The sequence below is a fragment of the Lagenorhynchus albirostris genome, chromosome 5 (genome assembly GCF_949774975.1).
Source record: "Lagenorhynchus albirostris chromosome 5, mLagAlb1.1, whole genome shotgun sequence".
NCBI lineage: Eukaryota > Metazoa > Chordata > Mammalia > Artiodactyla > Delphinidae > Lagenorhynchus > Lagenorhynchus albirostris.
In genome coordinates this window covers 144181117-144466381 of record NC_083099.1, presented here as the reverse complement: position 1 = coordinate 144466381, position 285265 = coordinate 144181117, and the positions used below count along the sequence as shown (strand labels likewise).

At 53.6% G+C, this 285265-nt stretch overlaps 3 protein-coding genes and 1 long non-coding RNA gene across 8 annotated transcripts; 1 reads left to right on the top strand and 3 right to left on the bottom strand.

The window, feature by feature from the left end:
* Window positions 1–4344: 4344 nt before the first annotated feature.
* Window positions 4345–7440, bottom strand: LOC132520748 (uncharacterized). The gene is made up of 3 exons (XR_009540610.1): window positions 7179–7440; window positions 5461–5601; window positions 4345–4551 (listed from the first exon to the last, which is right to left on the bottom strand). It is a non-coding gene; the product is annotated as an uncharacterized LOC132520748 (long non-coding RNA).
* Window positions 7441–35211: 27771 nt separating this feature from the next.
* On the top strand, window positions 35212–46187 carry POFUT2 (protein O-fucosyltransferase 2). The gene is made up of 9 exons (XM_060151093.1): window positions 35212–35392; window positions 36685–36935; window positions 38907–39051; window positions 39642–39752; window positions 42177–42243; window positions 44103–44228; window positions 44513–44693; window positions 44845–44968; window positions 45972–46187. Exons 1-9 carry the CDS (start codon window positions 35262–35264, stop codon window positions 46123–46125), a joined length of 1290 nt encoding a protein of 429 aa, XP_060007076.1. The 5' UTR covers window positions 35212–35261; the 3' UTR covers window positions 46126–46187.
* Window positions 46188–68821: 22634 nt separating this feature from the next.
* On the bottom strand, window positions 68822–184373 carry ADARB1 (adenosine deaminase RNA specific B1). 5 transcript variants are annotated; one of them, XM_060151085.1, is made up of 11 exons: window positions 184267–184373; window positions 135939–136074; window positions 110209–110283; window positions 105774–106708; window positions 102275–102389; window positions 100129–100297; window positions 99371–99519; window positions 98139–98307; window positions 90600–90781; window positions 73458–73636; window positions 68822–72704 (listed from the first exon to the last, which is right to left on the bottom strand). In XM_060151085.1, exons 3-11 carry the CDS (start codon window positions 110234–110236, stop codon window positions 72525–72527), a joined length of 2106 nt encoding a protein of 701 aa, XP_060007068.1. In that variant the 5' UTR covers window positions 110237–110283; window positions 135939–136074; window positions 184267–184373; the 3' UTR covers window positions 68822–72524. The 5 variants fall into 5 exon arrangements, 3 of the variants coding, with proteins under 3 accessions (XP_060007068.1, XP_060007069.1, XP_060007070.1); XM_060151086.1 differs by having other exon boundaries at window positions 99371–99516; XM_060151087.1 differs by having other exon boundaries at window positions 72529–72704; window positions 73502–73636.
* Window positions 184374–206255: 21882 nt separating this feature from the next.
* Window positions 206256–247914, bottom strand: LOC132520341 (olfactory receptor 1571-like). The gene is given in 6 exon segments (XM_060149095.1): window positions 206256–206441; window positions 208015–208104; window positions 208106–208170; window positions 208173–208497; window positions 247146–247211; window positions 247885–247914. Coding segments are annotated over 6 exon segments (762 nt in total).
* Between the last annotated feature and the right edge of the window lie 37351 nt (window positions 247915–285265).

The following is a 285265-nucleotide window of genomic DNA, read 5'->3' as shown; positions in this document are numbered from 1 at the left end:
CAGCCAGGTACAGGCAGGACGGATACCCAGGGGCACTGTCTACCTCGAGCCTGGGAAGAGGTCAGCAGCTGCAAGTACAGGGTCAGCGCCACGGCCCCCGTGGTGCTGCACAGGAGGGTCCTCGCTGAGTTAGGTCAGGAACACAGATGTCTGAACGAGCGGTGGGGAAACAGGCGTCTTGCCAGGACGTGCCCTTGTGCAGGTTGGAAGGGCCTGTGTGAAGGCTCTGCGTGGGAGCCACCCCCAGCCCCATCCTGCGCAGCCCCAATGGCCCAGGCGTCGGCCATGCGGCACCAGCCTCCCCGTGGACGTGAAGCTGGACGCCCCCCGCAGGCGGAGGGCTGTGGCCTGATCCTAGGGACAAGGTCGGATGTGACAGTGGTGTGGCCGGGACGGGGTTCTCAGGAAACGGGGCGTTTAGTCTGAGGGAGAGAAGGCGCTGGCCCTGCCCGGCCTGCAGCCCTGCCTCTTCGGACACACGACCTTCTCTAACTGCCCCCGGGGCCTGTCCCTCCACCCACGGGAGGACCTTCCCTGTGGCCCGGCTGCCCGGAGCCCCGCCCTGCTCTGGGCCTTCCCAGCCCCAGGTCTCACACAACTTGGAAATGTGTGTTATTAACTTCTTCATCCCCCCCGCCACCCTCCCCGGGTCCTCCGCGATGGACCTCGGTCACAGCTTAGGGGCTGGCTGGATGGATCTGCAGCAGGTGGGGGACAGGCCAGGCTGGGGCGCTGCGGTTAGGGGGAGGGGCATCGGGGGAGGGGGCCTGGGGGGCAGGACTGCGGCTTCAGGCGGGAAGGCAGGAGGACGGCGGGAGTGAGGGGGCCTGGGGGAGCCCGGTGCCAGCCAGAGCGGATCTCGGGGCAGAGCTGGGAGAAGACAGCACATGCCCTGCTCCCGGGTCCACTGACCTCACCCACACCACGCCGCGAGCCGATCCTGCCCCAGGCCTCAGTGCCCCCTCCCCGCCCCCCCCCCGGGGACTCATCCCTGAGTCTGTGCAGGGCGGCTCTGTCTCCTGCCTGCCCCTACCCATCCATCGGCAAGCCCCGATGCTGCACCTCCCTAACCCTTCCAGAACCTGGCTGCCCCGCGCCGGCCCCCAGCACCTTTCTCCCCCTCCCAGTCTCCCTGCCTCCCCCCGCATCCCCCCACCTTCTCCTCCCAAAGGCAGCCAGGTGTTTAAGCAGGTGAGGTCTCAGCTCCTCTCAAGCCCTCTGCAGGGGCCCTTTCTTCAGAGGAAACCGCAAAGCCCTCGGGGTGGGCTGCCAGCCCCCGTGCCTCTGACACGGCCCACGCTCTGAGGGCCGGGCCTTGGGGTCTGTGCCTTTCCCGTCCCCATTCCCGAGCCAAGTGTCCCGATGTCTGCCAGGACGGTCCCTCACTCGTCGGCGTCTGAGCCGTGTCCCCCCCTGCGCTGGCTCTGCCGTCTCCCTGCTTGAGCCCTCACTGGACTGCTTTGCTTCCCCGGACGGTCTGGCTCCCGGCCACCCCCTCCCCGAGCACAGGCTCCCCGTTCACTGCCCTCCCCCACAACCCTGCTGCCCCCGGGGCAGGGCGGCCTGCGGTGTCGGCTGAAGGAACGAACAGGCCAGGGGACAGCAGGTTTGGAAGGCGGAAGGATGAGACCTGCTAGGCGGCCACCCAGCGGTGGGTGGTGCCCTGGAGGCTGACCAGCCGGGGGCCGGAGACCTTCAGGCCCGGCACGGCAGCACCCAACCTGTCACGGGAAAGAAGGTGCGCAGTGTTCCCACAGAGAGCAGGTGAGAAGCGGCTGGTGACCCTGGTGACCCCAGCCTGCGATCCAGCCAGGAGGGGTGATCCCAGCCCCCCTGAGAGGCCCAGGGCCCAGCCCACATGGCCCTGCCAGGACCCCTTTGGGTGGCTGGGCTGGGAGTGAGGGTCCTGCAGGACGGTAACCCAGGACCTCGGCGCTGGCGGGCAACCTCCCTGCAGGTGGGCCGGCGTCTGCCAGACACTCAGGGACTTCTCATCCCGAGGTTCCCCCAGAAGGAGAGGAACAGCAAGGCCAGCTTCCCCCCAGGGCTGCCCCTGTTTGGCTGAAATCCTTGCTGAGCTCCTACTTAGCGCCTCAAGCGCCTCAAGAGTCCGCGGGCTGCGGCAGGGCGGTTCACACCATAGGACAACACGGCAATGGCGTGCAAAGGCCACAAGGGCGTCTCATAGGCGCAGCACCTTCTAGACCATAATCGTCAAATTATGGTGTCAACCATAATTTGACACCATGAAAGCCCAGGCGCCTCCCTTAGCCGCTGGCTGGTGAGGGAGGGGCAGGGTGGACACCCCCTAGCCAGTGCTGAGCCCACACAGGCAAGGTCTGCAGGGGGCACAGCGTCCCGAGCACCTGGATTGTGAAAGGCCTGGAGAATGGTCTGTGGCTCGGGGGAGGGGGAGGGAGGACAGCAGGACCCCTGAGTCCCCAGAGCCTGGCCCCGGCGGTCAGCGCCCAGCCGGTCAGTGGTCAGCCAGGTGAGTTGAGCGTTTGCAGTCGCACCGAAGCAGTAGCCCCGAGTACACCCCGTACTCCGGGTGTAACATCTGCGCACGCGGCCTTGGGCCAGTCCATGGGCGGGGGGGGCTCTGGCACCCGGGACGCAGCCGCCAGCGAAGCAGACGCAGGTCTCCAGCCTCCCAGGAGCCTCCCAGGGGCGAGCCACGAGCCCTAGGCCTGACACAGGTAGCGCGTCCTGTATTACAGGTGGTGTGTGCTGCAGAGAAGGCGGACTGGGGACCCGGGTCTGAACGTGCGGGGACCGAGGGGGGTGGGATGGCCTGATGGAGAGGGTACAGCTGAGCGGGACGGGGTGTGTGCAGGGGGCTGGGGGCTCCCAAGCTCACACCGTGTGGAGTCGTGGGCGTCCACCTGGGTCTCCTAGGACACCAGCTCTGAGGCCCAGCCACGTGCTGGGAGAAGAGGAATCACGTGGAGTGGCCTCGCGTGGGTGCGTCGGCCCTGCAGCCTGGGCCGAGCCCACACCCGACAGCCGCCGTGGCCTGAGTCCCGTGAGGGAGCTGTCTCAGAGCCTGGCCTCTGGGGGACCCTGCCCCGCCAAGCCAGTCAGCTGGCAGAGCCCAGAGAGCAGGTGCTGCCAGGGCTGAGCCGCGTCTCTAAGGGGCTCCTGGTGATGCCAGGGGCCGCCTGGCGAGGTCCAGAGGGCTCAGCCTCAAACTGGGGACGAGGGGAGGGGCCAACCGGTCCCTGTCACCTACTGCTCCTGGGGACTTCCTAGCAAGGCCGGCCTCGTTCACCCTGTGGACACACTTGGGAAGCACCTCGCGTGCTTGCCTCACCCGGGCCCCGGGCCTGCCACACGCCTGGGCAGCTGCCATCACAGGACCATGCTGGGCATGGCTGCACGGCCGCCTGGGCACGGCTGGTGTGAGAGCCACCTCTGCCCGCCATGCGGGGCCCCGACGACAACCTGCCGCTCACGCGCGCATTCCTCGTGTTGTTTGCACATTGGACACCCAGAGCCAGCAGAGCGCCACGGGCACCAGGCTCAAGGCCGGGGCCGGGCTCCAGCCATAAACCCTCTCTGGGAAGACCTTACAACCTGGTCCTGGTCTCACGTTTCTAGCGCCGTGTTTTTCCCGGCCCCCTTTGAAAAGAAGAGCAGAAATGATGGGGTGACCCGGTTCCGGCATGTCCTCCTGGGGACACATCCAGACAAGCTGGGCCCCGGCCCTGCACAGCGGGCAAGGGGAACGCACACATCTCAGGAAGCACCTCGCCAGGCTCACTCACTGGGCATTGTCTCCCCGGTGAATGCCTGGCCATCAAGTTATGTTTTTGAACCGCTGAGATACATGTATTATGTGGGCCCAACCCAGGTGTTCCGGTAAAGAGATTCTAAAAATAAGCCGGAACCAGCGGCTTCTACGGCTGAGTCTGCAAATGCCGGTGACTCAGCTAGGGCCAGGCGCTTCACATGAGGATGTGGGGGACCAGCCTGGCCAGCTGGGGGCTCTGCTCCCCACTTCTCTCCTGAGGGCCCCCAAGGGGCAGATGTTGGTTAAATTTCATTTAAACCTCAGGAGAGCGTCATTGGAGACAGGAGGGAATTTGGACGCCCGGGTCAAGTGGGTAAGGGCAGGGAGGACTCCGCAGCCGTCAGGCCCGGACGCAGGCAGGGTGCAGAGCAGACCTCGGGCTCAGACAGCAACAGGCGGCCTTATAAGGAGCTCCCGGGGCCTCCTCACAGCTCCCAGAATAGCCTCCTGGCTTGGCCTTTGGACGGGCTGGCGCCAGGGTCCCAAGGAGAGTGCTGGGGAGGCCAGACCAGAGGCTGGTCCAGCGCAGACTGGCTTTTCCTCCTGGGGGCCGCGGGGAGGGAGGGGAGGGAGGGGAGAGGGGGGCAGGCGCCGCAGGCCCGCAGATGCAGACGTGGGCTATTGTCCCGGCCCCGCCTGGGCCGGTCACTGCCCACCGGGCACTGCTTGGTGCAGACGGGGCCAGACCAGGGCCTCTGAGCCTCTTCCGAGCCATGGTCCCTCTGGCCGTCTGGAGAAGCGTGTTTGCTCTCAGAACGCTGTTTTAAAATGCATAAAACCAAACACAAAGGATTATAAAGCAGTCGTGTTGACACACAGCCTCGGCACATCTCGCGGTGTGTGCTTCCCCACCGGGGCACTAGATAGCAGTGTCCAGCTGCGTCCAGAAGCCACCGCCACGTTCGCGCGTCCAGTGTCACAAACCCCGGGTCCCGCCCAGGAACCCCGGTGAGGGACCCCCGGCGGGCTGGGGTCTCGAGTTTTCAGATCTGACACCTCGAAGGGCTTTGTCACATAAAAGACTCAAACCCACGTCCTGTCTGTCTACCTGTTTCCACCTGCACACACGCTCACACTCACATTTGCACCAACACAGGCTTGAACATGCTGGTGTTCACTCACACACACTCACACCCTCCCCCTGCCCTGACGCCACCCCTCCCGCTCAAGCCCTGGTGCCCCTCCCTGTCTTCTGTGCCCATGAAAGGCCAGCCGTCTGGTGCCCTCTGACCCTGGCCTGACTCAGAAACGAGTCATCGACAGCCCCGCTTGCCCTCCCACCCAAGGAAGGCCGCCCAGTGCCCGGGATCTGCAGGACGTCGGGCCACTTCCTGTCCAGCTGGCCACTGGCCATTCGGGACAGGGGGGCAGTGACTCTACCTCAGGATAGGAGGGACCCCAAATCCCGGAGCCCAGCCTTGGAGAAGTGTCAGGGCGCACACAGACCCTGAGGGGGTCCCAGAGCACAGGTTATACTGGGCAGGAGCCGGGGGGGTGGGCAAAGGTGAGGCTTGAGGGGCACAGGGGTGAGGGTAGGAGGGGCTGGGGTGGGGCTGGAGGGGACCCTCCTCCCCTCCTCTGAAACCCCCAAGGCAGACCCAGGCCTCAACCCAGAGCCCAGAAGGGGCCTCTCCTCCCGTCCAAGCCATCCAGATCCCTGTGCTCACATCTGCCCTGAGGCGGGGCTCCCTCGGAGAGCTCAGGCCCTGCACGCCATTGGTGGAGGTCAGCAGCTGGTGGCCACTTGGAGGCCACGGTGACCGAAGGAGGGGCTGAGAGGCTCCCTGGGCCCCAGGGCTCTGGCATCCCTGAACGAGACCCAAGGGAACGCAGTGTTTCTGGGCAGGTGTGTGGTGGAAGGGGTCCCCCCATTAGATAGCAGTGGTCTCCAGGGAGGGGCGGCAGCCCTGCGCCTGCCCCCAGCTTGGTCCCCCTCTGCGCCCGGCCCCCCACTCTTCTGTAGGGGGCCTGGGCCAGCTGTGAGTCAGGGAGGATGGTTGTGGTCTGGGGTGGGGGGACGGAGGCGCCCACCAGGTGATGCCCCAGCAGGCCAGAGGGTGGCCCAGGCCCCTCTGTGGGACGTGCCTTGGGTGTGGGCACCTGGGGACCAACGCCTCCAGGCAAAGCCCGCCAGGCCGCCACTGTGGGCAGGGATCTGGGTGAGGGGCTGGGCCACGTGGGGGCCCAGCGTCCTGGGAGCTGGATAAGAGCTGGTCGCAGGCTGGTGCCGGCCGCTCGGAGATGCCGTCCCGCGTCCCCAAGAGCCCGGGGCGACCCGGATGATGCCAGCCCAGGCCAGAGGCCGCTGCAGGGGGCAGGAAGCTTGCTCCAGAGAGAGGTGGGCAGCCTGGACTTGGGAAGGGGCTCGGGGTGTGGGTGATGGGAGATTATGGGCAGCAGGGAGCGGGAGGCCCCTCGAGAGGAGGCCTGAAGCCCGGGGGTGAGGGCAGCAGCGGCCGCCACCCAAACCTGGGAAATGTTCCGCTTCACGCAGGGGCCTGGGAGCTTCTGAAGCGGGAAGGGGCACTGTGGCCCCCAGGGGACTGTCCGCAGGGGCCCCGCCCTGGGCGGCGAGCCTCCAGAACCGGCCCCTGGAAGCACCCACGGGCAGTGGGCTGCCTCGGAGGCTGTGGGGAGTCCCCTGGCCCCCACCAGGACATGCCCCCTCTGGTGGGTTTCTCTCCGGGCCAGCCTGAAACAAGGGTCTGGTGACCATGGCCCCAGCCCCACCCTGGGCGCCCTCAGCCTGATCTGAAGGGCTGGGCTTGGCCTCCGTCTCAATGCGTCCATTTCCTCCGCAGCTGGGGGACCCGAGAGATGGGGGTGGGGACACAGCGGCCACCCCAGGTCCCATCTGGAGGCGGATAGCGCTATCAAAGGCTCAGGGTGGCAGCGTCCGGGCTACAGCAGGTCCCCTTGAACTGAAGCCAAGCCACACGAGTGGGACAGGAGCTGCTTTTTCATGGCCGTGACCCGCGGGCAGGGGGCCTGTCCTCCCCCCCTCCCCCCGGGATGCTTTCCCAAACTAGGTCCTCAGGTGCCAAGTAAGAGAAGAGAGCTTCTCCCGGTGAGCACGCGCACCCGCCCCCGACGTTTCGTCTTCTGCGCGTCCCTCTGGTGGTGGGTATATAAGGCAGCAGCAACAACGGGGGGGCGGTCCCCTCGAGGGAGCCTGGGCCTCCCTGGGGCTGGGTAGAAACGCAGCACCTGGGGTCCCACCCCGATCTGCTGAGCCAGACTCTGCTCTTGACAGAGAGCTGGGGCCCGCGCGCCCAAGGATGGACACCCGGGAAGCGTCCAGCGGCACTGCCGCCTCGGCGCAGGGACGCCCACGCACGCCCATGCCGGCTCTTTCCCCAGCCCGCCTTCTCCGAGCTTGGCAGACCTGAGGGCGCATCCCAGCGGGAGTGCCAGCCCCGCCTGCTCCCCATGTTGCATTTCTAGCTGCACCCAGGGGTGCGGCGGCCTCTCAGCGCAGCCCGAGGGCGTGGATACAGGAGCTCCACTTCTGTGTCTGGATCCAAGAACAGCTGGCTTCACACTGAGAATCAAAGGACAGGGCAGGGCAGAGGGGCTGCATGGAGAATGTGGGCACAAAGATGGACGTCTTCACTGCCCCCGTGGCTCCGGATACCGAGAGAGAGGAGGCCCCGAGGCCGCAGTCACGGCTGGAAACCACGGGGCCACCCGGCCGCCAGCACCCGCGCCTGCCACAGCTTCAGGTGGTCACACTTTTCCTCTTTGCTGACATTTCCCCTCGTTTCCATGAGGTTGAGGCGTCCTTAGTGTTGACAATCATCCCGTCTGTCACCTACCTTTTGCTTTGTTTATGGGGTCTTTTTTCATAAAAATGCAACCTCTGCTGTCCTCCGGTTCACCCTTCTGCTCCTTCCTGGCCTGTGTGGGTGTGTCCCGGCTTGGGGAGCTGTTCCTACTCCAGGGTCAAAACCCGGCTCTTCCCAGTTCCCTTCTGCTGCTCACGTCATTGGTTTCACATATTTTTTGAGTGATGTGAGGATGGTCTGACTCCACATATAATTATTCCATTCTTCCATCCTCTCTCCTTATTTGAGATGTCCCTCCCCCCGTGTACAGAATTCCCACAGATGCAGGAAACTTCTTCTGCGTCCTCGGTTCTGTCCCATCGAGTTATTTCTTTATTCCTGTAACCAAAAGTCCCTGTTTATTTACTCTGGTTTTCTTGTGTGTCCAGATGTCTATTAAGACAACTTCCTCTTCTTAGTTGGTTTGTTGTTGTTGTTTTGGGGTTTTTTTTTTTAAATAGGCTTTCAGGGAAGTTTTAGGTTCACTGCAAAATTGTGCAGAAGGTCTGGAGGTTCTCCATAGACTTCGAGCTCCCACACCCACATAGTTTACCCAATTATCAATGTCCCCCACCAGAGTGCAGTGTTTACAGTCAATGAACTTATATCGACACATCGTAACCACTCAGAGTCCTTAGTTTACATCAGGTTCACTCTTTATTTTTATGGCAATGACTTTTTATTTTATTTTATTTTATACACCTTTATTGGAGTATAATTGCTTCACAATGCTGTGTTAGTTTCTGCTGTATAACAAAGTGAATCAGCTCTATGCATACATATATCCCCATATCTCCTCCCTCTTGGGTCTCCCTCCCACCCTCCCTATCCCACCCCTCTGGTGGTCACAAAGCACCGAGCCGATCTCCCTGTGCTATGCAGCTGCTTCCCACTAGCTATCTCTTTTACATTCGGTAGTGTATATATGTGGATGCTACTCTCACTTCGCACCAGCTTCCCCTTCCCCACCCACTGTGTCCTCAAGTCCCTTCTCTATGTCTATGTCTTTATTCCTGTCTTGCCACTAGGTTCATCAGTACCATTTTTTTTTTAAATTCCATATATATGTGTTAGCGTACGGTATTTGTTTTTCTCTTTCTGACTTACTTCGCTCTGTATGACAGACTCTAGGTCCATCCACCTCACTACAAATAACTCAATTTCGTTTCTTTTTGCGGCTGAGTAATATTCCACTGTATATATGTGCCACATCTTCTTTATCCATTCATCCGATGATGGACACTTAGGTTGCTTCCATCTCCTGGCTATTGTAAATAGAGCTGCAATGAGCATTTTGGTACATGACTCTTTTTGAATTATGGTTTTCTCAGGGTATATGCCCAGTAGTGGGATTGCTGGGTCGTATGGTAGTTCTATTTGTAGTTTTTTAAGGAACCTCCATACTGTTCTCCATAGTGGCTGTAGCAATTCACATTCCCACCAACAGTGCAGGGTGTTGTACATTCTGTGGGTTTTGACAAGTGTACAATGACATGTATCTACCCTTATGGGATCCCACAGGACAGTTTCACTGCCCTAAAAATACCCTGCACCCCACCTGTGCATCCCTCCCCCCCCAGCCCTGTGGCAGCCCCTGACCTTTTCACTGTCTCATAGATACGCCTTTTCCAGAAAGTCATAGAATGAAATCATATAGTGTGTAGCCTTTGCAGATTGGCTTGTTTCACTTAATAATATACATTCAAGTTTTCTCCACGTCTTTTCATGGCCTGATAACTCATTTCTTTTTAGCACTGAATAATATTTCATTGTCGGGATGGACCACAGTTTATTTACCCATTTACCTACTGAAAGACATCTTGGTTGGCTCCTAGCTTTGAGAATTGTGAATAAAGCTGCTGTAAATATCCTTGTGTATGAACATAGCTTTCGACTCTTTGGGATAAATACCATGGGGCACGATTGCTGAATTCTATACTGAGTGTGTTTAGGTTTATAGGAAACCACCAAACTGTCTTCCAAAGCGGCTGCACCATTCTGCGTCCCCACCAGCAGGGATGAGGGTTCCTGTTGCTCCACAGCCTCTCCAGCATTTGATGTTGTCTGTGTTCTGGACGTCCTAAGAGGTGTGTAGTGGTAACTTATCATTGTTTTAATTTAATTTGGTTTCGTTTCCCTGATGACTGCTGATGTGGGGCGCCTTTCCATACGCTGATTAGGCATGTGTGTATCTTCTCTGCTGATATGTCTGTTCATGTCTTTCGTCCATTTTGTTAATCTCATTGTTGAGTTTCAAGTGTTCTTAGTATATTTGGGGTAACAGTCCTGTATCTGATACACGTTTTGCAAAGTTTTTCTCCCAGTCTGTGGTTTGTCTTCTCATTCTCTTAACAGTGTCTTTTGGAGAACAGCAGTTTTTCATTTTAAGGAGGTCCCACTTGTCAATTCTTTCATTAATTATCCCTATGGTGTTGTATCTAAAAAGTCATTGCCAAATCCAAGGTCATCAAGAGTTTCTCCCATGTTATCTTCTAGGAGATTCATAGTTTTGCATTTTACATTTAGGTCTGTGATCCGCTGTGAGTTGATTTCTGTGAAGGACGTAAGGTGTGAGTCTAGATATAGTGACTTCTGGTGGTTCCAGCGCCATTGGTTGAAAAGTCTGCCTTTGCTTCTTGGTTTTGCCTTTGCTCCTTTGTCAAGGATCAGGTGACTCTATCCGTGCAGGGCTCTCTGCTCTGCTCCACTGCTCTATTTGTCCGTCTCTCCCCCAATGCCACACTGTCTTGATTACCATAGCTTTGGAGTAGGTCTTGAAGTCAGATACTGTCACTCCTCCAACTTCGTTCTTCCCCTTCAGTATTGAGTTGCCTTCCTCGTTACTTTTCAGAACTGTCTTGGTTCTTCTTATGCATACACTTAGTGTCTCTAATTGTCGGGTTCCATCAAAAATTGGGGGGAATTTGGCTAAGGTGTGGGGGAATTATTGCTTTTAATGTATGAATCAGTATTGGGAGAGCTGATATCTCTGTAGTTGGAGTCCTGGGCTGTGGAGCAAAGTCCTCTGCTGTCCTGACCGCCACCCTCCCTGACAGGAACGAGCCAGCAAGGGGACCTTGCAGAGTGGTCTTTGGGGGGAGTACTGCGGCCAGTGCTCTGAGCTGACGGGGGAAGCCCCCAATCTGGACGGGACCCAGAGCTGCAGATCAGTTAGGAGCACCAGTATCCTTGGGGGCAGGACCCTTGCTCTGTTCCCGGTCCCACCGGGGGTTGGAGGAGTGGGTGCGCAGGGCCTCTGATAGGGTCTGCAGCCTGAGGCTGGGCTCGTTCAGATGGGCTGGTGCAAAGCCTTCCCGCCAAGTTTCCTGGAGACTCTAAGCCTCCTGGGGCACCTTGCAGCCCCGGAAGGAACCCCTCTGCTTGATCTGATGCTTCTTGCCTCCAGGGCTTGGGGGGCCGACTCCTACCTGCTCCATGGTCGGAAGCAAGTCTCAGAGGAGCCGCGGCCCGCGAGGTGTCACCCTGCTCTTCCATCGTTTCGTTGTTTGCCTCTGTCTCTGGGGTGGACCAGGGCTTCTGTGGCCGACTGAGCAGCTGACAGACATCTATTTATTTTGGCAGAAAGGATTTTTCAGGAAATGAGAAGTGGACAAGGTTGTTTAGTCTTGTCCTGCTGGCTCTGGGAAAGGCCAGGGTGCTGGGCCACAAAGCGGGGGTCAGGAGCAGACAGGAAGGGGGCTCCCCGGTGTGGGGGGGTCCTCATCCTGCGCGGGACCCCGTCTCTCACCCCAGGGCACTCAGCCAGCTCCACCTGCGCCGACACACCCTGGAAGCCGGTGGTCTGGCCACTTTCAGCATCTGAAGCAGATGGAGCACGGGCTGCCCCGCCTGCCCCGCTGCGCCCTGCACACCTGTGTTCTGTCACTCAGCCTGGAACGTCCCCTCAGCCACCTCCTCCTGCGGACACGCTGAAGGTGTGTGCGTGTGCAGATGTGTGCAGGTGTGTGCAAGTGCATGCACAGGTGTGCGTGCACACGTTCACATCTGTGCAGGCTTGTGTGATTGTGTGTCAGCGTGAGAACGTGTGTGATTGCGTGTGAGCATCTGTGCAGGTGCATGCAGGTGTGTATATGTGTGTGTGTGTGTTCGCGTGCTCATGCGTGGTCCTGCAGCAGCTCCATCACCAGGACAGAGCTCAGCATCTCCAGCCAAGGCAATGCTGGAGGCCCGGACCTTCCTGGAAGAGGCTGGTTCCCCTTGAGCAGCCCTTTGGCCACAGCCAGGTTTGGCCAGGTTGCTCTCCCCTTTCAGGACCCTGTGCTCCCCACCTGGGGACAAGCAGGTGCAGGATGTGATGCCGGCTGCGATCAGGGACCCAGGTGTGCACTTGAGTTTACAGCCAGGCGGGTGTCCTGAGCCCAGCCCCCCGGGGTCAGGGAGGAAGCTGGTCCACGGGGGTCAGGGGTTGTCGCGAGGTCGGTCCTGGCGCCACCCGTCTCTCCTCTGGCGCTGGCCTGACCAAAACAGGTCAGCAGTTACTTTTCTCACATAAGAGTCAGGTGGGCCTTTCTCTGAGCAGCCTGACCGTCCCCTCATGCTGTCACCTTTAGTTTAGAAGAATTCGAGCAAAACGTGTGTCTCCAGTCCAGAGGGGAGAGGCGCTCAGTGACCCAGTCACCCCAACGAAGACTACAAACCGGGGCTCAAACCACGGACGTGGGTCCCTGGCAGCCCTCTGTCTGCGTGGGGCGAGGCCTCGGCAGCTCCTGGGTCCCGGGCTGGGGCGTCCTCCTTCCTCCCGAGGACCCTGGTGACAGCGTTTAGCGCCCCCTGGATAATCCCAGATGAACGCATCTCGAGGGCCTTTGCTTAGCCAGGACTCTATAAGGTCACGGGACCAGGGATTGAAGGTGGATACTGGGGGGCGGGGGGCAGTTTTCAGCCCACCACAGGCTGAGGACCAGAAAGCTTTCTCCTAAGCACCTTGCTGCCTGCAGACCGCAGGCCCCTTTGCAGAGGGAGGGGTGAGGCTGCCTGAAGGAGGGGGCTCGGCTAGAGGGGCGCTGGGGCTGCTCAGCCCTCCCTCAAGGGCCAGATCCCTGCCCGCTGTGCTTCATCCCTTTTCACCAGCCCAGTCGCACGAGGCAGGCGGGTTTATCCTCAGATGACCCCAGCCCGGCCCAGGTCCTGAGGGCGCCCACCGCCGGCCTGCAGAGACGCTGCCCTCTGAGAGCGCGGCCCCCGGGGCCCTCGCTCCCCATGGACATTGGGATGCTGGAAAGCTCGATTTTGCAATTTTCCTGCGATGTTTACAAGAGCCTCTTCCCGTTGCCCCAGCCTGCTGTAAACACACAGGCCCGGCTCTCCGCTGCGGAATTGCGGTTTGGTGGCCGGTTCCAACAATGCGCTCCCAGCCCCGTGGTTATCCGCCTCTCCGGGAAGGCGTTGGATCCGCATGGAGGGCAGCGTGGCAGCGCGCAGGACCCCCCTTCCAGCCCTGCCGCCCCTCCCGCCGAGCCCTGGTGGCTGGGGGACGTTCTGTCCTGCCGGCCTGGCAGCATCTCGGGTCGCACTCGGGTCCCGCTCCCTCCAAGCCCCAGCCCAGGGCAGGGCCGTTCAGCGGGCAGCAGGCGGGGATGGGGCACGGCAAGCCTGATTTCACAGAGACTGAAGCTCTGCTGGGGCTTGTGGGGCCGTGCGTGCGCGTGAGTGTGCACGTGTGTGTGCACGTGCCTACGCACCAATGTCCTCGAGGAATGGATTCCGCACCTGCCAGTGTGCACAGACGTCCATCTTTTTGTGTATTTGTGCATGTACGTGTTCTTGGGGTGTGTGTGCAGGTGAGTGCCCGTGTGTTCCTGCTGTGTGTGTGCATGTGTGCGCAGCTCCATCTTCCTCTGGTGCCCTGAGGGGAAGGTGGCGACGGGGTGGTGGCTGGGGTTAGCTGGGTGTCAGGAAGCCCTGCAGGGAGCCAGTGCTGGGGAGACTGCCCAGGGCCCCTTTGTCCAGAATGAATGTCAAACGTCAAACACAGCCCCAAGGGAAATGGTTCCCACACCTGATCCTGTGCTGAGAGCGAGGATGGAGTGGGGCCCGGGAGCCATGACGGGAAGCAGCAAGGCGCCTCTGTGCGCTTGGGGCAGCTGTGGCTACCCCAGGAGCCGAGTGCACCGGCTGTCTGGCCACCCGGCTCTCCTACTTGTCACCTCAGAGTCTGAGGGCCCCCGTCATGCCAGGCCCTGCCCCTGGGCCCACTCGGGAGCCGTGACGCTGGCTGCGGGCACGGGCCACTCCCTCTGCAGGGGAGCATTTCCAGGCCAAGATGGTCACAGATATGATCATTTCCGGTCATTGCTCAGAGCGGCCAGAAGGATTAGAAGCGGATGCTTTAAATTAGCTTTGGCTGAGGCCAAGCCCCAGGGTCTGCAGACCAGCCTGGATCTGTTCTCCCCAACGGCCTCACGGAGATCGGGGCACAGCGAGGACGTGGCCTTGCCCCTGCCCTACACCTGCCGTCCCCCTGCGGCCCCCAGAGTCTCCCCTCCTCAATTGCCGGCCTGACCGTGGGCTGCCCTGGGACCATCAGAGCCCCTCGCCCCCAGGGGTGGCGTAGAGCTAGCGTCCCCTCTTCCACACGAGGACATCTGCCCTCGGGTCCCCAGGTGTCTCCTCGCTGCTGAGAAGCCGGCAGGGAGGGAGTCCAGTGGGGCTCAGGCCCACATCGGGCGGGGAGGGATGGGGCAGGGAGGAACCTGCAGGGGAGGGGGCCACACAGACAGGGCAAATTCAGGAGCCTGGCTACACACAGGTTGAGCAAAGAGCACACGTGTGGAGGCTTCTGGGACCTGGCTTCTCTCTGGTAAAGGGAAGAGTCCAGTGCAAAGGAGGGGGTCTGGGCAAGCTGTGGGTTCGAACCTGGGAAGAAAATGCTACAGACACGGGCACGTATTGAAAAGACAGAGAGACCAGCCTGAAGGAACTCCCACTGAGACAAATTCGAGCATCAGAAGAAACAAATAAAAACAGTAACAGACGAGAGCCCATTACATGGAATGAGAATGTAGTGGCATAAACAGATTTAATTATTAATAAATAGGGAAGAGAGAAAATTCCTCCCTACAGTGGAATTCCAGCTGACGAACGATGGGCCTAGAAATTCACTGTTTGGTTTATATCGCATTTATAGTGATGAGTTCAGGCTGTGAGAACGTTGGAAGATGCTGACCACCATGGAAGTGAACTGAACCCACCCCACGTGTTCCCACAAAGCCTGCACGAATTACAGAGAGGAGCCACCTTTCCAGGGCCATGGTCCCCAGGTGGCCAGGGCTGCCGCCCCAGGAGTGACATGGGGACACATCCACAGCCCGTGGACAGGACAGGATACACCCAGATGAGCTGCTACCCCAGGGTTAGCCCGGGTCTAGTCTGGGAAGTGTCAGAAAACCCAAATTGGGGACTTTTCACTCTTCAGCAATGTCAAAGTCATGGGAGCCCAGGGAGGACTGGGGACGTTCCTGACTGAGGGAGGACAGAGGCACGGTCACTGGGCGCACGTGAACCCAGGGTGGGTTGTCACGCTGTAAACGACGCTACCGGGACAATTAGCAAAACAGAAATGGGTCTCTGGGTGAAGGAGAATCTGGTACTATTCTTGCAACTTTTCAACATGTTTGACATTGCTTCGAAATAAAAATAAAAATCTGAAGAAAAGGCAGTTGCTCTGGCGTCCAGGTTCCAGGGCCTGGAACCGTCTGATCGTTCCTGCACCCGCCCGGCCCTCAGGAAGCAGGCCCCCAGGGTCCAGAGGGCGGCAGGGCTGGGGCCCCCTCCCCGGGCCTCTGCAGGAGGAGGGAGGGGGGAGACGGAGCAGCTCTGGTGGCAGGGACGCAGCAGGGGACTCGGAGCCCAGGGGGTGGCCCGGTGGGGAGCCAACTCCAGTGCCCACTGCCACTCCGCAGCCCAGATGGAGGGCAGGGGGCACTGAGCGCATGCCCTAGCCCCGGGCCTCCTGTGCTCCTGTCCCACCGCCACGGAAGCCCGCCGTGGACACCCACCCACCTGGGGTCCTGCTCTCACACACACACATAAACATACCCACGAACTCACAGGCATACACATGCACAAACACACACGCATTTCCCTTGCAGGTAAGGCTGGCATGATGCCCTGGAGAGACGTCCAAAATGCAGTCCCATCTCCAGGGTGTGGAACTGTATGCGGTTTTGATTTTCTATGATTTGCTTGTTGGCATTTTCTAAAGTGAACACACAATATTTTGTGGTGAGAATATCTAAATAATATTCTTTAGAAATAGAAAGGAGGTGAAAGATCAGGTAACAGGGCACTCTCAGTGTGCTTTGCAGACGTTTATTTAAAACACAACCTCGGAACACCCTGGTGCTGTGCCTCAGACAGTCTTGGACTTGAAACATCCTGCGCGGGATTTTCAGTCTCTGGGAGGCTGACTGCAGGCCAGGCTACCGGCCGTCCTGACCCTCCTTCCTTGCCTTCCTGGGCCGCGTCCCATTTCACCCCCAAGGCCAGGTCCCAACACGCGTCCTGCAGGGCCAGCCAGACAGGGCCACTCCAGGTGAAGGACATGGGAGCCACGGCTCCCAAAGCCAAGGGGCAGGTGGGACGGAGGTGACACCTCGCACCTGCACGGTGAGTGGAGTGAAGGCCCCGCGCTGCGGCGGGGCTGACACGCCATCAGCTAGACACCAACTGGGGTTTGAGCTGGAGGTCGGGGAAGTGAGGGCACAAAGAACAAGTTTTCAACTACACATATAAAACATGTACCTACACACGTACACTCACACATCTGAGGTTTTAAGTGCGTAAATCTGATCACGTCCATGATTTTTCACAACAGTGTTTCCCGACCTGAATGGAGGACTGAGGAGCTGGCCTGGGGCAGGACGCTGCAGACGGGCAGGAAGGCCTGAGGTCTGGCTGGCGCACGGGGTCAGAGGGCACGGGGGCACACGCGGCTAGAAAGGTCGCGGGACCGAGTTTGGACTTGATTCTGCGCGTGGAGCGCAGCGCTGGGCTGCCTCCGCTTTTGTTCTGGGCTGTTTGGGACAGAGGTGGAAACCCACAGGAGGAGCTGGTATGCAGGTGCCCGGGACGGGGCACACAGGTCTGCTAACTGTGGCAGCCGCATGTCCACCGCAGGAAGCCCCGCGCTGGGGCTGGCGCCGGCCTGTGGGGAGCGCACCCAGCCCTGGCTCCGCAGAGCCCGGGGGGCGACCGTGATGCCCTTCGTTCCAGGCGACCTTTTCACGGCTGTCACAGGGCAGGGCAGCCTGCGCACTACCCCCGGCAGAGTCGGGTCCCTGATCCCGGCTCCTCTCCTGCAACAGACACACGTATGGTGTCGCCTGGCCCACGTCAGGTCACCCTGTGGGGACTGGGCTCAGAGGACAATACAGAAACCATGACTCCCTGGCTGCTGTCCTGGCTGGGAGGCACGACTGTCCTTGCCCCGGCCCAGCCACCGCGAGCCCGGGGCGGGACGACCTGTCGTCTGAGAGCCGTTGCGCGGCCCTCCGACCCTGCCCACCTCTGGGCACAGCAGACCCTGCAGATGGCGCGACAGGGTTTGGGTCCAGGAGTGCATGGGGCGACTCGGCACCCCACGTGCGGGAGAGAGAGTGAAAGGCGCTCGGTCCAGCAAGGGGGCTGGGGTCGGCGATGCGAGCTGCAGTCCAGCGGGGGCGGCCCGGCTGGAGCCTCCCCCGCTTCCTTCCGCAGACTACACGGACGGTCCGGGAAGAGCAGCCGGCTGCCGCTGCATGTGAGCACGCTCGGGAGACACGCCAAGCTCACGGGAACAGAAGGGAAGTCCATCCAGCCTGCAGACTCTCCGCCGCGGACACTGATGGATTCTCCATGCTCCTCGGGACCCCAGGGAAGCATCTGGCCACCCGCCTCTGATTAGGGAGATAACTGTTTCCCTCGGGATGGCGGAGGGCCTGTCCACGCTCCAGGGTGTGAGGCCAGTCCCCGGGGCCACATCACAGCCCCGGGCGAGGCTGGGGGACACTTCCCTGGCCAAGGGCAGAGGCGCTTCCTCTGAGTGGGAGAGCGGCTGCTCTGCCTCCTACTCTGGGGATAAGAGTACCCAGGACCGCTTCCCAGCCCCTCCCCCTGCCCCTGCGTCTGGCTGTTGTGAGGCCGAAATTTATTTTTTTTAAACATCTTTATCGGAGTATAATTGCTTTACAATGGTGTGGTAGTTTCTACTTTATAACAAAGTGAATCAGCTATACATATACATATGTTCCCGTATCTCCTCCCTCTTGCGTCTCTCTCCCTCCCACCCTCCCTATCCCACCCCTCTAGGTGGTCACAAAGCACCGAGCTGATCTCCCTGTGCTATGCGGCTGCTTCCAACTAGCTATCTACCTTACGTTTGGTAGTGTATATATGTCCATGCCACTCTCTCACTTCGTCCCAGCTTACCCTTTCCACTCCCCGTGTCCTCAAGTCCATTCTTTACATCTGTGTCTTTAATCCTGTCCTGCCCCTAGGTTCTTCACAACCATTATTTTTTTTAGATTCCATATATATGTATTAGCATACAGTATTTGTTTTTCTCTTTCTGACTTACTTCGCTCTGTATGACAGACTCTAGGTCCATCCACCTCACTACAAATAACTCAGTTTCATTTCTTTTTATGGCTGAGTAATATTCCATTCTATATCTGTGCCACATCTTCTTTATCCATTCATCTGTCAAAGGACACTTAGGTTGCTTCCATGTCCTGGCTATTGTAAATAGAGCTTCAATGAACATTGTGGTACATGACTCTTTTTGAATTATGGTTTTCTCAGGGTATATGCCCAGTAGTGGGATTGCTGGGTCGTATGGTAGTTCTATTTGTAGTTTTTTGAGGAACCTCCATACTGTTCTCCATAGTGGCTGTAGCAATTTACATTCCCACCAACAGTGCAAGAGGGTTTCCTTTTCTCCACACCCTTTCCAGCATTTATTGTTTGTAGATTTTTTGATGATGGCCATTCTGACCGGTGTGAGATGATATCTCATTGTAGTTTTGATTTGCATTTCTCTAATGATTAATGACATTGAGCATTCTTTCGTGTGTTTGTTGGCAGTCTGTATATCTTCTTTGGAGAAATGTCTGTTTAGGTCTTCTGCCCATTTTTGGATTGGGTTGTTTGGGTTTTTTTTATATTGAGCTGCATGAGCTGTTTGTAAATTTTGGAGATTAATCCTTTGTCTGTTGCTACATTTGCAAATATTTCCTCCCATTCTGAGGACTGTCTTTTCAGCTCGTTTATGGTTTCCTTTGCTGTGCAAAAGCTTTTAAGTTTCATTAGGTCTCATTTGTTTATTTTTGTTTTTATTTCCATTTCTCTAGGAGGTGGGTCAAAAAGGATCTTGCTGTGATTTATGTCATAGAGCATTCTGCCTATGTTTTCCTCTAAGAGTTTGATCGTTTCTGGCCTTACATTTAGGTCTTTAATCCATTTTAAGCTTATTTTTGTGTACGGTGTTAGGGAGTGTTCTAATTTCATACTTTTACATGTAGCTATCCAGTTTTCCCAGCACCACTTATTGAAGAGGCTGTCTTTTCTCCATTGTATATTCTTACCTCTTTTATCAAAAATAAGGTGACCATAGGTGTGCGGGTTTATCTCTAGGCTTTCTATCCTGTTCCATTGATCTATATTTCTGTTTTTGTGCCACTACCATACTGTCTTGATTACTGTACATTTGTAGTATAGTCTGAAGCCAGGGAGCCTGATTCCTCCAGCTCCATTTTTCTTTATCAAGATTGCTTTGGCTATTTGGGGTCTTTTGTGTTTCCATACAAATTGTGAAATGTTTTGTTCTATGAAAAATGTCATTGGTAGTTTGATAAAGATTGCATTGAATCTGTAGATTGCTTTGGGTAGTAAAGTCATTTTCACAATGCTGATTCTTCCAATCCAAGAACATGGTATATCTCTCCATCTGCTTGTATCATCTTTAATTTCTTTCATCAGTGTTTTATAGTTTTCTGCATACAAGTCTTTTTCTCCCTAGGTAGGTTTATTCCTAGGTATTTTATTCTTTTTGTTGCAATGGTAAATGGGAGTGTTTCCTTGATTTCTCTTTCAGAATTTTCATCATTAGTCTATAGGAATGCAAAAGATTTCTGTGCATTAATTTTGTATCCTGCTACTTTACCAAATTCATTGATTAGCTCTAGTAGTTTTCTGGTAGCATCTTTAGGATTCTCTATGTATAGTATCTCGTCATCTGCAAATGGTGACATCTTTACTTCTTCTTTTCAGATTTGGATTCCTTTTATTTCTTTTTCTTCTCTGATTGCTGTGGCTAGGATTTCCAAAACTATGTTGAATAATAGTGGTGAGAGTGGAACCACCTTGTCTTCTTCCTGATCTTAGTGGAAATGGTTTCAGTTTTTCACCATTGAAAACGATGTTGGCTGTGGGTTGGTCCTATATAGCCTTTATTATGTTGAGGTAAGTTCCCTCTATGCCTACTTTCTGCAGGGTTTTTATCATAAATGGGTGTTGAATTTTGTCAAAAGCTTTTTCTGCATCTATTGAGATGATCATATGGTTTTTCTGCTTCATTTTGTTAGTATGGCTTATCACATTGATTGATTTGCATACACTGAAGAATCCTTGCATTGCTGGAATAAACCCCACTTGATCATGGTGTATGATCCTTTTAATGTGCTGTTGGATTCTGTTGGTTAGTGTTTTGTTGAGGATTTTTGCATCTATGTTCATCAGTGATATTGGCCTGTAGTTTTCTTTCTTCGTGTCATCTTTGTCTGCTTTTGGTATCAGGGTGATGGTGGCCTCGTAGAATGAGTTTGGGAGTGTTCCTCCCTCTGCTGTATTTTGGAAGGGTTTGAGAAGGATAGATGTTAGCTCTTTTATAAGTGTTTGATAGAATTTGCCTGTGAAGCCATCTGGTCCTGGACCTTTGTTTGTTGGAAGATTTTTAATCACAGTCTCAATTTCCGTGCTTGTGATTGGTCTGTTTGTATTTTCTATTTCTTCCTGGTTCAGTCTCAAAAGGTGTTTTTCTAAGAGTTTGTCCATTTCTTCCAGGTTGTCCATTTTATTGGCATATAGTTGCTTGTAGTAACCTCTCATGATCTTTTGTATTTCTGCAGTGTCATTTGTTACTTCTCCTTTTTCATTTCTAATTCAATTGATTTGAGTCTTCTCCCTTTTTTTCTTGATGAGTCTGGCTAATGGTTTATCAATTTTGTTTACCTTCTCAAAGAACCAGCTTTTAGTTTTATTGATCTTTACTATTGTTTCCTTCATTTCTTTTCCATTTATTTCTGATCTGACCTTTATGATTTCTTTCTTTCTGCTAACTTTGGGGTTCTTTTGTTATTCTTTCTCTAATTGCTTTAGGTGTAAGGTTAGGTTGTTTGTTTGAGATGTTTCTTGTTTCTTGAGGTAGGATTGTATTGCTATAAACTTCTCTCTTAGAACTGTTTTTGCTGCATCCCATAGGTTTTGGGTCATCATGTTTTCATTGTCATTTTTTCCTAGGTATTTTTTGATTTCCTCTTTGATTTCTTCAGTGATCTCTTTGTTATTAAGTAGTGTATTGTTTAGCCTCCATGTGTTTGTATTTTTTACAGATTTTTTCCTGTAATTGATATCTAGTCTCATAGCGTTGTGGTCGGAAAAGATACTTGATAAGATTTCAATTTTCTTAAATTTACCAAGTCTTGACTTGTGACCCAAGATATGATCTATACTGGACAATGTTCCATGAGCACTTGAGAAGAAAGTGTAATCTGTTATTTTTGGATGGAATATCCTATAAATATCAATTAAGTCCATCTTGTTTAATGTATCATTTAAAGCTTGTGTTTCGTTATTTATTTTCATTTTGGATGATCTGTCCATTGGTGAAAATGGGTTGTTAAGTCCCCTACTATGATTGTGTTACTGTCAATTTCCCCTTTTATGGCTGTTAGTATTTGCCTTATGTATTGAGGTGCTCCTACGTTGGGTGAATAAATATTACAGTTGTTATATCTTCTTCTTGGATTGATCCCTTGATCGTTATGTTGTGTCCTTCTTTGTCTCTTGTAAAAGTCTTTGCTTTAAAGTCTATTTTGTCTGATATGAGGATTGCTATTCCAGCTTTCTTTTGATTTCCATTTGCATGGAATATCTTTTTCCATCCCCTCACTTTCAGTCTGTATGTGTACCTAGGTCTGAAGTGGATCTCTTGTAGACAGCCTATATACAGGTCTTGTTTTTGTATCCATTCAGCCAGTCTATGTCTTTTGGTTGGAGCACTTAATCCATTTACATTTAAGGTAATTATCGATATGTATGTTCTTATTCCCATTTTCTTAATTGTTTGGGGTTTGTTATTGGAGGTCTTTTCCTTCTCTTGTGTTTCTTGCCCAGAGAAGTTCCTTTAGCATTTGTTGTAGAGCTGGTTTGGTGGTGCTGAATTCTCTTAGCTTTTGTTGCCTGTAAAGGTTTTAATTTCTCCATCAAATCTGAATGAGATCCTTGCTGAGTAGATTAGAGTAATCTTGGTTGTAGGTTTTTCCCTTTCATCACTTTAAATATGTCCTTCCACTCCCTTCTGGCTTGCAGAGTCTCTGCTGAAATATCAGCTGTTAACCTTATGGGGATTCCCTTGTATGTTACTTGTTGTTTTTCCCTTGCTGCTTTTAATATTTTTTCTTTGTATTTAATTTTTGATAGTTTGATTAATATGTGTCTTGGTGTGTTTCTCCTCGGATTTATCCTGTATGGGACTCTCTGCATTTCCTGGACTTGACTATTTCCTTTCTTATATTAGGGAAGTTTTCAACTATAATCTCTTCAAATATTTTCTCAGTCCCTTTCTTTTTCTCTTCTTCTTCTGGGACCCCTATAATTCAAATGTTGGTGCATTTAATGTTGTTCCAGAGGTCTCTAAGACTGTCCTCAATTCTTTTCATTCTTTTTTCTTTATTCTGTTCTGCAGTAGTTATTTCCACTATTTTGTCTTCCAGATCACTTATCATTTCTTCTGCCTCAGTTATTCTGCTATTGATTCCTTCTGGAGAATTTTTAATTTCATTTATTGTGTTGTTTGTCATTGTTTGTTTGTTTAGTTCTTCTAGGTCCTTGTTAAATGTTTCTTGTATTTTCTCCATTCTATTTCCAAGATTTTGGATCATCTTTACTATCATTACTCTGAATTCTTTTTCAAGTAGACTTCCTATTTCCTCTTCATTTGTTAGGTCTGGTGGGTTTTTATCTTGCTCCTTCATCTGCTATGTGTTTTTCTGTCTTCTCATTTTGCTTAACTTACTGTGTTTGGGGTCTCCTTTTGCAGGCTGCAGGTTTGTAGTTCCCGTTGTTTTTGGTGTCTGCCCCCAGTGGCTACAGTTGGTTCAGTGGGTTGTGTAGGCTTTCTGTTGGAGGGGACTGGTGCCTGTGTTCTGGTGGATGAGGCTGGATCTTGTCTTTCTGTTGGGCAGGACTATGTCTGGTGGTGTGTTTTGGGGTGTCTGTGACCTTATTATGATTTTAGGCAGCCTGTCTGCTAATGGTTGGGGTTGTGTTCCTGTCTTGCTAGTTGTTTGGCATAGGGTGTCCAGCACTGTAGCTTGCTGGTCATTGAGTGGAGCTGGGTCTTAGTGTTGAGATGGAGATCTCTGGGAGAGCTTTTGCTGTTTGGTATTACATGGAGCCAGGAGGTCTCTGGTGGACCAATGTCCTAAACTCGGCTCTCCAACTTCAGAGGCACAGACCTGACACCCGGCCGGAGCACCAAGACCCTGTCAGACACACAGCTCAGAAGAAAAGGGAGGAAAAAAGAAAGGAAGGAAGGAAGGAAGATAAAGAAAGAAGGAAAGAAAAAGAAAGAAAAGAAAAAAAGAAGTTATTAAAATAAAAAATAATTATTAAAAAAATTTTTAAGTAATTAAAAAAAAGAAAGAAGAGAGCAACCAAATGAAAAAACAAATCCACCAATGATCACAAGCGCTAAAAGCTATACTAAAACAAACAACAAAAATATGGACAGACATAACCCTAGGACAAATGGTAAAAGCAAAGCTATACAGACAAAATCACACACAGAAGCATACACATACACACTCACAAAAAAAGAAAAAGAAAAAATATATATGTATATATATTTTTAAAAAATGGAGGAAGAGAGCAACCAAATCAATAAACAAATCTACCCGTGATAATAAAACTAAATACTAAACTAAGATAAACATAAAACCAGAAAAAAATTAGATGCAGAAAGCAAACCCCAAGTCTACAGTTGCTCCCAAAGCCCACTGCCTGAATTTTGGGCTGATTCGTTGTCTATTCAGGTATTCCACAGATGCAGGTACATCACGTTGATTGTGGAGCTTTAATCTGCTGCCCCTGAGGCTGCTGGGAGGGATTTCCCTTTCTCTTCTTTGTTCGCACAGCTCCCGGGGTTCAGCTTTGGATTTGGCCCCGTCTCTGCGGGTAGGTCGCCGGAGGGCGTCTGTTCTTCACTCAGACAGGACGGGGTTAAAGGAGCCGCTGATTCGGGAGCTCTGGCTCACTCGGGTCAGGGAGACTGAGGGGCATGGAGTGCGCGGTGAGCCTGCGGTGGCAGAGGCCGGCATGACGTTGCACCAGCCTGAGGTGCACCATGCGTTCTCCCGGAGAAGTTGTCCCTGGATCCCGGGACCCTGGCAGTGGCGGGCTGCACAGGGTCCCCAGAAGGGGGGTGTGGATAGTGACCTGTGCTCGCACACAGGCTTCTTGGTGGCAGCAGCAGCAGCCTTAGCGTCTCATGCCCGTCTCTGGGGTCCGCGCTTTTAGCCGCGGCTCGCGCCCGTCTCTGGAGCTCCTTTAAGCGGCGCTCTTAATCCCCTCTCCTCACGCACCAGGAAACAAAGAGGGAAGAAAAAGTCTCTTGCCTCTTCGGCAGGTCCAGACTTTTCCCCGGACTCCCTCCCGGCCAGCCGTGGCGCACTAACCCCCTGCAGGCTGTGTTCACGCCGCCACCCCCAGTCCTCTCCCTGCGCTCCTCAACTCCTCTCCCTGCGCTCCTCAACTCCCAGCCCCGCCCGCCCCGGTGGGTGAGCAGACAAGCCTCTCGGGCTGGTGCGTGCCGGTCGGCCCTGATCCTCTGTGCGGGAATCTCTCCGCTTTGCCCTCTGCACCCCTGTTGCTGTGCTCTCTTCCGCGGCTCCGAAGCTCCTCCCCTCCGCCACCCGCAGTCTCCGCCCGTGAAGGGGCTTCCTGGTGTGCGGAAACCTTTCCTCCTTCACGGCTCCCTCCCACTGGTGCAGGTACCATCCCTATTCTTTGTCTCTGTTTATTCTTTTTTCTTTTGCCCTAGCCCAGTACGCGGGGAGTTTCTTGCCTTTTGGGAGGTCTGAGGTCTTCTGCCCGTGTTCAGTGGGTGTTCTGTAGGAGTTGTTCCACGTGTAGATGTATTTCTGGTGTATCTGTGGGTAGGAAGGCGATCTCCACATCTCACTCCTCCGCCATCTTGAAGGTCTCGCGAGGCTGAACTTTAAGACATCTCCGAGCAAATATCTTAACTGCTAAGCGCAGGCGGCACCGCCAGGATTATTAGAATTCATGTCGAAACCCCAAACTCCCACCCCTCCCCCGCCGCCAGAGCCTTCCATTCCCCTTCCCCCCAACCCCCCAAGACACATCCGTCCTTTCCCCTTGGCGACACCAATGCCTTGGATGGGCCTTGGTTACGTCCACAAGGCAGGACAGGAAGCGCCAGGCACCCACTGGGCTCACGGTGTCAGCACTGCGTGGCCGTGGCCTCTCCCGTAGGTGTCCCAGCGGAGGGGGTCACAGCCCCTGGGCTCCGGGCTGACACTGACTCGAGCATCACAGCAGGTCCCGGCTGAGCTAAAGGCTGCTCAGGGCCAGCCGGGCCCAGAGGAGGGTAGACGGAGCCTGTCCCTGGCCTCGGGCAGACGGGGACCTGGGCGCCCTCTCACCCACCGCAGGCATCGGGCCCCAGCCCCAGCCCCACGCTGGAACCTGCTGGTGGGCCTCCCTGGGGGGAAGTAAGGCACCAGACAGAGAGGGAGGGCCCTGCAGGAGGGGCTGACGGATGGATGGACGGGGCCTCGGGGGGTCTGTGCTGGGGGGACAGGGGCAAGCTAGATGCCTGGAGGTGAAGCCGGGCAGAGAGGAGTCCCAGGGCTGACCCCCTCAGTCCTGCTAGCTTTCAAAGGAACTTTCCTGACCTTCTCACGATCTAGGCTTTCCCAGGTTCCTGAGAGGAAGACAGAAAGTTGTGGTTTGCTGTAAGCCGTCTGGCTAGACAATGGAAATTCCACCCCTGTGGTCTCCGATGGGATAATTCTCAAAAGCCTCCAGGGGCCCAGATGGACCAGCTAGCTCTGGGGAATCCTCCCAGACCCAGACCCTCATCGTTCTGGGGGGCTTGGGGGTCCCAGCTCAGTGGGGTGGTGGCGGTGTGAGTGTAAATGCTGGAACCACGCCTCCCGGGAGTCCAGGCCCAGGCCTCCGTCTCCAGAAAGTTCCTACGTTCAGGACCCTGGTGCTCACTTTGCGCTCTTCTGTATCTGTAAAGCCAGGCGGCGCCTAAAGGCCACTGGATGCTGGCACCTCCGCCTCCTGTGCGTCTGGCTCCCGGGGGTCCATGGGCCTCTCTACTCAGTGCTCACCCCATCCTTCTAGAAGCGTGTTCTGCCAGCTTCTGTGGCTGAGCCATGAGTGCCCCCACGGGGAGAGGAGAGAGACATGGCGAGATGGAGAGAGAGAGAGAAAGTGAGGCGGGGCTGGGGGAGAAGCCAGGGGAACGGGGCAAGGGGAGGGAGACGGGGAGACAGACACACAGGGGAGTGGGGGTGTCAGGGGGCCCCCAGACTTCGTTCCTCTCTCCCACTCTGCCTGTTTGCTCTAGACCCCAGGACATTCTTCTCTTTTTAAAATTGAAGTAGAGTTGATTTACAATATTGCGTTAGTTTCAGGTGTACAGCAAAGTGATTCAGTTATGTATATAAATATATATATATATATAATTTTCCAGATTATTTTCCATTATAGGTTATTATATGATATTGAATATTGTTCCCTGGGTTATATAGTAAATCCTTGTTGTTATATATAGTAGTATGTATCTGTTAACCCCAAGTTCCTAATTTATCCCTCCCCCCACGCTTTGGTAACCATAAATCTGTTTTCTGTGAGTCTCTTTCTGTTTTGTATATAGATTCATTTGTATCATTTGTATTTGTCTTACTCTTTCTGACTTACTTCACTTAGTATGATATTGATAATTTCTAGGTCCATCCATGTTGCTGTAAATGCATTATTTCACTCTTTTTTATGGCTGAGTAGTGTTCCATTGTATATATGTACCACATCTTCTTTATCCATTCATCTGTTGATGGACATTTAGGTTGTTTCCATGTCTTGGCTACTGTGAATAATGCTGCTATGAACATAGGGGTACATATATATTTCTGAATTATAATTTTGTCTGGATATATAGCCAGGAGTGGGATTGCTGGACCAAACGGTAGCTCTATTTTTAGTTTTTTAAGGAAGCTCCGTACTGTTTTTCCACAGTGGCTTGCCAAGTTAACACTCCCACCAACACTGTAGGAGGGTTCCCTTTTCTCCAGCATTTATCATTTGTAGACTTTTTAATGATGGCCATTCTGACATGTGTGAGGTTGTACCTCATTGCAATTCCGGTTTGCATTTCTCTAACGATTAGCAATGTTGAGCATCTTTCCATGTTCCTCTTGGCCATTTGTATGTATTTCTTCTTTGGAGAAATGTCTATTTAGATCTTCTAATTGATATTGAGTTGTAGGAGTTGTTTGTATATTTTGGAAATTAACCCCTTGTCAGTCACATCGTTTGCAAATATTTTCTCCCATTCTCTAGGTTGTCTTTTTGTTTTGTTGAGGGTTTCCTTTGCTGTGCAAAAGCTTTTAAGTTTGATTAGGCAGGACATTCTTCCTTAACCTCGAGTCCCTGGGAGTTCAGGTCTGTCTTTGCAGCCAAGAGGCCTCACCAGTACGTGGAGGCTCAAAGAGCCATTGCCTGTGAACACCAGCCCCGCCATGCATTTGACAAGCGTTTAGCAGTGTTGGCTTTAATTACTGTATTCTAATATTTGATACAAATTCTATTTGATTGTGAAGTTGCCCCAGCACCCCGTGTCCCCTGGTCCTGTCTGGGGCTCTGGCTCTAAGCCCCTTTGGAGATATTGGCTCAGATGTGACTCTCCAGTCCAGAAGGTTCCCACAGACAAGGACTGTGATAAGAGCCTGGCCTGCTTTCTCCAGCTCTGGCTCTGCTCCAGCAGCTCCTGCCAGAAGCACGCTATCTTCCCCAAAGGAAACAGCTCAGGCCACGTGGTCTGCAGACCTGCCTCACCCCAGGCACTGACCACAGCTAACTGCACGCTCACACTGCTATCTGTTTCATCTTCTGAGACCTTGTTTGTATCATGGTTTTGCAGGGTGTTAACATCACTCAGTTACCCAGATGCTGGCCAGATTTTGAACTGGTTTTGGTAGACATAACCTATTATATCCTTCTTAAAAGCACCATTCTCAGCACATTTCCATCAATTAACAAAATTCAGAGAAGGGAACTTTTCGAGTAATTTTAGACAGGTTATTATTAAGAACATCTGTGTCATCTTTTTAAAATGTTCAGTAACCTCACGTTGACAATTTTTTTCCTCTGTGCCATCAGACACATTCTCTGCTGGATGTATAAGCTAAACTCTGGAATAAAGGTAACTTGGATAAGTGCTGAAAACCAAAGCGACTCGGTAATTATAGCAATTTTCCTTTCAAGTGCTGCTGGGCGGAACAGGCATTAATGTGAGAGCACCCGCAGAGCCCACTGGCTGCAGTTCACAATCAACCACTGTCCCTGTTACCAAATCTCACTCAGGAGACCTCGGGGGGCCACACCTGGGACCCACAAACTATCCCCAGAATGAAGGGAGAAAGGAGAAAAGAGAATGGGGGATTTAAAAACTATGAAACTATCATGTTCCAGTTTGTAGTGATAAATTTTAAAATCTAGACTAAGTGAATAATTTTCTTGGAAAATATAAAGCACAAAATTGACTCAATAGGAGTCAATAGGAGATCTGGTCATTCCAATGGTGGGGGGCACAGAAAAAAAAAGTAGCCACAATTTTATCCTTAAAAAGGCACCAGGCACAGGCAGTTTTATGTGTTTCCAAAACCTTTAAGGTATCATCTCTCTGCAAAGGAGGGACAGAATTTAGGAATGTAAGCCCTGGAGACCAGCTGCCGAGTTCTAATACCACATCCACCTCCTACCAGCAAGGTGACCTTGGGATGGCCACTGGAACGCTCTGTGCCTCAGTTTCCCCCTCTGTCAACTGGACGTGAAAATAGTGCCTAATTCATAGTGTTGACCTGAAGGTTATTAACTCATGTAAAATATATACAAATGCCCCTATTGCAGAGTAAGAGCTCTATACAGATGAATTGTTATGAAGAGTTAACGTTATTCCGAGGCACAGAAAAGCCAAAAGCATCACAGTTTCTTCTATATAGCTAGTCAAAACCCTGCAAAAACAATGGTGGGGATCACAGACACACACATGTCAATAGGGACACAAGATTTATAAAGGGACGGAATTACTCTAAATAAAAGCATCGACAGAATCCAATACAGGAGCAAGTAAAGCTTATCTCAGGATTGCAAGGATGAGTCGACATTATAAAATCTGTTAGTTCAATTTGCTACATTAAGAGATGAAAAAGAAGAAAATCCTCCATCACCTCAAAAGAGAGTCAGTCCCCCCAAAAGCATTTGGCACCAGTTAACATTCTTTACTGAATTTCAAGCATACACAACTGCAAGATCTTCAGGAAGCCAAGAATGGGAGGAAAATTCCTCGACCTCTAACAAACACTGTGCTTAATACATTAGAACAGGGGTCAGAAAGCTTCTATAAAGGGTCAGATAGCAAACATTTTAGGTTTAGGGGGCCACATGGTCACTGTCCCAACTATGTGACATCACTGTTACAGCACAAAGCATTAGACAATATGCAAATGAGTGCACGTGGCTCTGTGCCAATAAAACTTTATTTAGAAAGAGAAACTACCAACTGTGGGCTGGATTTGGCCTCTCGGCCATAGTTTACAGACCCGTGCATTAGAGCCATTCACGTTACAGTCAGAAACAAAAGAAAGATACTGGATTTCATGTTAGAGTCCTAGTGAATATAATAATACCAGAATATATACGTGAAGTACAAACACTAGAAAGGCAGAGACACAAATATAATTGTTTGCATAATGATATGACTATTTGTCTAGAAAATGCAAAACAATCAACTGGCAAACCATCAGAATCAAAAGTGGCCAATTTTAAGGTCAACTTACAAAAACAATAGCATTTATTAAAACGGCAGTATGTAATTATAACCTTTCATGAGAAAAAGGGTCCTATTTGTAATAGCAACAAAACCCAGGAATAAACCAAGAAATGAGCAATTCTGACTTAAAAGAAAACTAGAAACGTTGCTGAAGTTCTAAACCAGTGGCCAGACAGACCCCTTCCTGAGCAGGGCTCCCTGTCACACCAATGTCAGTTTTCTAAATTGTGCCCCCACACTCAGCGTGATCCCAATAAAACTGCCAACAGGGTTGGTTTGAAACAGCTAATTCTAAACTTCACGTGGAAGAGAAAATGTGCAAGGTCCATTGAGACATATTTTTAAAACGACATGAGAAGGAACTTGCTGTAAAAACCATCGTAATTCACGCACTGTCATTGTGCAGAAATGGACACATTGGTCAGCATTGAAGGACCAGAGACTGAACCACGTTTGTGGGAAGTTAGCTCATGACGAAGGTAGCGGTTCACGTCGGTGAAGAAAGGATACCTTTTTCAGTGAATGACGATGTGACAATTGCCGGTGCGTCTGAAAAAAGAAAATGATAAACCCCAGCAGCACACAGGGCCCATGCTGAAGGCGCCCTTCCTCACGGCCCCTGGCAGCTTCTCCACTTCTTGCCCAAGCTTGGAACCTAAGGTGAGCCTGGACCTCCAGCACCTATAGAGACAAGGCTGAGCAGGGGTGGGGACACGACCTGATGGAGAAGGGAGATTGATGGGGGGACACGGGGATGCGATGGCGGGTTACCACGACACCAGACAGTGACAGCCACTCCATCTGGGGTGAGGAGGGAACAGAGGGAAGGAATGGGGACCATAGTGGGGGTCACCTGGGGGGTCTGGGGGGGACTGTGTCTCAGCTGCAATGATTAGGCCAGGGGGTCTTGGGACAAAGGCCCCTCCACCCCCTGTCCAAGTTCTCAAGGGCTGGTCTAAAAGCCGCCCCCCAAAGTCCACCCTCTGAGTTTCTGGAACTCAGCTGGAAGAATATGCAATCCAGGCCAGACCCAGAGTCCAAGCCACACAGGGCAGGGGTCACGTGGAGCTGTCACCCCATGCTCTGCGGTAGGGCCTCCTCGAAGATCCCCGCTCTGCCTCATTCCAAGGAGGAGCCCCAGACCGCCCTCCTGGCTCTGCCTGTGCTTCCGCTGACACAATCATCTGAGAGAACCCCACCCTCCCAACGTAAATAAGCAGGCTGTTAGAGAAAACAAATTACGCACTTTTTGACATTTGCCGGTGTTTTTATCCCAGAAAGGCTGTAGGACAAATTCTCACAGTCCCCTGTCCCCCACCACCTGGTAGCCCTCTGCTTGGGGGAGACACGGTTTCCCACTGCTGCAGCCCACCTCCCAGCTGGGCCGTAGGGAGGCTCCCATGCAGACACAGATGTTTTCGGGGTCCTGCCCCCCAGCAGAAAACCCACTCCTGAGGCCTGAACAGGGATCCAGAGCCAGAGCTGGGGACCCAGAACGTGACTAAATAACTTTCTGAGTCACCTGTGCTGGGGGTGACCAATTGCTGTTTCCATGAACTGACGTGGCGCAGCCTCTGTTTTGGGGGGACGTGACAGGCTGACTTTCACGCTGGGTCTAGCTTCCCCCGCCTGCACCCCAGGAAGGAGAGGCCCTTCCATCCCACGGAAAGGCCAGGTGGGGAACTCAGCTGGAAGAATATGCAATCCAGGCCGGACGGAGAGCACGAGCCAAACAGGGCAGATGTGAGCTGATCTCAGGAAGAGATATTTCCTGATCAACTGGCCAATAACACCAGCTATTCCACAACACCTGGTTCTTTCTAGCCCCCAGCCGGGGGGCTTCTGAGGCTGCAGCATCACCCCCAGGTGCAGCAGCCCTGCAGAGCGGCCAGCGGGACAGCACCTTGTCACGCTCTCACCATGGACCCCCGGGAAGCCCCGGGGCACCCTTCCTGCACGTGCTGTGAGCCGCCACCCTGGAGGGCAGGCCCCTCTGTGGGCAGGCCACCCAGGGATGCTGGGCCCACGTGCTGGCCACAGGAATCCACACGCCCCCAGGAAACCCCCGGCAGCCTCACAACTTGGTCACCTGGTGGCCTGGGTCACGCGGGCACCTCGGCTGTCCCACTAGGGAGGTCCTGGCAGGCGACCCCCAGGTGCTCCTGTTAAGAAATGCTTCTGGTACGTGGCCTATGGCCACAGAGCCCAACCCAGGAGCTGCCTGCCCGGAACTGACTCCGACAGCAGTCAGCTGCCCTGTGCCCGTCCAGGGACAAACGCCAGGACTGTTTCCAGGAATCGTGATGAGCAAGGGGGGCAGGATTCCACACTAAGTCCCGAAGCTCGTGACACGTGGATCTGGTAACTCACTCTGTGCCCTGGAAAGCATCGGTGAGAAATGTGTGTATTGGGGTGTCTGCGACCCCAGGAGAGCTGCTCCTCGGGATCCCGGGACCCTCCACCAAGCCTCAGGCTTCTCAGGGGCGGGGCCCAAACACCCAGTGTCCTCCGCGGGAGGAGGCTGCCCGTGTCCCGCGTCCAGGTTCACGTTCTCGTCACCGGCTGCCTATCCTGCTCCCGGCGCCCGGCCCTGCCTTGTTCCCACTGACCCTCGGCGCCCCTACCCCGTGCAGGGCCAGGCAGCCCTGAGGCTGCCCTTCCCCTGTCACCTTCTGCCCCCACCCCTGGGCTGCCTCCAGGTGGGCTGGGGGTGTTTGTGAACGTGGTCAAACTGCGGACACGACTAGACAAAGCTGGGGGGGGGTGCAGGGCACTGGGCTCCCCCCAAAGCACCATCTGCTCCCTTCTCTGAAAAAGGACCTCCCCCCACCACGGCCGTCTGCTCGGAGTAGGGTCCCCAACTCTGGGCAGGGACTCGCCCTGGAATCTGGTTTCCAGAAGAATCTCTCCAACCCCCTTTGGAGATTCCTAGCTCGGAGTTGCTCTTGTGTCTTCCCCACCAGTGCCGGGACCCAGGGTGCCCAGGGCTGACCCTTCTGAGACCTGGGGAGACGAGGCCCTGGGGCCCAGCAGGGGTCGAAGCACCGGCTTGAATAAGTGTGGCCCCGGAACTCACAGGACACACTTGCCTGGACCCCACGCCAAGGGCCTTCCTTCTCCCACCTCAGGTGTGGATCCTGGCCTCCTCTTTGCGGTCCGCTGACTGGGCCATGGGGCCTGGAGTAGCTCTTGGGTTCTCTGAGCAGGGAAGACTTGGGCCAGATGGACTCACCTGGCTCCCCTGCTGGGCCCAGCTCCAAACCGGCTCCTTCCTGTCTCTGGAGGCTCCCAGGAGCCTCAGGGCGGGGCCCTTCCTCTAACTGCCTCCACGCCCTCCGACGGCCTTGGGGAAGGACTCTCTTGCCCTCTTGTGGCCAAGACGCTGTGGGTGTTCAGGCTGCTGGTGGAAGGTGGACGCACCTGGGGATGGAGTGAGAGGAAGCACTTTCTCAGAGGTGAGGGGTTCGGAAACTTGACACCCAGTTAACAAACCTTAACCACTCGGAAGAGTATGGTGCAGGCGGAAGAAGGAACCTACTTTCAATTATTTGTATAAAGATCTTTTTTTTTCTCTTAAAGACTCATAAAACCTCTCCTGGGTCATTCCTGGTAAAGACCATAATCCGGGGATCAACCAGGAGATACAGGAGGAGAGAGGAGGGGAGAGAAGGAGAGGGGAGGGGAGGGGAGGGGAAGGGAGGGGGGCCCATGGAGAGGAGGCGCCCCTCCCTCAGATAACGAACTGGGCAGCGGATGCCTGGCACCGGGAGCCCCAAGGCGCCCCGCGGGGCTCTCCTGTCCCTAGGACTCTTTCACCAGGGGGTGTTTCCAGAAGAAGCAATGGTGGCGGGGCCAAAGAGGGCCCCTAGACCTCTGCGAATAAACAGCGGGGCAGTCACCATGCTGGCCCCAGGGTCCTGCAGCAGGGCCAGGACCTGCACTGGAGGTCACAGGTCTTCCGGCAGCTCTGTCCCAGCTGGAGCTCCAGCTCCCAACGTCCAGTGGGAGGGGCGGGGGCCGCCCTGCTCTTGCGGCCCTTGCTGGGGAGCGTGATCTTTGGTTGCCGGGTGTTTTGTGACTCTCTCTCTAAAACCTGCTTTGGCTTCAGTTTGGGTCCAGAGCAACAGAAAAAGTGTATCCTTCATCCCTTTGCATTCAAATCTTTTCAAAAGAGCAAATATTTGCCCACAAAAATACCTGTTGCTCTTCCGACATGGCCCAAATGCCCAGCAGTGTGGGCAGTGCACTCCCGGGCAGCGATGGAGGAGAGGGGCCGGCTGCCTTTGGCCACTCGTGGCCCTGTGTGGCTGCAGCTCTGTGGGCACCCGGCGAGGAGGGCCGGGCAGGGAATTCCACCTTGCAGGCCTCTGTGCTCTCAGGGGTGAGGGAAAGGCCCCCCCTTTCCCGGCGGGTTGCATACAGGCCACCCATCCTGGAGAGAACATGTAGGTCTGTAAGGGGGTATCTTCAGTCTTGTCCAAGGATGGAACGTGGGTTTTGTTTGTGTCCCTGGAGAGGGGAACTCAGGGTGCTGGGGGGTTGCACACTGGAGGCTTCTGGACTTCCCAGAGCCCCCGAGGTGATCTTTCCCGGGCCAGGGGGCTGTAGGGCCCTTGGTCTGGTCTGGTCTGTGGCGAGCAAGCAGGTGTGGAAGCTGGTTTCGTCCTGCATACGGCCCCCCAGTGCCCCCATCAGAGAGTGAAGCCCTGACAGGCAAGGTGGCTGCACTGGCTGGAGTCGCTGGGACCCATTCGTCGGGCGGGCCTGCCGGATCTGCGGCTCAAGTAACCCACCTGGCCAGCCGTGCGGGCCTGGGTCAGTCCTCTGGCTTGCCCTTCCGCAGCCCGCACGCTGACCCTGTGCGCGCCCGCCGCGAGGGGAAGCAGCGGAGCCCAGGCGGAGGCCCGCGCGGCCCGCAGGTGAAGGTGTCTGCGCCCCACGCCGCGTGGCCCCGCCCTCGGCGCCAGCCCCGCCCCGGCCTGTACCCGGCGCGGCCCGCAGGAGGAGACGTCCGCGCAGCCCCGCCCCCGTCTCGGCCCCGCCCACATCCCGGCCCAGTCCACCAGCCCATCAGTCCCGCCCCCGCCCCTCGGCCGGGCCCCGCCTCAGCCCCCAGCGGCTCCGCCCGTTCTGCCGCAGCAACGCCCCGACTCGGGATCTAGCAGGACTCATGCCCTAGGTGGGCCCCGTGGCGTTGCCTTGGTACAGACGACGCTCTCCACGAGGGCGGGCTGCACTTCCGGGGCGGGGCACGGCCAACGGAAGTACGTGACCGCCCGGGGCCATGGCGGCGCTCGGCGTCTTCTGCTTGCTCCTCGGGGCGGTATCCTGGCCGCTGACTTCGGCCTCGGGCGAGGAGTTCTGGCCAGGCCAGTCGGCAGCCGACATCTTGTCGGGGGCGGCGTCCCGCAGACGGTAAACGTTCTCGGCTGGGCCGGTGGGCAGGGACCCGGCGAACCGGGAGGCGGGGCTCGGAGGGCCGGGAGGCGGAGCGGTGGAGCCTCGCTGTCCCCTCGCCTCTCGGGACCCCTGGCCTGGGGCCGCGAGCCCCCCGGAAGGGCAGGCTGCAGGTCCGCGCAGGCCGGGGGCGCCTGTTACACGATGCGGGCCTTGCCTGGAGTTCGAGGAGCCCCCGAATCAGATGTTCGAATGGGGCGGTTCTTAAGAAAGCCCAGCTTTGTTTCCCTGCAGGAGAATATCCGTCCCATCCAGGTGTGGGTTGTTTCATAGATAAGTCTCGGGGTAAGAGACAAGCGTCGGTGCCGTTCAGCAGTTACTGAGGGCTTGACCGAAAACAGACTGCTGGGTGCGGGGTGTCAAGATGGTAGATGGGCCTCTTCCTGGCAGGCTTGGGGGATTGGAGGCTCAAGCCAGGGAGCACAGCATGGCCTCGTTTGCAGTAACGGAGATGCAGAGAAGGGGGCGGTGGGGACACAGCAGAAGCTGAGGTCTCCTGCCTGGGGCTTGTGTAGAGAAGTCTTGCTTTACATACGGCAGCCGGCAGCCGTTCTCAGAGTGCGTCCAGGGATCCCTGACGTGCCAGGCCATTTTCGTAGAAAGACCTTTTGCCCACACTCTCTCGAGGGTTTACTGTGGAGATTTACCAGGGACCACCTGGCCTGTGCTACCATAACACAGGGAATGAGAAGCAGACGGGAGAACCCAGCAATCACCAGACCAAAAAGAGATTTGCAGAAATTAAAAACAGTGCCGCTCTTGTCCGTCATGATTTTTGTCTTGAAAAATACACTTATTTTTCATTTGGAAATTTGGAAATACTAATGATAAAGGTAATACGTTTATTTTTGTTATTTTTAAGGAAATTCATAAATACTTTTCTAAAGTTCTTGCTTTAAATTCTAAATCAGGAGTCATCGGTAGATTTAACCCACATAAACAGTAGCCTTTGGGGTCCTCGGTCACCGTTAAGAGGTTTGAGAAGCCCTGGAGGGTGAGCGCTCAGATTCTGCCTGCGAGACTCCGCTGGTCTTAGCTGTGAATTATTGCTGGTGGTTAAACGGATGCTGAGATGTCTTCTGCTCTTACTTGCGGGCTCTTGAAGTGACTGGTCCCCTGGAAACGGGTGGGCCACTGCCTCCACACTACAGACCAGAAGCTACTGACCGCGCTAGGCCGTGGACGTGGGGTGTTGGGTTTTCTGTGCGGAGCCCGGCCCTGAAGAAGCACTCTCCTGCCCTCCCTGCCAGGTATCTTCTGTACGACGTCAACCCCCCGGAGGGCTTCAACCTCCGCAGGGACGTGTACATCCGGGTCGCCTCCCTCCTGAAGACTCTGCTGAAGACTGAGGAGTGGGTGCTGGTACTGCCCCCCTGGGGCCGCCTCTACCACTGGAAGAGCCCCGACATTCGCCAGGTCCGGATTCCCTGGTCCGACTTTTTCGATCTTCCAAGTCTCAGTAGGAACATCCCCGTCATGGAGTACGAACAGTTCATTGCAGGTGAGGTGGGCGGCGGTCCTGTAACTGGGGCCGCGCGGGCATTGGTCTGGGCGTGAACGTCAGGCCCGGCCGAGCCCTCGGCCAGCGGGGCCGTCTCCTCTTGGGCCTTTGCTCTGCCTAGGGGCCCTGCTTCCGTTTCCCGCACTACTGGCGATTTTGACCTTTCCATAGTTTTTCTAGGGAAATAGATCTGAAGCATGTGAGCCATGTGTCCCCTTGCCTCCGAAAACCCCGGCCGCCTGGTGAGCTGGAGCTGTGGTTGGGGGGGCAGGACCACAGGCCTCCCCCTGTGCAGGCCAGGCTGGTCTTACCTGAAGGAAAACACGCTGCGTGCGTGGCGCTGGCTGGGTGCTGGAGGAGACGTGTGACCACACATCCCGTCTCATGTGGTTCTGGACAGCCTTCTCATTTTCATGTTTTTAAGAGGAAAGGGTTGAAGATTTCCTAGAATGAAGGTACTTAGAGCACACTGTTGCTTTATTCAGAAGACATAAACAGTCAGGGACACCTCTGCCCAGATCCCTGGAGCAGCCCGGGAGAGCGAGTCACAGCTCCCGAGTGGTGGTCTTCGCGCTTCTGCTGTGTGAGGGCCTGGCGGCCTGAGCGTCGCTGCTGCCCCCGACGCCAGGCCCACACCGCAGGTTGTCAGGTTCTGTTCTCACCACACCGCAGACCCTGTCCCGCGGGGACCTTCTCCGCGTGGGGCTCCGCTGTGGCTGCAGGGCCACCGGATGACCTGCTGCCGTCCGCACTCCTGCTGGGGAGGCAAACCCTGCGGCTGGGGAGCAACCTTCCTGACCCGACTCAGCCCGGAAGCAGGCTCGGCCTTGTCTGCACGGGCCCTGGCGCCCAGGGGACCGGCCCCTGACCTGCCAGCGCGGTGGCGCCTCGGCCACGAGGGGTGCTTAGTGACTGCAGACGGCTGTCATCCCTGCCGCTCTGCAGGCCGTGTCCCTCGGGCCGGGCAGTGGGGTTGGGGACCAAGCCCCCGGGTGACAGTGTGGAGGTGACAGACCCGCCTTGACCAGCCCAGGTTTACCACTGCAGAGGGGACAGGCATGGGGCGTCACACCCGGAAGGCCTCCAGGCCGGCGTCTCAGCCCCGGTGTTGCATCCCCCCACCCCGCCGTAGGAGCCCAGAGCCCGGGCCTCGTGCTCAAGCCAGAGAGAGTGTGGACGAGACACTGGCTCACTCACGGTGGCTCTCTCGTCAGTGCGCTCTGTCGTTGCACCTGTGAGCACATCTTCACGTGTCGCCGAGTCGTGGCTGGGAGGCGCCAGGTGTGGGAGGAGCAGTGGGTGAGACGGACACAGGCCGCGGCTCTCCGGGGCGTCCTGTTGGGGGCGGGGGCAGAGCATAAGTAAGTGGCGGGGACACGCAGCGCTCGCGGCAGTGACCAGAGCCTCAGGACGAGAAAGCAGGAAGGGGTGCGGAGTGTTGGGCGGTGGCCGTGGACTGGGAAGGCATCCTTTTTGGGGAGATGCAGTTTGAGTGGCCTCACGGGTCAAGAACAAGCCCCGGAGGGGACGGTCCAGGCGGGTCAGCTATTCAGGGGTCCCGGGGAAGGAGCACACCCCCATGGGCTCCAGGCATCACAGGGGGGCAGGTGCAGGAGAGGAGAGGGGCAGAGCGAGGGCAGCCTGCGGCCGTCGTGGGGACTGGCCCCGCCCACGGCGACGTGTGGGTGTGGCTGGAAAGAGAAGGGGGCCCAGGCAAGGCCGGATGCTGTAAGAGGTTGGGGCGCTGAGCGGCCCAGAGGAGATGCTGGCTCCTGGACACGCCCCCCAGGCAGCCCTCCCGTCCCCTGAGGGACCCCCATGTCCCGAGGTCACTTGTTCCATCATCTCTGCTTTTATGAGCTTCTTCCAGTCCTGTTTGGGAAGACGGTGGCGTTAAATACAGTGGTACTTCTCTGTATCGCCGCAGTGCGTGCTGTGGTCACCGTTACTGTCGGTCCTTGTCTCCTGCAGAGTCCGGCGGGCCCTTCATCGACCAGGTCTATGTCCTGCAAGGTTATGCAGAGGGCTGGAAGGAGGGGGCCTGGGAGGAGAAGATCGACAGCCGGCCCTGCATCGAGCCGCCCCTTTACTCGCAGGACAAGCACGAGTATTACAGGTACCACCGCGTTCGGGGACTCAGGCTGGTTTAGAAATACCTGGCTGAGACACACTTAACCTTTTCCCGTGTTGTTTAACGCGCTTGAACGTGGTCGTGGCGGTGTTGTCACCCCAGACTGAGCTGCCGTCAGAAGAGCTGCCTGTGGAAGTGCTGCTGTGTCCTCCCCAGCCCCGCCCAAAGCGCCCTCCACACGGGGGACCAGAGTAATCCGGTTCTAGACCTGGAGCAGCTCCAGAGCTCCTGAGAGCACAGCTGCTTTAAGGACAGTTACTGTCAAAACTGGCCCTGGCCCGTAAGCGTTCGTTCCGCCGGGCTGCTTCCAGGCCGTCCCTGCTTTCCTGTCATCGTACCGTCCAGGTTCCTGAAGACAGCTTCCGTGGTCTCATCAGATCAGATGAAATTTGTGGTTTCTTTAAAGATTTCCACAAGGTCACTACCTGTGATCACGACCAATAACTTGTGAAAACTTACTGGTGAACTAAGAGAACTAGCTGAGTTTATCCAGATCGGGCCGTGCATCCCGACTTCACTTACTGCCCGCGGAAAGAGAGCCGCACTAACCGGGTGCCGTGGGTCTTGTTTTCCAGAGGATGGTTTTGGGGTTATGAAGAGACGCGGGGTTTAAACGTGTCCTGTCTGTCTGTTCAGGGGTCGGCTTCCATCATCGCCCCTGTGCTCCTGAGAAACACGTCCGCACGGTGAGTGTGTGGTCTCTGGGTGATGGCTGGTGCGAGGGCACGTGTGTGAGCGTGTCCGTGTGTGCCTGTGCTCCGTCCTGCCCGCTGGCCCGCGGGCGTCGTTGGAGGGTCAGACCTCAGCCGCCCCCCACCGCTGCCTCTCGAGCCGGGGGGCCAGCAGTTGGGCTCCAGGGGAGCCCCCAGGCGGGGCGGCCGTGGCTGTTCTCCCGGCGCTGCTTGGAGCGGCTGTGCTTCTGAGCCTCACGACGGGGGTCTCTGGTCCCACCCCTGGTGGGCGGTGGGGTCGGATTTACACCCGGATCCTGCCCTGGGGTCCTGTCGAGGTGGTGGGGCGAGCCAGGGCCTGCTGGACGCAGCAGGGCGTGAGGATGGGCATAGGGGCAGGGGGCGGGCAGTAAGAGAGGGGCGGGGATGAGGGCCGTGGGGTCGTGAGGCTGCAGCAGGGGGAGGGCCGGGACAAGAGCGGGACCAGCGGGGCCGGGAGGGTTTTGAAGTGACCACTGAGTGACCGGGGCTGGGGCGGCAGCCCGGAGCTGGCCTTGGAGGTTCCGCATGGGCGAGGAGTGCTTCCCCTCGGGGCCACCCCTGAAATCAAGCTCTCTCGCCGGCCTCCTCGAAGCCTGAGCTGTGAGTGGTCAGAGGACCAGCTCAGGCCTCTCCTGGACACCGCCCTGGAGGCTGCTCCTGGCCTCACGTGTTGGGAGTGTGTCTGCATGGCCGGTTCCGCCTGGAAGCAGCAAACCAGCCGCACAGGCCCCGCCCGCCCGCCCTGCCACCAGAGGGTCAGCGGGGAGGGCTGGGGTTCCGGGCGAGTGGCAGGGTCTGGTGCGCCAGGCGGGCTCCTCAGGAGGGGCTCGTGCTTGGTTTCTAGGCAGGTGTCCTAGGAGTTCCCTGCAGGTGTGAGTTGCCGGGGACTTGGGGACCCTGCGAGGGCCCCTCCTGTTAGCCACCTTCGGTGCCCCTGAGCCTGCGCACGCACAGGGCAGGCCTCCTGTCCTCTCCGGGGCCCGGGAGGGCGCGGACTGTCCAGCACGGCCCCAGTGTACCAGAACGCCAGGCCGGCCCCCCGGGCTGTGTCAGCAAAGCGCAGGCCGGCCCCGGAGGCAGCAGCCGCCTTCTCTGCTCGGGGGGCCCGAGCTCCTCATAAGAGACGAGGCTGCTGAGGGCACTGCCTGCTGGGGCCCCACGCAACTCATCTCACAGCTGTTCGCATTTCAAAAGCAGATCTGGCCGAAGCTTTGGGCTGTGGGACCGTTTCTGCTGAGTCCCATTTGTGGGTAAGGGGAGCTGAGCCCAGGACAGACTTGTGCCCGGAGGCCCCACTGTTTAAGAAAGACGCAGGGGGCTTGACAGCGGGGAGATGGCGGTGCTGAGACCCACGAGGCTGGACGGGGGTGGGGGAACCCCACCATGCAGAAAACTCAAGATGTGAACAGCACTAACCAGAGAGAGAAGGTTGATACATTCAGTTACGTTACAATTAATAAGTCTTGTCCATCGATAGAAAGCGTTAACAGAATGGAAAGACAAACCAGAGAGGGAGGTGCTTGTAGCCTGTCAGTCACGTCAGTCAGTACAGGGCTGGGTCAGATACAGGCAGAGCTGCTAAGTAAAGATTAGTGAGTAAAGGGCAGGCGGCCTGGTAGCAAATTCAGCAGAAGACGCTGTCAGGTGTACCGCCGAGGAACACGCTGCTCTTAGACCCCAGGGGAGACGCAGGCCGCCGCCTCCCAGACGTGGCCTGTTTCTGGAGGGTCCTCTCCACCTGTGCTGATTCTTCAGGTTGCTTGATTAGCTCAGGCAGACCACCTTTCCTGCCCCTCACTTTGTGAGGAGGGAGTTGAGCCTTCCTTTAAGAAGGGGCTGGCTTTGGCTGGAGAAATACAAACATGATAAGGAGTCTGTTTCATTAAGGTGATTTTTAAAAATAAGAGTAAATACTGAGTTTTGTTCCTTTGGGGTAGCCATCGTTATATGGCTTTGCCCTTTATCCAGTAACATGATGAGTTAAGCCATAGATGTTCTAATACTGAACGTTTTTGCGTCCCTGGTGTGAACTCCATTTGTCACGTGTGTCATCCTTTTAATGTATTGCTGGGTTCTGTTTGCTAATTTCACGTTTTGTTTACTTGTGGGGTTTTTTGCGTTGAGAGTCAGTCGAGCTTGGTAGCTCAGCCAGTTCAGCGGCTGGGACAGGAGAGCGTCTGTCGATGTTTAGAGCCACTTAGGAATCGACAGCTTCTGCAGGCAGCTGCCTGTGAGAGGCTCAGCAGAGATTTGCCCAGACGCACCCAGGCGACCCAGCAAGGTTTCACCCTCTCGGAGTTCGTCCCTGATTGTTCCCTGGCCCAGGGCCTCCCACATGACAGTGCTCTCTGGAGCGTGTGAACATAAAGACCTTCTTTTCTTGTTGTTTAAAAATAGGTCCGTGATGTTAGACCGAGCCGAAAACCTCCTTCACGACCACTATGGAGGGAAGGAGTACTGGGACGTGAGTGTCGCATGGCAAGCACCTCTGTACATGTGTTTAGTCTTGGAAAGCCCAAGACCCTCAGCAGCTCTTGTTTTCCACCTTGCTGGCTAGCCTGATGAGGCTCTTAGCAGGCGTGGGGGAGGGTCCGCCGGTGAGCGTTGCCCCCTGCCCAAGGAGTGCTCCAGGGAGCGGGCTGGGGCGTCCCGGGCCCCTCCTGCACCGCATCGGCTGTCCTTTCCTGCTGACGCGTTCAGAACCTGGAATTAGAGCTCCGGCCGTGTGTCCCCAGCGTTGAAAGGTGGGGCGTTCTGTGCCCCGAGTCCTTAATAGCGGAGTCGGGCTCTGCCCTGAGGGGGAAGCGCTGGCTCTGGGTGCACAGACAGTGACAGGGAGGCAGGTGGGCGAGAGGCTTCTCCCGTCCTCCTGGGTGTGGGGACGGCTTAATCGTCAGGCGTCTGGTTTGGAAAAGAGGCGCAGTTCTGCCGACGGGGGCCCGGTGCAGCAGTTTGGCAAAAGCGCCAGACGTTCCCTGAGAAGAGCCTTTGGCTGCAAGGTGGGGACCCAGGTGAAGTCGGCCTGGCCTGTCGGGGGCTCTGCCGGGCGAGGGAGCCTCCAAGGGCATCAGGGTGGGTGGGCTGCAGGGGACACGGGGCCTGCTCCCCCGGGTCCTGGGACCTGTGCAGAAACTGGTCTTAGAAGGGCCATTTGTGCGTTGTTGGAGCGAGGTAGAAGCGTTTAGGCAGATTACAGCTTTCTTAAGTTAAAAATGAGCACTGAGCTCCCTCGAGGCAGATACTTTGCAGCCTGGTTTCTCCCCCTCCCCGTGGGGATCTGTGCCCGTCTCACCTGGGGCTCCCGGTGGATGTGTCCCTTCTCCCGAGGCCCCTGTGTGGGAGCCGGTTTCCCTGGATCTCTGCACCTTGGCTCTGCGACGGTGTGGACGGAGCCCCGTGGCCATGCCCCCACCCCATTTCCACATGGTGGGCGTGGTGTTTTCTGCCGCAGGGGCTCCCAAGTCTGTTGATTGAGGTGCAGGTTTATTATTTATAGCAGCTAATATTTGAGAAAGAAAAACGTGGTATTTGCTGTCAGGAAAATGCAGTTGGTGTTCTGTTATCTCTGCACCTACTTCACGATGAAGGGCAGCCCCGCATGTGATTAGGTCCGTCCCTGGACCGCGTCCTGTCCTGTCCCTGCAGGGCGTTGGTCAGTAATCAGTCCCCAGATGGACCCAGTCAGGCCCCCCAAGTCCCGCCCAGTCGTCACCAGCCTCAGCCTGTCTGGTCCTTCCTCCACCTGGGGAAATGGGTGTCATGCCCCCTCTGCAGCCCCTGACCCCCAGCTCTCAGGGTCTGCCCTGTCTGGGGGTCATGGATGCCTCCTGTGGGCGGGCTGGGCAGGCAGAGGCCCCCAGGTGGGACCCTGCTCCCTGGACTCGCGACCTGGGTGCCTCCTGGGCGGGTTGTTGCAGAAGCGCAGAAGTGTCAAAACGTGGACACGGTGGTTCTGTGCCTCATGACAGCACTGTGGTCCCCACCAGCCCTGAAGGGTGGTGACCCCCCTCGGCACCTGCGGGGGGGGAGGGGTGATGGGCGAGGACCCCGGTGCGGGGGGGAGGGGTGACAGGTGGGGACTCTGGGTGGGGGGGGAGGGGTGATGGGCGGGGACCCCGGGGTGGGGGGCGAGGGGTGACGGGCGGGGACCCCGGGGCGGGGGGGGAGGGGTGACGGGCGGGGACCCCGGGGCGGGGGGGAGGGGTGACGGGCAGGGACCCCGGGGCGGGGGGGGAGGGGTGACGGGTGGGGACCCCGGGGCAGGGGGGAGGGGTGACGGGTGGGGACCCCGGGGCAGGGGCTCACGGTCTGTTGCACCTGCAGACCCGGCGCAGCATGGTGTTCGCCAAGCACCTGCGGGCCGTGGGGGACGAGTTCCGGAGCAGGTACCTGAATTCCACGGATGCGGCCGACAGGATCCCCTTCGAGGAGGACTGGACCAAGATGAAGGTGGACCCCACCTCTGTAATCCTTGGCGGGGGGATGCATTTTGTCTCTAGATGCCTCACAGCTAATCCCCTCCTTCAGGAAAGGGCAGAACGGGAACACCCTTGTCTGTCGCAGGGCTGCCGGGCCGCACTGCCCCAGGTGCCAGAGATGCCGCTCGTCAGCAGGGAGCCCCCGTCCTGGTGCAGACGTAGGGACGTTGGCCAGTAATCGGTCCCTAGATGCACCGATCAGGCCCCCCGCGTCCCGCCCGATCGGCACCAGCCTGTCTGGTCCTCCTCCACCAGGTCCAGCTGGGCTCTTCGCTGGGGGGCCCATACCTGGGCGTCCACCTGAGGAGGAAGGACTTCACCTGGGGGCACAGGGAGGACGTGCCCAGCCTGGAGGGGGCCGCGAGGAGGATCCGCAGCCTCATGAAGACCCACCAGCTGGACAGGGTGTTCGTGGCCACGGACGCCGCCAGGAAGGGTACATGGCTCCATCCGCCTGTCCCTCCTACAGCTAATGGGAGGGGGTCGCGCTCCTGTCCTCCTCGCCCCTCCCCCCACGGCCCTGCAGTGTGAGCGCATGCACACGCATGTCTCCTGCGGCCCCGTCACCTCCCGTGATGCACCTGCAGAGCTGGATGGGCTCCGGAGGCTGCTGCCCGAGATGGTGCGGTTCGAACCCACGTGGGAGGAGCTGGAGCTCTACAAGGACGGGGGTGTCGCCATCGTGGACCAGTGGGTCTGCGCACACGCCCGGTGAGCAGCCTAGCGCGTGTCCGAGGCTGAGTCCTCACGTGCAGACCACCAGCTCGGCCCTCCTTGCCTCACCCGGGGCCTCTCCTCTGCCGCGTCTTGTCTTGGGGGCAGGGCCGTCCCCGCTCCTCCCGCCCCTGAGTCCTGGTCACCAGGTACCTCTCGGGCACCCGCGGGGCGCCCTGCCCAGTGTCCCGTCCTTGTCATGGGAGGCAAGCTGTCCACAGGGACCTGGGCCCGGGCCTTGGGGCTTCCTCGGGTTCATCTGCCCCCCGGCGCTGGGAGAGCAAGGCTGGGGTGAGTCGGGCACTTGGAGGAAAGTGGACAATCAGAGCAGAGTAGGTGATTTTCCCTCTCCTTCCAGAATCCTCAGACGTGCTGGGTGCAGGGGCGTGTGTGGTTTACCAGGTAGAGGTGTGCCCTGTCCCGTTCCAGGGGACACCTCCTCCAGGCTGAGCAGAGGGCTGAGGGCGGACTCAGCCCCACCAGGGCTGCAGGGAGCAGCCCCAGCCCCGCCCTGTGCTCTGGGCCCTGCCCCTCGGCCCCGAGGTTCTGCTGGTGGGGGGCGGGGGTATGGGGTTCGGGGCTTCGCTCTTCCCCGCCTGCCTTGGGCTCAGGCCTGGCGGTGACGGGAAGCAGACCTCCAGCACGTGTGTTCCGAGATGCCGTCCCTGGAGGGGAGTTTCCTCCTCCTCCGGCTGCGGCTCCGCCCTCAGCGGGAAGGCCTGCGCGGCAGGTTAAGCTTGGCCCTGAGCCCCTGCCCCGAGCAGCTGAGGTCTAGCAGTGGCCGGAGCCTGCCCCCGGTGCGGGAACTGTCACCCGAGCCCCTGCGGCGGCCGCAGCCTGGCCCCTGGGCTCCTGCAGCCCAGGCCGCTTGGTGGCGGTGGGCCACGGGGAGCCCCGGCCGAGGAGCCTGGGCTGGGGGGCCGGGGGGCGCCTGGGGTCGCGGGTGGGCGTGGCTGGCGGGTTTGCTCCGCAGCCCCGGTGACCTCACGTGTCTCAGCAGGTTTTTTATCGGCACCTCGGTCTCCACGTTCTCTTTTCGAATTCACGAGGAGAGAGAGATCCTGGGGTTGGACCCCAAGACGACATACAACCGGTTCTGTGGGGACGAGGAGAAGGCGTGCGAGCAGCCCACGCACTGGAGAATTGCGTACTGAGCCGGCCCACGGGCGCCCCACACGCGGGCTCGCAGCCGCCCTCAGGACAGGTGTCCCAGCCGGGGCAGGGACCCCCCGGCTGGGCAGCAGGCTGTCCCCTCTCCGGTCTCAGGCCCGGGAGCCCTGCGGAGCCACGCTGCGTCTGTCCTGCCTTCCCCAGGCCCACCTGTCTGCCGTGACCCAGCGCCGCCGCTTCCCCGGGATGCGGGCTGTTGGCTCCAGATCCGGAACCGTGTGTCCGCGGCCAGCGAGGCCCCCGTGATGCCTCGGAGGTGCCGGCTTGTCCTTGTTGACCTTGGCCTGGAAGGTCTCCCACAGCGTCGGGCAGGCCTGGCCCCTGGGCTGCTCGTGTCCCGGGCGGCGGACACAGTGTTGCCGCTCCCTGGGCCACAGAGCAGGGCCCTTGGTCCTGCCCTTCTCCCCACGTGGGACCCCGTGCTAGCTGGACGCCGGGCGAACCACCACATCACAGGGCCGGTCTGAGGCCTTTGGGGGCCTGTGATGCCCTCGCCCCGTCCGCCCCCACTGCCTGGGTCAGAGCATCGGCCCCGTCCGCCCCCACTGCCTGGGTCAGAGCATCGGCCCCGTCCGCCCCCACTGCCTGGGTCAGAGCATCGGAACGTTCCTTGGCGAGTCCCGGTGCTTTGTGTGCTCACGGGGACGGGGGGCCCCCGCCGGTGGTCTGCAGGGTCCGTCCAGCTGTCCAGGCTGTCTGGTCTGTGACGGCCACAGCAGTACGAGGGGTGGCCAGATGCTCATCCTCGGAGCCCCTGTGGTCCCCGCGCGAGGGCAGGGGTGCAGCTGAGAGGAGCGGGGCCACTCCAGCCTCGGAAGGCACCTTGGGGACCAGCTGCTGCGGGGCAGAGGCCGGTCTGCAGAGCCCTGTGTTGGGATTTCACGGCCGCCACGAGGGAGCTGCTGTGAGGGCACTGCTGGGGCCCCACCCCGTCCCCTCCAACTAGGCGCCCAACTTCCCACGACACCTGGGGTGACTGGCGACCCTGCAGAACCCATGAGTCTGGGCTGCAGCCGCCCCGTGTCTCCTTCCTGAGCTCTAGAGAGGCTCTGATCATACGGCGGGGTCCTGCGGTGTCACCGCCGTGCCGGGTGAATCCGCGAGATATTTATTCTTTGTTTGTACATCAAGTATTAATAAAATACGTTTTCTAGAAATGGTGCTTTTTCCCACCTTGCGTTCTGTTTCGGCCGAGCGCTGGTCCAAGCATCTGGGCTCGGCCGTTACCTTCCTCTTTAAGAAAAGCTGCGTTGTCGTCGCCTGTGTGTACGGGTGTGAGCATCGTGGAGGCACCGGCCGGCCACCGCCTGCCCCGCCGGCTCTTCGTTCCTTGCACGTTGGCCGCCAGGCTTGGTTGGAAAGAGCCCGCGGTTCTGCAGGTGTGAGAACTGCTGTCGTCTAGGGCTGAGGGGGCAGCAGTAGAGCCTCCCGGGGGCTGCATCCTGCTGGGAAAGACCAGCCAGCGAAACCCCACCCTAGAGGGCAGGGCGCGCGGTGGGAAGGCAGGGAGCTCCGGGAGGGGGTGCGGGCCACGCCGCGGAGGGGGCAGGGGTGAGCCTCAAGGGGCAGTGAGGGTAGGGCCGCCGGGGGTCTGCGGAGAAGCGGGGGACAGCCTGGAAGCTGGGCTCCAGGTGACGCTGTCAGGGCTGCCGGACGCGGGGCGGGTGGTCGGGACGTGGCGTCTCAGCTGCTGGAAGGACATGGCCTGGGGCCTGTGGTCTTGGCCGCGTGAAAGGTCTGAGGGGGAGGGGCCGCAGGTGGGGACCGTGACGGCGGGCAGGGCATGCCTCGGAGGAGGCATCCGGGCATCGGCGGGCATCGCACCCCTGTCCTGACGGGGAGACACGGGAGGAGCCGCGGCCTCGTGGGCCTCCCTGGCCCCAGGCCTCCCCGCTCTCTCGGCTCTGCCGTGTCTGACGGGGCGCCGGGCAGGCCACAGGAGGGCCATCGTCAGAGCCTGTCTGGAGCGTGTCGTGCCATCGTTGGAATTTCAGAAACACATCGAGGGTGAAGGAAGGTGAGCCGGGGGGTGTGGGGTGGGGTCTCTGTCCGCCTCAGTTGGGGCACGTGTGGTAAGTGTCCCCCGAGGGCTCCGGAGGCAGCCCCCAGGAACAGCAGCCGTCCTCTGCAGGCCGGGGGGCCTGGACGCGGGACCACCTCCCTACATCTGGGGCCGCCCCCACCCTGCACCCTGATTTAGTGCCCGACTCTGAGGTCACAGGGTCAGCGCTGCACCGGGGCTTATACATAAACCGCCTGGTCACAGAGGGCGTCCCTGCGTCACTGGGCTGGACAGTCCTGCTAGATCAGGGCATCAGGTCCTGCAGACAGTGGGGGAGCCTTGCCATTGCGGCTCCCTGGGGACCCCAGCTGTGCGGGGCCGGTTACCCTGCACCACGGGCCAGGCTCCGGGCTCCGAGGGCAATCACTGCGAGGTGGCACCTTTGTCCCCCTCCCTGGGCGAGGAGTGTGTCGTGGGAGATTGTTTTCTTATGATGATCAGTCTGCTGCTTTCAAAGCCCAGGGGCCTCCAGAGACCCCATTTCAGCAGATAACCCTCCTGTGAGCTGAAGGAGAACGGAAAGCATCCCTCTGTGAAACGATGACTCTTAAAATTGTCTTTTGCTTCCTGTGGGCAGCAGGCTCTCGTCGGGTGGGTTTGTTGTAAGTCCAGCTGTCAGGGGGTCAGGGCGGTGGTTCTCCGCTCGCAGGACAGCCTGGACAGGGACGGGAACATGGATGGGGAAAGGCAAACCTGGCTGACCTCGAGCCAGAAGGCCCACGCAGGCCCTGCGTCTCGGCCGGGCCCTCCCAGGACGGAGGGTGGTGGCGTGGACATGGACCTTCCAGCACGAGGCCCTTCACCCGTCTAGGTGGGGGCGCCATCACGATGCAGTCTAGGTTAGGAAAGCGGTCACAGGACATTGCCAGCTTCACCTGGGGACTGATTCTCTGGGTGGTGCTGGTGCTGTCATCCTGCTTTTCTACTTCACAGAGGGGTCACTGATGTAAGACCACCCACGTGATCCCGAGGTGCCCTCTGGGCCGCAGGCGGACCCCTCATTCACCCCGTGGGCACTGAGTACCCCCCAACCCCCCGCCCCAGGGCTGGGTGTCCTGATGGAGTCGGGAGAGTGGGCGCTGGGGAGGCCTCTGCTCGAGGGCGGACCAGGGCCTTAGGTGATGGTCAGGGAGCGCGTCCAGCGCACAGGGCCAGCAGGTGCCTGGCCTGGTGGGAGAGCCTTGGAGGAGGGCGGCAGTGCTAGGCCTGGAGTTTGGAGGGGCACCCGCCTAGCTTGTTGGAGAAGCAGGGGCAGGTCCCAGCCCGCTCCCAAGGTCTCGGAGCCCCGAGGCCATCAGCAAAGATTCCTGCTGTGGAGTGGGCTCGGGCGGCTGTGTGTGGGTGGGGGCAGGAAGGACCCCCCGCACGGGTCGGGCCAGGCTGGGTGCCCCAAGACAGACCTTTGCAGGTGGAGGGCGAGGGAGACCCAGATGCCAGAGGTGCCTGGTCAGAACGTGGGGAGGAGCAGCTGGGAGATAACCAGGGCTGACGGCCGCCCTGCGCTGCTCCAGCCCACGGCCGCCTCTCCTGGCGGGACTTGTGGGCTGTCACACGGTGGGGAGGGGCCTCAGCAAAACCCCTCCCAGCTCTCCTCTGGACCCCTCAGGCCTGTTCCAGCTGACATCTGACAAACCCACTCATAACTCATCGTTAACCTTTTATAAACAAAGGGGAAGTGTCGAACCCGGACGTTTGAACTTTCAGGGACTCGTCTCCTCATCTGCAGAGAAGGTCAGGGAGGCAGGCGCGTGGGCAGGAGACAGCGGCTGACGCTCTAAAATTGTTCCCCTGACCTCGAAGGCAGGCGGCAGCTCAACCAAGCAGCAAGGCCCGGCCCGAGACAAATATTCACGTCCCTCCCCGCCTGCCTGTCATCTCTGTGACTAAGCCAGGTCCTTGTTCAGTGAGGCGATGACACAGCCAATGAACTCTTGCAACACCGTCACCAGTGCTCAGAGAAACCCAGGACAGTCACTTGGTCCTTCCCAACCAAGCAAGGAAGGTAAGGGACTGGAAAATTCAAAGATGTTATTTAAAGACTGACTTCCAGAGCAGATTGGCTCAAGATGGTGGAGTAGAAGGACGCGCACTCACTCCCTCTTGCGAGAGCGCCAGAATCACAACTGCTGAACAATCACCCTCAGGAAGACCCTGGAACTCACCAACAAAGAGACCCCACCTCCAAAGACCAAGGAGAAGCCACAATGAGACGGTAGGAGGGGTGCAATCACAGTAAAATCAAATCCCATAACCACTGGGTGGGTGACTCACAAACTGGAGAACACTTATATCACAGAAGTCCACCCACTGGAGGGAAGGTTCTGAGTCCCATGTCAGGCTTCCCAAGCTGGGGGTCCGGCAATGAGAGGAAGAATTCCCAGAGAATCAGACGTTGAAGGCTAGCGGGAGTTGATTGCAGGACTTCGACAGGACTGGGGGAAACAGAGACTCCACTCTTCGAGGGCACACACAAAGTAGTGTGCGCATCAGGACCCAGGGGGAAGGAGCAGTGACCCCATGGGAGACTGAACCAGACCTACCCGCTAGTGTTGGAGGGTCTCCTGCAGAGGCGAGGGGTGGCTGTGTCTCACCATGAGGACAAGGACGCTGGCAGCAGAAGTTCTGGGAAGTACTCCTTGGCGTGAGCCCTCCCAGAGTCCATTAGCCCCACCAAAGAACCCGGGTAGGCTCCGGTGTTGGGTCACCTCAGGCCAAACAACCAACAGGGAGGGAACCCAGTCCCACCCATCAGCAGACAAGCGGATTAAAGTTTTACTGAGCTCTGCCCACCAGAGCTACACCCAGCTCTATCCACCACCAGTCCCTCCCATCAGGAACCTTGCACAAGCCTCTTAGATAGCCTCATCCACCAGACGGCAGACAGCAGAAGCAAGAAGAACTACAATCCTGCAGCCTGTGGAACTAAAACCACGTTCACAGGAAGATAGATGAGATGAAAAGGCAGAGGGCTATGTACCAGATGAAGGAACAAGATAAAATCCCAGAAGAACAACTAAATGAAGTGGAGACAGGCAACCTTCCAGAAAAGGAATTCAGAATAATGATAGTGAAGATGATCCAGGACCTCGGAAAAAGAATGGAGGCAAAGATCGAGAAGACGGAAGAAATGTTTAACAAAGACCTAGAAGAATTAAAGAACAAACAAACAGAGATGAACAATACAATAACTGAAATGAAAAATACACTAGAAGGAATCAATAGCAGAAGAATTGAGGCAGAAGAACGGATAAGTGACCTGGAAGACAGAATGGTGGAATTCACTGCTGCAGAATAGAATAAAGAAAAAAGAATGAAAAGAAATGAAGACAGCCTAAGAGGCCTCTGGGACAATATTAAACACAACAACATTCACATTATATGGGTCCCAGGAGAGAGAGAAAGGACCCGAGAAAATATTCGAAGAGATTATAGTTGAAAACTTCCCTAACATGGGAAAGGAAACAGCCACCCAAGTCCATGAAGTGCAGAGAGTCCCATACAGGATAAACCCAAGGAGAAATACGCCGAGACACAAAGTAATCAAATTGGCCAAAATTAAAGACAAAGAAAAATTATTGAAAGCAGCAAGGGAAAGACGACAAATAACATACAACGGAACTCCCATAAGGTTAACAGCTGATTTCTCGGCAGAAACTCTACAAGCCAGAAGGGAGTGGCATGACATATTTAAGGTGATGAAAGGGAAGAACCTACAACCAAGATTACTCTACCCGGCAAGGATCTCATTCAGATTCGATGGAGAAATCAAAAGCTTTATAGACAAGCTAAAAGCTAAGAGAATTGAGCACCACTAAATCAGCTCTACAACAAATGCTAAAGGAACTTCTCTAAGTGGAAAACACAAGAGAAGAAAAAGACCTACAAAAACAAACCCAAAAGAATTAAGGAAATGGTAATAGGAACATATATATCGATAATTACCTTAAATCTGAATGGATTAATTGCTCCAACCAAAAGACACAGACTGGCTGATTGGATAAAAAAACAAGACCGATATATATGCTGTCTACAAGAGACCCACTTCAGACCTAGGGATATATACAGACTGAAAGTGAGGGGATGGAAAAAGATATTCCATGCAAATGGTAATCAAAAGAAAGCTGGAGTAGCAATTCTCATATCAGATAAAATACACTTTAAAATAAAGAATGTTACAAGAGACAAGGAAGGATACTACGTAATGATCAAGGGATCAATCCAAGAAGAAGATATAACAATTATAAATATATATGCACCCAACATAGGAGCACCTCAATACATAAGGCAACTGCTAACAGCTCTAAAAGAGGAAATCGACAGTAACACAATAATAATGGGGGACTTTAACACCCCACTAACACCAATGGACAGATCATCCAAACAGAAAATTAATAAGGAAACACAAGCTTTAAGTGACACAATAGACCAGATAGATTTAATTGATATTTATAGGACATTCCATCCCAAAACAGCAGATTACACTTTTTTCTCAAGTGCACATGGAACATTCTCCAGGATAGATAGCATCTTGGGTCACAAATCAAGCCTCAGTAAATTTAAGAAAATTGAAATCATATCAAGCATCTTTTCTGACCACAACACTATGAGATTAGAAATCAATTACAGGGAAAAAAACACAAACACATGGAGGCTAAACAATAAGTTACCAAATAACAAAGCGATCACTGAAGAAATCAAAGAGGAAATCAAAAAATACCTAGAAACAAATGACAATGAAAACACGACAATCCACAACCTATGGGATGCAGCAAAAGCAGTTCTAAGAGGGAAGTTTATAGCAATACAGTCCCACCTCAAGAAACAACAAACATCACAAATAAACAAACTAACCTTACACCTAAAGCAACTAGAGAAAGAAGAACAAACAAAACCTGAAGTTAGTAGAAGAAAAGAAATCATAAAGATCAGAGCAGAAATAAATGAAATAGAAACAAAGAAAACAATAGCAAAGATCGATAAAACTAAAATCTGGTTCTTTGAGAAGATAAACAAAATTGATAAACCATTAGCCAGACTCATCAAGAAAAAGAAGGAGAGGACTCAAATCAATAAAATTAGAAATGAAAAAGGAGAAGTTACAACAACACTGCAGAAATACAAAGCATCCTAAGAGACTACTACAAGCAACTCTATGCCAATAAAGTGGACAACCTGGAAGAAATGGACAAATTCTCCCAAGACTGAACCAGGATGAAATAGAAAATATGAACAGACCAATCACAAGAAATGAAATTGAAACTGTGATTAAAAATCTTCCAACAAACAAAAGTCCAGGACCAGATGGCTTCACAGGTGAATTCTATCAAACATTTAGAGAAGAGCTAACATGCATCATTCTCAAACTCTTCCAAAAAATTTCAGAGGCAGGAATACTCCCAAACTCATTCTATGAGGCCACCATCACCCTGATACCAAAACCAGACAAAGATACTACAAGAAAAGAAAATTACAGACCAATATCACTGATGAATATAGATGCAAAAGTCCTCGACAAAATACTAGGAAACAGAATCTAACAACACATTAAAAGGATCATACACCATGATCAAGTGGGATTTATCCCAGGGATGCAAGGATTCTTCAATATATGCAAATCAGTCAATGTGATACACCATATTAACAAATTGAAACAGAAAAACCAGATGATCATCTCAATAGATGCAGGAAAAGTATTTGAAAAAATTCAACACCCATTTATGATAAAAACTCTCCAGAAAGTGGGCATAGAGGGAACCTACCTCAACACAATAAAGGCCGTATACGACAAACCCACAGCCAACATCATTCTCAATGGTGAAAAACTGAAAGCATTTCCTCTAAGATCAGGAACAAGACAAGGATGTCCACTCTCACCACTATTATTCAACATAGTTTTGGAAACCCTAGCCACAGCAATCAGAGAAGAAAAAGAAATAAAAGGAATACAAATTGGAAAAGAAGAAGTAAAACTATCACTGTTTGCAGATGACATGATACTATACATAGATAAATCCTAAAGATGCCACCAGAAAGCTACTAGAGCTAATCAATGAATTTGGTAAAGTTGCAGGATACAAAATTAATGCACAGAAATCTCTTGCATTCCTATAGACTAATGATGAAAAATCTGAAAGAGAAATTAAGGAAACACTCCCATTTACCATTGCAACAAAAAGAATAAAATACCTAGGAATAAACCTACCTAGGGAGACAAAAGACCTGTATGCTGAAGACTATAAGACACTGATGAAAGAAATTAAAGATGATACAAACAGATGGGAAGATATATCATGTTCTTGGACTGGAAAAATCAATCTTGTGAAAATGACTATACTACCCAAAGCAATCTACAGATTCAATGCAATCCCTATCAAATTACCAGTGGCATTTTTTACAGAACTAGAACAAAAATCTTAAAATTTGTATGGAGACACAAAAGACCCCAAATAGCCAAAGCAGTCTTGAGGGAAAAAACCAGAGCTGGAGGAATCAGATGCCCTGACTTCAGACTATACTACAAAGCTACAGTAATCAAGACAATACAGTACTAGCACAAAAACGGAAATATAGATCAATGGAACAGGATAGAAAGCCCAGAGATAAACCTACGCACCTGTGGTCAACTAATCTATGACAAAGGAGGCAAGGATATACAATGGAGAAAAGACAGTCTCTTCAATAAGTGGTGCTGGGAAAACTAGACAACTACATGTAAAAGAATGAAATTAGAACACTCCCTAACACCCTACACAAAAATAAACTCAAAATGGATTAGAGACCTAGATGTAAGACCGGACACTATAAAACTCTTAGAGGAAAACATAGGAAGAACACTCTTTGACATAAATCACAGCAAGATCTTTTTTGATACACCTCCTAGAGTAATGGAAATAAAATCAAAAATAAACAAATGGGACCTAATGAAACTTAAAAGCTTTTGCACAGCAAAGGAAACTACAAACAAGATGAAAAGACAACCCTCAGAATGGGAGAAAATATTTGCAAACGAATCAACAGACAAAGGATTAATCTCCAAAATATATAAACAGCTCATGTAGCTCAATATTAAAAGAAGAAACAACCCAATCCAAAAATGGGCAGAAGACCTAAATAGACATTTCTCCAAAGAAGACATACAGACGGCCAAGAAGCACATGAAAAGCTGCTCAACATCTCTAATCATTAGAGAAATGCAAATCAAAACTACAATGAGGTATCACCTCACACCAGTTAGAATGGGCATCATCAGAAAATCTACAAAAAACAAATGCTGGAGAGGGTGTGGAGAAAAGGGAACCCTCTTGCACTGTTGGTGGGAATGTAAATTGGTGCAGCCACTATGGAGAACAGTATGGAGGTTCCTTAAAAAACTAAAAGTAGAATTACCATATGACCCAGCAATCCCACTACTGGGCATATACCCAGAGAAAACCATAATTCAAAAAGACACATGCACCCCAATGTTCATTGCAGCACTATTTACAATAGCCAGGTCATGGAAGCAACCTAAATGCCCATCGACAGACGAATGGATAAAGAAGATGTGGTACATATATACAATGGAATATTACTCGGCCATAAAAGGAACAAAATGGGGTCATTTGTAGAGATGTGGTTGGATCTAAAGACTGTCATACAGAGTGAAGTAAGTCAGAAAGAGAAAAACAAATATCGTATATTAACGCATATATGAGGAACCTAGAAAAATTGTACAGATGAACCGGTTTGCAGGGCAGAAATTGAGACACAGATGTAGAGAACAAACGTATGGACACTAAAGGGGGGAAATGGCAGGGGTGTGGTGTGGTGGTGTGATGAATTGGGAGATTGGGATTGACATGTATACATTAATATGTATAAAATAGATAACTAATAAGATAGATAACTAATAACTGCTGTATAAAAAAATAAAAAATAATAATAAATTAAAGAAAAAAAAAGACTGACTTCCAGAAATTCTTCTGTCTCAGCTCGTGTCCCTCCTTCTGGCCATGGATGTCCTGGAGGTCAACACTGGTGATGTGCTGGTGTGGATTTGGGGAGAGTAGGAGCCCCTCTGTGTGGACCGAGAGCTGGAGACAGGGAACTCCCATCCAGGCATCCCACCCTGGGTGACATATTTGGGAGAAAGAACCAGGGGCTGAGCTTGTCCCGGAGGGAACAGATCTCTGCTGAAGGAGTGTGTCTCTTGGCCCTGAAGACGTCCCAGGGGAGGGGTAGCAGACAGCTGTGCCTGGGCCCTCTCCAGATGGGATTCTCTTCTCAAGGCCGGGCATCAATCAGGAGAACAGAAACCCAGCCAGACTTCTTAATGCATAAGAAGTATTCAAAGTACGTAAAACGCCCACCACTCAAAAGGCCAGGGGTGACTGCCCTCAGGCACAGCTGGATCCAGGGGCCTGAACAGCCTCGCTGGGCTCTGGTCATTCCTGCTCCCCCTTCTGCTGTCTACTGGTGACCCCAGTCTCTGCAGGGCCCCCACCACAGTGACGAGATGGACAACGTCTCATGTCCCATTTCCACCTCCAGCAGGTGAGAGTGTTACCTTCTAGATGCCCCACAAGCATCCGTCACACCTGACCCCAAACATGACCTGTGTGGGGGTCAGCCCAGCCCCCACAGGTGGGTGGAGCCCCTCCCAGCCCAGCTAGGAGTGGGGAGGGGAGGCCAGCCCCCTCTACCTGAGCAGGTGGGCTCTGCACCTCGGGACTCGGCGCTTAGTCCTGCAAATGGTCCCGGGCGATAATCCGGGAAGCCCTTTTCATGCCCCCCAATGCCACACGTACACACATGCACACACACACACACACACATGCACACACACACACGTACACACTTGGGCAGGAGTCCTCAGGACACAAGCTGCCCCCTCTGCCCTGGGCACCTGGGGTGGGGGCCTCAGGCGTTCCCCTGGGTCCAGCACCCTCCCTGCCCAGGTGCCCAGTCCAGGTGTGGCTGCCCAGGCCCTGCTTGTGGGACCCAGGGAGACTGCTGCCACCAGGACCACTGACACTGACGGCTGGCTGAGCGGGACCTATAATGCCCACTAGCTAATGGCCACACCCTCGCCCTGCCGCTGTTACACCCTGACCCCTTGGGTTTGCTGTGAGCCCAGGAGGGTCCCAGAGTGGCCGAGGTCCATGCTGCCATCAGCTGTTTCCACCTCCCCCAGGGCCTGTATATGTGAGATCACTTTCTACACCAAAGTTCAGACTGTTTCCTAGAACCTGGCTGGCCTCCCCTCCCCCACCCTAACTGACCAGCCCTGGTCGTCAGGCACCTGTTTACCTTGGAGAGGGAACACTCCCCAGGGTTCTGAGCAGTCAGTCATGGCCACGGGACACTGGCGCTCGGAGGCAGAGGTGTGGCACCCTCACAGCCACGGAGGGCCTGCCACCTGCCCCGGGCCCACGTTCCAGCTGATCCTGGAACGGTTGTGGGGCGCTCTGCTGTGGTCTCTGAAAGCTTGACCCGAGCTTCCCAGCGTTTCCACGGGGGTCCTCATTTGTGCTGCGGTGCTGCTTTTGGTAGTAAGCAGAGGGCACAGTGTCCAGAGTAGGAAGGTGCCCGGCAAGAGGTGTCCTGCCCGTGATGAGGTCTGTGGACAACGTAGTGAGACAACCGGCCCCCAGCGACACAGGCCACTGGAGGTCTGGGGCCGCCCGGCAGGGAGGCCAGTCTGCCAACGCGCCAAACCTTGTGCCTGTCGGCACTGAAAGCTCATCGTGTCAAGACAGTGTGGACTTTCTGGAAAAGGCACAGGAGAGCCGGCCCCCTCCACTGCCCCACGTGACCGATGAGAGACCCGTCCCCAAAGCATCAGAGAACAGTGGGGAGCAGCCTCAGCAGAGAGCAGGGGCTGGTTTGAATGGAAACACTCTTGTTCCAGAAAGTCCAGAGCTGCTGGCCCAGGAAATTGCGAGATGGAAGCAGAAGGAGGAGAAGAAAGCAAGGCTGGGGGAGGCGAACGCCCGCAGGGAGCAGGACCTGGAAGCCGAGGTCGGCCAGGTGGAGTCCCTGGCCGAGCACCTGCTGAGGTTCTGCCCGGTCCCAGGCCTCCCTGGGGGCCGTGGGGGTGACGGGGACATCGATCTGTCCTGCCATCCGCCTGTCCACGGGCCAGAAGGTGACTTGAAGGGGGTGAGGGGTGACGCGGACTTCGACGTGTCCCTCCCGGGCCCCGAGCTGGAGCCTCAGGGAACAGCCAGACAGCCACGGGGAGAGAAGCAAAGGATCGTGTGGGACAACAGCCCGTCTGCAGAGGGAAGAGGCGGCTGTGCCGGGCGCGACCTCCCGGCTGCTGAAGCAGAAGCTGCAGGTGCTGCTGAGGCTGCACGGGCATCACTTGGCGCGGCCGCAGGAGATGCTGCAGGAGGAGAGGCACTGCTTAGAGCTGGAGAGGAGGCTGCCCGCCGCATGCGGGGACCCGGCCTCCACGCAGCACACCCGCAGCCTCTACCGGGAGATGGCCAAGCACCTGGAAGCACCTGGGCCAGGAGATGGAGGCCAACGCCTCCTTCCATCGGAAGGAGACCCTCTTCCAGGAGACAAGGGTCCGGGAGAGCTGGATGGCAGCCGTGCTGATGGAAAGGAAGCTCCAGGAGCTCAGGAGAGAAAACGCCGTCCGCAGGCAGGTGCTGGCAGGTGACCCGGCCCCCTCCCAGCCCTGTGCCTCTCCCCACCCCGGAGCCCCCGCCGCTCCGCCCACAGCTCCCCCCCCCCCCCCCGGCTCCTTGGGCCCCGCCGGGAAGGAGGAGGCTCGGGGGTCCCGGGTGACCTGCAGGGGTGACACAGCTCCCAGCAGCCGGGCCCAACCCCCCCCCCACACACACACACAACACCCGCGTGTGGGTCTGTGATGGAAATGTGCATCGCTCTCTCTGTGGAGCTCCTGGGACTGAGTCGACGCCTCAGTGACTCCAGCTCGTGTAGCGTGATAACTCGAGGGTAGTGGGACTGAGGTATGGATTCGTTCGTAGAGTTCTCGTGATGACATAACTTCCCCACTGAAGCCTTTAGAGATGTAGTCTAGAGTTTTGTTTTCTGGTTTAAATGAGATGTCCACTATGAGTTAAGAGTTCTCTAAGTTTGGCCTGAATAGAGAGAGGTGTTTCAGACGATGAGAACTCTTGGGTGCACTGTGGCTGGTACTAAAATTGACCTGAATAAATTTTGGTGGGTTTAAAAACCAAAGCAAAAAACAAAAAAACAAACTTAAGGAAAACAAACCCCATGCAAACGACTTAATATTTGCATTAGTGTAGCCTTAGTTCATAGTTTAGTCCTAGATTTATAGACTAGAGAAAGTGAGGGTTTTGCAAGCACTATTTCATGGTTTGTAATTTTTTGTTAACTTTTGTTGTTCTGTTTAAGATACTGTTTTTGTTGTTTTTCTGAAGATATGCAGTCAAAATTAAAGTTTTCTTTTGATGTCAAATACACACACACACACACACCCCACCCGGCAGATATAAGACCCTTTAAGTTGTTTCGTGTACCTGAAAAATGGAAAATACGCGTTGCAAGTTTCAAAGAAATTTTAAAATAAATATGTGTATGGGAAGAAACAATTGTGTGCATGTAATTTTATAGAGATACGTCTCCGCTCTGATATGTAGAGGGGGAGGGTTCCCTGTGACCTGATACCAAATGGAAACACTTCCCCCCAAATGGTGCAGATGGGGACACTGAACTGAAGGCCCTGAGCCGAGCAGTGTCAGGAAGAAGGGAAGGACCAAGGACGGGGCCCCAGGTACCAGCAACAGGGAGGCTGCCCCCTTCCCTGGGCCTGGAGGGAGGAGGGGAAGAGGTGTCCTCTGAGCCACAGAGGGACTTCTCAGGAGCAGGGCAGGTGCCCCACCCTGGGTGCTGTCCCCGCATTGACGCAGGAGCAGCGGGCAGCCCCTGAGGTCGGGGTACTGCCGGCAGAGGGAGCCTTGGGGACGGAGCTGGCCCGAAAAGGACCCCTACATGATGCGGGGAATGCCCAGCACCCTTGACTCTCTTGGATCCAAAGTGAGTGTGTGTGTGAGTGTGTGTGTGCGCACGTGCCTGTGAGGTTTCTTGCCTTTGTTTCCATTCGTTTAGTTGACATCCATGGGCTCCTACGATGTCCTCAGCACTGCTCTGGCTGCATGTTTGGATCCAGAGATGGAAGAAGCATCATCTAAGCTGAAGAGTCCTGGGGACACAGAGGTCATGCCCCAGTGAAGGTCAAGGTCAGGTCATAGGACCTTTACAAGCCTTAGAGACGGTCATATCTGCTCTGCAGACAATTCCAGCAGGGTGACGGCTGGGGTGACAGGCTCACACCAGGAGGGACATTTGTGCTGCTGAGGTCGGAGGAGTTTGCCCGGAAAGTCGGGGCACAGTATGCCGGGCAAGAGAGCACAGGCAGTAGGAATTCCTGGGATCCAGTGTCAGGGGCGGAAATGGGGCAAAGATGACCCGGAGGGAGGGGGTGGGGCAGGGCCTCTGCACAGATGTCCCTCTGTTGCGGTGATCGACACCATGGAGGGTGCAGACCCGGAGGGAGGGGAGTGGGGGGAGGTGGGGTGATGGGTGTCCTTTGCAGGTCCCCCTGGCTGTGGGCTGAGTGGAATGTGTGGGGGAGGGGCCGCTCAGGGGTCTTCGGGGGGCTCTGGGGCAACCCTGGCGTGGTTGTCTGGATGGAGGAAGAGGAAGGGTGGGCTGTGTGGGGCGGCTGTGGGGTCAGAGAAGAGGGGAAATGACTCAGAGCTCTCAATGACCCTGTCGTCATGGGGCCCTAACCTGTGGTGACATCTCTGCAGGAGAGCCTGGGGAAGCCCAGGGGGCAGGAGTGTGACCCCGCGAGAGCCACTTCCCCGGGGCAGGCGTGGGGCAGGACGCATCCGTCTGGACTCCACGTGGTCCCTCCCGCCCTGCATCCCTGGCATAAGGGTCTCCCCTCCCAGGAGCTTCCACCACAGGGGCCTCCCAGGGCAGGAAGGAGGGGCTGGAGTGCAGGGCGAGGACCCCCGCGGTGATGCCCTTGCCCCCCGAGTGTAGCGGGTGACGCTCCTCGTGGGGACACAAGATGGGCCAGGTGTCCTCCAGCACGTGCACAGCCACGGGAGAGACAGACTCAGGGACCACAGGTGCCCACAAGCAGGGCCTGTACCCTCATTGCTGGGCCTACCCATCTCTCCACCTGTCCCTGCAGCAGGCTGGGCCAGGCAGGAGGTCAGGAAGGGCTCCCTGGGGGAGGCAGCCCTGAGCTGAGCACTGAAGGAGAAGCAGGAGTTCTCTGCAGTGCTTTTCACCCCTTAGGGGCACAGGGATCGCCTGGAGAACCTGCTACCAAGCAGCTCCTGATTCACAGGTTCTGGGCTGGGCCTGACCCTGCACTGCTCCCTGCTGACACCCAGGCTGGTGCCAGGCAGGAATGACAAGGATCTTAGGGGTTGATGGGCCAGAAGGGGGAAGTGGAGGGGCTGGGACATTTCTGTCCAAGGGCGGCCCAGGCACAGGCTCGAGGCAGGAGTAGCCTGGCAGAGCAGGTGTGTAACATGTGCAGGTCAGCCCCTCCAGTCATCCTCCCAGAAGCTCCCCTCTACCCTGGACCAACATGGTCCTGAGGACACGGCCTGTCTCAGAGCAGCTCAATGAACCTCAGACCCCTGGTCATCCCTGGGGAAGCCGGCCATGGATGCCCACTTCCCTCCGGATCCCCGTGGTCGGCAGATGGACCAGGTTCACTGGCTCGCTCAGCCCAGTCCCCCAGGACCCCTCCTGACCTGTCCTTGTCCCTCCCCCTCCATCTGACCCATCACCCAGTCCATAGATTATCCTTCCAACTCCCCGTTTTCTCTCATCTCAGCCACCAGCCTCCAGGGCAGAACATCCCCTCCGTCCCCTGGGTCCCTGTCCCCCTGTGACCGACCCTCCTACTGACCCCACTTCACCAGGCTTCCTCCCATCCATCTCCTTCTGGCAGCCAGAGAGGACGCTGTGTCCCACGACCTAACCAAGGCAAGAAGGAAACCTGGGCCTGGGCACGCTTGGGGTGAAGGTCAGTTGGCCCCTGCCCTCGGCCACGGTGTCCTGGCTCTGGGTCAGCAACAGCAAGAGTTAGCATCGCCCCTGTGGGCCCAGGACACTTTGGTGGTGCCTGGTGTGAGCCTGTTACTCATGGTCCCTTTTCACTCAAAAAATTGTTCAAGTTAGGGCAATATATGGTCAAAAAATTAATGGGCCACCTGTGTTCACAATTCCCAGAGAAAATGCAGCATTAAAAATATATATACGCTCCTAACAAGAATGAAAACACGAGGTATTGAATCGTAAGTGCAGCCTCGGACAGTGGAAGACACACCTCACTGTTGCCAATTTAACCAACGTGAGGACAGTACTTTTTCGGTTGAGATGATCCACATTCTTTTTTTTTGCATTTTTTTTGGCAGGGGGTGGTAGTACGTGGGCCTCTCACTGTTGTGGCCCCTCCCGTTGTGGAGCACAGGCTCCGGACGCGCAGGCTCAGCGGCCATGGCTCACGGGCCCAGCCACTCTGCGGCATGTGGGATCTTCCCGGACCGGGGCACGAACCCGTGTGCCCTGCATCAGCAGGCGGACTCTCAACCACTGCACCACCAGGGAAGCCCCACCATTCATTTTTTTACCGTCCACTGTCCTCCATCCTCCAACCACCTTTCATCTCCCACATTTTACGACTCACTGCCCACTGTGCCCTATCCCCCACTCACCATCCGACACTCAGTGTACACCATCCCCCATCTTCTATCCACCTGGTACCATCCACCTGCCACCTTCCACTTTTCACCTACAATTTTCACCTTCCATGGCTCACGTTCCACCTTCTCAAACCCATCTTTCACCATCAATCACACAACAGTCACCATTCACCATCCACATACCACCTTCCGCTTTCAAGCATCAGAATCCACCTTCCACTAACCACCTGTGATCACTCATTATCCGCCTTCCCCCATCCTCCTCGACTATCCACAACCCGCCATCCACCCGCCACGTTCTACCCTCCACCTGCCTCCTGCCACCTTCCACCAAACACCATTTATCTTACATCATCCAGCCCAACCGTCCACCATCCACTTCCTACCACACACCATCCACCATCCACCATGTACCTCTTACATTCCATCCACCATCTACTTCCCACCATTCACCAGCCACCGTCACCAGCCATTATCCATTTCCACCTTCCACCATCCACCCTCCTCCACCCCAACTATCCACCACCCACCCTCCACCCGCCACCTTCTACTTTCCACCATCCAGCATCTCTCATTCTCCTTCACTTTTCCTTCCTTTTCATTCCCTCTGTGACCAACAGACTTTACTTGTTAATAATATCTCCTGGATTGTTATTTTTTTCAAATACTCTCAGTTCACAATTATTCAAACAACATAAATATATAACAACATTGATAGGTAACTATTACACACAAAAGCAACATTTTAGTGAAAATGCTTCTCCTAAGGAGATGAGGAAGCCTGTTCTTCCAACCAGATGGTTCCCATATGCAAGGATCAGGGAGAGTCTGCTGCAACGAGACCAGCTTCATCTTAGTTATGTTTCTAGTCTTTTTAAAATAGAGGTACATCCAGGACACACTGTTTGCAGAATACATAGGTAAGGAGGTATATTATAGCAATGTCCCTCAATTGTTTATTGAACTCCTGCATAATACCCTTTAATCAGAAGGTGATCTGTAATAAAAATTATAAAAATTTTAAAATGTTTTATCAACTGTCAACAATATTACACTTTCATTCAATTTTTTCTGAAAGCAAAGGATTAGAAACTACGTACTTAGGGGAGGACGTGTTATCCTGTCACTCGCAATTTCTGGGACATTACTGGAGAGGCCTCACATCGACTTATCGAGGGACTATGATTTACCCCCGCTTCTCCGTCACCTAGCGGTACCTTGTTGAACCTGACATATTCTGAGAGGGTTGGGAAAGTTGAAATGTTCATTTCATTGCTTTTTAGCCCCTTCAGTCTTTTTCAGTAAAATGCTTTTGTCATACTGTGTTTTAAAATATATTTTCATCAAAGCCTGGAGCTGCAGATTGAGTTCATTCCACTTATGGCCAGTGTGTCCTTCACGCAGCCTGACCCTCCTTCTCAAACCAGTGAAGAAATGAGACTTATTTTCTGTCAGACAAGGTCTGACCCACTTTTCCATTGAAATAAAAGTGTTAACATGATTTTCCAGGGATTTTCAGAAAGAAAATAGTGAGAAATAAAATTATAGGACACACCTTATAAGATAAATGGCTGAAGGCAGTGAAGTCAAGATTGAAAACATATAGATTTAATCAACTGACCCACTGTATAATATGCCGGTAAAAGTAAATGCGTCTATACACTGCTTTTCTAACTTAATTTGTAACAGTTTAATGAAGTATGTAGGCAAATGTTCACGTTATATACTGAGTGCGGAGAATGATGATAAAAAAGTGTGTGCATATGCACGCAATGATCACTATTCCCAGGAGCTAAGACTGAAGAATTAAGTATGGGGCTTCCCTGGTGGTGCAGTGGTTGAGAGTCCGCCTGCCTACGCAGGGGACGTGGGTTCGTGCCCCGGTCCGGGAGGATCCCACATGCCGCGGAGCGGCTGGGCCCGTGAGCCATGGCCGCTGAGCCTGCGCGTCCGGAGCCTGTGCTCCGCAACGGGAGAGGCCACAACAGTGAGAGGCCCGCGTACCACAAAAAAAAAGAAAAAAAAAAAGAATTAAGTATAAAAATCATTTGAAAAAGCTCTTCCTCACTAATTCTGGCAAGCATCATGATCAAAGCCTCCTTTGTGTTTAATGAAAAAGAAAGGTCGGAAAGGTATGAAGGCTTAATGAAAAGAAAGGCAAAAAACGAAATCAGTCTCATAGCTGACACTTTGCAATGTGTGTTTGCAGTATTATTTAAGAATATTCAATTCCTCCATATAAAACAAGAAATGAGTAGAGAAGCAAGTGGTCTGTTTAACTCGTGAAACCGTTTACAGGTCAGCCAGACGTGGGGAGGTACCGGTATTCATAAGACACTCGTCTTCAAGAGGCCAGACATTACCCACCCATAGCTAGTTTCCAGTTCAGCCCCAGCATTTCCTGCCCAAGGCAAGCAGATAAAAGGCCAAACACATTGCATCCAGCAGCGTAACTCAAACTCCCAGTGGAATCGGGTTTAACGTCTTATTAGTCTTGTCACTAACTAGAGTTAACTAAAGTCTTTGACATGTGTTCATATAAAGATAATGGATTCTCATATTCCAGCCCAGTAAGACAAAGACCTAAATGTATTCTCACACCCTCTACCCTTCCTGTCACTCCAGGCTTCGCCACGTTGGCACAAACCAGACCTTAAACTCCGGGTTCTCAGGGCTATGTGTTCTCTTACTTTCAGCTTAGCTGTAGCAACCACCATAGACTTACCACCGTACTGATGATTTTTACGTTGTAGGCCTCTTGCAAGATTTCTCAAATGTTGTTTCTCTATTTAAGCATTTCATCAAAACTGCTTTCAATGCCGATTTTTCTGTGTCAAAGCTCTGAGGCACCATTTTTAACAATTAATCATTTGCTTTTGTTAATTCAGTGGGTATTTACTGTCTGCAGCAGGGCAGGGCTGTCCTAAGTGACGGGGAACAGCCGTGAACTGATGCCTCTGACCTACAGTGTCAACGTTTCGTTGGGGACAGATAAACCCAAGTTACATGAGAGCAGTATGTGTCAGGAAGGAAACTCAGGCAGGGTGAGCGGTGACAGAAGATTCAGCAGATGCAGGAAGTCCTTATTTCCATGAAGATACCCTTAAAACAGCTCTCCAAGGAAGTAAATGATGGCGATTTAAAACTGTTCTATGCCCCGCCTCCATTTTTAAAACTCGGAAAGTTCACATTTTACGGTGGTAAAGTTTTTGTGTAGGCGTTACCTGCTTTTGTGTAAAAAATCCCAGAGCACTTAGTGTACCATAAAATGGTAGCTTTAAAAGTCTATGTTTGAACTTTTAAAATTCCTTATGAAAAATTTTAAAGACATAGAAGTAGCGAGAAGAGTATCCTGCGTTCCTGTGCGCTGGCTCCAACCACCTCCTACACTCGGCCAATACTGTTCCAACGAGACCTTTTCTCCATTGACAGTCCTCTTGTTTTGTTTTCGTTTTTTCTTTTAAGGAAGCCCCAGACTTACCATTTCATCTGCAAGGGCTTCACTGTGCCTCCTAACGATGCCCTTGCAAGGGTAACAAATGGCACAGACGCCCCATTTGCCAGATGTGACACTTTACTGCTAGCGTCCAGGTATTTTGGGTTTTCTTTTTCTTTGTCTCTTCCTCTTTCCATGTGGTTTTCTGATTGTAAATTCATTCTATTATTTAGCTTGTCTATTGTGTTCACTGTTTCAAATTCTGCTTGGCTCTCTTGGTTTCATTTTATCTCTTTGAGAATGTTCATTAAGCTAATTTTAAATTCTGGGGCTCTCTGTTCTAAAATATTAGCATATATTCTGACGGAATCTCTAATTCAATATTCCAACTGTCAAATAGCTGTACTCTTCAGACATCTTCTTTCTCCTCAGGAGGTCATCTTCTGCGGGCTGTTAGCTACTTGGTCAGCTGGCCTCAGAGGCCTCAGTCCCAGGGAGCTGAGGGGCGGGGAGAGGCGGGGAGCCCCGGCCCCTGCAGCCCTGCCGCTCTGGGCTGTGGGCAGACGCTCCGAGAACAGGGCCTTTGCCCGCCCGGAGCTGCCCTACAGACCCAGGCCAGTGGTGCCGGTCGATGCTTAGCCACGCGCCCCCTCCCTGTCCTGTGTGCATGTGTGTCCATGAGCTGACGGTCAATTTTGTGGCTGTGAGGACTGTAGCCCACGCTGCATATAATAGATAACAATAAAACACATGATACTCCGGCAAGTCCCAGGGCCCACTGCCCCTGCAGACGCCCGGTGGGTCCATCGCTGCACCCCCGCACCCACAGCCCGTCCAGAGCGGGGTCGCCATCACCCATGTGTCTGGCGCGGGAAGCAATGGCGTTGCCTCTCGTCATGGGCGTGACAGTTCTCAGAGGCTGCACCAACACGTTCTCAACTTCTGGCGCCCTCACAACCTGGCAGGCGCGTTTCAGGTACCATCTGCACAGCCTGCGCCCCTTTCTTGGGCCTGGGGACAGCAGGGCAGCAGAGGGGGCCGGAGCGGGGGCGTTCAGCGTGCACAACTCCCCCGCGGGCCGACGCCCGGGCCCAGAACAACACACACAGCGAGTGAGGGGCTCTGGGGATCCAGTACCTTGATCTCGATGACCGTGAGCTCATACGGTGTGATTTTAACTAACGGCTGGGTTCGACCTCTCCCCAGATTCCCGCACCTTCGCTGCTGGGCCAGTGCCCCGACTCGCCAGGTTCCCTCGGCCGGTCCCTCTGCCTTTACTAAAGAAATTATTAATAATATGACTAACTAAATGTTAATTAATATTAACAATTAAATGACAGCAATTTACGAAGTAGCTGCTTCCCCGCGCCCCCCCACTGCAGCCCACCTGCCCCCTTCCCTCCTCCTCTCTCCACCATGACACCCACCCGACACCCCTCCCATCCCAGGAATGGATCTGTAGTCTTTGCTGCAGGAGAACAAGAGCTCCGTGTCACGTCAGCCCCGTCACGGAACACGGGGTCTTGCCCGCCCCCTCCATGGAGCCACAGGAAGACCCCACGGGGAAAAGCCCTTCTACAGACTGAACTGTAGAGGAGACTGTCCCCAACCTTTTCTCTGAAGCTTAATCTGCCCTTTTTGATGACACATATTTTCATCTGAATGTTGCTTTTATTGTGGGGAAAAAAATGAAAACGGAATCAAAATGGATGCAAAGGACAGTAAATTACTTGTCTATAACTGTGCTGCTTTTTGTTTGTATGGGACTTTTGACTTTTCAAAAGGTTGTCCTGTTTGCTTTTCATGTTGATATAGAAATGTTGGACAGAGATAAAATTTTTAAAAAGGAAACTAAAATTAAAATGACTCCCAATCCCATCACTCGCACACGGTGACCAGACTCGGCCTCTTCCAGATTGTTCCGTGTGTGCTTGTGCCCTTCTCACATAAAGCATCGGAATTTCTCTACAACCGCGAACTTCAATACTGCCTTGCAGCCGGCTTTCCACTTTACTGTGAATGGCCCTCCAAAACGCCAGCCCTGAACACTGCTGCTCTACCCTGTAACCAGGTAGCTGCCTCACTGTGGCCGACACCCAGACAGTCCGGCCAGCGACGAGCTGGTGTGGGCTCCCCCTCTGCTGTCCCGTCCACGGTGCTCCACACGCCTCACGCCACGTGGGCTCACGTCATCCTCCCTCTCTATAGCCGGGCAGGAGCAGGGCCAGCTATGCAAGTTCCACTCCTCCGCCTAACGTGTGGGAGTGGCCGGTGTGTTCCAGGAACCCACGTGGGGGGGGGAATCAGAGGGCCCAAGCCCCAGGGGAGGCGCTCAGAGCCACGCACAGATGACAGGAGTGGAGCGTCAGCCCAGTGCCCTCGGCTGGCGCCCACCCACACCTTCCCAAACACTACTCTGGACCAAGGAGGGAAATAACCAGGGAGGAGAGAGAATCTCAGCGAGGCTGTGGTAGTGAAACATGGTTTTATTGAGAACGTCTCAAGTCCTCTGTCTGAGTGACAGGGTCTCATGCTCGGTGCTGGCTGGTCTCAGTGCAGGAGGAAGCTCATGCAGGGGGTCACGTGTGGCCTGCACATCAGTGGACACACAGGGGGCACCGAGGAGTGCGCCTGGGTGACAGCGCTCTCGGCGGGATTACATTCATATGAAGTGTCCGAATTCTAGAATAAAATTAACAGCATATAACCCAAAGTTGGAGAAGCAAACAGCTTTCGGGGCTCATTCCACGAACATTCCACAGACCGCCTTTAACTGTTCACGACTGGGTCCGCAATGCAACAGCAGCCCAAGCCGTGGCCAAGATGAGAGTCCTCGGGGCTGGGGGCGTGCACCTCCAGACACTGAACGAGGAAGCGCACACGCGCTGCCGGAAACAGGAGCTCAGAGTCCAGATCGCCAGAGCCTCTCCCTCCCAGCCATGTGGACACAGAACCCCAGTGCCGGCCTCTGGCCAGGGAGAGACAGTCACAGGACACGCCGAGGAAAAGGACACGCGAAGCTGGACTCACACGACCACACTCTGCTCTTTCCATTCATATAGTTTTGATAAAAAGAAAACCTTCTGAGAGATTCACTGATTTCACAGAATTTAGAGATGGGATTTTACTTCTCGTGCTGGATCAAATTTATAGTCGGGGCAGACCTTGCATTTTGGTGTAAAATATATTGGAAATAGAAAAATCCCATCTGTCTTTATTTGTTCCTGGAGAAAAGGGGCAGGGCGTGCTCCCCCTCCCAGCACCCACCAATTCCATTCTGCGACCTGGCTACCCCAGGAGACTGGGAGGCTTGGCCACGTGAAATTACAAGGAAAGCAGGGATTCTAGAGTCTGGAAAGCAACAAAATTATTCAAAAAAAATAAATTCCAGAGAAGTTAATACCTTGTGAAATGTGGGCTTGTACATTTTAAAATAAAATAACTGTTTTTGATTATAATAAAAATCTCCAAATAGAAAAAGATGACGAAAAGCCCCATTAAGACTCAGAGTCAAACTGCAGGGAGGAGGCGAGGCCCCCCGACCCCGAGCAGGGGTGAGGGCTGAGGAACCAGCGATCACGGCCCCCACCTCGGCCACCCTCTCCACAAGCCCTGGCTCGGGTCACAAAATGAGACTTCTCTATGGCGGACCTTCCCGCCAGCAGGACAGCTGCCCAGTGGCCCCAGGCACCGCAGCAGGGCCAGTGTCTTTGCAGAATACATACTACAGGCTTGGCCGCCGAGACAGAACAGAAACCCTCCCAAACCCCACCGGCCAAAATGTCCTCAAAGTTTAAGATTTTTCTCAAAAGATCAAGGGCTTGGTTGTGTCAGATTTCCAAAGTTTCTAAAACCCAGATTAAGGACCCTGGATGCAAAACGACACCTCAAGGAAATGCCTTCGTGGTGATGCACGGCGCGCTGCGCGCCCTGATTTGTCTTTTGGGGGGGTGTGCGTTTCCTCCTTCTTCCTGCTTACAGAGGACTGTACCAGCTGCCCTGTCCCAGGAGCTGTGCAGGCCTCCTGCCCCAGCCCGACTCCCCGCAGCCCCGCCGGGCCCTGCCGCCCAGCGGTCCCCGACCCCCTCGCCCGCAATCCTTGGCTACCTTCCTCCCCGGGCCTGGGTGCCCTCGGGGCAGGAGCCCCGCGTCAGGTCCGTCCTGGACGGTCGCACAGATGTGAACCGGGAGAGGCAGCGGGGCACAGCCACGCGGCACGGACCCACACAGTAAGGCGTTCGTTTACCTGGGCTGGGGCATGGTGGGGGCATCGTGCTCAGGTCCACAGTCGGCTGACAGAGGGGGAGCCGGGCGTCCTGGCCTGCTTGTGTGCACGTGCAGTATCATTCCTCTGGACTTTGTAACCAAAATCCACATATTTTTTAAAAACTAAGTCCATCTCCCAATCCCCATTAGAAAAAATACCATTTATAGAGAGAAGAATAAAAATGCAGGGACTCACAGATGTCTTTTCTGAGTGTGCAGGAGACTGCTGTGGTCGGGGGGCGCCGCCAGACACCCTTCTTTTCTCGGGTGAAACCACAGCAGGCCCCGCCGGGCCCCGCGGGCCCGAGCCCTGTGCCGACGGGGTCGGGACAAGAAAACGCCCTGCAGAGATGGCGGCACGGGCAACCCTCGTCCTCTGACCCGGCCAGGCCCCGGCAGTGTGGCCCCCCCCCCCGCCCTGCACGCGCCCACGGGGCGCAGCACCTCAAGTCTCCATGCGGACGCGGAGACACCTGGAGACGTGACCTTCTGGGACCACGTCTCCCACTCTGAGCGCCCGGGCTCTGGGCCAAAGTGCCAGTGGCCGTCCTGTTCCTGCTCTGAGTTTTCTGAGCCCGTAAAGGACACGGGACACCCAGGCACACAGCTTGGCGCCTGGACTTGGCTGGAGGGCCCTCTCTGCCTATGGTACCCCCAAGACCCCCCAGAACCAGGAACTGGTGCTGACTCAGCAAAGGGCACAAGCTCCTCTCCGACCCTCCATGGAAGCGGGAGGAGCGTGCTGTGACCTTTGCGTCAGGGCGGGGTGGCCTCCCGGGGTCCCCACCTGCCCGCCTGCCCTGACCCCCGGCTCGCTCGGCCCGCCTGGGACTGGCCTGTGTGCTGTGGGGTGCCGAGCAGTGTCCCGGGCACCCCCGACTCCAGACCACCCCCCCTTCCCTGCCGTGACACCAACATCCCAACCTGGTCGAGACCCCACCAGCAACACTTTGTCTTGCCAGCTCTCAGCCTGAACACTTGTACTTCAAACATGTCCTTGATAAAGCTGGAAAGATTAGAAAATATGCCTTAAGTGGCATTTTCCAAGAATGAATACCTACTTACTTAGCTCTGTTTCCATCCTGTGAAGATCTTGGGACAGTCATTCACATCCAGGAGGTTCAGAGGAAGGACCAGAGGGAATTCTAGGTGATTTACTGTGCAGTAGCCCCTGTGGATCCCTTCTAGTCCCTAAAAGTTAAATACTGCTTAAAAAACCCAAATGAATGGCCAGGCCTACTGACCATGTTTGACCTCTGATTATTTAGAAGTCAACCGAGAGACCATTTTCCATGATATGGTCCTACGAGGAGCACAGAAACTTCTAGAGGACACTGGAGGCTGCAGGGACCTGGCTGTGACGCCATGCGCCCCACCACAGGTCGCTGCGCTGTGGATGTGGGCTCCGTGCGGGGAGTCCTCTCCCAGGGAGGCGCCTACGGGGAACAGGGACCTACATGTGGACAGGGCTACAGTTTCTTTAGGTTACTGCCTCCTATCTGTTTCCTCACTCCCTCCGTATATAAATGCTTCTTTGCAATCAAAGTAATGTGGCGTAAGAGTGACCTGACATAGTTACTTCTTATTTTATAAACCATATTCCTAGTTCTGAATAAATTAATTATTCAAGAATTTCACACAAAGTAATTCCTATTTTTCCTAAACTTCAGGAAGCCCTACTCAGTAGAACTCAACTTCTAAATGTAAACTGAGGTTGAAAGCAGTCACTGGATGATTCAAAAGGGGGAACACTGCTGTAGAGAGATGCCAGGTGGTGACACGGGACCCAGACGCCAGACCCCGCGCCGCGTGCGCCTGCCCCTGGGGACGGTGCCGCGCGCCCAGCTCCCACACATCCCACACCTGCCCCGGCTCAGCTGCGAGGTTTGGGGCCGCGCTGCACACCCGTCAGGGTGTGAGTGAGAACTGGTCCTGTTCCGTGGGCTTCTCCACCCAGGCGCCCAGCCCGGCCTTGATGAAAGCTCTGAACAGACAGGCCTTGGCGGCCTGGTACTCCTTGGCCACCAGCTTGGACTCGTGGTACACGTTGGGTTTAGTGATCTTGGACCGCAGTAAGTTGGAGGGAACCTGTAGAAAGATTTAAAAAAAAACAAGTGCAACTGTTTAAGCAATAACGGTAGAAAATGAAACTCAGTATGATGTTCAAAAAACGGCGTTTCAAACAGTGCTGCTTCTGGGGGGAACCAAGGGACAGTGCCAGCCCAGGGACCGTGTCACACGAGCCACGCTGGACCCCCCGAGGGTCTGCGTCCTCAGCCCCAAGTGACCCCAAGGTCGGGTTTCACACCTGCATGTCTTTAACAAACACCACCTCTGCCGTTTGGTCACAGGGAGAACTCGAGCCCCCCCCCACCTCCTCCAAATTTTTTGTGCAGATCTTAGAATCAGCAGGGCAGCTACCCAAGGCCCCCTGCGCGGGTGAGGGTCCCGCCACGGGGACGCAGCAACCTCTGCCCATCACAAATAAAAGCTACTGACCCGACTTACAAGTAAATGGAAGCCGGTAACGTACTGACTCACTAGAGGGGAGTTTGTGTGGGGAAGAAGGGCCGTGCTGCTGCAAAGCCCCAACCCCCAACCAAAGCCCTCCAAACACACGGGTGGGACCCAGGGCGCCCCGAGCTGCGGGCCCCCGAGGAGGACTCCGCGGGAGTGCCGAGCCCCAGGCTCCGGCGGGCTGGGGTGGGAGTCTGGGGTGGGGGGGCTGAGCCTGCTTTGAATCTGAGGAGCCAGGGCCAGACTGTCAGCCAAGAGCACCCAGAAGAGACCAGGCGTGGGGCGGCCGCCCGGGCAGGCTGGTGGGGAAGGGCGCCTCAGTACCTTGCCGTGCACACGCATCCAGCGACAGTACAACGCGTGCTTACACAGGCGAGAGGCGCGGCCCAGCTCGTCCTTCCCTGTGGTGGCGTTGATGACCTCGATGGCCGAGTCGCCCACCGTCCAGTTGACACTGAAGTTGGGGGCCTTCCCCGGCTGCCGCGCCTCCGCGTTGCTGATGCCTAGAACGAGATGGGGGCGGGTGACGCGGGGCCCGGCGTGCGTGCTGCGGGGACGCGGCCCGACAGCGGTTGGCCAGGCGCGCCGGCCCTCCCAGCAGCCCGCCCCAGTCCCTGCCGCCCAGAAACACACCTGTCTGTGCGGGGAGGCCGGTGGGCCCGTAGAAACCCCCAACCCCGAGACTCCACGCGCTCCCGAGCTCACTCGGGGCCAAACCTCTAGACACCTGGGTGGAGGGGGCCCCACTTCCAGGAGTGACTCAGGGGCCCACACGGCTGTGCTCCTGTTGTTAGCGCGCCTGGCGCTCAGATGCTGCCCGCCGGGGCCAGGCGAGTTCAGCCCCCGCCTCACACGCAAGACACGAGCGATCCAGGAAACCCGGCTCTCGAGGGGCGTGTACGAGCGAGACGGTGCCTCCCCAGCAGGGTTCAACCCTCCTGTCTTGACCAACCGAGGCTCACGTCCTGGGGCTGAAAGTCGGACACGCTCAGGTCGCCGGCCGGGGACTGAATGCACACTCCCCGCCCCCCCTGCGTGTAGAGCCCGGTCATTCAACCCCGCAGACGGCAGACACAAGGCCACAGCGCCTACGACAGCAGCTGGCCTGCACCTGGACCCTCCAGGGGGTTTCAGCCCGGCCCTCGCTCTTGGTGGCCATCTACTCCTCCCTCGCACAGAACGTTACAGCCAGGACAGCAGGTCCAGGCAGCCCCCAGTTGGCGCCCAGGCCTCGCTCAGAAGCCTCACTTCCTCAGGGCAAAACAGCAGCTCCTCTGAAAGCGGCAAGAAGAGACAATAAAGAAAATTCATGTTTACAGCCACCAGCCTCGCGGAGATTCATTTAAAGGGACGACACACGCTTAACGGGATGTCCATGCTCCCCTCCCCCAGGGCGTGCGGGGGAGGGAGTGGGCACCCGCTCTGTCCGGCCTCCCCTTTACCCCGTCACTGGCTGGTCGCAGGAGGAGGGGGTGGTTGGTTCTGAACTAACATCCGGACATGACGGAGAAGCTTCTTGTTAGCAGCACTGGCCGGGGCTTCTTAAAGGGTCCTGACATTCAACACAGACCCCACCCCCACGGACACGGCAGGGAGCTGCTGCCCCACAGGGGGACCTGCGGACCTACGGCTTCTTCCAGGGGCAGGCGGCGGTGGGGGGCCCCCATGCAGGGGACAAGCCTCGGGCACTGAGCGGAGCTCGCTCGGGCCGGGTGGACCACACCCTGGATGACCTGCTCTAACACAGCTTCTGAGGGGAATCACAGGGTGACTTCGGGTCACTAAATGAACACTTTAAAAATGATGATTTAGGGCTTCCCTGGTGGCGCAGTGGTTGGGAGTCCGCCTGCCAATGCAGGGGACACGGGTTCGTGCCCCGGTCCGGGAGGATCCCACATGCCGCGGAGCGGCTGGGCCCGTGAGTCATGGCCGCTGAGCCTGCGCGTCCGGAGCCTGTGCTCCACAACGGGAGAGGCCACAACAGTGAGAGGCCCGTGTACAGCAAAAAAAAAAAAAAAAAAAAAAGATGATTTGTCCACAGGAGGAGTGCAGATTAAGAGGTGCATTCTTCCCTGGTGTCGCGGTGGTTAAGAATCCACCTGCCAATGCAGGGGACACGGGTTCGAGCCCTGGTCCGGGAAGATCCCACGTGCCATGGGGCAACTAAGCCCGTGCACCACAACTACTGAGCCCGCGCGTTGCATCTACTGAAGCCCACACGCTCTAGAGCCCATGCTCGCAACAAGAGAAGCCACTGCAACAAGAAGCCCGTGCACCACGACGAAGAGGACACCCTGCTCGCCGCAACTAGAGAAAGACAGCGCGCAGCGACGAAGACCCAACGCAGCCAAAAATAATAAATAAAAATAAACTAAATGTATAAAAAAGAAAAAGAGGTGCCCTGCCTTCTACTCGTTCAACCACAGAACTGCCTAGCCCCTACTAATCTTTTGTTCGGACACCTAAGTCCTCCTGGCCACAGTGGCCTCCTCTGAGGTCTTCTTCCGAGCCCCACGGAGGCGGTCCAGCTGGCAGCCAGCTACCGACTGGCTTCACACCATCCCCCGAAAGACAGAGAAGAGTCTGAAGGTGGAAGGGGTCGGAGGCCCCCCAGTGAGGCTGGGTGGAAAGCACACCCCGTGGACAGAGCAGGGAGCGCAGGTCCCCCCCGCCAGTGCCGACCTCTGGCTGACCTCTGCTCCGGACTCCAGGCCCGGCCATCCGCCTGCCCTCTCAGATGTACACGACGCCCGCCCACGGGAATCCTCCTCAGAGCAAAGCCAGCACCCGGGGCAGCCCCTCTATCCGTGCCCCAGGCCTGCCCCTTCCCCAGCAGCCAGCCTCGGGGCTCAGCGCAGGGACTTTAGAAACTACCCCTAGGGAGACAGACCCAGTTCTGAGAAGAGCTTCAGGGTTCCTTCCAGGTTTCTGCCTTCTCCATTAAACTGCTGAATCATTTTTTCATTCCAAGACGTGAGCGCTGAGTTATTTCACCTTCCGTGAATGTTTTAAATGAAGTATAACGAAGTGTGCAACTTTTCACAGAGCGAGCAACCCGCAGTCAGCATCTGCTCAGTAAACTGAGCCTCTGGCCCCAGAGGGGCCCCCCGCGCCCTCTCCTTGTCACTGCCCCTCCCCCGTGGCAGCCACCGTGCCGCCCCCCCCGCTCCCACAGCACTGACCGGTGCTGCCTGCCTCGATATTCATTAAATGAGTATTTCTCAGACCCTCAAATTAATATTTGATTTCTATACTTGCTAAGTACTCTCCCCAAGTTAGTGAGGTTTATTCTTTCTATCCTCTTCTGTCTTCGGAGTCACTTCCTCTTAGTTGTTCTACTTTCTTACATAGATCACCTCCTTTGTGTTTACTTTCCTCAAAAGCTTGACAGCGGCTGTTCATTCGTGTTTTGTGAGTAAACAGCTTGGGGGCTGAACAGAGGCAGTCGGCGTGGCCTCTTGTGCCTCCTTCTGGGATGGGCCTCCAATTCCAGGGAAAGCCTGGAGGAAAAGCCAGGACCCGAGAGCCCAGAGCCCAGCCTGGCCCTTGCCTGGGGGCCTCACCACGGGCGGACTCCAGTGGAGGAAGCTCCGGCCTCCTCCTAGATGTCCCCAGGGCATGGGACAGCCAGCCTGTTAGGAGTTCAATGCAGTCCTGGTTTCAGCATCTCCTCGTTTCACTCTGCTGCCAGGATACGCCTGCTCTGACCTCTGGGGTTCCCCCCCCCCGGCAGTTCTGTCAGGTGTCTGGGTCGTGGGTGGCTGTCACTGGCCCACCTGCCTGGTGTGCAGTCGGCTCCTGCAGGTCACCAAGCTGCCGCTGAGCTTATTCAAGGCCACAGCCTTTCAAGTACGGAGTCAGGGAGGGGTGTGGGGGGAAAGGGGGGGAATCTGTTTAGGTACAACTGGTGCGGGAATCTCTCATGAATAAATGGATAATGCTTATATTACATTATTTTCCTTTGCAATTCCATTACTTTTCTACAACAAGGTCAAAATCAAGGGTTACTGTTGAATGATACTTAAACCTTGGAATTACAACATTTTGCATTAAAACTAGAAACGGTCAATTAATTGTTCAAGTTTTTAAAATTTATTTTAAGCTGAGTAAACTACCATCTTTAGCAAGAATGGAGAAAATAAGGCAAAGAGAAAACAGCTAGCCCAAGGTTCCAACACTAACCACACACTTTTCCTGGAGCAGAGAGCCCCAAATGGGCCCAAGAGCTTATCTCTATGAGCCTCTGGGGCCAACACTGCTGTAGTACGGACACCAAGAAGAGCTTATCTTTCCGGGGCTGCAAAGCAAGAACCAGGGTAGTAAGTTAATCACAGACCATGGTGCAGAAAACAATAAAAGAAGAACAACTTTGTCTGGTAATGAGAGCCCCTCTGTTGCTGTAAATTAAGTGTGCTGAATCAGAACTTTTCGAGCAGAAGTACAGAGAGCCTGGGAATTGGCCTAATAACTGATACAAGTAAACACTTAGGAAACTCAGCTGGTACTCATATTTTTCTTAGTTCCCTTGTAAAGATACCTCCTACATTCCTCACACAGTAACATGTAATCAAATGCATTACACACAGAACGAAGAGTAACAGACATGCAGGGTGACTGTGGGTTCCCGTTACAGAAACTGCTACACGGTCAGGAAAATGTGCAGTTACAGTCTGGACTGAAAGTGGTCTTTGCTCTGCACATACACAAAGACCTGAGTCGAGCTGAAGCGGAAGGAAACCGAGTACACAGCACCCGACAGCGATGGTGACACGGGCCGTGTAGCCGGGGCCGTGAGCCCCGAGCCTGCAGCCCCTGGAGCAGAGCACCTTCGAGACTTCCATTCTGATTTTCGTTCAAAAAGGCCCCCTGAGCTGACAGAGCGGGGATGGAACCAGCGGGCAGCACGAGCCTGTGAGGGCGAGGTGGCCACACACACCTGTCCTGCTGTCCTCCCCAGTCCCAGATGGGGCCACGGCTCCGCGCAGAGGACCTCGGGCCGAATCAGACTCCCTTCTTGCACGAGCCCAGGGTGGGGTGGCTAAAACACCCACTCCGGGAAGGAGCCCAGGCGCTCTGGTCCAGAAGGTGAGCTGTGTGCTGCTGGCGAGCCGGCCGGAAGGCGGGCCCATCGCACGGACAGGGGGTCAAGCTGGCCTCGCCCCGAGCACCGCACAGGGCTGGTGCGCGAAAGGGAAAGTCCCTTCCCCACCAACGCGCCTGGGGGGCCAGACGGGGACTCCACCTGCTGGCGCAGACGCAGGGAAAGGGGGACACCTGGGCGGCATGGGGGCGGCAGACGCCTGGAGGGACACGCGGCGCTTGCGCCCTGCGGGCGGCACTTTGCGTCAGGTTCATGTTCTGAGCGGCGCGTGACCTTCCGGGGGCCCTGCTGCAGCAGCACCTGGAAGGGGGTGGGCAGCGGTGACGGGGAACACACCGCACAGGGTGGGGAGGATCCAAGGGCAGGTGTGAGGGGTCGGGTTCCATGACAGGAAGGAGCACGTGCCTGCCCCCGAGATACGATTTGAAGACGGTGCTCAGTGAAGCTTAGCAATTATTTTTGAAAAATCCTCAAAAGTGTCATCAGTGAAATAGGTAAAGACATCCACACAGAGAGAATTTTAAAAAGCAACAGGCCAATCACATCCCATAGGCGCTCAAGTGTTTAGAACACACTTTGAGGTCACGTGTATCCACAACAGGCAGTGGCCATCCACTCCACCTGGGACACCTCGTCCTTCTCAGGAAGCGTCCCTAGACAGTACAGTTACCAGAAGGTTTCTCTCTTTGGCCACCAACTGAAAACCTAATTGGAGACGTGGCGCCTTCTCTCAGAATGGGGATCAGAGCCAGGAGAAGGCGACTGTGAGTGAACAGCTGTGACAACGCCCGGTGGGTCCCGGGGCACCGGCCTCCACACGGTCTCGACAGCTCCTCCCATCAAAGGCTGGTCCCTCAGAGCGCGAGGCCCCTGGCACGGCCGTGAGCGAGCAAATCGGGGCGTCTCTAGCAGGGCAGACCAAAGGACACAGTGAAGCAGGAGGCTCGCGACGAGACCTGTGAGCTCTGCCCCAGGAGAGGATGGAGAAAAAGGCAAAGGATAAAACGGAAGAAAATCTCTCTGACCTGAAGACTCCATTACCCAGATCAAAGTGTTCACAGTCGTCAGCAGGAAAAAGGAAAACCGGCCGCACACCTAGGCTTTATCTGTTGAAACCTGTGAATTTTAGGGGAAAGCGATAAATTTAATGCTCCAAGGGTAAAACAAAAGGGGGTCCCAGGACGGAAAGAAAATCGAGGCGGCTCAGCGACACAGGAGACGGGAGGACGGCTGGGGTTCTCCGGGCAGGGCCAGGCTCGAGGTGTCTGCGGTCCTCAGACAAGCGATTGAAGGCACGTTCCGATGCAGAGCACCGCACGCGCAGGCATTTTCCCAAAAATCAAACAGGAAGCAATCAACAAACAACTCTACTCTGTCCACTAAATTAAGGACATATTTCAGCAAAATGAAAAATAAACCTGAGTGTGGAATTGAAGAGAGGGGAGTCCACGGGTACAGGAAATAGTGATTAGAGGAGGACGTGTGCCACTTCTCCTGCTGTCCAAACAACTGTTGATAATAGGTCTGGAAGGCTTATTAGGAAGGGCTTTTTGAAAGTTCCTAAAATTCAAGATGACATCAGAATCTAGAAGGATGAGGGTGAGAAGAATGTGGACTGAAAACAACACTGAGGTTGTAGTTCTTCTCCAGCTGTGACCTTTACAAATACTGATTAATTTTTCATGCTAAATTTTAATCAAATATATTTAAACCACTTTTAAAAATTTAAGGGTGGGCTTCCCTGGTGGCGCAGTAGTTAAGAATCCGCCTGCCAATGCAGGGGACACGGGCTCTAGCTAGCCCTGGTCCGGGAAGATCCCACATGCCGCAGAGCAACTAAGTCCGTGCACCACAACTACTGAGCCCACGCACCTAAAGCCAATGCTCTGCAACAGGAGAAGCCACCGCAATGAGAAGCACCGCACCAAAGAGTAGCCCCCCGCTCACCGCAACTAGAGAAAGCCCGCGTGCAGCAACAAAGACCCAATGCAGCCAAAAATAAAAAAATAAAATTTAAAAAGATAAAAATTTAAGGGTTATCACTGGGGAAAACAAAATAAGATTTAAAACTTCCAAAGCACAAAAAAAGAGAAAAAGACAATTTAACCAACTCAGCAAAAGTAAGGGGAAGAAAATAATAGTGAGAAGGTATAATGGCCAGAAAGTATAAGAGACAAAAGGAAGAATGAAGAATTCACACCCTGGGTCCAAACCTGGTCCCTCCTGCTTCCTCGGGGGTCATTCTGTCCTAGAAGGATGCGTACAGAGCATGGAGACCCCTATTCTAGACACCGGGGCAAGGAGAAAAACACCCACGCCTATTCCTGCCTGGAAAACACATACACACTCATTCTTATTCATATTTATATTCTCTCTCTCGTTTAAGGCTTCACTGTCTTGACACAAAAGCAGCTCTTTTCACCAATTATCAACAGTCATGTGCTTTCCCCTGGCAGGCGGTACAGCTTTCTGTCCTGGTCTGACAGCACCACGCCCCGCAACCCAACTCCCATACCATCTCCCCAGAGACCCTCGGAACTCAGACCAGATCCGTCAGGATTCGCTCCCAGACGCTGCCTTGTTTGTTACTGTTTTTTTAAAAACATGTATTTGGTTTATTTAAGAAAGATGTCGGCTCTTATTTTTAACTCTAAAAATTTTTTTATAGATTACTTTTATTTATTAAATTGAAGCATAGTTTATTTACAATATTATGTTAGTTTCAGGTGTACAGCATAGTGATTTGGCATTTTTGCAGATTATACTCCATTACAGGTTACTACAAGATATTGGGTATAACTCCCTGTGCTGTGCAGTAAATCCTTGTTGTTCATCTATTTAATACGTAGTAGTATGCATCTGTTAATCCCATACTCCTAATTTATCTCCCCATCCCTTTCCCCTTTGGTAACCATAAGTTTGTTAGCTATGTCTGTGAGTCTATTTCTGTTTGTGTACAGATTCATTTGTATTATTTTTTAGAGTTCACATATAAGTGATATCATATAATATTTGTCTTTGACTTACTTCACTTAGTGTGATAATCTCTAGGTCCATCCATGTTGCTGCAAAAGGCATTATTTCATTCTTTTTATGGCTGAGTAATATTCCATTGTGTGTGTGCGTGTGTAGACATATATGTGTATATACAGCACATCTTGTTTATTCATTCATCTGTCAATGGACATTTAGGTTGCTTCCATGTCTTGGCTACTGTAAATAGTGCCGCTATGAACACTGGGGTGTATATATCTTTTTGAATTGGTGTTTTGGGTTTTTTTAATATATACGCAGGAGTGGAATTGCTGAATCATATGGTAGTTCTATTTTTTTTAGTTTTTTGAGGAACCTCCATACTGTTCTCCATAGTGGCTGCACCAATTTACATTCCCACCAGTAGTGTAGGAGGGTTCCCTTTTCTCCACATCCTTGCCAACATTCGGTATGTGTAGACTTTGATAACAGCCATTCTGACAGGTGTGACGTGATACCTCATTATGGTTTTGATTTGCATTTCTCTAAAACCTAGTGATGCTGAGCATTTTTTCCTGTTAGCCATCTGTATGTCTTCTTTGGGAAAATGTCTATTCAGGTCTTCTGGCCATTTTTTGATTGGGTTGTTTGTTTTTTTGATATTGAGTTGTATGAGCTGTTTATATATTTTGGCTATTAGCCCCCTGTCAGTCATATCATTTGCAAATACTTTCTCCCAGTCCATAGGTTGTCTTTTCACTTTGTTGATGGTTTCCTTTGCTATGCAAAAGCTTTTAAGTTTGATTAGGTACCATTATGTACTTTTGCATTTATTTCTTTTGCCTTAGGAGACTGATCCAAGAAAATACCATATAATTTACGTCAAAGAGTGTTCCACCGGGCTTCCCTGGTGGCGTGGTGGTTAAGAATCTGCCTGCCAATGCAGGGGACACAGGTTCGAGCCCTGGTCCAGGAAGATCCCACATGCCACGGAGCAACTAAGCCTGTGACCACAACTACTGAGCCTGCACTCTAGAGCCCGCGAGCCACAACTACTGAGTCCATGTGCTGCAACTACAGAAGCCTGCGCGCCTAGAGCCTGTGCTCCACAGCAAAAGAAGCCACCGCCACGAGAAGCCCGCGCACTGCAACGAAGAGTAGCCCCTGCTTGCCGCAACTAGAGAAAGCCCGCGCACAGCAACGAACACCCAACACAGCCACTAATAAATAAAATAAATTTATTTTTTTAAAAAAAGAGTGTTCCACCTATGTTCTCTTCCAGGAGTTTTTGGTTTCAGGCCTTACATTTAGGTCCTTAAACCATTTTGAGTTTATTCTTGTGTATGGTGCGAGGGTGTGTTCTAACTTCATTGATTTACATGCGGCTGCCCAGCTTTTCCAACACCACTTGCTGTAGAGACTGTCTTTTCTCCATTGTATATTCTTGCCTCCTTTGTTGAAGATTAATTAACTGTAGGTGTGTGGGTTAATTTCTGGGCTCTCTATTCTGTTCCACTGATCTATGTACCTGTTTTTGCACCAATACCACACTGTTTTGATTGCTGTAGCTTTGAAATATAGTCTGAAGTCAGGGAGGATGATTCCTCCAGCTTTGTTCTTTTTTCTCAGGATTGCTTTGGCAATTCAGGGTCTTTTGTGGTTCCATAAGAATTTTAGGACTATTTGATCTAGTTCTGTGAAAAAATGTCATGGGTATTTTGATAGAGATTGCATCATATCTGTAGATTTCTTTGGGTAGAATGGCCATTTTAACAATATTAATTCTTCCAATCCAAAAGCATGGGATATCTTTCCATTTCTTTGTATCACCTTCAATTTCCTTCATCAATATTTTATAGTTTTCAGGTCTTTCACCTCCTTGGTTAAGTGTATTCCTAGGTATTTTATTCTTTTTGATGTGATTTTTAAATGGTATTATTTTTTTAAATGTTCTCTTTCTGATATTTCATTATTAGTGTACAGAAACACAAATGATTTCGGTATAGTAATCTTGTATCCTGCAACCTTACTGAATTCACTTATTAGTTCTAATAGGATTTGGGTGGAGACTTTAGGGTTCTCTATAAAAATTATCACATCATCTGCAAATACTGACAGTTTTACCTCTTCCCTTCCAATCTGGATACCTTTTATTCCTTTTTCTTGTCTGATTGCTGTGGCTAGGACTTCCAATACTATATTAAATAGAAATGGCAAGAGTGGGCATCATTGTCTTGTTTCTGCATTTAGCAGGAAGGTTTTTAGCTTTTCACCACTGAGTATTATGTTGTCTGTGGGCTTGTCATAAATGGCGTTTATTATGTTGAGGTATATTCCCTCTATACCTACTTTAATGAGAGTTTTTGTCATGATGGATGGTGAATTTTGTCAAATGCTTTTTCCTGCATCTACTGAGATGATCATGTGATTTTTATCCTTCATTTTGTTGATGTGGTGTGTGGTGTATCACACCGATTGACTTGTGACCTTTAAACCATCCTTGTGACCCTGGAATAAATCCAACTTGATCATGGTACATGATCCTTTTTATGTATTGTTGGATTTCGTTTGCTAATATTTCGTTGGGGATACTTGCATCTATATTCATCAAAGATATTGGCCCATAATTTTCTTTTCTTGTGGTGTCTTGTCTGGTTTTGGTATCAGGTAATGGTGGCCTCGTAGAATGAATTTGGGAACATTCTGTCCTCTTCCACTTTTAGGAATAGTTTAAGAAGGATAGGTGTATGTTCTTTGTATGTTTGGTAGAATTCCCCTGTGAAGCTGTCCAGTCTTAGACTTTTGTTTTCTGGGAGGTTTTTTTTTTTGTTTGTTTTTTTTTTTGTGGTACATGGGCCTCTCACTGTTGTGGCCTCTCCCATTGCGGAGCACAGGCTCCGGACACGCAGGCTCAGCGGCCAGGGCTCATGGGCCCAGCCGCTCCGCGGCATGTGGGATCTTCCTGGACTGGGGCACAAACCCGCGTCCCCTGCATCGGCAGGCGGACTCTCAACCACTGCGCCACCAGGGAAGCCTTTTTTTTTTTTAATTACAAATTCAATTTCACTTCTAGAGATTGCTCTGTTCAAATTATCTGTTTCTTCTTGACTCTGTCTTGCCAGCCTGTATGTTTCTAGAAATCTGTCCATCTCTCACTAGATTGTCCAATTTGTTGGCATACCATCTCTCACTAGATTGTCCAATTTTTTGGCATATAACTATTCATAGTACTCTCTTATGATTTTTTTTGTATTTCTGTGGTATCGGTTGGTATTTCTCCTCTTTCATTTCTTAATTTATTTGGATCCTCTCTCTTTTTCTATTCTTGATAAGCCTGGCTAAAGGTTTATCAATTTTGTTTATCTGTACAAAAAACCCAGCTCTTGGTTTCATTTATCTTTTCAATTTTTTTTCAAATCTTTTTAATTTATTTCTCCTCTGATCTTTATTATTTCCTTTCTTCTGCTGACTTTGGGTTTTGTTTGTTCTTCTTTTTGTAATTTTTTTAGATGGTAGCCTAGGTTGTTTACTTGAAATTTTTCTTGTTACCTGAGGAAGGCCTGTATTGCCATGAACTTCCCTCGCGAATCACTTCTGCTGCATTCCATAGGTTTTGGGAAGTTGTGTTTCCATTTTCATCTGTCTTGAAGTATTTTCTGATTTCCTCATTGACCCACTATTTTTTAGTCGCATGTTGTTTAGTCTCCACGTGTTTCTTCTTTTCCTGTTTTTCTTTCAACAGTTGATTTCAGAAACAACATTGTGGTCAGAAACGACTCTTGGTATAATTTCTATCCTCTTAAATTTGTTAAGGCTTTTCTTGTGACCTAGTATTAATCTATCCTGGAGAACATTCTATGTGCACTTGAGAAGAATGTGTAGTCTGCTGGTTTTGGATGTAGTGTCCTATAGATATCAATCAAGTCCAAGACCAAGTCTGGTCTATTGTGTCATTTAAGACTACTGCTGCCTTACTGATTTCTGTCTGATCTGTCCATTGATGTGAGGGGAGTGTTAAAGCCCCCTACTGTTATTGTATTATTGTCAATTTGTCCCTTTATGTCTGTTAGTATTTCCTTTATACATTTAGGTGCTCCTGTATTGGGTGTGTATATGTTAAGGAACAGTATATCCTTTTCTTGTATTGATTCCCTTTATCACTATATAATGCCCTTCTTTGTCTTTGTTATAGCCTTTGTTCTAGTCTATTTTGTCTGATATGAGTATTGCTATCTCCTCTTTCTTGTCGTTTCTGTTTGCATGGAATATCTTTTTCCATCTCCTCACTTTCAGTCTGTGTGTGTCTTTTACCCTGAAGTGAGTCTCTTCTTGGCAGCATACTGAAGGGTCTTGTTTAGTATCCAATCAGCCACCCTATGTCCTTTGATCAGAGCATTCAGTCCACTGACATTTAAACTATAAATATTGATAGGTATGTACTTATTGCCATCTTATTGTTTTCCAGTTGTTTTTGTAGTTCTTCTCTGTTCATTTCTTCTTTTCATTTCCCTTGTGTGGTTTGATGATTTTCTTTAGTAGTATGCTTGGGTTCCTTTCTTTTTGGTTTTTGTGTACCTGTTGTAGGTTTTAGATTTGTGGTTACCTTGGGGTTCCTATATGTTGACCCATGATCATAACTACTTGATTTAAACTGAGTCATTGAAGTTCAAATGCATTCTAAAAGAGCTACATTTTTTACTGTCCTCCCCCACATTTTGTATTTTTGATATATTTTACACCTTCATGTTTATCCCTTTACTGTATATTGTAGTCACAGCTGCTTTTACATTTGTCTTTTAATTACATACTGGATTATTCAAGTGATCTTCAATCCTTACTATATATTTGCCTTTCCTATTGGGATCTTCTCTTTCCTACATATTCTTACTTCTTTTCCATTTCGAGAAGACCCTTCAACATTTCTTTTAGGGTAAGTTTAGTATTGTCAAATTCTTCTAGTTTTGGCTTGTCTAAGAAATCCTTTATCTCTTCTTCTATTCTAAATGATAACCTTTTTGGTTAGAGTATCCCAGGTTTCAGCACTTTGAATATACCATGCCCCTCCCTTCTGGCCTGCAAAGTTTCTGCAGAGAAATCAGCTGACAGACCTATCAGGGTTCCATGTAACTGACTCCTTGTTTTTCTCTTGCTGCCTTTAGAATTCATTATCTTGAACTTTTGCCATTTTAATTATATATCTTGGTGTGGGTCTGATTGGGTTCATTTTGTTTGGGACCCTCTGTACTTCCTGTACCTGGATACCTGTTTCCTTCCTTAGGTTTAGGAAGTTTCAGCCATAATTTCAATACCCTTCTCTCTCTCTCCTCCTTCTAGAACCCCTAAAATGCGAGTGTTGGCATGTTTGACGTTATCCCAGAGATCTCGTATGTTCCTCGTTTTTTGGTTTTGTTTTGTTTTCATTTGTCTTTCTGTCTACTGTTCTGACTGGGTGATTTCCATTCTTCTATCTTCCAGATCACTTATGTGTTCTTCTGTGGCATTTAGTCTATTACTTGTGGCTTCTAGAATGCTTTTTAATCTCAGATATTGAATTATCTATTTTTGACTGGGTCTTTGTTATATTTTCTAGTTCCTTATTAAGAAGATCTGTGTTTAGAGCAATCCTCTTCCCTAACTCAGTTAGGATTTTTGTTACCAATGTTTTGAATTCTTTGGTAAATTGCTTATTTCTGTTACATTATTTTTTCTGGGGTTTTCTCTTTTTTCCAATGGAGAGTAGTTCCTCTGCCTTTTCACTTTATTTAACTTTGCCTGTCTCTGTGCATTTACCTGAAGCAGTTACCTATGGTGGTCCTCAAGGGATGATCCCACGTGGGGGCATCACTATGCAGACTGCTTGCCCAGTGTCTTTGCTGTGAGGGCTGGATTTGATGTGGACACCAGTCCCATCTTTCCTCAGGGTATGCTGGCCACTGTCACCTTGGGAGGGGATGTGGCTGAGATGGAGGGGCTAGAGCCTGTGCGGGGCAGGGTATGAGGTGGGACTTCCTCTCTGCTCAGTGGCCATCGCCACCCTGTCAGGGGTGAGGTCAGCAACCAAGCTGCTGGAGCGGAAGCCCTGAGGGTTGGGCTCGAGTTGGCTCTGTGCCCTTGAAGTGTGTGTTTTTCCGTCTCCTGCACTGAGTACTTTGCCCCAAGGGAGGGGAGTGCTGAAGCCAAAGGGGCTTGTGTGCTTACAGAGGTCTGATGCTGCCTGTGTAGGCGTCTGCAGCTCTGCTCAGATGCAGCCCATGGTCACATCTTTTCCCCTGTCTAGTGCTGTGCTGTGGAGTGGAGTAGGCAGGGCTGGGGTGTTCACTCAGCTTGGGCTGGGACATGTGCCGAGGCGGTCATGGGAATTCAGGTGGCCACCTGAGTAAGCACCAACAGTGGCTGACATCACCCCACCCAGACCACACCCCAGGCCTCTGGGTCACCTCTGCATCCTCAGATCAAGTCTTTTCCCAGGTCCTGGTTGCCCTAGGTCCAGTGCCGAGGTGTGGTGTGGGGTGGGCAGGGCCAGGGTGGTCACTCCGCTCAGGCTGGGGAGAGCAGAACAGAAGCATCACTAAGGCAGACCTCTCCCCTCCCTACGTGGGGTCAGCCAGCACCCGTGCTCCTCAACAGCGGGGAGTCCAGGCTTCTCCAGCCCTTCCATCTGTCTCAGCGGCTCTTCGAGGAACAAGAGGCTTGTCTCCTACATGCAGGACCCCAGGACTAGGATGCCCTGTCTGTGGCTCTCACGACTCACTCCCCAGGGCTGGTGTTGGCCCTGCGATCTCCCTTTTCCTCTGAGTCTCCTCCCGGGGGCACAGGTCGCGACCCGCCGCTCTGCTTCCCGTCCCACCCAATTACGTGTGTCTCCTTCTTGCAGCCTTGGTTGTACAGCCATCCTCCTGCCAGTTTGCAGCTAGTGTTCAGTGAGGAGTGCTCCGTGTGGAGGTATCTTTGTGGAGCTCACAGGGAGGTGAGCTCACACCCTTGCTTCCCCATCTTGGCCTCTTCCTCTGGGTGCTCCTGTTTTGTGACATCGCTGGCAGTAAAACCAGCACTGGGGGGAGTCTCACCCCGTGACCCCGGGCAGCCTGGCTGTGACCACGGCCCCTGGAGCTGGGGCACTGGGCCAGTCCAGCACCTTGGTCTTTCTTCTTGAGTTCTCCCAGTGCACATGGACAGCAAACTGGTCCAGTCGAGAAGCTCAGACTCAGGGGTCCAGTGGAGAAGCCAGAACTGTCCTGAAACGTGCAGGTGCTGGATTTGAAACTAATCTGAAAAGGATAAACGAGAGAGCTCAGGAGGCCGGGGAAGAGCATCACGTGAGCGTCCAAGGCAAAGGCTCACCACCAGGAAATTCTTTCCGAAAGTAAACGCATGCTGTTTATGCTGAAATTAAAATAAAATTCTCATTTTAACCTCGACAGCATCTTCAAAAACAGCTCACTGCTAAGTCTTTAAATAAGTCCACCTAGAGTTGCTCTGGTTTCCAGGAAACCTTGTTTAGCTACGTCAGTCTCTCTCTGCACGGCGTGCAGGTCCATTTTCCTTGCTCCCTTCCAACACTATGGTTCTCTCGCTGCTGTCACATTTCGTTCTCTTTTCAACGTGGGAATGATCTGCGATAAACCGTGAAGTGAAAGAGGAACGACAAACACGACGCGAACCGTTAAACACACAGATGCGCACCACGTGTGCACAGCCAGAGGACGAGAACGGGACAACCCACATGTGCTGGGTGCTCCCCTGTCCCGGGCAGTTACTAACTGCGGGACCCGCTGTGAGAAAGTTCTGAGGGCTTTGCTGTGGGGCCCATTTCAAAGGAGTGTGACCTCCCAAGACCTTAAGACACTGACACCCCCCCACCTCCAGACTTCTGCTGTTCGAATCCTTTCGTCTGTGACGACACCCGCAGTGGTACCTGTGGGCCCCAGGCTTTGGGGTCAGAGATGATACTGGGGAGGAAGAAGGAAGAGCAGATTCTTTCCTTATTTATAATTTCACGTTTTTGACAAATATATGTGGTGCAGCGCCAACTGAAACACTATTTTTCCACGTTTTCACAGATACAGATGCACTTCATATACCTATGATGTGGTGAAACACATCTGACTTTCACAGGTGAGCTATCCTTTCAACACCCTGGAATAGTCCTTTAGCGAAATGGTCCTGTCTTTTGAGGTCGCAGTGGTGGAGCAACACCGCTTAGTAAGCACCACGCAACAGGGCACTAGTCAGCAACGACTGCTGAGCGCCTCCTGCATGCCGCGTGTTTCACACACGATGTTTTCGGTGGCTATGAACGTAAGAGACAAGCGACGGCTGTGATGAAACAAAGCACTCTCTCCTCAAATGTAGAACACAGACTAAGCAGGGAAAATTATTTTCTGACTCGTGAGAAATTTACACACCAACACACACCAAAGTACACTTACGTCGTATCTACCAGTGGAAGTTCAATGGGTGTGGATGCTACAATTTCAACCACCAAATTTTATCAGTCTGTTTTTTTTTTTCTTAAAAGACAACGGTTAAAGTTAGAGAGCTGTAAAATTTGATCCAAAACAACTTTTGTTTTTCTCGTTCCTGTGTAATTCATGTGCTCTAAGAGATACGCTTTCAAATAAAGTTCCACGTTGCTTTGCTTAGTTAGAGATGGGCTAGTAGCAAGACCACAGACCACGGCAAAACACACGCACACCAAGAGGCATTCTAGTTCAGGGTTACGGTTTTAGTTCTAGCTTAAAAAAGTAGGTAAAGCGATATTTCCAAAAGGATAAAAATACCTTAACTGTGTCCTTTTAAATAAAGGTGACCTGAGCAGTTAGGACCCTTGAATTCAAAAGCTCTTGTTCACTTTACTGTTAGCCACTGACATTCTAAAAGAGAAACAACAAACAACTGGTAGCACAGGGCATGCTGGGTGGGGGCAAGTCCCCACTGAGAGACACCACTGCTCGTCATGGGCACATACACCCCATCGCCAACCTCTGCGAGCAGGCCTGGGAGTGTGGCGCCGGCCGCCTGCAGGGCTCATCACTGTGCTGACGTCACCCGCGGGGCCCGGCCCAGCTTCATCTCGGGCGGCCGCTGCCTGCGGGATCTTCACAACATCTGTGAGCCTCTGCTACTGACACAGGACTAGAACACACCAGTACGGGTGAAAGAAAAGCACACAGGTGCCGAGCCTGGGCTCTAGTTTCCCCATAAATGGCAATTTCAATCAGCTAGAGAGAGTAATCTCGAGGGACTCACTCAAATGACCCATCCCTTCCGCTCTGGCCCGGGCTCCCCCATAGCCTCAGGGCAGCCTCCCTCTGGTGCTTCCCTCCTAAGACTCAGAGGCTGCAAAGTCAGGTGCTGGGACAGAGGAAGGAGGCCGCCCCGGAGATACTTACCGCTGAGCAGAGGCTTGTTGAGGGTGTACAGGGCAGGCAGGTCCTCTATGTTGGAGATGCGCTGGTACATGGCCCTGGAGAGGTGGTCCCCGTGGTACAGGCTGCCCAGGATGATGCTGGAGAAGTAGATCGGCTCCACGAAGACGCTGAGCAGGGACCCCTGGATGCCCACCACGTTCCACCTGAAGGCAGAGGGACAGGCTCCTCAGTGCGGCCCCCCGGCCCGCGCCCTCCACAGCGGTGTGCTTATGCGGCACCGCTCCCCCTGTGCAAGTGTCAGCCAACTGCAAGAGGGCAGCGGTTAAAAAGAACCCACTTCGCAGTTTGAAGTTTTAAAAAATCTGCTTAAAAATTATCTTCTGCGGGCACGATCTTTGTCTTTATGTTTCCCACGATGACACATTTACTGAAGATTATTTAGCTCGGAAAAGGTATCAACGAGCCACGTTTCTGGTGAAAAAAATCAAAAGGAAAAATAAATCTTTATTTTATTACTTCTAATAAATACGGAGGTAGAGGGTCCCCCACCCCGTCACACCACCGACCCTCCAGGGCTTCGCTCTCCACACCACCAGACACGCCGCTGCCCGAGCCCTACACACAGCAGGGGGGCCGCTCTCCGGGCACCCGCGCCGCCGGGTGCTGAGTCTGGGCAGCTGAGGGGCACAGCCCACGCGCCCCTGGAGCCAGCGGGCCGTCCTACGGGCGCAAGCGGCAACAAGGCAAACATGTGAACCAAGAATTTAACTCAGGGAAATCAACCTGAGGGAAGGCAGAGTCCCCGAGGAAGAAGGTGGTGACGACTTCAGGGAGGGTCCCCGAGGGGATGCGGCCAGGCAGGCAGGGAGCAAGCGATGGGGAGGCCGGCCGGTCCTGGGGGAGGGGCAGCGGGGGCTCTTCCAGCTCAGGCGGGGAGCCCAGCACAGGACCCACCGGGTCCGCACCCCAGAGCGCGGGTAGGAGGCCGCAGGGGAGCTGCCCCCGCACAGCACGTGGGGACAGGGCTGGGGCCTGGGGGCCGGCAGACCCTGAGAGGACTGGGGGCGTGAAGGCAAGGCCCAGGCTCCGCCCTCAGAGCCCCGGCCCGGCCCTGCCCGGCTCCACTCTCACCAGCTGCACCGCGGCGCCAGTAAGCAGGGCGGGCGGCCCAAACTCCTGAGCTGCCCAGCCCGTGCTCCGTGGCTCAGGCCAAACCCCTGTCACCGGCCCACAGCCAGCAAACTTGCGGGACCCCCTCTCGGAACAGATCAGGGGCCGCCGCCACGGCCTCTGCTGGACCTGGGTCAGGTCACCTCCCTGCCCCCCTCACCGCCCCCTCCCACGGGGAGCCCAGCAAACACGCCCCCACCCCCGGGGCCCCTCCCGGACAGTCGCGCGTGACCCTGTGGAAACCCAGGCCAGGCCACTCCTCAGCGCAAGCCCTCCACCCACCCCATCTTTTCCCCAGGAAGCACCACCATTCTGGTGCCCGCCAGCCTGTCTGGCCTGATACCTCCGCCCCCCGCACCCCGTGCTGGGCTGCGCGGCCTTAGTGCCCCCACCTCGGTCTCTGCAGACAGCCCCTCTCGCGGCGGACCTCCCTCAGCCGCCTGGGCCCCCCGCCCGCCCCCCCAACCTCCTGCAGCACTTACCGTGCGCCACCACCCGCCCTCCCGTACATACACTCCACGTGGAGGGGGACTGGACTGTTTAGTTCACTGGAAATACCCCAGCACTTAACCTACACGCCTGGCATACACAGATCAATACGAGCTGAATGGACAAATCCTCCAATTGCTACATCCCATCCCTCCCCCCTCTAAAGAGGAAATTAAAACACACGTTTGCCCATCTAGCGAGGAAAAGCAAGAAACGTTCGGTGCTTACGAAGACCACAGGGCACCCTTTCTAATGTAAATCAGAAGCTGCTTTGTGGGTTTAGGCCGTACTAAGCTGCATTCAGACCCCTGGGGCAAACTTGAAAACAGCGATCCTGCAGAAACCTATACTGGTTATAAGCCGTTAGCTCTGAACACGTGCTTCGCGAACTCTAGGCACAACTGCTCTGCGGAGGCCCTGGTGGGCAATGGTCTGGCATACCAGCCACTCCGCTGCCTCTCCCGCCGGTGAGCCTTCCGGGGGACAGCGAGGATGTGCACACTTGGGGTGTGCACCGCAGCCCGCCGCCCCAGGGCAGCCCTCTGTGAAGACTGGAAACTGGCCCCACCCCACCACCCCGCCTCACGGGGGCTGCAGTCCTGGCGCCCAGCACAGGGCATCTGCACACAGGCGTCCCTCCTGCCCTGTCACTTCTCAGAGGATGGGCTTCAGAGCGTGGCCGTGCTGTCACGCACGTCCCCAGCCCAGCTCCCCTGTGCCGACCTACAGCCTTCCCCCCGATCCCGGGGGCACAGCCAAAACCCCCCTTCGCCCTCCTGGCCCACCTCTGAGTCTGCGCCCACACAGTGAAGGTGGCGGGCCCCCAGCGCTCTGAACAGTCAAGCTGCTGCCCTCCGGCAGGTGGTCTCTGCTCCCCTCACCTCCGGGCTCAGCAGTGCCGAGAACTCCCTCCCTCCCTCCCTCCCACGCCCGGCCCAGCCAACAGAACTCACCCAGAGGCGGGGAGCCCCCCGCGGGCCCCTCCCACCCCGCGGCCCACGCCGCTCCCAGGACTGCCCTCCAGATGGACCCCGGCAGCAGGGCTCACCTCCCCCACCCCAGCCCACCGTGGCCTCACTCCAAAGCCGGCCCACTGCCCTTGTCCCCATCTGGAACCATCTGTGGGAGGTGGCCCTGCCTCTCTCTACGACCCAGGTCAGCCCTCCCCGTACCTGCTGTGGGCCTTCCGTAGGGACGGGCCGGGACTGGACGGCCCAGGGGACCTTCACTCCCCCACGGCAGGGATGGGAGGGGCTTGTGAGGAGCTGGCCGCCTCGTGGCACCATCCGGCCATTTGCTGGTGTGATACCGGGCGACTAGCCGCTTTCAACCATGTCGGATTCATGCCAACCAGGTGACTGGGGAGGAAGGGGCTGGTGGCCAGGGGAACCAACCACAAGATTAGAGGGTGGTTCCGGGAGGGGAGAGGGGCTGGGGTTGAGTTAATCACCAAGGACCAAGATTCAATCCGTCTGCACAGAGACCCCTGAGGACAGGGCTGGAAGCTCCCCCCCCCTCCCACGTACCCCTTCCATCTGGCTGACCGGTGAGCCTTCCTAGCGACCTACTGAACCCACGGATGGTCGACCTGGGACCCTCGATTTGCAGTCAAGTCAGAGGTGTGTGGGAACCTGACCCCCAATCCCAGCCCCCGTGTCTGAGCGGGGGCAGCTTCACGGGCCGAGCGCTAGCCCTGGGTGGTGGAGCCACAGGGTTGGGAAGGGGGCAGGCCAGGGCGCTTGTCCCCACGCTCTCCCCTTTCTCCTGCCTTGCGTCTGCTTATTCGAGATGACGACCATTGTACACGGTGAAAGGCACAGATCTTAAGGGTTTGCGTCCCTGAGCTTTGACGTTTCTGTGCATGGGTGGAGCCCCACTTCAGGAAGATGGAGTGTTCACACCCGCCCAGCAAAGGCCCTTCCAGTCCATGCCTCTGACTTGCTGAGCTGTGGGAATTATCAGATCTCTTTTCCCAGCGTGTGGCTTTTCTTTCCAATATATCTATGGGGGTTTTGGTAAATAAGTTTTAAAATTTCAATATGGTCAAACTGATTCATGGTTCTCTTTCTCATTTGGGCTTTCTGTGCCCTGCTGAAGAAGCCTGCTGAGGTGGAGGCCCGCCAGCAGTGCCGGGCACCTCAGTGCAGCCCCGGGTCTCCATCTGTCGGCAGGTGCCTCTGCGCACATGGCCCTGGCTCAGGATGGACGCCAGCCGGGTCACCTCGTCCACGAGGCCCCCACGTGGCACAGACCGCAGCTGCAGCCCCGCGTCCCTTCCCTTCTGAGCAACAGCGCCTCCATCCCCCTCCAGACAGCAGCTAATCCAGGCTCCTCTGCAAGGAGATGCGGCCGCACACCAGGTCCTCGGTGGTGAAACGCAGCTGCCCTGCCAGCCTCAGCCGCTGGAGGCCTGCCCGTCTGGCCCTCCTGCTGCTGGGGATTTGGCCAGCTCTGGGCAATGGGGAGACCCTGAGGACAGGCGACACAGTGGCGGTGCAGGAGGATGGAACCTGGCCTCAGGGTGACCAGCCAACCACAGCAGCTCCGGGTGACCTGTTCCCAAACTTGATTTCCGTGAGAGATCAATAAACTTCTATCCAGTTACGTTTCCTCCTCAGTGTAGGCGAACCTGCTCACAACTGGGGCACCATGTACCCGGATATCCCTCTCCAGGTCTGTGCTCTGTGACACCTCCCTGCTGCCTTTACCACTCAGCTTGACGCGGTTACTTTTCCACTTGAGTGTCAAGTGCTATGAAAAACGAGATTTTGATTGAAGTTATAGATTTGGAAAAAACCCATCAAGCTATTGAAAGTACGACTGGGGCTTCCCTGGTGGCGCAGCGGTTGAGAGTCTGCCTGCCGATGCAGGGGACACGGGTTTGTGCCCCGGTCCAGGAAGATCCCACATGCCGCGTAGTGGCTGGGCCCGTGAGCCGTGGCCGCTGAGCCTGCACGTCCGGAGCCTGTGCTCCGCAACGGGAGAGGCCACAGCAGTGAGAGGCCCGCGTACAGCAAAAAAAAAAGTACGAGTGGATTCAGTGTAAATGTGAACGTTTTTATAATTGAGGATGGCTTGTCACTTTGTTTTCCTTCCTGGTCTGGTCTGGGATACAGGTGGTAGGCAGCCCACAAAATGAGCTGCGGTTCCTTCCCTACTTTCCTATTCTGTAGAAATGATTATATAAACAGGGACTGCTGCCCCCCCTGCCCCCAAATGCAGAGCCTCTCACAGAAAAGCCTCCTGGGAGACCTGCGTCCTCTTTCTCCACAGCCACCTCTTTGACTTGCTTCAATTTATCTATTTCTTGGGAGTGGGGGGTGACTGGTTTAATTAATGGCTAGAATTCCATTCAAATTTTCTACCTATGCTTGAGTCAATTTCACAAATGTACACTTTTCTAAAAAGTTTTTATTTCATCTCAGTTTTAAAAGATATCGGTAACGCAGCGTCCGTAATCCTCACTGTAACTACCTGAGCACACTTTCGTTCCTGCTGAATCCCTGACCACCCGCTTTTCCTCCCCTAATCTGGCTTGGCTGGCCCTTCTATCTTGGTCAGACTTGCCCAAGTTCTGCCGATTTCATTACCTTTTTCAAAGAAGCAGCACTGGGTCTCGCTGCTCCTCGCTGCTCATCTCTGTTGCGTCTAATAATAATTTCTGGTCTTTATCGTTTTCTTTTTTCTACTTATTTCGATTTGCTCTACTGTTCTCTTTCTGACTCAGTAGCTGTGGGGCTTTCTGTCACTTACTTACAACCGTTTCCTAACTTCTGTGAGCTGCTGAGGGGCAGCTGACACACAGCGCCCCGCACGTGGTTAAAGCACAGGGCCTGGCGAGTCCTGATGTCTACACACCCCCGAGTCTCCTCACACCTTGCTCGAGGCCTTCCTCCTGCCCCTCCTGCTCTGGCCCCGATCCCTGGGCAATCACTGATCTGCTTTTCTGTCATCGTGAGGTAGTTTGCACTTTCTAGACATTTACAGACAGGGAATCACACAGTAAGCATTCCTCTGGTTTCCCGTACTCTGCAGAGCTATTTTGTGATGTGCCCATGTTGCACTGACTGTACGTCACTGTTTATTCTTTCCCTTGCCTGAGCAGTGCCCCGTGGCACAGACACACCCCCTGCTTACCCCTGTTTATAGACTGACAGCAGTTCGGGCTGCTTCCAGCTTTCGACTTGTACAGGGAAGCTGCTGTGAGCACTCCTATGTGAGTCTCTGGGGACACTGGTTCCCTTTCTCTCGGGAAACAGGAGTAGAATGGCTGGGGCACACGGCTGCCAAGCTGTCCTCAGAGTGGCTGCAGCATCGGTCCCCAGCCTGGGAGGATGGCGCTCCAGCTCCTGGGGTCCCCGCCGCGCCGGGCAGGGGTCTAGCCTTAGAGCCAAGCACGTGCCTTCACAGCCCTCCTGCACGCCCCGTGATTAACGATGTGGAGTGTCTTCTCGTGTGCTAATTTGACATCTTTTTTGGTGAAGTGTCCATTAAAATATTTTGCCCGTTTTAAAAACTGTTTTTCCCCCTTGTTGGGTTTAGAGGGTCTTTATATATTGTGGATACAGCCCCTTTATCAGATATATGATTTGTAAATATTTTCTTCCAGTCGGTGACTTTATTTCTCATTCTTTTAACAGTGTCTTTCAAAGAAGTAATTTTTAATTTGATGAGGTCCAACTTGTCCCTTTTTCCTTTCATGGACAGTGCTTCTGGTATCGGGTCTAGGAAACTGCCTATCCCAGTTGCCAGGACTTTCTCCTGTTTTCTTCTAGAACTTTTACACATTTAGGTCTGTGACACATCTTCAGTTAATGTTTGTATATGGTGCAAAATATCAGGTTCATTTCTTTTGTTTCTCCATAGGGATGTCCAATTGTCCCAGCACCATTTGTTAAAAAGACTGTTCTTTCTCTATTGAATTGGCTTTGAACCTTGGTCAAAAATCATTTGTGACCGACAATGAACATGTAGAACTTGAAATTAAAAACACAATACCATTTACATCTCCCAAAATCAAATATTTAGGTACAAATCTAACAAAACATATTCAAGACCTATATGAGTAAAACTATAAAACTGACAAAAGAATCAAAGAACTAAGTAAATGGAGAGATATTCCATGTTCATGGATGGGAAGACTCAATATTGTCAAGATGTCAGTTCTTCCCAACCTGATCTATAGATTCAACACAAACCCAATCAAAATCCCAGCACAGTATTTTGTAGATGTTGACAAACTGATTCTAAAGTTTATATGAAGGAGCAAAAGACCCAGAACAGCCAATACAACACTGGAGAACAAAGTTGGAGAACTGAGACTATCTGACCTCAAGACTTACTATGAAGCTACAGTAATTGTGATATTGTGAGTCATCAGAAGAGTATACTCGGTCATTCAGATGACCAAAAATATATTTTTCTTATATGTATTTGGTCTTCTTCTGGGGTTCCTGGCTCATAGCTCCCAAACCCTTGGAATTTCCTAAGTGATTAGAGCCATAAAGGTGTCTTATGTTAATGAGGTGAATTCTGTCACCCACCTAAGGATGGGGGCTAGTTGTCTGTGGAGCCAACTACGTGATTATAGAAGGTGGGAACCTTCAGTCCTGCCCCCTGATCTCCTGGGAGGGGAGGGGGCTGGAGGTTGAGTTCAAATACCAATTGCCCATGATTTTAATCCACAGTGCCTTTGTAGTGATGCCTCCCAGGGCTCAAGAGCCTCTGCCCACAGAGACCCCACCTTCATCCCCTCAAGGTGACCCCCGAAGCACCTGTTTAGAACCTTAGTCCTTCAGAGAATCTGTGGAACACATGAGGTAGGAAATGGGGGCGAAGCACCGGTGTTTCTGGAAACGGCAGCACGCACCCCAGGTACTCGGCGGGGTGGGGGATGCTTACCGCGCCATCTTGTCACTGCAGGACATGGTGAGCAGCCGCTCCCCTTGCAGCACCCCGTCCCACGTCTGGATGCTGGCATTCGAGCGGACTGGGATCGTCCCCTCACCAGACTCTATTTTCGTCCGCAGCTGTCCTCGGGCTTTACGATTCGGATGTCTGTCTGCTGGTTCTAGGACAGAAACATAAGATCCTCCTGAGAGGGTCCACCGGTAGTTGACCAAATACTTAACTCACTGAAAGGCACATCTAACAACACCCTATCGATTCAAAATACACTTTACACTTATGTGTGCGTATGTTTACGCTATATACACATAAGATACGTGTGTACAATGTAAGTAGATAAAATCTGACAGGAGGGTATACTACAAACCAAATTCAAGAAGGTGGTCTCCTTAGTGGTTGGGAGAAAAGAGGGCTTCCATTTTAATCCAAATGATTTATTTCTATCATTAGAAACGAGCTGAAGCAGACAGGACAAGATGCTAACATTTGCTAATTCTAGGTGATGGATATTTGGGTATTTGCTCTATTTCTTTGCTGTGTATTTAAATTTTCAAAAATAAATCTATTATGATGCAGAAATAAATTCACAGGAAGCATTCACACACATCCAGAGTGATTATCTCCAGGTTAAATGAATATGGAGTGATTTAAATTTTCCTTTTTATGTTTTAAAAATATTTAGCAACCTTCTACAGTGGGTATATGTTGCTTTTATAATCAAGAAAAATAATGTAATCAAATGTTCTATTTGGAATAAATAACGCTTAAGCTTGGGACGGGATGTGGGTACAAACTCCTGTGAAACAAGAGCACTAACAAACGTGAGAACGAGGGAGGATGGAGGGCACGTGGTGGCCACCAGCCTGCACCTGCTTTTCTAATTCGATGACACACTCATTACACTAAGACTCCCCAGAAACATGGCTGATGATGTACACTTCCAATTCAGAGACAGGTATTACCCACATTTAAAAACTGAAAACAATTTTGATCTAATATCCTCACTCTATTCTAATTTCTCATTAGAATCCACATTTTCCTTCATTAAAATTTCAACTTACTGAGAAGAAAAACCTCGTGTTTCTATATGTTCCTACCAGGTCCACATCCAAGGTTGAAATTTTTAAAGAAGAAAGGATATTAATGTAGGTTTATCCTTCTCTCTGTTCTACACAGTCATGAATTTTCTTGAGACACTGGGGCCGTGGACGAGCCTGGTGCCGTACCTTCCAGGACGGGCTCGTGTGGCGAGAAGATCCTGGCATCTCCACAGGGGGAGGTGCTGATGTACAGATGGAACCGGACCTTCTCCTTCAGCTTAAATCCTCCCCGCTCGGACTTCTCAAAGATGGATCTTTTTTGATCATCTTTGCTACTGAAAGGAAACAAGTTGCAAAGATAAACTTGAAAGCTGAATACAATCAAAATTTAGTCTGTCATAGCTTACGATGATTTGCAAAGGCCAGTGTTTTCAACGGGGTATGATAAGCTTGGACTGGGGTATTTATTTTATATGTTAATGATAATTAGCACAGTTCCTGTCTGCTCACCAATGGGACAGGCCATCAATACGCAAGTAACCTCTCCTCCTCATTCATGACCTCAGAACAGAAAGGAAGCGTGTCAGATGTGGCCTGTGGCGAGAAGCAGTCAGGTCCACGGTCAGCTGTTCCGGGCACAGTGACTGGGGCAGCACTGCCCACCTCCCCAGCACTTACTTCTGCATAAAATGAAAGCTCGAGGTCTGAAACACAGAAATGGCCCCTCTGACCACACGTGAGGCGTGTATGTACATGCAAGTGTGTGTGTTATAATTCAGCTTCACGGGGAAATGGGATCCAACCTCACTGTTACCCAGAAAGTTACTAGGTTGAGAATTTTTCAGTGCTTACAGAAGCAGTGGAAAGTTTTGCAAAATATTCTGATGAGAGGACAATTAAAAAAAAAAAACAACTTCCTTTACTTATTTACTTGCTAAACTTACTTTAAGTAAAGCTCAAGTTGTGTGTAAAGAAATCTAAGCAAGGATCTTCGAGATATGATTTCTGCGTGGCAGTCGTTCAGCGCAAGGCCGCGATCACTCATGTACTCGCCGTTAATACACTTTGTTCCTGTGGAAACACTGATCACCTTGGCATCCTTCACATCTGTGCCTGAAAAACAGAAGAGAACTCGTTCCTCGCTATTCCTTGCCACGCCCGGGCTGGACCCGCATTCCCAGGGACTGACCTGGGAGACGTCAGCTCATTTTCACACCCTGCCACTGACCCTCCCCTGGGCGCTGCTAACGGGCCCCCCGAGCCTTGCTTTGCACATTCTGGGAGGGTAACCCTCCCCACTCTTGCGTGTAAAGATTCTACTTGGAAAGTTACTTCACCTGGAACACACTAGTCTCTTCTTGAACACTCCCCAGTGGACACGGGGGAGCACTGTGTAGAGGTAGACAGACTGGCCTGGTAATGAATCCTGGGAGTAACATCAAAGCACTGCAGAGGCTGGGAGGACTGCCTGACACTCACCCCGGGGGCCCAGGAGTCATGCAGGGGGCTGTCTGGCGGTCTGGCCCCGTTTAACTGCATGGGGAGTGAGTGTAGCCGTCAGCACTGGGGAACCTCGGGAGCCACCACTCTGATGTGCAGGTGTCGACAGACAGACCACGTACGACGGGTGCAGGTCCTGCGCGTGGCCTGTCGGGGAAGGTACCTCACTTCCCTCCCATGTCCTCCGAGGCCCATCCCACCATTGTCTCCATTTGCAGATGTGGGGACTGAGGCACAGGGCCATCAAAGTCGGCCTGGGGATTTGAACCAGGTCTCCTGACCTCAGGACCACATGCCACGCGCAGTGTGGTGCTGCCTTCAGGCGTAAACCGTGGCTTCGAGCGGAGGGTCCCAAGTGCAACACACACTATGGGGCAAAATGCCCCCACGAGGTAAGGTGCCCCTTCTGAGGCGGTTAAAACACCTGGATGAAAAACCACAGGCTCGCTCACTCCCGTCACCGGGAAGGGCAGCGCCTTGCTTAGGAAGCTACGTCATCCAGCGGCATACGCATTCACCTCTACGTGTGTACAGGATGACAGCAAGGAGATGGAGGGAACAGAGGGACAAAATACAGGCAGCTCACATCAGAACAAACACTGAAACCCAAGTTACTGCTCAGAGCATTCATCCTACCCGTCAGACAGCTCTCAGCCGTGCCAAGGTAAAGACACAGCAAGAAAATGAGATCCTGTCCTCTAGGGCACAGAGCGTGGTCAGCGCTGAGGGTCACAGAATCGGGTCCTGTCCACGATCAGAGGTGAACCACGTCTCAGGAGACAGGGACGGGCAGTCGCCCCATGGGAACTGGGGTTGCCCCTGCCCGCCGGGTGTAGACAGATAACCACCCCCCGCCGCCCCCCTCTCTGGCCTCTGGCTGGCTTCCTACACACGGCAGGCCAGGCTTGGCCAGCTGGGCTGAGCAGATGCCCCGAGAAGAAAGGGACAGCCCCAGACTCAGCCCCAGGGAGCAGAGGGTCCTCCGGCCACCCAAAGATGCAGGCACTGGCCGAGGCCGTGCTTTCCTGTTCCCAGGAGGGATCCACGGAGACGCTGCCCGGCGGACTCACTCCTGGGATGTGGCAAGAGAACTCAGGGAGGGTACCCTTCGCTGCTGGGAACTTAGACACAAATTTAATAGGGCTTCTTCTGCTACCCCAAAGCGTGCTTTACCCCCACAGATCTTCTGTTCTTGCCAGGGCTTCCTCTCTCCCCCGTAAAAGTCACACACAAACTTATCTGGCAGCGTTAACATTAACGGATAAATCGGATTAAGTCCTACTTCCAAGTGAAGTAAGGACTAACAGCTCTCCTGCAGGTTTCCAGGGTCGATCAAGGCCATTCACATAAGATTACAGGGATTAAATATTAATACAGAACTCTTTCTCCAGATGAAAACCTTAGGTTAAAAAGATGAACCTGTAGGGGAAAAATATAAGCACAGTTCCTCTATTTGCACACGGTAAACATTCTGAAGGAGAATGGAAAAGTGACCTCCTGCTGGTGTCACAGAGATTTTTCTAGACTGAAAGCATTTCACCTTTATTAAGCATGAAAACAGGCAGGTGGACACACCGCCAACATGGTTACCTGTTGTCATGACGATTCCAGCAAGAACTTTCCTGCGTGCGTGGGGGGCGGCGAAGTTGTCCGTCAGGTCCCCAAACTTCTCCAGAACCAGGCGCGCCACGGCATCGGCTAAGACCTGCGGACCAAGCAGGGGTTTAGTGCTCCCCTTGGGGCCACGTTCCGGGGCCTCTCCTCTGGAACCACAAAGGTAAGTCTGGCAAACGAGTGTGTGCGCGCGCGCGCACGCGCGTGTGTATGCACGCGCACACAATTTTTCCTCCCAGACATTCCTTGGAAACAGACGCCCAAGGGGCGTGCGAGGGTCTCTGCAGAAGGCCAGTCTGGAGCCCGACCGCATGGGAGCCAGCACCTGAGCAGGTGAGGCCTCCTCACAACAGCCCTGCCCCGGGGGAGGGACCCAGGCCCAGAGGCGAGAGCGCCCGCCTGGTTACCCCCCTCCCACCCTCTGCGGCTCCGAGTCCCGCGGCCACAGCCCCCGAGCGGCAGGGCTTCGGGAAGAAGTGAGATCACAGGAGGTGCGGCCCAGTCAGCTCAGGGCTGGCGAGGCCCCATGGGGGACACGTGGGAAGAGAAAGGGGAGGTCTGAAGGGCGGTCACATTGCAGGATCACTAAGCTCACAGCACCTCCCCCCCAAAGGCGCCCAGTCCATGTGTGTCTCAGTGATTTCAACATCTAAAAGGAATTACCGTGGCCCAGTCACTCAGAAACCAGCACCGCTTAGAGCCCGTAAGGGCACCTGTCCCTTAGGTCGAGTGACACCAGAATGCGCCGAGGCTACGCTCGCACAGGGCAAGTGTGACGTGATTTCAGAAGACTTCTCGCGCGCCCTTCCAGGCCAGGGAGCCGCTGGACTGAAGGGAGTGCTTCTCAGAAGCGAGCACATCGGTGAGATTTCGGACACGGTCCTACTTCCCAGCTTATGATTCATCTTGGATAGAACGGACCCTCGGTGTTCTGGGAAACGATGCCTGATGGGAGGTGTGTGCCAGGAGCCACGCGGGACCCACATCCCACCAGCCCACACTCGTCTGGCCCCAGCTGGGCCCTCAATTAAATACTCCCAAATGAACAGAAAAGCCACCTGTCCCAAACGGCGGCCTCTCTGGGAAGAAGCGTCATCAGGATGCTTTCACCTGCCACTGCGCCAGCAACAAGCCCCCGGAGGCGGTGCTCAAGGCCAAGGGCACAGAGTGTGGCCAGAAGAGCAGGGACGGGGCCCCACTCTGCACCCTAGACAGAGGCACAGAGGGCGGAGGTGTGCAGGCAGGAGAGGCAGCGAGGCCACGGACAGAAAGTCAGGACGTGCAATCACACGATGGGACGATGCCCTCCGGTGGGAAGAGAGCAGCAGGACGGGAAGGGGAAGGCAGAGGAAACAGAGGCCGCTCCATGCAGGGTGAGGCGGGGCTCCGAACTCAGAGCAAAGCAGGAAAGCGTGGAGTCGGGCACTTGCACCGACATCTCCCTCTAGATTCGGGGCAGATATGATAACAAGGCACATGCGCTCAAAGTCAGCTCGAGGCTGGGCCCCGCGGGACAGCTCGGCCCAGCCACGTCCACCAAGTTCACTGACAGACCGCCCTGCACACACCATGCGGGCAACGCTGTCTGATTTTAAACCCTCTGATGCCGCCGTGAACGCCATGGAGGCAAAAAGTCCTGAGACCAGGGATGGCCAACCCACGCCCTTCAAGGATTCCACCCGCAAGACAGCAGGACGTTTCACCCCCTCTAGACCATACGTCTGGAAATTCCCAGGGGAAAGAGTAAGGACTGACCCTCTGGAGGCCGGCACAGGTCCTGCGACGAGGACACGACTACTTCCTGAGGTACCGCTCGGGGGCTGGCAGCCACCTGGGGGCCCTGTGAGCGGGGCGGGCTCGGGCGGGGGGAGAGACGGCTCCACCTGCCCAGACCTGGCTGGCCTGGGCCACAGAGGCCACCTGGGCAGGGCGGAGACGGCCCCTCCCGGGCAAGGCTCCACCAGCCAGGGCTCTGGTCACTGCTCCCCACTGACATAACAGCCCGGGTAGAGGCAGGCTGCCAGCGCACACGCACACACCCACGCACACGCACACGCAGACCTCCGCCCGCCTCCCCGCCCCCCCCCCGGGGTGTCACCCACGCAGAACCAAGCAGCGGGGGTCACGGCATTTGACGAGTCCAGTCTCTTCACATGACTGCCAATGGTAAGGGAAGACAGGGCCACCGTGGCTCAGGCTGAAATACTCTAACAAACAGTAAACCTGAAAATAAAAATCCCTTGGGAACTAGTGCCACCGATGTGTAAAATGGTAAATGGACTAATGGTTCTTATGAATAATATTAACAAGAAGTTAATACACGGGAAGCGGTTACTTGGCTCAAAGAGTAGAAAAAAATCAGCGAAATACTCTGAATATGTTACTTTATACTGATGCTGTATTTGGTTGCTTTAAGCGAAAGAAATTTCCTTTTTTTAAAACCGAGAACTACTGGTCCTCTCGGGTGACAACTGCACAAGGTCACAGAAAGGCAAGACGGAAGCCGAGCTTCCTGAGGGAATGTGGGCTGTCCTGTCAATTCGGAGTCCTTCATTTTTTCTCCTCAGATCAGTGTTTATCTTCAAAGTGAATAATATTTTGACAGAAAGAAATAGAGAAGAGGGTCAGACTTTCTCCCTGAAAGAAACATTTTTACAATAGACCGGAATAATTTTGGATTTCCAGGAAAAGAAGCAATAAATAACCAAAGAGTTCTAGGGTGTTGAGATGACAACTAAACATCATTTCCTCCTTCCTTCTCCTCAGAGCCCACCCTGAAATGTCCCCTCTCTTCACCCTGAAATTTCACCCTGATATTCCCCCTTCTCGCCCTGTCCAAGACCAGACTAGGAGGGGTGCCCACCTCCGGCTGAGCAGGGGAGCCACAGGGACCCCTTGGGGAACTCCAGGTGCCGAGACCCCCAGGCACCCGGCGGGCTCTGGAGCGCTTGCAGAGGCCCCGACGCCCCGGCCCTTCTGACGTGTGCTCGCCACCGCTGCAGCTCGGCCTCTGCCTGGACAGGATCCGCGAGGCGCTGGTACTTGACCCAGACTTGGGTTTCAGCTGCTGACCCGCCAGCCTCACCTGTCCTGTACCTGGGTCCCAGGTGAGACACGGAGGGGGGACCCCACTGAGCTGGGGCAAGATGCCAGGGCTCCGGCCCTCCCCTCCCCTCCCGTCTCCTCCGCGACAGGCCGCCGTGGGCTGTGGTCACCACAGGGGCAGGCGGCAAGGGAGGGCACCTCGGCCCACCCGCCGTGGGCGGCACTGACCACACCGCACCTGACGGCCCTGGCTGGGCTTCACAGCGGCCACACAGCCGGCACAGGCACGGGAAGGCCGCCCGGCAGCCGGACTTACCAGGACCTCCCCGTGCTGAGGACAGAGCGACGAGAAGACGCCAGTGACCACGGCAACCGCACCCCGTCTAAAAGCGTGAGCAACACGCAGCCGCGCTCGGGCGGCTTTCCTCACCTGTGGCGAGTGCAGCTGGAGGCCCTCGCTGGGGACAGGCTGGCGAGACGGGGTCTGGTCCAGGCGCAAGTTAAAGACAGTAGCCAGGGCGGACTGCGCGGCCCGGGCCTTGGCGAGCTTTTTGCTCCTCCCCGAGCCCTCGAAGAACTGCCCGTCCACGACCACAGACAGGACGAAGTTTTTGGCGTGGCTCTCCCCGCTCTCCGAGAGGAAGTCATACTTCAGTCCCGGGCGCAGCTCGTTCAAGATCATCACGGGGTTCTTCCCGCTCGGGGGTGGGAACGGCGGGGGCACGGGGAGGGGTGGTTGGGCCAGGCCGGCAGGCACGGGAGACGCAGCCAGGCTGAGGTCCCCACTCGAGCTGAAGGAGTCGTCGCCATTGGCGCCCAGGTAGAAGGGCACATCCGGCCTGTCCGGGGTCTCGAAGCCGTTGAAGAGCGCGTCGGGGAAGTCGGCCTGGTCGGACGTGAAGTCTGCATTGGCGGACAGGCTCCGGCCCATGGCCAGGTGGGCCTCAGAGGCGTTGGGAAACTGGACGAAGGAGCGCAAGGCCTTCTCGGCCGCGTGCAGCTTGGCCTTCTTCTTCGTGGGGCCGGAGCCCTCGAAGACCTGCCCGTTGACCTCGACAGACATGACGAAGAGGGGGGCGTGCACGGGTCCCGTCTGCGACAGCAGCGTGTACTGCAGGCCAGGCTTGATCTCGTTGAGCTGCATCAGCGCGTTCTTGGGCAGCGCGGGCCCCGGCGCCCTCCTCCGCTTCTTCAGGCGGAACTTGGAGTGGCCATTGCTGCTCTCGTCCAGGGCCCGCTTCCTGCCGGCGCCCCCGCCACCCCCGTTGGAGAGCGGGGCGCCCTCGCCAGGCCCCGGGGCGCTGCCGTCCTTGGGGGGCGCGCCGTCCAGACTGCAGTTTTCCTTAACATCTGTGCTGCTCGAACCTGCGGTGCCCAGAAAGAGTAACTTACAACGCCTTCGTTGCAGGATCTTGTAAATGCAAAATTTATAGATTCCTTTATCGCCCTTTGTAACTGGTTAAGTGATGTGTGCTTATACATTCTGTTCCTGGCTGCATATGTGTGGAGCTGTGCGTTTAGCCACAGAGCTATCCACCTAAACTGGCATAATTGGAGTAATTTGACGTTCTGAGAAATAATAACTAATCTTGTTTCTATTTAGTATCACGGACTGCTTTTGCATTAAAAGGTGAATTTTTAAGTCATCTTTTTCTACGAGAATATTCCGAAGCATCTAGAGGAATTTTATTCAAGTTTATCAAAATGTGGGATGATAAACTAACCCAGAAAGACCTTACATTAATAAATCTAATATCAGTATCGACAAATGGACACTTTATTTTGGCATTTTCTTCCTTTTCAATGCCATCTACTCTCATACTAGACTCATGTTGGGCTTTCAATTGCAGCCTTTCCCAGAAAAGAAGACATTATTTAAAACACGCATCCACAAGTTACTTAGTTCTTCTGGTTTAAAGTATGCAATTAATGCGTGCAGTTATTTGGTTCTGGTTCGTGGATCTTAGAAAACTGCTTGTGTGAAGTATTCTGGCCTTTTAGAAATTCTTTTGAAGGATACAGCTTCACTTCTAGTTTCATTTAACATTTTCTCATTATGTATGGGGACTGACCTGCCTCTGAATCCTTAATACCTCCCATGATAGAAGAAAATATACAAGGCAAGACAGGAAGACTGACACTGCAGACGGCCACCACTCTCTTAACTTCCCAACTGAAGGTGGCATCTTTGTCTTTTTTAGAAAAACAAATATTTGATGGATTTACAGAATAATTTAGCTATCCTACCATTTAAAGGTAGTTTATTTTTACAATTAATAAAGATAATTTTAGAACTCTAAAAGTTCATGGCAAAGTAAATATGATTTTAATTGTAAAAAGGGGAATAAAAACGCATTCATTCTCCCCTTTATCAGATAAAGCTTTTTTAAAAACAGAAAAAGAAGTAACTCCTTGTTTTCCTGGTTAGTTTGCACACGCTGTTGGCCGCAGGAAGCTCAGGGGTAACTATCACAGGACTTCACAATACTGTTGACATGAATGTACTTGAAGACCTACCACTAATTTTTGAGGATCCACGTAAGTCTTTTAAGCAACGGAAATATTTTTCACAATTGTAAGCCAGTTTCCAAGTACCCCAATACGGTGGCCCTCGGCCCGTTTCTACTACATAAGGTGAAAGTAGATTCTGACTATGCTAAGGAAACTGAGAAAAACAGTGAAAGCGCTCATCGGCCCTACCCATGGGAGGGGCTTAACGTGGCAGCAAGTCTGGGTCACCGGCTGCCAGTCCCCACAGTTCAAGCTCTCAGATCCCCAGGGCTGTCACCACTCAGCTGAGACGTGAGAACAGCCCTGGTTTAAACACGGGCCACGGGAAGACTGCCACCACACCGTGGCAGAGGTTGGGAGATGGCCACACTTTCCCTACAGACTTCATGCCTCCTACGTACTCCTGACACACACCACTTCTCCCAGTTGACAAAGCTGACGGAATGGACACTAAATTTTCATTTATAACATCCTCCAGCAAAAGCTCAATAGGTTACTCCTTTCGGTGCTCAAGGGAAACAAAAGGTTAGAAAGGGTGGGGCAGGACAGAATTGAGATTAACAAAGCAAGAACATCACACGCTCCATGATTGCTTAGTTCTGACGTTACCGCTGAACAGAAGTCAGATCATGATAAACATATCCTGACATGCATTTAATCAAATGTTTATAATCTCTGGAACAAACAAATGCTTTCTTTTAAAAAGTAAAAATGATCCGTATTGATTATAGAAAAATACACTTTCTATCAGACAGTTCACATAGATTCTAAGTTCTTATTTGCTCCAGAAGCATGGAAATACGGTTCATGTTCTACTTTACTAAAAATGCTACTATGTAAAGGAAAATAAAACACTAAAATTGGAGAAAGACCTCCCACTACCATAACTCTTCTTCAATAGATGCTTTCGCTTTCCATATCATGCTACTTTATCTCATAAATGTGAATATTAACCATGATGAAAATTTTTCATCGCTTTCAAAATGATAGAAAATACAGGACTGGCATTTCAAAGTTTCAGCACTAGAACCAACCGTTTATCTTTCCAGAAAATGTATTCAGAAGGATTCTTTATCTCGGTAAGAGACTACCGGATCAGTCTGGGGATAGTTATATCCCTACACACACTGTGACATTTCCTCCCATACCTGATGACCAGCGCCGTGGGTGACAACGGGAGTGGGGAGTGGGCTGACCCCTGAGAACACAGGCTGGGTTCCAAAGACCCCAAGAGCAGCTGTGCTGGGGGCAGCACCACGGGCAGCCAGAGGCCTCAGGAGGAGGTGCTGCCACATGGACTGAAACCACGCCTGGTCACGTCTTCTCACACTTGCGTCCCAGGAATGGCCTCCAGCCTGACGGCACACGACTGCGGGGTCACCCAGCAAAGACCCAGCAACTCCACGGCACCCACCACACTCGTGGAGCAGAACCCCTGGCTCCTGCGTGCAGACAAGCCAACTCCGAGGCCTCGGGTGTGGGTTCTGGGTGAGGCCGAGGGAAAGTGGTGGACTGTATCCTCATCCTCGGTGACCGTTCGTCACTCACGCCTGTGGGTTCTTCCCGGGACCTCTCAACACGGACAAGTAACAATGCACATTACACACATACCAGAACACTGATGTCTCTGTTGTGATTTCCCTACCGAAAGCTCCCAACTTCTGTGGGAGCATTTAACCTTATGCAAATGCTCTGCTATCCGGGATTAAAGACAAAACAGAATAGAGAAGTATATTCACTGAACTCTTCATCTACGAACATCTATGAACAATGTCGAGAGGGGGAAAGCTGAGGCTCTCTGCCCCTCCGGCCCCTCCATCCCAGAGGGCAGTGTGGAAAGGGGTTTCAGGCCACGCCGGCCCGACGGCCCGTCAAAGTCTTTGGAAACAAGATCAACAGACTCATGCGAGTCCCCTTCCTTCAAAACGCACGGACAACCCACCATATCTGAAGGGAAGATTTTATGCACCGTCACCCCAGATGACCAATCTCAAAGGTTATCTCAGATTTACACAGATGGAAATCGGACCATGATCATGAGAACCATGCGGTGACAGAGCACGAAGCCATGCGGCCTTATGACACGTGCACCTGGAGGCAAGCCCCCCCTTCCGGGCATGTGCATCAGGACCCCAGGACGACAGCAAGGAATGAAAATCCGGACAAACGCCCACAGCAGACACCGATACCTACTGTAGAGATTACATGAGAATTAAACACATGCCACCGTTAACAGTCTGTATCGAAGGAAAAGAATCACCCTCCCCAAGTGGGTCCCATTCAACAAATTTACAGCACTAAGCTTTTAATAGAAAATCAGCCGCTTGATACTACGTGATAGGCCTAGGTCTTACTCATGTTCTCTTCATCTTCTACATCCATGGCAAAATACTTGTGAGGGTTTCTTGACCGGCGGAGACTGTTCCTGTCTGAAAGAGCAAGAAAATGACACTGAGTGTACCAGTCATACGAGGGACGTCGCCTCTGTGGAAAAAATCGCAGAACAAGGACGGTTAGGTCTGCCCTCTGGACAGAACATTCTCCCACCTCTTCAGCATGGTACAGGACCCCCAGCGTCCCCCCGAGGATCCCGGCCAGGACTCTGCTGTTGGGGGGGGAGCGGGCGGCGGGTACCATGGCAGGGAAGATTTCGGGCCACGCTGCGGGAGGACGGCCTGGATTCCAGGGGTCAGGACCATGGAGAGCTCCGAACCAAGGGAAGGGTGACACACTTAATCTCAGAAAGCCATCTCTCGTCAAGACAGACCCCAAACAGAACCCCCGCCCGTCTGCCACCTGATCTCTGTTCTGGGGAGACTTTGGTTTGGGTTCTAAAATAAAGCTGTGGAAGAACACGCCACAGCCTTCGCCCTACTCCTCCCCTTCACCTGGACTGAGCAGCGTCACATGGACGAAACTAAAAAGCACATAATTGTTCAAATCGGATCTAATTTCTTAGCCACGTATAACTTATTATTCTGTTGTCAGGAGAAACCACAAGAAATCCTCAAAGAACAATTATTGCAATTATATAATTATTAACAAATTTAAGAGTTTCCTCTTCCTAAATACCTTGGCTATACTTTGCAGGACTGTACTAACATATGATCTGTAATAAAGAATCCTGTCAAACTGCCACTGAGGAAAAAGATCTGCAAGTTTTGTAGTCACACTTTTTTTTATAGAAATTAAATTTATATTATAAATCAGTTAAGAGGCCAATGTATTGCTTTTAAGCAAATGGTGACTAAAATGTGCTAAATCGTACTTATACCTTACACATCTCTCTCATATAACATGTATGCAAAATAGTTTCCGTGACAATCATTTGTTAATGACATTAACTCTCACTGTATATCTGGTGAACATACAGTTAAATGAGTTAAAAGTTAAATGAGTTTTTATTTAGACTCGTTTATTTAAGAAAGTGTTCCAGTTTTTACAGCATTAACATTTTATATTGATGAATTACTTCAACATAAATTTCTGAAAGTTTATTATATGAAAAGCACAGTACTGGATATTACAAGAACCTAAAATGAATCAGACTGTCTCTGCAATTGAGAAATTTCAATTAAAATATTGTCTGGATAGCTGATTGTATTGAGGAATAGCTTTCAGTCATTTTAGGTGTGGAAACAGTGCTTAACTTTTAGTGATGTATACTGAAATATTTACAGACGAAATGATACCCAGGATTTATTATTATAAGATGATCCCATGTGGTGGGTAGAAGTAGATACGGATGAAACTGAGGGGCCACGGCTGGTGAGCCTGGCGCTGCCTGATGGGCACTCAGGCTCACCACACTGTTCTGTATCGGTGTGTGTTTTAATATGTCCACTAGGGAATAGTTTCAATGAAAGTAATTTCCTTGAGGTCTGGAATGGGCACGAGTGCCAGGCCGCCCCATGCCCTCAGTGAGATGCAGGTGCTCCAAGGGTCCTCTCGGTCACGGTCAGGGCGTGTGATGGTTAAGCTGGTCCTGGAGGAGAGGGGGTGGGACACACCGTGAAGACCATGCACAGGTACAGCACGCGGGAAGCACAGAGGCTGTGCGAGAAAGGCACTCGGAAGGCGCTTCTGAGAAGCTCAGTTATCAGTTCTGGAAGCAACCACTCAAGCTGTCCAGAGCACTCTGTTCTTGCTGGCTGAGAGCTGGCTTCAGAGCAGGCGAAGGGGCTCGTGTGGTGGGAAGACAGAGGGAACGTCCCCCGTTTAGCCCAACTGAAAACCCCGGATGGCACAGACACAGCAAGCACGAGGAGGCTCGGGAGGGCGGAGGGGAGGCGGCAGAACAGCAGGGGACCCAGGGACGGTGTGGCGGTGAGTCCCTTACGTCTTCTTTTTGCATCATTATCCCAGGCTTGGAGTTGAAGAAGCCGGCAGCCTGGAAACACCAATGGGCAGACCAAAACACCCAACGAGAACTGTCTCTCTGGCCAAGGGACCAGGAGAGGACCTCCCAGCAGGACAGGAACCTGACAGACCAAACTGCCCTATTCAGCCAGACCCCAGCCTCCCATCCAGCAAGGACATGGGGTGGGGGAGCCTCGCGTCTCATTCCCTCTGGGCTGTGACGACCCCCTCCCCGCCCCCAGCAATGCAGAGTCAGGGAGAACAGGCGGAGAGCCTGGACTTCCACCCCACCTGGCGGTACCCAGGCGCCTGCCCCTCCCCACTGCGGGTGTCACAGGAGGCCACCACCCAGCAGTGCCAGTGGAGGCCAGGGAACCTGGACATGCACCCCCGTCCGGCAGCGATGAGGCGGCGTCTCCCCTCCCCAACAGAGGGCTGTAAGAGAAAGCCAGCTGAAGTAGAGGTCCAAGTAAGACTCAGGTTCTTGTAACATAATATGTCCAGGTTTCAATCAAAAATCACTCATCACACTGAGAGCCAGGAAGATCTCAAACCAAATGGAAAAAGACAACTGACGCCGACCCAGAGACATCAGCATTACCTGAGAAAATTTTAAAGCAGCCATCATAAAAACGAAGTGGGAGGAGTCAGTGACTGATCTCAACACTGCCTATGAAGTCCGAGAAATCAAGACAGACAGGCAGACCACACAGAACAAAACAGAGGACCCAGAGACAGGCCCCCACAGAACACCCACTCATTGTTGACAAGGGTGCACAAGCAACGCAATGAAGGAAGGACAGCCTTGTCAACAGACAGTGCTGGGCAGCCGGGCACCTAGAGCTCACACCCTACACACACATTCACCTGGAATGGACCATGGGCTTATTAAACGTAAAGCATGAAACTACAAGGCGTTTACAAGAATCATAGGAGGACATCCGTGAGATCCAGGACTCGGCAAACAGTGTGCGGATTAGCCACTAAAAGCACAATCCACAAAAGGAAAAAATGATGAACTGGAGCCCATCGGAATTAAAAACCTCTTGCTCTGCTAAAGACCCTGTTACGAAGATGAGAAGACAAGCTATGGACTGTGAGCAAATATCTGAAAACCACATCACAAACAAAACATACAAGAAACTCAACAATAAAACACACGCACCCGTTAGAAAGAGACATTTCACCAAAGAACGCACACAGATGGATGTTCCCGTGGGAAAGGATGGTCATCCTCATTAGCGACTAGGGAAATGGGACTTAAAACCACGTGAGATTCCACCACACACCTACGAGAATGGCTAAAATAATGACAACCCAAGGGCCAGCGAGGATGGGGAGAAACTGGATCACTCACACGCCGCTGGTGGGGATGTAAAATGGTGCAGCCACTCTGGGAACCAGTCTGGTGGTTTCTTAAAACTAAACATGGGCATTTATTCCAGAGAAATGAAGACTTACGTTCACATAGAAAACGTATACAGGAACGTTGATAGCAACTTTATTCACAACAGCCCTAAACCAGAGACAACCCAGTGCCCTTCAGCAGGTGACACACTGTGGACCGTCCACACCATGGAGCACCATGCGACAATGAGAAGCAACAAACTATTGACACACGCAGTAACCTGGATGGATCTCCAGAGAATCGGGCTGAGTGAAAAAGCCAGTCCCAAAGGTTACATACGTTACAGCCCATGTATACAAAGGTGATCCTTGAGCAACACGGGTTTGAACTGCGTGGGTCACTGAGACACAGATTTTTTTTCACTCAGCACGACCTACCCCATTGCATGGCCTGAGGTTGGCGGAGTCCAAGGATGAGGATACAGTGGGCCGACTACCAGTTACACGGGTTTCCGACTGCTCCTCGCGTCGGCACTCCAACCCCCGTGCTGTTCAAGGGTCAACTGTGTAACATTCTTGAAACGAGAAAACTGTAGAAATGGAGAGCAGAGTAGCGGCTGCGGGTGGGGAGGCACCCCGGCTGTGACAGTGCGCTGTGTAAAGGGAACACCGCTCTCCCCGTGTTGCTTCTTACAGCTACACGTGAATGTACGTTCTCTCAAAATAAAAAGGTCAATTTAAAAGCAGGCAGAAGGCACACAATATAGTGGCTGGTGCGCTGAGAAGCTGGCTTCCCTGAAGGTCTGGGACGAGCAGGCCATGCCTGCCGTGACAGTGACAAGGAGTCTGGGCACAGGAGAACCCTGCGCCACCAGAGCTCACCTGGTTTGTAGGACATGCCTCGTTTTCCTGCTCTTTCATATTTAAGTTCTAAAAAAGGACAGGGAAAATGTCTCACGGTAGAAAATAATCAGGCTGTGCACAGTGTGGGTGGGTTCGTGTACATTAAAAGTGGAAGCCAGACACAGATATACAATGGAATATTACTCAGCCATAAAAAGAAACGAAACTGAGCTATTTGTAATGAGGTGGATGGACCTAGGGTCTGTCATACAGAGTGAGGTAAGTCAGAAAGAGAAAGACAAATACCGTATGCTAACACATATATATGGAATTTAAGAAAAAAAAATGTCACGAAGAACCTAGGGGTAAGACAGGAATAAAGACACAGACCTACTAGAGAATGGACTTGAGGATATGGGGAGGGGGAAGGGTGAGCTGTGACAAAGCGAGAGAGAGTGGCACGGACATATATACACTACCAAACGTAAAATAGATAGCTAGTGGGAAGCAGCCGCTTAGCACAGGGAGATCAGCTCGCTGCTTTGTGACCACCTAGAGGGGTGGGATAGGGAGGGTGGGAGGGAGGGAGACGCAAGAGGGAAGAGCTATGGGAACATATGTATATGTATAACTGATTCACTTTGTTATAAAGCAGAAAATAACACACCATTGTAAAGCAATTATACTCCAATAAAGATGTTAAAAAAAAAAAAGAAGAAAAGTGGAAAGCAGGAATCTCTTGCAGAGCAGAAGCCAGTATTTTCAGCTCCTACAAATGCCAACTCTCGTACCGAAGGTTATAAAACACAGCAAAAGAGCAAATGCAAGCACTTCAGAGCATTTTACGTAACCATTTTTCTTTCATTCTGAAACGTACCTCATATGGCCTGGACTACAAACACATAAGAATGAAAACCCCATCCAAAATCCCATATGGAACAAAATTCCAGGAACGGCCAGGTAAAGGAAAGCTTTACTTGACAGCAGTATTCGAATGCCGTCTTCATTTTTCAGGGTCCCGTAAGCATTAAGAAGTAAGCGGAACTGGGGGGGCAGGGAGGCGTGAAAAGACCATTAAACCTGGCATCGAAAGACCTGGGACTTAAGTTTAACTTGATTCCAGTTATAATTTCAACTTTTCTTTTTTAAAATAGAACTAGAAAAGCTGATCTTATGTGGAAAAATCATCAGGTTTGAATAGTCAAGAAACTCTGAACTAAGGAGCAGTTAGGTGGGGCTGGTCCTCCCAGACTGGAAAGAATGGGGCACCAGCATGCAAAGCATGCCCGCGGCTCATGGACTGTGGAGCAGGGAGACAGACTCAGGACAGAGCAGCTTCCCACACCACTGACCAAAGCGCTTTCTAACACGTGGGCCTGGAAAGGGGTAAACCCCGGAGGAAGAGGAAGCTGGACCCACCAGTGCCACTCGGTCAGTGTCTGTTTTGGTTCCCCACGGGTTCCCGTCTGACTTCCAATGACATGACCCGATTGGCAATGCTTTATTTTCTAAGTGGTGGTGGGTAAATGGTCATCTGTTGTTTGATTCCTTACACACTGTAGATGTTCATGACGTAAGCCAAGGTGTAGATAATACATGTAAAATACAACATCCTATCCGCTTCTGACAGCACCCTCATCCTCACTGTGAAAACGTCAACCTGCACACGGTCCTCCCCTTCCCTTGGTGAAAAAAAGGTTTTCTGGAATAAAATACAGAGGACATAACTTATTAATATTCAGGATGCATCAGAACATGAATTCTCTGTTGTGCTGGTGAAAAACGCTATCTTTAGGAATTCACTAAAAATTTATAGATTAAAAAATGTTTAAGACAAGCAGTAACTTGACAAAAATTCCTGGCTATTATTACTGGGTTTTATCCATGTTACTCTCCGAACAGGATGGTTTTGAGAAAAGTTTTACATATTCTTAATGACTGTTAAGGGTTTCAGTTTTAATAGCCATACACTACAAATTTTTAAAGAGCGAAGTGTTAAAATGAAGATTCTTCATGTTAATTCTCTACTATAAATCAAGCAACTTGCTAAAGGCGAGACTAATTTCGCAGCTATAGCAAAAAACTCAATGATGATTTTATTATTTATTTAACAAAGGTAACTGAAGTATAAAATTCTTACATAATTTGAAGAAAAAAACCTGAAATTCAACAACTTAATCGTGCATGTTTAGAGAATGCATTCATGATTTGTATTTTGCTTCCAATATTTTGCTTTCTAAACAAACTAATATTAAAATATTCAAAACATTCAATTTATAATATTTTACAAAGAAATAGTTTCCTTCCTAGGAAACCATCCAAATAATAGATGTTCAGTTATCCTTTAGAGATTTTGTACACACTGAACTAGATACAGCAGACTGTCCACAGCAAATAAGGTTCAAGCATTACTTTTAAAACACATGTTTTTTTCTAGTGAAATGCAACATGGAATAATTAAAATAACCATAGTAATCGACAAAAAAACTCTTGGAACTAATAAGCAATTATAGAAAGGTTGCAGAATACAAGGCTAATATACAAAAGTCAATTGCTTTCCTACATGCAAGCAATGAACTGGAATTCGACATAAAAAACACAACACCATTTACATTAGTACCCCCCTAAATGAAATACTTAGGTATAAATTTAACAAAATAGGTACAAGATCTATATGAGGAAGAGTGCAAAACTCTGATGAAAGAAATCAAAGAACTAAATAAATGGAGAGAAAATCCATATACATGGATAGAAAGACTCCATAATGCTGATTTGGGTTCTTCCCAACTCGATCTACAGATTCAATGCAATCCCAATCAAAATCCCAGCAAGGTATTTTGTGGAAATCAACTAACTGATTCCAGTGTTTATATGAAGAGGCAAAGACCCAGAGCAGCCGACACAATATTGAAGGAGAAGAACAAATTTGGAGGACTGACAGTACCTGACTTCAAGACTTACTATCAGGCTGTGGTCATCAGGACAGTGTGGTATTGGCGAAAGAAGAGCTAAATAGATCAGTGGGACAGAACAGAGAGACCAGAAGCACAGCCACGTGAATACTGTCAACTGTTCCTTGACAAAGGAGCTAAGGCAATATAACAGGGCAAAGATAGTCTCTTCAACAAATGGTGCTGGAACAACTGGTCACCCACATGCAAAAAAGTGAGTCTAGACACAGATCTTACAAACTGCACAAAAATTAACTCAAAATGGATCACAGACCTAAATGTAAAATGTAAAACTCCTAGAAGATACCATAGGAGAAAACCTAGATGACCTTGGGTTTGGCAATGACTTTTTAGATACAACATCATAGGCACAATCAACGAAAAAAAGAATTGCTGAGCTGGACTTTAGTAAAATTAAAAACTTCTGTTCTGTGAAAAACAAGGTCAAGAGAACAAGAAGACAAGCCAGAGACAGGGAGAAAATGTTTGCAAAAGAAATAGCTGATAAAGGACTGTTATCCAAAACATACAAAGAACTTTTAAAACTCAACAATGAGAAGACAACAACTTGATTAGAAAATAGGCCAGAGACCTGAACGGACACCACACCAAAGAAGATACACACGTGGCAGATAAGGTGCTTCACCTCAGCTGTCATCAGGGAAACGAAACTTCAAACAACAGTCAGATGCCCCTACACACCTATTAGAACGGTGAAAATCTAGAACACAGACAACAGCAAACGCTGGCAAGACTGCAGAGCAACAGGGACCCTCATCACTGCTGGTGGGAACGCAGATGGCGTGGCTACTTGGGAAGACAGTCTGGCGGTTTCTTACAAAACTAAACAGACTCTTACCATAGGATCCAGCAATCGCTTTCCTTGGTATTTACCTAAAGGAGCTGAAAACTTACGTCCACACAGAAACCTGCCTGTGGGTATTTATAGCAGCTTTATCCACAGCTGACAAAACCTGGAAGCAACCACGCTGTCCTTCAGTAGGTGAACACACAGACTGTGGCCCATCCAGACAATGGAATAGTGTTCAGAGCTAAAGAGAAAGGAGCTATCAAGTCAAGAAAAGCCATGCAGGAAACTTGAATGCATGTTCCTAAGTGAAAGAAGCCAATCTGAAAAGGCTACAGACTGTATGATTCCAGCCATATGACGTTCCGGAAAAGGCACAACTGTGGAGACAGTAAAAAGATCAGTGGCTGCCATGGGGTGGAAAGAGGGGAGGGATGCATAGGTGGGGCGCAGATGTTGTTTAAAGCAGTAGGACATTATTGTGAAGATTAATAAACAGAAACTCCATTATTTTTATAACCACACTCTGTCCTTCGAGATGAATGAAGAGAAACAACACATTTGAAATACGGTCCATGCTTGCTCTGTTCATCGCGGCCTAATTAAAATCCGTTTATCTGAAAATTATACTTTATTTTCTGGGATGAAAGGGAAAAAGAGAATACTGTGAGCTGTACTTTCAATATGAACACTAGTAATTACGCTAAGAATAGGCGCTGTTAAGATTTGATCCAATTCCCACAGTATTTCAAGTACATTCCACAAATCTAACTCCACACATTTTCTTTAGAATCTCAACTGTCAAACTCGGGTGACCCTGCCCATCCCTGGAACACACCCCCAGCTGAAGGAGCTCCTTCCCAGGGAGCATGGCCCCCACTTGTGCTGGGAAGCCCATCTGTACAAGTGCAATGAAACGTACCCACACATCTGTCACAAGAGATTCTGGGAGCCCTGGGCCTTCCATCCATAACTGCTGTGCACCAGGGGTCAGCAACTTCCCTCACTTGCGCCCTCTCCTGGCAGACACAGTGTCTCCCATTCTTGCCAGAGACTGGTTAAGATCCCTTCCTTCCTAATATACACAGCGCAGCAGCAGTGCATCCCAGAAATCCCCCTCCTCACCCACCAAATGGTGCTGCAGGTGGCCCATTCCAGAGTGAGCTCCAGGCCTGAAAGCTGAAGCTACCCCTCTGCCACTGCCACCCTGTCACCCACACCTGTCCCATGGGTGCCCAAATCCCTGGTGCTGGCATACAGAAGGCTCTAATGGCTACTTGCTGCATGAATGGATGGATGGATGGATGGGTGGGTGGGTGGGTGGGTGGGTGGATTGGATGAATGAGTGAATGGGTGGGTGAATGGATGGATGGATGGGTGGGTGGGTAGATGGGTGGGTGGGTGGATTGGATGAATGAGTGAATGGGTGGGTGAATGGATGGATGGATGGGTGGGTGGGTGAATGGCTAGGTGGGTGGGTGGGTGGGTGGGTGGATGGGTGGACGAATGCCGCCCCGCCCTAGGCCCCCAGCCGCCACAGCCCTCTGCCCCTCACCAAGAGGCGTCTCCCAGCGAGGTGGAGGCCTGGCATGGCAGCTGCCTGCTCCCTCAGGTGTGTCTGCATCTCCTCGAGGGCACAGGGTGTCCGTGCCCCGTCCTCCAGCACTATCGGAGGTGGCTCACCTCTACAGGTCCGGGCCTCCGTTTCTGTAAAAGGTCCCCACATCCCATTCACTTCTCCATCCTGGAAACGTGGGGCAGCCCAGCTGGACTGCAGCACATGCACAGTGACAGTGGCCGTCACAGGGTGTGCATATGACTGGGCACAGACAAAGGTGCTGTCACACTCAGGACAAAGTACTCACTGAGAAAGCCCTTAATCGCAAAATACAGGAGGACATTCATAAAGTGGGGGGCAGGGGGGTGAAGGAGCCTTCTGGGTTCTCCATCCCGCCCCCCCACTGTCCCGCAACTCCGCAGCAGTGCCGTGAGTGGAGAGAAGGCGACAGCGTCTGCACTGGTCGGGCCCGGGGAGGGCTGGTCTAACAGTCCCCGGGAGTGTGACCTGGGCTCCAGACCCACCTTGGGCCTCAGGGGGCAGCACCTACCAAGACAGCAGTGTCTGCTGTCTGGGGGTCCCGGTCAGTATTAAAATTGCACATTGCTCTCTTCTAACCGTAATTTTCTGACGACGAAGCTAAGCCACGTGCCTCTCACCCAGAGTAAACAGCCAATACCCTGCCTCGCGGGAGGGAGTGACCCTTCCACAGGAGCAGCGAAGAATCACTGCAATCGCATTGCTACCGAAACCAAGGAACCTGCCGCTACACTGTACTGACACATAACTCCATTCCAAAAGGCACACGTCATACCAGTCTTTACACAGGATTTGGAGCACTTTAAAATTATACAATACTAAGAGACTACATTTCACATCTTGTAAAACTGTCCCAGTTTGGTATAGATGGGATGGCCAGTTCTAATAATACTCATAATTTTTAAAGGCATTATTATTAGTTTCAAATATAGGGCATGTTATAAATAGGAACGTGTATTAACACATACCTAATGCTGTTTAGCAGTGTTTACAATGAATCTACAGACACAGGAACGTCCCGTGAACAGGGCTCACTTAATACACGGGGCTGCATTGCTACATCTCGTAACAGCTAATTTCTCAAGATGTTGGTCTGAAACCGCAACATACTTGGGAATGATTTTCCTACTGAAGAATAAGATTCTAGAATATGTGAAGACACTTAGAATTTGTATGCAGTGGGACTAATACACACCATGTGAATTACGATAAGTTCCGACAGAATGATGACAGAATCGTTCGTTCACTTCTCAAAATTTTCCTGAACTTATGTGTAGTGATGAGAAGCCATGGAGGAAAAACAGTGGCGAGTCTAAATTCAGCGTATTTGGATGAAAATTTCTTGCAGTTTTGGCTTTTGCCTTTGTCTTAATTTCCTACCGCTTGTCTTAATGCCACCTTGCTCTTTCATGCCTGACTGAGGAGAGCAAACACACCGAAGCTGTAACCAGGTGCAGGTCGGGAGCAGCAGGGACGCGCCGAGAAGGTTACGCCCGCGTGCCGTGGGGACAGTGCCTCTGTCCTGAACACACACGGTGGGCATGGGGCCCACAGAGGTCACACATCACAAGGCCCTGCCGCTCCTAGACACAGAGCTCCATTAGGACCAGCGTCTGTGTTACAGCGAGCAACACGCTCTTATCACAGATTGCTGACTCCAGAATGAATTTCTTCTTCCTCTTCTTGGGAAGCCACACTAGAGAACCGTGGCTCATTTTCTTTCCTGGAGAGATGACTGTCTCCTGTCGCAGCAGACCCCAAAGAGGCGGTGCTGGAGAAAGACCCCGTTCCAGCCCTGTCAGCTGCTGGGTAACGAGGGGGCACCCGGAAAGCAACCGGCTATCGCCTCAGCAGGAGCATTTCTGCACCTCAGACATTTTCTGTTGGTTAACGCATGGTACGTGGAGACAGCAAACTCTCAACACCTCCTAAAGCGACAATTCACCCCAAAGCCAGTAGTTTGTGATTTCTATAGTCACAGGCAACTTTTAAATCTGGTGTTAAGAAAAAAATATTGATCTGAACACATCAAGTTGAATTAAAGACTGAAATTATCTGGAGTGTTGAACGGAAGGAATTTGCTCTCCGTGTCTTTAAAAGGAAAACACCGTAACAGCGGCAGCCACGGTCTTACCACAGCATGAAGAGTAGTTTTGACGTTAGAAAAGTCAGACAGTAAGGAAGAGCGGCAGCAAAGGAGAAATTACAAAGCATCTGTCTCTAGAGGGAAAGTCTCCTGGGACTCAAAGCTACACACTTCAAAGGTTTCATAAATGTCTTCCTCAAAAATACATTAAACCTTGACGCTAACGTGATTTCTAGACACGTTTAGAGACATGTTTTTAAAATCTACCTCTGTGAGTCCCTAGCTGAAACTCTACGAAATGCCAACAGAAGAAAAGAGAGGCGCTCTGGAGGGAAAGCAGAAGCAAACAACCTAAGTGCCCATCATCGGATGAATAGATAAAGAAGATGTGGCACAGATATACAATGGAACATTACTCAGCCATAAAAAGAAACGAAATTGAGCTACTTGTAATGAGGTGGATGGACCTAGAGTCTGTCATACAGAGTGAAGTAAGTCAGAAAGAGAAAGACAAATACCGTATGCTGACACATATATATGGAATTTAAGAAAAAAAAATGGCATGAAGAACCTAGGGGTAAGACGGGAATAAAGACACAGACCTACTAGAGCATGGACGTGAGGATATGGGGAGGGGAAAGGTAAGCTGGGACGAAGTGAGAGAGTGGCACGGACATACATACACTACCAAACGTAAGGTAGATAGCTAGTGGGAAGCAGCCGCAAGGCACAGGGAGATCAGCTCGGTGCTTTGTGACCACCTAGAGGGGTGGGATAGGGAGGGTGGGAGGGAGGGAGATGCAAGAGGGAAGAGATATGGGAACATATGTATATGTATAACTGATTCACTTTGTTATAAAGCAGAAACTAACACACCACTGTAAAGTAATTATACTCCAATAAAGATGTAAAAAAAAAAAAGAAGCAGTAACCGGCATCAACAAGATAAACTCACAGGCAGGTCAGAACACGTTCCCACACCGCACTGCGCTGGAAGCCCAGTATTTGCACTTCAGGGTGAAAGACAAAGGAGTTACCTTTCCTCTCAGAGCGTCTCTTGCGCCTCCTTTCACACCGGCGGACGCTGAGGACAGTCCCCATGGCCAGCGTCCCCGCGATGAGCGGGGCCAGCCCGGGCCAGCCCGGCCCCGTCCCAGCCCCTGGTCACGGGGGCGGGCGCTCAGCCAAGCATCGAGCCGCGCGGCCACGACGGCCCGCGTGGACACGTGGGAGGGCGGCTCCTCCCCCGCCCCAGGCTCACTCTTCAAAGCGCAGGTGGAGGGGCCCTCAGCCCTTCAAAGGGGCAGGGCCACGACTCCGGGGGCGGGGTGTGTGTGTGGCACCATCTCCCCATCAGACAGAGTCCTGCCTAGAACCCCAACGTCTCCAGAACATACACAGTTCCTCAAATGACGAAGCAGAACCTCCAAGAGTCCAGTTCACAAAATAACACCCCCAAGGTAACGCTCCCACGCAGCACTGCTCAGGCCCAGGGCCCCGCGGCTCGGGGACGCCCCTGGCCCCACCTGCACGTGGGCTCCTGCTGCCAGGCAGGCACGACGCTCCCCTTCCCACCCAGTCTGGCTCGCTGGGGGGTGCAGAGCAGGGCACACACACACACGCACACACACACAGACACACACACGCACACACACACAGACACACGCACGCACACAGACACACGCACGCACACACATCTCCGGGCGCGGGACCCACACTTGGACTGGCCCAGCACAGCCCTCAGCCCCCCTCGTCCAGACACACTGTGTAGATGCTCTCCCACATCTTGGGGTCTCTGTCCTTGGAACAAAAGGCAACTGCATCCGAGAGCCCTGAGGTCGGGGGTGTCAGAGTGCAGGGAGGATGTGAGTAGCAGAGCCCTTCAGCAAAAGGAAAGTTAATCGACGCGTCGAAATCTTTCTCTCCACACAACTGCCCGTGTCTTGCATAAAAAGCGTTCCTTTCCTGGTAATGCCAGCATCGCTTTTCCAACTTATTATTCCAAGGGTGCACACGAATTAACGCCGGCTTCACCACGACTGCACGTGGCGCCTGAGCCATGTTTTGTCACATCGAGCAGCTCCTATGACTCTTAGATTTGTGTGTGCCCGTCCGACATGCTCCACAGAAGACGTGGCCCCGCAGAACCCCTTCCCCAGGGCTCCAGGCAGTGGGCACTGGTGGGACAGAGCCCACCGCTCGCCCTGGGGAGGGACCAGAGTGCAACCCTGAGAGCACGCCCTCCGACCCCGTCCCCAGCTGCAGGTGCAGCTCAGCTCCTAGCGGCAGTCGTTCTAACTCTGCTTCCCTGGGTTCTGTACAGTAGCTGTCTATGTGGCATCCATACATCACACTGCAAATTAGTTTAACTATATTTTCTTTTTGTTGATGCTCTGGCATTTGGGGGCCTTGCAGACCCTGGGAAGGAGAGACTGCCCCTCCCAGATGAGCTGATTTGCAGAGACAACAGAGGGCTCGGCCAGGAGCAACGCAAACCACAGCCCACACTGAGATCTAACCTCCCGCCAGGCCCCTGCTGCCCCGCCCCTGCCCCAGATCACTTGGGCAGGGACCAGGCAACCAGAAACCACCACTATAGCCCAGAGCCTGCCAGGGTCACTCAAACTGGCCAATCCTAAGTGGTTTACTCTGCCCTGCCTTGCTGTTCTCATGGAAACCCCCAAAGGCCTCCTCACTCCCTCCTCCCTCCTGTGACCCAAACGGGTGTCCGTGTCCTGTGGGGTGGGCCACGTGGCCCGGCGTCTCCGCGGCACCTGCGGCACCCACTCACGACTACCCCGCGGGTGCAGGAGGGACAGCAGCACGGTTCTCAAGACGCCTGGTTTGACAACATCGAGTCTGTTTAGGTTCCTTTTAACTAAAGAGCACCGAATAGTCTATGAAACACAAGGACAAGCTGGCTTCCTACTATCGCACGGTACAGCCCAATTTCACATTCGCTCTACATTCGTATAAAAACTCAGGTAAACGTGACAGTTACGTGCATATAGCCTTCACTTCATAAAGGGATCATTTGTTTTTTCTCATCAGATGACACGACCGAATGCACAGTTAACCTTCCTCACCTAATAAATGCCGTGTTTTCCGCTTTCTTGACAATCGTAGTGAGTCAGAACCCACCGGGACGACAAGGCAAGTGGCGCCCTGGTGCAGCGCCTGTGGCCGTGGATGGGAGGGGCCCTAACGGAGCACCGCCTTTCTCAGCGCGTCTTATCTTACAGCCATTCCACGAGAAGTTCCCACACGTGAAATAACATCCTCTCTCTGCATCTATCGTGTTCTTCTTTTTTCTTCCCATTTCTTTCTGCTACCTTTAGGATTACTTAAGAGGAGCATAAAAATAGAATACCTGTATTCGTGGGAATCAAGAAATTCACAGCAGAATGACAATGATTTGCTGCATCAGATATGGTTTCTAGAACCACTAAATTGACAGTAATCTAAAAGAAAACTTTATTTAAAGGTACACCGATTTCGGACTTCAGCTGTCACATCTATGCAAGTTAATAACTACTGAATTCCAGGAGAATGTCAGAAACAGTTGTACACCATTTAGCATCTGACATTCCTGGTACCTAATTAATTTTATTTATCTATGTCCTAGAGTAAAGACTCCAACATTTAATGTTCCTGGACTATTAATTTAGGATAAGACTCTTGAAAACTGTTTTTCTACTCTTTCAAGAAGGAAACAAGGAGTTTATTCCATCAGAATTCTACAGTCTCTAAATGAGTCAGTTCTTCATTAGTTATTCACATATAATCCACACACAGGAAACTGTAATGGTACTTGATTTAATACCATGGTGCCTCCGAAAGATCTCTTAATGAGAAACACAGCAAACATTCACTCACTCATCCAACTGGGAGCAAGCACCTACTATGGGCCGGGACCATCCTCGGGGCCAGGGCTCTGTCGGTGAACAGAGGACGTTCACAGGCTCGCGTGGGGCTCACGTCCAACAGGAAAAGAAACCCAGTCAGCAGTGAGCGTCACCGCAGTTAAAGGACTGGCGTGGCAGAGGACAGCGCACGGCTCCAGGAAGACGGTAACGAAGCCAAGCGTCAGGCGCTGAGGAGGCTGACGTGAGGCCCCGGGGAAGAGCGTCCCAAGGAGACAGAGGGCGAAGATGCCGAGGCAGAGCCCAGCGCGGCCCAGGAACCGCCAGGAGGCCAGAAGTGCTGCAGGGTCGGCTCACTCTGCCCGGGAGTTTTCATGGGGCCTGGCCTCTGGCCTCTGGGGAAGGACAGGTGTGGGGCAGGGCTGACGCGGGGAGACAGGTTAGGAGACCACTGTAAACAGATCCAATGGTCAGAGCCTGATGGCCGTGGACAAGGTAAGACATAACCAGACTCGATGCACCCTAGTGGCACAGTAGGCAGGTTCTCCTGATAGCTTGGATCTGGGGCAGAAGGGAAAGGACAGCCCCGGCTTTTGGCCTGAGAGCCCGGAAGGACAGAGCTGCTGAGATTGGAGGCCTGTGGATAGGTGGGGGGGTGGGGGGGGCACCGGGAGGTCAATCTGATGTCCCAAGTTGGAGATGAGGTGATTCCCCAGAAGATGCTGGGGGACCCGGGGTCTGAGCCTAGAGAGCAGGAGAAAGGTCTGGGCTGGAGACTCAGGTGTGGGACTCCCCTGCACAGAGGTTAGAGTGGGTGAGTCCTGAGTATTGAGTGTAGACAGAGCTGGGAAAGGCACTGCAGCTGGGCAGCTGGGGGAGGGAACAGCCACTGAGGCGGCATGCACAGGACGAGTGTACTGAGTGACCATCGCCCGCTGGTCACTCCAGTTAAATGTCACCAAATCTTAGTAAAGGAGACTCTGCAATGACCGCACGAGGGGCGGCCTGGACACAACCCCCACTTGTTTCACAAGCAGCAGGGATGCCATTCAAGCGTTTTTGTGCAGTGTGAAACCTGCATGGCCGTACAGCATGGCCATGGTTACAGCACAGGGGTCATCAGCACAAAGCCCGGAGCAGGTCTCCCTGCTGAAGCCCTGCTCTACCTCCTTCTAGCCTGGGGCCACGGCAAGTTCTCACCCTCTCGGCTCCGAGGTGACAGCGATGGTTGCCCCCAGGCTTGCTGGGGGGACCAAGTGAGGACAGAGTGCAGGCCACAGTAGGGCCACCTTGGCTTCAGCTGCTGCCGTATCATCAGGACCTCCACCTTCTGAAGAGAAGCAGCCAGCTGCAGAGGCTAGGTGATCTGTCCAAGGTTACACTGGGCAGGCGGCAGGGCACTGTTCCGAACCCAGGACACTCCCCGCTCGGGACCCAAGCTCTTCACCCTCCACAAGGCCGCCATCGCAGCAAAAGCACGGCCACTCAAGTTTACTTTTTTAATCTGTTAAGATTTCTCACAATATCAGGTCAAAGTAACACGCACGTATTTCCTCAACTAAGCACATTTCTACTTTCTACGGCAAGACAGTTCCGAGCAGATTAGGGTGAGTGTAGTTTGCAGGGCGCCTGCAAGTTTCCTCCACTCAATTAAGATCACGAACTAAAGTAAGCTTTTTCCATTTTCTTTTGAAGTGACTTTACCAAGGAACTTTGGATTAAAATAAAAATTTACATTGATCAGGTAAGTACAGCAGGTGTTGGATTTGAAAAAAAGGGCGGGGAGACGCTTGAATTGAAGGCCCTAAAATTAGTTCCAGTAGCCTAAGGCCACCCAAAACAAGGAGAGCCACGCAGACAGCTCAGGCGGCCCACGGAGGCTTAAGGTGACCCACAGATGGCTCAGGTGGCCCACGTATGACTAAGGTGGCCCACGAATGGCTGGGGTGACCCACGGATGACAAAATAGCCCCAGATGGCTTTTAGGTGGCCCATGGAGCAATGCCGGCAGCAGAGGCCATCTCAAATCTGAGAGGCCTGGGCTGCGCACAGAGAGCTCGGATTCCTAGTTACAGACTGAAGGAAAGTTTGAAACAAACAGGGTCATCAAGTCTGAACGTAAATTTGAAACTGAACTGGGTATGCAGTTGATAGCCATGGTTTAGACAGGTATTTCTTTAAAGACTATTTTTGAACCAAACTTTAAAAACAATGTTTTCTGTTACTGATTATTAAAAATAAATGAGAACATATACTTTTTGAAGTATCAAGTAAATCTGGCTGGGCCTTCAAAGAAGTGATTTTGCTCAGTCTAGAGCAGAAAAACCTCTGACCCAGGGAACCTACGTATACTTGATCCTAGGGTTGGTTTTTTTTTTTAAACCGGGTATGTGTACATGAAAGAACCAACATAAACGTGCCGATGCAGAAGCAATGTACAAAAGGACAAAAATGCTCAGATCTGACTAAAAACTCAAACAAGACTGCATGGAAGAGAAAAAACTTAAAAAGAGATCAGAGGCATCTCAGCCTGGATCTGCAGGGTGGAGAGCCAAAGGCACAGAACTCGTGTGTCTAAGGACCAGACCCACGACCAGGGAACACACCAGAGCTGTGAGAGAAGAGAACTCCCCAGAAATGAAGGTCTGAATCTGCCACCAAACGGACACCGTGTGCACAGAGAAGGTGATAAAAAGCAACGAAAACTCACATTTTTCTCAGCAATATCACTGAAACTCATGACTAGAGAATTCAAAGGAAGTCTAGCCCAGAGCAAACTGGTTACTGAGGCGATGAAGCCGGGCCGGAGGGCGGCGACGGGATATCCCCCAGTCTGAGAGGGGAGTACAATCCCAGCTCGGGTCCCATCAAGCTGGTCAACTACGAAGGTGGGGGGCCCACAAAATCCCGAGTTCCGGTGCAGGGCAGCGCCCAGGCCTCACCTCCACAGACCCGAGGGCACAGGGGCTGGAGGATACACCCCCACCCCAGATCTGTGTCCCCAAACTGCTGGGAGGCTCCCAGGAGAGGTGGGCGCTATCCTGGGCAGATGCTCAGAGGGACGTGTGGGGCAGGTCCCTCACTCTACCCGGGCCCCAGAGAACCCCGCTGGCCAAAGTCTACCTTCACTCTAGAAGTCTAGCTCTCTGGGACCCCGTGGGCAGAGTCTGAGCCAGGGCTTTCAGCCCCTGGATTCCATCACTGATCCCGGCCGCTGCCTGGCCAGACCCACCCCCTGCCCCGGCACCCTGTCCCAGCACACACTGCTGCACAGTCAGCCTGGGGAGAGCAAGTGGCGGCAGGGACAGGACACTAGAGTGGGCGTGTGGGCCAACATGGCCGTAGGGATGAGCAGCTGCAAGACAAGGGCTCACGGGAGAGAAATTTTAAACCTTAAACATTCACATTATTTCTCCACTTTATGCTGGCAACTCTTCACTAAAGATCAAACACACATATACAAACTTGGGTGAATTTAGTCTTATTAAAATTAGCCATCTGTCACCACACATTCAGAACTTGATAGTATAGACTACTTGGGGTTTTGTTGCTTTTGTATTTTATCTTAATTATAAAACCTATTTGAAGTATTAAGCTAAAATAATGAAACTGTAAAATTATATTACACATAAATAAGCAAAGCAATAATTTTTTTAAAGACTGGAACAGATGTATGAAACTGTGCTTTCCAATTCCATACCAGGAGCTCAACTTATTAGAATTAAGTTTATAAATTATTTGATAAAATTTAATTTACAAATCAGGTCACTCACTGAACTAAACCAGCTCTAAGTATTCCATACCACTGCTTCACGGGTCCTTTAAAATGGCTAAAGCAAAGCCAGTGAACAGAAACTTTTCTGCAGGAAGTTGCTACCTGGGCTCGGGGCAGGAACGCAGGACAACCGTGCTCAGGATGTGAGACAGTCTTTTTCTTGCCGTCTCAGCATGACCTCACAGCGCGACCTACCCCCGTCCGCCCGGGGCTCGCGGCACGCTTGACGTGTGGGCGCCCCGTGGCCTGCCCTCACCCATCACCGCTGCGTCCCGGTGTCCTGCCCAAAGTAGGCAATGACACAGAACGCCAACGCCGGACAGGGCCACTCTGTGGTCAGGATGGATCAGGACACCTGAGTGGGCAAGAGGGAACCTTTGGGACAAAGGACACGGGGGTGGTGCTGTGCTAACTGAGCACACTGTCAGAGCACATCTAACTGAACACATACAAAGGGCGATTTTTACTGCATGTAAACTGTACCTCAATAAAAGCAGCTTTAAAAAATCGCAGAAAAAAAACCACAAATAGTAGGAGAAAGTCATAGTCTCAATTTGAAATAAAATGGAAAATACATAGATTTCAAGAAGAAGGAATGAATGGATTCCAAACACAGAATGAATCAGCTGGAAAAGACTAGAACGCACACGGGTCTCTCAACAGGACTGCAGAGGAAGGCTTACAGCCGCTCTTGCTGCCGCCGGCTGACTCCTGAGGAGACCGGAGCGGGGAAGCGAGCAAACTGCCCCACACTCAGGCTGCAGCCACCTCTCACCACCCGCTCTACCACCCCAGGCAATGCAAGAATGCAGGAAAAAGACGGCACTGAGCAAAAAAGACACGACCCAACTATAAAGCAGGTTCAAACGTGGCACGACTTTCGGCAGTTAGTGTAGTGTCCTAAAAGAGAAATCACTTAAAAATCTTCCTCTGCACGCACAAGTGTGACGGAGGAGGAACTATCACCTGCATCTTACCTGGCTCTGTAGTGAACACCGTCTGCTAATCATAATAACATAAATGCCATGTACGGATTTGAAACTGAGTGAACCATGGTTACAAAACAGAAAATAAAATTTTCTACTTTGATAACATTAAGAAACCCAGAACACCAAACCTGACAGAAGCTGAACAGCGGAGAGTGAGGAGGAGGTGACGGGCAGGGTAGGGTAAGTGGCCAGGTCCACCTGACACGTGGGGAGCCAGGAGACGTCCGAGGTCCAAGAAACTGGCTAAGAATCCGCAGTTCCTAAGACAACCAGCAGGGAACGTGGCTGCCAACCTGGCCGGCTGACCCAGTGCTCCTCCCCAAGTCCCCTTTCTCCTGCCCCCTCTTGCAGAGATGTTACAAGAGTTAAATACTCGCTTTCTCAGTCTCCTTTGTGACTACAGCTGGCCACACGACGTTGTTCTGGCCAACGAGATATAAATGAAAATATGCAGAGGCTTCTGGAATGCCCCTGATGAAAACGACAGAAATGGGCTGCACTGCTTGCTCCTTCCTTCCCAGTTGTTATTGCCTTGAACACAGATGTGATGGCCGGAGCTGCAGCAGCCACACTGCAGACATGAATGGTTAGGAGAACTGCAGAGACACCGAACCAGACTCCTGACGTGGTTGTGCTCTGAGCCAGCTCTAGCAAAAACCTACCTTTGCTTTACTTATGAAATAAGTAAATGAATAAACCCCCAGTTGTTTAAGATACCACAGGTCATGTTTTCTGTTACTTTCAGCCAAAAGCACTCCTAAATGACATGGGAAAAGAAGAGAAGGCAGAAGTGTAAGTGAGCTAAATCCTCCCGTATCTAAACTGAAAGTCAACAGATACTGTCCAAAATTAACAAATCAAATAACTGCACGTGTATTATTAAGAAACAGGAAGCACAGCAGTGACTGCCATCCGCACCAACAGCAGAGCACCCACCCAGCCAGCCCCGGAGAACGACCTTTCCAGCCCTCCTGCCATTGGTCACGGCCACGTGGCGACAGCTCTACCCACTGGGATGGAAACAGAAGCGTCACGAGGCAGCTTCTGGGAACCTCTCCAAGAGACAGCACACAGGTGCCCTATATCACACCCCCTCCAGCACCTGCCCCAGCTATGGGTGGTTCACACACAGCAGACCGAACACCAGGACAGACGGACACCAGGACAGACGGTCTGGGCCTGGACGGGCGCTGCTGCTTCACCTTCCTCCTGGTGAAGCTCCTCACGCGGCGCCTCTGTCGCCGCAGCCAGTCCTCACACTGGCCAATCCAGAAACACAGGTATCTACAACTCTTTAGAACAATCAGGGCTGCCTCTGGGGAGGGCGAGGGCTGCGGACCGCTGCTTTCCACCAAGAGCCTTTTTAAATTACGTGACTTGTCTGACTTCAGAAGACATCGCTGGTAAAAACTGAAAAACAGAACCCAAGCAGGCCTGGTCTCCTCTCCCGCACCCCCACGTGCCTCCGCCCAGCCGGCCTTGGCCCTGCCCCTGCATGCCCCCACCCACCACAGTCGCAGCCCCTCTTGGGCCCACCAGGCTGCTGAGGTCCTCTCCTGCCCCTTCCCCCCGCCCCCTGCCCCCCTCCCCATGCCATCTGCCTGGAAAATACACACCTTTCAAGACTCCTCCCGCCTCCACGAAGCCTGCGGCCCCTACCGCAGGGGGGAGAACAGGCCACCTGCCTCTGGCCCCTACTTCTGTCACAGCAGCAGCAGACACACCACTGTCGTCACCTGCTCACTTCCCTTCCCCCCAGCCATGTCCCCGCCCCAGTGCCCGCCTGGGCAGCGCTGCAGAGGCCTGAGTTCCACCATGATCCAAGAGACCCACCCCTTCCCCTGAGCAGCTCTGGGCTTTGTTCTTCCAGAACGGGCCCCACAGAGCTCTCATCGCCGCTGGCAGCTGCTGCCCCACAAACTTGAGGGAGTGATGGAGAGACCACATCGAATGCCCTAGCCCACGTCCAAAACGTCATCCGCAGACCGTAAGACCAGCAAGGGCCCGCAGCATCCTGGTAGTAAGGCGGTCAGGAGACAGCCTTCCAGAATTCTCCATCTGCACAGGAGGGGCAGGGGTTCTCTGATAAATTCAGCATTTTGAATTTTACAGCGGGGTGACTACACAACGAATCTGTCCACAAGAGGGCACTGCTGTATTTCTACAAGTCCCTCCATGAGGAAACAAGGAAAGAATACCAGATTTTTCCTGTATCTGTTTCTTTTTACACGTTAGTCTTAAGTATCTGGAGCCATTATTTGGCATTTAGTCATGACCAGAGCACAAAACAGCTACAAGAAAGTCAGCAAGCAGCTACTAAGAGCAGCAGATACCACTCTGCACCCAACACGGCAAAGGCAATTGAAGTTTTATTCACTAGAGTCAGACTTTTGAGGTTAACTGTGCACCATTTTGCTTGCAGCCACCCTCAGGCGGGGGTGTGGAGAGAAGGCGTGTGAGGGTCCCTCCTGGGTCCTCTCTGTGACACCACCCCCTGGGAGAGGTCCCTACCCCTGCCCTGAGGGTCCCCCTCACGGCCGACGCTGCCTGGAGCGACAATGACTCTTCTCCGTTCCCACCAGCATCAGCGGGTGATGTCCGGCCCGTCCCACCCTGGTCCCGAGGGCCTCGGTCAGTGCCTGCCCACAGATGCAAGGCACCTATCTGCTGGGTGAATGAAAGAGTGGGCGACGCAATACACATCCTTCTTGAACACTGCAGCAGACCCGTGACCTCACAACCAGGGGCGCATCTTCCTGGACGCGCTTTGTGGAGCTGACGCTGATGAGTCAGTCCAGATGACACAAGGACACTTTCTCAGTGGCAGTGACTCATGCCAGAAACTCACTGAGAATCACTCTTCGTTCTCAGCCAAATTTTGTTTTATTTCACTGACCTTCAGGAACATTTATAAACTGAAGTGTCATCTGTGTTAAATAGGTTATGTTAGCCAGTAAATCACACTGAAGGGGAAAAATGTCAAGTATTTGCCCCCATGTAAGGAGTCCGCCCCCTGCATAAGCGCTGGGTGTCCCTGCAGCGATGCCTCTCCCCACCTCGGGCACTAGGAGCCCTGGAGTCGCCTGCACTCGTGGAGGCCCACGCCTCACGCCGCGGGGGGCTCCTCCCCGGCCCACAGCTGCTCCAGCCTTCAGGACACCCTGCAGGCCTGTGAGGACCTCGACGCCACCCTGTCCCCGACAGCCCCTCCCTGCCACATTGTCCTCTCGGCCAAGCCTTCTGTCAGCGGCCGCTGGGGGTGGCGGTGGTGGCCACGTGTGGACGTGGTCTGGTCGCCGCAGGTCTGGGGCACTTTGGCACCGTGCAGGGAGAGGGAGAGTGTGGGACAGCAGGACTGTCCCAGAAACAAAGAACTGTCCTGCCTGAAGCACTACCATGCAGGTGACGAAGAGGTTCATGGTTACTAAGCCCCGTTTCATATATAATCAACTTCCAACACACCCAACCATCCAGAATCGTAACTGCCAAGCGAAAAGCAGGGAGAGCTGCGTCGCGCTTCTCCAAGAATGAATCCACGAGCTGAACGCCATCCCACTCATCTACACCCTCGGTCTGTGTCACCCTTGCGGCGCCTGCGTCTCTGCATTTACAGGCGTGCGTGCACAGGGTCCTCCCGAGAGCGGCGGTGCCCGGCGTTCACATGTCAACACGAGAACTATTTCGTGGTACGTTCTTAATTTCTCTTTTATTACATTTGAGTACGGTTGTAATTATATAAAGTGGTACCTTCTATGATTTCATTTCAGAATAAAAAGGGAAGTTAATCAATATTTGTTATAAGCAGAATGCTGGGGTTGGCGGCAGTGAGACACACCGAGGAAAAGCCCCGGCGTCTGAGCAGACTCAGGGCTTCCCTGGGCCTCCCTCAGATGTGTGCAGCTGCGTAAGTGCTGCAGCGGTTCCACAGCGCAACCCCCGAGACGCCCCAACCTCGGAAGATGTTCTCACCTGTAAGACACAAGAAGCAACTTCAATCTTTTTAAGGAGCAAGAGAGGCAAAGGCAGCAACTGTGCCTGAAACTAAAAATACAGGCTCCCTCCAGCGTCACCGTCAGACGGCAAATGAGGCTACTGACAGGAGCGCTTCCACCAGTGGAGACTTTTTCTGGCCACTTCCATGGGTTTTATTTTCTTTTTCAAATCACTCTGAAAAAAAGACTAATACATCAGATTATTGTTGCCAGAATTAGCTCTCATTTTATGAAACAAATACAAAATGTCTGTTCTGCAACTAACATCTGTCAGCACAGAATCAGCAGGAGACGTGATTCATGACGTTGTGGTATCCGATCATTCCCAGCCCTCCGTCCTGCTTCAGACGCCACCTTTTGTGCTTCGTTATTTCTTCTATGCCCTCAAGGACAATTTACTTGTGCAAAGGAACATAAATAACTCGCTTCTCCGGTACATGCTTACATTACATAGAAAACACTTTCTAGTTCACTTAAACAGCATAACTAATGAGGCAGTTTACGTCTATGGCACCTTGGACGTAGGTGGCCATAAATCACACTTCACTTGCAGCACTAAAGCACGTCTCACTCTGGGATTCTCGCCGTCTCTCAATAAACTCCAGCTACAGAGAAACTGATTCAAGATCACTAATCGAGCTGAAAGATGAGCTGTGGTTGAGCATAAAACTCCACCCCTCTGGTACAAGCAGCGGTAAAAGTAACCTTGGTTTTGCCCTCCCCATGTGCCCAAAAAAAAAAGAAAGAAAAAAAAGCATCAGTCGAAGAGTAAGCAAAACCTCTTTTAAAGGCCTCCCTGGGAACCAGGTACCTGACATTCTTGACGTCGACAGACACAGAAATGGCAGGGGGGCCTTTCCAGGCGCACCTCTCCTCCCCCACCCGACCCCGTGGGCTCCACGTCTGCCCCGTCCAACGTCCCCCGGCCTAGAGGGTGCTGTGATGCTGCAGACACTCCCCAGCCCCCAGCGAGGGAGCGAACGTACACAGAACGCGCTCCTGCACTCAGCTGCCTCTGGCGGCCACTTCCCTATACTTCTTCCCCGTGAAAAAACCTCCGTGAAAGTTCAACGCTAGACCTTCTGCAGGCCGCAAATTAACCTGACGTCACACTACCGCGATTTTAACACCTGTCTCAACTCCTCTCAAAAGCAGACGCTGAATCATGTAACAGTCACAAAAATAAGTGCTAACGAAATTTTCTTTTAATCACCTCAAGGAAAAGAATTTGCGGCAAAGGCTTCCCAGCAAGTCCAGCGTGGCGTCCCCTCTGCAGGGACCGCGCCGGCCGCTGGGGGGCAGCAGAGCACCGGCCGAGAGACCGCAGGGACCGTAACAAACCGTCTCTGCTGGAAGCGAGCCCATCACACGCATTTTAAATGGCAAGCCGAAGGCTTAACTAATCATCTACGGCAAGCCAGAGGCACTCTTGTTAGTCAAGTGTTAGCAGAGATGTACGGGTGTGTGCTCTTACCTCGCACTCAACGTGCTTCTGTTTCCTCGGCCCTTCGGTGCAGGTGGGGCGGAGAAGACCTAAGTGCGGCGTCTGGTTGGCGAGCTTCCTTCAGGCCCCTCTCCAGCTCTCTGTGCCCAGCCTGAAAGCCTTCCCTCTGTAACAGAAGCATTCCATCACTTTGCATTAATTTAACTCAATAGTAAAGCTTTTTCACCAGTGCAGGAGCTAACTCTAATAATAAATATTGTTAATTAAAAGTCCTCTCCTTGGGAGATGATCCTGCAGGCCACACAGCACAGGCAAAAAAAAAAAAAAAAAGAGCCCTCTCCTAACCATGTTTCACTTACTTTTACTGCACGCTTACGATTTTTAACGCAGATACCCAATGATCAATCATGCCTTCACCCCCGCGACGACAGGCAGACAGACGCGCACGTGACAGGCGCCACCGGATCTCTGCTGGCGGACGTGCAGCGCAAACGAGCACCGACCCACGCGCTAAGGAGGGGGGTCTCAGGCAAAGTCCTGTATGGACCTATCTTCCGAAAAAGGGAACGTCACACGCACGGGCCTGCGCACGTGCGTGAGTGCAGACAGACCCAGAGCTGCACATTCGGCATCCTCCCTGCCCCTTCCCACCCAGGCTCAGGAGCTGAGGCCAGCCCTGCGTCTGCATCTCCATGTTATCTCCCCGCCGACCAGCAGCACGACCGCAACACGCTAAAACACCTACAGAACCTGAACATGGGACGTCTCTATTTTCTTTTTGAAAAACAAACTGATATCCAAATGACATCTGTGCTGGGCTCCTCCCGTCACCCACCCACAGCGTCACCCACCCCATCACCACCCGGCGGCCCACCTCCACGCCCGGGGGGAGACAGTAAAGGGGCGCTGCCTCGGTGCCCACTTCCGCGGCAGGTGGGAGTGGGTCGCAGCAGCCGGGACACGACCCCCCACACTCCAAGGAGAAAGAGGAAGGACCAAGTGCGAACCACTAGGGGTGAAGTGTCATAGTGTCATTAAAGGAGCTTCACAAAGCGAAAGTCCACAGACTAAAACACAGCGAGGGGAACACGGCAGGAGCGTCACGACAAGAGGTGCGGAGCTGCACTCGGACACACAGAGGGGTCTGTAAACCGAGACCTTTAAAGTACTGGAACGGGGAGATGGAGGCTGCCATGCTCCCGGGGGGACTGCAGGGCCGTAAGGGCGGGCTTTGGAGCAGGGCCCTGGGCGGACACCCTGGCTCTGCGAGCGGTGACTCGGCCTCTCCAGCTCCTGGGACAACACGCTCCAGACCCACGGCCCCCTCCAGCCAGTTGGGTGACCCCAGCTGCGGTCCCAGTCACCGTGGAGCACAGGCAGGCCGTTCCCTCACACCCGACCCACGACATCACGAGCACAACCAAACGGTGGCTGTTCTCAGCCCCCGAGTTTTGGGGTGGGTAAGTCAGGCAGCAAGAGACCACCGAAATGGAGCTATCACTGCAAACCCCGACAGCACTAACAGAGAGTAAGAGGGTACTAGGAACTTATTCCAGAACTCTGGTAAACTGAGGCAGGATAAGCAAATTCCAAGAAAAACGCAACTCATCAGCGCTGACTCAGGAAGAAACAGAAAATCTGACTAAACTACCAACATTAAAGAATTAGAATCAAGAAAGAAAAATCAATGTACAAAGGACACTCCACGCCTAGATGGCTTCTCCAGAAAGTCCCACCCAGCATTCAGCAGGAACACATCTGTGAAGCACATGAAGAAAACGTATGGGCCAAACTCACTCCTGAAGACGGATGTAAAAATCCTCAACAAAACGTCAGCAAACGCAATCCAACAATGTTTTTAAAGGCTGATACAGCATGATCAAGTTGGATTTGTGCTGGGAACACGAAAATGACTGCGTGCATGAAAATCAACTGATGTGATCCACCACGTTAATAAGTCAAGAGGGACATAAGAGAATATACCCACGACTCCGTACGTGAAGCTCAATCACAGGCACAGCTAAGCTGGATTCTGAGGGGTGCACGCTCCGTGGTAAACTAAAAAGAACGGCAAGGACAGGGTGACTCTGAAACACAGGACAGCGGCCATATGGACAGGGAGGGAGGGGCAGTGGTCAAGGAGACGGAGACACAACGTCTGTTTTTAACCCGGGGGGCGGCTGCACGGACGTGTCATCAGAACTACTCTCTTGGGCTTCCCTGGTGGCACAGTGGTTGGGAGTCCGCCTGCCGATGCAGGGGACGCGGGTTCGCGCCCCGGTCCGGGAGGATCCCACATGCCGTGGAGCGGCTGGGCCCGTGAGCCATGGCCGCTGGGCTTGCGCGTCCGGAGCCTGTGCTCCGCAATGGGAGAGGCCACGGCAGTGAGAGGCCTGCGTACCGAAAAAATAAAAAATAAAAAAAGAACTACTCTCTTACACCCGCACTCTTCTGCAGGGACCACACAGCTCACAACACAGATGCTTGAGACAACAACCAGGCACGGAAAGCAATCCACGCCTGCAGTGCCCACGGCGTCCAGGAGCATCGTCGATCGGGACGGAGCCCCACACAGCCAGCCCGGCAACCACGCGGGCGAGGGCACCGACCGCCCGCAGTCGGGCTGGTCTGCCGCATCCACGCGCGGCCCCTCAGCAGCCGCGGGTCCTCTGCGTCCGCAGGCCGCGCAGCGCCGTAGAACCGGCGGCTGGTCGAAGTCCGAGCGGGTCACACCCACGTTGTTCCAGGGCCAACTGCAGCCACCACACAACGGACCAGATGAAGCCCGTGGCGGCGGCCGCCCGCCAAGCACCTGCAGCAGCAAGAGGGCTGTGGCGGCAAGACCGCGAGGAGAGTCAGGAGAGGCAGCTACCGGCCAAGCACCTGCAGCAGCAAGAGGGCTGTGGCGGCAGGACCGCGAGGAGAGTCAGGAGAGGCAGCCAGAGGTTTCCTACTTCCTGCAGAAGATGAGAAGAAAGACCCTGTGGGGAAAGGCGGGGAGCCAGGCTCTGGGGGGAAGAGGCCAGTTGGTGAAGCAGGGCTGAGTCAGAACCCTGCCCCGTCTCGTTCGCCTGGAGGCACCACAGGAAACGGGCAGAGCACGGGACACCCTTAAACCCCCAAACGGGGTGGAGGGGGGGTGGGACACACAGAGGAGCCCCGCCAGCTGGTGGCTCCGTGGCCTCCGGCCCTGACACGTTCCGGCACCACCGCCTTCTGGAGTCTCCTCCTGGTGACTGCGCCTGGCTCGGGACACCCTCCTCTGATGCGGCGTGACCCCAAATTAGTTGGGCTGGAGGGCTTTCTACAGCGGGTTCCAGCCACCTCTCTGCTGACAAGAGGAGTTCAGATGCCACAGCAATGATGATAAAACAGGGGTCACGTGAGATTTAGCGCGCCTCGTACTAACTGCAAGTCCAGAACTAGTTGTGTTAAGATAAATGCCTCACTCAGCACTTGGTGGATTGCTGTGCCCTGATAATCCCATTGATTAAATGAAGCAATTGCATTTCCTTTTAAAGTGCCATTTATCGGTATAATTTAATGAGACTGGAAATTAGGGCTTAACCCTGCCACAAAACAAGTGCTCTCATTTTCTACCTTGGAGGTGTGTAAACCTGTTACATGAGCGTGCAGATTCTCCGATGTTCAGAGACACCGATTGCTCAAGATACAAGGCTTGTGTGCTCAAGGCAAGTGAACAGGTGAACGATCACCTGAGGGACGGCCTCTCCGCATCACTGACAGCGGCCACTGCGTTAAGTGCTTAACTAGTCCTATGAACAGGTACCCACCAAAGAAGGATGGCGAGCGGACGGGCACCGGGAAGAGAGGCTGCAGGTGGCGCCCGAGACACGGAGCCAGGACAGGGAGGGCGCCGATGCCCCTCCGCTGACACAGAAAGCAGGAGGAGTCCATCAGGATGCTTCTGGTGAGAGGGAGAGGGGAGGCCTCTCAGGAGAAGCTGGCATGAGAAAGAGGAATCCAGGCTGTGTTTTCAGAAAGATCACGCTGACAGCTCCGTGGGCAAAGGCCAGAGGGTGAGGCTGGGACAGTTAGGGGACAGAGGGATTACAGAGACGGAAAACGTCAGAGGTATCTCAGAGGTGCAACGGACAGGCCTTGGGAATGAGGCCTGCAGGGGGAGGGATGAAACGAAGCCGGAGTGTCTCCAAGGATGCTGGTCCCTTCAAAGGGGCAGAGAGGCTTTCCAATAACCAATGTGAGAAAAGCAAAAGAAAACAGGAAATTTTAGAAGGTGGGTGTTTTCAATTGTTCTGAACTATGAAAACCTCTGCAGTACATTAACTGGGGTCGTTGGTATTTCAGCTTCAACAAGGACAAAACCTTTCCTGGCTGAGATTCCGTAAGAATAAAGTCAATTCTAGTATGTGAACTGCTATGGAGAGAAGTGAAAGCTTCATGTGGTAAAACTGCAATGAACACTTAACTACAAGAACGTTCAACTAATCAGTACAAATCCCAAGGAAGGGGAACCGCCCTTAGACAATATCACGCAGTCAGGGCTTGATAAACGGGGCAGGGAGGGGGGCACTGGCCCTCAGTTCCTCTGATACTTCTATGAAGAAAGAAATGCCCAAGGAAATGGTAGTCTAGTCCAGAGGTCTTGGTTTGATTTAATCTTTTTTTTAAAATTTATTTATTTATTTTTGGCTGCGTTGGGTCTTCGTTGCGGTGCGCGGGCTTCTCACTGCGGTGGCTTCTCTTGCTGCGGAGCACGGGCTCTAGGCGTGCGGGCTTCAGTAGCTGTGGCTCGCAGGCTCAGTAGTTGTGGCACATGGGCTTAGGTGCTCCGCAGCATGTGGGATCTTTCCGGACCAGGGCTCGAACCTGCGTTGCCTGCATTGGCAGGCGGATTCTTAACCACGGCGCCACCAGGGAAGCCCCTGATTTCATCTTTTTTGTACGATTTAAACTCCATTTGGAATTCCCTGGCAGGCCAGTGATTAGGACTTGGTGCGTTCACTGCCAGGGCCCGGGTTCAAACCCCGGTTGGGGAACCAAGATCCCGCAAGCCGCGCGGCGCAGCCTAAATAAAGTCCATTTGGGAAGTGCTCTACACGGCACATTCTGTTCCGTGACGTCTGAGAACCACACTTGTCACTGCTCCCGCGCAGGGCCCACTTTGGTCTGAGTCAACGGGATTGGGTCCAGGTCGAGAACACTGGATCCACCTCGTCCTGAAGGCTCAACCAAACACGTTTCTCACATGACCTTGGTACCTCCCAACAGTGCCTCAATTTACCAACCTTTCATTTCCCCTGCATTTTGGGCTTAACAGACCAACCAAAATGGACTTTGTCATTTGCTCTACTTAGTGAGTTAAATACATTCCAGGTTCTGAGCAAATACGCATAAAGTACTTTCCCTCATAAGCAAGATTCCTTTGGGATGAAGCACTGCAACAACGTGGCTGGGTCTCTGAGTCATCACGCCGAGTGAAGCAAGCCAGACCAAAAAGGGACGTGCTGCCTGACCCATCCGCGTCAATTCCAGAAGGTGCAAAGGATTCACTGTGGCAGGAAGTGGGCAAGTGGGGTCGTGTTCATGACCTTCACAGGGCGGCGCTCCCACGGGGTCTCGAGACTCATCCAGTTGTATACGTCACAGGGTACAGGGTCTGGGCACGTGTCAACCGCACCTCAAAAAAAGCTGTTTTTAAAAGAGACTACTTTGGGAGATCAGCTGGGTGCTTTGTGACCACCTAGAGGGGTGGGATGGGGAGGGTGGGAGGGAGGGAGACGCAAAAGGGAGGAGATATGGGGATATATGTACATGTATAGCTGATTCACTTTGTTATACAGCAGAAACTAACACACCATTGTAAAGCAATTATACTCCAATAAAGATGCTAAAATAAATAAATAAAATTTAAAAGACTACTTCGTTCTGAATTTTAAAACCCCTCTTCCTATTTTTTGCAGTGAATTGGTAACATTACTGGAAATATTTTTATGACCTGAAGGAAATGTTATTTTTTCAAACTTTCAACGATCAAATACTTCATGGGAAATTAACGCGTGTTGCAAACATTAAAACAATTCATTAAATAGGTGGGAGACTTCTCCCTATCTCTCTATATTTTATTGTTTTATGATGTTTTTTAGAGAAACCCAATGTTCCCACCAGTAGGAATGAGCCCTGCGTCTCCACAGGAAGAAAGCAGGGATGGAGTGGAGGAGAGAGAGACAGAGACAGACAAAGAGAGAGGGAGAAACCCAGAGACACAGAGAGAGAGAGGGACAGAGAGTCACAGAGAGAAGGGGAGCGAGGAACAGAGACAGAGGCGGGAACAGAGCAGGCGAGCAGGGCGCTGTCACCGCAGCGCCCAGAGCACAGCCTCCCCCTGCCTCTCCTGCACTCAGGCCCAGGACGATGCTGACACACAACGAAGGCAGCACCGGCCGCACCCAGCACAGAAAAGGGGCGACTCAGTCCCGGGCTCAGCGGGGACGGCCTGAGTCTCCAGGACGGCAGGTGCAGCAGGTGCGGAGGGACAGGCGCTCGGGGCCTCCCTGTCCTCAGCTCCTGTTCCCTTCAGGACAAACCAGCAAGGCCAGCGGGTGAGCGAAAGAGGGGTCTTTGCAGGGGAGCCCAGAGGCATGCGGCCTAGACTCCCCCATCCCAGCCGACAAAGCACAGGACCAAGAGAAACGTGAGGAGGACCCAGGGCAGCAGGCGAGGGGGGCCTGGCCCAGAGGATGCCCGCCCGCCCTAGGGCCACAGCCGCTGCCCACAGATGCCGGGAAGCCCACCACGACGGCCCCGCCCACCTCCCCCCCAGAAACCTGGACTGGATCATGAAGAGAACAGCCGGAGAAAACGAAAAGCCCTCCAGACTGAAATGCACGAGCCAAGTACACAAAGGAGAGTGAAAGGAAGAATTAAATGCAAAGGAACACTCAGGAGGCTTCCTGTAACCGAGAGAACAAGGACCCGAGACCCGCACAGGCCAGAGCAGGTGAGGAGAGATGTTAGGGGCAGCGGCCCCGGGCGGGGGAGCGCTGAGACCGACCATACACTTCAAGGTCTAAAAACACCAATAACGTGGACACTTCCCTAGGGACGTGTGTCCCTGGGTGACAACAGCGCCAGCTTCTACCGTCACATCCTGCGTTACATAAACTTGGGACATCCACCAGCCACACTCGATCAGATTCATGTCAAACTAACACGTTCTCATTAGCTCTTAACTAAAATCCAACCAAATGTGATATCTCTGTATTTCTCAAGTAATGTTATAACTTTAAAAGTATTCGGTAAGGTTATTTATCAAATACTGACAATTAATATATTCTATAATCCACTGCAAGGAGATGAGCTGTCTAAATAGGAAAAAGCCTTTAATCATTTTTGATAGAAAGTTCTCCTTGCTCTTACATAAGATGAACTAAATATAAGTTTTTAACCAGAAAATGCCCTTTGGTTAGGGAACAGAGAGGAGAAAAGGGCAGGTCCTTAGAAGGAAGGAACCTCCCGTGGTGGGGAGACCAGCCTCCCTGGGTAAATAAATGAAAGTAACTATTATAAACTTAGACCCCAGAGACCAGGAGGCCAGGGCCCGGGAGGGATGGTAAGACCCCCGCCAGTGGGAGGGGAGGGGGCAGATCCCCTTCCGCGGTGAGAAAAGCCAAGACATCTCGAACGGCACCTCGGGCCTCTGCCAGCAGCGCCACACGAGGGTCCATCTCAGAAGGAGGGGGGGGTCGCGGAGAGAGAGTAGCAGGAAAGAAGCAAGGTGGGAACAGGCGGCTGTGAACCTCACAGGCCCTCAGAGGAGGGAAAGGGGGCCATGCTTCCTGACTCTCCTCACAGCCGCTGTGACCTTGGCTGGAAACCCATCAAGGACGTTGCAGGAATTAAAAACTACTGCCAACTTCTGTTACAAACAGAGACACAAAAACCGTAACCAAAGTACGAGCAAATTCAAACCCACGCACGTCTGGAAAAGAGCACGTCACAACCAAGTGCGACGTGTCCACACCAAGAAGCGGTGGCTGGCTGAAGTCTGAAAATAAATCAACACTCCACGTCGCCAGTGACATTTCTACTCAAGAGCGCTTTCACTCGGACTCCTCAGTAACCCCAACTGGCATCTCCCTCAATGTCCACTGGTGTGATGAACCCGGTACTCTGCTCAAAAACCACACCCCACTGTGGAAGAGAACTGAAAACAAGGAGAGAAGAAATACAGAAGCTGAGAGGATGAAAAACAGCATTTCTGCCAATCATGAAAATAAAGACCAAGCACATAAAAGCCCCCGCCCCCCGCTTCCTTCCCTGGGGAGGAGGAAGGGCGACAGGGCTCCGTGTCCGTCAGGAAGTAGCAAGAAGAGCCACAGGGTGAGGCAGGGGGACAGCCAGCCAGCCACGTAGCCTCTGTCCTCTGTTCTCCGCACGTGGGACGGCCTCCCGGTGGGCGCCGGGCAGAGGGCTGCTCCACACTGTTCCTAGAGCAGGGGTGCGGAGGGTTCCCCAAGTCCGTGGAAAGAGTGAAATTAGACACAAAATGGTCTGTCTGTGTGTCCAGGCGCATCTTCCCAGTGAAAACGGACGGGGCTTCAGTCAGATGCCCAAAGAGCCCCTGGCCTGCAACCTGTTTCAGGCGAGGATCTAACCACTGGCTGTGACTGACCCCAAACCCAGTCCTCTCTTTGGCACTTAACCAACAAAACATGAGGGCCTTTCCTTTTCCAATACTAGTTGGTGGTAACCTATGAAGTGTTATTAAGGAGCACGCAAATCTGTAATTCCTAACCCACAGCTGGGGTGTCCCGAGTTTGCAGACAGAAGTGTGGTCCCCACACCCAGCACAGGCGCCCGCAGACGGCCACGCGTCCCACGTTCAGGAAGAACACTTCATTTTCGACGACACCTTTAATTTACCATGGATTTCAATGGCTGCTATTGTTATTTTTATCGTTACAATTTTAGCTTTGTTTTATCATTTCTCATTAGTTTAATGTGGGTTGTTTGTATACACAGGGATGAAAATTTTGTCAGCTTTCTGGAACGATAATTTTCCAAAAACTAAACTTACCAGCATCATAAATCATCTCCGACTTTACTGCAAAACACATGCACAGAACCCCTCCGAATCATAGGGGTACAAAGAGGTAGAGATGTCTCATTTATTGGCAATGTGCTGACTCCCAGTATATGAAATTTAACTAACTTGCAACACGCTATCAAGGTAAGTGTAACAAAATTACCCAGCTATTTTTAAGTTTATGGGGCACTCTTACATAATACAAAATGACAAGTAAAAGTACAAACCGTTTCTTAAAAGATTTATATATGCTGCTGACAAATTTACTGGAACTGCCTCATTTAATTTCTTCCCAATCCTTTGATAATGTTGAGCAATTTTTCCAGGGGAAAGAAACCCCCGCCCCCCCGTTCAAGATGTTCAAAGGTACAGAACCTTGCCACTAACAGTGATCTAAAGACTTTTAATTGTAAATAGTGGCAAAGTCCACATCTTCCTTCCTTTCTTCCCAAGGCCCTGTTGAAAGGTCAGAAGAGGTACTTCCTGGCCATGAAGGAGTCGTAACAGTGCTGAAAAATTACAAAGGGGGCTTGCAGCCCCGGCAGCTGGGACGGGCGGTCATGGCAGACAGCAGGCGGACCCAGGCTGACTCGCGGAGTGGAAGGAGCCGTGTGCAAGACAGCGGGGTGCGGCTTCCCAAGAGCCAGGAGCCAAGGGCAGGGCTATGACTCCCCGGCCGCAACTTGAGAATACTCTGCAAAGACAGTCTGAGGTTTCCAAGGCGGGGGCGGGGTGGGGGTGGGGTGTCCAAGTATGGTCACTTGGACCTGGAAGAGAAGCGTATCAGGGTGAAGAGTAATTGTAAGTCAAATAATCAGCACTAGAGGCCACGGGCAGGGAGACAAGGAGAGAGCTGGAGACATCTACCTGCAAAAGAACGAGGATCGAGCTGCCATCTGATTTCTCACTGGCAACACCAGACTCCGGAAAACACCAGAGCATACTTTCTGAGCTCCAAGGGAAAACTGTATGAACCGAGAATTCTAGACCCAGCCAAATTACCAATCAAGTATGCGAACAAATAAACCACATGTTTGAACACGGCACGCAGTAACCCAAGAAGTCTCTGAGCCATGCATTCCATAAAGAAGTGGATTAAGCTGGGGCGAAGTGAGAGCAGCATTGACATACATACACTACCAAACGTAAAACAGTTGGCTGGTGGGAAACAGCAGCACAGCACAGGGAGATGGGCTCGGTGCTTTGTGACCACCTGGAGGGGTGGGGTAGGGAGGGTGGGAGGGAGGCTCAAGAGGGAGGGGATGTGAGGACACGTGCATGCATATGGCTGATTCGCTTTGTTGTGCAACAGAAACTAACACAGTATTGTGAAGCAATTATACCCCAATAAAGATCTATTTAAAAAAAAAAAAGAAGTGGATTAAGGAGGTGCTCCAGCAGAACTACAACGGAATTTAAGAAGCAAACATCATGGGACGTGAGAAAGCAGAGCAGCTGGAGCAGCCAGGGGCAGCGCCGGAGCCCGAAAGGAAGTCAGGGGCTACGCCTGCACATCCTCCTTCCCGGGCAGGAGCTCTGGGACGCAGAATTACGTTTTCTGCCTTCTCCACTCAAGCGATTAGGCTCTGCAGTAGAATATATTTATACCATCATAATACTTTACACTTTGCTTTCCTTACGTTAACATTTCTGGACTAAAGCTGTGGAAAAAGCACAGAAAGCCTCATGATAGATGAGAAACAGGCTACAAATGTTTTAAGTTTTGCCAATATAAATCTAAAAATATAATCCACAAAAGCCAGGGACTAGAGAGGCACTGCTTGCTGGTTCCCCACGTGAACAGGAGTGAGGCAAAGTGACGGGGTAAAGATAAGAAGGCTGTGAAAGCAGAGGGAGAAGACGCACACCATCACCTGTTCACCTCGGGGGAGAGCAGAGAGGAAGAGGGAACGTGTAACTGCATTCTCGCTCAAAGGCGGGGCCGCATGTAAGAAGGTTAATATTTAGTTAAGAATACCTTTAAACACCTGTTAAAGCACCAGTCCTTTTATAAATTGAGTACACTTTTATACCACGTGCAGATATCACTTCAGGTTTTTTTTTAAACAGTTAAACTGAAAGGACACCTTTATCCATCAGGGTGTATTAAACAACCGCAGTGCATCTGTAGGACAGAATAATAAGCCCTCCTCGTAACAAGTGGAGCAGTTATGAGCACTATATTAGTTACATGAAATTGAATGCTTTTACAACTATTTTTTACCGTGAAAGCAAAAAGATAAAATGTGTCAGTCCTAAGAAGAGGAAGGTACCTCTGTACTAACACGTCCATGGTGTAATGACGAAGGTATATGACAGAATGGTGCAGAGACTAAACCAGGATTTCACAGAGAACGTCCACATATGCATCACACGTGTATGGTAAGTATGTACACAGATCTCAGAAATCCCATGTGTGCAACAGAAGTCCCGTGCACACGACGGAAACGCCACGTACATAACAAAAATCCCCCACGTCTACAATGGAAGAGTGACACACAGCACAGAAGTCGGTGCTGACGAGCGCTGTTTAGTTGCCTCCTTCCACATTTCTCCTGCGTGTCCCCGCCACACACACTTTCACACGCCTGACACGCCGGCCCGGAGGGTAAGCAGTTGTTGCGGGAAGACACCACGGCGCTTGGAGACGACCTCCCTGGAAACTCAAAAGGGCAGTGGGCAGACCGTCCTGGGAGAAGTACGTGGCCAGGAGCAGCCCTGCACCGAGGCCGCGTCCTCTCTGCTGTGCCCCCGTCCTTAGAGGAAGAAAGCCCGGAAGCGTGATGCTGTCCATTCCACGTGGGATCATAAGAGCAGGCACGGAAAACATGTTCAGTAAAGTTCCTACTAAATGTTGTTATACACTGAAAACGAAAATATAAGCCATTTCTCCAGTTGTTGCTGTTAATTTGCACCACATCTTGCTCCAGTGACCTAAGAGGCCCGCAGAGATACGCAGAGGAGCGACAGCCTATGAACTGTGTTTAGGGAAAAATAAAACACACACAAAAGCGGCTCAAAGGACACAGACAAATGTTAGTAGCAACAGCTGCTGTTACGCGATGGGATTAATGCGCCTCCTTCTTCCTAGTTTTGCATCTCTGCAAAGTACACAGAGTCCACAATGAGCATATTTTGTTTTTGAATAAAATATAAAATCTTACGTAAAAGAAACTCAGAAATGCAAGAAGTGTTCTTCAAAGACAGCAGTGGAGGCAAAGGGACAGTGGCTGCCTGAGGGCACAGACACCGGTCCCGCCAGCCCCTGCCCTCGGACAAGGCCAGGTCTCAGTCTGACCCTGTTTATACGACAAAACTGGCTCAAACAAGCAGCTGTTCCTGTGCTGAACTGGGAGAAGCCTCGTCCTGGGGACACCCTCACCAGCACCTCTCCCCCCAGTATCCACCCTCACGCAAAAGGGCTGAGTCTCCACAGTAAAAATGCAGAGCACGGGTCCTCGCGTAAAGAGGTGACAATGGAGAAGTCATTTAGTTGACAGATGCGTATCTCCTCAGCTCTTGGCTTTGCAGAAAATGACAAAATAAATTCCCTTAATGGATAAGTCTGCGTCCCTAATACTTAGGTCAGGGGATGCCCTTGCCCTGGAGTTCAGGTGAGGCACTAGACACCCCGGACAAGGCCACGGCTCTGGGCTCAGCCCCAAGACATACGTGTTACACAACAGCACTGCAGACCAACACTGGAGTTTCAGAGCGAATGAATCGTCCTCACCTTCCAGACAAAGCTGATGACTTCTGCAGGAATCCTCGGGTTTAACTGACACAAATAAAAACCGATGTCTCAACCCTTAACCACGTGAAGCTCAAAACCCCAGGCTTCGGGAGAAGGGGGATCGTGCTGCAGTCCAAGGCGCGCAAGCACAGCAAGCCAGCACGCTCGTAACAACAGGACTCAGGAAACGCACACATGGCAACGCCCACCGCCCGACCGTGAGCTCCAGCCACGGCACCGCTGCTACTCAGTTTTCACACTCGAGAACGGGCCCAGCTGTCACTCACGCTGTGACCAGCCAGAGGACGAGAGCGGACCACCTCCCCCTGAGCACCAACACATGAGATCGAATATCCAAAAACATGTATTTTCGCATTTCTGGGATGAAGAAATAGAACTCAGTTCAAAATGTTGTCTGTCACCAGATGGCCGGTCACTTTACTTTTCTCCTGAGCCTGCACAGCTGGGTAAGCGGCCCGGGAGCTGGAAGAAGCAAACCTCCCAAAGATCCTGCTTTGCTGTGGCTGGACCCTCTCCCCAGCGAGCCAGCACAGGGCCTCTGTGCAGATCAGCGTGACCCGCGTGCCAGGTTAGAAACAGAGCTGGCATCATGCCCGCTGGGAAATCTAGCTGCCCAGCCCGAGAGGCTCCAGGCTTTCCCTCCTGGACGCCCACCTCCCGGGGCTGCACAGGGAGTGAATACGACAATCCAGGCAGAGGACTCCTCAGGGTTCACGCACTGCGCACGGAGTGGGGGACGAGGATGCCCAGGTGAGGACAGAAACTACCTGTTAAGCAACCCTGATATGCTCGTAATCTACAAGAATTAAGTGATGTTGAGTAGTTTTAATATTTGATTCAGTACAATCAAACCCAAAAAGAATGTTCAGCTCAAGTACTACCTCCTCCGTGAAAACCTGGCAACTGCAAAGCCCTCCCGCCGCCCAGAGGCCCCTCTGCCCCACGAGGGTGGAAGGCCTCCCTGCTCCAAGCCCCTGAGACGCATCCTGGGGTGATCTGTGGTCTCCAGGGAAAGCATGCCACATGCATCTCCAACACCTGCCGTACCTGGTGAACCCTGCCTGCCTCCTGTGTGTCATCTAACAGGCCGGAGCCTTTGAGGGCAGGAACCAAGAAAACCTCCAGGTATTCTCAGGCCCAAGCCACTGCCTAGTAAGAACGTGCTCAGTATTTCTTACTGAGTGTGGTAACCTCTGACTGATACACAGGCGATGTCTACTAATCCTGGGATTCATTGAAAGAAAACTTCACGCCACTAACCGTGTTAGATCACATGGTTATCCTCAATTCATAAAAGAATTCTGGTGCCTTAACAGGTGTTTAAAGGTATTTTTTAACTAAATATTAATCTTCATACATGTGATATGTATATATGACTAATCTTAGCAGTAAAGATTAAGCTCACAAAAGTAAAAGTCAATTGTGACTTCCAACTTGAAATCTTTGAGAAAGTTATAAAGTGGCTAAGCTAAACTGACCTTTGCACTTGTCAAGGAAGGGCTGACTGGGATATAGCTGCGTCAGTGGGAAGGAGTTGTTTCCACAGTGGCTAATATCAAAGAACTCTCAGTAGTTCAGAGGCACCTCCAGGCAGGACCCTCTGAGGTGTCACCCACGGACCACGTTTCAGACGCTCTGTTAGATAAATTCCACTGTCCCAGGCCATTTCCTGGTAGTTTTAAGAGAGGAAGTTCTCCAAGCACTTCCTTTCAGTGCCCATCAAAAGTAAACAAGAGGAGCTGAGGGCCAGGTGAACAATGAACATCCCATAAAATATTTTTAAATTTTATTTGCACGTCTTGTCCCCCCAAATAACCCTGGGAAGTATTCAAGCGAGGGGAGCAGATTTCCCTCTTCACGGATGTAAACTACAGAGTCCAAGGGCGTGCGGCACTCAGACACCCTGGCCTCCAGCCCCGGTGACCTTCCCACGGCCCCTCTGGCCCCCACGACTCCAGCTCACCCTTCATCCTCCGGCAACCCCCTCGGCCTTGCTCTGGGATCTGACCCCATCTGCCCAGGACGCCCAGTCCCCATGCCATCTTCCAGGAGTTACCGACCGCAGGTGTCCCCGTTCTGGCAGTCACTGCCCGGTCAGCACTCTTGACGCAAGCCCCCGTCTCCGGCCGGGAGGTGAGGGGGGTCTGCAGACACCTGCCGGCTGCCCCTCGTTCCCACCGCGCCCAGAGACATGGGCCACGAGGGGGCCGTGTCTCGCTGCGCAGCTCCACACGATGACCAGGGAGAGCGGCTCCCCTCCCCGCAGGCGGCCCGGCGGGTCCCGGGCTGCCCAAAGCCTCCATGTGGCTCCTGGGCACCTGCCTCACTTATGGTAAAGTGATGACCAGCTTATGCCTTTGAAAAACTAAATAGAACAGGCAACTCCGGAAAAGACACCCAAGACAGAACTGGAAAATGATGAGCCAATTACTACACCTTACACAGGAAAAAAAAGGTGTTTTTTAGAGCAAAGGGGAAGGTGTGCCATGAGCGGTGTCGGAGCACTGCCCCTCTCCACCACCTCCCCGGGCACTTCCGGAGGAGTCCGACCCCGCCACATGCCTAGCGGAGCGGGAAAATGTAACAAGGCGGGAACAGGAGAGAAGCCAGGCCCGGGGAGCGCGCGGGGACAGGAGAGCCGCCCGGGGCCACGGGTCAGCACGTCCACCGCCCTCAGAACAGCCACAGCAGTTTTATTCATAATTGCCCCCAAATGCCTGACTATCCATCGTCAGTAGAATGATGGTCAAACGGTGGAATGTTGCACGTGGCAATAAACTCCAACAGCACAGGGAGGCTCACATGTAACGCTGAACAGAAGGAAAGAGACACAAACATGCGTGCTTTGATTGCATCTGTATAAAACAAGGAAGCAGACCTGCAGCCCAGAGCCGCGGCAGATGCACCCACGGGGGCCGGGGGGGGCTGCGGGTGTCAGGGCTCCGTTTCCAGTGCTCAGGGTCTCGGCCTGGGTGGAAGTCTGCTCGGTAATAACAGCCTGAGCTGCGTATCCATGGTCTGTGCACGTTCCCGTGTGTGTTGCTTCTCAACAACAGTTCAAACACAAACCATTTAAAAAGTCACTGCTGATGAGGTGGAAGAGGAAGGACGGTAAGAGCACAAAGGCTCCTGAAGAGACATGAGCACCCTCATCTCACAAGAGAGTGCGGACAGCAGGGGGAGGAACTGAGGTCCCAGCAGGGCGCCATGGGTGTCCTCCAGGACAGAAATGGGGAGAGACGCTGCATTGCTTCCGTGAAGCAGGACAGGAATCTCTGTTTCCATAACACATACCACGAGATTCAACGTGTTTGTTTATTACCTTTTTTTAACAATGGTCAAAAATTTGTCACCTGTGCAAAATAAAATGAATCCTGACGGCAACTGTAAGTAGAAATATCAAAGGTGCAATAAATGCTAGCAACTCCTTGACTGTTAGAATTTCGAAAGGGATGGCTGAGTGCTTAAATAGATTAGGATGACCCCTCAAAGTGCTATAGGTGAGGACTTGAATTAAAATAGATTCTTGCCAGTGACAAGTATTTAGTTCAATTCCTGAAGAACAAATAAATAAAAACCAAATAGTAAACAAGTCCCGCGCACTCTCGCCTCATGTGGCTCTTTGACAAAATGGTCCTCACGGGCAGCCACCCCACGTCCCTCTGTCTTGGAAACCTGCCGGACTGTGTGGAAAACACAAGCGCTACTCGGGATGCAAGTGTGCTGTTTTCCAATTTACTGAGAAAAGAATTAATAATTACTTCATAAAGTAAACAGATCAACATTTTAAAGTTCGTTTCCTGAACGGAAAATGCACACGTCACCCTGAGGTTAATTCCACCACTTTCAGAGAGTCTACTGCTGAAAGTGGCTTCTCGTCAAGGAAGAAAATTATGCAGAGAAAAGAATCTCACATTTTCTTCTCAAAATCTGGAAGTGAAAAGGCCAAGTAAAAATAAATACAAAGCAAACTGACTCATTTGAGCTTCTCTTCTCCCTGCACTAGCTAATAGAGCAGAAAGCTAGAGTTTGAAAGAAAAGCGTCTTTCAACGCTTTTTGGAGAAAGGCTGAGGATATAAATACACGCTCACATCTGACTCCGGGCTGGGTCGTGAGCCTCGCGTTTCCACCGCGCAGCTCGAAGGAGAAACTCCTCACTGTGTGGCTGGCGAGCAGCTCTGGAATGATCTGCTATAGGACTCTCAAGGAAACCTCGGGAGTAAATTGACTATTTTTGCTGAAACTTAGATTGAGTCGGCTTTTCTACCCTTACAGCTGAAAGTACACTAAGACCTACAGCAAAACATTGGTCTGAACAGCAAACCTGGAAACAAGCAAAAGGCGCACGATTGGGTTCAAATACTGTGGCCACCTCCCCGCTCTTCAGCAGGAGGCTGGAAGACACCAGGGATGGGAGCTTCCGACGGGCGGTGCCACACAGCCTGTAAAGGACGGCAGGCTGTCCCGCACTGCAGCGGGGAGGACGAGGGGGACGGAGGGGGCACGTGCACACCTGCCAGCCCCCTCATCCACCCAAATCACTGCTTTCTCCCCTGCAAATGCATCGTCCGGGGTCCGGGCTGGGCTCTGGCCAACAGGGGAGGGCTGAGACTGCCCGGTGCCGGGGGGCGGGAAGGGAGCAAACGTCCAGCAGCTGTCCTCGCAGCGCCACCACGGGGTGGGCCCTTTCGCCCTCTCCCACTGCTGACCCCTGGTATGGCCTCACCGCGTGGGGCAGGGAGGCTGCTGTCCCACTGCTGGAAGCTGCCCAGGGCCAAGCTGGACCCTCAGTGAGAAGCAGGCCTCAGCCCCATGGGCGGCTGGCAGGACGGACACCGCCCCCCACGTCCCCCGTACGGAGAGGGGCGCGGCTCCCGGCCTGGAAGGGACCTTGGCCCGGGACCTTCTCTCCCCACCGCCAGCGTGCACCGGGCACAGGACTGGAAGCAGCGCCAGCGCAGCTCAGCATCATCGGACCTGCCAGACTGTCTTCTCTGTGTGAAAAGGCCATGTGTTCTCAGGTCCACAACTGGAACACAAAATCAGTTTTAAAATCAAAACAATTCGGCCTTTAACCAAAACCCAGGAGCAGAGAAGGCAGTCCACTGTCAGCAGCGGGTGTCTGTGGTGAGACGGCGGCTGGAGGGACGGGCCTGTGGTTCAGGACGCAAGGTTCCAGCCCAGCCCGAGACGAGGTTCTGGCCTGCAGACGGACCTCTCCTCCTCTCCGCCTGACTTCTTCAGGTCAAGTTCCTGAGACAGACCAATGCTCTCTTCACTGGCCACCTGAGAGGGCAGGCCCCCTAGGCTGACCCGGCTCGTGGACGGCTGGGGGGCTGCACTGCACAGACAGGGCACCGCCCTTCCGCCGAATCCGCGCACCCATCGCGGACGCCTCCCCGCCAAGCAGAGTGTGAAATCCACAGCGAGCACAGCGCCACCCCGAGGCAAAGGGCAGCAGAGCGCAGCTCCTAAGCTTCAGGACTCCCGAGTGTGGGGATGAGGGAGGACAGTGGCCTGGAGCAACCGACAGCGCCTGTGAGGGGGCCCGGGGGGGCCAGCAGCTCGTGCACACAGCTTCCCAAACGCCCACCCCGTGGTCAGCACCTAAGAACGATGAAATCTAGGGGCAGAGTTGTCACTTTCATCATGAAGTCCATTTCAAAGCCAACCGCGGGTTAGCTCAGAATCAACCACCGTGAACTTCAACGCTCTCTGTGAGCCGAAGAGGCCCCTTCACCACCACTAAGCACGAACGTTGTGACAGCTTTCAAAGGGCTTTGGAATTTCTGCTAATCTGATGTGTGAGAAACGGGACCTCAGTGAAGCTGAAGGGCCATTTTTACACACGTGTGTGTGCGTGTGTGTGCGTGTGTGTGTGTGTGTGTGTCTTGTCTGTTCATGCCTTTTGTCTATTTTCCTACAGGATTTTGGCCTTTCACTTCCCACAATTTTAAAATACTAATGGCACGCTGTGTAGATTTCTCTCACAAATGACCTTGTGTCACCTGACCTTGCCGACAGTGTCGCTGTTGTTTTGTCACCTGACCTTGCCGACAGTGTCGCTGCTGTTTTGCTTTTGGTCAGGCATAGGCTCCTCATCGCTCTAGTATTTTAATGTCATCAGTTTCGCCATCGTTTCTTTTGTGGACCCTGAACTCTGAGCTATACTTTTAACAGCCTTTCCCACACTTAGGTTATACTGACGAACGTGTCTAACACTCGAATGGTTTCCTCTTCACGTTCAGCTCTCGGATCCACTGGTCCATGGTCTAAGGCATAAATCTAATGTTGTCTTTTACAAAATGGTGTCCAATTGTCCCCGAATCACTTTTTCAAAAGTTCATCCCGACCCAGCACTCTTACTCACACACTAGATCTCCATCTGTACTTGGGCATCTGGTCCACTGGTCTGTCTGTTCTACTTGTGTCTGTCCTGCGCCATCACCACGTTACCACGTTACCTGCGCCATCACCACGTTACTGCACTTAGAGAGGCTTTACGGGACACGTTAATGTCCTTTCCTCAGCCCTTTCTCTTCTGGGTTTTCCAGGTATTCATGCATGCTTCTTTTTCTGTCAATTCTAGAATCAACGTGTCCAGCCCAAGGGGAAAAAAACGACTCTGGAGTTTGTATTTTTATTGGAATCACATTAAATTCGTAAACTTACTTAGCACTGCCACCTCAGTGACACTGCGACGACCAAACCAAGAATGAGGTACGTCCTTCCGTCTGCTCAAGGCTACTTTTGTGACTTTGAGGATCTGTGGAATGTTCTCCACGCAGGTTTCGAACATTGCTGCTGTGTATTCAGCAGAACATTGTATTCTGCTGTGGTACAGGGGCTGTCTCCTCCCCAATAACTTCTAAGTGGTTAGCTCTGTGTGTGTGCAAGGCACCGCTCACGTCCGCGCAGTAGCTCTGTGTTCCTGCTACCCGGGCAGATTCCTTTGTTATGTGACTCGCTCTCCTCACTGATCCTCTGGGCCATTCTCTCCGCGTGGCGGCCTCTGCACAAACAGTGCAGGGGTGAGGACCGAGCCCGCCCCAGCGCTGCAGAAGGTTCTGCTGGACAGTACCGCCCGGGTTTGCTGGGGGAGCTGCAAACAGGGACGGCTTACGTCCTCTAGGCCAAACCCCACGCCTTTGTGTCCTCTTGTTCTTTTCTCAGCCTGGCTGGTAGGAACACTGATTCGTAGTCACACTGCACACCCGTGTTTCCTGCAGCTTCCGCCTCCCGCCCTCCCTGTGGTCCACCGCCAGCCCCACTCCTGTGTGGGGAGCACAAGTGGAGGTGGGAGGGCCAACGAGCACCTAAAATTTATTTTCAATGAAACCTTCTTTACTTTTCCGGCTCTTATTTAAACCTTTGCTAAGACGTTTTCATAGAGAAAAACAAAACTGCCACGTGGGACAAACTGAATGATATTTGTGGACCCTGAAAAAGAGATTTTTTTAGATTTCTAAATGTTACTTTTATTAGAATTTGAAATAAACAGAAAACACATTTCCGACTCCCATTCCACGACTGCAGTATTCCAGTAATCCTACACCTCGCCAATCCCACACTTAGCCGCGGCGTCACTCTCACGCTCGGGGGACGTGGGATCCCTTCCTCCTGCTGCTCCCCGGCTCAGGGCGCCTTCCACTGGGAGCACCCAAGTCCACCGCAGACACAGTAACCCAGTCTGCAAAAGTGAAGTGGGCTGAACTTTTTGATGTTGCTGGGAAAATTCGTTTTTTATTAATTTGTTGTTCTAATTGCCAAGTCACTCATTATTAGAAGAATAAGAGAAAAGGGGTCAGCAAACACGCCAAAGGTCCATGGCCTCCCGGGTGCTCTCCAAGGGTTACCATGGAGACCACACCCAGGAAGCTTAATCTAGGCACCGCATCGGTCTGGTCTATGCAAGATCACGCAACAGGATGGCTGTAGAGAAATGATCGTGAAAACACTTAGAATGATGAGTTAACTGACAGACTACATGTGTACTTAATATACTAGTCTAGGCTGCAACATGAAACAGGCCCAAAACCCGCCCTGAACACAGAGAGCTTTGTTAAACCCCAGAAAAGGGCTTTAAACTCAGCAGGCATCATAGGCAAGTGGAGAAAGGGACCTATAAAAAAAAAAACCTCCCAAGGAATTTAATAAGCCTGTTTTCACAGGATACAATTGCAATTAAGACAAAGAAAGGAATTAATACTGCTGTGAAAAAGAAAAAAAAAAAAGCAACCAGCTTTGAAAGCTTGAAACCCTATTGACAACGGTTGAAAATCTAAGAACAACTTTGTCAGCAAGTTGAGAAGTAAAGAATCTTAAAACGTGAAATGGCACGTAGCTTTCTCCTCAGGAAAGAATGGACACCAGACTGTTGACATTCCCCCGCAGCTGTTCTACAGAACAAAAGCACCAGTATCACTAGCAAAACAGACTGAAAAAGCAAAGAAGCTGATTTCAGCCACATTTCTAGACAGGGCCTACTGTGAAGAGAACGCACCCGACAGGTCCAGAAAGCCTGGCCGGGGCAAGGGTCTCAGCACTTCCGAGGCAGGCGAGTCCCACCGTCGGTCGGTCCCGCATCCTCCCGCAGGCCCCAGGGGGTCTTCATAGAGGTGGCCAGTTACTGAACTACGCCCATTTACACAGGTTCCTGTAAAGCTGGTGCACCAGAGAGCACAGGACCCACACAACGTTCGGCTGCTTGATTCTGCACAACGTTCAAAACGCTTCTCTGTCTCCTTAGGGCTAACTCTCGGGGCTTCTCTCGTTTAGAATGTATTCACTTAACTGTCCTCTGAGAGCCTCGAGGTGACCAGCATGAGAGAGCTGGCCTTCCACCTTAGGTTATCACACTTTAAAGGGCCAAAATGAAACTGAACTTTCCTCGAAAAACACAAACGACACAGTCAAAAGTTGAAAATCGAAGGCTCGATGATGCATCTGAGGCAGCAGAAAAACCACACAGGAGGCGACCCAGCGAGCTCGCGGACATCGCCCGCGCCGGCACTCCACCCTGAGCTGGGAGGCGAGTTTCCTCCACTCCACCCTGCCCGCTGACCCTACACTTAGAATTCGTGTCCTTCATTTGGGAGGATGTCCCCCTGGGGGAAATGCAGCCTGCGTGTTAAGGTCATCAAACCCGAGACCCCTCGAGACCGGCAGTCACCCCAGAAAGCCTCTCGGGGGAGCGTGTGTGGAGGTGAAGCTCCGAGCAGAGCCCCTGGGCGGCTGTCAGGACGCTCGCCAGGGCCGCGTGTGGCATCTGCGCCCCACGGGCTTCCCGCCCGGCGAGGCAGAGCCTCCTTGTCCCTCCGACACTCCTGTGCTTGCAGACCCTCACAGTGTCCCACTTGGCAAAAGGGACACCTCGCCTTTGCTGGAGGCCACTGCCGGCAAGCAGGGTTTCAGCTCCCAGCTCCGGGAACCCTGTCCTCCAGCACCTCCCCCTCCTGCCCCAGCCTCCACGCTCCCGTCCTCTCCAAGCCACAGTCAAGCGGTTCCTGCCCAGACCCCAGCTGGACCTCCACTGCCCCCACCTGTCCTCTCCTTTCTGGGGTCCTGAGGTCACTGGGTGCAGTGGGCACCTGCCCCTTCCACTGGCCCTGGTCCTTCACACCCTGAGCTGCACAGAACGACTCCAACATCCAAGCTGACGGCCCATGGACGCCCCTAACTCCTCACAGAAGCCACCAGCCCCACATACCTGCGTCCCATTAAATCCAACCACACGCACCCCCAGCGTGGCTTCCTCTGGGCGGATTCGCAACAGATGCCCAAGGCCATCCAAGGCCTCCCAGCACAGGAGGGGGGAGGGGGGAGCCAGTGGAAGGGGCTGGCCGCAGTCCTAACTGACTAAAAGTCTCACTTTTGAAAAATGTATAAACCTGTGTGACTTAGTGAAGACACTGCCGGAGGGACGCCTGCAAGGGAAGTCCCTGGAAACCCACGGTCACTAAGACCCTGGCCTCGCCCAGGAGTCCTCGCTGGCGACCTGACCCTTCCCTGCTGAGCGTAGTTTGCACTGGCAAAACCACAAGATACACTGTCCAGGGCAACAAACAAAGGTAATGAATCTACGAGAAAACCAAGCGGACCGTTGCCACGGAAGTCGGGCTGAGGGACTTTCCTGGTGGTCCAGCAGTAAAGAATCCGCCTTCCAACGCAGGGGATGCGGGTTCGAGCCCTGCTCGGGGAACTAAGATCCCACACGCCGCGGGGCAACTAAGCTCGCAGGCCTCAACCAGAGAGAAGCCCCCGTGCCGCACCAAAGACCCAGTGCAGCCACAAAGAAAAAGAAAAAAGGTTGGGCTGATACTCAGGGCAGAAGGTGAGGACACAAAAGGAGGTTCTACAGAATTATTAGCTTTGTTAAAAAACACTTTTTAAAGACTTTATTTTTGAGAACAATTTTAAAGAAAAGCTAAGAAGACAACACAGTGATTTCCCACATACCCACCGTGTTTTCCCCCATTATTAACATCTTACATTAGTATGCTGTATTTGTTACATTTAATGAACCAATATTAATAAACTATTATTGATGAAACTAATAAGTCGTAGTTCATTCAGACTTCCTCAGTTTTCCCTAGTGTCCTTCTGCTGTCCCAGGACCCCATCCAGATCCCCACGTGACGTGTAGTCATCACGTCCCCTCAGAGCTCCTCTGGGCTGTGACAGTCTCTCAGACCTCTTGCCTTTAATGACCTTGACAGTTTTGAGGACCAGTCAGGCATTTTTCAGGACGTCCCTCAGTGAAGACCACAGAGGGGAAGGGCCCGTCTCATCACGTCCCCTCCGGGGTGCGCGCTGTCACGTAACCCGCACCGTGGACGCTGACCTTGGTCACCTGGCGCAGGTGTGTCTGTCAGGTCTCTCCGCTGTGCAGCTGCTCCCCCCTTCCCCACTGTCCTCTGGAAGGAGGTCGCCGTGCACACCCCACACCCAAGGTGGGGGGACGCTCCCCTCCCCTCCCCGAGGACAGAGTGTCTGCAGAACCACGTGGGTTCTCCCGCAGAGCAGATTCCCTCTTCCCCCGTTTCCTTATCAATCACTCATTTACGTCCGTTTGGACCCGTGGGTATTTATTTTATACTTCGGGCCATGAACCAATACGACTTCGTTCTGTTGCTGAACTGGCTCCAGCTCTGGCCCCTGGGAGCTCCCTCAGTTGGCTCCACTGTCCCCCTGCTACACCCATCCATGGGGGCTGGTATTTTTTTGCACTTCCATACTTCCTGGCACTATCAGGGGCTCCAGGATCATGTTGGGTATTTCCTGCACAGTCTTAGAAAGGAACCCTCACTATTTTTTTATATGCTCATTTATGGAGCATGCAGTTACACACTAAAAAATACACTTGTGAGGCTTCCCTGGTGGCACAGTGGTTGAGAGTCCGCCTGCCGATGCAGGGGACGCAGGTTCATGCCCCGGTCCGGGAAGATCCCACATGCCGCAGAGCGGCTGGGCCTGTGAGCCATGGCCGTTGAGCCTGCACGTCCGGAGCATGTGCTCCGCAACGGGAGAGGCCACAACAGTGAGAGGCCCGCATACCGCAAAAAAAAAAAAACACTTGTGGCAGACAGCTAGCTGAGCCTACCTTGAATCCATCTTCCTCCTTCTGGTAACAGCACCCCAACTCTGTTCTGGGGGAATGGCTTTCTCCCATTGGACACCGACTGGGTGGTCCTGTGGCAAGGGCTGCCTGCAGGGAGCGAGATGGGGGAGGAAGCCTAAACTTTTCATTTTAAACTGCCTGCATAATTATTTCCAAGGATGTGTATTATTTCCACAATTTTTAAAAATGTAAAAAAATTTAAACCCTTGTGTTGTCAACAAGTGGAGACCAAATCTAAGTAAGAAGAAGAATACTGACGATTCTGATTTAAACTAAAAATAAACACAAAGCATGCTTGCCCTGGAGTGGACCGAGTCTGGCAACGGACATCCCACTGTGTCTGCTCGGTTTCTCTTACACAACTTTAAGTTGCTCTTTTCCCATTGAACCATCGGCAGAGACGCTGGTCTGCTAACTTGACGAGCATCCAAACATCCAAACGTCTCTGTGGAGCGCGCGGCATTCGGAAGGTTTCACAACACGCTGTGCTCGGGGAGAGAAGGTTCACAGCTGGAAAGATGGTGGGGCTCACCGGAACTCCCCAGAGCAAAAGGATCCCTGATTTACTTGAGAAATGAGTTACCCCTTAAACTCCAGGGCAGGAAGTAAATGTTATACATTAGCAAAACCAAAGCATTAGCCAAAGAATGTCTTAGTTATAGCACAGGCATACTTAAGAAAAAGTATAATCTCAAGGTTTCTAAAACTAAAACTCTGTATACTTTAGGAGGTAAGGTTTTCCGGTATCCCCTAAAAATATCTGAACCGGGGTTTCTGAGGAACCGGGCGGGGGCGGGGCGGGTGGGAGGGGGCCTGGCGCGGGCGGCTTGCTAAGCCCCTGACCCAGGGCCGGGCGCGCGGGGCACAGTGCGGCGCGCGCACAGCGGCTCTGGAGTGCAAGGGCGAGGGCGCGCGGCCGCTGCGGGGCAGGCCGTTAACAGCAGGCAGCGCGAGTTCGCCAGGTGAAGCGGCCTAGACCTCGCCCAACAGGACCCCCAAAAAGTCTCAGCCGAGCAGACTCACCCAGCGCCGGCCGCGACCGCCCCACCGGACCAGACCGGGGACGCGCCAAGGAGCATGGCCATGGCCGCGCCGCCCGCGCCAGTGCTGCTCCTGCTGGTGGCCCTGCTCCTGCCCGCGCAGACCTGCACGGAGCCCACGGACAGTGCAACCACCCCGACCCCGGAGGGCAACACCTCGGAGAGCCGGACCCTGCCCGGCATCAAGCTCAAAGCCCGCGGCCCGAGCCCTGCGCCCGGCCCGCTCACACTGCTGGCCCCGCTGGGCCCACTCGCTCTGCGGCTGGTCCTCGGGTAGGGGCACCACGTCAGGGCCTGCCCAGCGTGGACACAGCGCCCGCGCCTCGCCGGCCTCCACGCCTCGACCTCACGGACAGAAACGGACTCATAAAACAGAACCCCACGGTGTGCAGCACATGCACGCCATGGTCACACCTCCCTCCACTCCAGGAACAGACTGAGAGGGGATGGGACAATCCCAGCAAACTGAAGATGTGGCTCAGGAAATCTGCGCACCTGGGAATCAAAAGATATTTTACCTTCACTTTGGTTCATTAAATTATAAAGTCAAAAAACAACTGGGTGGCGTGCAAAACCTTTCTCTGTACTGTGGGTGATGGGCAGTGGCCAGGTCTCCCACCAACAGAGCTCTTGTAACTTGCAAGTTCTCTTAGGAGCTGGTGGCTACATTTGACTTGGGGACAGTAAGTGACAGGGGCCAACACAGTGACGGCAGATCATCCCCAAATCCAGGCCCAGTGAGTAAGTCTGCTTGTGCACTCTGCTTTCCTACACACCCCACGAGTGACCCAGAGATCAGACATACATAATCTCATAGAACCTTCAAATGCTGCTGCTTTATTTCTGTATGTTGAATAATTTTTACAATTTAAAGGTGAGTTTTTTAACGTATTTTAAAACCCTGAACATAAGGTTTGGGGAAAAAGGTAAAGTAAGTGTTTCTAGCAACTGAGGGTGTTGTGACATTCACTGGGAGGAAAAAGGGTAGAAAATTTAGGAAAATAAAGTGATTGGTTCCAAATGTTCAGTTTGGGTCGCCTGTGAAACGTCAGCCTGGAGAGGGAGGTGCAAAATGCTGCCTGTCAGGCCGGGGGCCCAGAGCACCGGGGGGAGCTGGAGGTGGAAAAGCAAAACCGCCTGAGCATCCGAGCTGCGTGTCCAGAACAGACCTGCTGCTCCAGCCCTCCCGCCACCAAAGCTGGCTCCCTGCAAGCTCTGTCCAGGCAGAGGCACCCCCCTCTCACCCTGCGCAGCCCCAAACGTGCCCGAGCTCTCCACCTGCCCTAATCCATCACCCCTTTCCGGGCAGGCCACCTCCCCGCCCCACCCACACTGGTTCTCCAGCCTGCACCATCGAAACTTCCACACCGCAACGCTGGGCGCAGGCCCCCACCACAGTGGCTCACCCGCTTCTCAGAACAGACACCACTACCCGCGGTGGCCCACACACCCTCCGCCGGACTCCTGCACCCCAGACTTCCAGCAAAGCTCCCACGCCCACCTCCACTTTTCCAGCAAAGCTATGCTCTTTCGCCATCAACTAACAAAGAGAAGGTACTGGGACCACCTGGCGGTGAACTACACTCTCTCTGAAGAACTGAAGGGGCCTGTCCCCCTGCTCTCGCCCACCTCTGGGGGCTGCAGAGGAAACCTGGTCCTCCAGCCCCTTCCCTGCAGGAAATACAGCGGGGGGGACTCCTCCCAAATGCCAGACGAGTGTCCCCAGAGGCTCCCCTCGGCTCTCATGACTGTCCTGGAATCGACCCTGGGTGGGTTTCTCCTCAGAAGCCGAGAACAAGGCAGCAAGAAGGGGGCGAGGGTCAGCAGGTCCCCCGGGGGGGCTCGCAGAGGTACAAGGGGGGCTGCCTCAGGGGCTGCACGAGGACAGGGCCGGGGCCACCGTCCCCAAGGCTGCCCCGCATCCAGGCTTCCCCCGCGGGAGACGGCAAAGCCCACAGGGGACAAGGGGGCCACATTCCTGCTCCCGTCACCCTGTGGGGAGAAGCCAGCTCGTCCCCGAGGAGCGAGGCGTGGGCAACAATGGTCTGGAGGGAGGGCGGCCCACCCCAGGGACTGTGCCCTCGGGTTGCTGTGCAGAAGGGGCTCGTCCCTGCCGAGGGCACCTGCACTTGCCCCCACCATGCTCGCCACCAGGTGGGTCAGTCTGTCTAATCTGAGATGAAAGATGAGTGCCCCATCCTCTATTTCCCATAAAGTCGGCCCATCTATGGGGTGTGGGGCTCTCTCCTGGCCAGAACCTGTGCCGGGAAGTGATGGGTGCGGACGACAGGAGCTCACGCTCTAAAGCCCCTGCCAGGCAGGCCCTGGCCTCCCCGGCACTGTCTCACCCCTCCTCGCAGAGCCTGATTCTGGGGAGTGCGGTCTGTGCCGGCTAGGTGGCGGCAGGGCCCCCGAATTGCTCCCCTGAAAGAGACCCCGTCCCCCTGCTTCCCCTCAGAACAGCCGCCTCAAGGCCAAGCAGCCACACATGGCGATGGGACCGCAGAGTGGCGAGACGGAGGGTCCCAGCCCCGACGGGAGGCCCAGGAGTCGGAAGCCACGGCAGCCAGGCGGTCTGCTACCTGCTGCCAAAGCAACCACGAGCCAAACCCGGGCCCGGGCCTGACGGCCTGCTACACCAGTGGCCAGGGCGCCTCGGGCTTCCAGAAGCTCACACACCAGGGCAGGAGACAGACAGCACACGTGCAAACAGACAGACAGGGCATGTCGAGTGCTCACACACGGGGCACAGACAAGAACGGCACGGGGGAGGCCAGGGAGCCACTAGGGGACGGCTCAACGGGGAGCAGTGGCAGCCCCGTGAACACCTGGGGAACGACTGTTGCCGCGGGAGGAACAGCAGACGCTCGGGCCCTGGGGTGGGGCTGGGTTTGCCCAGAGCGGCGGGGCTGCTTCTCCCAGCAGAGGCGGTGTCCCGACTGGCGACCACTCCAGCCCAGACAGCAGTGAGGGCACCTGGTGGTGGTGTTGCCAAAACATCCAAAGGACATTTTCCACCAGATCCACATCAAAAGCACCCTAGGGAACGAATCCAAAACTTTCCAAATGTTGCTTAAAGATTTCCCAACGTAAAGGTAATTTCGGACAACAGACTATCGACAGCATTAGGTGCAAAGTGGGCTCACAGCCCTTGGGAAGCCCTGCCCTCGATAAAAAGACAGGCAAGCAGCCTGCCGTTAGCTGATCTTCTGGGTCTTCAATGAGACTCGAAATACACACTAAAGACTGTGCTTTAAACCCAGCTGTTCACAGAGCTGTGAAATCTACTTCTGGACGTTTCTGAACAAATATTTTGATTTATTCCATATCTGAAAAGAGCCTCACTTTTCACACACAAAATCACTAGAGACCCATCTTTTCAAAGAGGACATTATACATAACATTAAAAACAAGAAACCACCTCCTAAAACGCTTTGAATAAGAAGGTTACAATCACCTAGAGCCATACAAATAATGAGATGACTCGCAAGTGGAGACGGCAACTAAACAAATCACCCTGAATATGAAACGCCCGAAGCAGGTTATTCGATTAGATTTTATTGAACCTCTTCTGAGCTTCCCATTTGCGGGGACACGAAGCCCAGCCCCAAGGTGCTTTGCGGGGGAGGAGGGACGCGAGGAAGGGGGTTCTGGACTATGACTGAGAAATCCAGGAGGCCCGCCGGCAGCGCCCGCACCCCCAGCCCCCCAGCCCCGCAGCGCGGCCTGTGCCTCCCCAGTCCCTGGGCCCCGCGGCCTCCTCCCGGGAGAGGCTCCTCTCAGACACAGCTGTGCACCCAGTGACAGACCGCAGCCCCAGTCGTGCACAGCAGAGCCTCACCGAGGGGGACGAGGTAGTTCCAGGGCCGCGGAGTCAGAGGACAGCGGCAGGGCGGCTCCCAGGGCGGCGCCCACAGGATCCCCGCTTCCCTCTTCGGATGACCGATGATCTCCAGGGATGCCGCGGGTGCTTCTGGAAAGCGGCCAACGGGAGTGTAAGCTGGGCTGGGACAGCGGTGCCCAGGGCATGAGAGGGACCCCATGGCCCGGATCCAGTTCCGGAGCCGGCCGGGAAGTGCGAAGGAAGCCAGCATCCGGCAGCTACTCCGCACCTCGGGGCCCAGTGCCTGCCAGCCGGGGTCCCGCCAGGCCCCTCCTGGCCGGAGTCACGTGCAGGCGGGTGTGACCCCACAGTGTGTCAGTAGCCAAGCTGCTTCCGTCCTCCCAAGACTCTGCTTATCTCAGAGCCTGGGTTTCCTGGTTTTCATTGTACCGACTGTGTAAGTGTGGGGGGGGAGGGGATGACCTGAGACTCCCCAAAAGGGGTTCAATGGCCTAGTAACAGGTTACCTTGCTGGCTCCAGAAAACAGGTTAAAGATTTCCTTGGCTTTAGAAAACCAGATGTGATACTAGTTTTGATCTCTTTAGGACCCAGGATCTATCTCCAAGACAAAGAACTAAAAATACAAACGTGTGATGACGAATTACTCCTATTTTTATAGGATTGAGAGGTTTTACTTACTAAAAGTTTTTAAATAATTACTCAAGAGTTCGATTTAAGCCATTAAGAGCTTCATTGATTTCCTCCACATCATCTGCTGTGTTCTTGTACAATCCCTAATTTGCTCATTACTTTAATATTTATAGAAAGATGTTTTGTTTTTCCTATTCTGTGATACTATTAGTATTAGTCTGACATACATTTAAGGACAAATAAATAAGACGTATCCATTTTTAAAAATCCAGTAGGAGCACAACAACGGAAAATTACTTTTGACAAGGGTTCCTGAATTCTGATTCTAAGATTTAAAGGTAATCTATGAGGGGCTTCCCCGGTGGCGCAGTGGTTGGGAGTCTGCCTGCCGATGCAGGGGACACAGGTTTGTGCCCCGGTCCGGGAAGATCCCACATGCCGCGGAGCGGCTGGGCCCGTGAGCCATGGCCGCTGAGCCTGCGCGTCCAGAGCCTGTGTTCCGCAATGGGAGAGGCCACAGCAGTGAGAGGCCCGCGTACCGCAAAACAAAAAGAAAAACAAAAAAGGTAATCTATGAGGATTCAACCTTCACATTGAGACTTGATCCCCATAACTATTACTTTCAAAGACTAAATTCCAAGGTATAACTATACCCCCCCAAATAGGTATTCCCATGAAAAATGTTTTCTTTGACACCCATTTTTAAATCGCCCTCATAAGCCAGCTGCAAACTGGTCAAAAGAGAAAGGCGGGCCAGCCCGGTCAGCATTCCCAAGAGGTCACAGGTCACCCCAGAGTTTCTGTCCATCCTCAGCGGAGGCCCCAGAGGGTGAAGGTGTCAAGCGGGATGGGGCGAGGAACGAGAACGGGTGCTGACTTTGGATCTCGACCGAGGGCCAGGCCACACGTTCTGCGCCAACGGCCCCAGCAGCACAGGGACCCGTCCTTCCCTGGAAGGTTCTTCCCTGCAGACGGCTGCCCGGGGCCAGGAGCAAGACCCGCCCAAGCTGCGCTTTCACACCCCGACTGCTCCCCCAGCGTCTCCAGAGCAAGGAGGGAAGTTGATCTCTGAGGTGTTCTAAGTTGCTTGAATAAATAAACTAGAACTATTTTTTCTTATCAAAATAAAATACTGACTTTTAAATTAAAAACAAACTAATTTTGCAAAGGATTAAAAAGGCAGAACTCCCAATCAGTGTGGCAGAACTACGGGCAGGTGAACTTCTCGGGCCCACCAGCCTGCATCCCGATTCCCCAGCCTGCCCTCCACGCCAGCTACCCCGGATCGAGGTCCTCGAGCTCTTCCTCCCCAGGGAGGCCTGCCACTCTCCCTAGACTGCAGCCCACAGGGGCACAGGGTCCCCCCCTCCACCCCACATGGTTCCAAGGCATGCAGCAAACACGGAAGATCACTCGGTGACCAGGCTCCCCCCCCCACCGGAGCGCCCAGCTACCAGAAGCACAGCCCCACACACCCTAACGCCATCGGGAGCTAGAAGAGACCATGCTGGTGGGCAGCAGCCCTCGGACGGACGACCCAGAACTGCAGCGGAAGATGTCAGCTCGTCCCCGGCTCCTCCTCGGACGACAGGCCACACACCATAGAGAGCGTCACCTCACTAAACTTCTCCAGTGAGTCTACTGTCGCAACCCTTTTAAAACACTGACCTTCCCTAATGTCAAAATCACCTTTGCCTTTTCATTGTGAAAATTTGGTAAAAGCAGAAATAATTATATAAGTAGTTAAGCTAAACGTCAACTAGCATCAAAGCAGGGAGTTTCAAAACTGAAGCAGTGGAAGGAATCAGATTAATTCAGGGTTGATTTAAGGTAACACCAGGGGCAAAGACAAGTAGGTGTCTGAGCAAGGAGAAAACGGGCAAGGATGGTAAGATTAGAAAGACACACAACTTAAAGGTATATCAGAACCTGTGCTCCACGAGGGAAGACACTGGGTTCTCTACCCACTGCTACACCTTTGGAATCCAAATGCCTGACACACAGTAGACGCTCAAAAGCTGCCTGCTGAATGACTACACAGATCAGTGAATGAAAAAAGCCTTAATCTATACTAAGGAAGATGAAAAGTTACACGATTATAATGATGCTAGCAGCCCCTCAGATTTAAGGAGAGTTACTATCACAGAAGCCACGCTGTCTTCTAATAAAGTTAGTGCCACAACAGGAATCATGAGTCAGATGCTCAAGTTTTCAATAAAACTCACTGGGAGCTCGATATTTCACTATCTTTAAACAAGGTGGCCGAGGCCGTTCTCAGGGGGGACTATGTGCTATGAATGGACAGGACAGAACGCTAGGTCTCAAGACGGGGTAAGGACGCAGCATGACCAAGGTCAGGCCCCAGGGAGGTGCGGTGTTGATGCAGGTGGGCAGGGGAAGCCACAGAGGACATCTGAGATGGTCACAGGCACGGCCATCACCAGGCTGCCCACCAGGCTCTCAGCAGCTGGGCCAGCTCCTACCACCTCAAGAGAGGACTGTTACATCTCAGGAATTCTGTGGACCACCAGCCAACAGCTCATCAGTAGCTTGAAATAGGTAATGGTGAGAACATTTATGCCACGGAAATTGGCAAATGCTACAAATCAGGGCTTTTTACAGTCCCCCCCACCAAAAAAAGCCATTTGTTAAGCATTTATCAGCACCCCGCTGCAGTAACTTATAGCACGTAAACTATGCCTCAAAAAAAAGCACGTGGGAGGAGGGGGAGAGGAGGGACTCATTCTGAAAAAGAGAAAACATGAAAATAAAGAGCAAATTTAATTGTCAGTGTCAAAAGTAAAGTAAGGTTTTTCCTGCAAATGAAGAATATTTAACATCAGGAAATCTATGAATGATATTTACTATATTAACAGATAGGAGGGGAAACCATACAACCATCTCAACAGATGCAGAGAAAGCAAGCAATAAAATTCTACTGCTGTAAATGATAAAGTTTATTTTTAATAAAACTCTCAGCAAAGTGGGACAGCGACTTGCTTGACTACATGAAGGGCATGTACAAAGCGACTACAGTGAACGTCACCCTCAGTGAGGAAGCATGGGAGGCGTCCACAGTAAAGCTGGAACCAGAGAAGCGACTGCTGGTCGCCACCACTGTCCCAATACCCCACTCGGCCTGGCACCACGAGTTCCAGCCAGTGAATAAGGGGAAGGTGCAAAAATTAGAAAGGAAGAGGCATTGCTTGCACACCGTGATCCTCTCCCCGGGATGAGTTGGGGACACAATCCACACGCAAAACTCCACAGCTGGTACCCGACAATGACAAGCAAGAGGAAACGACACCTTCTGAAGGAGGAATTTAGGCAAGGATACAAGTGGCATTTCTGGTCGCTGAGCAAAGGGCAGACCAGACCGTGCAGTGACCGAGGCAACTGTCTAGCCAACAGGAAAAAATATTAGATCCTGGCCTCAAACTGTATAGAAACAGACTTCACACAGATTAATAGGCTAAATGTGGAAAACAGAATATAAAACTGCTGAAAGAAATTAACGAGGAATGACTCCCGACATAGGAAAGTGTTCTTAGACAGGACTCAAAACCCAAGTCGTAAAGGAAAAGACTGATAAATCTGAATATATAAAAATTTAAAATTTCTCTCTGGAAAAAAATAATAACATCAAAAGACCAAGGACACCTAGGAAAGCCCCCGTAGCCATGTGCGAGGTCCTGCGCCTCTGGTCACAGCGCCTCTTCCCACCGGGTCCAGGAGATTCTCATGCCCCCTCTGGAAGAACCGTGCCCTCCGCGCCACGGGTGCAGGACGCCTGTCCCCAGAATGCTCCACACCGGGGCTCGAGGTGGCCAGAATTCCAGTGAGAAGGCAAGAGAGTGCTTCTCCCTGGAACGCTGAACCCTCCCTCCGAGGCAGAGTCCAGGAGAGCTCAGACGGCGGCGGCGGGGTGGGGACAGTGGACAGCGGCGCAGAATTCCCACGTAGCCCCCACCCAGCTTCTCCTAAGGGTCACATCTTTTTTTTTTTTTTAACATCTTTATTGGGGTATAATTGCTTTACAATGGTGTGTTAGTTTCTGCTTTATAACAAAGTGAATCAGTTATACACATACATATGTTCCCATATCTCTTCCCTCTTACGCCTCCCTCCCTCCCACCCTCCCTATCCCACCCCTCCAGGCAGTCACAAAGCACCCAGCTGATATCCCTGGGCTATGCGGCTGCTTCCCACTAGCTATCTGCCTATGGCATCACTGAACAATGATCAAAGTCAGGACAATACCATGAGCTCCACTACCGCAATCTCACCAGTTTTCCCACTAACATCCTGTCTGCCCCAGGACCCCCTCGAAAGCCCATACTGCATTTCGCTGGCGTGTCTCCTTAGGCCCCTCCAAGCCCGTCTCTCGGGACGTGGACGGCGAAGAGCCCTGGCCAGGTGTTTTTGGGACACCCTCTCCCGGGGTCTGCCTGCCGCTTCCTCGTGCCTACGCTGTGCCCATGCCCATGTCGGGGAGAAGCTATGAAGCTATGACTGTGACCTGTCTTATCACATCGATCTCCTGGGTGAGGTGGTGTCTGCTGGCTTTCTCCACTCTAAAGTTACTACTTTTCCCTTTTCAATAAATAAGTGACTTGGGGAAGAGATAACTCTGAGACTAGAAAAATATCCTGTTTCTCCTCAAACGTTCATTCACTAACTTAGCGCCAGTCCCGGTCCCGCCTAAAGTAACTATCGCCCTGGGGTCGGCCTCACGGTGATCGCCTATTTCCTCCTTCCTTCGCGTTGAGTAACTGGGATTCTTTGGCTCCCCTTCTCCCTGCTTACTGATCGTTATTCATGTATATCAGCAGAGTGATGGACGTTTACTTTATTCTACGGATTACAAGCCAACACCATTGTCACCCAAGTCCTTGCTCAGAGCCACCAGCTCTGACCCTCTCCCCGCCCACGTGGCCCCGTCCTTTCTGAGCTCTTCCCTGTCCCATGAGGGGGTCCAGTCGCATCTTCTTGGAGGACCCCTTCTTCTCTGCTCAGAGAAAGCACTTGGGTGTCCTCGGGGGACTGGGTAAGGAGCTGTGCGGCCTAAGCACCAACATCTGTGTCTCTGCACCGTCTGGCATATGGACAAATACTCAAAACTTCGGTGCACACTGACACCTGGCTCCAGCCCAGTGCCCGGGCTCCTCTGTCCCCTCCCCTCGTCTGCAACTTCTTCCCGCCACACACTCACTTTCCATCCTTATGAACACGTCCGCAACGCAACCTTACCCCCCGGAGAAACAGACAGTTTCTGGGCAGTACTGTGTGCAGCCCTTTCTGTCTGTGGCTTTACAGAATCTAGAAAAGTACTGTTTTCCAACACCCAGCTGATTCTTCTCTTGCCCACCCCACCCCTGCTGTAGCTCTGTTATTGTTCTGTCCTATACTGAGCTTTGGTTCTGTCTCTATCCCATTCTGGGTCCCCCCAGTCCTGGTTGAGGTTCATGTATTTTGTTCTGGGGTCCACGGTTCCCAGAGTCGGGCTGTACTGAGAAGCCCCAGGCCCACCTCTCCAGCCACCTGTGCCCCCCTCTCCTTTCCAGCGCCCCACCACCACCCCTGCAGGGCCCAATCCCTTTCGTCCTTGATTCTCCTTCCTGTTTTCCTTTTGCATGGAGGCACAGATATGCGTGTTTTCTCATGTGAAGGGAGCTCACTAGACACCTCTGGCACTGAGCCCTGCTCCCTTCCCGCATGTTCTGGAAATCGCCAGAGACCCACCCCTCCACACGGCTCGTTGTGACGTGGTCACCCAGAGTCGATCCACCCGCCCCTGACTGGACATTTAGGTCACTTCCATCTGTGTTTTCATCTTGTTGGAGGCGTGTCCTCAGGCCGAATCCCTAGGAGGGAACTGCAGGGGCAAAGCATTGAGCACATGGAGTTTGCAGGCTGAGTGTGGTTTTTAACACGCCTAATAGTTCTTCGTTGACTTCCTCTGATGAGTGAAAGGAAAAACCGAATACTGGGGAAGAGTTCCTCTGTCCTATACTGAGCACAGAGGGCGTCACCACTAGAAACCCTGGTCGCCTGTGCTGGACCTCAGGTCCACGGTATTTCATCCCGCAAGTAACAGGTCCACACTATTCAAGACATGCAGGGTACGTCGCGGAGACAGACCTGAGAGCGTGCCCAGGGGTCCCACGAGCAGCTGTGCTGTCAGTGTCACACATGCCGTCACTCTAAGCCCCACTCCAAGCTCCTGTCCACAGAGATGTGCTCGCTCACACTCAGAGCAGCACTTGTCACAGAGGCAAAAAGCAGAAACGATCCGAATGCCCGTCCCTGGCGAAGAGCTAAAACAGGTGTGTGACCCCCACTCAACAGAGTCCTAGTCAGCAACTGAAAGGAACAAACTGATAGGGATGGAAGAGGATAATCAAATCGTTCAGAAATGCCATTAGGGGATTGTAGACAGACAGGGAACTTTAGGGGGCTTTGGGAGACAACAGTAAGTTAACGATCAGTCAAGAAAGCAGGTTTGCTCAACCACAAAACCATGTAACAGAAGCGTGAGCCGTGCCTCAAAACAATAAAACAATGGTGGCATGAGACCCACATGCTGCCCAACAAGCTCAGCAAGTTAATGGCCCCAGTAAGCTAATGACCCCTAAGACATGCTCTCTGCACACATAAAAAACAGTAATTTATGGAAAGGTGACATTTCAGACCCGATTGTACTGAGACCTGAAATAATTTTTCCATTGCACCATGACAGTCCTGGCCCGACCATGTAGAGACAAGAAAACTCCCCAGTGCAACCTGGAGGAGGAGCTGATGATGGAAGCGTGACGTCTTCTCAAGAATGAGGAAGAAGGCGGTCTTTTCCCCCTCCCACTTTTCCTTTGATTATAAAACTGTAGCCCACTAAGTGCTCGGGCCACCGCACCCTCACGCCCACCCGCCTGTAAGACTCACAAGTGTCCTCTTCTAATAAATCGCTTCTTATCTATCACTTTGCCTCTCACTGAATTCTCTCTGCGCTGAGACATAAAGAACTGAAGCTCCTCGGAGCCTCCCCCAAAAACACCACCTAGCGGTTCCATACCTACTGATCCACCGTACGGCATGGGCGAACCCCAAAAACATTATGCGAGGTGAAAGAAGCCTGACTCAACAGGCTGCATATTGCACGATTCCATTTACATGAAATGCCTAGAAAAGGCAACTCCAGAGAAACAGAAAGCAGATCGGCGGCTGCCAGTGGCTGGAGGTGGAGTGGGAATTTACCACAAGCACACACAAGGAGCATTTTGGGGTGATGGAAACGTTTAAACCTGGACTGTGGTAACAGCCGCACAGCTTAGAAATGCACGAAAATCGCTGACTTCTCTACTTACTGAGGGTGAATCTCATGGTAGCTTCTCGAGCAAGAGAAAACAAAGCTTCCCCCAGTGCCCGCCCCAGCTGCACTTCCTGCCCACATCTTCCCGGGCACTCAAAGAGGGCGCTCGGACCGCGGGCTGACCGTCCGCACCATCTCTATAGTCTCCCTCCACCACCCGTGAGGCTGGGCAGGCACCTGGGCGGGGGGGTCTCCCTGTGAACAGCACACGCCTGCCGTGGACAGGGCCGCGGGCACGTAGCACGGCTCCCTCGCAGCAGAGCTCTGCCCCACGAGTCCAAATCCAGCACACCTTTCCCGGGCTGCGGCGTGGCTCAAAGTCTTGACTAACTATAGGCAAAGCCCTCCCGTTCCTATAGCAAGGCTTCCGGTGAGAAACGCTGAAATTCATCAAGTCCGGCTCCTTCCTACCCGTGCCGCGCACGCCCAGGGCAGATCGCTGAGGGAGAATGTAAGGGGCGCTGGGCTGGTTTACACAATACCTGCTCTTCCTTTGGAAACATCATCAATACCCTCGGTTTCATTAGAGGATAAAATTAAAGAACAGAAAGCGTCGCTGTGCAATGATCAAATACGTCTCTCATTCATGTGCACGTGGGTGAAAACCATCTACTACGTGACACCAGTAAAATACAAAGAGGAAAAAACCCCAGAGTAGGCGCCACAAGATGTGGATGTAAGCCTGGTCTGCATGTGGCTGACACCGGACCACTTACTCAGAAGGACCACAAGCCAGCGGTCCTGACACAGAGGTGGTCATCTTATCACTTCCAAAAACCGGCTGACACTTGATGGAAAAGGTTTTTTTCCATAGGATTTCATTGATGGTCAAATCTAAGTTGAACTCTGTGGCCCTAAATTCTCGCAGCTCTGACATCCTACAGTTCATTCCTACAAACTCCACATCTTCCTGGATTAGGGTTTCAGCCTCAACCCCCGTACCAGTTTCTACCTGCAGCAAGTGAGTCTTCACTATTTACTGCCTGTGCTGCTACTGCCCTGGAACTGTTAATTTAAAAAATCACTACACGAGGATCTTTAAACGTTTAGATAGCTTTTTAATGAAAATGAAGTTTTAATATATTAAGAAAGAAAGGATAATCCTCTAAGGTATCCCGCCAAAAGAACACTGTATCATGACAGGCATATGACCTAACACAGACGACCAACTCAGAACAGTGATTCCTTTTGACTACTATTCTGGGTAGATTCCTATTCTGAAAAGGAATCAACTTCAAAATGATCAAGACGAATAAATGTGCATTTGATGTAATTAATTTCATTCACACCTAGAAGAGAGCAGACATGACAGGCCACACCACTGCTATTTAAACTGTGGCCCGAGCACCTAAGCCTCTGGACCTACACCTCCATAGACGGACGTCAAGCTGTTCGTGCTCAGACTACAGCAGGCGAGTGTCTGCGTGAACTATGCTTTCCAGCCTCCTTCACGGAGCGCTCAGGGGTTGCATTTGTGGAGGCCCAGCCGCCACCCGCCCCTTCTTGGGCATATCTCCCTGGGTGAGTTGCCCTTCCTAAGGCAGAAGCCAGAAATCCAGTCCCCTGTCCTCGCGCTGCCACAGCACGCGGACAAGGCAGGCTGTGCCCACCTGACACCTACAAAACCTCACCCCCAAGCAAAGGAGCCTGAGCAGGTGCCAGGACGGCGCTGAGAGAAGGGAGCTGGGCACCGGGAGGCGACGGCGGCCCACCGGGAACTGCGAACCGTGCCGTCTCTCGGCCCCACGCGGGTGATGAGAAGCTGCCCTACGTCCTTGAGCAAACTCCTTCCTCAGGGAGATCACTCACCCTAAGCGAGGGAAGACTTGGAGCGGCAGGGAACTTGGGCTGCTGGCAACCAGAACGAGAAAAGAAACCGGACTTGTGAGCACGGCCCGTGAGAAGAGGCGCAAACACAAAGCAACTTTGAACCGTACTCTCCCACCTGCCCAACGTGTGTGTTAACGCCCTCAGTTTCTAACGCTTCCCGGACACGAGAGGGCTGATGAAATAGTACCTACTACTGCGTTACCTTTACTCGTTTCTGACAAGCTCGAGACTTGCAAACCCAATTTAATTCAACATTTAACACAGGCTCGTCCCCTAAGAGTAAGAAACCAGAGAAAGGGATCAGTCGGGCTCCCCGGGGTCTGGTGTTTTCTCCCTAAGCCAGAGCCCATTACTCTACCCCCTGGCCCCGCCTGCTGGCCCACCTTGCTCCCCTCTTCCGGGAAAGCTGCGGGTCCAGAGGGAGGTGACAGGACACCTTGCGCCGAGGCCAGCCTCTTGTGCACCCAAAGCCGCCGCAGTGACCGGCACCGCGTGCTTTTCACACAGGGCTGCTCGGAGGTTAAATATTTGTTGACATCTGACTGAATGACCCTCGAAGCACTGAGAATTTGTTTTTCGACTCCTATGTACAACAGTCCTCTAGAAATGGAGTGACCTTGGACATCACCAACTAGACCACCCCCTTCACACTCGAGGACCCTGCAGCGGACAGCCCACCAGGTCAGAGCTGGGCTGGGACGAAGGGCCCAGTGCCCCAATTTCCAGCCAGCTCTTCTGTTGGCTCCCCTACCAAACAGCTGTGAAGCTACGTTCCTTCCAATGTTTAAATCCTTTTATTGTATTTGGCTGCTTTTCTGACGCCTTCTGGAATTATTCAAAGTATTCTCACTTTCCCCAAGACGTAGTTATGAATATTACTTCTCTGCAACAGGTACTGTTATTTCTTAAGACAACGCGTTTCAATTACATGTCACCTAAAAGCGGTTAACAGAACAGAGCTATCTTTTTTTTTCAACTTGAGGACTGTTTTCAACAGATTAATTTGCTATACTGCACTTTATAGTTTTAGAGCAATTCTGAATGTTTTGTAAATGTTTCTGTTCTACAGAGAAAAGCACAGAAATCTGGAGATATCGCAGACATATGGGGCGTAAATCTATGACTGATTCACCAAGTACAATAGGAGTGGGGGGAGGGGTGCAGTAGCTCAGGCAGAAAAGACGCATTTTCAGAGGCAAGCAGCCTCAGTTCAGATTCTACTGCCTACATTAAAAGTAAGAAAGAGTTATTCATTCATTCAACAAACGGTGGTAAGTGCCTTCTACCTGCCAGTCGTTGTTCTGGGCCCTGAGGATAAAGACAGAACAAGACCCCTGCCTTCCTGAGGCTTCCACTCTGCCAGGCAGGCTGACGAAAGGGAGGGAGTGGTGGGTACAGAGGGCAGATGAACAGAACGGACAACAGGGCACCCGGTGGGGGGAGGGGAGGGTACGGAGGAGTGCAGCCCGCCAGAAAGCCGGAGGTGAGGCCCCAGGGCTGGGGGGGGGGGGGGCGGCCAGAGGGGCGGCGGGAGAGGACAGCTCTGAGATGAGGGCAGGTGCAGGGCTCTCATCGAGCCTCCAGTTAAGGCCTGGGCCTGGACAGACGGCAGCGGGGGGAGGCTGTGGGCAGCCGCTCAGGTGAGCCAGGTAAGAAGGGGGTGAGGATGGCTGCGCGAGGCGGCGTCCTAAGGTTATCATCGGAAGTGAACTAGACCAAGCGGATCCCACCCCGGCTGGCATGCAGCGAGGTCTTGACCAAGGTCAGCTAGATATCATCCCACTCTCCAGGGGGTTACTGAGCCTCTTCTGTCCGTCCTGATCTGAAAAGCAGGCACAGGGCAGCGTCTACCGGGAGGACTGCGAGGAATGCCGGACGGAAGCGAATCCTACCCAACAGAAGCTAAGCACACGTGTGCCCGCGCTTCACAAACAACACATGATGTATCTGACAGACCACACATAAGTATATAGCAAAATAAACACCCTGCACACCACACGCCGGGGGATAAGAGTCCCCACCTCAGATCCCTCTGGTCTCAGCAGCCACAGCTCGAAGAGCCCTTCTTAACCCTCCAGGCCCCCCATCTCCTGGACCCCACCCGTCAGCCCACACCTCTGCTCTCTCCTCCCAGCCGCCCAGCACGGCTCCGACCAGGCCCTGTCCTCCGCCAGGGCCTCCCACCTCACTCCGGGGCCCCTCATCCCCTTGCTGCCAGCCCTTCCTGGGCCCAGGAGAGCCCGCAAAGCTGGCATCCCCACGGACGCCCCGACAGAGGCCACTCCAATAAGCGGCCTCCACGTTGGCTCAGTACGTGGGCGCCCCGCCTGGCCGGGCCGCCCTGAGGGAAGGCTGGCTCCCCGGGGCAGAGACCTCTCCCGCCTCCCGCATCCGGCCAGGGAAGGCCCTCAGCCAAACCTGTCCACATCCACGCGGGGCAGGGGCACGTGATCAGGCAGAGCAGTGGGAACCAGCTCCCCCCAGCCCACCGCGCGGCTGGAGCGCAAGGGGTCGGGGGCCCCGTGCGCTTCATCCTGCTGACTCCATTACAGAGAAGGCTGATGGTTCGGAACTCCAAACCCGAAAAAAAAACCCAAATAACCACAAGCAGTATGAACTGGCATGCAGGGCAGACGCTTTACCATTTTACCAGGCAACCAGAAGCCAGCGCCGCGGTCCCCATGGGGCTTAAGCCTGCAGGGCCCAAAGCAACACCGCCCGCCTCCCAGGAGGTGGGGGCAGCCGTCCTGGATGCAAAACTGGCATTTCCCTCCAGAGCTTTAAGACAAAGGAAGCACTAACCAGGAGCCAAGTCTGCTTAGTCCTCTGAGTAGCACTAAATTTGGTGAATAAGGGTGCCAACTCCTAGTGAAGCTGATGATACGTCTAGAGACGAGTGAGGTTTTTTTAAATAAAGAAAAACGCTATTTCCACATGCATCTTTCTGTAAGGCTGCCCCAAGGTGTGTTTAGCACCAGAAGCTAATAAGAAACTAGATCCTAAGTCCTACAGCACAATTCCCAAGTTTCCTGGACTGAGCACAAAATTATATTTTATTTTATGCCCTCCTTGCAGAGGGGCAGCATGTCTCTTAGAAATACTTTGGAAGTGCATCGAGGCTCCCGTGCACAGAAGTCCTGCTCGTTCCTGCCTCCGGCCACCCCTCTCACCGTCCCAAGGACTGTGCCCCTGCAACTGTCCCTTCCCAGCGCACTGGAAATCTGTCCTTCTCCACGGGATCATCCCTGTCAGCCCAAAACATATGACAATCACTCTCATTTAAAAATCAAAAATAAAAACTCCCTTGAGTCCACAACCCTCCGGCTTCTGTCCCGTTACCCTGTCCTCCTCCAGAGGATCCTCCACGCTCGATGCTCTCCACCCCTCCCTCCACCCAGCCCTCCCCGCCGCAAGGCCACCCGCCTCTTATCAAATCCAGGGCCCTCCCCCTCTTGTGGACCGCCTGCCCAAAGCCCCCGGGCTCAGGCTGCACCCTCCTGCTCTTCTGTATGGACACCCACAGCCCAGCCTACGGTCTCACACGTCAGCAGTTACACAGATGACCCCCAAATTTACATATCTGGCCCCAACCTCTTCTCGAGCCAAAGGAAGCCCTCCTAAGCACCATTAGAGAAGTACTATTTTAGGCCCTTTACATTAGCTCAGCTATCGACCCACCTACCCCAGAAGACCAGGTCCTGCTCCTCCTCCTAACTTACCGGAGAGAAAACTGAAGCCCGGGAGGATCAAAGCACGCAAGCTCACACGCCTGGTGCGCACAGGACAGAGACCCACTCGCGGGCCCGCCCACCCGTGGGCCCGCCTCCCCACCTCACAGCCTCGCCAGCCTGCTCAGCCAGCGACCTGGGGGTCGCTCTGGGCTGTCCCATCTTGCAGAGACTACTGGCAACCCCGACGGGCCGCCTGCAAAACACACCGCAGTGCCTCTGTTCTAAGACCCGCATTTTCCCACATCTTCACGACTCTGAAATCGGGCAGGAGCTCTGAGTAGTCAAACTCAGCCGTCCCTCCAGGAGGCGTGACTGACAGGGCAATGGGACCCATCAACAGGTCAGTCCACAAATCCTTTAAGGACCGGAAACCTCTCCTTAACACCTGCCGGTAGATCAAGAAAGCGTCCAAACTCGCGGATCGTGTATCCACTGCTTGGACGCGTCCCAGAGACAGCAGTGGCGCAGCCGTGAGAAATGCCACCTCGGCAAGGGAGGGTGACAGCATAGCGGACCATGCCATGGGGCTGATTGGGAGGAACCAAATTCTAAAGGTGAAGACATTTTATCATTACTTTACTTCACTCACATTTTCCTTTTTCATGAAAGCACAAGGCTGGCATGATTTTAAAAGTCTATATGCTTAAAGTCTAAGCTCTCTTTCATAAAGGACACCTAAGTGAGCGGAAAGCATTGTGTCACAGGCAAACTGGCAACATTTTCCTGTTAACAGTACAAAAACTAATGCTGCAACTTACAGACGAAGCGGGATCTGATCTCCCCACGCCTGCCCTGGTGCCAGGCCTCGGCGGGCCACCGTGGGCCCCTGATGCTCCCTTTCTGCCTAGGGCAGGGGAGGGGGAGCGTCCCTGCGGCGCGGACACTCAGGGCAGTACTCCCTCTGCCACTTACCTGTGGCCTCTCTGCACCTAGCTTTACCCACATATGAGGCAGGAGACTAAGAGTCATGCCTGCCTTATAGACAATCGTGAGATTTTAATTAATGTATGTGGAGCGCTTAAATGGCCCGGCACACCACGGCTCCCGACAACAGCAGCTGCGTAACAGCTGGAGTGATTCTTTTCAAAGAGGAATCAGATCACGTCATTCTGCTGTCCAAAACTCTAAAGTCAACCAGGAAGGCAGGCAGGCAGGTAGGCAGCCCTCGTAAGGCCGAGATCACCATCTAAGTTCCATACCCCAGCAGGCTGCTCCCAAAAGCGGCAGCCCTCCAGCCTCTGGGCTCACTCCCTGCCCTCACTCCCTAGCCCTCCCGCCCCTAGGCCACACTGGGCTCTGGGCTATTATCAGCCCAGGACAGGAAGCTTGGACCCTGGGCCTGAGGCTGTGACTTTTAATAAAGTCAGGTGGCGCCCAGCTCCCTCAGACCTCCCGACCTGCTAGATTGATTGGCCCCTGCTGGGACTTAGGACTTTTTTTTTTTTTTATATTGGAGTATAGTTGAGTACAGCAAAGTGATTCATTCATACATATATCTATTCTTTTTTATATTCTTTTCCCATACAGGTTATTGCAGAATATTGAGGAGAGTTCCCTGTGCTCTACAGTAGGTCCTTGTTGGTTATCTATTTTATCCATAGTAGTGTCTATACATTAATCCCCAAATCCTAATTTATCCCTCCCCCCCCACCTTTCCCCTTCGGTATCCGTAAGTTTGTTTTCTATGTCTATGGGTCTATTTCTGTTTTGGAAATAAGCTCATTTGTAACTTTTTTTTTTTTTTTAGATTCCACATACAAGCAATACCATATGATATTTGTCTTTCTTGGACTTCACTTAGTGTGATAACCTCTAGGTTCATGCATGTTGCTGCAAATGGCATTATTTCATTCTTTTATGAAATATACCACTTATGGCTGAGTGGTATTCCATTGTGCATATGTACCACATCTACTTTATCCATTCATCTGTCAATGGACACTGGGGTACATGTATCTTTTCAAATTATGGTTTTCTCTGGCCAGCACTTAGGACTTTAGCTGGGGTTTATGATCCTCATCTCCCCCATAATGTGAACCCCCAGAGGGTAGGAACTACCCTGGCTGTGTTCACTCCCGCCTCCAGCACCTAGAACGGTACCTGGCACATGGCAAATACCAATACCTGTGGGGCGACCACATGAGCGAAACAAGTCTGCCCTAGATGCAAGCAGTGTCACTGCACTTCCCATAAAAATACCAGGCCCCTCCGAGCTGCTTCCCCCCCAGTCTCTGCCCCGTCTTCACATTTTAAATCCACCACAAAGACACACTGAAAAACAAAGTCGCTTTTTGGCACACTCCTAGAACACTGTACACACATACAGGAGGAGAGCAGCCGGCAGTACTAATGAGACCACCAAAAAACTGTGATAATTTGGTCCTAATGGCCTGGGACCAACTGTTGTCAAGCACGGCAGCAAGGCCAGGTGAATACCTCGGTCCACACTCCAAACGAAGCGTAACTCCAAAGGCGCTCGAGGAACAAGGACATCGAAATGACTTTAACGTACAATCTTTAAACGAAAGTGTCCCTGTTTGCCTTTCCTACCTCACGTATTATGAACATACTTTCTAAAAGTTGTTTTTTGTTTTGTTTTGTTTTTAAACAGCAGCATTTCTATCACACCAAATTGTAGGTTTGGAAATCTGTGGTTTAGAAAATTGACACAAAAAGATCAAGTTTTCCAATAAAACTGGACCTCTCTAAGTTCTTCAGTTTCATACCAAGATTGACTCTTTTTTTTTGGCGCACCACGCAGCTTATAGGATCTTAGTTCCCGAACCAGGGATCGAACCCAGGGCCCCAGTAGTGAAAGCATCAAGTCCCAACCACTGGACCACCAGGGAATTCCCCTGACAATTCTTCTTAAACAAGTTTTTTATACGCTGGTAAATGTATAACTTCACCTATTCATCTCCAAAATGTACTTTCTAACTATCTCCAACCTATTTAAATAAATTCCTTGGTACTAAGTACTTACATAGCTCATCAGAGCATTCAAGAGAATAAAACCCAGCACTTAAATAAAGCTTACAGCTAATGAATTCTGATGAGTAATAAAAAATGATTAGTGGGTTTTGCTTGCGCCCATGTAGAAAAAAATATTCACTGCAGCACTGTCTTACAGCAAATATTTAAAACTATATTAACACATATATATAACAGTGTATATATTTTGACCACTGCTGGGACAATACACAGTCAGCTGGTCACAGCAGTTACAGGGAACTGATCAGCTAGGGATGGAGGGACACGAGGTTTTCTTATGCGTTTGTACCTTTTGAGTGTACAGTGTGCACGCTTATACTTTCAAATCTATCAATAAAAATTTCAGTGGTACACGTTTTTAAATTTTATTTTTAAAATGTAATGCTGTAACAGTGTTTAATGAAACACACTGCCAGCTTTTGAACTTCTTTGAACTCTGCCTAATTTGTCCAGCACTGTATCCCAGGAGCCAAAAGCAGGGAGGGCCCAGCACAGCACGACATGGATTAAGTACTTTTGCCAAATGAATTCGTTTGCTTTGTGCATTCACCAGACAAATATAAATTTAAAAAATTTTTTATTCCAACCTAAAAGCAGTTGAAATGCTTTTAAGACATGTAAATTCACAGAGGACTAAAGTAGCCTACAAGCCAAGAAGTTTTTTGTGGAAGCCGTTATTCGCTAATTATCCTTTCTTCACCTCCCAGGACTGACCTCATGAGCACGCTGCATCTCGAGATACATGTGTCATCAATTTCTCAGAGCTGGACCAATTTTCTTTCCACCACTGCCCCCTGCAGAAAGGCCTCTTTTTTTTTCCCCTTCCAACTACAGCTTCAAATTTTGTTGAAGGTGTAGCTGGATATATTCAGTCCCAGGAACCTTCAGACATCAAACGGGGCACTGCTCACAGACAATGCTTTCCTTGCAGAGCCCGAGTGTGTGTCCCTGCCGTCACCTGGGCAGGGCAGGATCGCCAGACAGCTCAGTGAGTCTCAGCGATACTTATGAGCCCTGCTGTGGGTGACCCTGCGGAGGGGACCCTGTCCCTGGAGGGACCCTGCAAGGAGGGCGGCTAACTCCCACACCCAGGAGGAAGGGTACCAGCCAACCTCTGCATTTTCCTTCTCCCTTTCCCCTCAGGGAAACCCTCAGCAAAAAGGTAAAAGAATCCCAGCCTCAAAGAAAAGATGGCAATCAAAAGACACTGCCCAGGACTGCTCTTAACACAACCCAGTGTTTCGGAAAATGCAGCTCTAGGTGGCACCTTTCAAAGGAATAAAACATACGGTAAATTTAAGAGAGAACAAAGAGGATTAACTATTTCTAATCGCAAAACTTACTGATCATCAACTGATTAGGGCACTAAGAGTAGAGAAGCAAGTCTGACACCAAGCCACTTTTCCTTATACTTCGAGGGCTGAAAGCGAACCACTATTAGAAAGTAACCTTATCAGAAGTAACAACGCAAACCAGCTGGCTAAAAATACGAAGTGCGAACCAAACACGGCGCCGCGGGTCTCCGACATATAAATAGGAATTAGAACACATTTTAGGTTCCCCAGCATGTCAACTGGGACTCCAACCCGTTTTAGCGTCAACAGCCCACTCTGACACCTTCCTCCAGACCCATTCACTACCCGGTAATTTTCCTACCGCAGATCTGAACACGTCAGAATTCACCTCGAGCCCCCAATCGCCCCAGACTGTTCCGGATCGCTCCAGACGCCCGGCACCCGCGGGAACTTCCCCGCCCCGGGACGCCCGCGGCGAAAAGCATCCCACGCGGACACTGCGCCCTCGGGAAGGGACGCGGGGCCGTCCCTGGCGCAGCCTCACAGTGGGCGCAGCCTCACCCTGGGGGTGCACTCTCCGCAGAGTAGGGCATCCCGCGCGGACACGGTGCCCTCCCGAAGGGGACGGGGGCGGGGGGGCCGTCCTGGGTGCAGCCTCGTGCCGGGGCGCAGCCTTCCCTCCCTAGGGCGCAGCGCATCCGGAGCAGAAGCGGCACTCCCGGGGAGAGGACAGTGCTGTCCCCAGCGCAGGTTGCCTTCCCGGGGGCGCAGCCTCATCCCGAGGTGCAGTGTTCCCTCCCGGGGCGCAGCCTCCCCTTCAACCCCGGACTCCCCATACGCGCCCCGGGGCGCAGCTTAATCCCGGGGCGCAGCCTCGCTCTCCCGCGGCGCAGAGCATCCCGTGCAGATGCGCGGGGAGCAGACGCGGGGCCGTCCCGGGCGCAACCTCCCCTCGCCAGGCGGCCCGCAGCCCCTCCGGACAGCCCCTCCGGACAGCACTGGTCCCGCTCGAGCCGCGCGCCCGGCGCGGCCTCACCACCTGCCCGGCGGCGCTTACATAAACGCGGCCACGGCGCTGCCCGGCGCTGCCCCGCGCTGCTGGGCGGCGTGGTCGAGCCGCGGTACCAGAGCCTCGCCGCCCCCGCCACCCCCGCCGCCCCCGCCGCCCCTGTCGCCCCGCCTCACCTCAGCCGCGGGCCGCTCCGCTCCGCGCCGCACCGAGCCTCGGACCGCGAGTCCGCGGAGCTTCGCTCGGCCGCCCGGGGCTGCGGCGCGCTGCCCGTGGCCTGGCGCGGCCCCGAGCGCGCCCCCGAGCGCGCCCCCGAGCGCGGCCAGACCGGCCGCCGCCTCAGCCACCGCCTCAGCCTCCACCCTCCGCCCTCGGTGTCGGCTCCGCCCTCCCCTCGCCCCCCGCCGCCGGCCGCGCGCACGCCGGGGAGCGGCGCCGCGACGCAGCACGGGCGCGCGCGCGCACCCTGCGCCGGGCTCTTCCTGTAGTCCGCTGGGGACGGGGAGCGGGGACGTGGATCCGGGACGGGGAGCCGGGGCGCAGAGAGCCATAGGGCGGGGTGGGGGGTACCCGGCGGGGACCGCCCATGAGACCCCCGCCGGCCGCCGGGGGCCCGCACAGTCCCCGCGCTGGAGGGCGCGCCGGGAGCGGGACGCGAAGGTGCGTCCGGCCTGTGCGGGGCCAGATCGGGGCGTGTTGGGAGGAGAGGGTGGGGTCACGCCCCCAGGCCCCGAGGGGCGCCCTGGGTGAGAGCAGAAGCGAGTCCAGATGACCGGTTACGGTGGTGGTGGGTCGGTGGGTTTGGCGGTGCAAGCATTCAAAGCCTCGTGGAGCCGTGCAGTAAGCAGACTCCTCTGTCTGTGTTCACTGGCTCTTAAGCGCTTGCACCGAGAACATCTACACACAGGATGAGAAGCGTCTGTGGAAATGCAACATCGAAGCCCAGAATAAGCAACTCGAGGCTGCGGTTCTACTCAGAACAGAAAATGGTTGGGTAGAGAAAACTAGTTCTTGAATGCACTTGGGGCGCTGGTGGTCCACCAGGCGGACTCGGGTACAGATGGGGGTGATGGGCAGGCCCGGGGGTCCAGCTGCTCAGGGCCGGGGCCCCAAGACTGCTCTCCAAGGTCAAGTGAGGCTGCCGCCCTTCTCAGCTGTGGGGCCTGAGGCCGTCTCTCTGGACCGCTGCCTGTTTGCTCCAGTTTAAAATGGGGAAGAAAAGTCAAATAGAAGGGAAGACCCCAGCCCAGCACTCCTTAATTGTTAGCTACTGCTGTTCTTCCCACAGTCATCGGACAGAATTGAGCATCCCTGAGAGTCCAGTGGCCTGGAGCATAAATAAACCACAGGGGAAAGTGCTGCAGCCGGCCAGTTACCTGCTTCAGGTTGCTATCTGATGGAAAGGAAAAACCCGCCTTTGGGGCCTGCCAGCTACCAGGCAAGCCCAGTGCCCTCCCTGAGGGCTAAATGCCAGTACAGGGTCCAAAGCAGGGCTTGTTGACAACACGGAAAAATCAAAGACTCCTGGGATGCCTTCTAGGGCTTCATCCTATTTTTGTTAATAAACAAGAAGTGCATGAGAACTTTATTTGTGTGTAACAAACCACCCCCGAACTAAGTGGCTTGAAGTAATCGTTTCTGTGCTCGTGATCCAGAAGGCCAGCAGCTGGGACGGCTCATCTCTGTGAACGGGGTGTGGCCATGTTAGCTGGGACTCGCAGGGGCCACTCCCACGGGCTGTGGCCAGGGCTGCTGCTTGCGCTGCCGTGGCTCGGTCAGCAGCGAGAGGGAAGGCACAAAGCGCGGCGCACAGGGCTCTTTCAGCCTCTGAACCGTGTTTACTAATGTCCTGTTGGCCAAAGCAAGGCAGGGGGCCCAGACCTGAGTCGGTGGAGCGGCCTTGGCCCAGCCCGGTGACCTGCAGGGAAACACACGCCTGCCCTCCAGTTGCGGTGGACTGTGTGCATCTCGGCAGCGGTGGAGAGAGCGGTGCCGCCGTGACCGTGGCCTTCACGTTGCTCCAGCTGGCTGGCTGGCCTCTTGCAGCTTTGGAGATGGCCAGGAGCCTGGGATCGCCCCTGGCTGTTGTACTCCACCTCCTCAGATGCCATCGTCTCCAGGGACAGGTTTATCGTGGCGTTCTTCTCCCTGACCATTCCCCTGTGCGCCACAGGAATGGCTCACAGAGCGTGCCTCTTCGTACTGATGTGCGAGCCATTTCCAGGCACCCGGGGCCGAGACGTGGACGTACCAGACAGGGAGGGTCATGGAGGCACCTGAGAGCTTAAGGTCCCTGATGCGGGATCCTGCAGCCTACTGAGGAAAGCCCATCCTTCCCCCTGTTCACCATCAGGGTCAGACCCGTGGACGCCCAGAAGGGGCCCCGGGTCTCCACAGAGGTGCTGGCAGCTGCGACCACACGGTCTTCAGTGCAAAGGGCAGCACCAGGCCTGAGCCCCCGCCCCGCCCCGCAGACCCCGTTCTGTTGTTTACGTCACTCGTGCAAACTGTGAAAATGAAATAGCACTTCGGTGTCCAGGAGAAGATGATGCCCAAAAGCTCACCTGTAGGGATCTAGCTGGTCCCCTCTCTGCCCCAGGGATGGGGTGATAGAATCTACATGAGTGCGTGAAACTCCACCTGCCGGGAGCCCTGGCCGCACAGCACCGATCCACCTCTCCCCTTTTTCCTCCAGCTGAACCAGATGGCATGACCACGTAGCTGTAGCCCACAAGCAGAAGGAGGACTCACGACAGGCACTGCATCCAGGACAGAATGGTGCAGAAGGGCTTGTAATGGTCTGAGGACGAAGACCTCGACCACTCAGGAGCAGGGGTGTGAACTGGTTTCAGCCTGCAGCTCCGGCCGTTCGGGAATGGCTGGAAGGAGGGGCGAGGTGCCCAGCCCGACGGCTGAGGAGCTGCTCTGGGCACTTTCACACCCTGGCTCTCAGGAAGGCCTTACATGGACGGACGTGCCCAAGGCTTGCAGGTGCAGATCCACTCTTTTATCCAACAACCCAGCGGAGTGTGGCAGCCGTGCAGCCCCGAGCAGGGACAGGCGTCACAGCCTGGCTTTCTGGCCCTCGTTCCAGGCCTGGGGAGCTGCCCCTTCTGCCCACACGGGGTGACCCGACCCAAGGGATCCCATCCCTTCCTCTGCCGGCCAGGCATGGTCCTGGCCGGTCCTGCTGAGACTGCTCCCAGGCCACAGTCCTGGTTTACTCAGGCCTGCGATGGTACCACGTGGAATGTAGATTTCAGTCATTTAATCCTGAGGAGGGACTACCTTTTTCTTGTTCTTTTGGAGTCCCTTTCACTGTAGTCCCTGTGTACAACCAAAAGTGTGTCTGAAAAAGAAATGTGTAGTACTCTGTTTTCTTTCACTCTGCCCAGTCCGTTTGAGAGGGGACTGGAACCTTTAGATTGTCGTCTAAAAGTCGGTTATTGACCCCTTGGTTTCTAAAACAGTCAGGAAGCTACACCTGCTAGTGAGTGGTAACCAGTGTACTGTGATACATTTATCTGAGACATATATTTTTAAAAAACATGAAACCGGAGTGATAGAAACCAGATGTGACTAAACTTTCAGTCATTTGCTCCTGGGAGCGGACTTCTGGCTTGGGCTCTGCTCAGCTCGGGACAAGTCTCCTCCTTTGAGTCTCCCAGACCCCACAGTGAAGCCCCCAGTCAGGAGATGGACCCGGAGCAGCCCCATTTGTGCTCGGGAACACGCACCCACCTCCACTCCCAGCTCCAGGACTGAGGGGGAGTTCTGACTCGGGGATTTCGCTGGGAACCCGGGGCCGGCACTGACTGGGCCTGGAGCCCCTCTGTGCGCCTTGGACCTGAAGTGTGTAAACCCAGAGGCAGGCAGGATGGTCTTCATCGCCGGCCTTGTATACGTCTCAGGGAAGCCAGCCTGAAGTGAGAACTGTGGCGCGTCAGGCAGAGGCAGGACACTGAGAACCTTCTGATGGCTTTTTAATGCCTCAGGCGGTGTGGCCTGTGCATGGGCGAGCACACGGTTAAGACGATGAACTCGCTTTGGAGTTGTTCATAGTCGGAGGTGGGGGGGAGGGGCAGGGCGTGGCTAACTGGGGGCCAGCCTGGTGTGAGGGGCACAAGCTGGGGTCGGACGGGGTTCACACCCGCTCTGCCCCTCGTTAGTGTGTGACTGGGATGTCGTCTGGACGCTCAGAGCCTCTTCTTCATCCATAAAAGGAGAGCGTGACACCCACGTCCCAGGCCCGCCCAACGCCCCAGCGTGGAAGGGCTCAGGGTCAAGAGCGTGGGCGCTGCGTGCAGAGGTGCGTGCGTCCGAGGACCTGCAGCTCGCCGCACTCGGGAGTAATCACGGCAAGGTTCCCGTGAAGACAGGCCTTTGGGCTGAGCCGTCGAGGATGAGGAAGCCTTGGCGGGGAGGGTGCCCCGGCGAACGGGGATGCTCTTTCAGCGTGCGATCAGGGGAGTCATCCTGATCGGGCCCCGTGGACGCTCTGCCCTCCCCAAACCTCCAGCACGATGGAACGCGCCAAGTGGTCAAAGCAGAGGCTGCAAACCCCAGCTGGGCAGACGCGGCCCGGGGCCTGTGTCTGTACCGTCCACAGCCCAGGCCAGGCGGAACGTTCATAAAGCGCTGGGGAAAGGAATAGACGACAGACGCACATGTGGCCCGAAAAAGCCTGAACTAGTTACCATCTGGCTTTTTAAAGGAAAAGCGTGCCACCCCTGGACTAAGCCCAGTAGGGACCCCCCTGGTCTGAGAGCTAGACCGGCTCCATCAGAGCACAGAAGCTGCGTGGGGAGAAAGGAGATGCGAACCCAAACCAGGGCCCCGTCAGGAAGGGGAAGTGTCTCGTCAGGCACCCGGTGGCGTCTGCTCTAAAGCCAGTGCAGGTACCCAGGTGGATTCTGGCGGCTTAGGTCAGCAGGTAACAGTGGGAGCAGAAAGAGTTCAGACACGTTTGGAAACGCACTTGGTATGTTTGGCGCAAACAGACTTGGTGGGAAGTTGGGTAAAGGGTGTGAGCAGGGAAGGAGCACATCTCGCACCCAGGATTCTGGCCTGTGTGTAGCGGAGTGGGTCACCTGGGTGATGGTGTTTGTGCTGAGATGGGGAGACTGAAGAAAGTGCCTGGGAAAAGCCAGAGGCCCTCTTGGCTGTGCTGGGTTTGCAGTGCCTAGAAGATGTCCAGGTGGATGTCTGTGTTCAGAAGATATAAAAGATTAGGGTCCAGAGAAGAGGACTGTGCTGGGGACACACAGCCGGGAGCCTGGAAGGTGGAAGCAGTCGCCCAGGGAGAGAGGAGAGGGAAGAGAACCTGGGCCAGACCTGAAGAGCTTCAGCCGTCAGCATGGGATACGGGGGCAGCAGGGGGGCTGAGAACCCAGAGAGGGGACGCCCAACAGGGGACGGTGCTTCGAGAAGAAAAGATAGGTCGGCAAAATGATGAGACCAAATAAAGCAAGGATGGAAAACCTATTGAAGGTCATGGTGACTTTGAAAACTTCAGTGGAGTGTTGGGGACAGAACTGACTAGAAAGAGGGAACACTCCTCCCATATGAGGCTCGCCTAACCTTGACCTCAAAACCTGAAAAGGATGACTGAGGGGGAAAATGTATGAACCACCCTCACTCATAAACAAAGCCTAAGTAAGTTATAGCATCCTAAACAGAACACTTAGCAAACCAACATACAGTAATATGTAAAACAAGAACAACGACATCATGACCAACTTGGCTTTACCCAAGAATATAACTGATTTAACACTTAAACATCTATTACTGTAAATCACTGCCTCAAGACAACAGAGGAGAACCCCGTATGATCCCCACAACAGGTGTAGAAAAGGCACTTAATAAAACCCAGCATCACTCATGCTGAGAAAAACAAACTCTTAGAAAACTAGGACTAGAAGGGAACTTCCTTAATCTGATAAAGGAACCTACCAACCCCTGAAACAAAGCAGTGGTGAAGTGTGAGGTGCATTCCCCCTAAACCAGGGACAAGGCAAGGATGATGGTTCTTTCCACCGCTGTCCAGCCTTACAACGAGCATAAACAACAGAGCGAGACGTGGCCGTGGAATGAAATGGATAAAGAAAGAAAACAGTCACAGGTAATAGGACTGCATATGCAGAAAAGTAAAACTAATCTAAATTAATATATTTAATAAAATCCAGCAAGATTATCGAATATAGAATCACCACACACCCCAAAAGAGTTTCTGTACATCAGCAATGGGCAACCTATAATTTAGAAAAATGATCCTGTTTGTAATAGCAACAAAAGTATGAATTACAAATAAATCTAACAAAAGAAGTATATGATCTTTCAGAAGAAAACATGTTTTAAAAAATGATTGGAAGAGCAAGTGAATGTAGAGACATTTTAATACATAAGGAGATCTCAGTATCATAAAAATGTCTCTTCTCCCCCAAATCACCTATAGGGTCAATGGAATTCTGATAAATATCCCAACATGGGTCTTCATGCACCTGGACTGATTCTAAAGTGTGTAACAGGAGGGCAAAGGACCCAGAATATAGCCAAGACACCCTGAAGAAGAAGGCGAAGGATTTGCACCAGCAAATATCAAGACGTACTAATACGTTACAATAAATCAAGCCATGTTATTGGCCCGCAGATGGACGAATTGACCACTGAAGCAAAATAGAAAGTCCAGAAACAGACCCACACGTGTTTTGACATATGACTGAAGAGGCATTGCAGATCAGTGGGAAAGGCAGTGACTTGGATAAATGACGCTTGGACATTTTTTTGTCCATTTGGGTAATAATTGGAATTAGGTATGTACCTTCCACCTTACCCAAAACTCAGTTCCAGACAGATTAAGGAAAATAAAACTTTTAAACTTCTAAAACATAGGCAAATGTCTTTATGACCTCAAAGAAGGAAGAATTCTGTAAGGTACGAAAAGGGCTAACCATAAAAGGTAAGATTGATCAATTTGATCGTACTAAAGAACGTCTGCTCATCAAAAGATGCAATGAAGTAAACAGACATACAGCAAGTAGGGAGAAAATATTCGCAACTATTGGAGGATTTGTATCCAGGACATATAAAGAACCAAATGTCCAATAGGCAAAGGCATACAAGCTAATTAAAAATGGACAAAAGATGTGAACAGATGTGAACAGAAGAGGAAATGTGAGGCCAAAAAGCACATGAAAAGATGCTCAGCCTCATCAGTAACACGGAAATGCAGGTTCTAGTCAAAATACTACAAGTTTAGAGCCACCATACTGACAAAAATTTAAAAGGCTAACAGCAAATATCAAGTGTTGGAAAGGACGTGGATCACCAGAATTTTGCACCATTGCTAGTGGGAGGATAATTTGCAACCATTTTGGAAAACACTTGCCTCATAGAATTGAATATTTGTGTACCCCACTAGCCAACGACCTGACTCCTAAGTGTGCACCAGAAAGAATCCTTCCACGCGTGGTCAGGAGACAGGCAGCAGGCCGTGCTCACCATGGCCAACCGCCCATTTCCTGGGGAAGATGAGCCGCACGGGGGTTGATCCACATGTGGCACGCACGTGGTGAAGTGGTCATACACCCGCTCAGTGATCAGTGACAGCAGCACCCAACATGGGCGAACCTTGGAAGTTAAACGCTGGCTGAAAAGCATGCCATTTTATAGAGCCTAAAAACGAGAAAACTAAGCATCTGAGGACTTAGACATGCAAACACATGCAACGTGTGTGTACGTAGTGCTGTGTATACATATATAACTTATGCCTACACGTGTGTGTATGCATACACACGTGCATGTGTACACTTGATACATTTACTGGCAAGGGATTGGTATGCACAGAGCCTCCAGCAAGCAGGAAGATGACAGGGAATAGGTCAGGGGACGAGCACGTGGATGGGAGCTCCTGGAAGCAGGCTTGGTCTTGGGTCGCGTGGTGGATGAGAGGTCAGATACGACGCTTTGTGACTTATGTATGTGCTGCATACAACCTTTTGGTAAATCAAAGAGCATATTAAGAATATTCTAAGACATAGAAGCAACCTAAATGTCCATCGACAGATGAATGGATAAAGAAGATGTGGTCTATTTATACAATGGAAAATTAGCCATAGAAAAGAATGAAATAATGCCATTTGCAGCAACATGGGTGAACCTAGAGATTATCATACTAAGTGAAGTAAGTCAGACGGAGAAAGGCAAATATATGATATCACTTATGTGTGGAATCTAAGAAAAACATACAAATGACTTTATTTACAAAATGGAAATAGACCCACAGACATAGAAAACAAATTTATGGTTACCAAAGGGGAAGGGGTGGGAGGGATAAACTAGGAGTTTGGGATTAACATATACACACTATTATATATAAAATAGATAACTGACAAGGACCTACTGTATAGCACAGGGAATTCTACTCAATATCTTGTAATAACCTATAAGGGAAAAGAATCTGAAAAAGAATCTATGTAGAAAGACACATATATATGTGTATATAACTGAATCACTGTGCTGTACGCATGAAACTAACACAACATTGTAAACCAACTTTACTTCAATTTTTAAAAAAAAATTTAAGAATATTTTAAACTGTAAATTTTAAAAGAAGAACAGAGTGATAAAACACTTTGGAAAACAACTTGGAATTTTCATGCAAAGAGATGTAATTCCCCTAAGAATCTTCGGTCCCTCTCCTAAGCACACTCTCTAAAGAAGCTTGTACCTGTTTCCCAGAAGACATGTCGCAGCAGTGTTTGTAATATCAAAACTGTGGCAGACGTGACACGCTCTCCACGAAGGTTGGGGTTGGGTGAGAATCCCCTAGGACGGCGTGTGGGAGGATGTGGTTCTCCATGGTGAGAGCGGGGCAGTAACACCACACGTTATTGTGAGGATAATGTGACAAGCTACTTTGTAAATGCTAAGGGACCATAAACGTTAGGGATTAGTATGGCCAAACACCTCAAATTCTTTGTGGAACAAATACATAATTCAAACAAAATTAGCACCTGCACCCGCTTCTTTTGCATGGTAGTAGGTTATTTGGGGTTTTTGTTGCTGTTGTTTAGAAATCAGATGCAAAAACAGTATGACTCCTGGTACATACTATTCTAAAATAATGGACTGGTACCAGTAAAAGGAGGTTTTCTTTTTTTGCTTTCTTGCTGAGTTATCTCTTAATTATTATTTCAGCTGAAAGACAATTGAGAACTGAAGCCGGGCAAGGGGGTGAGGAGGTAGGGGGCCCGGGAGGGACCCACGCTCCCTCCTCCCTTCCTCTGGGGCCCTTCTAGGGATGGCTGGAGGCGGAGCCTGTGCCTGAGGAAGGTTTGGTTAATGACAGCTTAGATGGCTCGTGGTTATTCAAAGCCTTCTCTCCAGGGGATTTCAACTACCATAGAGTCAGTTCTTGTAGTTTACAGTTTTAAACTTGAATGCTAGGGGCTCCAGCCAACTGTCACACACCTGGCCACCACCCAGACTCCCCTTCAAGCTCCCAAAGTAACCTCTGCCCTGACATGTAGCACCATAGGTTGCCTATGCCTGTTGTTTACTTGGCATGAGTGAAATCATACAGCAAGGGTCTTGCTTCTTCTACTGGATGCCACACTTGGGAGAGCCATCATGCTGGGTCTGAGCACAGCAGTCTGGAGTATTACCATTCCACCATATATTTATTCATTCAACTGTTGATGGAGTTTGGGGTTGTTTCCTATTTTTTGCTCTATGCATAATATTCCAATGAACATTCTCATACCTGCCTTTCAGTACACACGTGTACATGTTTCTGTTGGGTGTGTACTGTATCATCGGGGACGCACATGTCTCACTTTAGTAGGTGACACCAGTTTTCCAAAGTGACGAACCACTTTCCGCTCCCACCAGCAGCCGTGAGAGCTCCACCTACCCCTCGTCCTCAGCAGCACTTGGTGCTGGCGGCCCTTTTCATTCCAGCCGTTCTGGGGGGGGGGGGGGGTGATTCTCACCAGTGGCAGGTGGGGCTGAGCGTCTCTGCGTGGGCCGGTTATCCCTGGGCACGTCCTTCTGGTGAAGAAGCTACTCAAGCGTTTTCTTATTTACTTACAGAAATTCTTTGTATGTTCTGGACACAAAGTCCTTGGTCATTTGTGTGTATTGCAGATATTTTCTCACACTCAGCAGCGTGCCTTTCCACAAGCTCAATGGTGTCCTTTAATAAACAGGAGTTCTTAATTTCAATGTGACCCAATTCATCACCGTTTTCCTATGGTTAGTGCTTTCTGTGCCCTGTCTAGAAAACTGTGACTACTCCCTGCTTAGGAAGACATGCCCCTGTTATCTGCTCTAAGGTTTATTGTTCTGATTTTCAAATTCAGAGCAACAATCCAGCTGGAATTGGTTTTTTCTGTACAGTGTGAGGTAGGGGTCTGGATTCATTTTTGTTGTTGTTGTTTGTATTTGGTGTCCAGTTGACCCAGAACTATTGATGGGGAAGATTGCCCTTTGCCCTGCTGTTCTCTAGTGCTGCCTTTGTCATAAATCCAGTACCCACAGGAGCATGTGTCCTGTTTATAGGGAACTCAATATTTTGTTAGGTTAACATGCCTGTCCTTACAGCAACACTTACTGTCTTAATTGCTGGAGTTGATCACAGTCTTGTTATCTGGTTGTGTTCTTTCAGTTGTGTTCTTCCTCAGAATTTTCCGGCTATACTTGTTACTTTATACTTCCATATATCTTTTTGAATTGGCTTTTCAGTTTCCCCCCAAATCCTGCCAAAATTATTAGAATTGCAGTGAAGCTATAGATCACTCTGGTGAGAATGAATGTTCTCACAATATTGATGCCCATTAATGTTTATCCCTCCCTCTATTTAAGGATTCTTCAATGTCCCTCATTAACTTAGTCTTCTGTGTAGATATTTCACACATATTTTGTCAGGTTCATTCCTAGCTATTTGGTGCTTTGGATGATTTTTTTTTTTAAGATGTTGGGGAGAGAAGTTTATTAATTTATTTTATTTATTTTTGGCTGTGTTGGGTCTTCGTTTCTGTGCGAGGGCTTTCTCTAGTTGTGGCAAGCGGGGGCCACTCTTCATCGCGGTGCGCAGGCCTCTCACTATCGCGGCCTCTCTTGTTGCAGAGCACAGGCTCCAGACGCGCAGGCTCGGTAGTTGTGGCTCACGGGCCTGGTGGCTCCGCGGCATGTGGGATCCTCCCAGACCAGGGCTCGAACCCGTGTCCCCTGCATTAGCAGGCAGATTCTCAACCACTCCGCCACCAGGGAAGCCCTGGATGATATTTTTAAATGTTCTTTACTTTTATTTTGTAGCCACTGGTTTCTGGTTAAAAGAATACAGTTGATTTTTATATATTGACCTTCCATCCAGCCATCTTACCAGATTCACTTAATAATTTTAAGACTTATCTGTAGGTTCTGTTGGATTTTCCGCACACACAATCATTTTGTCCACGAACACTGACTTTTTAATTTCTTCCTTCTTTGCTTGTTGCTTGCTCACTCCACTTTAGGTGTGTCAGTAGCGAACATCCTTATCTTATTCCTAACCTCAGAGTGAAAACATTCTGTATTTCACCTGTGAGTGTGATATTCGTTGTAGGGACATTGTTTATATAGATGCCGTCTATCAGATTAAGGAAATTCCCTTCTATTCCTACTTTGCTAAGGGTTTCTTTTCATGAATGCATGTTGAGTTTTATCAAATGTTTTCTTCTGCTCCTACTGAGATGATAGCATGATTTTTCTGATTTGTTCTATTAACATGAGGAACTAAATTGATTGAAGCGCAAATGTTAAACCAATCTTGCATTTCTGGAATAAGCCCAATTTGGTCACAATGTGTTTGCTATCTCTTTTATATATTAGTAGATTTGCTTCTCTGATGTATTGGTTAGGACTTTTGTATCTATGCTTTTGAGGGAAATAGGCTATAATTTTTCTTTCTTATAATGTCCTGAACAGGCTTTAGTATCAAAGTTTATACTAGACTTCATAAAATGCGTTAAGAAGTGTTCCCTCTTTTGCTCTTCTCTGGAAGCATTTAATGTAAGGTGGGTGCTAATCCTTTCTTAACCTTTGTTGAATTCAGAAGCCTTCTAAGCCTGGAGCTTACTTGGTGAGCTAGTTTATAATGATGGATTCCACTTCTTTTCTGGCCGTAGGACTATCGAGATATTCTATTTCTTCTCATTTGCACAAGAGTCAGATCCTGGTCTTGCCAAACCCGATCTCCGCTGCCCTGGAGCGGATGGCTGAGCGGGAGGGACGGCTGAGCTGGTCGCCGTCCTGGCGTGACGGTGCCTTTGGAAGATGTGCTGGTCTCACACGCGAAAAGAATTGAAAAGTGACTGAACTCTGTATGGCAGCCAATCAGAGGGTGCCGAAGGGTGGAGGGGTTACATTCCCACACGCGGGGCAACCTACTCAGACCTTCCTCTTGGCTGTCTCCCCTGGGAAGCCCGGCTCCCCCTAAACTCCAGACCTCACCCCTGCCCAGCCGCCTTGGCTTCTGTGGTTTTCTCTTCAGGGAGTCTCTGTCTTGCCCCTTCGTTGCGAGTCATTAAGCCCATCTCGTCTCTTCATTTCCCTGCTTGTTCCCATGTCGCAGTGGAATCCAGCCAGCAGGCGGGGATGGAAGAGGGCAGCTCTGAATACTTTGTCTTGATGATTGATTGTGACTGGATGAGTTACGTGAGTTTTCCTCCAAGTGTGGCCTCCAGACTGGCCACCTTACGGTCACCTGGGCTGCTCTGCCCCTCACACCCTGCATCCGGGCCTGGGAGCCCAATTCAGTGGGAGCCGTTGGGCAGGGCGGGGGGTAGAGTGTCACCGAGAGGCTGTTGTTTGCTGGTCGGCCCACGACCCGTTGGCAACAGGTGGGGAGCTCGGGGACGCAGCTTATGATGGCAGGACACCCCAGGGTAATGGCGCCCGAGCCGCTGCCTGAGGCCTGGTGCCACCTGCTCCCTGTGCCTCTGAGGAGTGTGTGCCCAGCACTTCCAGGGTTCCTGTGACACCCCAGCATCCCTCCAGGAGCCCCTCTGCCCTACCCCTCACCCCCAGTCTCAGGGCAAGCACCATTGTTCAAGGACGATGCCTGGGGAAACTCGGGCCTCGGGCCTCCTGCCAGCCCTGCCAAGCCCTGCCTGCCCCGGACTGTGCCTGGAGGAGGGGACGGCCTCGGGAGAAGGCAGCCTGGCCGGTGGAGGACGGGCCACCCCTGCCGGTGGACAGGTCACCCCTCCAGCGGGCTGCTTGCCTCTCTGGGCCGCACTGTCCTCAGTGGGGTTGTCCTAAACCATCATCAAGGTGAGTAGGCGATATCATAACAGAGTCTGTAAAAACAAAATGTAAGCTAAACATAAGAACTATTAGGCAAAGCGTACATTTAGATGTAAGTCACTGTTTCTGCCTTCGGGGGGGGGGTGTATGCAGAGACCCTCCACCACCACCAGGTGGACGTGGCTCTCAGCCCTTTAAACCACCTAGAGTCCTAATGGGAAAATGTCGCTACCCGTCCAACGCCCGCCACCACGGGGACTTGTGATGGCGTGACCAGCCGGTAATGCTGGCCTGTGAGCAGTACAGGGCCCCTGCAGCCCCACGTGGTCCCGGGCCAGGCCTTCAGAGCAGGGAGGCCGGGAGGTGAAGAAACCAGGGCCTGGAGAGGGTCCAGGGTGGCCAAGCTGGTACAACCCCAGAGCAGGTCCCAGACGCCTCCGGCTGGTCCACGGCCTGGTGGAAACGCGGGCACACATTCCAGAAAGATGAGAGCACGGTCGGCTGTGCAGACTCGTTAGAATCGCATACATGGATAAGCCCACCTATTTTTGCTTTCTAGAATTCCACTTCTATTTTTGGTGGAATAGAAAAGCTTTGACTGTTTCCCAAAGTGGAAAAACACATTTTTTTTCCTTGACTGTCTTACGGATCACAGTTGCTGGTAAGTAGGTGCCTTCGGTCTGGATGGGCTTGGCGGCCCCCCAATCCCCTGAGCCGGAGCCGGCGGTGTGCACCCCGCCTTTACTTTATTTAGCTCCATTTTTAATGCTTCGGGGTTTTGTTTTTTTGTGTGTGTGTGTGGTACGCGGGCCTCTCACTGCTGCGGCCTCTCCCGTTGCGGAGCACAGGCTCCAGACGCGCAGGTTCAGCGTCCATGGCTCACGGGCCCAGCTGCTCCGTGGCACGTGGGATCTTCCCGGACCGGGGCACGAACCCGTGTCCCCTGCATCGGCGCCACCACTGCGCCACCAGGGAAGCCCTATGCTTCGGTTTTTAACACGAACCCCAGGAGGTGGATTTGGATGAGGGCATTAGCCGTGCCCACCATTCTGTAACTGAGGACTGCAGAGAAGCCCCTTCACAGGGATTCCAGGCCTCGGGTCCCAGGCCTGCCCCCCACCTGCCCCGGGAAGGGAAGGGAGGAAGAGGAGGGAGAAGGGGGCAGTGAGAGGGCGGCAGTCTGCCCTCTCATTGCCCTGCCCCAATGATGCGCTCTTGCTATGAACCGGCTACTTCAGGAAACCCGCAGCCCCCGTCGTGCTGGTGTGAAGAGAACGTGCCCAGCTTGGCGCACTCCCGCTCACCCTCAGCCTCCATCACAACCGGCTAATTGGCAGGAGGATTTCAGCTTCATTATCAGACATTTCTAGAAAGTAACAGAAACTTCCTAACACATTCATTAAAACAGCAATCACTCCACTTTCCCCACCCCCACCCCTGCCCGAAAAAGAGCCTGTAGTGGGTTTACCAGAAAAAACGAGCCCCTCTGTCCCTCCCAGCGATGCCTGGCAGGGCTCCTGCCCCGGTACCAGCACTAAGCCCCTGAACGGAGACACGGTTCACACGGGCAAGGGTCAGCCTCACGGCAGGACGACCTTCGACGGAGCCCCAGTCACATCAGAGCAACTGTCCCCCGGAAAGTCCCTTTCAAGTCAAGCCGTCCTTTCCTCTCTGACCCTGAGCGGGTCTGTTTCTGGACTCTGTCCTATTCCGCTGATCTGAGTGTTGTCACCGCCACCAGCTGCCATGATTCCTGTAGCTTTGCCCCAGATAGAGCTGCATCCGCCGCCCCCCAGACCCCATCAGGACCGCCGGGGCCACTCGGGTCCTCGGCACCTCCACTCGCGCTGGTGGGATTCACTAGCTCGTCAGTTTCTACAGAGAAGCCTGCTGGGGTTTGGTGAGGATGGTGTAGACCGGTCCTTCCGGGGAGCGTGGACCTTAGTGCTGAGCCTTCCATGTGCTCATGGTCAGTACCCTGTTCATTTAGCTGCTCTCTCTGCGCACTGTTGTGGAGTTTTCAGGGTAAAGGTCCCACACATCTGTTTGTTAAATTCATTACTAAGCTCTTTACGGTGTTTTGCTGCTTCTGTAAAAGGTATAGAAAATCCAACTTTCCTGTTCTCTCTTGCCAGCACATAGAAATGCACCTGATTTGCTGTGCTACTTCGTATCCTTTAGCCTTGCCGTGTTCCCTAATTCCAATCCTTTTCGTAGGTCCTTTAGGATTTTCTACATCTACATCTAAGTAATGCGGCCTAGAAGCAGACACATTTACTCTATTTCTTTTTCTTGCCTTGTTGCACTGGACAGAGCTGAGATGCCGTGATGCTGGCAGCGCTCGCTGGGCCCACAACTGAGCTACTGAGGGACACAGGCGTCTCAGGTCCCAGGAAACCACAAGAGGAGGAAACCCTGGCAGGACGGCTTATATTTTCTGATGCCTGATAGCCGGGCCGACTATGTAACTTGCAGCGCCCAGTGAAGAATGGGAATGTGGGGCCCTTGTTCAAGAAGCAGGGAGAGAGCTTTCTTTTCTTTCAAAGTCTGTGTCTGTGTCTCTTTGTGCCTGTCGCTCTCCCTCTCCTCCCCCTCTCTCTGCTTCTCCTCTGTCTCTCTCTATCTCTGTCTGTCTCTCTGTCTCTGTCTCTCTCTGTCGCTCTCCTGGTCATGGTGTTCATTATTTGCTACTGAATGTCACGCCCCCTCAGGCGTGGGAAGAGTTGCAGGACAAACACAGACCATCACAGGCACCAGGGGCCTCGCCCGACAGCTCGGTACTCTGGGCACATGTGCCCATCTGCACCCCTTCCCACACCAGCGCCCAGGTCCCCAACAGAGCAAAGGTGGCAGTGGCACTGGGTGGGGGCGGGCAGGTGGTGGGAGGGGTGCCTTCAGGTGAACCCAGGCTCCAGCCCTGCACATGCTTCATTTTCAAAACACAAATTCAACAATACAATTATTAAAATTCAAGATGGCAGCGACAAAACATTAAAACTGCAAACAGGGTCCTCCTGGTGGGACACCCCAAGCATGGCCCCCCGGCATGGAGCACCGAGCACGGAGCCCCTGAGCTGGGTGCTGCGTGACGTCAGGCACTGAGAGCCCTTTGAGATTCACCCACTTGATGGTGGGCTCTGGGCATCATGTAAAGGGGTCCTTTTTAAATTTCTAGTGCGTTTCCCTCTTCAGTGGCAGGAATCTAGGGCTGTGAAATTCATTTTGGGGAATATTCATCGAGGGACACCATATGAGGGACACCATATAAGTCACTTCCCTGGCAACAGAGATGAATCCAATACCTACCCACCCCCCGCACACGGATGACACAGGCCACCGTGGCCAGGCGTGTGCTCAGGGATATAGACCCCGCCTGCTCTCCAGGGCCTGGCCTCTCACACTGCTGAGCACTTGCTAGGGGCCAGCCGTTCTGCTCGTGAGACAGAGCCCCAGGGAGCCCGTGTAACGTGTCCTGATCACACACCTGGCGGGGAGGGGACAGCCCTGTGGTTGGAACACAGCTGTCTGGGCTAGCCCCATCTCCTCCCCCCACCCCCCCACCCTCTCCCTAATCAGCCTCGACGGACTGGCTGCCCCTCTGCCCCCTTCTGCCCTCCCACTGCCCCCTGCTCCCCACACCGCTACCTTGCCCCCTGCCCTCCCTCTGCCTTCTCACACAGAGAGCAGTGCACCGTACCACTCTTTTGCACTTTGCTCTGGTCCCATCGCCATGTCCTAGAGTCACGCAGACCAGTGACCGTCCATGGTCCTTTTGACCCTCTCCCGTGTGTGCACATTCAGGGTTTTGCAGTTACAAGAAGGGCTGTGGTAGAACAACCTTGTGCACAGGTATTTTCGTTTTGCTGCAGGCATCTTCAGGGCAGCTCCCTAGAAGTGGAATAGGCGAGTCTGAACATAAGTGGGTGTGTATAGTTCGGTGTCGCCAAACTTCCCTGGAAGGGCCTGCAAGTTGCACCCCCACCAGCAATGTATGAGAGGCTGCGTCCCACAGCTGCGCTCACAGAACGTGTTCTCACACTCGTAAGGTTTGCCCGTCTGACACCTGAGAATCGGCATCTCCCTGCTGCTCTAATTCGTATTCGTTAATCACGACTGAGGGAGCAGTTTTCAGCTGATGAAGGTCCATCGTCATGAATTGTCTCTTATGTCTTAACCTATTTTTTCTATCTGGTTTTTGGTCCTTTGTCCCTCGATTTGTAAGAGATCTTTATATATTAGGGTTATTGGTCCTTCATGAGAACTTTATGGTGCAAATATTTTCTCCTAGTTTTTTAGTTGTGTTTTGATTTTTGTTCATGGTGGGTTTTCTTGCTCTGCAAAAATATTATATTTTATTCTCATACTTATCAATCTTTTGTTTGTGTCTTGGATAGAAAGCCCTTCCCTACATCCAAGTGAGAGAGAACTTCACCACCACGTCGTCGTGTGGCATTCGTGCGGCTTCCTGTTTCACACCAGGTCCCCCTCCACCAGAAGTCCATTCCTGGGTCTGGTGTTTGTGGGGGAGGGTATATTTGCTATATGAGGAATGATGGGGAAAACCATTGTGTCCTTATAATCACTGGGTTTCTCTATCCTTATTGTTTTTCCTTTGTTTCCCCAAAGGTGTAGGGCTGGCTGCATTTGTATAAGTGAAACGTGCACGTGCATTGCGCTACCTGTGTTCAGAGCACTCCCCTGTCTCCATCTCCATGTACTGGAGACCCCCTTGTAGGCCGATCACCTCTTCCTCATAAGCCTCTCCAGACCAAACTCCTCATTTCTTCCCATCCTTCCCTACCTCCCCCAGCCCCTGCCCTTCTCCTGTACTGCCTGGACCAATGGTAGCTTTGTTCGACCACCCAAGCCAAACACCTGAGAACAGTCCCCAGATCGACCCTTTCCCTCAGCACCCACATTCCGTCAGTAGCCGAGTCATATTCATTCTACTTTTGTAAAACTGCTAAGACCCCTCCCCTTCTCAGCCCCCATCCCAGTGCTATTGCCTTAGTTCACACTCTCAGCATCTTTCACGGTTCCCTAGAGTATTCACACGGGCTTGTCTTCCCTCCTCCTGCCCTGTCCCCTCCTCACTCCCAGCTGCACCCCCCAACATTTTTTTTCTAAGTACTAAGTGTTTTACCTTTTCCCCCCTCTAATATGATTGGTTATTTTCTCCCTATGTATTGTCTCCCTAGGAGTCTGCATACAGAAATGCTATTTTAAATTAATTTTTATATATATACACACACATATATATACACATATACACATATATGTATATGTGTGTGTGTGTGTGTGTGTGTATATATATATATATATATATAAGTATATTTAAGGCTCTATTTGATAGTCACTTTACATCAGATGTGGTCCTGGAGCTGGAGTGTGACAAGTGACCCTTAGGTTGTCTCTAAATACCTCTTGTTACACGCTTGTCCTTGTCTTCCCTTACATGGAAGAAAATTGGACCGTACGACTTCCAAAGAAGTTTCCCGAGAAAGACTGTTCTTTCTTCTGGGAAGCTTGGCTGTACTTCTTTCTTTCTTCGTTTTTTTCCATTACCTTTTAACCTCCCTCACCTGTTTCTTCCACCACTAGCGCCCGCCCCGGGGGTGGATTCACTTTACTCTCTCCCAAAGCCCATCCCACGCTCCACACCGTTTATTAAAATCCCCTTTGACCCAGGGACGTGAGAGGTCTCCTTTGCCATATACTAACTCGTTGATGTACATGGGCCTTTTTCCGATTTCTCCTCCATCCTAGGTCTGGCTGTCTACTCACACACCTGACAGGCGTGCTGTGTGGTAGGGAAAGCTGGTCCCAACCTGGAGTCTTTTTATTTGGGGCTTTTCTGGTTCTCTTTGGAGGGTCTTTCAGAGATAATCTCTTGTGACAAAGATTCATTTACGTGAAGCTTAGCAGTCTTCGATTTCTCTTTCTTCTGTTAAAACCAGCGAAGGTCCTTGCGCTCTATCCCTCTGCCTATCCACCTGTGTAACCCAGCGGCCAGTCTGTCGGTGGTCTGCACGGGACCTGCTTCCCCCGACGAGAACAAGGGGTATTTCTGGCCGTGGGGTTGGCAGTGAATTTTTTGTCTGTTTTTGCTCTCTCTCGTAACCTTTGGAATTGTTTGACTCTTTACAATGTGCATGCATCCCTCCTATAAAAAACAACCAAGTCACTATTCTCAAAAAGAATTTTAAAAGGCCACCCAGATGACCTTGGGTGGAGGAGGGGGAAGAAGGAAGTGGCTGTCTGCAAACGAGTGCTTGGTACACTGACCTTTCCTAAAACTGCCTCTCATTTGCCTCTCTGACAAGCAGATGTTTCATGGGAAACCATTTTTCCTTCAGGATTTCTGGAGCAGCTGCCGTCCCCGCTCTGCCGAGAACGCCTGCAGTCCCGCGTTTCCTTTCATTCTGCTGCAGCTCAGTCCTGGCCTTCCACGAATAGAGGAAGCCAGAAGGTGCAGGAAGAGAGATAAACGTCGACAAGCGGAGCCGTCTCTGCCCCCCAGGTCAGCTCTGGGGTTTTGTCTTCACGTCGACAGTAAAGAAATGGCTTTTTGTTTTGTTCTCATGGCTCATTTGGGATTCAAGGAGCCCAGAGGTGGAAGCGGGTGACTCAAGTCTGGGTTGGAGTCGGGCTTCCGTAGCAGACCTCTCAGTACGTGGGAGCGCGGCACCAGCCTTACTGTTTGCAGGGCGGCTTCCCGTGCTGGGTGTGCCACCCCAGCTCAGGGCACTCGGCAGAAAGGAGTTGAATGTGACTGTTCTTGTCCCAGCAGCTCTAGTGCAGTAAAACCAGCAGAGCCTTCGGCTCACAGCGTCTGACTGAGGCAGGCTGGGCGCTGCCAGCGCCGTGAGGTGCAGGCACTGGGCCCGCGGCACAGGATGCGGGACATGCCTCGCCTGTGCAGCGGGGCAGCAGCTGCTCCTGCCCTGCCCTTGCAGCTTGTGCCTGGAAGTCGCCCTTGCACTGCCCTCTGTCCCTGGGATTCTTCTTCAATGTCGTCTCAGCTCTGCAGCCACCTCCTTTTCCGGAGCCACGGCACTGCCACCCTGGGCTGTCTCCACGCCGTGCCCCCCTGCATCTCCAGGGGGCTCAGGGCGCCCACAGGGATGAGAAGAACGCTCTGGGCAGTCCTGACAGGTGCACTTTCCTGCCCAACCTGATGGCAGACTTGGGCTCACATGTCTCGCCCTGGCCATGACCCACCGGCAGGGTGGAGGAGGAAGAGAGCAGCGTGGCCCTTCCGTTCCTGCACCGCTGCTCTGGCCTCCCTGGCAACCCCTCCCTTTAGAGCTGGCCCTCCTCCCCGCCCCCACCCCACCCAAGGCCGCCGGCACCATATGCAGGCTCTGCTGGCCGCATTCCCTGGGCTCACCCGGAGCGGAGCGGTGGTCTGCTCCTGGGAGGGGAGGACCCCTGCACAAAACACAAGGCGGGGGGGGGGGGATGGTGGAATGAAAGGGGCTTCCAGCCCCTCCCCTTGGCCCAGCCCCTCCCTGAGGACCACCCTGAGCTCAAACAGTCCAGGGCCCCCACCCTGGGCTCCACACCAGCATAGCTCTCAAGGGCTCTGTTTCTGAGGATGCCGTAGGTTTTGGTCACAAAGGTTTGCAGAGACGGCTCAGGTCAACCTGTCCTTGGGCCTCTCCCCTCCCCTCACCGCAGCCCGGGGCATCGCAGGGTCTCCCGTCTCTCTGGGATGGCTGTCCTTCCTTGTCTGACCCTTGTCTGACCCCAACCTTGAGAACCATTGTTTCATGTATTTTGTCTCTCCTGGGTTTTTCAGTTGTTCCAAGCAAGGGGGCAAATTTGGTCCCTATTCCTCCATCATGGCTGGAAGTGAATTCCCTTGTTTGAATTGTCGTACCTTCCCATTCTTTATTATGGAGAGATCTCAAACCCAGGAGCTTGCGAGAGCTGGATCCGTGGGTGTCCGTGGCTCCCCCTGTGTCCACGTGGACCCTGCTGGGATGTCCTTCTCTGACTTAAAGCAGGGGTGGCCTGGCCTGGCCTGCTCCCCGCGGAGCCCAACCTCTCCTGGACCACGTGAGCCCGGCCTGGCCCCGCCCCCTGCCTTTCAGACTGCGCCCGCCCCGTGGAGGCTCCTGGACCACGTGAGCCTGGCCTGGCCCCGCCCCCTGCCTTTCGGACTCTGCGCCCGTGGAGGCTCCGTGCTCTGAAGATTCTGAAAATTTAACGCTCTGATGGGTGTTGCTTTTTTTTTTAAAGATTTTTTTTGATGTGGACCATTTTTAAAGTCTTTATTGAATTTGTTACAATATTGCTTCTGTTTTATGCTTTGATTTTTTTGTCCCCAAGGCATGTGGGATCTTAGCTCCCCGACCAGGGATCGAACCCACACCCCCTTCATTGGAAGGTGAAGTCTTAACCACTGGACCGCCAGGGAAGCCCCTCTGATGGCTTTTGGTTTAGATGGCTTCTTGCTAACAGCTTCCCCCCAGGCCAGGAGGACCCTCCCCTCTGCCCTCCCAAACCACCAGGCAGGGATGCATTACCATCCTACCCAGGAGCTGTTCCTCCCCCACCCCACTCACCCCCGGCTCCCTGCCTGGCACCGCCTTGGGCCTCCAGGGTGGTCCTGGTCACGATTTGCTGTGCTGAAACTTCTCACCTTGCTTTCTCACCCAGTAATACACTCCCGAGCTCATGGGGGGCGGGGATGGGGGTGGCTGGAGGTTCGGTCCTTTCCTCAAGGAGAGACAGACACAAACACAGAGCCCACACACCGGCTCTCACTGGTGAGGGTGCAGCACAGATGCTTGAAGCAGGGAAGCAAAGCAAGGAGCTGGGGGAGGGCTTCTGAGTTAATGTGTGACCCAACGCTGCAGGGAGGACTTCAAGATCAGACTGTGATGCTGATGCGGAGGGTGGGGGGATGGAGGGTGTGGGGACGACTGACGACCTGCTCGCTCAGGTAGCTCCGGCTGCAGTAGACACACTCGGGCTCGGACGGCGAGTGCTCCACGCAGCCATTCGGGATCCCAGGCTGCTGGGGTCTGCAGTGCCAGGACTCCCCTGGGTGCCTCCACTGTCCGATGGGGACGGATGGGCCAGGCCAGGAGTGGGCACCCCCCTGCTGCCCACTTCCCATGGGGCCAGCGGGTGCAGGGGCCTGGGAGGAGGGGCTCTGGCGGGGGCAGCTGCAGTGCACTCTAGCAGAGGCTGGGAACGTGGCTCTCAGTGCAAGGCTCACCGTCTGTGCCACGAGGCGAGGGGGCGGGGCAGGGGGACGCCAAGAAGAGGCCAGATTCTGGGTGTTTCGGGGGTAGAACCAACATGTGCTGACAGCTTGGACGCTGGGCGAGCAAGAAACAAGCGTGGAGAGTGGGTCCCAGGCTCCCGCATGAGTGAGGGGCCAGTGGGACAGCTGCTCCCTGCGGTGGGCTTGGGGAGCGGGGCAGACGCTTACCGTGGACTTGTTGGCTTGGAGGTGCCTGGTAGCATCTAGATGCAGAGGACTCGATGGTAGTTGGGTGCTGTGACGGTTAATTTTATGTGTCAACTTGACTGGGTCATGGGGTGCCCAGGTCTTTGGTCCGACGTTATTCTGGGTATTTCTGGATGAGATTAACATTTAAATCTGTGAACTGAGACTGTCCTCCTCGTCCCATCAGACTGACCTCCCCCGAGTTAGAAAGAATTCTCCTGCCGGACGTCCTCTGAAACAGGACATCGACCCTTCTCCACCCTTGGCGTGAACTAAAGCACCCACTCTCGTGAGTCCCAGCCTGCCGACCCACCCCACAGGTCTTGGGACTTCTCGGCCTCCCCGCTCACGTGGACCGATCCTTGTAATACCTCTTTCTCTGTATACACACCCTGTTGTTTCTGAGGAGCCCTGACCAACACAGGTGCGCCTGCAGGAGTCCAGGGAGAGGTGTAGGCAGCAAACCTCGAGTTGCTTAATCACCCCCAACAAGGTGGGTCCCTGGGAGGCACTGCAGGCAAGTGAAGAGAGGAGAGCTCGGCCAAGGCCGGCAGACCAGGGACAGGAGCGCGGCCAGCTGGGCAAGCTGTGCTGGGAGATGCTGGCCTCGCGGCGGCCACCCAGCAGTGCTGTTCCCATCCTGGTCATGGCCCGGCCACTGTTTCCCGTCCTCCTTCTGCAGACAGCACGACAGTTGCCCAGGACCTCATGCCATTTCCTCCGTCTCGGCCCGAAGCAGGTCTGTGGGATGGAAGGACTCGCCTGTTCGTCGTCCGGCGGTGCATGGACTCGCTCCAGCCGGCTCCGTGTGAGAGTTCAGCTCATCGTCTTAAGATGATAAACTGAGCAGAGTCTTATGACCCAGTCACTCCTAGAACCTCCAGTGTCCACCCCGGTCGATGAGCTGAGGCTGCATTAGAGTTCCTGGACGCCCGCCCGTTTGGTTACTAGGCTTTTGTCTGTTACCATCCAGGCTGCGGAGCCAAGTTGGCGTCGGAAGGATGTTTTTCTGTTTAATGGACAGTCTCTGGAGGGCTCCAATCTTCCTTCGAGGTTTCCCCTCCCTGGGGCACTTTCTTTGCCAGCTGTTTTCCTGCCATGAGGTCCTTGGGGTCCCCAGGCACCTACAGCTCAGAACATCTTGTCTTTTGTTTTGGTTTGGGGTTTTTTTTGCACAGGTGGAAAATGCTTTATACTTCCCCTGAGCTGATGAAATTCCACGTATGGAGGAAATTATTTTGGAATATGAACAAAAAATACCAAAAAACAGGACCGCCACCCAGCAGGACAGCTGCAAAATGCATCAGTATGTTATTAAGAAGGGTGTCAGACAGCCAAGTTGGATCATCTGACTGAGTTCACAGAAAAAGTGGGGGATTTCAACGTTTGTGCAGAAGGACAGTCGTAATGTTGTTAAGCTTTGTAACAAGGAATTCAGGACACTCATGATCCAGGACATCAGTACCAGCGGTCCACAGTACCAGCGGTTCATGACGACTGTGCAGTGCAGGGGGTGGCAGATGGCCACAGAGTGGTCACAGGCCATCAATGTCAGGCGAAAGATGTCCAACACTGCAAAGAATGTGAGAAAATAAATCTGTGTGATGCATCCTTCATAGCTACTAACTTTGCTCTATGTCTGGATAAAGCATCCTCTCTTAAACGACCCACAGCCGGGTCCAGGGTCTCGCCCTTGGAGGAATGGAATTAATTTGAGATTGTATGTAATGAAACAGTTCTTTTTCTACATAAAGTTAAGGCTGAGCTCCGCAACAACATTTCTAATACAATCCCCGCTTAAGGGTGGGTGGATTTACCTACCGAGAGGGAGGTGCAGCCCAGGGAGACACGAGCAGGCTCTGGTCCTGTCACCACAGCACCAGCGTGCGCGCCTGCCTTGTGGGCAGGAGGGGTGGGGTCTCCCTGAAGTCTACCAGCTTCTGAGGGTCCCTCATGTATTCCATGGGCAGGGAATTCACCTTGCACCGTGAACCAGAAAAGTGTCCAAGATTTAAAGAGCTGAACGTAAAAATCAAACACAGACGTAAACACAGAGTACCTGACACCGTTATGGTAACTACTGAGGATAAAGGCATAAATCAGGGCGGGAAGAAAGACTGACAGATTGAAACAAACAACGACAAAAACCCAAACAAAGTGAAAAGGCATATGACAAACTGGGAGAAATATTTGCGGCAAGTAGAACAAACAAAGGGTTAACGTCCTGCTATTTAAAGGACGTCTATATATCAATTTAAAAAAGACTAAGAAAAAACAGATGATAAGGCAACAGGCAATTAACAAGAAGAACAGCAAGTGGTCAATTATGTGAAAATAGCTCAACGCCATACATAAAACTGTAAATAGACCGTGTTTCAGTGATCAGATTAGCAGGCGTTAAAAAGGATGTCATTCCCGGTGTGGAGGGAACATGGTGGACATCGGAGCTTTTGTCCCTTGTTTCTGTGGGATACATTGATAAAATCCACCAAAAAATCTCTCTGACTTCTTAGAATTAATCCTGAGGATATAATGAGAGACGTGCCCCAAATATACGCCCAACAGTGTTTGCACAGCCTTCTTATTAGAGCTAAAATCAGAGCAAATAAGTGCTCAACAATACAGGATCAATCTACAAATTTTATGTATTCAAAACAACGTCATTCTCAACACTATTACAATGACCCAGTAGATCTACATTATTGATCTTGAAGACTGCTAGTGATATAGTTATTCCATGAAAAATTGTATAGGAGAGACCACACATGGCATCCCCGGACTCTACAGGACAGTGTGCATAGTTCTGTGTGTTCGTGCAGATACAGATATGTCAGTCGTTTTTCTGTGTGATGGAGCTGTGTCTTTTTCTACTTTTTGTTTATTAATTGTATGTTTTTATGCAATTAATAGGTAGAGCTTGTATAGCAAAAGCGACAATGTTTCCCGTATTCCACACCCTAGGTCTCAATTCTCTGGAAGCATGGTTTGGACAGCCGGCCTCTGCAGTCTGCTGTCCCATCACCTGCTCCGAGTGGAGCCTCCTGGAGGGACAGGCCTGGCAAGTCCCTGGGCTGGAGGACCTGCAGCTGAGTAAAGGCTCCGCCCCGAGCACGTCCAAATGGAGTCTGAGCACCTGCTGTGCGCACAGACACCCCCGGGACGGAATGTTCTGGAGCGGCCATAGCAGGTCAGAGCGGGAGCTCTGGCAGACACCCACCGTCCAGATCCCAGGATGGAGAGGGACGTGGCGAGTGTGACAGAGCCTCCGCGAAGCAGAGTTAATCATCGCTGCCGGGAAACCACCCCAAGGACAGGGTGTTCGGAACAAAAGCTCGGTGTCCGGGAAGAACGCTTCTAAACCAGCTCCCATTACGGAACAGAAGCTAACATCAGGAGGTGAACAGAAACCAGGGACGCTGAGCGGTATTTCAGGATGAAGGTGTGAGACGAAACCTAACCGCTCACTGGGTGCACTGGGGTAGGCTGACCGCAGAAACAAACAGACCCCGAACTGTTCAAAGGCACAAACACAGAGAAGTGTATTTACTGCCTGAGTATAAAGTGGAAAGAGGCTCTAGCTGATGGGGCGGGCAGGGCGCGGGGTGGATGTCTGAGTAGAGGGACAGAGGATCCCTCCTCCATGCAGGCGTTCGGGGACCAGCTACTAGAGGCTCCTCTGTCTCCCCAGGGCCACCGGGCTGCCGCAGGGAAGCGGGGCGGGAGCAGCCTCTGCAGGTGCTGCGTCCCTGCTGCTCGGCTGTCAGCTGGAACTCAGTCAGAGCCCACCGGCCACAAGGAGGCTGAGTGATGTCCCCAGACGGTGGACCAGGAGAAGGGCGGCTGGGTCTGTGAAGCAGCGCCTGCATGCATTGTTGACAGATGACTATTTATACACTTGAGAAGTTTCAGTGCTTTCTAGAATAAAAATGATTAAGACGAGTTTGGATTTGGCAATGACGCAGGTACAGATTCATACAGACGCAGTGAGTCACTTTAACTCTGCCACTGACAGCAAGAAACCAGGGAATTTCTAGACGCACATTTGGCACTTACGAACTATTTTTTTCCTTTAAATCAGCAAATACAGGGAGTATTGTTATTTTATGAGCATACAGAGAAACATAATTATTTTAGACTCAAAAATTACTGAAAGTATTATCTATGTGGTTCTTTTCAACCAAAATTAATGTAAATACCATAAAAACGTTGAACTGAAGATGTGGTTTCTAAAAAGAACTTCTGTGGCTAACATTGCATTTCTTTGAACGGCTTTTAGTTTTTTTAAACAAATTTTCCTGTTTTTCTTCCAACGTGCTCTCCTGGTATTTTTATTATTATTATTTTTATTTTGATCTCTGCACAGCTTTGCTCTAATCACACTTATTTTTCTAAATTCTTTTGTAATCGAACACTGCATTTTCAGTTTGTACAAAAACTATGTGAAAATCACCTCAACCAGCGAGTCTAGCTGTTCACCAGATGGGCCGATGTCTGGCGTTCTCTGCAGAGAGCGTCCGAATCCTGCCCAGATGGTCGTGATATTTCCTGACAACAGGCTGCATGGGGGCAAGGTGGGCGGATCGTCTGTCTCATAGTTGCCAACATCGAGAATTTCAAAGCAAGGAGGAGAAACCAGCACTCTTATCTAAGTTGCTCTCAATTTGAAGGACATTCGGTGGGAAAGCCTGATCAGAAGAAGATAAATTTAGTTTGTAAGCATAATAATTACCTTATTATTAATCGGTGACAATTTCCACTCAACATGCTTTTAATATGGAGAACCCAAAATAAAATTTAAAACTGCAGCCATCGAATATGGAATTTTCCTTGCAAGTTATTTCTTACCAAAGGAATATATCATCTAGTGATGGGAACTTATTTTAGGGGTTTGCTTTCTTTTCACAGTGGAATGCTTGGGGTCCACAACCAGCTTGAGAAAGCCATCTCATGGTTTTAGTGTAGCAGACAGCCAGTTCTTCAGTCTTAGGGATTTTTAGATGTTGAGAGGTATTCTGCAGAAAAACCTTGAAAGTTAACCATCCAACCTCATGTTGGCCTAAGAAACGTAATCTTTAGTGAAAAGATAAAACAACTCTGAAATCCTATTTTATCGAGCTCCTCTGATTGTAAAACTATATAATCACAAAATGGAAGTGTCTTTTTTGCTATTGCTTCTGGCTCTCCAGCCTTTACCACCATCGGGTTTGGATACGAAATAAAAAAGATCAGCCTGAAAGGGGTGACACACGCAGACAATATTTCTTACTCTCATCACGTTTTGGGTAAAATAAACACCTAATATTTTGAGAACAATTTTGGAGGTATTAATTTTATTTTTAAATTTTGAGTAATTAGCTTCTGTGTTTGCTGCTAGTGTATTCTCCTATCTCTAAGCAATATGTACCAAGCGCCACCGTGAGCAGAGCACTGAGTGACGCAGCGGTTCCTTGCTCGCCCCGCCCCTCCATCACCCATCGTCTTGCTTAGTGCTTACCACTCGCTGTTAAACACACCTGCGCCTCTATCATTTGCTCTATCAACTGTAAATAATGTCTTTTAGCCCCTGGCTGTAAAGATGAGGAAATCAGCACACTTCCTATTTCCCAGCTCCTTGCTCCTTTTCACTCCACACCATTGTTAGCATCACAGTTTCTCTGTGGTCAGAAATTTATGACCTTACATTCTTACAAACTTGTCCTAGCCATATTTGGCAATGTTTTAAAGTTCGTTTCCTAGTTGGCTGCAGTTTACATTCTAGCTTGTAGGAATAACATCTCCTGAGCTTTTGCACTGAAAAGTGGTTAGTTGGCTTTCACTTACGACCATTTAGCTGGATATAAAACTGCGTTCACACTGGCTTTCCCTGAGGATCTCAGGGGTGTCACTCTGGTATCATTTGGTGTCAGTTACTGTTGTGAAGAAGTCTGAGGGCAGACTGATATTTTTTCTCTTTATAACTAACTCCATATTCTTACTGGGCTGCTGAGCAAAGATTTGTTTTTTAATTATTTTAAGTCTAGTAAATTCCCAGGTATCTTAGTATTGACAGTGCCATGGGGTGTTCATTTTTCTTGAGATCTAACGTGACATCTTTAAAAGTCTTCTTTTATTATGAAGAGTATTCTTGAATTATATGCCTCAACATTTGTTCTGTCCCACTGGTGTAATTTTCCTCCTCCGGGGCTCCAATTGTGCACACGTTGAATATCCTTTGACTGTCTTCACATTGAGCATTTTCTCTTTAATTGCTTTTTTGAAGAATACATTATGTTATGGAAGAGTTCCAACATGTTACACAGAATTATATAAAACACTTCTGTGTAGCCGACACTGCAGTACTCATGAACCTCCTCCCATTCCTGATAATCTATTCTTCCACTTACGTCTCACTCTCACTCAGTTATTATTACTATTTTAGCCTTTTATGTATGTTTATGTGCATTGAAATACACAAATCTTAGCTGTACAAATTTTAATAGACATTTTTAGAGCCGTTTTAGTTTCACAGCAAAATTGAGTGAAAAATGCAGATAGTTCATATACTCCCTGCCCCCGCACATGCACAGCCTCCACCATCATCAATATCTCCCACCAGATGGTACATTTGTTATTATTGATGACCCTACATTGACACGTCATTATTACCCAAAGTCCATAGTTTACATTAGGGTTCACTCTTGCTGTTGTCCATTCTATTGGTTTTGACAGGTGCTTACTGACGTGTAGCCACCACTACAATATCATACAGAGTAGTTTCTCTGTGCTCCACCCATACAGCCCTCCCCCACCCCAATCCCTGGCAACCACTGATCTTTTTACTGTCTTCATAGTTTTTCCCTTTCTAGGATGTCATATGGTTGGAATTACACAGTATGCAGCCTTCTCAGATGGGCTTCTTTTACTTAGTAATATGCAGTTAGGGTTCCCTCGTGTCTTTTCATGGTTTGCTAGCTCATTTCTTTTTAGTGCTGAATAATATTCCATTGTCTGGATGGACCAGTTTATTTATCCATTAACTTACTGAAGGACATCTTGATTGTTTCCAAGTTTGGGCAATTATGAATAAGCTGCTATAAACATCCACGTGCAGGTTTTTTAGGGACATAAGTTGTTAATTTCTTTGTGTAAATATCAAGGAGCATGATTGCTGGATTGTATGGTAAGAGTATATTTAGTTTTATAAGAAACCACCAAACTGTCTTCCAAAGCGGCTGCACCATTCTGCGTTCCCACCAGCAGTGATGAGGGTTCCTGTTGCTCCACAGCCTCACCAGCATTTGATGCTGTCAGTGTTCTGGATTTTGGCCATTCTGATAGGCGTGTAGTGATATTTCGTTGTTGTTTTCATTTGCATTTCCCTTATGACATAAGATGTGGGACATCTTTAAATATGTTTATTTACCATCTGTATATCTTATATGGTGACGTGTCAGTTAAGGTCTGTGGCTTATTTTTAAATCAGGTTGTTCATTTTCTTATTTTTAAATCTTAAGGGTTCTTTGTATATTGTGGATAACAGTCCTTTATCAGACATGTGTTTTGCAAATATTCTCTCTCAGTCTTTGGGTTGTCTTTCTATTCTTGATAGTGTCTTTTGCAGAGCAGAAAATTTTAATTTTAATGAAGTCCACCAATTCTTTCTTTTGTGGATCATGTCTTTGGTGTTTATCTAAAAAGTCATTGCCGAACCCAAGGCCATCCAGGTTTTCTCCTATGTTATCTTCTATGAGTTTTATAGTTTTGCATTTTATATTTAGGTCTGTCCTCCATTGTAAGTTAATTTTTGTGAAGGGTGTAAGGTCTGTGTCTAGATTCATTTTTGTGTGTGTGATATCCATTTGTTCCAGCGTCGTTTGTTGAAAAGACTATCTTTGCCCCATTTCATTGCATTTGCTTCTTTATTAAAGGGGAGTTGACTGTATTTATGTGGGTCTATTTCTGGGCTCTCTATTCTGCTCCATTGATCTGTTTGTCTATTCTTTCGCTGTAGCTTAGGAAGTCTTGAAGTACAGTAAGTCTTGAAGTTGGATAGTGTCAGTCCTCTGAATTTGTCCTTCTACTTCAATATTGTATTGGCTGTTCTGGGTCTTTTTTCCTCTCTTATGTAAACTTTAGAAGCAGTTTGTTGATAGTGCCAAAATAACTTGCTGGGATTTTTATTGGGATTGCACTGAGTCTATAGATCAAGTTGGGAAGAACTGATATCTTGACAATATTGAATCTTCCTATCCATGAACATGGACTATATTGGCATTTCTTTAATTCTTTGATTTCTTTCATCAGAACTTTGTAGTTTTCTTCATATAGGTCTTTGTATATATTTTGTTAGATTTATACCTAAATATTTTGTTTGGGGGGGTGTTAATGTAAATGGTGTTTTTAATTTCAAACTTCACTTGTTCATTGCTGGTATATAGGAAAACAGTTGACATTTGTACATTAATCTTGTAAGCTGCAACCTTCCTATAATCACTTATTAGTTCCAGGGTGCTTTTTTTGGTCAATTCTTTTTAATTTTCTACCTAGACACTCAGGTCATCTGGTAATAGCTTTATGTCTTCTTTCCCAATCCCTATACCTTTTATTTCCTTTTCTTATCTTACACATTAGGTGAGACTTCTGGTCTGATGTTGAAAGGAGGTGAGACGTCCACCCTTGCCTTGTACCTGATCCTAGTACGAAAGCTTCACATTTTCCACCATGCAGTATGATGTTGGCTGTAGGATTTTTGTAGATGTTCTTTATCCTGTTGAGGAAGTTCTCCTCTACTGACAGTTTACTGAGTGTTTTTCATGAATAGATGTTGGATTTTGTCAAATATTTTTTCTGCATCTGTTGACATGCTCCTGTGATTTTTCTTCCTGTTGGTGTGATAGATTACATTAATTGATTTTAGAATACTGAACCAGCCCACTCTGGGTCACTACCTAGCACCTTCATGGACTTGCTTTCGTGTATCATTCAGAGTTTATAGTTGTCATCTGTGAAAGGACAGTCTGATTAGGAGCTACCTGGCCATGACTGGAAGCAGAACAAGTTATATCTCATTCTTTTGTTCACAAGGAGAGAAATATTTTAAAATATTAAGGCAAGGGGCTTCCCTGGTGGCACGGTGGTTAAGAATCTTCCTGCCAATGCAGGGGACACGGGTTCGATCCCTGGTCTGGGAAGATCCCACATGCCGCGGAGCAACTAAGCCCGTGCGCCACAACTACTGAGCCTGTTCTCTAGAGCCCGCAAGCCACAACTACTGAGCCCATGTGCTGCAACTACCGAAGCCCACGCTCCTAGAGCCTGTGCTCTGCAACAAGAGAAGCCACCACAATGAGAAGCCTGTGCACCGCAACGAAGAGCAGCCCCCGCTCGCTGCAGCTAGAGAAAGCCCGCGCGCAGCAACGAAGACCCGACACGGCTAAAAATAAAATTAATTAATTAATTTTTTAAAATATATTAAGGCAAAAACAGCAGGGGAATAATCAGACGTATCCTGAAATCCCTGAGAAGAATCATATTCCCTGATCAAATTTTTATAAGTCTACATTAAAATTTCTTCAGATGCAAACAAGCAGCGCACATTTTATTTTTAATGTTGAAAACAGTTCGCTGATTTATATTTAGACTGGCAACTAGATCATCTTCTTGCAAACAACAGGAAAGACCTTCCTGTAGCTGTAGTGCGGGCGTGAGCAAATTCCCTCGGGCTCTGTCACATCCACTCAGGGCTTGGCCTTCCCTGGGAGGCCGCGGCTGTGAGGGGAATGAGCATTTGGTGGTGACCTGACTCTGTGGTCGCTGGTGGGCTGCATGGAGTTAGTCACGTTATTTCCCACTCTCCTTTGGCGGAGCATTAAATTCACTGAAAAAAGAGAAAAGAGTCCGACGTCGACTGTCTTCCCTTGCAGCATCGCGTGCTTACCCCAGAGCCATGGCTCTGTCGCTCACAACCTGGGCCCTGCCGGCCCCACCACGGCAGCACCCCACTGTCTCTCCTCCGTCCTCTGCTGAGTCTCACCTCCTCTCTAAGCCAAAGAGACAGTACCTCCTTCAGACGACCACAGCCTTACTTCATGTCTGGGCATGCAGAGAAGGATTTCGGACCCGGCTTTGGGTTTCCAGGCGGGGTCCCTGACATCTAAACCGGGAGAGAAGCATTTAAATAGACGATTTTACATTAACTGCTACGTCAGCTTCGCACGCGTTACACAGCTGTGCGGCCACATCAACAAAGGACCTCCCGGCTACTCACGGAGTGGTGAAACGTGAAAGGCCACGAGCCGCTAATGGTTTAGGGCCAGATGGTACCAAGGCACCTTACCCGCCCTCGGGCCACCTATTAAATGGCTCAGATGGGACTTCTGGGGTTGGCACGAGCAGAGCCTGGAGGAGGAGGTGGTACAGAAGGAGAAGCACAGCCCTGTGGTTGTGAACGAGGTGTCCTGGCCAACCCGGATCCCGCAGTGCATTAAACTCAACGCACGCGCAGCAGGGGTGGGCGCTGGCGGGGCCAGTGGGGAGAAGTGGGTGGGGCTGCGTATGAGTGGGAGGGGGACATCTGGAGGGGGTGCTGGGCCGTGGCTACTCTGCAGGAATCCTTGCTCTCAGAAGAAGCACTTCGGAGGGGAGTGTCACAAGGTCTGCATCTTACCTTGAAACGGTTTACCAAAAAGTAAAAAGGTGTGTGTGTATGTAGAGAGAGAAAGAGAAAGCAAGATACGCAGAAATGTTTAAAATGGGTGAACCTACAGGCGCAGAGTATACAGTTGTTTATTGTATGTACTACTTTTCAACTTCTCTGTGAGTTTGAAGTTTTTTGAAGTAAAAAATTGAATAAAAAGAGAAACAATTCAACTAAATTAAACCATATTTTTACTTAAGTAATTCTAATATTTGCTAATGAAAAAAGAAAGGAAGTTTCCCATCCCTGACTTAGGAATCCCCGTGGCCCACCCATGAGCTTCTCCACGCACGGCCAAGTGTAACCTGCTCTCGGTGGGAAGGCCCTTCTCTCACTTGGTGACATCAGAACTGCCCTGCCTCTCGGACCCGGGACACCAAGGCAGCACAGTCCAGTGGCTTTGAGCTTCGTATTTTCCCACAGGTCACCTGCTGACTCTGGGATGAGGGACAAGTGATCCTCCTTCTTGACCACTCATTTTCTCATCTGGTTTTTGAAAGTGGGAACATTATTACTTGCTTTGCCTATGTCACAGGTATTTTGTAGAACCATCAAAATTATATAATATATATAATGTTTTTATATACAGTGCTAAACAAATGTATGGTCAAATTTTATGATTATCATTATCTTATGTAGTTAGCATATGTTTATTATTCTGAAGTGTTGAGCGTTAAAAAAAAAGATGATTTGTTTTTAAAAGGAAATAGAGTCAATAATAAACACCTACTTTGTGTGTTAATGCCTAAAAATAGATGTAGTTGGCGTTTTCACTTTTATTCAGTGTTATTATGATTTGAAAGTGTTTCTGTTCATACCATAGTGGTCTGGAGCAATAAACAAACGGAGTAACCCCCCAGCCCTCCTGGGCCTTCACCATCACTCATCCCTAGGTGACAAGATGTTCCCAAGACAGTCCCTGGGGTCTGCTCGGGACAGGGGGCCAGAATCCTGGCAGGACCCAGGGCCTGGCGGAATTCTCCTCATTTCTCTCTCCTGAAGCGGATTTGGGGAGAAAGGCAAGAGAAGGATGTGGGGTGGAGCTGCAGGGTCATCACCCCAGGAGACCTGTCCACATGGGTGGGGGGCCACCCAGAAGGAGAGAGACCAAGCAGCTACCCCAGAACCTCCGGGCACAAGCAGCTCTGAACGTTGGTGAGGTTCCGGACTCGCCAAGGCCAAGTGATTCTTCACTCACTTAAGTTTGTTAGTTTTTCTTTTTCTTCCCAGAATCGCCCAGAGACCAGGGGTTACTCTCAGAGGGCAGACAAAGGAAACATTTCAACTCTTACGTCTCCGCTGCTTTTGATTTATCTGTGGGCGACATAACAAAAGCCTGGAAGATGCTTTTAAAGTGGCAAGGAAGGAATTCATCACCGTACGTAAATTCAAAAATGAATGAAAGTAATTCAGTTAAACTGTAAACTGTGAATTTACACAGAAAATTTCAGGCTGAAAATAAACATGTGTAGAGCCTTAAACTAACAGCCACTGTGGTGAGGGCTGATTTCCACCTTAATCACCACTTTCACATCCGTAAATAGAGACTTTTGTGCTGGGCACAGAGCATGAAGCCCAGCTCCCACTCTCAGTGGCTTCGCCATAAAAACAGAGATCAAGGAACTCTCCAGACTCCACCGCTGGCCACTTGTGCCAACGTCGTCAGCGACCTGAGCACCTGTATGTGGGCCTTGCACATGGTGCTTTTTCACCCTTGTTACATTTAGTGGCAGAAACTTTTTCCCAAATAAAGTCTAACCCCATCATGTAAATCAGATAAAAGGGAGCTTCTTGGGCCAGCCCCCCCCAACCTGCAGGGCCCCTGGGTCACCTGTTCCCTCTGGGCACCCCCTGGTGAAGGCCGTGGGCCCCCGGTTCTCCTATTAACCAACAGTGTATCTCAGATACTGGTCCTAAACCTCTGTTTTCTGATGAAACTTGATTTCCACTTCATTTAGTTCTCCCCATTTACTCTTTGAAATCACAAACATAAGAGCCAAAATGGCATTTTAAAACAAATGATAAAAGTAATCGTAAATACTCAGACCATGAAATCAAAGCACACAAGCGGGAAAGCCATCCTCCGCCTCGTCCTGCGTCCCCGGCTGCCCTTCCCAGGGAGACGCACGTGGCTGGCTCTGCTCCCTTCCTCGGGGGGTGGCCACCTAACCCAAAACAAGAGCTTTACACTCTGGGTTCTTTGAAAGAAAAATAACAGTAATTCCACTTTAGTGTAGATAATACATGTACAGGGTTCAAAATATAGGAGCATGGGTGTCCCCTCCCCACCCCCAGCCCAAGTCCAGCCGGCAATGTCAGGATCAGGGGCGTCACACCCTGGTCCCTCTGCCCATGGCCTTGCCCGTGCTCTGCCTGAACCAGGAACTGGGACATCCGGGCGACCCCCTTGGACAGAAGTCCCCCGGCTCCGTGTCTGTACACCATCCTCCGTGTGAACCACGCAGGCCCCAGCTGGCTGGCGGAGGGTGGTTTCTTTGGGTCTGAGCGATGGTGCACGCACATGCAGTGCATCTGCAAGAAAACTCCTAGGCGTGGACACGTGAGGTCCACGGGTCTGTGTGTGGAACGATGCTCGTGTGACAGGCCCCCTGTCAAGGCCACGGCACAGCGTCAGCAAAGTGGGGCCCTGGCCAGTCCAGTCAGTGAAACGGGGCCCCAGGTAAGGCTAAGGGCACTTTTCTCATGGGTTTAGAACGCTTGCTTTCTCTCTATGTGGGCCAATTCTCTGACGTTTTCTTTCTCACTTTTTATATTATTAGTCTTTTTCTTCTTGATTCCTAGGAGCTCTTTATATATTAGAGCCCTTTGTCTGTGGGATGAGACGAGGTGCACAACCCACTGTGTCTTTTGACTTTGGTTACAACAGCTTAGGATGTGCAGAAATTGTTTTATTTTTTTATAGACAAATTAATCAGCTGTTCATAGTTTCTGGTTTTTGTGTCACAATTTAAAAAGCCTTTTCCCTTCTGAATTTTTAAAGAATTCTCTCATTTAAAAAAAAAACACTTTTAAGATTTTATTTTTTAACTATTAAATATTTGAGCCAATTGGAATTTATCCTACTGCACTGGGTAATGTATAAATGCAACTAACTTTTTCTCTAGGTAGCTACCAGGTGTCCCCACCAACCTACTAATTTCCCCGAGGATGTGAGTTTTGGTCTCGGTGCAGACCACACCCCCGTGTGCATGGGGGTCTATTTCCTCTATTCAATTACACCCACGGGCGCTACCATACACACTGAGGCTTTATAACTTGTGTTTGTTTGTTTGTTTTTTGGCCACACCGCACAGCATGAGGGATCCTAGTTCCCTAACCAGGGATTGAACCCCCACAGTGAAAGTGCCAAGTCCTAACCACTGAGCCGCCAGGGAAGTCCCTAGAACTCGCCTTAAATACTCTGCTTTGTAGAAAGTGTCCCGGCTGCTCCTGCACGTTGGTTTCTCCCGATGCTGCAGGAATGCAGCTTCTTTCCTCCTCCCTGCCTTGCTCGGTGCAGGCCGTCTCCTGCACGCTGGTCCTCTTTCCAGCCGCCTTCCCCTTCCAGCCTGATGCTTCAGCCTCCAGATGTGCTGTGAGGCCCCCTCTGTCCCCTCCAGCTCCTCAGTTTTCTCTCCCTCCTGCTCATCACAGGACTCTGGGAGCCCTCACTTCACCTGTCGGAAGGTCTGGGCAATCCCCTGTTCCTTGGTTTCCAGAAAACGGAGTTTGCACATTAATTTCTCCTCTGTGCTGCTTTTGGGTGATTTCTAGGAAAAGGGACATGCTGGCTTTACCAGCCCTGTGGGACCTGGGTCTCTAGGTCTGGGCCACCTATGGACATCCTCTCGGCTCCTTGGCACACTGCACTGCCTTCCTCCTCCCCTCCCCCCTCCCCCACCTCTCTTCTCTCCCTCCCCGTCTCTCCCTCTTCCCTCCCCCTCCTCCCTCCTTTTTTCTCTCCCTTCCCCTTCCCCTCCCCCCTCCCCTCCTCCTCTCCCCCTTCCCCCTCCCCTCCTCTTCTCCCCCTCCCCCTCCCCTCCTCTTCTCCCCCCTCCGCCCTCCTCTCCCCCCTCCCCTCCTCCTCTCCCCCCTCCCCCCTCTACCCCTCCCCCTCCTCTCCCCTCCCTTCCTCCTCTCCCCCTCCCCCTCCTCTCCCCTCCCCCTTCCTCCTCTCCCCCTCCCCCTCCTCTCCCCTCCCCCTCCTCTCCCCTCCCTCCTCCTCTCCCCCTCCTCCTCTCCCCCTCCCCCTCCTCTCCCCTCCCCCCTCCCCCTCCCCCTCCCGTCCCCTCCCCCTCCCCCTTCCTCCTCTCCTCCTCTCCCCCCTCCCCCTCCTCTCCCCTCCCCCCCTCTCCCCCTCCTCTCCCCCTCCCCCCTCTTCTCTCCCCCTCCCCTCTCCATCAGCTACAGCACTACTTTTACATGTTCAAGGTTCACACCACGTACACTCCCTTTTATGCCAAGGAGCACAAGCCTCTGCTTTGCGTTTCAGGCTTTGGCACCGTCAGCAGCGTCCTCGATGTTCTAAGCTCGGTGCAAACACCTGCGGCACCGAGGAGACACGAAGCAGCCCTGTCCTGGGCCGCGGACGTGCTGGTGCTCGATAGCAAGTGTAGCATCAAGGAGGAAGGAGGTGCAGACGGTCCCTTCCTATCTTTCCGCCTGAGTGGCTCTGTGTGCGACCCTGTGCCCCAGTCTCCCGCACACACGGAGGCCTCTGCAGCGGAGCGTGGGCTGGGGTGGGGGCTGACGCTGACCCCAGGGAATGAGAGCAGAGCATGCGCCACATTTATTTCCCACCCTGTTTAGAGCCTCACCCAGCCCGACCACCTCCCTGGACCAAAGGTGATACTTAACCTCCAGCTTTGCTCATTAGCATAGAAAAGGGATTTACAACTTAATAATGAAATAAAGTACCATCAGGCCAAATGTCCATGCAAAGTTTTTCTTTAATTTTATTTTTTCTTCAGTTAAAGCGTCTGTCTTCTGCAAGTGGGTTTCTGGCGTCCTGTTTCCCGTGTCAGAGAGATGCCTTGCTCCATGCTTCCCGCCGGCCGTGGCCAGGAGCAGCACACTCCCTTCGTGCCATGGTTGGGTCTGCAGAGAAGGAATGGGGTCCCGTGGACAAGCAGTGCCACCAGGGCGATGGGACAGGTGGGAGGCCTCCCCCCACATGTCCTCTGCTGCCCTCGCCCCTGCCCCGTCGGCTTCCGGCACAGCCAGACGTCCGTTCTCTCGTGCACGTTGTGTTTAGCTGGGAGTTTCCAATTGCCTTCCTCCTTCTTGATGATGGAAATATGTGTCTTCACCCCAGCTCATCCGCTCCTTAATGATTCTGTGGCCGAAAGGACTCCACCTGCATTGGAGACCTCGCTCCGAGGGGCTCTGACCCTGCCTGACTAGGACGGTACCATCTGGACCTGGGCCAGTTGTCAGACGCTCTCTCTGTGCTCCTGGCTGGGGGGAAGCAGGGGAGCACTTTCCCTCAGTCACATGTCTTCCTCTTCCTTCCAAGCCTCGTTGCAGGTCAGATGGGAAATGCGTGTTTGGAGCTCTTGCAGGCCCCAAGGTGGCTCTGCTTCTCCATCAGCCTTGATGGACCGTTTGGCTGGGTATAGAATTCCAGGTTCCAAGCCAGCGTTTACCAGAAGTCCCAAGGCCCTACATGGAAATCTAACACCCGCAACGCTGATCGCACATGATTCTGTTCCCCTGCAAGGAGCTCCACCTTCCTCTTGCTGAGCTCTTAGAACCTTCTCTCTGCGCCAACGTTCCCAGATCTCAGCAGGCACCTCAGGGGCCGATGTTCTGTCCTTCCTCCTGTTCAGGACACTGTGGCCTTTAAGTCTGATTGACTTTCTTCAACTCCGGAAACTTTTCTTCTATTAATTCTTTTAGTATTTCCTCTCACAGTTCTCTGCTTTCTCATTCTGGAAACCCTAACAGGTGGTTTTAGGAGCACCCAGATTAAACCTCCATACTTACTTTGTCCTGAACTCATCCACATTTTGTCTACATTTCTCTACCTTTTAGAAAATTTTCTAAATTTTCATTCTTCCTCTTTCTCCTCCAGCCCTCCACTGAATTTTTATTTTGAAAATCACATTTCAAATTCTAAGAACTCTGGCTTATTCTCCAGTTGTTTCTTTTTTTGTTTTCTTCAAAGAACCCTGTTCTTGGTATGGGTGTGGTGTCACCATGGACCCTTTCCAATAGTAACTATGGTTTCCAAAGGTTCTTCCAGCTCTGAAACATTAAGTATCTATGAGAACCTGGGCCCCATTCCCAACTGCAGTGCCTGAGGGGCAATTTGGAACAGCTGAGAAGAAAGAGCTTGTTTTAACCCTGACTCTGCCAGTAAGTAGCCTCAAGCACTCTCCGTGCCCAGCTCTGGGCGTCAGTTTATCCTGTAAACCTCAAGGGGCTATAATAGGTTGATTTTTAAAAATTCAGTTCCAAAGATAATGTACTGAGGCCCCTCGTGTGCCCATCTCTGTGCTGGGTGCTGGGGACACAAAAAGATGACACCTCACAGAGGAGAAGGCCCGGGGGCTGTTGTCAGGGCAGTTGCTAGGGAAGCTGAGCTCCCTGATCAGTCCATGTCTCCTCCCTGAGTCGCTCCTCCCCCGTGTTCCTGGCTCAGCTCTGGGCCGCTCGCCCATTCCTGTAACTCAGGCCCAAATTCTTGGGGTCCTTCTCGGCCCCCTCTTTCCCTCACACTGCATCTAATCTCCGCAAACCTTCCCACTTCTACCTTCAAAGCACCTCCAGGACCCACGTCTGTCTCACCACCTGCTCCACGGCCACCTGGGTGGGGTCATCGCCCACCTGGACCCCTGCCCCATGCCTCTCCCGGGGCCTGTGCTCCTCACAGCAGGAGACATGGGGCCCCATGCATTCCCCTCGGCCCCCCCTCTGCAGCTGTTGGACCGCTGTCCCCTGTGTCCCCTGGGCCAGCCCTGTGGTGCTCTCCTGGCCAGGCACACCTACTCACCTCCCTCGGGCTTCTGCCAGGGCCACAGCCCCCTCACGTCTCTCCTGGCTCCATCCCCGGCCAGCCTGCTTCAGGTACACAATTGGCTATGTTGTCCCCTGTCCCTGACTCCGGGCCCCATGGTTTCCCTGACGTATCCCCGGCACCTAGATCTTCACCCCACCCAGCTGAACTTCTACAGACAGTCATCAAATGGCCCAAAGGCAATGAAGGGTGCAGCCTGAGAAGCAGGGTCTGCTGGGCTGAACCACAAGGCGTGTTCACAGAGAAAATGCAAAAGCTCACCTTTTATAGACGGTGTTGGAGGGAGAGAGGCCCAGGGGGCACCAACGAGTGAGTGAACAGACAAAGGGATGGGGTGCTCTTCATCCCCCAGGAATCAGGTCACAAGTTATCAAAGAATCTCCTGAGTTGCCTGGTGTGGACGCACCCAGCATACCCAGTGGCTGGGAGGAGATCCAGCCTCCATGATACCCCAGTCGAGGTCACGGGCCCACCCAGGCCTGGCTCAGAGGTACCTCTTGGGTGTTCTGTCCAGTTACCAAGGCCAACCCCAGTGACCCTCTGGGTCCCTCTGAGCCAGGGTTGGCACCCGCTTTGCCTTCTGCAGCTCCAGCAGCTGCTTCGGGTCCAAATTGATCAGACAAATTCCGTTCTCCACAGGGAGACCCTGGCTCACACGTGCGTCTGGAGTGGGCAGTCAGCTGAAGGCCACCTTCCCAAATAACGCAGGGGCCTTGGGCCCAGAGCCTGGGCCTCCCTGCCGAGGAGGAGGATTCCTGGTGGACTTGGAGTGTACATCAAACACTTTAAAACTGGGATAAATTTCAGAGGTTCCATGAAGTTGGGCCTGCAGACATTAGAGCCCCAACTGCTGGGAGCCAAGGTAAGTCGCTGTTCACAGGGTCCGGGCAGCTGTGGGGCAGACCCAAAGGGCAGCAGCTCTGCACTCGCAGTGGACAGCAGGAGAGACCCCGGAAACTGTTGGAAAGGAGCATAGGACCTCCCTGTGCCTAGCTGGAAGGGTCCCCAGGATGGGTTTTTATGTGGAAGAATAAGACAGCTACCTTTGGTGTAAGAAAAGGGCAATTCTGAAAGTTTTTTCTGCTTACATCTTCAAAAAGAAACAATGGAAGGTAAACCAAAAGCCATCAGGTAAACGTTTGCCTGGTGGGTGAGGAAGGGGAGGGATGACAGTGAAGCTTCTAGAATGTGCTTGGTCATAGAGTTTTGACTGGGGAACCATATGATTGTGTTTTATAACTTTTTAAAGAAAATCAGTCCCTAAAAAGTATTTTAAAACTAGAAACAAATTTGTGGTTAGTAAATGACTTCAACATATATTATTTCAAGAGATTTTAAAATACAGCACTGTGACTGTGCATCCCCAGTGGGACATATTCTAAGAGCTCAGAGAATCGCACAGAAGCCTTAGGGTGCATCTGGCACTCATGAGGTTAGTCTTATCAGTGCTGTTATTTTGAAACTATTCAGATAGACTGCAGGAGTGAATAAATGAGGAATTAAGTTACTGCGGTAACAACCAAAATTTTTACGTAGGAGAAGAGAGACTCTCAGAGGTCCCCGTGTAGCGTCAATGGAGCAAAGTGAAAGCTCGTTAGCAATAAATCTGAACAAATAGCAGTCAGAGCTCCTGCTTTTTCTCCTCTTAAAAATACGTATATTTCCTAAATCTGTCCACTGGAAAAGCCTGGAAACAATGGCGCTGTACCAGCACTGAGCACACCTAGCACCAAACTGTGGTTTCTAAAGACCATTTCTCACTCTGAGAAGCCAGGACTTCTTGGAGAAATGGCCATTTCAGGTTTGGGACAGAAAATGCACAGGATGAGCCTGGTAGAGCGCAGGGGAAGAACTCGGGTAGGCTTGAAGGGAGCACAGGACCACAGTGGGGCATTCATCCCGCGACAGGCAGGTGGGCTGCTGCTTAGACCGAGCGCATCCCACAGTGACCCTGGGAGTGAAGGGGGTGCAGCGTAGACCCTTCAGGAGCAAGGCTGGAAACGAGGATACCTAGAAACGCTGTTTCCAAAATTAGTGCAGACATTGAAAAATGAGCTTTCTAAATTATGAAAATGTTGTGGAAAATGTGGGAGACTCAGGGAAGTAGGAAGAAGAAGGTGGACCCTCCCCAACCCAAACCTGGTCTCACCCCCAAAAGCACCAGCTGGCTTTTGAAGCACCATGAGACTGAGATGGGCTGCTGACCCCGGAGCCGAGGGACAGACACACACACACCACCCCCCCAACCAGCGCTGGATCGACCACATTCTGCCCGTGAGGAGAAGCACGTCTGAGGCCCTCAAAACCATCCTGTCCCGAGGCATCGGGCCCCGCTGCTCCCACCTCCACAGCAGTCAGCCACGGAGTCCAGAGACTCTGAGGACCCTCCTCAGCGTGTTCAGAGCCCACGGGGCTGCGTCCTGCCTCACAGAGCACTCAGGGTCCTTAGCGCGTCGCATACGTGATGTGTCAGCACTTATGAGACTGTGCCAGGCGTGGGCACTCGGGGACGAGCGAGTGACATCCTGGCAGGGATGGTGGTCCCTGAACAAGAAGCTGGAGTCACAGAGAGGCCGTTGCCTCTGCAGGCCGGGCGGGCGGTGTCCGTGCTGCGCTCCAGGGGCTGGGCCGGGTCAGCTGCTCTCTGTGAGCCCCGCGTGACACACGTTTCACTTAATATTGGAAAAGCCTTTGCCTCCCGTTAAAAAAATCCCTGCAAAATGGAAAGAATGAAGTTGTTTTAGAGAAAAATGCTCAGCGACTCGGGGAATCGATTCAGGATGTGAAGGAGATGCACCGGCTCCAGCTTCATGGGGGACCATCCCCCTCCCCACCCCGAGGAGGCACCCAGCCGGCCCGAGGAAAGACGCCAGCCATCTCCAACCGCCTCTTCGTCTGGGAGACAAGAGTATCTGCATGCAGGCCTGGTCGTGTCCAGCTGTCCAGGCAGGCGTGAGGGGCGACATCGGTCGTGGGGGCAGAGCATTTCCACCATCTCATCCTCACGGGGCTATTCCTGTCTCAGAGGGGCTGGGCACTGGGCACGTGCCTGGCTCACTCAGGACAGTCGTTGGTGCGGAAACAAGACTCAAACCAAGGTCTTCACATCCAGGCCCGTGGCTCCCCGACAGGCTCTGCTCTGAAGGGCAAAGGCTGAAGTGCAGACCTCGAGGCTGGGGTGAATGGAGACCCCTGGGCCCCTTAGACGGAGGTGTGTGGGCAGCTGAGGACAGGGGTTTGGGCGTGACTCCCTGACACCCCGATCCCAGCCTAAGGGCCATCATTACAGTGGGACCCCCGGCACAGCTATGGAAGGTACTGAGGCCAAGGCCCCCTCCAGGGCTATAACTCCGCCCTCAGGCACTCTGTACACCTGGGCATCCCGGGGAAGACCCAAGGGCTGCCAGGAGCTCGCGGGCTGCGTGCTCAGCCGGCTCAAGGGAAAGGCAGCTTCCTGGGTCTGCAACGCATCGTCCTGGGGTGGGGCGTCATCACTCACAGAGAGGCCCCCCCCATGGGGGTATCTGCCCCCTGGCCTGAGAACCCAGCTCCCACACCAGCTTGGAGAACAGTTTGCTTTCTGACCCGCCAGAGCCCAGTTCCTCCCGGCTGGTGGCGCAGACTCGGGGCACACGGGGGGAACTCGGGCAGAAGCCTCCCCAGAAACAGAGCACAGGACAGCTAGCTTTCTCCAGTGCAGAACTGAGACCCTCCCTTTCAGACGGGAAGGTTCCAGGATTGGCGTGGGGTTAAGGGACATAGTTCTCATCTTAAAGTTGGCCCATCTTAAACAACCCAAATAATATCAAGTGTCACATTCCTGAAGCTAAAAATAAAAGTGCAACCCAACATTTCCTAAGACACAAATGTCCTGGCCAAGAACTTTCGTGGCTGCAAATCCCACTGCAAAGCAAGGCTCAGACAGGAAAATAAATCACTGCTCTCCCAAACAGACATGCGCGGATGGCTCTCCGCCACCGGTGACCCCTGGTAAACTCTGCCTCTCCCCTTCACAAACGTTTCTGCCGGCAAACAGAGACCTCTCCGGCTCGGGCCTCAGGCGGCCCAGGTCCAGCCTGGCCTGGTCCCGAGTCCCCCCGTCATCCACAGGGGCCTCGGCAGCCACCCTGAGCCCTAGAACAGAGATGTCCCTACACACGGGGTGATGGCGTCTGCCAGCCTCATGGTGGAAGCATGAAAATAGCCGGGGCCCCCAGCTCACGGCGGGGATGCGAGCACAGCCTCCACCCCAACACCGGCTCTTATTGAAATCACCCGAAGGAGCGGACCGGGTCCCTGGAGGGAGCAGGCAGTGCCTGCCCATGGGAGAAATTACTCGGCATTTCCAGGATATACACAGAGCCCAGAGTGACGGAGGGAGCGTGCCCACCCCATAGTTCTCACACGCGGGGATGCAGGGGGGTTCACCGTCTGGTGAGGGGCTCCCAGGGGGAGGTCACCCCACAGAAGGGCCAGTGTCGACCCTGACCACTGCCTTCAGACACAGAATCTTCTGGGAAGCTCCCACCCTGCCCCTGGGATCGGGTTGACTGGGAGCTGGGTCCCCCCGTGCGGCAGGGCCATCTGACAACCAGGCTGAAGGATCTGATACCCCAACTCCCGAGCCGGGCACGGACTCCGCTCGAGCCAGGCCAGCCCCTTCAGAAAGGGAGGAGGGCAAGGGACACTCCGCCACCCCTTCCCCCCGTGGAAGAGCCTGAGGGGGCAGGACCCGATCCTTTGGCCCGGGGGACTGAGCTCCGAAAGCCCACCTGTGCGCCCAACTCGTCTCAGAGGGACCTGGTGCCTATGGGCATGAGCGGGAATCGTTCTGGGAAGAGGACAGGGTCTTGAGAGAAATGTGGGCTTGCTGACTCTGAAAGCAAAGGGCAACTCGCCCCCCCCCCCCCCAGAAAAACAAGCCCAGGAATCCGAAGGGAAGTTCAGAAATCCTCCCAGGACTGAAAAGACAGAGGTAGAGGCGAACGTGGCCAGAGCGGCTGAGAGACAGAGCCAGGACGGGGACACACACCCGACGTGTGCAAAGGGGACAGAGGAAAAGCAGACACAGAGAAAGACCTTGCCTCTGAGTCAGACAGACACGTCTTCAGATACGAAGGGCTTGTGAGACAGAAAACTGATTATTGAAAAACAAGAGAGAGAGAGAGAAGGACGAGGATGAATCCCAAGATGAACTTGTGGGAGGTGGGAGCGGGAGGGACGGCTAAGACCCCCCCAGCGAGACGGAGCGAGGTGCCCCGGGAGAGGAGCCTCCCCAAACCCGCCAGCAGCTCCTTAGTAGGACTGGGGTGAACCCCATCTCCCCAGCCTGACATTACATTCCAGCTGTGTTCGTTAAATCTTGCTCTAGAGAAATTTCAGATTCTTAGAAAATCAGGTCCCACTAGCTTTACAGTTTGGGCCTTGGGTCATGCTAAAATTCCTCACCGCTGCTCGACCCTCAGACCTTTATCCTAGTTTTCTAATGCTTCAGTGGTTTCAGCAGTGCATATAGACATTTAGGTATAAAGTTCACTTGGGTGACCATGAGTTGTTCTAACCTTGTGAGGGGTGCACATGAAACTGCGAGAACGTTTCTCCATAGGTCAGGACCCTTTGCAGCCCCCAGGTGAGAGCTCCACGGAGGGGGCTCTCCTGAAATGCACGTGGGAGGAGGGGGCACCACCAGGACGCAGGACCCACGGGCCAGAGTGAGTCAGCGCTGGAGGGAGACAGTTGGCCCCGGGCAGGGACCCAGAGCCTGCAGCCAGGCCACCCCCAGGACTGCAGGCCGGGCACACTCAGGGGCACTGGGAGCCCCCAACGCACAAAGAGGGGTGGGCACGGGGACCCTGTGGGCGAAGGAAAGTGTCACGAGGGGACGGGCAGTGGGGGCTCTCCCCCAGGTAAGGCCGGGGGGCCGGAGCCATCGCCAGCCTCTTGGTGGGCCCCGGACCTGGACACGTAGCAGGACAGGCTGGCGGGGTGCTGGTGAGGCCAGGCCTGAGATGATGTCCACGCTTCCCCCTCTCAGACCCCTTGGGCCACTGCAGGGGTCCCTGCGCCCCGAGTTCAGGCTTCTGTGGACACGTTCCCACCCAACGACGGCGGGGTGGCCTGTGTGAGTCTAGGGCCGTCTCCTGGCCTCACTCACAGCTGACCCCGACCGTGCCAAGCCACTGTCCTGAGACAGGACTCAGCTCTCTGAGCCTGGACGCAAATTCCCCAAGAACAGGGCACTTTAACCCTTTCTTTCAGACTTTAGGGTTTTTAACTCCCCGCCATGGGACTTCCAGAGGGGGGTTCAGAGACACGTGAGAGGCATGTGGGCGGGGTCTCAGGCATCATCTCTCACCACAGCACCGCCCCCTCCCAGAGAGGCCGCGCGGAGCCCGCGCAGGACGGAAGGATGATGGTACAAGGCGGCCTTGGAGGAGTGGGCAAGGAGGGGGCCTCAGGGCCATCCCGACTGGAGGCAGGGGCCTGGCTGACCCCGGGCTTAATGGGGTGACGGCCAGCAGCTGGGGGGCCAGCGCCTCTCCGGAAGCTCCTTCTCAGTGGCAGGACATAGGCCGGTGGGCCCTGGCCTCTCTGGAGGGGGCGCTGTGGAGGGGACACAGAGCCAAGGCCTCTGGGACAGGAAACCCTTCCTGCTCCCACCCCCACTGCCCTGTGCTACGAGGCCGGGCCGTCCTGGGCCTTCCTCTCTTCTGCCGTCTCTTTGCTCCTTGTCTGCAACTGGCCAGAGCCCAGGGGTGGGAGAGAAGCTGGGGCCTCGCTGCCCCGACAGTCTGGGTGACACCTGGCACTCGTGTCACACCTGTGCCTGACCCCTGGGGACACCAGCCATTCCCTCCTCTGGCTGTTTCATTGGCAATAACCCTGCACGTTTAGGGCCCAAGCCCAGAAGAACCCTTCCCAGGGGTGCCCAGGCCAGCGCTCCCCAGGACAGGTGCAGCCTCTGTCCCCCGGGCCCACTGGACACAAGGTGACCGGCACAAGAGGGGCTGCAGCTCCCGCCCCGGGGGCTCTGCGGGGGGAGCGCTGATGCAGACATGAGGCCTCCCTGGTGTCTCCACCGCGTCCAGGCTGCCGGCGTCTGGGCACGGATCTGCCCCTTTGGGGTTGGCATCTTCTCGCGACCGCGATGGGCAGATGTGCCGCGTCCGGAACGGGCGGCGGGAAACCGCAGTAGTTGCCCTTCATCGGTGGCCGCCAGACGCCGCGCGGCCGAGGGCGCAGACGGGCTGAGGCCCGCGCGGAGATTTAATCTCTCCGAACTCCCGTCTCAGGAGCCTGGCCTTGGAGCGTCTCTCTTCTGCTATAAATACTTATGTGAGTCAGAAGAGAAACCGCGTCCAGCCGGGCAGCCGGCCTCCCCCAGCGGTGGCTCCACGCGGCCCGATGAGGGTCCAGGCTCCCCCACCCCCTGCCCCCGCTGGCCCGGCCGCGACCCACTTTCCAGGCCAGCACAGCACGAAGTTTGCCGGAGCGCGATTAACAAAGGTAGACTCTCTGCTTCTCGGCAGCTGCGCCCCCTGGCGGGCAGCCGCGTGTGAACCGGTGCTGCGGGCACCGTCTGGCGGGGGAGGGGCCAGGTGTCCGCCTTCCTCCAGACGCAAGTTCTTCAGGGAAAACCGACGGAGTCCTCATGTGTCTCAGAATAACATGGAAGTGCGGGACGCCCATTTCAGGGCAGGCCTGGGGCCAAGACCCCAACGAGGCCCTGGTGAGCTGGCCCTGGCACCCACCCCCGCCCACCAGGGCGCTTCCTTCCTCCCAGCTCCAGAAAACACGGAGCACCCAGGTGTCCAGGAACAAGGATTGGGTCCAGTGAGACCCTCATGACCGACCTCTGACCCCTGACATCCGGGGCAGCTGATAAATGAGAGGTGGGTGGAGCCTGGTTTTCAGGTCCCACAACCTTCAGGGTGTCAGGGCAGCCCGGACCCCAGATTCCATATGAGCTTCTTGGAGCCTGGAGGACGCTGGAGGAGCCCCACCTGTGGGCCCGTGTCGAGCGGGTTCAGAGAAACAGCTGTTTTCCCGTCTACCCCTCTCCCGGGGTCCCCTCAGGGGACGCTCAGCCCCACCCCAGCCCCTGCAGGTGCACCAACCTACGTGGGACCCCGACTCCTAGACAGGGTTTAAATAAAGTGGGGGTGTGTTTACAACATCATAAGTACACGCTGTGGGCTTGCCATGGGAGAAGCAGCAGACCAAAATAACATAAAGATAAAAAAAGGCTACCGAGGGCACTCGTGACTTCCCCTGCTGAGATTTTCGTGGATTTCCCGTATCTTCTACATCGAGCAGCGTTATTTACAATCTGAAAAGGAGCACACCGTCTCCCACGGTGCCCCGTCACCTCGGCCAGGTCCTCACCTCCAGATGCGGCCACCTGCCCCTCAGGCAGCGTACGGTTCCCCCAGCACCCCCAGAGCCTGTGGGGGCGGAAGCTGCCCCCAGATCCCTGGACAGGGCCCCCCGCTGCTCCCAGGAAGCTGCTCAGAAATGCAGCCCCCGACCCCGGCTCAGACAGGACTCATATGTGAATGCTCACTCGCGCATGAGAACTGTTAGCAATTCAAGTCTCAAGACTCCAGAAACCGTTAACTTTTTTTTTTTTTTTACATCGCCATTGGAGCATAATTGCTCTACAATGGTGTGTTATTTCCCGCTCCATAACAAAGTGAACCAGCTACACACATACACAGGTCCCCATATCTCCTCCCTCTTGCGTCCCCCGCCCTCCCACCTCCCCATCCCACCCCTCCAGGCGGCCACAAAGCACCGAGTCGACCTCCCTGTGCTACGCGGCTGCCCCCCACTAGCCATCCACTCCACGTTTGTTAGTGTATATATGTCCATGCCACTCTCTCACTTTGTCACAGCTTACCCTTCCCCCTCCCCATATCCTCAAGTCCATTCTCTAGTAGGTCTGTGTCTTTATTCCTGTCTTACCCCTAGGTTCTTCATGACATTTTTTTTTCTTAAATTCCATATATATGTGTCAGCATACGGTATTTGTCTTTCTCTTTCTGACTTACTTCACTCTGTATGATAGACTCTAGGTCCATCCACCTCACTACAAATAACTCAATTTCGTTTCTTTTTATGGCTGAGTAATATTCCATTGTATATATGTGCCACATCTTCTTTATCCATTCATCCGATGATGGACACTTAGGTTGTTTCCATCTCCTGGCTATTGTAAATAGAGCTGCAATGAACACTTTGGTACATGACTCTTTTTGAATTATGGTTTTCTCAGGGTATATGCCCAGGAGTGGGATTGCTGGGTCGTATGGTAGTTCTATTTTTAGTTTTTTAAGGAACCTCCATACTGTTCTCCATAGTGGCTGAACCAATTCACATTCCCACCAGCAGTGCAAGAGTGTTCCCTTTTCTCCACACCCTCTCCAGCATTTATTGTTTCTAGATTTTTTGATGATGGCCATTCTGACCCATGTGAGATGATAGCTCACTGTAGTTTTGATTTGCATTTCTCTAATGATTAATGATGTTGAGCATCCTTTCATGTGTTTGTTGGCACTCTGTCTATCTTCTTTGGAGAAATGTCTATTTAGGTCTTCTGCCCATTTTTGGATTGGGTTGTTTGTTTTTTTGTTATTGAGCTGCATGAGCTGCTTGTAAATTTTGGAGATTAATCCTTTGTCAGTTGCTTCATTTGCAAATATTTTCTCCCATTCTGAGGGTTGTCTTTGAGTCTTGTTTATGGTTTCCTTTGCTGTGCAAAAGCTTTTAAGTTTCATTAGGTCCCATTTGTTTATTTTTGTTTTTATTTCCATTTCTCTAGGAGGTGGGTCAGAAAGGATCTTGTGTGATTTATGTCATAGAGTGTTCTGCCTATGTTTTCCTCTAAGAGTTTGATAGTTTCTGGCCTTACATTTAGGTCTTTAATCCATTTTGAGCTTATTTTTGTGTATGGTGTTAGGGAGTGTTCTAATCTCATACTTTTACATGTAGCTGTCCAGTTTTCCCAGCACCACTTATTGAAGAGGCTGTCCTTTCTCCACTGTACATTCCTGCCTCCTTTATCAAAGATAAGGTGACCATATGTGCGTGGGTTTATCTCTGGGCTTTCTATCCTGTTCCATTGATCTATATTTCTGTTTTTGTGCCAGTACCATACTGTCTTGATTACTGTAGCTTTGTAGTATAGTCTGAAGTCAGGGGATCTGATTCCTCCAGCTCCTTTTTCGTTCTCAAGATTGCTTTGGCTATTCGGGGTCTTTGTGTTTCCATACAAATTGTGAAATATTTTGTTCTAGTTCTGTGAAAAATGCCAGTGGTAGTTTGATAGGGATTGCATTGAATCTGTAGATTGCTTTGGGTGGTAGAGTCATTTTCACAATGTTGATTCTTCCTATCCAAGAACATGGTATATCTCTCCATCTATTTGTATCATCTTTAATTTCTTTCATCAGTGTCTTATAATTTTCTGCATACAGGTCTTCTGTCTCCTTAGGTAGGTTTATTCCTAGATATTTTATTCTTTTTGTTGCAATGGTAAAGGGGAGTGTTTTCTTGATTTCACTTTCAGATTTTTCATCATTAGTGTATAGGAATGCCAGAGATTTCTGTGCATTAATTTTGTATCCTGCTACTTTACCAAATTCATTGATTAGCTCTAGTAGTTTTCTGGTAGCATCTTTAGGATTCTCTATGTATAGTATCATGTCATCTGCAAAGAGTGACAGCTTTACTTCTTCTTTTCCGATTTGGATTCGTTTTATTTCCTTTTCTTCTCTGATTGCTGTGGCTAAAACTTCCAAAACCATGTTGAATAAGAGTGGTGAGAGTGGGCAACCTTGTCTTGTTCCTGATCTTAGTGGAAATGCTTTCAGTTTTTCACCATTGGGGACGATGTTGGCTGTGGGTTTGTCATATATGGCCTTTATTATGTTGAGGAAAGTTCCCTCTATGCCTACTTTCTGGAGAGTTTTTATCATAAATGGGTGTTGAATTTTGTCAAAAGCTTTCTCTGCATCTATTGAGATGATCATATGGTTTTTCTCCTTCAGTTTGTTAATATGGTGTATCACGTTGATTGATTTGCGTATATTGAAGAATCCTTGCATTCCTGGAATAAACCCCACTTGATCATGGTGTATGATTCTCTTAATGTGCTGTTGGATTCTGTTTGCTAGTATTTTATTAAAGATTTTTGCATCTATGTTCATCAGTGATATTGGCCTGTAGTTTTCTTTCTTTGTGACATCCTTGTCTGGTTTTGGTATCAAGGTGATGGTGGCCTCGTAGAATGAGTTTGGGAGTGTTCCTCTCTCTGCTATATTTTGGAAGAGTTTGAGAAGGATAGGTGTTAGCTCTTCTCTAAATGTTTTATAGAATTCGCCTGTGAAGCCATCTGGTCCTGGGCTTTTGTTTGTTGGAAGATTTTTAATCACAGTTTCAATTTCAGTGCTTGGGACTGGTCTGTTTATATTTTCTATTTCTTCCTGGTTCAGTCTTGGAAGGCTGTGCTTTTCTAAGAATTTGTCCATTTCTTCCAGGTTGTCCATTTTATTGGCATAGAGTTGCTTGTAGTAACCTCTCATGATCTTTTGTATTTCTGCAGTGTTAGTTGTTACTTCTCCTTTTTCATTTCTAATTCTAATGATTTGAGTCTCCTCCCTTTTTTTCTTGATGAGTCTGGCTAATGGTTTATCACTTTTGTTTATCTTCTCAAAGAACCAGCTTTTAGTTTTATTGATCTTTGCTATTGTTTCCTTCATTTCTTTTTCATTTATTTCTGGTCTGATCTTTATGATTTCTTTCTTTCTGCTAACTCTTATAGGCAGTGGGTGAACGTTAGGGAGAAGCAGAGATGCCTTCAGTGTTTCGGGACATCCTGTGTAATTCCAAAGTAGCTTTGCTAGTTTCTGAACCTAAAGTTTTATCACGCACACTCTGGTTTACTCAAGTACTAAACTGGAAAGTGTATTTTATTTGTACACTGATTGCAATTTTACCCCCTTTCGCTCTTTGCTCATTTAAACTGTTTCAAATGGGGCCACAGCTGCCAAACCCGCAGAAACCCACCATTGGTGAGTTTTTGCCAGTTTACAAGGAAGACCAGACGAAGAGGCAGAACTGCTTTCAGACAGGAAGCCCTGTGGGTGAAGTCAGGCTGGGGCTCCGGCAGCCCCACGGGAACAGGGAACTCCAGCCAAGATGGGGTCTGGAGGTGGCCACACAGGGGAGCCGCTCGTTAAACTCAGGCTTGTGGGGTGGGGGGGCGCCCTCAGAAAGCTGGTGATCCAGGACCGCCTGCCGCCAACGGGCCGGGAGGGACCCGCTGTCCCAGGACGCGCTGAATGCCACCTTTGTCCCGCAGCCCCTCTCATTAGAACCATTATCTGAGCTGTCACACGCCACACTTCCTGCCTGTCTGGGCCTCGTTACACTTGTGGGGACAGGGGGAGGCTGACGGAGAGCTCCCGTCCCTGGTACACCCTCCATTCAGGGAAGATGGGGCTGGGACAGGAACCTCATGGCTGGTGACACTTGACAACACCTGTTCTTGGGGGTGAGAACTGTGTCCCCCAGCGGGGACCAGACGCAGGCTGGCGTCAGCCAGGCTGGGGGCAGGCAGGGTGTCGTGATCTTGTGCCGGTCGGTCGTGGACCCTGTTTGCGATATTAAGTCCTGATGCCCCCAGCAACACTCGGCAGTGCCCCCGAGCTGTCCCTGGGTGATGCCAGGGCCACTTTCTCCAGACTCTGCACTGGCCACGGGACCAAGCTCTCTGAGGTCGAAGGTCAGAGACAAGGTCCCCCTTGGTGGGCTCTGATGGAAGGCGGGGGTGGGATGTCCAGGGGCCACAGGGCCTCCCCGAAGGAGGCAGTGTCCCGAGGGCCACAGGGGGGCAGAACTTCCTGTCCCAGGTGGCGGTGGGGCAGCCAGCCGTGGCCCCCCGTGGAAGCCCCTGCAGCCCTCCCTCCCCTCTCCAGGACGCTCCCCACCCCACAAGGCCCCCCAATCCATGGCGGTCTGCAGCCACTGCTCCAGGACATTCGGTGTCCAGGGGTGAACTCCACCTTGCTTAGGGGGTTCACCCGCAGAGAGTGCTGGAGCGGGGCGCCCCGGGGAGAGGGTCCGGACCCAGACAGCGTGCGGAGACTGAAGGAGGCTCGACCTAGATCGTGGGAAGGAGGGCACCGGCCTTCCCCTCCCCCTCAGGGAACCCCACACTGCGGACCAAGGCGGGGACTCTGCACCAGGATGACACAATGTATTGGCCTGTCCTCAGGGACACGTTTCTTAAACGATAAGGACTCCAGGAAAGCTTGTAGACTAGGAGCTCTCATCCATGAGTAACTCTTAACCTGGGGCTTGGACAAAGCCCCGCCCCTCCTCCAATATGCCCTGCTGACAGGGGGACCCTCGAGTTGAAGGGGTGCCCAGGGGTGCCCAGCAAACCTGCGGCCCTTGTTGCTGCGCCATCCTGCTGATGGTACCCAGTGGACTCTGGTCTCGTTGACCAATGTGCTGGGATTGACCCGGGCCCACTGGGAGGCCGAGGGCCGGGGTACCGGGCAGACGCCAGGGACGAGGGTCCTGCTCTGGGCGGGGCCGGCCCAGCCCTCTTGCCTCCCCACAGCCTCACGTGAGCCCCGAGTGGCCGGACTGCCTTTCTGCGTATCGTCGCACCTGGGGTTCAATCTTTACGTGTGTACCCTGCTCACTGGTCAGGCTGGGGGTGCCCAGGGCCCCTTCCAGAAAGACCAGGAGGGGCAGCGTAGCCCTCGAGGGCTTCACCACCCAATTCCTCACCACTGGACCTAGGCTAGAGGAGCGTTCACACCCGCCTCAGACCCGACCTGCAGAAAAGATTTAAACCCAGTCGCTTTGAGGCCTTGCTGACGCAGCCCACCTCTCCTCTGGGGCACAGTGCCTGGTTATCACGCCGGCTCCATCTCTGACAGATGCCCTGCCCGTCCTCCCGGCTATTGCGTTCTGAGAATAACCTCGATGGGAATTTGCAAGGCTGCACCTCTGGGCTCCCCCGTCACCCGTCACAGAAGCCCTTCCTGCTGGCCCTGCGGAGGGGACAGAGGATTCCACGACAAGGTGACGGAAGCTGGGGCCCTGCAGCTCCTAGACTCTGCCCCTCCGCACACACCGTGGGGTCCCCACTGGGCATCCAGGGTCCTCTCTTCTCGGCGGAGGCCCCCACGGCCCCCATGTACTCACTGCTAAATGCAGCACCGGCACTGCAGCTGGTCCCTTGTCTGGCAGGTGTTTTAAACATTCTGGAGTGTGTGACCCACAAGACCTTTGCTTTGGTCCTCCTGACAGGCACTGTCTGGACTGGTTGGTGGGGCGGGGGGACCAGCTGCCTCCGCCCTGGCTCTGATGGCAGGTTTAGGCTCTGGGGCTGCATAGTCAGGTCGCGCCGGAGTCCTTAAGCTAAAAATACGCTTTGCTGAAATTATGGCAAAGGCCACCGTGCTCTGCACATTTGCTAAAAGCCCTCCTGCCAGTACATGGACCCCGGCAGCAAAACAGCTGCTCGACGCGTCTTCCCTCACATGGCACTGAAACGAGCAAGGTCATGCGGTGTCTTGCAAGCCAGGCCAGAGTCCGGCCCACATTGCTCCAGCTGCCAGAGAAGACCAACGGCCATCCCACTGCCTCCTCCCCTCATCCCCCAAAGGGGCTGGAGGCTGGGTGGGCGCAGCTGGGGGATGTCAGTGGCATGTCACCACTCCCAGCAGGGGATGACCTCCGGTCTTGGCTTGGACCTTCAGTCTGCCCACTGCCTGAGCTGTCCTCTCAGCTCTGACTGCTTGTCCCTGCATCCCTGCCCCATTCTCCATTTGTTCTCCACTTGTGGCCACCCAGAATCAAGGTGACAGCTGAGTCCAAAAATGTCCTCCGGCCAGTGGGGTAGAAGTAGAAGCGGTAGCTAGGCCTCTCAAGTAACGTCCAAGCAGAGAGCAGTCATACTTCCTTCTCGTTTACTTTCTCCACTTGGCTGGAATACAAACATGATGGCCAGCACTTGGGCAGCCATCTTGGACGATGAGTTAACAGCTAAGTGTTGAGGATGACTGTGCAGCAGGATCAACTGAGAATGGAGCCCCAGTCCCAGCCCTGGGCTACCTACATTTACGTGAGAAGACGAAAATTCTAACTATTTAAGCTGGCTTTTACTTCTTTTCTTGTCTTCCCTATGAACCTTTCCTAGGACTTATACAGTGTTGACTAGAATGGTGACAGTGGTCACCTCTGCCTTGTTCCTGACCTTAAAGGGAACACTTTCAAGAGTTCACCATTAAGATATGATATATGACATAGACTTTTAGAAAAAGTTCCTTTTCATATGCTCTGAAATAATTTTTTTTAGATTAGAATCCTTTCTTTCTTAAATGTTGGTAAAACTTGCCGGTTAAAACTATCTAGGCCTGCTTTGCTTTGAAAGGTTTTATCCACTGGTTCAATTTTACTAATGTTTACAGGACTATTCAGGTCAGTTATTTCTTCTTGGCTTGCTTTTATTAAGTTATATTTTTCCAGAGTTCTATCCACTTCATCCAAGAGGACAGAGTTATTCATAACAACCCCCACGTAATTGGTGGAGCATCTGTGGTTATGTCTTCTGTTCTCATCCCTAACACTAGTCATCTGTGCCTCCTCCTTCGTGGTCAGGATGGCCAGGGGTTTGTCCGTCTCACCAGCCATCTTCAAAGAATCGACTTTTGGCATTGTTGACGTCTCACCGCATGTTTGCCTTAACCTTGATATTTGTCTCCCTTTCCGTATGCTTCTTGTTCTCTCCTTTCTTGCTCTGCTGCCCCTTCCCCTTAAAAGTCAAGAAGCTGTGTGCTCTGCATCCAGCATCTCATCAGTCATGTAAGTTGCCTGCCTGAGCTCCCACAGCCTGAGGTTAGCCCACACTGCTCTTCGTGCTCTTGTCTATTTTATCTAGGTGGGTAGACAACACGTGGTGTCTTAGATCATCTACTTATTACATTTAACTGTGCATACTTGCCACTTTCTTTGTTCTTAATCATGTACTCTTCACGTTTTCCGTGGTTGTGTGTCTGCCGAATTAGAGAAAATTTCTTCAGCTCTATCTTCCATTTCACTAGTTCTTTCTTTAACCTCATTTAACTGCAATTAAATCAATCCCTTGACTACTGAATCTTTATTTTTAATTTTATTTACTTCTTAATCCACTGAGTTTTATCTCCATTTATTATACTCTTCATTTCTAGAAATTCTATTTGGTCATTTTCAGTTTAGCTTGCTACATTTTTGTTGGTCACGTGCCCTTTATTCATATGTTAAGTCCCGTTGTATTGACCCAGGCACACCTAACTCACCGGGTATTCTGCCCTGACAGCCCCCCAGTCGGAGCACCTGCGACCTGTTTTGCTGCCTCTGGTTTCTTGACTCACTTGTGGTGGCTTCTGGCCTGTGTGCTTTGTGGTTTTTTACTATGATTTCCTGTGTCTTGGACTTTTACCTGTGGGAGCTCCTTGAGGTCAGGTTGAGGTTGGGTTCTCCCAGAGGCACTGCCAGACTGAAACCACTTCGGCTGAAATTCTGGGCCTTGGGGTCCTCAGGTGGTGTGAATTTGGTATGCCAGCCTCCTGAGGGTCCGTGAGCAGTCGCACATCCCAACGGAGAGGTTTCCTCCTCCTCTCAATGCCAAAATTAGGGGCTGGCAGTCCCCTGGCTGGTGGGGTTGAGGAGTTATCCGGGTTCACCTTTGTGAGGAGAGGGCGGGCCCCCGTGTGGGTAGGGCTTCCCCACTAGGCTGCACTGGTCTGGCCGGCCCCGAACCTCCCCGACCTGGGCCTCCCCTGGGCTCCCACACACACCCCAGCTCCAGCCTCTGCGTATTCGCTCCTCCCCTGCCAGCTCCCTCGGGTGTCTGAGGACTACTGCTCATGGTTTATTCAGCACCTTTGCTTCCAGTGGGAGTGACAGGCAGGGAACCAAGTCCCTGGATCTGCCAGAACTGGAAGTCCTCTGTGTGTGTGTGTGAGATCCTGGTCCTGAGGGCTCCCCTGCCAGGACCTGGGGTGTGGGTGCAGGAAGGCAGGGGATGGCCCTGGCTGCCCGCAAGTGACCTCTGCAACGGTGCCCAGGGTGGAGCCCCAAGGTTGCTCTGGGAGAAACACTGTTACCTCCCTGACTGCTGCATGGGTCACATGGCACGTGCGTGGCACAAAGCCGGCTTTGCTCTAAAAGGTGCACGAACTGTAGCCGTGTCTCTGCTTTTGCTGTGCGGAAAGGTTCTTGCCATTGTGACACTTCACAGCACTGGGGTGGCCTGGCTCTGGGTCCCTGCACGCCGCTGCTAGGATCCCACATGGCCAGGACAGATGCTCACCCGGTACTGGCCACTGTGTTCCCAAGACAGCCCAGTGAGTAATGAAATGGCCTCGTGTCATCAGCAAGGACACCGAGACCAAGGGGCCGGCCATACTGGGCCGAGGCGGGGCGAGGCCATTGTTAGCTGAGCAGTCAGTGGGTGAGCAGGGGGTCTAGTGATCCAGGGAGGGGCCTCCCTACCTGAGAGGGTGTGAAAAGTGCAGGCACAGAACGCAGAGGCGTGCGGCCAGCCCAGCAGGACATGCCGCTGGCTGCTCACAGGGCACTTCCACGGCATCGTTGGCTCACCCTTCCCCACCTTCTGCAACGACAATACACATCCTGCTCCCGTTGCAGTCTCCCCACAGCCCCACTCTCCCAGGCTCGTGTACCCCAGGTAGGCAGTCCCAGAGGAGAGCCTCTTTCCTCCTGTGCTCCCACGGGGGGTGCTCCTTGGCCGGGTCTGGACCCAAAGAGGTGGCATGAGTCTGGGCCGTCCTGGAGTTGGGCTGCCTGCCAGGTCCAGTCCGCATTCTCAGTGTCCTGTGTGTCCTGGGTCACCGTGTCCAGGGTGGTGCAGGCTGTTGGCCATGGCTTTGTAATTTTCAGACACTCTTCTGCTGCCCCCAGTGGAGCTGGCTGGGTTCAGGTGGGAGCAGGAGATCCCTGGGCTGGCTGGCCTGGGGAGGGGTGTGGGGAGTGGGGGTTCTGGGGCTCCCCTGGTACCGACCTCCCAATGTCCCCTTGGCTCTTCTCCTATGTCGGCGGGAAATCCATCCCATCCCCGTCCCAGCGCTACCACTTGACCTTGGTGCTCCAGGGGCATCAGCCAGGCTCCTTGGGACCTGGGCCAAGGGTCCTCACCTTCCCCTCAGCCCGCTCCCCAACCAAGCCTGACCATGGCCGAGGGGTTCCCAGATACTGCTGCCCAGAGCCTCCCTCTCCTGCCTTTGGCCTGGCCCAGGGTCCAGGTCCAGGGCCCATCACCCAGCCAGGGCTCAGCTCTGCCCCTCCTGGGTGTCACCTCCCCTCCCAGGGCTGGGAGTGGCAGCAGCCCCTCACAGTGGGCTGCGTGAGGACAAAGGGTCTGTGCACACTTGGCGGGGTCAGCACGGAGCAGCGCCACCCAACAAGGGTGGTGGGAACATCCATGCCCCTCCTGTGAGCCCCTCAGTCACCCCAGTCTCTCCTTAGGTGGTTCTCTTGGGCTGAACCTGCCTCCTCCACTCCAGGGATGGGCAGGGTCTTGGCTGGCCGCGTCAGTGCACGCCACCCCTGGCCCCGCCATCATGATTGGCTCAGGATGAACATGTGACTCAATCCTGGCCAATGAGCATCTTCCCTGGGACTTTAGCTGGAACTAGGAGGAAAGAGGCACTGTTGGCTGTGCCCACCTGGAAGACACAACCCAGGGGCTGGCCAAGGCCACGGACAGTGGGACCCACAGGGAGCCACCAGGGCCAAGCAGATGACCCCTCCCCAAGCTGAAGGCACAGTTATCCCTGGGGAGAGTAGCCCCCCGCAGGGGTCTAGCTGGTTAGAGCAGGGCCAGCCCCAGGCGTGAGCATCTGGGGATCTCGTGCTCCTGCCTTGACGGGTCTGAGTGGTGGTGTGGAGACAACGCCTCTGGACTGGGGGCACACACCAAACATCGGGCAGTGCAGGTGCGAACAGCGTTCTGTACTCAGAGCATGCGGCAACCCGCGACTGTTCTCTGGCGGGAGCAGGGGCCAGCTTTTTTCAAACCACATAACTAATGCATATTTATTATGGAAAAGTGAGAAAACAGATAGGCAAAAACAGAATGATCTACGCCACCCACCATTCCAAAGAAACAGCAGTTGGAATGGTAGCTGCTCTCCCCTTTCCTAGACATTCTCCAGTGCAGAAATTACACCTGTCAGCGTCTGCATATACAGTGGGCGCCGCTCTACACACTGTTTCATTATCCCACCGTCTGCACCTCGTGTATCATGAGTATTTTTCTATGACAACATATAGATAATGCAGTCATCTTTTTCGGTGGTTTCGTGGTATTTCACTGTGGAAATCAAGGATACTTGCAGTAAGCTGTCCATTGTTACTGGCCATTTAAGTGTGCTGCGTTTCCTTGTCTTTGCTTTAAACATCTCGTGCATACCTGGGGCTCTTTGCACACTTATCCCATTAGTTTCTTCGAGTAAACGACAGAGTGGAATTGCGCCGTGTGTGTTTAATGATCGCGTGAATGTGGCCCAAAATACGTCTTGAAGGGTGTGGGGACGACAGGTCCCAGGCTCTGACGCTCTGGTTCTGCCTTAGCACCCTCTGGAGGCTGCACGTCTCCCATTAGAGTCTGTAACTCTAGATTCCTAATCATTTTCACATAGGTACTGGCTGTCTGTGTTTCCCTTTTGGTGGCCCTTTTTTCCCGCTTTTAATTGGGGGAATATCTTGGTTTGATTCCCTCAGGACTAGATCCCGAGTCCGGGAGCTGCCTCTAAGCAGCTTATCTGGGAGATGGTCCCACCTCGGGAAGGGGAAGGGAGCGGGAGAGAGAAGGCAGTCAGGGAAGGGGTCCTATAAGCCACTGGGCCGGCATCCCCTCCCAAGGGTGAGAAAGCTGAGTGATTGACCCCCGGCCCCGTCAGGCATTGTCGAGGCTGCTGGTGGAGTGGATGCGGGGGCTAAATTCCCCAGGACTCCAGGCCAGCACCGTGCAGACCCTGAGAAGAGGTACGGGGGGATGCGGGCGGCAAGTGGGCGGGGTCAGGCACCTGCCAGGTCAGCCAGGCACCTGCCTTGCTCTTGGCCTCTGCGTATGTCAAAGCGCTGACGACATCATCACACACTGTGCCATAAAGGCTGAAATTCCTGCCTCCTCCAAAGCCATTTGCCTTTCCATTTTGTTCCTGGGATATTTTCAGTCATGAAGAAAAGTTCAGTCCTTAATTTAATTCTGAATCCTTAGAGTTTCTGCCTTTATGATATGCTTAGAGAGTATTTCTTCACTCTGCAAGAATACAAACATTGTGCTCATTTATTCCTCGTATTTTAATCACTTTGTTTTAAAAATAAGGGTTTTATCCATCTGGAACTGGATTGCTTTGAGTCTTCACTGGTATTTTGGTGAGAAGTCGGGAAGGGATGCCTGGAGGGCTGTGAGGCAGGGGGCATTTTGGACCCCGAACAGCCCAATTTTGAGTTTGTATCTGTACCAGAAAATGGCATAAATCTAGATAAAGATGAGCGAAATAAGCGAAGTCCCTTTTGCAAATATCGTAGCAAACATTCACACCGCAGCTCGCTTCCTGACGCGGTCCCTCCCCTACTGGCCACCCATGCGGACATGGGCAGGGGGAGGCCTCCAGGTTCAGGGGAGGGTCGGGGCCCAGCTCTGCCACCCGCCCAGCCGGCCGCGATGAGGAAGGACACGGGTACGGCTGGCGCTGCCCACGCGGTTCCGGCCCTTCTGAGGCAAGACGGGGGCGATGCCTGCAGAGGGGCCCGAAGCCGTCCCCGCCCGGAGCTGCTCTGCAAACAGTGCGGCGCTGTGCTCACTCCTTCCACTCGGGCTTGGAGACTTTCTCTCTAAGAGGCAGAAAGTCAGTCTGTGAGGCTCTGTGGGCCCTGCGGCCTCTTGAAACTTCTCAACTGCACGGTTGCAGCCCAGACCGCACATAAACGATATGCAAATGAACACGCGCTGCGTGTAAACTGCGGACCCCGACATTTGAATCCCACTTAATCTACACGGGATCCTGCCCTGAGTCGGCATCTGTGGGGCCTCATCCCTGCCTTTCCTCTGCTCCTTTCCAGGGACAGACACCCCCTGAACCGGGGACCCGGGACCATCTGGAAAGGCAGAACAGCAGGAGGGCTGCCGGGCTCCAGCTGAGCGGAGAGACCCCTGGGGGCCTGTCCCGTCTCCCCCTCCCCTCTCCTGTCTCCTTCCACCTTCAGGTGGAGGCTTCAGTGCCTGCAGGCTGACCTCGGGGCGGACGCCATGCACGGCCGTGTCCCCTCAGCACACGGACACAGACGTCACAGGGGCTCAAACACCTGTGTGGATTCTAGTCATTCTCCACGTGCTGCTTCCGGAACCCAGCCTCCACTCTCTCCAGAGATCAGATGGCAAACTGTCAGCTCTGCCCCGTGACAGTCACACCTGCGTATGAGAAACACGGCAAGTGTTCGCCCCGCCGGACGCAGCAGAAGCCACGGTGAAGTGGGTTTAGCTGCATGCGTTTTCCCCTGGGGCTCATCCCAGTTGCCGGGGGTCAGCAGATAGGTCTCAGGGGGCCCCAAGGGCATCTGGCCTTTCTGTGCACAGGTGAGAACAGATCTTCCCACAGGAGAGGGTGGAAGCAGAGGCCTGAGTCCAGGGGGTTCTGCAGATATGGGGGCCCCAGCACAGGCCGGAAGACCCCATGACCCATTACCCCAGTTTGCCTAGCTTTGCTTTTATTGCCTCTGCCTTTGGTGTCAGACCCAAGAAATCATTGCCAAGTTCAACATCATGGAGTTTTGCCCTATGTTTTCTTTTAAGAGTTTGATTGCTTTAGGTCTTACATTTAGGTCTTTGATCCATTTTGAGTCTATCCTTTATATGGTGTTAGGGGAGGGTCCAACTTCATCCCTTCACACGTGGAGGTCCAGTTTTTTCAGCGCCATTTGTTGGAAAGACTGTCTTCCCGGCTGAACGGTCTTAGTGCCCTTGTCGAAACCATTTGGCCACACGTGTGACGGTTGATCTCTGGGCTCCCAGTCTGGTCAACTGGTCTACGCGTCTGTCCTTGGCCGGCACCCCACTGTTTTGGCCCCTGCGGCTTTGTAGTAAGTTTTGAGATCAGTAACAGTGAGTCCTCCGTGAGCCTTCTAAGTCTGCCCCCAAAAGTCTGCACCCGCGTGGCACACGGCATGTGGGCCTGGTGCACAGGGCGCTCGGCCGTTCAGGCCAGTCCCCGAGTCTCACTTCTCGCCACGGGAGCCGAGTTGCACCACAGCGGCCGCCCACGTGACCCGTCACATACTGCCGTCCACCCATCCCTCCTCCCGGGACACGGCTGTGTGTCCGGGGCCCAGCCAGCCCCTCGCTGCTCCCTCTGCATGCACGTGTGCCCGTGAGCCACCTGTCTGTGCGGGGCGGGCATCTGGGCGGATGTCACAGCCCACCAGCGCCCCCTCTTGTCATCTGTCCCAGCTGCATGAGCCGCTCCAGCCAGGGCTTTGGCTCCTGGGACTCCCTCTCCGGAGGTGTTTTCCACGGCTCTTCACTCACCTGTCCGTCAGGCGTTTGTCGCTTACCGGGCACCTTCCGCGTGCGAGGATGGAGCAGGGAGCCCAACTGCCAGAGACAGGGGGCGAGCAGCAGACAGGTCACTGGGGGAAAGTATCCGGAGAAAGCTGGAGCGGCTGGAAGGACGGGTGATGCTGGTGGGGGGGGGCGGTGTATGTTATACGTGGGTCAGGGAGAACCCCCCCTTAAGTTACATTGGGGCAGACAGCTGAAGCAAGACCGGGCCGCCGGGCCATGACCAGGTGCTGCAGGGGTGCGGTGGGGTGGACGTGTGAGGTCAGAGGGGTGGCCAGAGCCGTGGGGCTGGGTTCTCTGGGGACGTGGGAGCCCCAGGAACGGGCCCTCCAGCTGTTGTATCCAGGATGGGGGTGGGGGCCAGGGCAGAGCAGGGAGCAGCTTGGCCTTGGACGGGTGCCGGGGGCAGGGTTCCGACTTGTTTCTGAAGGTAGAGCAAGGTCTGATTGATCTGCTGTTAGGTTGTCCCAAGGCCCTGCCAGCGCCGCTGTGGACAGCACCCTGGTCCAGCTCTGGAGTGGCAGCCAGGGGGGAGCTGCTGGCGTGTGACGTGCAGCTCGGGGCCTCCTCGTCTCCCCAGGCCCGTGCCCTTGCTGTGGCCTGCTGTGCCGGCCAGGCTGGGCCAAGCGTCCAGTGTGCTCTCGAGGCAGACCTTGGTTCTGGCCGTCCCGTGCTACCTCCCTAACCTCCATCCCCTGATACTCACAGGGAGGTTTCCGGGCAGCACTGTCCGCATCCGGCCATGCCAACCCGCTGCCCCAGACCCACACAGTCCCGGGAGACCGGGAATTACACTGGAGAAGCCCCGCTCCACACCGCTGCCCTCCTGACGCTAAGAATCACCATCGTGGGACCCTGGAGACTGACCCAGGTGAGGACCCCCCGGAGGAACAGGTGCAGCCCTGAGGACTCTTGTTAAGCCGCTCCCCTTACCCACCACCCAGGAGCCCACAGGCGAGGGCCCAGCCTCTCCTGATGGCCAGAGTCCTTTGCCAGGTCCCAAGGCGGACCCCTCCGTCCCGGTGCAGCTCCAGAGCCCCAGTGACGGTGGTCAGCAGAATAGTGGTTCCAGGGACACCACGTCCGAAACCCTGGAGCCAATGACCCTGTCAGCCTACGTGGCGAGGGTTGCCATCCGCTGAACTTGGAGGGCGGATTCTCCTGGCTGAGGGGGGCGCCCAGTGCAACCGCCGGGGTCCTTGACACGGAGGAGGCAGCAAGGAGAGAGGCACAGAGTGGGGGGCGAAGAGGACTGGCCCCCAGGCGGCCTGGAGATGGAGGAGGGGCCGCACGTCAGGGAACGCTCAGCCTCTCGGACAGGAAAAGGCAGGACGTGGCTCTGCCCTGGAGCCGCCCACACCGTCTGGATGCCCGGGTGGTTTGCTCATTATGGCGGCAACAGGCAACCAGAGGGTCAGGTCTGTGCTCCCCTGTGGGGAGGCCGGGGCTCCCTTCTCTCCTGGGGCCCCGCCCTCTGCCGGGGCCACTGTCCACATCTCCCCGTGTCCTCCCCGTCCTGCCCGGAGCGGAGGCCCAGGGCGAAAGCAGGCTGCCCCAGTACCGGGCCTGGACTCCCTAGGTTTTCGGTCAGTGACCCACAGATGGGTCCGCAGGAACGACCTGCTCTGAAGACAGGGACTGGTGGGGACAGGGGCATCTTAAGCCGTGGGTGTCCCTCCCCCAGCAACCGGCAGGCTTCAGGAAAGGCTACACCCAGTGCAGGACCCACTGAAAACCCTCGGTGGCCTCACAAACTACACTGCCATGTCCCTCCCACAGGGAGCCCGGCCCCAGACCTGACGGCGGACTACCAAGACCCTCCGTGCCCCGCCAGCTCCACAGCCCCACGCAGGCGTCGCAGGCCCAGTGTCCATTGCCTGGCTGGCCCGGTGGTCACCGCCGGCTGTGTAGACGTGAGGCTGGAAGCTGGGGTCCCTGCCTGGAGGCCCCACAGGGAGCGCGTGCCGCTGATGCCCTGGGCTCGTCCGGTAGAGCAGGACACAGGCCCGCCCAGGGGAGCGGCCGAACTGCTCACCGCTGGGGCTAAGACTCTGGTTTGCTAAGTGTTCTCGGCCAGAGCACGTGCCTGGCCTGTTTGTTCCGACGTCGTCCTGGGACCTCAGACCACTGGTCACACGGGCACCTCAGGGCACAGGCGGCCACTGGCCGCTACTCCACGCCGGCGCCCGGAAGCCTCGGTCTTCCTCTGTGGGGTGGGGGCCTTGTGGGAACGGGTTACCACCGCAGCCCGTCTGTCCACGGCACAGTGGCTGGAACGGGCGGCCCGGGGGGCGGCGTGGGAACCGAGCCCCTGGGTGTCCTGCCCACAAAAACAGCGCGGTGACCACGGCCTCTCCAGAGCCCCAGCCGCGACAGAGCCGGCGTGTGGGAGCCGGAGCCAGGTCACTTCCCAGCGCCGCCCGCCAGGATGCCAGGGGCCCAGGGCCCCGAAGAATGTCTGGGAATGTTGGACGGCAGGCGGGGGCGAGAGTGTGCAGCCAGCGGGGTGCGGCCGGCCTCGAGGGAAACAGTGCGGCAGATAAGGCTGCTCTCCCTTCCGGGCCGGCTGCTGACTTTGGCTCCAGCGGTACCCACGCGGGGATCCGGCGCCAGGGGACAGGAGGGGCCGGCAGGGGACGGGAGGGGACGGGCTGGGGGGCTTGAACTTTCCACATCCAGATCCGGCTTCCAGGGAGGACGTGGGGCCGGCGGGGCCGGAGCAACTCCACGTCCCTCTGCCCCCCGCATCCTGTCACTGGAGCTTATCTGGCAATAAAGGGTTTCTGAAGGGCGCTGGGCTGAGCAGTGGCAGAAGGACAGGCCCGGGGGCTCGTCTGGCCCCGGGGACCCTCGGCGGGTTTGGGCTGAGCGTGAGCTCGACCGCCTCAGCTTTTCCTTTTGTTTCATCTTTTGCTTGCCGAGCCGCACCTGCGCCAGGGGTGAAGGTCGAGCGACGCTAACAGAAAGCCCAGTCGGCCGGCCGGCCCGGCCAGGCTGCAGCCACGGCCCTCCCAGGCCATCACCGTCACCCCGGTGGCCCTCGGCCCCTGCCCGTCCCCCCGGCGGTCAGCCTGACACGGGGCCGTGCGAGGGGCCCTCAGCCCAGCACCCCGGCTGTTTTCCTTCTTTTCTGTGCACTTCCTCCCCACCACGGGAAGAGCTGTCCGTGTTAACTTTCCCACGGCTGTCTTTGTACCATCTCCCCATCTCTCCCCACGCCTGGCCCGAGGCTCTGGGACCATCGCAGCTCGCCACAGCGCCACATTCCCTCGGTCGCATTCCCTCCACCTCTCCCTGGGCCCCTCTGCCTTCCCCTGGCTGGATCCCTGTCCCTAATCCAGGTCATTCTCGCGGCTCACACGTGGGCTGTAGGGAACATCCTTCGAGGTTTCACCTGGATCACAGGTGCGCTGACTGCGGAGGGTGGTCCCGTCCCATCACGCAAAGGAAGGTCCCCACCCAGCCATGCACAGGCCACCACATGCAGTCCCCGCTGACCTGCGCCCCCGCAGGTGGTCAGGACGGAGCAACTCAGGCCCCGTGTGAACAGCTGGGCCACGAAAACAGCGGACCAGGCAGTGCTGAGAAGGGGGCGGAAGCAGGCCCCAGGCCACAGCCTGGACAGCCCAGCCGGATGGTGGAGGAGGGGCCGTGTCCAGTCGATCTGGGTCCCCCAACATTTCCCCTGCCTTTCCCCAGTGGGCACACGCCGGGCGGGACAGAGGAGCTGGCGGAGATGGGAGGCGGCAGGTACCCACATAGGGCAGGGAGGCCCAAGGCCGCCCAGGTTGGAGCAACCATGACCTTGTCTGCAGAACCTGGGATTTCTGTGGGTTCATTGCTTTCACTCACTTATGGGGCGTGGGATGAGGGTGCAACAACAAAAGGAGGAAACAGCGTTTGACCGAGACCCGGCCTGGGGTGTCCACCTCCAGCACCCACCCTGAAGCCCTGCCCACGCCAGTGGCCCGGAAGGGAGGGGGTCACATGCTGGGAGGAGGGGCCCACACCCCACTCCCCAGGCTGCCACCAGAGGACGCTCAAGACAGCAACCCGAGGAGCGGAAGGCAGGGGCGCCAGGAGCGGGCCTCACAGCAGCACCGTTCTGGGCCAGGGCTCCCGCCACCACCGCCCCCGGCCTCTGTCTGGGGAAGAGCCTCTGCTCTCCCACCTTGAGGGGCACACGGCGCTCCCGTCTCCCTCCACGGGGACCCTGCTGCACGGGGCCGACGAGCCCTCCACCCGCCCCAACCTGCGCCCGCCCGGCCCCCCGCCCCCGGCACTGCCACGTGCAACACCCAGGCCTGCTACCACTTCTGCATCCGTCCAGATGCTCTGGTTGCAGACCCAGGTCTGTCCTCTGGTGTGTCTCGCGCTCAGACAAGCAGATACACCCACGGCTGATGCAACGGACACAGGTAAGGGGACCATGATTTGGGCCCAGCTGAGCCAGGAGCCCAGATGAGTCTCCGGGCCACTGTCCCTCCCACACCTGTTTCTCTCTGCAGGGGCTCTCCCTCCAGGGTGGCCCAGAGATGACCCCCATGGCTAGCAAGCTCCAGGAGCAGAGGGGGCCCTCTCCCCAGGGGTTCTGCTGGCTCAGCCCAGGCCACGCGACATCCCCGACCCAGTCTCTGGCCAGGGCGATGGGTCAAGCCTGCCTCACCCACGTCTGGAGCCGGAAGAGCGGGCAGCTCCACCCAGACCACGTGGTCCGAGAACGGGGCTTCCCGCTGGGTGTTAGGCGGATACAAGGCATAAAGCCGGCTACAGGTGTTCACCACTGTGTTATTCACAGAGAGAAAATCCGGAAATAACCGAGCGTCTGACCACGGGGCTGGGTTAAACCAGCTCAGGTCCACACACTTGGCGGGACGTGGAACAGCCTGTACGTGGGGAGGCTCGTAGTCTCCCGGACAGACACAGCGTGACGTGGAGAAACAGGCTGCCAGGAGACGTAAATAGTGGGGTCCCACACATATCTGAAAGGCCACACGAGGAAGTAAATACCAACGTGGATCTTATCAGAGTGGGTGGGATGCCAGCAAGTTTTACTGCCCTCCTTTTGCCAATCTGCCTTTTCTCAAGTTTCTCAAAGGAACACACATTAATTTTGTAATAAAAGGAAAAGCTATTAATAGCACGTCAGAAGGTGTCCCAGCCCCTGCCCCGGCCCTAGCAGAGGAAGGGGGGTGTCTCCAACCAGCCCAGGGGTCCGCACAAAGGCCCTCCTCCCCAGCCATAGGCCCAGGGCCTCGTTCAGGCGCCCCCCCCCCAGCCGGGCCATCGGTCCTACTTGAGCTGAGGTCAGGTCCCCAGTGACGCCCTGCCCCTGTCCCCCACCCGCTGCTGAGCTGTGTCAGCAGGACCCACCACCCCGACCCTGACGCCCCCAACGGTGAGAGGTCTGGTTGTGTCAGCAGAAACACACGCACCCCTCCACCCGGGGCCCACAACTCAAGGGGCACGTCACCCCGAAAGCTAGCCGGCCGTGGGCTCCCACTCAAAGCCGCTCCCCAAGACCACCGCCCAGTCTCCCTGCTGTACCCCCGCCAGCATTAAGCGATCCTTTTAGAAAACTAAAAACAGGAGCCCAAGCATGGATCTCACGGGATGCTTGTCTGTTTCTAATGAATAATTCACTTTGAAGCAGACCCACTGCTTACGTTTAAGTTTTGAATTCCTCTGCTCAGGCATCCATCCAGCAAATGGACAGAATTAGTTAATTTGACAGAGAGCACGTGCTACCTGCTCGTTCTGCTTCTATCTGGACGGAGAGATTTGTGGAGGGAGGGGCCTCCCCACGGAGCCGCGGGGCTGGGAACAGGCTGGGGTTGAGGAGGGCTGTTGGGTGAATGAGGCCACATCTGCGGGTGGGCGATCCCCTGAACATCCGGCCTGCCGGCCTCGAGGAGGCTGGGGCTTTGCTCAGTCTGGAAGACAGGCTGTCTCTGGCCGGCCGGCAAAGAGGAAAAGGGTGGAGGCTTGTAGCTTTGAGCACCCAGACGAGCGCAGCATCGCTATGCTGCAGGGGGACACGACCCCAGGGCTGGGGACCCCTCGCAGGGGGTTGCGATCTGCTCCCACGGCTTCGCAGGTGGCGGCTCCCAGCCTCCCTCTTCCTTCCCATAGAGGGGGCACAAGAGCAGTTAAATTATCGCGCTGGATCTGCCCACCCCAGCTAGAACCTTCCGGGGGCCTCTGGTCACATCCAGAGTCCGACCCAAACCTCCCCAAGGGCCCAGGGACCCAACGGCCCGTTTCCTGCCCCTCCCCTCCGCCTCCCCCTCCCCCTCCCCCTCCCCCTTGCGCACGCAGCCCCTCAGCCTGGCCTTTAGTGGTCCCACTGCTCCCACGGGGACATCCTCCCCCCCGGACCCCAGTGGTTCCTCACCGGCCAGGGCTCCGCTCCTGTAGCTCCAGCCTCCATCTCTCCACCCTCCGCAGTGAGGGGGCTCAGGGGACCGGGGGCGGCGGGGTGCGGGGGGGCCCGTCCTCAGAGGACAATGTGGGGCGTTGGGTGGACTCTGCTTCCCCTCGGCCACCGGAGCGCAGCCACTGCTCCCCCACCTGCCGACTGAAAATTTTCAATTCCCATTTTAAGACAAGACGAGAAGAATTTTAACATAAAGATTTTTCTGTCGTTTGACCTCCAGTTGTGCATCTGTGCTAACCAGACCTCCCCAAGCTGAACTACCTGCTCAGCCATGAAGACTGAGTTTTCTCCTTCTGACACCAGCCATGTAACTCCTTAGGAGACAGCGTTCCTGTGAGGGGTCACAATGACCCGCCACTCGCCTTGTACGTACAGACGTCTTTGGTGAACTTTACATAAAATGCCAATATATCATTTCCCTTAAAGACAGCGATTAGGATGGACTGCTCAGACGACCTGGGGAGATACTGGGCCGCACTTCATGGAAGTTCTTAGCTTAAATACTTACGATCTTATTAATGTTACTGGCTGTACTACTTGTATTCTATTTTACAAGATTTTTGTTTCTGGCATTACCAAATGTGTGACCGAGCCTCAGATAAAAATTAACGATGACTAAGGGACCTGAAACAATTGACCAAACATACAGTTCTATAAGATCAGTGATTGTAATAGTGTAACTCTAGGCATGGGAAGAAGCAGCAACAGGGAAACGTTTCCTGGACCATAACAGACCAGTAGGACCAGAGACCCAGAGGCGCTGGGCCACCGTTAACAGGGCCCAGTCCAGTAACAGCGCATTGAGGGGCCGATCAAGGAAGTCCTCGCCTGACCTGGGAACGAGCATTCCTAGCACCGTGGGATAAATTGGTCATTAAATGCCTCCCACACTTTGGTTGAAATTAAGACCGAAAGGAGGGAATTATAAAATAAAGAACGTTGCCCACCCTCCAGTTCTACAAGAATCAAGCCCTCAGCCACTGCAGTCGCTGACCTCCAAGGAATTCGGGGTGGAGATCAGGAATGAGGCCCTCTGGGCTCTGGGAAAGCTGGCAGAACCGGCCCTCAGATGATATCTTCAGGAGACAATTTTTATGATGCTGGATCCTTGCCTCTTCCCGTACTTAGAAAAGCACCCAAACCACTAACTGAGATGTCTGTTCCTGGTGACCAGCGGCAGCCTTCTACCCACATGCGTGCTGTGTTACACGTACCCCTTCCCCCAAATCACACATACGCTGACCCCCCATCTCCTCGGAACAGATCTCAGAGCTACTGAAAGACTGTTTTGCAGTTGCAGTCCTCAATTTCTCTCAAATACAATTCTCCACTTCTTCCTTAGACTGAATATTGATTAAGGTTTTTCTGGACAGGATGAAGCCGCTGAAAGCACCCCCTCCACGAAGGTGGCGTCAGGACAAACTGACCTTCCAGAGCTTGGGGCCCTGTGCCCCCCGGGCCCCAGGCCTCTCCCGTCCACGTGGTCCATCAGGGAGGCTGCTTCCTGCTGAGTCACGCCCCCGGCCAACTTCAGCCCATCCAGCCCATGCCTGAGCCCGGGGCGGGGGATGGTGTTGGGGGGCCCTGGGCTCCAGGTAAGTGCTGCATCAATGTCCGTGTCAGGGCTGGGGCTGGGACAAAGTGTCCTTCCTGGGAGAGCCCGTGACACGCCCACCCTCGTGATCCCAGCTATACCACGGGACCCTCCCCCAGCATCCCTGGCACCTGCCACCAGGTCCCCCCCGACAGCTGTGGGCACAGAGGGGGGCTGGCCGGGGAGGCCGGGGCCCAAGGGAGGAGGGAGGGTTTCCAGCTTCACCCTGACCCGGAGGGTGTTGCCGAGGACTGCGGCCCCCGCGACAGGAAACGGGTGCCCACCAGCCCGCAGGGGACCAGGCAACACCCGGAGTGCCATCTTCGGGCCTGACAGGCTTCGGACGGCCAGAAAACCGCGTGGCCTCCGGGTTCCTGGGCCTGCACTGTTGTCTCGGTTTAAATAGTCTCTCGGTGAACGGGACCACCACCCTGCAGAGAGCTTCGGCCGGATGTCAGAGCCCGCTCTGCTCACACACCTTGACCCAGAAACTCCATTTTGGGGATCTGCTCTAAGGAAATGCCACACCAAGACCCTTCTACACACAAGGGAAGGGGCCTAACGCCTACTCATCTGAGATTCAAGACACTGCTCTGCAGATTCTGCAGACCCGGTGGGGGAGCCATCCCAGCCTTTCTGCGGGGTTTCCCACACCGCTGGGGCCGCTTCCCGGGTGCCAGGCACCAGGGCCTGGGCAGGGCCAAGGTCTCTGACAGGTGCTGGGACTCCGGAGCTGGAGGGGCAGTGGGCAGCAGTGGGTTGCACCTCGGCCTTACAGCCCCGGACATACCTGGCTTCTCTGAGTCCAGCACTGGCCTGGCAGTGCCAAGAGGCTGGAGGTGGGGCACCCCTCTGCTGGGGTGGGCACAGCAGACTAGGACACACTATACCATTAAGTCAAATGTGTTAGCTGCCAGTGATATTAGCTGTGATTCCTACTTTTTTCTTCCTACATCTCTGCATTTTCTAGATTTCCTACAATAAACATATTACTTTCTTTTTTTTAATATATAAATTTATTTTTGGCTGCGTTGGGTCTTCATTGCTGCGTGCGGGCTTTCTCTAGTTGCGGCGAGCGGGGGCTACTCTTCATTGCGGTGCACGGGCTTCTCATTGTGGCGGCTTCTCTTGTTGCAGAGCATGGGCTCTAGGCACGCGGGCTCAGTAGTTGTGGCTTGCAGGCCCCAGAGTACAGCCTCAGTAGTTGTGGCACATGGGCTCAGTAGTTGTGGCTCGCGGGCTCTAGAGCTCAGGCTCAGTAGTTGTGGCGCATGGGCTCAGTTGCTCCATGGCATGTGGGAGCTTCCCAGGCCAGGGCTCGAACGCGTGTCCCTTGCACTGGCAGGCGGATTCCCAACCACTGTGCCACCAGGGAAGTTCCTTACTTTCTTCTTTTTAAATTTTTATTGGAGAATAGTTGATTTACAATGTTGTGTTCCTTTCTGCTGTACAGCAAAGTGATTCAGTTATACATATACATATATCCACTCTTTTTAAGTTTCTTTTCCATATAGGTCATTACAGAGTACTAAGTAGAGTTCCCTGTGCTCTACAGTTGGTCCAAAGTATTACTTTCCAATAAAAGGAAAAAAGATGGAAAACTTCCACTTCCAGCCAAGACGGAATCAGAGGGATTGGATTACTTTCCTACCTGAAACCACCAAAACACAGACAAAACATATGACACCAGGGTTTTCAAGGCACTGGACATCAGGCCACAAAGAGCCGTGAAGCCAGGGAGATGGGAACAGAGGGGGTGAGCCCGATGGGAACCCTGGCCAGCTGCCTGCACAGAGCTTCCAGGCCACAGTGCAGGGGTGACCCAACAGAGCCTGGTGGGCATCCTGAATGCAGGTTCTTAAGAATTCAGGGAGACCAAGGCAGTGACAGTTTGCAGCCAGGTACCAGAGAGGAGAGAGCTGCATCCAGAGAGCCCAGGGAGATGCAGAGTCCCGTGAGTACACAGCAGAGCACAGATTTGCAGAGCGAATTTGTGCTTAGAAACCTTCCCACAAAGAAAAGTCCGGGCCTAGATGGTGGCCCGGAGGATTCTCTCCAACAGTTAAGGCAGAATTCATAGCAATTCTACACAAACCCTTTCAAAAAAATTGAAAAGAAAAGAATTATTCCCAAGTCTTTCTATGAAGCCAGCAGTTACCTGACACAAAAATCAGACAAGAAGTTACCAGAAAAAAATGCAGAAAATATCTCTCACACACATACATGAAAAATTCTAAACAAGTCTACTCAATTGAATCCAACAATATATAAAAAATGTAATACATCCCAGTTCAGCCCAAGAATTCAGGGTTGATTTAACATTCAAAATTTAATCAATTCAATTCACCAAACCAACAAACTGAAAGAAAAACAAATTATGATTATCTCCGTAGACACAGAAAAAACACTTGACAAAATCCAACATCCATTCTGATAAAAACTCTCAGCAAACCAGAAATAGCCGGGAACTTCCTCTACTTGATAAACAGCATTTACAAAAAAAATCTACAGCTGACATCATACTTACGGGTGAGACTGGATGCCTTCCCCCGCCAAATCAGGACCGGGGGGCGGTCTGCTCTCACACTCCGTCCCAGCCAGGGCAAGAAAAAAGAAACGGAAGGCTGAGGTCATGCCTGGAAAGGAAGAAGTGAAACTGTCTTTTTTTGGCAGATGATGAGCTCATCTATGCAGAAAATCTAATGGAATCTGCAAAAAAGTGACTGGAGCTGAGGGAGTCCACCAGGTCACAGGATCAAGGTCAACATGTATTTCTAGAGTGAGCAATGGGCAATCAACAACTGAAACAAAAAGAACAACCCCATTTATAGTCAAGTGAATATAAAATACTTAAGGATAAATCTGATGAAAGATGTGAAAGACACGTACACATAAAACAACAAGACGTTGCCGAGAAAAAACTGCAGAAGACCTAAAGAAATGGGAAGTCACTCTGCGTCATAGTTGGAAGACCTGAGGTTCTTAAGCTATCAACCCCCAAATGGATCTATAGATTCAACAGACTCCTAACCCACAGCCCAGAAGACTCTTTTTTTTTTTATTAGAATTTGACAAACGTGCTCTAAAATCCATAAGGAAATGCAAAGAACCTATAAGAGCCAGAATGATTTTGAAAGAGAAGCATGACATTGGAGGACTTCTACCACCTGACTTCAAGACTTTATAAAGATAGCGGCCAAGATAAGATGCTTATATAAAGCCCAGACGTAGATCCCACACACGTGAACGAGTGATTTTTGACAAAAAATGCAAAGGCAGTTCAGTCGAGAAAGGAGAATCTTTTTAACAAATGGTCTAGGAACAACTGGCTGCCATGTGGATAGAACATGAGTGTTTATCTATGCCCTGCACCATATACAGAAATTAACTCAAAATGGATCATAGATCTAAATGTGAAACCTAAAGCTATAAAACTTCTAGAAGATCACGTAGGAGAAAAGCTTTGTGACTTCGGCTTGGGCAAAGGTTTCTCAGCTCCAACACTGAAAGCATGGTCCATAAAAGAACAAACTGATAAACTAGATTTCATCAGAATTTTAAATTTCTGCTCTTCAAGAGTTACTATGAAGAGAATGAAAAGACCAGCCACAAAATGAGACAAAATGTTTGCAAACTATAGGTCTGATAAAGCTTGAATCCAGAGTACTCATTAATAAGAAAACTAATAACCCTTTTTAAAAACTGGGCAAAGGATTTGAACAAATGATCAAAGAACATATACAAAGAGTAAATTAATACCCAAAAATGCTCAATATCATTAGCCATCAGGGAAATTAAAACTGCAATAAGATGCCACAATCCACCTACTAGAAGGGCTACAAATAAAAGGCCCAGCAGCATCAAGCGCTGATGAGGTTACGGCTCCATCCGCACGTTGCTGGCGGGAATGTAAAACTGCTTTTGAAAACAGTTGCACAGCTTCTTAAAAAGTTAAACATATTCCTCCCAAGCGATCCAGCCATTTTACTCCCCAAGAGTAATGAGAAGCATACGTCCCCACAAAGACTTGTACATAAGTGTCCATAGCAGTTTTATTTGTAATAGCCCAAAACAAGAAGCAACCCACACGTCCATCAACAAGGGAAGGTAACGTTTCCAAGCAATGGGATTCTGTTCAGCTTTAAGTAGGAATGAAAGTCTGGTTCACAGAGCAACATAGATGAGTCTCCAAATACTGATGCTGAGTGACAGAATGATTCCACTTACGTAAGACTGTAGGAAATACAAACTGATCTACAGTGACAGGAAGCAGGTCAGCGGTTGCCTGGAGACAAAGGCAGCGCAGAGCGTGGGAGGGACCCCAGAGGGCGTGAGGAGTCTGGGGGAGGTGGGTGGCTGGACTGTGGTGACGGTTCACAGGTGCACACGTAGGCCAAAACTTGTCAATCGGGCTTTATGGCTGTGTAGTTTAATATATGTCAACTTTGTAAGGCTGTTTTTAAAATTCAGAGTAATGGCATTGGCAAAATGGCAGAATGAGGACATCCAGAAACCTCTGAGCCATAAAAGCGACGGGAACATTGGCAAAAATGATCAGAATCAACTTTCTCAGACCTCTGGAAATTCACCAAAGACTTGCAATGAGGAATGTTTATTCAAGAAAAACAGCTGAATCTTGGTAAGAACAGTGAGCTCTGTGGCATTTTAACTTGCCCTACTCCCATCTACCCTCCCCTCCGCATCTCCCCAGTAGCCTTGAAAACCAACAGGCTGGCAGCTGACAGAGGGGGCAGAATGGAGGTGGCGCCCCCTGATGTCCTATCCCCAGAGAAGCGTCACCACCTGGAGCCCACGCTTGCAAGGCTGTCTTCATCTAACTTGACCTGGAGCTCACCGAACAGGAACAGCCATTTCCCCGAGGGCATTTGTTCTGTTAAAAAAAAAGCAGAAGCAAGTGGTGAGGATTCTGGGCTTTCAGTGCCGTGGCCTGGGTTCAATCCCCGGTCAGGGAACTGAGATCCCAAAAGCCCTGCAGCATGGCCAAAAGAGAAAAAAAACACAATCAAAGGCAATCATTTAACACTGCAGCTGCCCAAAGCAGTGCATAACAGCTGGGGCCAAAAAAAAAAAAAAAAAAAGACAGACAGACAAGCTTAAAAGGAGACACTGGGGAACGTGATGTCCGTGGGGAGATCTGGGCAACTCCCGCCTATTCCTAGGAGCCTGGAAGGCCACGCACACGCCCAGGGCTGTGCACCTGCTCGGTAAGGAGCTGAGGAGGCCCTGCACTCTCACCTCCGGCCAACCTTCAGGGAGGAAGTGAAGGCTAAAGCAGAGTTGCCAACTGCCGGGCTGAGGGTTGGAGGCGCCCAGCACACGCTCAGAGCCCCTCGGCAAAGACTGAGATGCACTGGCTCAGGGGTTTAAGGGGGTCCCTGTCCAGTCCTTAGCTGATCACCAAGGTAGCTGAGAAGACACTTGAGTAGCTCCACAAGACAAAGAGTACAAACTCTATACAATTAACTCAGAAAATCACTAGTAACAACAACCAAACTACAAATTCCAACAAAAAACCTTGGGGAGGGGAAAGACTCTGATTTTCAGAGTTACCCCATTATGTTATTTTAAATGTCCAGTTTTTCATTTTATTTATTTATTTTTGGCTGCATTGAGTCTTCATTGCTACACACAGGCTTTCTCTAGTTGCGGTGAGCAGGAGCTCCTCTTGGCTGCAGTGCGCGGGCTTCTCACTGTGGCGGCTTCTCTTGTTGTGGAGCATGGGCTCTAGGCATGTGGGCTTCAGTAGTCGTAGCCGGCTCGCCAGCTCTAGAACACGGGCTTCATTAGTTGTGGCACTTGGGCTCGGTAGCTGTGGCTCAAGGGCTCTAGAGCACAGGCTCAGTAGTTGTGACGCACGGGCTTAGTTGCTCCATGGCATGTGGGATCTTCCTGGACCAGGGTTCCAACCCATGTACCCTGCATTGGCAGGCAGATTCTCAACCACTGCACCACCAGGGAAGTCCCAAATGTCCAGTTTTTCAAAAAAAATAGAGACATGCAAAGAAACAGGAAAGTATGTCCCATACACAGGGGAAAAAGCAGTCAATGGAACGTGTCCCTGGAGCAGCCCAGACACTAAATTTACCAAAGGCTTCAAATCAGCTGTTTTAAATATGTTCAAAGAACTGAAGGAAGCCAAGTTAAAAAAACTAAAAGGAAGCATGAGAACAATGTATACAACGTACAAGAACACTCCCCCTATTCCTCACCAAATAAGGAATATCAACAAAGAGACATAAAAAGAACCAAATAGGAATTCTGGAGTTGAAAATACGGTAATTGAAACAAATTCACTGGGGGCTCACTAGCAGATTTGAGCAGCAGAAGAAAGAATCAGAAAACCTGAAGACAGGTCAACCTACCTAGTCTGAGGAACAGAACAACGGAGGGAAAAAGAGAGAAAAGTGAACAGAGACACAGAGACCTGTAGGACACTACTAGGCACCCCAAAATGCACATAATAGGGTCCCAGAAATAGAGGAGAGAAAAGGGCAGAGAGAATATTTGGAAAAATAATGGCCTAAAACTTCTCAAATTTGATGAAAAACATTAACTTACACATTGTAGAAGCCCAACGAACTCTAACTAGGATAAACTTAAAGAAATCCACACCTGGACACATCATAATTAAACTGTAAAAGTCAGACAAAGAGAGATTTTTTTTTTCTTTTATTGGCCATCCCGTGGCACGCAGGATCTTAGTTCTCCAACCAGGAATCGAACCCATGCTCCCTGCAGTAGAAGCACAGAGTCTTACCCACTGGACTGCCTGGGAAGTCAAAGAGAGATCTTAAAAGGAGCAAGAGAGAAGCAACGTGGCACATACGAGGGATCCTGGGTAAGATGGAAAGCTGATTTCTCATCAGAAACCATGGAGACCATATTCAAAGGGCTGAAAGGTAAAGACGATCAACTGAGAATTCTATGGACAGTAAAACTCCCCTGCAAGATACAAGAGGAACTAAGACACATAAACAAAATAAATAACACAATAAAGTGACATAAATATTAAACATTTATAAATATAGATATATTTTTAACAAAATGAACAACAGTAAATAAAATCTGAGAGAATCCATCCCTAGTAAGCCTGCCCTCCAAGAAACACTAAAGAGAGGGCTTTGGGTGGAGAAGAAAGGGCACTAGACGGTAACTTGAACTGAAATGAAAAAGTAAAGAACATTGGGAAAGGTAAATATAAAAGACAATACAAATGTATTTTTCCATTTGTAACCTCAAACAGCTAAACACAGAGTTTCCATATGACCCAGAAATTCTACTTCTAGGTACATACCTGAGAGAATGGAAACATACAACCACACAAAACCTTGGACAGGAGTGTTCATTGCAATAGTATTCATAATAGTCAAAAGGTGGAAACAACCCAAACGTCCATCAACGATGAAGGGGTAAATACAATGTGGTCCATCCAGACAACGGAATATTACTCAGCCATGAGAAGGAACGCCCCAGCATGCTACAACTTGCAGGAGCTTTGACACTTATGCTCAGGGAAGGAAACCAGACTCAGAAGTTCCCACACTGTGTGACTCCATGTGTAGGAAACGTCCAGATCAGGGGAACCCATAGAGACAAATAGCTGAGCGGTGGCGGTGAGGCTGGCAGGAGAGGGGAGAGGGGAGGGATCGCTAGTGGGCACAGCGGTTTGTGTTTGGGGTCGTGGAAAAGTTCTGGAACTAGGGAGAGGTGACAGTGTCCTGCATACAACAGTGTGCACGTACTAAATGGCGCTGAATGACACTTTTAAAGGATGAATTGCAAGGTATGTGAATTACATCTCAATTTTTTTTAATTCTGTAAGAGATGATTCTTCTAAAAGATGGTCACTATGGTTAAAGGGGGCAGCACGCTAGTCCATTTGCACTGTGCTCCTGGGCCTGGGTGGCGCTGTGCCCGCCTTCGGGGGAGTACACACGCAGGGGCGCGAGGGCCCACAGAGCCGCTCTCCCGCCGCGGGTCTAAGGAGCAGCTGGCCCTGTCCTGACGTGGATGCTCTCGTGCCGAGAGCGCCCTGGCACCTTGCTGCGGCAGCGGCAGTTCCTTCTGGCTTTGGCCGGCCCCCAGCCCCTCCCCTGCCTGTCACTCCGAGGCCTAATCTGGTTGCATCTGCCGTTGATTTCTAATTCGAAGGGTGCTGTGGTTTACTGTGTGGTGAGAGGAGCGTGTTTCTGTGGCAGATTCTAGGAGCCAACCCTCGGGGCCGGGGAGGTGGCTGGTGTGCCCTGGCCCTCGGCTACCGTGCCTATGCCCGGGCAGCCTGAGCTCCGTCCCAGGGCCTGGCATCAGGGGTTGAGGAGGGACAGAGGCGGGAGGAGGGAGCCCAGCCAGGCTCCCGCCACGGGGCAGAGGCGGCCTTGAACTGCCTTGCATCCAGGCTCCCAGCTGCTGCTCACGGGAAACTGGGCAAGAAGACACTGCAGATTCCCGCATTTAAAGATCATCTTTATGACTCGTAAATACTAGGGCCGCACGGCCCCCTGGTGCACCCACCCATCCAGAAGGCGTGTGGCTGGGGAGAACCAAGAGGGTTTGGGTTCTGTGACCCTTACTCTCCTCTCCCGGGAGGCGCTCGGGCAGGCTGGGGTCTGTCCGTAACCCTGCCTGGGCACACAGACATCGGGACAGACAGACACAACTCCTGCTCTCGTTCCAACATCTCCCAGGTCCCCAAGTGCAGCACCTTCCGTGCCGGGCTTGCTGAGACCCACCAGGACTCGCTGATCTGCCTGTCAGGCTCGAAGCCAGAGACCAAGGTCTGGGGTACAGAGCAGCGGCCGTGGGTCCTGACCCCCCAGCTCAGGGCCGGCCAGGACTGCCAGCTCCTGCACGGGCCGCTGCTGGCTTCTGAGGCGTCTGCAGGAGGCCAGCCCTCTAGGCCCCCACCTCTAGGAGCCCCCCTCTGCTGCCAGCTGGATCCGGGGCCTCCCCCCTGCAGAAGCTGTGGGGCGGGGGTGGGAGCTCAGGAGGCCTGGGTTCCGGGCCCGGCTTGGCCGCGTGCCAGCCACACCCAGCCAGTCTTGTCCCCCTGCCGGGCCACGTGGACAGGGTGACCTTAGAGGCACGCCCGGCTCCCGGTGTCCCGGCCCTGGCTTCCCGCCGCCACCTCCGGCGCCAGCCGCCCGGCAGAGCTCCCGAATCAGGCATCACGAGGTCCCCAAGCCCCGGAGCTTGTGCCGGCTTCCCCTCCTTAAGAGGCTGCCTCCGAAAGATGGCCCCTAGAAAGAAGAGCCTGGGGCTGGACGGTGAGGCCAGGTGCGGAGCCCGCAGGGCTGGCCGCTCAGGCAGAGCCCAGGACGAGGGGACGCACCCACGGGTTGAACTCGGGCTCCGAGCTGCGGTCACGGGGTCTCTGGTCACAGGAATGTCTGCAGCTCCAGGTTCCAGCTCACTCGGGGTTGGGCCGTCACAGGACCAACCAGCAGAGGTGAGCCCCCACCGCTCCACGGGATGTCACGGAAACGGGGTCTGACGGGAAGAGGCCTCTCGGCTCTGGCTTCTCCCACTTGGAAGAACGCACTTCAGGTTCATCTGTCTGTGTTGTGTGAAGACCAGCGTGTCGCTTCCCATCCTGCGAACGGTCCCACTGCGTGGACGTGCTGCCACCTGCTTATCCACTCACCTGCCGAACACACCCGAGTTCTGTCCAGGTTTTGGTCCTTGCAAAGCAGAGGTGAGCACAAGCTCTCAGTTCACCTGGGCAGATACAGGGCCCCTCTGGCTGGAGGGGCTGCAGGGGGGCGCAGAGGGAGGGGTAGGGGGCAGCCGTGCCAGGAGCTTCTGAACGGCCCTGAACAAAGACACCCAGCAGCTTTGAAGGGAGTGTCACCAGGACACTCCCCTTCAGCCTGCAAAGACAGCCCACCTTGGAAACCAGGCCCCTCACACACACCTGCTGAACTGAGACCCAGGGGGACAGGGAGGGAGGGGACACAGCCCCCAGCACGTGGCGACAACAGTGGCGGCTCCTTGGGCCTTTCTGGTGCCACGTGGTCACCCTGCTTGTTCTCAGTCCCTGGAAGTCGGGAGATGAAGCCCTGAGTCCTCCTCTGCAGAAGGGGGGCCGGCCCTGAGTCCCCCTCCCTGGCCTTCCTCCCTTTACTCCTCCTGGGATGGCCTGAGCAGAGCTCCCAAGAATGGGGTGCAGGTGGAACGTCCCATCACCCAACAGAGTGCTCAGGGGAGCCTGGAAGTGTCCCTGCAGACCAGGGAGACAGGGGAGCCCTGGGAAGGGCATGGGGGTTGCTCCGGGCAGAGGGGCTCCCGTTCCTGGCCTGCTGTTCCGTGATGTGAGTACAGGTAAGTACAACCAATGAAGTCAAAATCTTCGTCTGTCCTAGGCACGAGCCCTCACTAAGAAGCCTTTCCAGCAGGAGAAACCTCAGGACAGAGGCCCAGGAGGTGTGAGCACAGGACGTCCCTGCGGTCGCGGCAACAAACTTGCTGCCTTAAAACAACAGAAATTGGTTCTCTCACAGTTTTGAGGCCAGAAGCCCAAAGTCGGGCTGTGGGAGGGGCCACACCGTCTTCCAAGGCTCCAGGGGAGGCTCCTTCCTGCCTCCTTCAGCTCCTGGCGCCTGCCAGCACTCCAGGGCTTGTGGCCGCATCCCTCCAACCTTCAAGAGCATCGTCTCCGAATCTCTCTCCATCCCGACGTCCCACGGCCTTCTCCTCCGTGTGTCACCAGATCCCTGCCTCTCTCACATAAGGACGCTTGTGATGGCATTTAGGGACTGCCCAGATAATCCAGGAGAGCCCCTTTATTTTAAAAGCCTTAATTCAATCACGTTTTGCCATATAAGGTAATATTCTCAGATTCCAGAAATGAGAGAGTGCGTATATCTCGGGGGGGGGGCATTTTTTAGCCTGATGCACAGGCTTTTCTATTTTCTAAATGGATTACTTCTGTTCTACAGGAAAGACAGATGCTTAAAACTTCTGTGATAAGACACCTCACTGATCTTTCGTACGTTATGTTTTCCAGGTAATTCTCTTGGGCATCTGAAGGAAGCAACGGTCTGGCCTGCAGTGGCGACCTGTGTGTTGTCGCTCGCTCGCCGCTGGAACTCCTGGTCTCGTGTCTGACCTTGATGGGCTCACCACGGCTGTTTTATCGCCGGATGGGATGTGGGCTAATGGTTCATGGTGGATTTTCATACTACCTTGAAGGGTGTCTCTCAATGCCTAATTCTCTTTTCTCTCTTTTTTTTTTTTTTTTTTTGCGGTACGCGGGCCTCTCACTGTTGTGGCCTCTCCCGTTGCGGAGCACAGGCTCCGGACGCGCAGGCTCAGCGGCCATGGCTCACGGGCCCAGCCACTCCGCGGCATGTGGGATCTTCCCGGACCGGGGCACGAACCCGTGTCCCCTGCATTGGCAGGCGGACTCCCAACTACTGCGCCACCGGGGAAGCCCCTCAGTGCCTAATTTTCTAAGATTTTTTTTTTAACACGATTCTATTATCAGAATAGGAAGTCTCTTTATTAGGGGAAGATCTCCAGAATGAGCCCTTTACTGGCATGAATGTGGAGCTGACGCCCACTGAGCGTTTCCGGGCGTAAACTGTAAACTCGCCATCGGGTCGACTGCAGTTGCTGTGCACCAGTGGGGCCCAAATACTGTCTTATGTTTGGAGGACCACAAATGCGGAGGCCGGTCATCTCGTGAGGGGCAGCACCTGCTGAGGTGGAGGGGGTGGGCCCTGGGGCGTGAGCGTCAGCCTGGAGGAGGACCACGTGCCCACAGAGCCCACGCGGGGACACCTGGAGGGGGCACGGAGGTCGGGGCCGGGCCAAAACGGGCGGTCCAGCAGGTCGGCCACAAGCCACCTTGACGTGACCGTCCAGGTGGACATGCCGACGCCGTATCTGAGCTCTGGGCTCTGCCTTTCCACAAATAACTCGGAGACGGATGGGTACACGTCCCCAGAGCCAGGGCCCACGACCACTGCGGCCACGCTGCCCTCGGCCGCCCTCTTACCCCACTGCCCACAGGACTGGTGCCGGATGAGCAGGCAGACGGAGGGCCCCCTGTTCCCCCTGCAGCATTGAAGAAAGCAGTTAGGGCTGCTGGGGGAGATTAGATTTCTTGGAAAACATCACAGCAGAGATCTGCTTGCTCTTGCAGAGTTTGCAAATATCACAGAATAATTGGAAATTACCCTTGCCTGGAAAAAATTTCACACAATCAACCCTCTAGCCAAGAACTTTTGGAGAAAGAAGAAGGAGGGAAAGTCCAGGTAGTGTACATCCGAAGGTCCTCAGGCCCATGACGGAGCTCTGGTTTCATTTCGGTACAGCTTTGAAAACACCGGTGCCTCTGGGCCACGGTCCCCCAAGGTGGGAGCCATGCCTGGCCACCTTCCCAGCTCCTACGTGTGTCCTGGAGTCGAAGTGGGATGGGCCACGTTGCGTCACCAGCAGGCCCCAGATCTCACATCAGCTCCCCTCTCGCACGCTCCCTGCCTGTGCAGATCAGCTACGGAGTCTCTCTAGGGCCAGAGCCGCACAGAGCAGGACGCTGGTGGGCCACACAAGGCCTGAGTGCCTCTGCGCAGAGGCGACACGCTTTCCCTCGCTGGCCAAAGCAGGCTGGTGGCCATTCCAGAGCAGACAGGAAATGCAGCCCTGGAAGGAGGGATCGCCGGGTGTCTGTGACGGCCCTAATCACTCCCTGCTGAGACCTCTGGGACCCCCTGCTGCCCCCAGAGCGGCGAGCACAGCAGGGGCTCTGGACCCTGCCCACCAGGACCAGACAGAGTACAGGGGGCCGGGGCTGGGGGTGGCGTGGTCCTGGGATCAGAGCAGCTCAGTTTGAAAGAGCTGGACCACCAGCTGGAGAACTGTCCAGAGAGTCAGGGGGCCGTGGCGGACCCAGGAGAGAGGTGGGTTTCGAGGCTGGGTGGCACCTGGCGGGCGGAGGTGGGGGTCTCAGGGAGCGTGCACATCCTCCCCCCGCCGGTGGTTGCTTCCCACGCGAAGGATGCTTCTGACCGCTGAGCGGCAGGGGCGTGGCTGACTCAGGAGGAGCCCACGTGGCCTGGGCCAACCCAGAACTGGAACCCGGCCCCCAGGGCTGCGCTCCCAACCCAATCCTCCCTCCTTCATGAAAGTCCTCTATGACGACCTTCTCTGGGTGTCACATGTGGGGAGTACACGCCACCAGCATGCAGCTCTGCAGGTACCTGCCATTCGCAGGGCCCGCTGCCGGCTGCAAAGTGTAACCGTGAATGAAAGAGAGAGAGAGAACGTTGCCGAAACTCCAACAAGTCAGTGGGAAATTAACTTAACATGCAATTTAGCTGCAGCTTTGCAGAACACAGCTCAGAACTCACTGGACTGTTGCTTCTTCTTGGTTACGTTTCTTCAGTCACCCAGAAAACTCCTCACGGCACCTCCCGGCCAGCACAGCGCCAGGCTCAGACCCCCCACCTCCAGGCTCCTGATGGGCACAAGGGCCACAGGCCAGGAGACAGGGCATCGCCATTCGTCCCGGGGTCCCCCTCCGCCGACCACTGTCCTGGCCTCACCCCGCCCCCCGCACGGTGGGGCGTCTTGAAAGCGAGGTCAGCGTGGACCGGAGCAACGGGTCTGCCCTCTCTGCCCGTCCTTTACCTCTCACTGTCCCCAGCTTCCATTGCAAATGGAGACAAGCCCCCCACCGGGGGGGCAAGAACAGTGGCGCCTGTCAGAGGGCTCCGCCCGGGGCTGAGGTCAGCATCGCCTCTCATCAGCTGCCTCGGCACGGCCGAGCCTTGAAGCTGACACTGGCCGGCAACCCAGAGACCCTCCCGGTCCACCAGCCCGCAGGGTCCCCCACGGTTAGTCCGTCAGTGGGTGTCGGGAAACCCCAGGATGCGAAGACAGAATCAGGACGCCACGCACAGTGAGGGTCGAGGACACGGGGTCTCTGCCGCGCAGCTGGGGATGCGCACGAGTTCCCATCACCCGCCTGGATCACGCAGGAGAAAGTGGCTGGAGGCTGCAGCGTCCTCACACCCACGTTCCAACATGTAAGGAGACTGGTTAAAATCCAACAGCCCTGTACTTGTAACAATTTAAAAGAAAAGAGCATTTGGGGTCCTTGAAGTCAAGGGAACAACAAGGGCGTCCTCAGGGACAAAGAAACCAGCCTGATGAGAACCCAGTCGAAGCGAGGAGGTAACTAACCCGGGACCTGTGCGCCAGGGAGTCGTCTCTTCCTGGGCGGGAGGGGGCCCTGCCCAGAGGTCCCCACGTCTGCAGGAAAGAGCCAGGTGAGGTGGGAGGATGGACTGAGAAGGTCCTTCTCAGATGTTAAACAATAAGAAGGAAGTGAGGAAGAGTTAAGGTTTCGTTTTTTAAAAAATCTCTGCCCTATATTTTCTGTTGTTGGCTGTTCTGAAGCAGCATTCTCAAAATATGTTCCTAAGACACTGACCCTGTGAGAATTTCCATGAAAATTAAAACACCAATTAGTTTGAGAATCCTGCTACCCACCCCCCCCCATCCCCAGAGGGTCAGGGTTCATATTAGCCCGTTAAAGGCACTGATAAGTCCTGCTGTAGGGCCTATTTTCAACCTTGCCTAACTCTGCATCCCCCAAACAATTTTGGCCAAAGAGCCCCGTTTTTCATGTAGTAGCTGATACCGACCCAGAACTCCTAAAACTGACCTTGGGTAAAGTTGCATTAGAGTAACAGCATAGAGGGTGAGTCAGGCAGGACCCGGCCTCCTGATGACGGCTCCCTCCTGAGCAGAAGGACCTTGAAACTGGGTGATGCCTCTCGGCTCCTCTAGGCTCCAGGCTGGACGGCACCCTTTCTCCCAGTGGAGAGCAGCGAACACGGAGCCTGGAGACAGAAGCAGGAGGGACAGTCAGAGGTGGGGAGTCACCCAACAGCATGAAGTGCAGCTGCAGAAGGGCAGGGCTGGCGGTGGATGGACGGGCGGAGGTGACAGGATGCATGGCCCTGCCCCAGGCCGAAGGGGCCTGGTGACACCACAGCATGGGGACCACGGGGACAGGCCAGCCTCCGCTGGGCTCCGTCCTGGGCTGGTGAGCTCAGCCCGCCCTCCCTTGCCTGGGCTGGGCTCACTGAGCTGCCCGACAGTGGACATGGCTCTCCTGACAGAGGGGAGGGCTGCGGGCACCGACAGGGGTGGGGCGTGTGGACCCAGCCCAGGACAGGCCCACAGTCAGGATTCCCCCTGACCACAGCCCAGCCCCTCCTCAGATCAGATGCTCAGCCTCTGCGACCCCCAAACACCCCTGGAGCCCAGAGACGCCAGCGGCCAGATGGGTGGGTGAGCAGCCAGTGCCCCCCAACCCCAAGGCTGCCAGTGCCCCTATTATGGGTTGAGCTGTGTCCCCAAAAGCATATGTTGAAGCCCTGACCCCCAGGGCCTCAGAATGGGACTGTATTTGGAAACAGGGCCTTAAAGAGCTAATTAGGTTAAAGTGAGGTCACTAGGGTGGCACCCACTCCGATAGGGACTGGTGTCCTTGGAAGAAGCGGAGATGAGGACACAGACACACACAGAGGGACGACCACCTGGGGATACGGGGAGGAGACGGCCGTCTGCACGCCCAGGAGAGAGGCCTCGGGAGGGACAGCCCTGCGACCGCTGGGCCTCAGACCTCCAGCTTCCAGGATTGGGAGAAAATAATTTCAGTTGTTTAAGCTGCCTGAGCTGACTAATACACACAGCCTTGAACCCTAACCAGCAAGAGACAAAGAGAGCCAAGGGACCTGATTTTCATCATAAAAAACACGAAGGACCCCCTGAGGTGCTGTTTCTTGCACCATTTAGCCATTTGAGGTTTCTGCAGGGCAGGGAGGGGAGGGGGGCCCCCGCGGACCCTGGCCCCCGCTATGCGGCCCCCCCCCGGCACCCTCAGCTGCTCCCCCAGCCACGTTCTAGTCGCTCCTTCATTCCGTCTTGGGCAAAGCAAACGCTTTCTCCGAGATGCACCTGACTCGGTACAAAACGGCTCACCAGCCACTCGCCCCGTTCCAGGGGTGTCCCTGCCCGGCAGGAGGAGAGGAGGTGGCTGTCACCTCACCAGGCCCCTCACCGTGGTGTCAGTGACGGCGTGGAGACCACAAGGCCCTTGGGAACATCGTAGCTGGGGTGGGGGTGGGGGAGGGCACTGGGGAGGCTTCAGGGCTGTGTGGTCCAGCCCTGGTAGATCAGGGAAACTGAGGCCGAGGGGGGACATTGCCTTTTGGGTGAGCTCACCCCTCCTGAACCCCATCCGCCCCTACAGCCCCCACCGCAGGGAAGCTGGGCAGCACTTGGTGGGGCAGCAGTGGGGCTGGCAGCCCCACATCCCAGACCTCAGGACCACGTCAGGCCCAGCCCTGGGTCAGCGAGTCCCTGCACCACCACCAGCCTACTGGCCTGTGCAGAGCAGCTCCGCCTGGGGGACAGGGGAAGGTGTGCAGGAGGGCGGTCAGGTGTCTCCCACCACTGCCCAGAGGGACACCTCTCACGCGCTGGCCACGCACGGGGGGCTGTAGTAGGGGAGAGCCAGGTGCTAGCCCGGCCCGGTCTCTGGAGCTCACAGCCCTGGCTTTGGGGAAGCAGGGCCGTCGACCTCAGAGCAGCCGTGTGGGAACCGCCCAGGCGCCTGGCCTCCGTTCAAGGTGTTGGGACACAGGTGGCGGACCCATCGGGCAGACACGGACTCTGCCAGGCCAGCCGACCCTCGGGCACACGGGGGGCTGAGAGCTGGGTTCAGCTTCTGCGGCTGGGCAGCCCCACTGCCGGCCCAACAACAAGGCAGGGTAGCCCCCCGGGGGAAGGGGCCTGTCTGCAGACCCCCAGGGGAGGGGGTCCGGGGCAGCTGCCTCTTCTGGAATCGTCCGGAACAGACCAGAGTGAGAGGCACTGACGCTAAGCCAGCTAAGGAGCCACACAACCGTCCTTTCTGGAAACGTCCAGATTCACAGGCAAAGTCCTGCCCACGAGATGTGTGCAGGGGAAGAGTGGGGTGACCCTAGAACGTGGGCCCAGGAGCGGGGGAGCTGCCCCAAGAGCATGGGAGCGTGGGGTGGGGGGCACCGCAGAGAGGTCCTGCTTGGAGTCCAGACAGCGTTACCCGCTGCCCAGGACTCACGTGGGTGGTCAGGGCTGGGCACCGCCCGGGGGGCCAGGAGGCAGACGTAGCCCCGTCTGCGGGGGCTGCAGGGGAGCAGGGCCTAGCTCGGCACCCGGAGCTGTGCTTCCTTCTGATGCGCCGGCAGCACCCAAAGCGCCCGGATGCTGGGGGCTTCCAGCGGCCAGGAGAGGCCAGGGTCCTGCTGCCCACCCGGAGACGGGGCTTCTGCTGCCTTGGCCTGCCCCCTCCCCAGCTCCTAGCGCTTGGCTGGCCTCAGCCCCTCCCCTGCAGGCTCCAGGGGGACCGTGGGTTCGGGGCACCCCGGGAGGGATGTGCCCAAGGCTGGCAGAGGCCAGCAGACCCACTGCTGCAATTCCCTGGTGTCCCCGCCCCGGGGCAGGGAATGAGGGGCTCTGGTGTGTCCTGGGGAATCTCTCCACGCCCTCCAGACACAACTGCTGAGCCAGCGGCCACAGGACCAGGCCCGCAGGGGTTTTGTCTGTTTGTGGCCACACTGCTCACCCAGGGCTCACGGCACGTCCCTTGAGCAGATGATTCCTGGCGGGGAGGCAGGTGCACAGGGAGGATGCCCCAGCTTCCCGCTCGGAGGTGAGATGCACGGTTACAGCAGCACCTTGTCCTCGGCTGCCGGCAAAGCTGCAAACCCAGGCTAGGAATCAAAGGTGTTTCTCCTGCAGGGGCCAGCGCTGAGCCTGTGATGATGCCCTCACCGCAGCGAGCTCCTGAGCTCCCTCCAGGTCTCAGAGGGGCCGACGGAGGGAACTCACCGCCGGCCCCTCTGCACTGGAGGCTGTGAACCTCCGCCTCCAACAGCCCAGCGGCTCCTGGCCTCGCCCCACACCCCTGGAGCCCACAGTCCAGCCTCTCCGGGAGCACCACTGGGTGGGGGGCCTTCGCTCCCCTGCGTCCCAGCCAAGGGGCCTCACACCCACATGCATGTGAGAATCACCCGGGAAGAGTGGCTGGGATCTGGATTTCTGTCCCCACCCCAGCCCTGAGGAATCTAGACCTCAGGGCTGGGGCAGCCCACACGCAGCTGGGAGCCGTGGCCTTGGACAGACTCCAGGGGCCTGAAATCCCCTCCTTCCCCGTGAGTGTGGACTCAGCAGAGAGCGAGGGAGCCGGCCGACGCCCGGCCATTACCCGCCCCCAGGCACGGCAGCCCCTCGCTCACGTCCTCCCCTGCCAGGAGACCCTCTCAGAGACCTGGCCCTGGGAGCTCAGTGTGTGCAGAGCACCTCCGGGTTTGCAGGTCCTCCCGGCCCCTCGCTCACCCCTCCCCGTCTCTGTGTGGTGGGCGGAGCCAACGGTGCCACCTGAGTCCCCAGGCAGGCGCCCTCCCCTGGCTGCTTCAACCTGCCGAGGGCTGCAGCCTCAGCAGATGGCCTGGAGCTGGATGGGGGGCGGTCTGTCAGACCAGTGGCTCACATGCAAAATGCGAAAAGATCCAATTCCGATTAGCAGACAGCGTTGCGTGGGCACGGGCCTCCTCTTGCTCCAGCAGGAATGAGGTTTAGAAGGAAAACTGTGGTTTTCTGAAGAATGTCCTACGTGGGTCCTACAGGGCTGAGGCCAGGACCCCCTGCCGCCTGCAGGACATCGTCTTCCTCCGAGAGCCCACCCGCCCTCCTCCCTGCAGGGCGGGGTCCAGGGAGGAGGCCACAGACCCACCTCTGAGGGCAAGGCCCCTCAGCCCGCATCAGGGCCTGGAGAGATGATGGAGACGGAGGTACCTCTAATGAGCTGGTCTGGGGAGCAGGTAGGTACCTGAGGCAGAGGCCGTGGCCTCTGGGCAGGGGGAGCTCCGTCCCCACCAGAGCCTCCAGGCCCCCGTGCTTCAGCGGCCCCGGCCCCGCCCAGAAGGCCCCAGGTCACAGAAGCAGCGCCTCGTGAAGCCCTCTTCCCAACTGTCCTCACAGATCCCTGCTCTTCCTTCCTCTGCTCCCAGGGGATGGGCTGGCAGAGCCCCCATCCCTGCTGCTCTGGGCCTGGCTGCGGGGTTGCGCCTCCGGCGCCCAGACAGCAGCCCCAAGTCTGCAGGCTGCCGTGTGCAGGGCCTTTGCACGTGCAGAGCTGCCTCCCGTGTACCAGCTGGCAAGCCCAGGCCCCGGCCGCCGTCCCGGGTGCGGCCACCAGCAGGTTCTTGTTTCCCTTCCTCTCCTGGGAGATGGGCTATTCTTGCTGCTTCCAGAAAGTGTGTTTGTTATCTGGTTCCTGGAAACACCATCTGATTAAACAGGCTCTGTCCGGCCTGCCAGTCGGAGGCTGTGGTGCCCACGGCCCACCATGAGGCTGAGGGAGGGGCCGCCACGCTCTGCCCTCCAGGCTGGGACCAGGCTCTAAATGGGGAGACGGTAGAACTTGGGGGACCCCCCTCAGAGCAAATGACGGCGTGGCTTCTCGGGCATCAAATGGCTGCAGGATCTCCCTCTGCAGGCCATCAGCCCTCAAGCAAACGGACGCCTGGGCCCAGGAGTTCAAGTTCAAGCGCAAGCACAGGCACAGGCACACACATGCACACGTGCAAGGCGCACACGTGTGAGCCCACACACACAGGAACACACCATGCACCCATGTTTGGACACACACACATACAAATAAACATATGCACGTGTGCACAGACACACACGGGGAGCCCCGTCTCAGCACCAGGGTGCAGTTGTAGGAACACTGGCTTAACACCTAATAAATAACTGAGCAGAAAGGTAAATCATTAATAAAGTCTCATAAACAAAAGGCAAGTGGGAATTCTGTTTACAACATGCAGGAATGCAGAATTACTGACAAAACACCTCCTCCGTCGCCCAGCCTCCCGTGACTGACAGCTGCACCCAGTCATCGCCCTTCCTCTCCCCAGATGCCCTGAGCCTTCACACCCCAAAGCCCACAGCCTTGGCGACACGTGCCAAGACCAGGCCCCTGCGCTCAGGCAGACAGGGACACTTAGGGAGGGACCGGGTCTCCCCCGGGCCAGTCACTGGCCGGCCAAGGCTCCCGCCAGACGGTGCCTCAGGACCCCCAAGACTCTTCATCTAAGGCTGGGAAACCGCGTCCCAGCCCCGAGGTCCTCCGGAGGCATGGCGGTGGGCAGAGTGCAGTGCTCGGGCCTCACGACAACACGCCGCCTCACACCTCTTCAAAGGACATGACCAACAGGGGCTGCACGCTTCACTCCACTGCACCTCGGGTCCTGTCACCCACTGGCGCCCTGTGGAGGCTGATGACTGGGTTCTGTAACCTAAGTAGTAGCTGCCAGGGGTGGGTACCTGACACACTCACAGGGGCCGGGGACACGTGTGGGGGACAGGACAGGTGTGGGGGATGGAACAGGTGTGAGTGATGGAAAAGGTGTCAGAGACAGGACAGGTGGGGGACGGGACAGGACAGGTGTGGGGACAGGACAGGTGTGGGGACGGGACAGGTGTGAGGTCTGGGGGTCGGGAGGGCAGGAGGGGAGGGGTGTGCAGAGCCTGCCTGGATTCTGGACACTCCGGGCAGGGCTGGGATCCAGGAAAACTCCCTTGGGTCCCAGGAGAGGCGCTGGAAAGGGCAGTGTTGGGGGGGGGGAGCATGATGCTTGAGGCCTGGATCAAGTCCCAGGGGACGTCAGCAAGCACAGGGGCCTAGGGTCGCACGTGAGGATGACGCCCTGAACAGGCTGGGCCCCTCAGTGGGCTTGTGGCAGGAAGGAGGCGATGGGAGGGGGCTAGCCAGGGGCCAGAGGGCTCGGGGCCGACAGGAGCAGGGTCCTGTGCGAACTGTGGGACGGGGCCTGGCAGGGCTGGGGCGCGCGGAGCCTGCAGGGCCGCAGGCTCGGGGGAGGGGCAGGTCGGCCTCTGCTGCCTGGGGCGGAGAGTGGGCTGTGGTGGGACGGGGTGGGGATCTGACCGCCCAAGCAGAACCCCAGTGTATGAGTTCGCTGTCACTGCCTCACAAATTACCCCAAATGTAGCGGCTTCACTTGGCCAGCTCGCCAGTCTCCGCGGTTTCTGGCCGCACCCTCGGGCTGCACCGCCCGAAGGTTGGAAGCCGGAGGGTCCGCTTCCAGGAAAGACGCTGGCTGCGGCCTCATGCTGTGCCTGCCCGGGGCTGCCCATCTCCTCCCGTCGTGCGGGGGCCACGTGGCCTATCAGACCCCGGGCGTGGACAGGGCTGCATGGCTGTCAGTCCCGAGGACTTCCGTGCTGCAGGGCCTCAGGCTCCACGCGGTGCACGAGGGGCCCAGCCTCCCTGAGCCTCAGGGCCCTCACCCGTCACACAGGACAGCAGTGGCACCCACGTCGTGGGGTTGGCAGGATTCCAGGAGACAACGTGTGGAGACACTCGGCCCAGAGCTGGCCGCCACTGAGGGTGGAGAATGCCCTGATGCCACTTGTATTAACACCCATCGGCCGCGGTTCCAGGGACTGGCTGTGGAAAACGCCCGACGGTAGTTCATCCCCTTTCAGCCGCGGTGAGCGGGGGCGCCACAGTGGCCCTTGGACTTGGGGGCCGCGGGGTCTTTAACGGCAGCCGAAGTGCTCGCGAGGGCTCGGAGTGTGACCACCCCCCGGCTGAGGTCACATTTTTCAGGATGCGCACAGGGCAAACAAAACCAAAATATTATTACAAGGCTAAGTCCTGTTTTACAGCTGCCTTTAATATATGACGGTCTTGTTTTAGTTTTGTCCAAACAACTTTCCCTTCGCCCCGAGCAGCTGCGTGTCTTTCTGCTCGCAGACCTGGAGCCAGGCGGAAGCGAAGGACAGCGCTGTGAGAGGAGCCACAGCAGGGATGCGGGGTCCCTCGGCCAAGGTGTCGCACCACGACGCTCCAGAGCTCCAGAGAGACCCCTGCTTTCTCTTCGGTTCTGGGGTCGGGGGGGAGGAGAGTGGTGCCTGGTTTCCTTCAGGGCTGGGGGCCCTCTGTTTGGGGGCTGCTGTGTTGCCATGGACACCTGACGTCTGTGGTCGGCTGTCCTGGACAGGATGCGGAAGGGGGGCCGGGGACTCGCCCTGGCGTGGCTATGGCGGGACCTCTTGGGCACCAGCCCTGGGCTCAGGCCCCCGGCCCAGCGGGCCCTGGACAAGGTGCAAGTGGCCCCTCCCGGCCCTCAGGCCCCACTCTGGCTGCTCAGGCTTCCAGACACCCGGACATCGGGGGCTCTGGCTCTCTTCCCAAAGCGCTGGGGGATCACTTGGCCGTGGGAAACGACTGACCCCTTCGGGGCCGCCAGGGCCCGTGACCCCTGCTCCATCCTGGGAGCCCGGCTCCCTGCGCCTTGGTCGAATATTTGTCCTTCATAGAAAGGGCGGGACAAGCCAAGAACCCGCACCCCACTGTCTGCCCCCCCCCCCGCCCCCAGCACCTGGCAGAGCAGCGCAGAGAGCTCCCAGCCAACGCAGCGGTCCCAGGGGGAGCCGGCGGGGAGCCACTTTCCTGACAGCCGCCCGAGGGGGACCCCCAGGTCATCCAGATGCCTCCACAAGCAACTCCCAGGGGACATTTAAGGCTTATTGATTCTATTGTTTCTCTGCAAACCAGCCACTTCTTTTCTCTTTTTTCACCTGTTCCTGCCGCTTTCTTGGGCTTCGGGCTTTGCCTTATTTTTCTTCTCCACAGTCTGGAACCGAATGCTTAGTTCATGTATTTTTTATTCTCTCTTGTGTATAATGAAAACACAGTGGAAAGTTCTCCACCGAGTGCATTTCTGGCCGCCTTCTAGAAGCTGCACTGGGGAGCGTCTTCTGTGCTAGGCTTTCCAGACCTCCCATCGGGCCGCATGGCTTCCTCTGGGGCCCGAGTCACTCTGGAGAGCATGTGCTTCTTTTCCAGGTTGTTACACTCACCTCACTGTGACTTAGAGGTTAATTTCAGCTCCACTGCGTGTGTCGGAGAACTCGTCACGTGTCCAGCAGAGTTTATTGAATGTCCCACGTCCCAGGCAGCTCCAGAGAGGAAACGAAAAGGAACAGCTGGTACCATGTCGGTGTGAAAACCACCACGGGAGATTCTTCTTTAGTTGTCATTCCCTGGAAGCACATCTGATTTGCTGTTTCTTTCCTGCAGAAAATTCTTATTTCTCAGTATTTCTGGCCGACTTGCTGATGGCAGCCTGCCCTGACCTCAGCACAGACAGGGCGACTTGTTTCTACTCCTCGGTCTCCCGGGGGTAGGGGTGGGGGTGGGGGGACAGGAAGGAGGCGTGTCACTCACAAGGCGCCGGTTCTGCTGCTGTGACAAACACTCTCAAAAGTCAGCGGCTCCACGACCACGGTTCACCTCTCACGGCACAGCAAGTCCACCTGAGTCAGCGGGGCTCTGCTCCGTGTCGTCCTCACGCAGGACCAGGCTGGGGGACAGGCCACCGTCCGCAGCACTGCTGGTCACCACGCAGCCCGGCGCGTGGGGTGCATGGGGCCCTGACTCTGGGAGCTGCCCCCAAAGTGGTGCGTGTTACGTGCACTCACTGTTGTGTCCAGATCAGGCTGGGGGCTGTGCGCGACCCCAGAGAATCAGAGGGCGCAGGCCCACAGCAAGCCGGGGAAGGACCAGGCTCTGTGCTCGGCCTTGGGACTGGCCATGGTGGTCTCCACCACAGAGACAAGGACAGGAAGGAGGCGGGCGCCTTACCTGCACCCTGGTCACTAGGAGCTGCTTCTGGATGGTCCGCGGAGGCAGGGATTGAGGCCCCATCGTGCTGGGAGGAGGTGGTGATTGATTAGTAATGTCTGTCCCGGTGGGGGCGGGGCACGGGTGCCGGGTGTCTGCTTTGCACTGGACGTGGACACATTCCTTGCGAAGCAGGTTTTCTCACGTGGTGACAAGGAGACACCAGCAGGCTCCAGAGGCCAGGCAGGAGGGGAGGGCCCGTCTGGTCAGGGACCTTGGGGGACCCCAGAGCAGGTGGAGGTCCCGGCCCAGCTATCTGCTCCTTCTGGGATGTTGGGACCAGGACACCAGCCGGACAACAGGACATCCGAGGGGCAGGCCAGGGTGCAGTTCTGCTGGAACCCATGTGTCCTGTGCAGGATCCCACCCCAGGAGGAGTTCAGGGTGTGGGCTGGATGGGACGAGGACCAGAACAAAGCCTCACCTGGGATTCCAGGGGGTCCTGCAGCAGAAGGGGCCTGGGGAGAAGCCTCCTCCCTCTGGGGGGCGTGGGAGCAGGGTGGGGTCCAGCCTTGGGGTTGGAAACACCCCTCCCCCCTCCAGCAGGAGGAAGCTCATGGACACCGTGGACCTTCCTACGGATCTGAAGGGAAGTCTCCAGGAAAAGCTGCAGGCCCCTCATTTGTGAGCAGAGTGGACACAGCACGGCCAGGGACCCCTGAGCCAGGCTGCGGCCCCAGGAATGCAAAGCCGTGCAGCACATGGAAAACTAATCGCACCATCTGCCCCCGCGGCAGGAAAAGTAATAACAAAACACATGACTCTGAACAAGAGCCGAGAAGGAATCCAAGAAAACTCGGCTTCTCCCCTCAGCAGAAGCGCTCAAGGGTCAGGAACCATAGGTGTCCTTCCTATTCTGAGAGGGCCGTGCCGGAGAGCAAACACCTGCCTTGCACCTGCAGACTTTGCTCCTAAAAGCACACTCGCGTGCACATACATGTATGCATGCACACACGCAGGCATATGCACACACGCTCACACTCACACACTCACCCCACGGCCGGCAGGTCAGCATCACAGGGCCTGACGCCCCACCCCGTCGGAGCTGGTGGTCTCTGGGTGCAGGAGTCGGGGTGGCGGCTGCCAGCCTAGCCCCACCGGAGCTGCCTTTCTTCCCTGTTCTCCTTCATTTAATCCCAGTCGTAATAATTACCCCAATCATTCTTGTTTGGGATTCGGGCTGCACGGCCCAGGGCTCCAGGACTCCCACTGGGCTGGTATAAGGGGATGAGGTTGTCCTGTCCTGAGCGTGGGGACCCCAGGCACCAGGAGGGTGGGGACATGGCGCTGGACGTGGCAGGGTGTCCAGACGGCATCACTCACCCAAGTCTCATATCCACTTGTGGGCTTATTTTTTCCCATATACACAGACCGAGGACACAGGGCCTGAGTGACAGCTGGGACGCCCAGCCCCTGACCCCAGCCGTCCTGTCCAGTGTGAGTGTGGCCCCCAGTCTTTACAGACAAAATCAATCTTATCTGCTGTAGATGCAACACAGCTTCCTGCTTTTAAACACGTTCTCCCCCAGAACAGGAGCAACCCCCCCCCAGTTGTCAAGTACTGTTAAGGAGGATTAAATCTTATACTGCAGACTTGACCCTTACAACGTAGCTTGAGTTTACATATCATGAAACAAAATTAAATATTTAAGAAGCAGCCCCTAAAGGTCAAAGGAAGCAGGTGAAGCTGGCTGTACCCAGCTGACAGCAGGCAGAGCGAGCAGGTGTCCCAAGTGACCTCAGAACCCAGCGAAGCGACTCCAGCAAACCACGGAGGAAACAGGACATTCACGGGACCCGGGAGGTGGGACCCCCGAGGGATCAAACCACGGAGGAAACAGGACATTCACGGGACCCGGGAGGTGCGACCCCCGAGGGATGACAGTTAATGACGCTCAGACCTGCGGCCCCAGGGCAGGGAGAGCTGAGGGGTGGGCAGGAATCCGCTGGGTCGAGTCTCTAAGCTTCTCCAGGAAGAGCCTGGGACCAGGGGCAGGTGGGCCCCGAAGGGACCTCTGACCTGGCTCTGGGAAAGGGGCCCCAGAGCCCACCCAGGGGACAGGAGGCGGCCGGCCATGAGAGGGGAGGACAGGTCCGCCCGGCGGGCAGCGGGCAGTCTCCACGGAAGAGGTGGCCTCACAGGGGCTCGAGAGGCCCAGCCCAGCAGGCAGACGTTCCTGTGGCCGGGCAGGAAAGCCCAATGGCACCGTCGCAGTGACCCGTGCCCAGAGGGTCTGTGGGTGAGCAGAGGCCTGGGCCACGGGCTGGGGTTGGGACAGGGCCTTCGGGAAGACAGCCGGGCTGCCGAGCGCGGCTGGGCAAGGACAGGGCAGTGCCCAGCTCTTCCCCAGGACGTGGCCCCGGCCACCAGCAGCAGAGGTGTCTGCAGGTCCCCACCAGCATGTCCCACACCTGCCCCGCGTCCAAACCTGAACTCACCTCTCGGCGCAAAACTGAGCGGGGAGTTCGGGGCTCTGGAGCGGCAACAGCCAAGGGTCCCAGCAGTTACTGCCCCGCCCTCCCCGCCAGCATCACCCACCAGCCGGGACCTTGTCCAAGCAGGGCTGGGGCCCGCGGGGCCCAGCTGCCCATCTGGCCCGCAGCACGCGACGTCTAACTCAGGAGCCCTGTAGCAGGGCAGCCCCCCGAGAGCCTCCATCACCCCCAAGGGCCCCCCGTCACCCCCCTGCTCTTTTCCGGAAAATGGGGACCCCGCCTACTCCCAGGGCTGGGTCTGCCCACGACAGGGGACCCTTGCCCAGCCCCGGCGCTTGGGGTCTCCCCGCTCCCACCGGGTGTCCCGCACCCTCGCCGCACCAGGACCCATCACAGCTCTGCAGGGCCGGAGCTCAAAACACACCCTCCGCTGCCTTCTCATCCCCGAGCATCTCGCCCTTGGACATCTGACCTTCACCTGGTCCAGGGGTCAGGCTCCTAGCGGGGAGTCCTCCTGCCCCCCCAGCTGACAGCCAACGCCCTGCTGACCACTTCCCCCAGCCGCTTCCACACGCTCAGCGCAAGTATAAAGCAAGCACCTGCTGCCCCTGCTGGGCCTGCGGGCGGCTCGCAGACACCCTGGCAACAAGGGCCTGGCGAGGGGACACAGGCTGCTCCTTGACGTCCAGAGGGAGGCACCAGCCATCTGCCCAACGCACCCCGACAGGAAGACGTGCCCAGCGGCATGGAGGACTCCGAAGTGGACGGCCCTGCCTCCCCGAGGCCTCCGGGCAGGTGTGGGGCGTGCAGGGGCTGGCCTGGCCCCCAACCCGCCATGTGCCCCCAGAGCAGCCTGGGCCACAGCCCTGGGACGGCCCCCTCCTGAGAGCTGCTTCTTGGTGGGATGCCACCTCCGCTCTGGGGACCCCTCCCGGGCCTGGAGGGGACACCATGGGCACCCTGCCTCGTCCAGCCTGGGCTGTGGAGGGGGCACTTCCACACAAGTGCTCCCGTGCAGTCCCGTGCCGGGCCATCACCACCCCTGGGATGGGAACTTCCCTCCCGGACGCTGGTGACAAATCCCCCAGAGAGGCTGCAGGGTTTGGCGCTGAGGCCAAAGGCAGGGGCACGTGGTCAGGGACTGGCGGCCTCCCCAAGGGCCAGAGGGCAGGAGGCCTGCTCTCCACAGCAGGGGCCGTCCCTGCCTGCCCAGCCTCCCTGGAACCTGGGGGGGGACGTAACCCAGCCCTGGCCAATGAGCTGGGACTGGACATCCCTGGGTGGGCCTCTGAGGAGGACTTACAATGAGGGCAGGGCAGGTTTCCCCGTCCCTCTTGCTGTTTGCCCTCCGCCCCCCACCCCCGGCTGGAATGTGATGTGATAGGTGGGGCGCTGGCAGCTGTTTTAGCACAAAGATGAGGAGAGACAGTGGAGCCCGGGCTGCTGATGGCACTCTGCAGACCTGGACTGCCCGCTCCCAGATGCTCGCCGTGAGGGGACACCTCTCCCGCATGTTAAGCAATCGGCCACGATGACCTGGGTTTCCTGTCACGAGCGAGCAGCCTGTGGTGGGGACTGGCAGATGACCACGGCACCCCTCTCGTCCTCCTGGGCCTCAGCCAGACAGCATGCGCAGCCTGCTCTGCGGTCATCCGGGCCAGTGCAAACCGCCCTTGCGGGCTGCCACCCAGCCTGGCGCCTCCAGGACCCCACCCATGCAGATGCAGAGCCAGGGGGAGCCCGTCTGCCCTTGGGGTGCGAGTTCAGCTGGTACGGAGCTGATGCCCCGTCGCTCACACCTGCCACCGCCCCCCGCCTCCTCCTCCGCTGGGCCCCAGGCAAGCCCGGACTGGGCTACGGGACAGCTGTTCCTGCCCTACCACACTCGGCTCCCCGTGTGGAGGGGTCTCCTCTCCCTCTGGTGGGGTGACTCGGGCCGGCCACAGATTAGGCCAGAAAGGGTTGGCTCAATGAGACGGGGCTGGAGGTGGGCCCTGCCAGGGGACGGGGACGAGGGCACATCGGGGAGGCAGAGGGAGGGCTGGCCCGCTCGTCCCCGCAGGAGCGCTGCAGCCAGAGGGCCGACCTGCGCCTGGTTCTCTAATTAAACATCGCTAGTGATTAGACTCTGCTGCCAGCCCAGGAGAGACGCTGACTTGGGAGTAACTACCGCTGTGCTGAAAACCAGATGCCGAGGCAGGAGGAGGGCGCTGCGGGGGCGGCATCCGGGGCCCGTTCCTCCCGGGGCACCCGAGCCCTGTGCTGCGGCTCGCCTGCTGCTGGCCTGAATTGAGGGCGAGGTCACGGGGCAGCCAGCAGCTCTGGGCTCCCGAGAGCCCAGCGCCGGCTGTGGGGAGGCTCCCCATCTCCAGGCCTCAGTTTCCCTCTGGAGAGAAGGTCCCAGGACCTCTTCAGGGGGCGGGACCAGGGGGACAGGAGAGACAAGGCTCCAGGCCCAGCAGCCTCTGCGGCACCAGAAGAAACCTCAGTGCAAGTGATCGCAGACTTTTTCCCCGAATCTCAAAAGAAACGCTTTCTTAACCGTGAGGCAGGCTCAAGAGGCACAGCCGACGCCAGGAGCACGCCTGTCCTCACCCTTCAACCTACGTCACGTGAACCGCTGTAGAGGAGGCGCCACAGGCGTGGAAGCCGCTGCCCTGCAGCCCCGCCTGCCCCGCCCTCCCGACCCTGGGAACCCTGAAGGCCTCTCAGCACCGCGGCCTCGGCCAGGATGCGTCACCAGCGCTATCGCCGCGCGAGCAACACGCCAGAGGCAGCGCGTCTGGGCCTTGCCCCCCTCCCTGCCCCACCCAGCGGATGCCCACTCAAGACACATCTGGTGACACCCAACGCCAGGCACAAACGGGGTCGGGCCCGCCGACGACTCGGTGCGGGTGGGCGGCCACGGGGAACCCCACGCGGGACCCTCTGGACAAAGCCAGGAGCAGACGCGCAGGGTCCTCCGTCGATAACCCCGACGTCCAAGGGCGTAGCCCCCACGCAAGCCACCCTCCAGTCCCCAGGGCTCCTAGGCCTTCCACCTCCCACCTCCCACCTTCCTCCCCTGGCCCGCCCTGAACCCCGCCCAGCACGGCGGCAGAGGAGGGATTTGCTGGGGGCCCCAGAGCGACCCTGACCCTCTACCCAGAACACCACCACCCGCGTCCTCGCTCTCCCAGGGCCCTGCGCCCCCAGCCTCAAGTCCCCTCTCCCAGCTGCTCCCATCCCGCCCCCAGCCTCCAGGCAAGCAGCTGGTACCCCCTGCCGCACGTGTACCAATGTTGCCTCTTCCCTGGGGACCCCGCCCCACCCGCTTCCCCGGAGGGCGGTGCTCGACCCCCCCGCGCAGCCCCTGGCTTCCTGAGCCTGGCACCTGCTGCTCCGGCCGCCGGCTGACACCCCTGGTCCGGACACTCTGCCTCCCCCGCGGCCCCTCAGGGGGCTCCTCCTCCAGTCCCCCACTCCCTCCCACGGGCACGGCCCAGAGCCCCTCCAAGGCCCTGCCGGGCGGGAACCACAGCCCAGGCCCACGAGCCCTGCGAGCCTTCTCCTGCTGTGTGCATTTAACATGCACACAAAAACCATGGAACCGTTTGTCATTTAATTTTATTACCAGATAGTCCAAGTTCATTGTGCCAAGATTAAAACCACAGACAGGGCTGTGAACGTGGAAGTCCCTCCAGCTCCGAGACCACAGCCAGCAGGCTCCCAGGCTGGCGAGGTCCCTCCCACCCGCCCGCCTGCTTTCACCACCCACCTGCGCCTGCCTGATGTCGGGGAGGGCGGCGTCCCCACACGCTTGCAACTTCTCAGGCCACTTCCCGGGGCGA

Coding starts and splice junctions, on each gene's coding strand:
- POFUT2 (XM_060151093.1), top strand. CDS start 35,262: ATGGCGGCGCTCGGCGTCTTCTGCTTGCTCCTCGGGGCGGTATCCTGG. Junction 35,393..36,684: donor GGGGCGGCGTCCCGCAGACG/GTAAACGTTCTC, acceptor CCTCCCTGCCAG/GTATCTTCTGTACGACGTCA. Junction 44,969..45,971: donor TGGGTCTGCGCACACGCCCG/GTGAGCAGCCTA, acceptor GTGTCTCAGCAG/GTTTTTTATCGGCACCTCGG.
- ADARB1 (XM_060151085.1), bottom strand. CDS start 110,236: ATGGATGTAGAAGATGAAGAGAACATGA. Junction 106,709..110,208: donor AGAAGATGAAGAGAACATGA/GTAAGACCTAGG, acceptor TGGGCACCGCAG/GTTCGAGCAGCACAGATGTT. Junction 100,298..102,274: donor TGGAATCGTCATGACAACAG/GTAACCATGTTG, acceptor TCTGTTTTTCAG/GCACAGATGTGAAGGATGCC.